The 259,530-nt window shown below is 36.1% G+C and overlaps 29 protein-coding genes, 2 long non-coding RNA genes and 4 pseudogenes across 92 annotated transcripts; 23 read left to right on the top strand and 12 right to left on the bottom strand.

Moving 5' to 3' along the window:
- Window positions 1-17,818: 17,818 nt before the first annotated feature.
- Window positions 17,819-21,947, top strand: LOC137716542 (Leucine-rich repeat receptor-like protein kinase family protein). The gene is made up of 2 exons (XM_068455996.2): window positions 17,819-20,936; window positions 21,046-21,947. Exons 1-2 carry the CDS (start codon window positions 18,113-18,115, stop codon window positions 21,516-21,518), a joined length of 3,297 nt encoding a protein of 1,098 aa, XP_068312097.2. The 5' UTR covers window positions 17,819-18,112; the 3' UTR covers window positions 21,519-21,947.
- A 1,787-nt stretch (window positions 21,948-23,734) lies between these two features.
- Window positions 23,735-27,509, bottom strand: LOC137716543 (regulatory protein RecX family protein). Of its 2 annotated transcripts, none has more exons than XM_088691699.1 (7): window positions 27,328-27,509; window positions 26,706-26,968; window positions 26,233-26,520; window positions 25,844-26,099; window positions 25,438-25,530; window positions 24,711-24,798; window positions 23,735-24,414 (listed from the first exon to the last, which is right to left on the bottom strand). In XM_088691699.1, the coding sequence occupies exons 1-7, from the start codon at window positions 27,399-27,401 to the stop codon at window positions 24,142-24,144; spliced, it is 1,335 nt and encodes a 444-aa protein (XP_088547825.1). In that variant the 5' UTR covers window positions 27,402-27,509; the 3' UTR covers window positions 23,735-24,141. The 2 variants fall into 2 exon arrangements, with proteins under 2 accessions (XP_088547825.1, XP_068312100.2); XM_068455999.2 differs by having other exon boundaries at window positions 25,844-26,021; window positions 27,328-27,507.
- A 1,490-nt stretch (window positions 27,510-28,999) lies between these two features.
- LOC137715614 (uncharacterized) lies at window positions 29,000-29,956 on the bottom strand. The gene has a single exon (XM_068454958.2). It carries the CDS (start codon window positions 29,954-29,956, stop codon window positions 29,000-29,002), a length of 957 nt encoding a protein of 318 aa, XP_068311059.2.
- Window positions 29,957-30,683: 727 nt separating this feature from the next.
- On the bottom strand, window positions 30,684-38,457 carry LOC137715801 (kinesin-like protein KIN-14F). Its single transcript, XM_088691698.1, has 18 exons — window positions 38,180-38,457; window positions 37,561-37,776; window positions 35,902-36,065; window positions 35,485-35,628; window positions 35,014-35,370; window positions 34,835-34,903; window positions 34,459-34,686; window positions 34,212-34,293; window positions 34,021-34,116; window positions 33,761-33,940; window positions 33,450-33,556; window positions 33,153-33,331; window positions 32,875-33,039; window positions 32,525-32,778; window positions 32,253-32,416; window positions 31,988-32,164; window positions 31,107-31,816; window positions 30,684-31,009 (listed from the first exon to the last, which is right to left on the bottom strand). The coding sequence occupies exons 2-18, from the start codon at window positions 37,721-37,723 to the stop codon at window positions 30,868-30,870; spliced, it is 3,381 nt and encodes a 1,126-aa protein (XP_088547824.1). The 5' UTR covers window positions 37,724-37,776; window positions 38,180-38,457; the 3' UTR covers window positions 30,684-30,867.
- A 7,222-nt stretch (window positions 38,458-45,679) lies between these two features.
- Window positions 45,680-51,626, top strand: LOC137715357 (uridine kinase-like protein 3). 6 transcript variants are annotated; one of them, XM_068454652.2, is made up of 15 exons: window positions 45,680-45,951; window positions 47,055-47,215; window positions 47,327-47,418; window positions 47,585-47,654; window positions 48,040-48,158; window positions 48,357-48,453; window positions 48,841-48,920; window positions 49,342-49,536; window positions 49,620-49,703; window positions 49,822-49,882; window positions 49,981-50,041; window positions 50,359-50,452; window positions 50,573-50,645; window positions 50,804-50,886; window positions 51,002-51,626. In XM_068454652.2, the coding sequence occupies exons 2-15, from the start codon at window positions 47,059-47,061 to the stop codon at window positions 51,176-51,178; spliced, it is 1,443 nt and encodes a 480-aa protein (XP_068310753.2). In that variant the 5' UTR covers window positions 45,680-45,951; window positions 47,055-47,058; the 3' UTR covers window positions 51,179-51,626. The 6 variants fall into 6 exon arrangements, with proteins under 6 accessions (XP_068310753.2, XP_088547822.1, XP_088547820.1 ...); XM_088691694.1 differs by having other exon boundaries at window positions 45,863-46,417; XM_088691695.1 differs by lacking the exon at window positions 45,680-45,951 and adding an exon at window positions 46,777-46,955.
- Window positions 51,627-52,179: 553 nt separating this feature from the next.
- Window positions 52,180-54,732, top strand: LOC137716466 (fructose-bisphosphate aldolase, cytoplasmic isozyme 1-like). 2 transcript variants are annotated; one of them, XR_015961054.1, is made up of 4 exons: window positions 52,180-52,287; window positions 52,854-53,125; window positions 53,242-53,651; window positions 54,144-54,732. XR_015961054.1 is itself a non-coding variant. In XM_088691697.1 (4 exons), exons 3-4 carry the CDS (start codon window positions 53,622-53,624, stop codon window positions 54,504-54,506), a joined length of 393 nt encoding a protein of 130 aa, XP_088547823.1. In that variant the 5' UTR covers window positions 52,214-52,763; window positions 52,854-53,125; window positions 53,242-53,621; the 3' UTR covers window positions 54,507-54,732. The 2 variants fall into 2 exon arrangements, 1 of the variants encoding a protein (XP_088547823.1); XM_088691697.1 differs by having other exon boundaries at window positions 52,214-52,763.
- Window positions 54,733-56,910: 2,178 nt separating this feature from the next.
- On the top strand, window positions 56,911-60,656 carry CPSUFE (chloroplast sulfur E). The gene is made up of 2 exons (XM_068454932.2): window positions 56,911-58,210; window positions 59,633-60,656. The coding sequence occupies exon 1, from the start codon at window positions 57,036-57,038 to the stop codon at window positions 58,176-58,178; it is 1,143 nt and encodes a 380-aa protein (XP_068311033.2). The 5' UTR covers window positions 56,911-57,035; the 3' UTR covers window positions 58,179-58,210; window positions 59,633-60,656.
- On the bottom strand, window positions 59,262-60,182 carry LOC137715593 (Late embryogenesis abundant (LEA) hydroxyproline-rich glycoprotein family). Its single transcript, XM_068454934.2, has one exon. The coding sequence runs from the start codon at window positions 60,180-60,182 to the stop codon at window positions 59,382-59,384; it is 801 nt and encodes a 266-aa protein (XP_068311035.2). The 3' UTR covers window positions 59,262-59,381.
- Window positions 60,657-65,191: 4,535 nt separating the features above from the next.
- Window positions 65,192-65,790, top strand: LOC148698274 (heavy metal-associated isoprenylated plant protein 47-like). The gene is made up of 3 exons (XM_088690414.1): window positions 65,192-65,196; window positions 65,321-65,409; window positions 65,507-65,790. The coding sequence occupies exons 1-3, from the start codon at window positions 65,192-65,194 to the stop codon at window positions 65,788-65,790; spliced, it is 378 nt and encodes a 125-aa protein (XP_088546540.1).
- Window positions 65,791-69,128: 3,338 nt separating this feature from the next.
- On the top strand, window positions 69,129-70,070 carry LOC137714213 (heavy metal-associated isoprenylated plant protein 47-like). Of its 2 annotated transcripts, XM_068453480.2 has the most exons (3): window positions 69,129-69,301; window positions 69,500-69,581; window positions 69,687-70,070. In XM_068453480.2, exons 1-3 carry the CDS (start codon window positions 69,293-69,295, stop codon window positions 69,962-69,964), a joined length of 369 nt encoding a protein of 122 aa, XP_068309581.2. In that variant the 5' UTR covers window positions 69,129-69,292; the 3' UTR covers window positions 69,965-70,070. The 2 variants fall into 2 exon arrangements, with proteins under 2 accessions (XP_068309581.2, XP_088546408.1); XM_088690282.1 differs by lacking the exon at window positions 69,129-69,301 and having other exon boundaries at window positions 69,359-69,581.
- A 2,778-nt stretch (window positions 70,071-72,848) lies between these two features.
- LOC148698272 (heavy metal-associated isoprenylated plant protein 47-like) lies at window positions 72,849-78,128 on the top strand. 2 transcript variants are annotated; one of them, XM_088690284.1, is made up of 3 exons: window positions 72,849-72,875; window positions 72,913-72,977; window positions 77,781-78,128. In XM_088690284.1, the coding sequence occupies exons 1-3, from the start codon at window positions 72,849-72,851 to the stop codon at window positions 78,046-78,048; spliced, it is 360 nt and encodes a 119-aa protein (XP_088546410.1). In that variant the 3' UTR covers window positions 78,049-78,128. The 2 variants fall into 2 exon arrangements, with proteins under 2 accessions (XP_088546410.1, XP_088546409.1); XM_088690283.1 differs by having other exon boundaries at window positions 77,775-78,128.
- On the top strand, window positions 74,057-75,170 carry LOC148698273 (uncharacterized). The gene is made up of 2 exons (XM_088690281.1): window positions 74,057-74,224; window positions 74,387-75,170. Exons 1-2 carry the CDS (start codon window positions 74,057-74,059, stop codon window positions 75,077-75,079), a joined length of 861 nt encoding a protein of 286 aa, XP_088546407.1. The 3' UTR covers window positions 75,080-75,170.
- A 1,533-nt stretch (window positions 78,129-79,661) lies between the features above and the next one.
- LOC137715624 (retrovirus-related Pol polyprotein from transposon RE1) lies at window positions 79,662-92,199 on the top strand. 45 transcript variants are annotated; one of them, XM_088691685.1, is made up of 14 exons: window positions 79,662-80,095; window positions 80,196-80,370; window positions 80,447-80,497; window positions 80,594-80,712; window positions 81,356-81,460; window positions 86,974-87,062; window positions 87,280-87,375; window positions 87,991-88,201; window positions 88,429-88,589; window positions 88,886-88,958; window positions 89,453-89,554; window positions 90,516-91,253; window positions 91,442-91,523; window positions 91,639-92,199. In XM_088691685.1, exons 12-14 carry the CDS (start codon window positions 91,245-91,247, stop codon window positions 92,091-92,093), a joined length of 546 nt encoding a protein of 181 aa, XP_088547811.1. In that variant the 5' UTR covers window positions 79,662-80,095; window positions 80,196-80,370; window positions 80,447-80,497; window positions 80,594-80,712; window positions 81,356-81,460; window positions 86,974-87,062; window positions 87,280-87,375; window positions 87,991-88,201; window positions 88,429-88,589; window positions 88,886-88,958; window positions 89,453-89,554; window positions 90,516-91,244; the 3' UTR covers window positions 92,094-92,199. The 45 variants fall into 45 exon arrangements, with proteins under 45 accessions (XP_088547811.1, XP_088547792.1, XP_088547796.1 ...); XM_088691666.1 differs by lacking the exon at window positions 90,516-91,253 and adding an exon at window positions 89,248-89,354 and having other exon boundaries at window positions 79,667-80,095; window positions 89,457-89,554; XM_088691670.1 differs by lacking the exons at window positions 88,429-88,589; window positions 90,516-91,253 and adding exons at window positions 88,645-88,779; window positions 89,248-89,354 and having other exon boundaries at window positions 79,667-80,095; window positions 87,991-88,266; window positions 89,457-89,554.
- Window positions 92,200-98,056: 5,857 nt separating this feature from the next.
- Window positions 98,057-99,006, top strand: LOC148698271 (heavy metal-associated isoprenylated plant protein 47-like). Its single transcript, XM_088691691.1, has 2 exons — window positions 98,057-98,227; window positions 98,622-99,006. Exons 1-2 carry the CDS (start codon window positions 98,140-98,142, stop codon window positions 98,894-98,896), a joined length of 363 nt encoding a protein of 120 aa, XP_088547817.1. The 5' UTR covers window positions 98,057-98,139; the 3' UTR covers window positions 98,897-99,006.
- Window positions 99,007-102,627: 3,621 nt separating this feature from the next.
- LOC148698270 (heavy metal-associated isoprenylated plant protein 47-like) lies at window positions 102,628-103,179 on the top strand (annotated as a pseudogene). Its single transcript, XR_015961053.1, has 2 exons — window positions 102,628-102,712; window positions 102,816-103,179. The product of XR_015961053.1 is annotated as a heavy metal-associated isoprenylated plant protein 47-like (transcript).
- A 619-nt stretch (window positions 103,180-103,798) lies between these two features.
- Window positions 103,799-112,751, top strand: LOC148698269 (heavy metal-associated isoprenylated plant protein 47-like; annotated as a pseudogene).
- Window positions 112,752-115,584: 2,833 nt separating this feature from the next.
- LOC148698268 (heavy metal-associated isoprenylated plant protein 47-like) lies at window positions 115,585-116,510 on the top strand. Its single transcript, XM_088691642.1, has 2 exons — window positions 115,585-115,749; window positions 116,140-116,510. The coding sequence occupies exons 1-2, from the start codon at window positions 115,662-115,664 to the stop codon at window positions 116,412-116,414; spliced, it is 363 nt and encodes a 120-aa protein (XP_088547768.1). The 5' UTR covers window positions 115,585-115,661; the 3' UTR covers window positions 116,415-116,510.
- A 3,273-nt stretch (window positions 116,511-119,783) lies between these two features.
- LOC137716419 (heavy metal-associated isoprenylated plant protein 47) lies at window positions 119,784-121,861 on the top strand. 2 transcript variants are annotated; one of them, XM_068455870.2, is made up of 3 exons: window positions 119,784-119,876; window positions 120,127-120,205; window positions 121,498-121,861. In XM_068455870.2, exons 1-3 carry the CDS (start codon window positions 119,802-119,804, stop codon window positions 121,734-121,736), a joined length of 393 nt encoding a protein of 130 aa, XP_068311971.2. In that variant the 5' UTR covers window positions 119,784-119,801; the 3' UTR covers window positions 121,737-121,861. The 2 variants fall into 2 exon arrangements, with proteins under 2 accessions (XP_068311971.2, XP_068311972.2); XM_068455871.2 differs by lacking the exon at window positions 119,784-119,876 and having other exon boundaries at window positions 120,121-120,205.
- Window positions 121,862-124,440: 2,579 nt separating this feature from the next.
- Window positions 124,441-126,761, top strand: LOC148698267 (heavy metal-associated isoprenylated plant protein 47-like; annotated as a pseudogene).
- Window positions 126,762-127,752: 991 nt separating this feature from the next.
- LOC137716335 (uncharacterized) lies at window positions 127,753-129,027 on the bottom strand. Of its 2 annotated transcripts, XR_015961052.1 has the most exons (4): window positions 128,843-129,027; window positions 128,606-128,641; window positions 128,106-128,257; window positions 127,753-127,893 (listed from the first exon to the last, which is right to left on the bottom strand). It is a non-coding gene; the product is annotated as an uncharacterized LOC137716335 (long non-coding RNA). The 2 variants fall into 2 exon arrangements; XR_011065660.2 differs by lacking the exon at window positions 128,606-128,641 and having other exon boundaries at window positions 128,843-129,017.
- A 1,302-nt stretch (window positions 129,028-130,329) lies between these two features.
- On the top strand, window positions 130,330-131,662 carry LOC148698266 (heavy metal-associated isoprenylated plant protein 47-like; annotated as a pseudogene).
- Window positions 131,663-135,325: 3,663 nt separating this feature from the next.
- On the top strand, window positions 135,326-136,538 carry LOC137716477 (heavy metal-associated isoprenylated plant protein 47-like). Of its 2 annotated transcripts, XM_068455936.2 has the most exons (3): window positions 135,326-135,459; window positions 135,904-135,982; window positions 136,103-136,538. In XM_068455936.2, the coding sequence occupies exons 1-3, from the start codon at window positions 135,454-135,456 to the stop codon at window positions 136,381-136,383; spliced, it is 366 nt and encodes a 121-aa protein (XP_068312037.1). In that variant the 5' UTR covers window positions 135,326-135,453; the 3' UTR covers window positions 136,384-136,538. The 2 variants fall into 2 exon arrangements, with proteins under 2 accessions (XP_068312037.1, XP_088546406.1); XM_088690280.1 differs by lacking the exon at window positions 135,326-135,459 and having other exon boundaries at window positions 135,898-135,982.
- A 9,473-nt stretch (window positions 136,539-146,011) lies between these two features.
- LOC137716275 (BTB/POZ domain-containing protein At1g55760) lies at window positions 146,012-148,203 on the top strand. Its single transcript, XM_068455702.2, has 4 exons — window positions 146,012-146,601; window positions 146,789-146,934; window positions 147,144-147,262; window positions 147,407-148,203. Exons 1-4 carry the CDS (start codon window positions 146,483-146,485, stop codon window positions 148,007-148,009), a joined length of 987 nt encoding a protein of 328 aa, XP_068311803.2. The 5' UTR covers window positions 146,012-146,482; the 3' UTR covers window positions 148,010-148,203.
- On the bottom strand, window positions 147,087-149,063 carry LOC148698265 (uncharacterized). Its single transcript, XR_015961051.1, has 2 exons — window positions 148,923-149,063; window positions 147,087-148,012 (listed from the first exon to the last, which is right to left on the bottom strand). It is a non-coding gene; the product is annotated as an uncharacterized LOC148698265 (long non-coding RNA).
- Window positions 149,064-151,830: 2,767 nt separating this feature from the next.
- LOC137714168 (subtilisin-like protease SBT5.4) lies at window positions 151,831-157,123 on the top strand. The gene is made up of 11 exons (XM_068453445.2): window positions 151,831-151,944; window positions 152,046-152,155; window positions 152,252-152,349; window positions 152,453-152,617; window positions 153,629-153,734; window positions 154,586-155,135; window positions 155,402-155,499; window positions 155,578-155,823; window positions 155,915-156,029; window positions 156,113-156,326; window positions 156,415-157,123. The coding sequence occupies exons 1-11, from the start codon at window positions 151,861-151,863 to the stop codon at window positions 156,948-156,950; spliced, it is 2,322 nt and encodes a 773-aa protein (XP_068309546.1). The 5' UTR covers window positions 151,831-151,860; the 3' UTR covers window positions 156,951-157,123.
- Window positions 157,124-160,237: 3,114 nt separating this feature from the next.
- LOC137715602 (protein DNA-DAMAGE INDUCIBLE 1) lies at window positions 160,238-165,382 on the bottom strand. 2 transcript variants are annotated; one of them, XM_068454940.2, is made up of 16 exons: window positions 165,090-165,382; window positions 164,951-164,983; window positions 164,525-164,652; window positions 164,336-164,444; window positions 163,964-164,080; window positions 163,614-163,679; window positions 163,274-163,336; window positions 163,150-163,194; window positions 162,839-162,900; window positions 162,004-162,097; window positions 161,820-161,912; window positions 161,640-161,709; window positions 161,474-161,544; window positions 161,050-161,107; window positions 160,741-160,766; window positions 160,238-160,551 (listed from the first exon to the last, which is right to left on the bottom strand). In XM_068454940.2, exons 1-16 carry the CDS (start codon window positions 165,153-165,155, stop codon window positions 160,423-160,425), a joined length of 1,230 nt encoding a protein of 409 aa, XP_068311041.2. In that variant the 5' UTR covers window positions 165,156-165,382; the 3' UTR covers window positions 160,238-160,422. The 2 variants fall into 2 exon arrangements, with proteins under 2 accessions (XP_068311041.2, XP_088547766.1); XM_088691640.1 differs by having other exon boundaries at window positions 164,525-164,879; window positions 165,090-165,231.
- Window positions 165,383-172,551: 7,169 nt separating this feature from the next.
- LOC137716405 (uncharacterized) lies at window positions 172,552-173,404 on the bottom strand. The gene has a single exon (XM_068455853.2). It carries the CDS (start codon window positions 172,959-172,961, stop codon window positions 172,749-172,751), a length of 213 nt encoding a protein of 70 aa, XP_068311954.2. The 5' UTR covers window positions 172,962-173,404; the 3' UTR covers window positions 172,552-172,748.
- Window positions 173,405-175,378: 1,974 nt separating this feature from the next.
- LOC137715034 (enhancer of mRNA-decapping protein 4) lies at window positions 175,379-183,398 on the top strand. Its single transcript, XM_068454246.2, has 12 exons — window positions 175,379-176,516; window positions 176,966-177,015; window positions 177,094-177,250; window positions 177,410-177,628; window positions 178,683-178,811; window positions 178,929-180,539; window positions 180,867-181,226; window positions 181,345-181,464; window positions 181,576-181,746; window positions 182,327-182,485; window positions 182,582-182,707; window positions 182,805-183,398. The coding sequence occupies exons 1-12, from the start codon at window positions 175,692-175,694 to the stop codon at window positions 183,111-183,113; spliced, it is 4,236 nt and encodes a 1,411-aa protein (XP_068310347.2). The 5' UTR covers window positions 175,379-175,691; the 3' UTR covers window positions 183,114-183,398.
- Window positions 183,399-185,404: 2,006 nt separating this feature from the next.
- LOC137716482 (chaperone protein dnaJ 11, chloroplastic) lies at window positions 185,405-186,173 on the bottom strand. Its single transcript, XM_068455940.2, has one exon. The coding sequence runs from the start codon at window positions 186,070-186,072 to the stop codon at window positions 185,638-185,640; it is 435 nt and encodes a 144-aa protein (XP_068312041.2). The 5' UTR covers window positions 186,073-186,173; the 3' UTR covers window positions 185,405-185,637.
- An 8,825-nt stretch (window positions 186,174-194,998) lies between these two features.
- LOC137715468 (putative galactinol--sucrose galactosyltransferase 1) lies at window positions 194,999-199,482 on the bottom strand. Its single transcript, XM_068454809.2, has 13 exons — window positions 198,900-199,482; window positions 198,208-198,467; window positions 198,025-198,115; window positions 197,718-197,766; window positions 197,529-197,620; window positions 197,343-197,450; window positions 197,120-197,254; window positions 196,622-197,032; window positions 196,368-196,509; window positions 196,196-196,263; window positions 195,960-196,094; window positions 195,662-195,879; window positions 194,999-195,562 (listed from the first exon to the last, which is right to left on the bottom strand). The coding sequence occupies exons 1-13, from the start codon at window positions 199,088-199,090 to the stop codon at window positions 195,189-195,191; spliced, it is 2,274 nt and encodes a 757-aa protein (XP_068310910.2). The 5' UTR covers window positions 199,091-199,482; the 3' UTR covers window positions 194,999-195,188.
- A 21,470-nt stretch (window positions 199,483-220,952) lies between these two features.
- LOC137715228 (vacuolar cation/proton exchanger 5) lies at window positions 220,953-226,037 on the top strand. 2 transcript variants are annotated; one of them, XM_068454476.2, is made up of 13 exons: window positions 220,953-221,173; window positions 221,739-221,901; window positions 222,096-222,356; window positions 222,431-222,498; window positions 222,586-222,614; window positions 223,416-223,612; window positions 223,694-223,906; window positions 224,090-224,224; window positions 224,520-224,636; window positions 224,711-224,764; window positions 224,949-225,065; window positions 225,265-225,364; window positions 225,502-226,037. In XM_068454476.2, the coding sequence occupies exons 2-13, from the start codon at window positions 221,866-221,868 to the stop codon at window positions 225,522-225,524; spliced, it is 1,350 nt and encodes a 449-aa protein (XP_068310577.2). In that variant the 5' UTR covers window positions 220,953-221,173; window positions 221,739-221,865; the 3' UTR covers window positions 225,525-226,037. The 2 variants fall into 2 exon arrangements, with proteins under 2 accessions (XP_068310577.2, XP_068310578.2); XM_068454477.2 differs by lacking the exon at window positions 221,739-221,901 and having other exon boundaries at window positions 220,984-221,173.
- Window positions 226,038-226,876: 839 nt separating this feature from the next.
- On the top strand, window positions 226,877-233,750 carry LOC137715516 (putative amino acid permease 7). Of its 2 annotated transcripts, none has more exons than XM_068454866.2 (7): window positions 226,877-227,350; window positions 228,057-228,290; window positions 228,617-228,710; window positions 232,359-232,573; window positions 232,691-232,824; window positions 232,941-233,168; window positions 233,256-233,750. In XM_068454866.2, exons 1-7 carry the CDS (start codon window positions 227,293-227,295, stop codon window positions 233,655-233,657), a joined length of 1,365 nt encoding a protein of 454 aa, XP_068310967.2. In that variant the 5' UTR covers window positions 226,877-227,292; the 3' UTR covers window positions 233,658-233,750. The 2 variants fall into 2 exon arrangements, with proteins under 2 accessions (XP_068310967.2, XP_068310966.1); XM_068454865.2 differs by lacking the exons at window positions 226,877-227,350; window positions 228,057-228,290; window positions 228,617-228,710 and adding exons at window positions 230,818-231,244; window positions 231,468-231,704; window positions 231,829-231,922.
- A 1,676-nt stretch (window positions 233,751-235,426) lies between these two features.
- LOC137714846 (transcription factor MYB80-like) lies at window positions 235,427-237,140 on the top strand. Of its 2 annotated transcripts, XM_068453974.2 has the most exons (3): window positions 235,427-235,883; window positions 235,977-236,106; window positions 236,270-237,140. In XM_068453974.2, exons 1-3 carry the CDS (start codon window positions 235,751-235,753, stop codon window positions 236,994-236,996), a joined length of 990 nt encoding a protein of 329 aa, XP_068310075.1. In that variant the 5' UTR covers window positions 235,427-235,750; the 3' UTR covers window positions 236,997-237,140. The 2 variants fall into 2 exon arrangements, with proteins under 2 accessions (XP_068310075.1, XP_088547764.1); XM_088691638.1 differs by having other exon boundaries at window positions 235,633-236,106.
- An 872-nt stretch (window positions 237,141-238,012) lies between these two features.
- LOC137715161 (proteasome activator subunit 4-like) lies at window positions 238,013-251,791 on the bottom strand. The gene is made up of 35 exons (XM_068454397.2): window positions 251,411-251,791; window positions 251,048-251,150; window positions 250,838-250,950; window positions 250,241-250,363; window positions 249,775-249,876; window positions 249,525-249,690; window positions 249,146-249,262; window positions 248,977-249,044; window positions 248,759-248,860; window positions 248,455-248,671; window positions 247,840-248,073; window positions 247,627-247,754; window positions 247,423-247,540; window positions 247,113-247,331; window positions 246,881-247,036; window positions 246,696-246,772; window positions 246,377-246,585; window positions 245,951-246,167; window positions 245,775-245,854; window positions 245,577-245,694; window positions 245,321-245,491; window positions 244,001-244,169; window positions 243,887-243,930; window positions 243,740-243,782; window positions 243,500-243,645; window positions 243,168-243,262; window positions 242,158-243,053; window positions 241,291-241,572; window positions 241,105-241,200; window positions 240,166-240,344; window positions 239,736-239,817; window positions 239,329-239,453; window positions 238,735-238,827; window positions 238,273-238,426; window positions 238,013-238,182 (listed from the first exon to the last, which is right to left on the bottom strand). Exons 1-35 carry the CDS (start codon window positions 251,569-251,571, stop codon window positions 238,141-238,143), a joined length of 5,445 nt encoding a protein of 1,814 aa, XP_068310498.2. The 5' UTR covers window positions 251,572-251,791; the 3' UTR covers window positions 238,013-238,140.
- Window positions 251,792-255,133: 3,342 nt separating this feature from the next.
- Window positions 255,134-258,333, bottom strand: LOC137715505 (THO complex subunit 3). The gene is made up of 11 exons (XM_068454851.2): window positions 258,149-258,333; window positions 257,924-258,019; window positions 257,681-257,810; window positions 257,502-257,593; window positions 257,290-257,358; window positions 256,666-256,723; window positions 256,479-256,578; window positions 256,182-256,268; window positions 255,960-256,038; window positions 255,665-255,797; window positions 255,134-255,576 (listed from the first exon to the last, which is right to left on the bottom strand). Exons 1-11 carry the CDS (start codon window positions 258,221-258,223, stop codon window positions 255,539-255,541), a joined length of 957 nt encoding a protein of 318 aa, XP_068310952.2. The 5' UTR covers window positions 258,224-258,333; the 3' UTR covers window positions 255,134-255,538.
- Window positions 258,334-259,530: the final 1,197 nt, after the last annotated feature.

The following is a 259,530-nucleotide window of genomic DNA, read 5'->3' as shown; positions in this document are numbered from 1 at the left end:
AAAAAAAAAAAAAAAAAAAAAGAGAAAAGAATAAGTGATTGAAGAAAGGTTCCAAAACACCAATTCTGGGCGTAAATTGTCTAAATTCTCCCTTTTTGTTCAAAAGTTGAGTTTTCATTCAAAAGTGAATTCTAAGTTGATTAAAATGCTTTGCTCACTATTTCTTTAAGAACCTTTGTTTCCCATATCCCTTCTTTATCCACATACCCCAAGCCCCGTTACAACCCTTGACTTCTATCTTGAGTGTTGTGTATTTCAATTTGTGGAGTTTGAACTTGGTATGAGCTTATGGTGCCACTGGTTCTCGCGTCTAAGTAGTAGCATTCCATTCATGAGATCATATCTAAACTTGATTATTAACTCCAGAATTTGCGTTCTTTGTGATACATATATGTGAGTGTCGTTTTCATGTTTACATCAATCTTCTCACATATGACTAGATTAGGGTGTGTAGTTAGAAAATCTGAGTAAAAATTGAGTGCATATCTTGAAAGGAATTGAGCAAATTCTCTAAGGCATGTTACTACATTCAAAACATGGTTTTAAATGCTTAATTGTGAACTAGTATATGGTGACTATGATTAAGAATGTACTTAAATGTGAAGATGACTAAAATCTGTGAGAATGATGATTTTTAACTTGTCATGTGCATTGGAAATCCCTAAGACGGTTGTTGGAAGGTTTAGGTTGTGTTTTACGTGTTTAGTGTCGTTTTGTTTATTTGTTTTTATTCTGTTTTGCTCGAGGACTAGCAAAAGCTAAGTGTGGGGGTATTTGATAGGAGCATATTCATGCGACTTAAATGGCTTGTTCTCGTGCATTTACGTTATGTTTCTCTCGTTATTTTAGTCCTTTATGCTTCTTTTGTGTGTTTTCAGGTTCTAAGGGCCTAGGGAGCAAGAAAGTGCATTTTGAGGCCATTTGGAGCATTTTTGGGCATGGATTGGATAGCTTATCCATGGAGCCAAGAGGATGGACGAATTTGAAGGCCTTGTATGCACTTGAAGACACAAAACAATGGCTCTAGCCCAATCAAACACATTATGCCATACAAACCAACCTATTTTAGGCCCATTCTATGTACTTAAACCCTAGCCCTTTAAACTAAGTCATTTATCACTTATCAAACCATTCACTTATCACTCACCACATATCATTCACTTATCACTTAACATATCATTCATTTATTTCACTTCCATACTCCTCTTAATTCCACATGCATTCTCACACATGCACATCATTCACTCACATTTCCACCATTCATTCTTTATTCCTTTCCAAACATCTCACATGCATTTCCACCTTCCTACTTCATCATTTCACCACATTCTCCCTCTTTAACTCACATGCATTCATCATAATTCACAACACAAAACAACTTCATTGTCGTGGGTTCCCATTTCCTTTCCAAACATCTCACATGCATTTCTTCATTATTTCCTAACCCTACATGCATTATTTATTGCATCTTCACATGCATTCACACACACTTTACACATTCAAACCGTGAGCTCCCATTCCTATATGCCATTTTCAGATTTCCACCCACTAACCTAGTCATCAACACATGCACTTCCACCTTTCATCCACAATGATTCATGATTCATTCACTTTGCATCCTTTAAATCACATACTTTTCCATCATTAATTAGCCACTTGCATCTTAAACAAACAACCATATGTTCCCTCCACTACTCCTATAAATACCCTTGCATTCATTCATTCAAGAACATCTCATTCCATTGTAGATACCACAACACAAACACTCCATTCCTTCTCTAGCCGTGAGTTTCTCTCCATTTTCTGCACCATTTTCTCCACCACTCCTCACCTATTTCCATAATTCCCCACTCCATTCCACACTTCCATCCCCCAAACCAATTATCCCTAGACCTTATGCTACAATAAAGAGGAAGAGAAGAGGGCCTAAACGTTCATACAATTCAAGTTTGAGTTGTTGGAATGTTTAGGCGTTTCTTTGATTTCAATGTTTAATTCCAATTCTCTTTGTTTTGTATGAGGAACTAAACCCCCCTTTAGCTAGGGGGGGATTCGAAATATATGTTTATGCTTGCATTTTGATTTGATTACTTCTAATTGCGTTTCATAAGTTGTGGATTCAATTTGTTTAACCGTTTGATTGATAACTTATTTATGTATGTTTATTAAGAATGCGCGCTTAATTTTCATGCATGAATATGACGCTAGAATATAAGTGAGTTTCACCTAATCGTTATGAACTTATATTCACAAGTAGTGGAGGTTGCTTATAAACAATCGCGTTAAACGAATTCTTGGCATAAGTTTCATGCAATCATAGTAACGAATGCCTCGTCAACACTTATAGTTTTCATGATGCTTAATGATTCTTGCTTGTTTCTCTATTATGCAATTCATGTAGGGAACTTGTGAGGAATGCTTTGGGTTGTCGTATGCAATCATCCAATTCATTAACTTAAGGAAAACTTGACGGTTAATTTAAGCGGACCTAATTAACCCGGGGTGTTGAGAATTCATGGTTTATTGAAATGCAATTGGAAATCATTTTATTATGCAAGTGTAACATGTATGGAGATGAACCCCTTAGCTAGCCATACCATCCATTCATTTCCGTCAATTTCATATTTACAATTTGTTTTCTTTACAATCTATCCATTTTAGTTTAAATTCGTCCAAAATCAATCCCCCCATATTTCGTTTAAGTCTTAGTCTTAGTCTTTCTTATTTTTAGTTTTGAATTCTTCGAGTTTAGTATAGCATTTTAGTTTGTGTTTTTAAAAGCATTTTGAGTCTTTTGATTTGTTTTAGTGTTTTAAACTTTAATTTTGTATTCTTTGAGTCTAGTTTAGTGTTTTATATTACGTTTTTACGTTTTTAAGTCAGTTTCCAAGAGATTTGCAATCCCTCCTAATCCCCGGTCCAGAACGATCCCTACTTGCACCTATACTACAATTGACAAAAAGAGGGTTTAATTTGTATGCGTATAATTCCCGCATCAAAATTTTGGCGCCGTTGCCGGGGATTAGCAACTTTGCTAATCCCTTGGTTCTTTTCTTTTTTTTTTTTTGGTTTAGTTGTTTTCGTTTTAGTTTCTAACTTAGTGTTGTTTTCTTTGTTTGTTGTTACTTTTGATATTTGATTTAGTTCTCTTTCTTTGATTTTAGGTACTAGAGAAGTAAGATATGGATTTTGCTAGCATTCAAGCTCAATTGGCAAATCTTACTTCTAAATTGTCGCCGTATGCCGAAAGGACCACAATGCAGAGTGTCCCTACATTTGGTGCTTCATATAGGCAAGGATTTCAAGCCAATCAATGTCCACAAAGAGATTGGAGGGATCATTCAAACTCTATATGGTGGGAAGATCAACAAGTTCAACGTGAAGCATATTGGCAACCATATGAGGAGTTCTATTCAAGACCTATGCAGCCACCACAACTTCATATGCAATATGCTCAATTAAATTCAAGTTCGCCAATAGATTATATTCAAATTCTTAATGAAATAAATTCTTTGGCGCAGGGGTCACAAAATCAAGCCAAGGAGGCTCAACAAGAAGCATATTGGCAACCATATGAGGAGTTCAATACAACACCTATGCAGCCACCACAACCTCCCCCACAACAATTCCAATCAAGTTCAAGTATGTCCATGGATAATGATAAAAATTTTCAATTACTAACCTCTTTGACGCAGGACGAACAAAATCAAGACAAGAAGTTGGGTAAATTGGACGAGCAATTTGGGCAGATTATGGAGTTCATGAAACAAATTCAAGAGCAAAGTGAACTTTCCAACTCAACTATTGAAAACTCGAAGGAAGATTTTGAAATCCATAATGCTATCACTTTGGGAAGTGCTATGGAGGTTGGAGCTGACCTAAAAATGTCCAAACATAGCCTAGAAGTGGATGAAGAGCTGCTAATTGAGGAGGAGGAAGAAGACATGCACACGGCAAGGGTAGAACAACCCTTGCCGCAGCCCCCTAAGCCCTCTAAACCACCCACCACCAGTAAGGACGTCCCAATTCCATGTTATTCTGATGTTATTCCACCCAATGTCCCTTTTCCTAGCAGGTTTTTGATTCCCAACCAAGAAGAGAGTAAAAAGGACATCGTGGAAGCCTTCCCAAAGGTGCAAAATGCTATTCAAATTCTTGGTGCAACACAGCAAGTTTTAGATGGTGTTGAATTCTTCAAAGGACTTTGTACACCAAGAAGAATGATTCAAGAGAAGGTAGTGGCTGGAGAAGATGTAGAAGGCATCAAAGAGGACATATTTGAAACCACAATTCCCAAGGAAGTTGGATTTTATGATACGGGACAAGTCATAACTTTCGAAGGGGTGTTTATTCTGGAGTTCATTTTGGAGCATACAGGTAAGCCGCCTCCCCGAATTTCAATTTTCTTTTATACTAACATGTGGTTAATGATTCAGGCACCCAATCTGGAATTTAAACTATTACCGGATCATTTCAAGTATCACCGCCCATTCAAAGATAAATTCCATGCCGTTTGATTTTATTTATGTAAAAAAAAAAAAATATACAAAAAATATAAAAAAAAAAAAAAAAAAAAAAAAAGATACTAAACATGGAGAAAGGTGGAGCTTCACAAAGTTTGTTTACGTGAAGCCCCACTACGAGGTGCAGAAGCAGAAGGCATAGAAGCAGAAGGCATAGAAGCGGGAGGCATCGGAGCGGAAGCCATCGGAGCGGAAGCCATCGGAGCGGGAGGCATCGGAGCTAGAGCATTCCAGGCCTCAATACTTGGCCAAGCGCTGGATGACCCAGGAAAAAGGTGCCTCTGGAGACAAGCCGCAAGCCTTTGGCGGTCACTGTGAATTCGACCCTCAGATTCTTGCAGCTCATCAAGCTTCCTCTTCATCCCCGACGAATAGTTATTTGCAAGCACATGCAAACTTCTATTCTCGTACTTAAGCTGCTGGATCTCTTGCTTAAGTCTTTCCACCTCCGCCATCAACGATTCCACCTGACGGGAGCGGGCAAGCAGGCGTTGGCCCATGTTGGACACAGAACTCGCACACTGAACACTAAGTGCGAGGGACTCTTGAACGGCCAACTCATCGGACCGTCCTGACAGCAGCCTACTATCTTTTGGTGTGAGGAGGTTCCTAGCTACTATTGTAGCTGTTGTGGCGTCCTGCATCACAGAGTCTTCACCTGAAAGAGGACCGTTAGAAGAAAAGAAAGAAGGGCGCCATACGTTACCTTGACGCGGCGCGCCCGTATCACTGCTAAGGCTCAATTCCAAACTAAGGTTCGATGAGTTTGCCATTTTTTCAAAAGTGTTCAAAGAGAAGGGATGGAGTTAAATTTCAAAGGGCCGGAGTCGATTTTCAAGAATGGGAAATCTTCAGTGTGTGTTTGTTATGGTGATCGATAGCTCAATAAAAAAGCCAAGGCGACGCGTCCACCAATTCAAAAAGCCGGAATTTCCGGCGTAATTTAGGCGACGCTTTCTCGGCTTTTCAGAAGGCGCGTTCAACTTTGTCAAAAGATTTCTTCTTTTCAGACAACACGTGGAGGCCATCATCACAACTACACATCTTTAGCCGACAAGCGCAAAGTTCGGCGACGCTTTCTCTGCTTTTCAGAAGACGCGTGCAGCTTTGTCAAAAGGAGCCGCATCTGCACTACCACGTGTCGTTCAGAAAGCGAAGGGGCGCCTGCTCAGAAATCGAAAGGGCGCTTGCTCAGAAATCGAAGAGGCGTGTTCAGAGATCGATGAGGCGCCATTATTTCAAAAAACCGGATTTGCGGGATCAAAACGTTTGTCGACAAAGGTAAAAAGTACCACCACTTGATATTATCTCTATATATGTCGACCTTCGTCTTTTATGGCAGGGCAAACCTGAAGAAAATGCCCAACTCTCCCTCACCTCTGAGGGCGCACTCCCAGCAAAGCCTTTCGAAATACTCAATTCTTTCTTCTTCCCCAAAGATGATACCAGATGCCTGGAGTACATATGACCCAGGAGGAAGCAGCACAACAAATACATGTGCTGATTCATTCACCGCTTCTTCAAAAGCAAAGGTATCTCATATCATCAAGGTCAAAAGCAAAAGTATCTCATATCATGCTCTTTCCCTGTCTTTTTCTTTGTCCTTGTTCTTACTCGCATGGCAAAGTAAAAAAAGCAATCAGCCGGCACTTGGAGTCAGTCTTCCGATCTGGAGCCAACTGCCTGGGATCTATTCCTGATTGCTTACCTAGCGTTGCTCTCGAGTAGTCATCTTCAACGGTTGATACACTTCCGGAGAAGGGACCACTTCTGCAAAGGGGAGCGAGTAAGGCAAGTGAAAATGATACATTGAAGCATGTGGAGACAAACATAGGCTGAGTTATCCTCCAACCCTTTTCAATACGAATTGGAAAGATTGAACAAAGAAACAGACCAAAAGGGTATGCTCAGACCTTCGGGGGAGACCAAATGAACCATCCTGCTGCCCAGTTCAAGAAGTAGCACAAAGGAAAATCAACGATGGGCAGAAACTAGTTCAAGAGTAAGCCTGTGGAATCACAAAGATCAAAAGCCTCAATGCAATTACCAAGGAGAAGATGGAATTTACACTCTATAACCAGATTTGCGTCTCTAAACTCTTCTCTTTGTTAATTACATTATGCCATGTTTAGTATGTTTAAGTGCTTTTTGTGTATTTACTTATGCTTTGTGTGAATCTATGCTTAAAACATTGAGGACAATGTTTGATTTAAGTGTGGGGGGGTAACTAAGTATATTTGATGCAAATTCGTTGGATTTTATCACCTATCACTTCACATGTTGTTTCTCACTGTTTTAAAACTGTTTTAGTGTGTTTTGTCTTAAAAATTCGAAAATCCCATAAAAATTTGAAAAATTGTTTTGAAAAACCCAAAAAGAGTTGTTTTAAAGTTGTTTTTGTGTGTGTGTTTGTGTCTTAGGATACCTTCCAACACAATGATAAGGATTTGGTTTGTAATTGCATGACTGTTAAAAAGAGTTATTAACATAGAGAAAAGTTTGATTTACTCTTGGTATATGCTTGGTTATGGTTATAATGTATAACTTCACATGCAATCATAAAAGAAAATTTAGTTTTTGTAACATGCCTGAAGGAAGGAACTCAAACAAATGCTACAACCCTGAGAGACTTGAGCCTATAACGTTCTTTGGAGAGTATAATCTGTGATTTCTTGTTTTCTAAAATCGTTGCATGATCTCATTATTCTTTGCTTGGTTACTACTTAGAAGGCGTTTCATCATATAGTTCCAAATGCTAGAACTCATGCCCATTTCATTCAAAGCATGTTATTGATTTGCATAACATATATCAAGATGAAGTTGTGTAGTTGCCACCATAGCCAAATAGCCTCGCTTCCCATATTTCGTATATGTTGTAAGTTTTACCCCCGTTGAGCCATGTTAACCCATGTTCTTTGTTAACCCACTTTATCTTCACCTAACCTAGAATATGACCGTCCTTACCCTTGTTCTTAAAAGATAGTGAGTATGACTTAATTGAATTCCTTTTGAGTTACATTATGAAAGAAAATAAGTGTGGGGGAGAGAATGTTTAAGTGTTTTTGTTTTGAGATTCAAAAGAAAAAAAAAAAAAAAAAAAAAAAAAAAAAAAAAAGAGAAAAGAATAAGTGATTGAAGAAAGGTTCCAAAACACCAATTCTGGGCGTAAATTGTCTAAATTCTCCCTTTTTGTTCAAAAGTTGAGTTTTCATTCAAAAGTGAATTCTAAGTTGATTAAAATGCTTTGCTCACTATTTCTTTAAGAACCTTTGTTTCCCATATCCCTTCTTTATCCACATACCCCAAGCCCCGTTACAACCCTTGACTTCTATCTTGAGTGTTGTGTATTTCAATTTGTGAAGTTTGAACTTGGTATGAGCTTATGGTGCCACTGGTTCTCGCGTCTAAGTAGTAGCATTCCATTCATGAGATCATATCTAAACTTGATTATTAACTCCAGAATTTGCGTTCTTTGTGATACATATATGTGAGTGTCGTTTTCATGTTTACATCAATCTTCTCACATATGACTAGATTAGGGTGTGTAGTTAGAAAATCTGAGTAAAAATTGAGTGCATATCTTGAAAGGAATTGAGCAAATTCTCTAAGGCATGTTACTACATTCAAAACATGGTTTTAAATGCTTAATTGTGAACTAGTATATGGTGACTATGATTAAGAATGTACTTAAATGTGAAGATGACTAAAATCTGTGAGAATGATGATTTTTAACTTGTCATGTGCATTGGAAATCCCTAAGACGGTTGTTGGAAGGTTTAGGTTGTGTTTTACGTGTTTAGTGTCGTTTTGTTTATTTGTTTTTATTCTGTTTTGCTCGAGGACTAGCAAAAGCTAAGTGTGGGGGTATTTGATAGGAGCATATTCATGCGACTTAAATGGCTTGTTCTCGTGCATTTACGTTATGTTTCTCTCGTTATTTTAGTCCTTTATGCTTCTTTTGTGTGTTTTCAGGTTCTAAGGGCCTAGGGAGCAAGAAAGTGCATTTTGAGGCCATTTGGAGCATTTTTGGGCATGGATTGGATAGCTTATCCATGGAGCCAAGAGGATGGACGAATTTGAAGGCCTTGTATGCACTTGAAGACACAAAACAATGGCTCTAGCCCAATCAAACACATTATGCCATACAAACCAACCTATTTTAGGCCCATTCTATGTACTTAAACCCTAGCCCTTTAAACTAATTCATTTATCACTTATCAAACCATTCACTTATCACTCACCACATATCATTCACTTATCACTTAACATATCATTCATTTATTTCACTTCCATACTCCTCTTAATTCCACATGCATTCTCACACATGCACATCATTCACTCACATTTCCACCATTCATTCTTTATTCCTTTCCAAACATCTCACATGCATTTCCACCTTCCTACTTCATCATTTCACCACATTCTCCCTCTTTAACTCACATGCATTCATCATAATTCACAACACAAAACAACTTCATTGTCGTGGGTTCCCATTTCCTTTCCAAACATCTCACATGCATTTCTTCATTATTTCCTAACCCTACATGCATTATTTATTGCATCTTCACATGCATTCACACACACTTTACACATTCAAACCGTGAGCTCCCATTCCTATATGCCATTTTCAGATTTCCACCCACTAACCTAGTCATCAACACATGCACTTCCACCTTTCATCCACAATGATTCATGATTCATTCACTTTGCATCCTTTAAATCACATACTTTTCCATCATTAATTAGCCACTTGCATCTTAAACAAACAACCATATGTTCCCTCCACTACTCCTATAAATACCCTTGCATTCATTCATTCAAGAACATCTCATTCCATTGTAGATACCACAACACAAACACTCCATTCCTTCTCTAGCCGTGAGTTTCTCTCCATTTTCTGCACCATTTTCTCCACCACTCCTCACCTATTTCCATAATTCCCCACTCCATTCCACACTTCCATCCCCCAAACCAATTATCCCTAGACCTTATGCTACAATAAAGAGGAAGAGAAGAGGGCCTAAACGTTCATACAATTCAAGTTTGAGTTGTTGGAATGTTTAGGCGTTTCTTTGATTTCAATGTTTAATTCCAATTCTCTTTGTTTTGTATGAGGAACTAAACCCCCCTTTAGCTAGGGGGGGATTCGAAATATATGTTTATGCTTGCATTTTGATTTGATTACTTCTAATTGCGTTTCATAAGTTGTGGATTCAATTTGTTTAACCGTTTGATTGATAACTTATTTATGTATGTTTATTAAGAATGCGCGCTTAATTTTCATGCATGAATATGACGCTAGAATATAAGTGAGTTTCACCTAATCGTTATGAACTTATATTCACAAGTAGTGGAGGTTGCTTATAAACAATCGCGTTAAACGAATTCTTGGCATAAGTTTCATGCAATCATAGTAACGAATGCCTCGTCAACACTTATAGTTTTCATGATGCTTAATGATTCTTGCTTGTTTCTCTATTATGCAATTCATGTAGGGAACTTGTGAGGAATGCTTTGGGTTGTCGTATGCAATCATCCAATTCATTAACTTAAGGAAAACTTGACGGTTAATTTAAGCGGACCTAATTAACCCGGGGTGTTGAGAATTCATGGTTTATTGAAATGCAATTGGAAATCATTTTATTATGCAAGTGTAACATGTATGGAGATGAACCCCTTAGCTAGCCATACCATCCATTCATTTCCGTCAATTTCATATTTACAATTTGTTTTCTTTACAATCTATCCATTTTAGTTTAAATTCGTCCAAAATCAATCCCCCCATATTTCGTTTAAGTCTTAGTCTTAGTCTTTCTTATTTTTAGTTTTGAATTCTTCGAGTTTAGTATAGCATTTTAGTTTGTGTTTTTAAAAGCATTTTGAGTCTTTTGATTTGTTTTAGTGTTTTAAACTTTAATTTTGTATTCTTTGAGTCTAGTTTAGTGTTTTATATTACGTTTTTACGTTTTTAAGTCAGTTTCCAAGAGATTTGCAATCCCTCCTAATCCCCGGTCCAGAACGATCCCTACTTGCACCTATACTACAATTGACAAAAAGAGGGTTTAATTTGTATGCGTATAATTCCCGCATCAATTACTAATTTAAAAAAAAAATTATGTAACTTACATGTAAATTATTAAATACATTAATGTCAGGGACTTCAATAAAATGTAAAAACTAATAAGGTCTTAGTCAATAAACATTAGTAACCAGGGACCGGATATTAATTTGTCTTTTTTTTTTTTTGTAAGGATGATTTATATATAATTTTCTCAAAAAATAGACGGTTTTGATAATTAAAATACACTATGAAATAGGCACACAAAATATGTATTAAAAATTTTATAAAAAAATTATGTCATAAATCTGCTCCATAGATATTCATCCTTTCACATAATGGTTTTCGACTAAGCTTACATTAGTTTTTTATTCTTGACCTTTTGACCATTAGACTTATTATCATGATTATACACGTAGGTTCATGAAATGCATTTAGCATAATGTTGCAACGTAATATTGCACCGAAACATAACTAACATGAAATGCATTTAGCATAATGTTGCACCGAAACATAACTAATATGAAATCTAAAGATGACAAGGGATAATTGAAAGTTTGACAAACTTCCTTTCTTTTTCAAACCGGCCGTGCACAATTTCACTCAAAAATGATAAATACATATTTTTGTTTAATTATGGTGATTGATTTTATTTGATTTATTCAATTCAATGACCATAAATAAAGAGGAATGTGTGAGGAGCTAAAAATGGTAATAAATTTTTTCTTGGCGTTAATGAATCACACGATAGCGGTCAAGGAGAGGCTGAAATGTCTCTATAACTTTTCTCGAACTCTTAAAAAGTTGGCTGTTATAGCGAAGCCACTAATTAACTGATCCCCTTTTTAATAAAAAGAAAAAGTGACATCACTAATCACTTCCATACGTGCACAGAAAATTTTATATCCAATAAAATAATCGTTTATTTCAAGCCCAAGGATAGGAAGGGATTTGAATTTCATCCGGATCCAAATTGTGGGGATCCTAGGGATCATCATATCTTAATCATTTATTATGTATCGTGCAGTAAAAAATTATTTGATTTTTTTATTTAAAATTAAACACAAATAGTACTTGACGAAAATTGATCGTACGATGTATGATGAACGGCTAGAATGTAGAATCTCTAGGATCCCCACAAAATAGATCCGGATAGGAAGCCCTTCATCAACTGCTTTTCGCAGAGAAAAAACACTAAGAATTGGGGTTGATGGAGGGACCATTCGGTTAATGGTTTTCTTGCCTATAAAAATTCGATGGTGTCTTTCTCTCCCTTCTTTTTATGTTATTTCTTAGTATCCATTTTCTCCTACTTTGGCTCATATACAAATATAGATCCTTCTCTTTTCAGACGTTTTTTTACTACTAAATGTTTCTTTCCTAACTTTTCTTTTTTGGTTTTTATTCGTACTTGTATTCATTTCATGCATGTTGCAAGCTCACACATACAACTGCTACGATTTGAACATTTAATCGAAAATTAATGGCAATTGATAGAAAAATAAATTATTGTTAGACAGTGGAATATGAGATCGTTCATGGTACTACAAATTCACGTGTTATACTTATTTTTTGGTACTTACATTAAGAGAAGAACTTTATAAACCTGTAATGCTAAGATTTTCTTTCTTGACATGAATTCATACCCCCAATACACACACACACACACACACTAATTCCATGCATAGTACCCATCAACCATGGCCTTATTGTGCACTGGATGTTCACATATATTGCTTATAATGAGTTAAACATAAAAGAAGAGAAATTGGAAGTTTCCCTTCTTCCTACAAGCTAGTGAAGCATACATGAGGACCATAATATATATATTTAGACCAAATTATAAATCTTTACTTTGTTCTTTCTTGTAATTTGATTCACCTAATGGTAATACCGGAAGACAGTATTATGATTACGAAAAATTTCTCAGATTGAGAAATACAAATTAAATTATTTTATTGAGAATAAGGCCAAATTAATTTTTCTTTTTCCAAATGATTAAACTTGTCTTATCAATATTTTTCTCCCTTTAGACGGCTGTAGAGCGTATAGATTTGATAGATGAGATTTATGAAAAATCTTTTTATTGTTATTGGAATCAATATAAGTTTATACTAAGTGTGTGTGAATACATATATATGGATTAGGCTTCATGATACATGCTTTTAACACACATTTTGTAAGGTTCACTTTGTAATAAACTCAAGGATCCGTCTATATTTTAGTACATCATTCATAGATCATCATTGCAAAAAATTATCCTAAACTATGTAAAACATTCATTTGTAGTGAAGAAAATTTACGAATACAGTTCTATTAAATAAGAAACACTAAATTTAATCCAACGGTCATATGTTTTTGAATTTTGGTAATTTTTGGTCGACATGATCTCTGAGGTAAGTTATGAAAGATAGACATTGGATCGTTGAAGTACATTACGGAGTGAACCTCACAAAAACATATATAAAAAATGTGTATTCCTGAATTTTAACCCTATATGTCTGTGTGTGTAACGGACTTGGATCCTCTCCTGAGCCCAAGGAGAGGATCCTCCTGACCAAAACATTTAGACCGTTGGATGAAAATCCAACGGTTACAAACAGGGAGTCCCTTTAAAGTTATAATAATTATAGCCGTTGGATTGTCATCCAACGGTCCAAGTGCTTTGGTCAAGAGGATCCTCTCCTTGGGCTCAGGAGAGGATCCAAATCCGTGTGTAACAGCATGCATGGTGTAATAATCCTACGAAAAAAAAATTCTTTATTTTTTTATGGCAAGCGTATAGATTTTGTTGATGAGACCACCTCTGACAAATCTTGTTGGATCAATAATGGACCTTATTGTTATTCTGAGACTAAAAAAATTAGGGTTCCATCCAATTTTCCAACTCCAGAACACGTGTGCCAAGAGCCAATGACAAAATGTCTGGGGTCCACATGTGCAATTCCAAAGAAACCTTCTCTCACTATCGTATACATTATACACTGATATTCTCGATCAGCAATTCAGCGTATGACGATGGGAAGCCATTTTATATGCTTGTTGATCACTTTCTTGGTTGGCTAAAGTTTTCGGAAAAATATAAACTGTGAACCCATTTTCAAGAGAGATCCCGCTCCACTATTCACTGAGCAGGATTTATAGCATCATTATATATCGATAATACCATTGTATAGTCTGTATAGTGATCCTTGCTTACATAGCACCGTAAACAGTAAAGTAAAATCTCTGATGAGAAGCTGGTCCTACGTATATAGACTCCATTTATACAATTCCATATGAAAAGCTTATATATAAACAAATAACAACCCACCCTTCTCTCTCTCTCTCTCTCTCTCTCTCTCTCTCATGCCAAAACCAGAACTGGCAAAACAAATAAATAAATTGCACTAAGGGAGGTTGTAACATGGCACTAACAAAACCAGAAAGCATGATGCATGCAGCAGCGAATGGCACTACAATCCTATAGCTAGTGCGTTATATTAAACCAGCAGGGCCAAGTTCATGTCATGTGCCTCCCTTTATATTTGTTGCCATTACATTTCAATATCTCAGATTCCTCCACCGCTCTTTGGTTCTGAATATATTGGATCGGATCTCAAATCTAAAAGATATTGCGATCCAGATCCAAACCACTTTTCTCATATTTCCATCAATTATTTGTGAGCTAGTATATTCACATGAACAACTTATGAATTATCTATAAATATATACAAGGTTTTTCCTTAAAACTCATTGTTCTTAATTAATTATTTGCTTGCATGCAGAATGAAAATATATATATATATATATATATATATATATGTGTGTGTGTGTGTGTGTGTGTGTGTGTCTGTATGTGTATGTATTATAATCATCCTTTCATATAATGGTTTTCGACTAAGCTCTAGTGTCACATTATATTTTTATCCTTGACTTTTTGATCATTAGACATATTATCATGATTGAACTTCCTTTCTTTTTCAATCTAATGATGACAATAAAATTTCTAGAAGAGAAAAGAAAATGAATGATTGAAAGTTTGACAAACTCCCTTTCTTATTCAAGCGGCAGTGCACAATTTCACTCGAAAATAATAAATACATGCCCTTTTTGATCTTTTACACACTTCTATTTAATTACGATGATTTATTCAATTCGATGATCAAAAACAAAAAAAAATGTGTGAAGAGCAAAAAATATTGTGTAAATATATCTCTTTTTCACTACTAAACCAATTACTGCAAAGTGAAAAAGTGACATCACTTCCATTCGTACACAGCAAATTTTTGTATCCTACCAAATAATCCTTCATTTCTAACTAGATAGGAAGCCTTTGCTTTTCACAGAGAAAATATCACAATAGAAGTGGGGTTGACGGAGGGACCATTCAGTTAATGGTTTTCTTGCCTATAACCCTTCAATGGTATCCTTCTCTCCCTTTTTTTAATGTCCCTTTTCTTGCTCATATACAAATATATATCTTTCTCTTTTTAGACCTTTTTTTAGGAAAAGAATCCTCTCCGGATCCCTTCCTTATAATCCACCAAATAAATCAAGAGATCCATGCCATTGAAATTTGATCAAACTGCTGAAGTTAATATAACTTTTAAGGTGGGCCCATGTTTGTAGTCATTGGATCAAATTTCAACGGTACAAATCCCCTGATTTGGTGGATTAGGAGGAAGGGATCAAGAGAGGATGCCTTTCCCTTTTTTTACTACCAAATGTTCTTTCCTAACTCTTCTTTTGCTTTTTAATCGTACTTGTATTCATTTCATGCATGTTGCAAGCTCACACATACAACTATTACGATTTGAACTTTTAATCGAAAATTAATGGCAATTGATAGAGGATAAACTATTGTGTGATAGTGAAATTATAAACTCGTAGTTCATGATTCATGTGTTATCACACGGGTACTAATTATACAATGTGCCGGTATTCTAATAATGCTAAGATTTGCTCTCATGACATGGATTCATACTCCCAACATATGTATATACTAATTCCATGCATAGTACCCATCAACTATGGTCTTAGAGTGCATAAGATGTTCGTGTATATTGCTTATAATGAGTTAAACGTAAAAGGAGAGAAATTGGAAGTTTCCCAAATTCCTACAAGTGAAGCACACATGAGGACCATAATATTAATATATATATATATATATATATATATATATGTGAAGTGTACAATATCAGGGATGATTGATAAAAATAAATAAATAAAATAAATATCAGGGATGATTTTGATTTCATGTAATGTAAGGTGTACAATAACTTAGAGAAAGTGAATGACAATTTACAGTTGAAGTGTCCCAAGAATCTCTAATCAAATCAAAAGAGTATTTGTTATAAAAATTATGTCCAACCTTGAAAGGTCTATATCTGTAAATATTTGTATATGGACCATGCATGGCTAGCTACAAGCAATTATTATTAACTATATTCTTGAACTGTACCATTATACATGCTCAATTTCTGTTAATTTAAAGAGAGAATAATATGCACAATAATTTATTTATGGAAAGAGAGACAAAGGAATCAAATTATCACCACCCATTAATCCCAAGAAATAACCAAACATATGTAACTAAAATACACTAATAATTTTAAACTCCAATGGAACCCGTGACACAGCAATAATGCAACATTATTGATTAAGCAAAGCTCCATTTGTTTTCTGTAGGTAATTTGGTTTTGATTTGTGCCTAAATACTAAATTAATTACTTAAAAACTCTGAGTTGGCGTGACATTGTTCCTTCCAAATGAGGCCGGCCACCATTCCTTTCTTTGTTTTTCTTTTAATCCTTTCCAGCAAAGACCCTCCCGACAGCATATTTGCAGTTTATTAAAATGGTTAAAAAACTAATTTTTTTTAACCATTTTAATTTAGACATATTCCTCAATATTTCATGTGCACTTCACTATTCCATGTGCTTTTACAAAATTACTATATATTCTCCCATGCTGTTTGTACGAAATAATCTCTCAAGATCCCTGAAATTCAAGTAAATTCCCTTTAAATAAATAAATAATGTACTTTCTTTTAATTTTATTTCCTAATTAACCAAAACCCACTTGACCTTTTCTAATCAATATTTAAACCAAATTATAGATCTTTTCTCCGATCTTTCTTTTTTACTGCTCATATGCAGCAGTCCTGCTCCTTTATATATCTGCTATTAGAGACACGAGTTTACATATTTGATGAAGTCATTAATTCAACAAAAAACATGGGTTTAAATTTTAAATAAATAAATAAACGAAATTTAAACAAAAACTCAGTTTTCCTTTCGTAATCTTGTTCAATATTCAGACTAAATTCTAGATCTTTATTTCTTTTACTGCTACATACTTGTTGAAGCCCTTTCTTTCTTTTGATACAAGCGATATATAGGTTAGTAAATCGAACATGAGACTTCAAATACATTAGTAAATGTTTTTATCCACTTAGCCGTAAAATCTGTTGTTACTTTATGAAGTTATTAATTCCACCAAGAATGTGTTTCCTCAATTGAATAGGAACATGATACTCATCAGCTTTCAGCTCCTTCAATCACCACAAAATTTGCTGCAATTGAGCAAGCTATCAAATTAATTAGATATGGCTGGCTCAGCAAATATCGCTGACCACTAAAATTGCTGGACCACAATTTTGGGACCTGGCTTATTTAAGAAAGATGTTGTCCTCTTGATTAACAATTTCCAGAGCTAAATACATCTAGCTGGTTTTGATCACTGAGCTATCAAAGTCTGAAAACTCTGAACAGTGTTGTTGAATAACGGGAGATTCTTACATGTGATCGGAGATATCGCCTTCTTTTTATTTCACTCATGTAGAATAAGCGAGATTGAGAGAGGAGATACATCCTCGGCTACACCCGAGTTTTTATCCTTGATAAGAGTCAAGGGCTGATTTTACTCTTCAGTGTATCAATCAGTCCCCCTAAAAGCATGTCTGTTTTTATCCAACTAATTAATGCTTGGACATGGGATGAAAACAAATGCCTCAAAAGAGGAAACAAAATAGTTTAACTGTCAAAATGAGCAGTAAAAAAGGGCAATTTTTCTTTCGTGACATTCAGCAACATCAATGTGAGTTCTGACCGTACTTACACCCGGTAAAAGTAAGTTACTTGTGTACACAAAATAACAATGAAAAGTAGGCGAAAAACTTCCGTATGATATGTATGTTATTGTAGCAGTATTCAAAATCAATCATATATTTTTATGTATTTAAATTTCTCATATGATACATGATTGATTTGAGAAACCGTCACACTGACACTCCGTTAGTCTAACCCATTTCAAAAATAAACACACTTACATAAATAAAACCGAAAGTCCCCCATCTGCATCACCATCCCTAAAATTAACAACAATATTAATTAATAGAATAATGAAGTAGCGCTTGGAGCCAGATCTTCTGCTATTTTCTTCTATAAACAATACATGGGGTTCCTCCCTCTACAATCCCAAAACAGATGACCTGCTGTTCTCTCTCTCTCCCTCTCTCTCTTCTTTCTTCTCTCTTCTCTCACCAGCAATGCCTGCAACTCTAAGGAATCTCTTGCCTTCTCCCAATTTCTTCTCCATCGCCTTACTTCTTTCAATAAACTCTCTCTTCTTCTTTTCATCTTGTTACTCCATTGATGAACAAGGCCAAGCTCTTCTATCATGGAGGAACAGCTTAAACGGCTCCACGGACGCATTGAGATCGTGGAATCCTTCCGACACAAGTCCATGCAGCTGGTTCGGGGTTCGCTGCAGCTCCAACGGACAAGTGGAGGAGATAACGTTGAAGGCATTGGAATTGCAAGGTCCATTGCCTTCGAACTTTCAACTTCTCAAGTCCTTAAAGACCCTTGTCCTCTCTTCGACGAATCTCACTGGCACGATCCCAAAAGAGTTTGGAGAGTATCACGAGCTTAGGATCGTTGATCTCAGTGACAATTCTCTCTCTGGTGAAATCCCAGAAGAAATATGCAGCCTAAACAAGCTGCAAACTTTATCTCTCAATACGAATCTTTTTGAAGGCAAAATCCCTTCCGGCATCGGAAATCTTTCGCGCCTTGTGTATCTTACACTCTATGACAATCAACTCAGCGGCGAAATTCCTAAGAGTATTGGAGAATTGAGAAAGCTAGAAGTCTTCAGAGCAGGAGGGAACAAGAATCTCAACGGTGAGATACCTTGGGAGATTGGAAACTGCACCAACTTGGTCATGTTAGGCCTTGCTGAAACCGGCATTACCGGAAGCCTTCCCACGTCGATCGGAATGCTCAAAAGACTCCAAACAATAGCCTTGTACACATCTCTGCTGTCTGGTCCAATCCCTGAAGAAATCGGAAACTGCAGCGAGCTGCAGAACCTGTACTTGTATCAGAACTCCATCACCGGTCCAATCCCAAAGCGAATTGGAGAGCTCGGGAAGCTTCAGAGTCTGTTGCTGTGGCAGAACAGCTTGGTGGGTTCAATCCCAAATGAGCTTGGAAGCTGCAGAGAGCTCACAGTCATGGACTTCTCAGAAAACCTTCTGACAGGACAAATACCAAAAAGCTTTGGTGAGCTTTCGAATCTTCAAGAGCTTCAGCTCAGTGTCAATCAGTTATCAGGTACTATACCTTCTGAAATCTCAAACTGCACTGCTCTGACTCAATTGGAAGTTGACAACAACGACATCTCGGGGGAGATTCCTGCTCTCATTGGCAACCTCAAGGGCTTAACTCTATTTTTCGCATGGCAAAATAGGCTTACGGGCAACATTCCTGAGAGTCTCTCAGACTGTCAGGATCTTCAGGCTCTTGATCTTTCTTACAACAACCTATTCGGTTCAATACCAAGAAATCTTTTCGGATTACAAAATCTCACCAAGATTCTGCTGCTTTCCAATGATTTATCTGGCTTTATACCGCCGGATATAGGAAACTGCACAAACCTGTACAGGTTAAGGTTGAATCGTAACCGGCTGGCAGGTACTGTTCCATCCGAGATTGGCAACTTGGAGAGCTTGAATTTCGTTGATTTGAGCAACAACCGCCTCGTTGGAGCAATCCCTCCATCGATATCAGGATGTCAGAACCTTGAGTTTCTTGATCTCCATTCGAATGGGATCGCCGGCTCTGTCCCTGACACTCTGCCTAAAAGCCTGCAGTTTGTTGACATCTCCGATAATAGGCTCACCGGTCAGCTTCCTCCCAGCATTGGATCATTAACCGAACTGACAAAACTCAATCTTGGGAAGAATCAGCTCTCTGGCAGCATCCCAGCTGAGATCCTTTCTTGCAGTAGGCTTCAATTGCTAGACATTGGCAACAATGGCTTCTCAGGTGAAATTCCAAAGCAACTTGGTCAAATTCCTTCACTCGAAATATCCCTCAACCTAAGCTGCAACCTATTTTCGGGTGAAATCCCGTCTGAGTTCTCTAGTCTTACCAAGCTAGGAATCCTTGACATCTCCCACAACAAGCTCTCCGGAAACTTGAACACTCTCACAAACCTTCAAAACCTTGTTTCCCTCAATGTCTCTTTCAATAACTTATCCGGCGAATTGCCTAACACCCCATTCTTTCGGAAGCTCCCTCTTAGTGACCTTGCTGCAAACACAGGTCTCTACATCTCTGGCGGAGTCACAAGTCCAGCTGATAGGATGGGATCAAAGCACAATAGATCAGTTATGAAGCTGATCACATCGGTTTTCATTTGTGTCAGTGCAGTTCTTCTCCTGCTTGCAGTATACACCCTAGTCCGTGCGCGAATAGCTAGCAATATTCTCAGGGAAGATGGCGGCTGGGAAATAACCTTGTACCAGAAGCTCGATTTCTCTATAGATGACATTGTCAGGAATTTGACATCATCGAATGTGATTGGCACGGGAAGCTCTGGGGTTGTATACAGGGTGACAATTCCAAATGGAGAAACGCTAGCAGTGAAGAAGATGTGGTCATCAGAAGAGTCAGGAGCATTCAATTCCGAAATTCAGACGCTCGGATCAATCAGGCACAAGAACATCATCCGGCTCTTGGGTTGGGGTTCAAACCGAAACCTGAAAATTCTGTTCTATGATTACCTTCCCAGCGGAAGCTTGAGCTCTCTTCTACATGGTTACGGGAAAGGAGGAGCAGATTGGGAGGCTAGATACGATATTGTTTTAGGCGTGGCTCATGCACTTGCGTACTTGCACCATGACTGTGTGCCGGCTATTCTGCATGGTGATGTGAAAGCCATGAATGTTCTGTTGGGTCCTGGCCATGAGCCTTATCTTGCTGACTTTGGATTAGCTAGGATTGTGAACAGCAATGGTGGTGATGAATTTTCGAAAACAAGTCATCGGCCTCAATTGGCTGGTTCGTATGGATACATGGCTCCTGGTAATGTTTACTTTCAACGAAGTTTAGTTAGTTCCTAATCTTCTTACCAAATTTTTTCCATTAAATTGCTAACTATTGTTTTTCGTGTTTTCATTTTCGGTGATTACAGAGCATGCATCAATGCAAAGTATCACTGAGAAGAGTGATGTCTACAGTTTTGGCGTTGTTCTTTTAGAGGTACTAACAGGAAGGCATCCGTTAGACCCAACTCTGCCCGGAGGTGCACATTTAGTTCAGTGGATTCGGGACCACTTAGCGTGCAAGAGAGATCCCATTGACATTCTCGATCAAAAGCTCAGGGGAAGATCGGATCCTGCAATGCACGAAATGCTGCAGACACTAGCTGTGTCATTTCTCTGTGTCAGCAACCGTGCTGATGAACGCCCGATGATGAAGGATGTCGTTGCAATGCTCAAGGAAATTCGACATGTAGACTGCGCAAGGCCGGAACCGGAGTTGTTAAAGGGAGGAGGTTTGCAAGCAATTCTGGCATCCCTTCCTGCTAGGAAGGGAGTGTCACAAGGCTCACAAGGCTCTTCTAACTACTCCTTTGCCTTCTCTGAAGATTCAAGGTCTCAATGAGAAGCTAAAGTGCTTCGTAGTTCATCTACTAATGTTCATATATTTAGGGGGAATCAAAATCCCATAGAGCAAGGAAGAATATTAGAGCATTTTTAGTGTAATTTTCAATTTTTTTTTTCATTATTTGTGGTTAGATTGAAATAATTAATTGCCTCCCCACTAGAACGGCGTTTAAGGGAGACTAGCTTAACTGTCTTTCAAGAGGACTTACATCAAGCAGGGAAATCAAGGGGCCTGCGTGCCCAAACCAATCCCACAATGCGACGTGAGGAAGTTAAAACACATGATGACGTCTGACAAGTTCCTCTTGTGATTAGGAGTGAGACTAAATTCAGGGCATGTATGTAGAAGTTTAAACAATGATTGGTATTTTTGGATTTATGCAATTAGAATTTAATGCAAGGAGAAAGGAAATGAGATTCCACGCCATATTTTTCTTTCCAGCCAAGCTCTCACATGGTCCCCCATCCCCACTCCACATCACGTCCATGTGCTTATCTGAAAAACAAGATTTTCCAGCAAATAAATCTACTAATCTTGGATTAGAAGACTTGGTATGTCGTGATCGGAAGCACATGTAGAAAAAAGCAGGACCATTATACCTCTACATACACACACACACACACACACACACACACACTTGGATTAGAAGACTTGGTATGTTGTGATCGGAAGCACATGTAGAAAAAAGCAGGACCATTATACCTCTACACACACACACACACACACGTGTATATATATATAATACACAAAACCAGGTAAACTGTTCCATAACATTACAGCTGCACATGGATTTGAATCCACTTTTTGAGCATATTGTAGAGGTCTACGTTTATGACCGGTTTGGAAGTGCTTTTTTTAGAATGGTTAAAAGTAGAGGTGAAAATTTTTACCAAATTACCGTACCAACCGCCTTACCAACCGTACCATACTAAATTATTACTAAAAATTTGTACCAATTGGTAATGGTACGGTATTTGTACTGTATCATATTTTTCGATACGGTACTGGTATCCAAAAGCAGTACCGGTGGTATACCATACCTACCAATATTATTAATATTATATTATGTATTTATTCATATAATTATTTGAGGCAAAATTAATAATAATTATTGTAGAAGTGTAAAAAATGTAAAATAAAATAAAATATATATATATATATATATACACACACACACAATCACTCATAGTGACAAACTTTACAACTTTCATGAAGAGGTTAGCTTCAAAATCCAACACTATAATCCAAAAACCTTAAATTTATATTTAACCGTCAATTGTCATTTATGCTTTATTTTTCTTATTGAATTTCATTTTTTAAATTTTCTTTTTTGAAAACATGATCATCTGGCGGATGTAAGAAGATGAATGGTTCAGATCTTTGATATCACGTTTCGATATTTACGGTTAACTGAAATATGAGTTGATGTCATATAGTTTGTAGTAACTTTATAAACATCAAGCAATATTTTTACGAACCGTAAAACTCTGAACATAATATCAACGATCCAAACCGTTCATCTTCCTACATCCTCTAATAGATCATGTTTTCAAAAAAGAAAATCTGAAGAAAAAAAAAATTGATGAGAAAAATGAAGTGTAAATGTAAACAACAATCAACGGTTAAATTTTGATCTATGATTTATATGATTATAATGGCCAATTTCAAAGTTAAGCTCTTCACGAAAGTTGTAAAGCTTGTCATTACAAGCGTTTATATATTTTTTCTATATTTTTTACATTTCTACATTAATTAAAAAATATTAGATTTTGGACAAATTAAGTGACGTAAAACCGAGTGGCAATTACCATTAGCATACCATACCAACCAAACTATTTGGTATACCGATATTCGGTATACCAAAAATTTAGTACGGTAATGGTAATAGATTTTACCGTACCAAATATTTGGTATGGTAATTGGTACATAGGTTTTGGTACGGTAATGTACCAAAACCACCCCTAGCTAGAAGTACTTTCACTTTCATGTTTGACCGTAAAAGTTAGAAGTGCTCATGGTTGTAAGTGCAGAAGCACTTGCAAGTGTTTATTGGAGAAGCACTTAAGAAGTGTTTCCTAAGGAAGCACTTCCAAGTGTTTTCTTCTAATAAATCCACTTTAAGCACTATCGCTTATGAGCAGAACAGTTTTCTATAGGAGCATTTCAAACGTGCCCTTACATACTTTCTTAAGAGGTACAAAAACAGCCAAAAGTGTGGAAACAAATAGAACGGTTCAAATTTTTGGATTTAGGAACACAAACAACTGAGTTTCTTTATTCACAATACATGAAGACATGAGATTTTCTGATTTCAGCCGAAAAATGGTGGTACCCTATCAAAAGACAGCTAAGTAGTGCCCACTTCTGGGTTGTCTACTACCTATGTTGTCAGTAAGGTAGTCCTCACCCCGATGCCAGGCTAGGCTAACGCAATATATGTCCGACACTGACAACGGTTAGACCCCAAACTGAGTGTTTTCTGGCCACAGCAGCAAGTGACATTATAGACCAAAACCCTATCCATACTACACAACTAACATTCCAGTTGAGGGTTATGGACAGTACCGTTTTGTTCTTATGTGTCACGGAAAAGATAGAACCTCATTGTGCTCTAGGGTGGCTACTCAGATTCTAACTTCTTTAATATGAAGCTGATGACACCCCAGCTGAATCCGCGATACTGAAGCCAACGAACAATCCTCGATTTCCTCGTTTCTTTAGGCACTTCTTGACCCCGGAGCCACTGCTTTGAGGCTTGAACAACTAAATTATCCATTGAGAGCTTCGACAGGCCATGAATTAACTCCTCATCCTCATCTGGTTTTCCCTCCTCAAAAACCAGTTTAATTGCCTTCTCAGCATCAACATTACTCACTCCCTTGTTAAAAAGTGCCTAAACCAACAATAACGCTTTTTGTTACACATAATCACACATTTTACCCTTGCTAATATGAATAGTGGACTCTAGCAATTACGCTTGCTTATTGGTCTGATTAGATTTTTAAAATAAAGACTCCAACAAGGGCCGACTACCTAGTGCAATATGAACATGACTACTCTTGCTTAAATGGGACAGCTCTAATAAAAAAAAACGAGGTTTAACATGTCAATCTGGGTCCTTCAACATATGAATCTAAAATACTCATCTCAGTCTAGGACAATTCTCTTCATACAGAAATAGTGGCTTACTTGCTTTATTCGCCTTGGTCCCCAACTTAAGGAAGACCATCTGGAACGAGAAAATGCTTCCGCATACAAGCTATCATTGATTAGGCCTCTACAACAAATTTCAAAGTCAAAATCACTGAAGATGTCATATCATATATAACGAAATGAAATTTTGGAACTTCACTTATGTAAATGAAAAAATAACTCCAGAAAACATAAACACATAATTAGAGATCAGTACAATTGAAAAATCAATTATATGGTGGTACCAGTCATTCAATAACGACTGGTTCAAAGAAAAAAAAAAAAAGATGGGAAGGGATATCCAGGTACATAGAAAGCCCCTGCGGTGTTACACATGCCATTTGTTCAGATGTTCTTTTCTTTTACACAGTTTATACTCCATTTGTCACTACAATTGACATTATTGACATGATTTTGACAATAACGATTGATATGATTGCTAGCAAGAAAAATGATTTAACTATGGTCTAGAAGACTTTCGGGCCACTTGGTTTTCATATAATTGGTGCTTCCAGATTTCTATAATGCTTTTTTTTTGTGTGTGTGCTTCTTTTCAGTGGTAGCCGAACCAGTCTTACAACTTGCATTGCCTGTAAGCACCAGTTTCTAAGATCATTGTGACATAGTTACCCATGTATGCAAAGTTTTCAAACAAAGGTTGTTTGCAGAAAAAATGGCTGATGAGGAGCTCTTAAAAAAGGACATTCTTGTAACTAGAAAATACCTGCTGATGAAGTCATCTATCACTGCCTCGACGGTACCTAGAGGAAAATTCTTTCCACATAACTTCTTTCTCAGTTCAACTGCCGTGAAAGCCCTACAAAGGAAAAGAACTACATAAAAAAAATTTCTTCTTCATTCACACTTCACAGATAAACACCCTTATTTCAAACTGTTATAGCATCTTAAGTCCAGGGATACATGTCCTCAAGCACTGTTATAGAAACTTCACAAAATCATGTAACTCGGAAGTATCCCTGCCCTTTAACATTCTAGCACACTACACCACGTACTGATATACATTGCACGCATATCAAACAGAGCTATGAAGTTGCGGAAACACTACACCACATACTGATATACAACGCAGACATATCAAACAGGGCTATGAAGTGGTGGAAATTTTTAACCTGGTTGCAAGTAATTTTATTGCCACTTGCTCAGCATCATGCTTTATACCTTGCACTACACCTTGCTCAGGACAATTTTTCTCTTCAAGGATATTTAACTCTTCGAAAACCTCCTCAGGCTCCTCAATGAGTTCATAGCCTATTGCCCCTAAAATACGATCATTCCGATCTTCCAGCTCTGGAGATTCCAAAATGTTTTGAAGCAAATGGGGCTTGAGTTTTGTGCATAAACAAAGCCCGAAATGAAACTTCACAACTAAACACAAACAATAACAAGAAGCTACAATTGCTAGGCGAAGGGGCATTCATAGATGTAAATCCAATCATAAAATCGCTGTATGTTATGCAATTAATTTACTCTATTCACTTGAGTTAGACAAATAACGTACCTTTCTGAACGTCATTAAACAATGAGTTACCATATTCAATTTGATTCCGATTCTTTTTTTGAGAACTCTGTTGATTCTGATCCTGAGGCTTCTCATTCAGTACCCTATTTTTATGCACACCTCTTCCCCAATGTTTAACGTCACTCTTCAGTGCGCTCACATCCGAAAATTCAGGAAACTCTTTTTCTTTAGAACCCTTTACTTCAAAAACCTCTTCAGGCTCTTCCATGAGTTCATAGCCTACAGCCCCCGAAAGATGATTCATCTGATCTTTCAAATCTGGAGCTGCTATAATGTTTTTCAAGAAAATTGTTTGAGTTTATTGCATAAACAAATCCCAAACAAAACATGACAACTGAAGAAACACGAACAATTTCCAGGTGAAAGAGCATGTATTGATGCAATCATACATCTATGTCTGGATGTTACACAACAAATTTTTTTATTTTCACTTGAGTTAAAGAACAGAATACCTTTCTGAGCATCACTAAACGATGAATTACTATATCGATTTTGATTCTGATTTTGAGGCTTCTCATTGAAGTCCAGGCTTTTACGCACCCTTCTTCCACTCTGTTTAACCTCCGGAAATTCACGGAACTCTTTCTCTTCAGAACCCTTTTTCTGTGGAGAACTTTCCAATTTCTTAACTTTCGAAGAATTTTTCGGAATGTACCTAACTGGAGCCGAGGAACTGTAATCTCTGTTCTGCAAGCATGTGATGGCACATTTCCTCCTATCCCAACAAATGACAAACTTAGTAATACAATACAAACTGTCAATGACCATTAGCTGAGTTTCTAAGCTTAATTTTCTGTTTGGTTCCTGAGAAAACAGATAGGAAAATCACAAATGCAGATATTTGGATGCTACGGGCTGAGAATCAACAACCCAAGTCACACAACTGTTACCCAATTTGGGATTTGTTTTTCAAAAGTTTTAAACTTCACACTACTTAACAAATTTATCTCAAAAAATACAGAAACATTCAAAAGATGGAAAATTTTAAAGCAACCTTCTTTCCTTTTCCTTCATTTTCTCGGGAACCAAACACACCAAAGACGGAAACATTTGGAAAGTGAAGAAATTTCTCACCAGGTCAGGGGGAGCAGCCGACAGGGAAACTGAAATTGGGTTTTGAAGCAGAGGATTCCCGCGTGAATTGTCATAATTGTGAATTTTCAGAGACGAAGAATGATAAACCCTAATTTTTTAATTTGTCAGCCATAGCCTTGTTGAACAAACTCTTTGGCGCTCTTATCAAAAACTACGAAATTACCCTCGCTCGGAGGTCTTATTTATTCCTGTATAAAAAGATACTCCATAATCTAAATTGTAGAGAGTAATATACAAACCTAATCTAACCACTACGAGTGGCTCAGTGGTACTAATTGAGACGAATTTCAAGTATTTATTTCATATGGCTAGTTAGTTCGATTTCTAGTATTGATAAATCATACAATACAATGATAGTTAAAGAGACTAAAATGCATCTGTGAGTATTCACAACCCTAAAAAAAAGTTGATTTCCATGGCTCGACCCCAACTGTTTTCACTAAATGATAAGGTATGTGAGCTAAGCTACATAATAGACCAATTATAATAATTTAATTCAAATAGTCATCAACGATAATTGAATTTAAAATAGGGAAGTGTTATTAGCACTCCAAAAATCTCATCCTACACTCATCACAAATGTATTTTTCTTTCCAAATATAGAAAGTTGAGAGTGTAGAATGAGATTTTTGAAGTGCCAATAACAATTCTCTTAAATTCGATAACTTAAAATATGCTACGTGAAACAAGTCCTAACATTTCTATTAACTTAAAGGAACTTGGCCGTCTTTTTCTTAAAGATTTAGAAATATAGGCACTCAGGACTCGACAGCTCCCCTTAGCCGTTCAAGACCCCTCTCGAGTTCCTCAGGCAGTGCTCGATCCCGCCTCGATCAGTATGCTCAAGTCCCTCCCACTACATACATACTGCCCATTTGATATTTGGATCCGCTTCACCGTCTTCCGTATAAATACATATCGACTCAGCTCTATACCAATCCAACAAATTGTTAATTTGGAAGCAAATTAATCGAGAGAGAAAATCACAGGCTTCAATCATGGCAGCCGAAGACCTGCCGTCTTCAATCATGGCGGCGAAAGACCAGCAGAACCAGGTCCTGTCCATGCTGGATGCCGCCAAAAACTCATCTCTACCACCTAAAATCAGTTGTGATCTCCGGCATGGAATTCTTCTATTAGGTTAACATGCTTATGTAAGTGAAGGTCCTTGCATTTGTTGACACACGCAATATTCACGAACTCCTCGTACGGTTTGATTGCTAAGGATTAGTACAACATAGAAGACTCTTTGCGTTAGTTATTTACTTGTGTTTAAATCAATAGTCAGACATGTTTAAAGTACTATACGTACGATCAAGTTTTTAGGGCTTACTCGTTTCGTAGCGGCTTAATCGTTTGAGTGGTCTCTAAATTCAAAGTTTTATTGATTAAATTGCATTGTTATAATTATAACAATTACAGTTTTCCTTCTTGCTCGTAAGTGTAGAAAATTTGTCATTAAAGTAATTCTTATAGCTATGCGTTTTAGATCTCCCCAAGAGCTTCTTATAGTTTGAAGAAGTTTTATATAAAATATGGAAACATGTACAAGTAACCGGTTACAAACTTTTAAATCAAATATCGAACTAGAGGGACATTGAACTAACAATAAAGAGTACTAAACCGTGATTTATATACCGCTCAAAATGTCTCACTCGGTTTTCCAAGCATAGAGAAAATGGCAAAACCCTCCTATGTTTGATGAGCTCCCTTTGCCTTTTGGTGAGTTATATGGACTGTGCTGCAGGCTGCAACTGCTGCAGTTTCCATTTCTACTCGCATAATCGTAATTGATATTCGATGATTCCCAGTCTACCCTCCCTGCCTTAAAAATGAAAAACCCTTGGCTTGTGCCTAAGCTACTAAACAACCAATCATGCACATCCCAAAAAATTTCAACTGGCATATCATTCAGCATCACAGTTTTATTCCCTCTAAACCTCCAATTCAAGTTCATAATCCGAATTGCCACTGTCCCGTCTACGCTAATCCACATTTCAGGATCTTTGGGCCCGGACAACAATGTTTCAATCACAATGTCATGTTCTTTCCTCCCTTCCTCCAACATGGCTTTGGTGCAAAACAATCCTTTCCCGCACACATTCTCCTTCTTGTACATCAACCTAGCCTCTTCCGATGATGGTCTTGATCTGGTCCGCTTATAAGCATCTTCCATTAAGTCCCCCAGCAGTAAAACCACCTCTTGTTTGGACACCAAGGCAACATAGTAATTCGAGCATGGCTCTGGGATGCAGGAGAATTTTGCCTGTCGAAAATCCCAATACACATCTACCCGTCTTCCATCTACTTCAAACGATTTGAGACCTTTCTTGCCCCAAAACTGAGTAGAGTTTAAGTCAATCTTACAAGTACAGCACTGATTTTGTTGACAAGGCTTTTCCACTGTGATGCAGAGGGAATGGCTAGTTAGGTTTTTACACCATGTCACTGTGACATTGCAGCACAATTCAGCTATTTTCGCTTGATAGACATAAGTCACAGCGCTCTGCGGAGCTGGCTTATCTGTCTCCTTTTCCTTGCACACTTTCTCAGAAGATGGTGATTTTGGAATGGAAACGGGTGAGGCCTGAAGAATTTGATGAGACATTGTCACGAGGAAAAGAGATGCCTCATTATCTACTCCACCCGAATTTTGCAACACAATAAGCTCTCACTTTTTTTCAGAAGTTTGAGATCAACAAAAAAGACTCACATGCTATCTTGGATTACAGGGTCTATTGTAGCTGGTCAAAATTCTTGATACGATGGAACAAATGAAATATGAAGAACGAAGCCAAGATTTCAAATTCTGGAGACATCAAAATTGATATCGAGGACTAGAGGCTCGAAGAATAGGTTGAAATTTACCAAACGATGGTATCAATAGCGATGGGACTTCTCAGGGAGTTGAGATCTTAATAGCTGCTTTGAGGAAGAACATCATAGCTAGCTGAGGCTGTCAATGAGGTGTATGGATAGATTAACAGAATTATCTATTTTACTATAAATAGTGTCTCTTAACTTCCAGGCTGGTTCCATGGCTATCATTGGTACTAGAAGAATCGCCTTCTTTTTCTTCCTTACTAATTTTAGTATACACTAGTCATTGAGCCCGCGTGATGACGCGGGTAACAAAACTCTGTTAAACGTGTGAAATATATTAAAATCTGTTTACATCCATATCAAATCAAATGTTCATCCTTTTTTTTTTCTCTTTCTGTTTTAGTATTTAGTAAATTTAGATGACAAGTAGATATGCAATCTTTGTACATAAAAAGGAGAAAAAAGCACCTGTAAAACCTAAAAATAGCTTCCAGTAGAAGAAAAACTCGATCGAGAACTGCAACATTGTGTTTTTTTTATTTACAGAAAGAGTGATCTCAAAAAGTATATATAGGTAATTTATATAGTAAGACAAAGGTTTAAGGAAAATGCAATCTGGAACACCAACATACATAGCAACTATACAAAAGATGTTTTAAAAGAAAACTGAAAGCATTAAAATTCCTCAAGGTAATACTAAAAATTCCGTGTGGATCGGCTTCTTCTGATTTCAGGCATGGCCATGTTGCCGCCTTCCCTTTGATTTCGTGTTACGCCATTTAGAAGCTTGTTTTCGGACTTTCCAGCCAATAAAGGTTCTTCTGCTTGCACTAGTCCTCTGCATGTAAAAGAACACAGCATACACAGGTTCAGAATGAGAATCCGAAAAAAAAAAAAAAATTTATAACGAAAAGCCATTGGTTTATAGATCATACCTTGGTTCAAGATTTATATAGTTCCTTGGCAAGGGTTGCCGAAGCTTTTTCGCCATCAAGGAATTATGCTTGGGTGAAGCAATGAGGATATCTTCATTTTCTGGCTCAGAGAAGTCACTCTTCCGAGCCTCTTCAATCTTTTCACCAGCATCTGAGTTGGGAAACATTGTTGTCACTGCATCTGAATTTTGAACTCTAGCTGGTATCCGGTTCTGCTTGGCCTTAGCTGCCTTACTCTCATTCTTGATTTTTCTAATACCGCCTTGCCTTACATTAAGAGCTAGCTTAAACTGCTCGTCTTCAGGTTCTTGGTAAACTTTCTTGGAGTTGGCCTTCTGGAGGCTGTTTAATGCACCGAAAATGTCCTCGTGCTTAGTTGGTTCTCGCGAACTGGTGCATACCCTCGAGTTGTTCTCAGTTGATGGGAACACCGGCATAGTTGCAAGGGATTTATTGACAGGTACTCTAGCTGGAAATGGTACTTTCGCAATTGGTTGGTTTTCGGTTGTGTCAGCCTTATTCCTACTTTTGATGAAGGCCCCTCTATCAGTAGATATTGATCTCCTAACTGGAGGTGATGGTGTTCTGAGATGTCCAGGGATGACTAATCTGTCTTCAACTGGTAATGGCATCTTCGGTGCAATCTCCTTGTCAGCGAATGCAGAGGGAAACCTCAACCGCCTTTGCTTGCCCGTAGAGCAACTTCTTGCCTGAATGCCAACAAATTTGAGCACAAAAATGAGATGAACTTTTATCATCTGCTACCAAACCATTTCATTTGTATGCAATTAGAGAACCTCCCAAGTCTAATGCTAGCATCACTCCTCAAGAAAAATATAGTACCGAATTTCAACTATTTCATTTTTCATGACGGAATGTACCTCAGAAATCCTAGTCTCGTCCAAGGCTGGCTTTGAACCGTTTCCAGTACCATTTCTTGGAACACGGAAAGGTGAAACAGCTCTTGACTTTTGGGAATCTGTGGCGTTTCGTGTGTTGCCTTTAATTTGCTCTAGCTCAGCTTCCTTTCTCTCCAATGCCAGTTTAAGATTTGATATCTACACAGATACTTATTTACTTTTAAGCAAGCACTATAACATAAATCAGTGAAAATTTGAAGTAGAACTGCAGAAATGAGAGATAAACCTCGTCTTTAAGTTCGCGGATTTCACCCGTTTCTTTATGAGATTGAGCTGCCCCAAGCTCGATGGATGCAACCCTCTCAGCAAACTTGAGGGTACTGATCGTCTCCCCGAGGGCATTAAGTTCAGGATTTATATGCACAAACATCATGGTTTTTGCGTGACCACCTAAACATGGACAAAATTAAGATCATCGACATTTCAGATCGAATTAAAATGCTAAGCATTTGGAAAAGTGGATTCGATCAACAAGACTTAATATGTTTTTAAGGTTACCTAAAGAGTCTTGCAAGACTTGAGTAAGTTTGCTATTTCTGTAAGGAACATGTGTACTCTTTTGTGCAAGAGCAGATATGACATCTCCAAGTGCAGAAAGCGATCGATTTATGTGTTGGGCTTCCTTTAGCCTCTCGCCAACAGCCTCAGATTTATCAACTCTCTCACTCCCGGCCAAATCCACAAGATGAAGGCAGCCCCTTAGAATTGATCCAGTAGCCAACTCCTTTCCAAGTGCATGAATTGTTAAAACACTGCAGAAGAAATAGCCAATCCAAAATTCACTTGTTAGAACATCCAAAAAACAAAATGATGCTTAAACTTCACAAAATAAAATATAAATGATCCACCTATGAGACCGGCTGCTGCGCTCATTTAGAGCTGTAGCGCCAACAGCGCGATTCTTTTGGCCGATTTTCATCAACTCAAGAACATCTTGAGTACATGTCACTGGAACCAAACTTGCATCAGGTACATTGAGGCCGTTCAGTTGAGAATTGTTTCGTATATCTAATGTACCATATAAGTTAAGGAAACAATGTGACAAACATTGTTTATAGACTTGTGAATTCATAAGACATAAATTTGGACTCAAATTGGAGAAAAAATAAATGAAGGGCAAGGATATCTTCTGTTAGAGCCATCGCTGACTAAAAGGTCTCTCACTTGTTCGTTGTATATTTCGATCATCTGAACTGCAACTTCATATCTTACTATGTCTTGCCTCGCCTTCGATATTTGAAATAAGTCACGAAGGGCTCTATAGTTTACACCCCATGTCTCTTCTGTTGTTAAATCAGGGCCACTCTGCATAAGATAAGCAAGAAGTGCATGTTGTGTGTATTAGTAGTTTTTCAATACAATCTAATATCTACATATACGAATTCTCACATCTATTTGCAAAACTAGAGTAAATTGGCATTACCATTGTGTATGTCTTCCCCGAACCAGTCTGACCATACGCGAAGATGCATGCATTATAACCGTCTAAAACTGACCTGATCAGTGGTTGAGTGTCACCATATATTTGCTCTGCACAGAACAATGAAGAGAGATCACAAATAATTTCTTACGCAAAAATGTTAAGGTGTAAAAACTGTAAAAGGAAGGTTTCATTCTCGTTCATGGCTAATCGTAGTGTAGTAGCACATCTTCGTTTTATTTCAATAAACTGTTACTCAAATTTCGAATTCAATTTCTGATAGCGGTTTGAAAAACTTTGCTATGATAGAATACCTTGTGTGACATTTGTTCTGAAGACTTTGTTAAATGTAAAAACCCTTCTTGCATCTTTGCCCTGTTTAAGGGGATTGACAATCATGATGGTTCCATTCTCTCCAATATAATCCACAGTGGACTGGCCGTTCAATTGCCCCGGTAAAAAGGGTCTGATTCTGCAATATACTCTAATTGATCCTGCAAGAAATAAAATCTTCTAAATAAGCTCCATATCCTAACATGCTAGATAATACATTAAGCTGGGATGAAATAAACACCTTTGAGGTCTTGCACTTGATTGTAAAGAACTCGGTTCTCTTCGATAACTTGTTGATAGGAAGAGGATGCCACTTCAAGGCCTTTGATGTGATGTGCTGAGACCGAAAAAAATGAAAGTATGAGGTTAATGAATCCATTTTTGTAGTTGACAGAAATATTCTCGAGGCAGATCAAATCTTTAGAATATTACCAAGCCTTCTAAGTTCTTCCTCCCAGTTTGAATGAACTTGTTTGACTTTGTATTTCGTCACTTGGAAAGATGATTTGAGCTCCTAAAGATATCCAAGACGGACAAAAGCAAACGGTTGAGTAAGAAGAAAATCTATGTTTTGCATTCTGCCGAAAAGGAAGAGGGAAGAAAACCTATATGCTTGATCTATTAATGCACCTGCGAAATTTTCATAATTCTTGCAGGAAACGGAAGATCGGATACTCACCTCAAGCTGTTTCTGTTGAGTCCTAATTAGTTCTTCATGGACAGACGAATGGCTACTGTCACACTGAACATCCTCTCTACCTTTCCCACCACAAATACAGAAGTTGGATAGATCATTTGAGACCGAACCATTTCTTTGACCTAGATATTGTGTAATAGCTTCTACGAATTCCGATTTAGATAGACCACCCAAGTCTCCTCTCAGTAGTTTCTTTAGAAAAAGGCCAAGCTGCAGAAAATTTGTAAATTAGGGATGTAAGATTATTTCCACGCGCTGACTAATGGCATCCTGCTTAAGTCGAAAAACTGATCCAGTAGAAGTACTTCTACACAATGCTAGTAATAGAAACACCGTGGGACGGAGACTTCTAACATACCTGAGTGCCTTGTGAAACAAGCAGCGCTGAGAAATCCTTGACCACCTTACTCAGTAAAGTATCGATTACCTATACATTTTTAGTCACTAAACTGAATCAGAACCCTTAAGACAATAGAATTGATTCGGCAAGTATAGTTATGAAAATAGAATCATATTTATATTAAGGATCTTACCTACCGTTGCATTCAAGGGCAAGTCTTCGACCATATTAGTCTCTCGAAGGTAAGCTTGTATAAGTCCAAGTCCAAAGCGATCGAAAAGGAAAGCAAGAGCATTGGCAGTTCTGGATTCTTCGGTTGAGACCTCACTAGAAAGATGAAGAAACTCCAATAGTTGTTCAAACTGTGATGACTCCGACTCGTCTATTGACTCATCAGCACTTTCACTACCTAAGCAGGATAGTGGCCCTTTTGGGAAGGATGTGATCCTCACAGTCCCTCCATATCTCCAAACTCCAATTCCACCGGCTTGCTTCCATTCGTAAAATCCTTTGAGACAAAGAATGCAGTCTACAACTTTACTCGACGAGCCTCCCTGCAAATCCAAATCCCTCAGAATGCAGTAACAAGATGCATGTTTTATTCCAAAATGCTACGTAACTATGATAGCATCCAACCGTTTTCCACTTTATCAAAAAGGAAACCAAACCTTTTCGAGATCAGACGCTTCGAATGTCAAGAGCTTCATGTCCTTAACAGCCTCAAGGAAATTCCTCATGTTCTCAAAATACTGAATTGCAGACTGTGCTGCCCCCTCCGTTGACTGAACCGCAATGATGGGATTTTCCACCACCTATAATTTGAAATCCAGCAAAGAATGTTACCCAATTAGAAACGCGAAAACTCAAACCAAACCCGCCACAAGTTTTTGAAAATAATCACGGCTTTGAATTATGATGACCATAGATGTAGCACATTTCCTTGTAAAGAAACTAACTGGTAAGTCATGCATATAACATAACACCTCATTTGCACCGATTTCTCTACCCGCTAACAACTAACTATTTAACCCACTAATGCTATTACCCTACTAAAAAGAAGTGAATAGAATATTTGTAATTATCACCTTAAGAACAGCACCAGGATTGACTTTGTTGAGGACGTTGCAGAGAATGAGGCCATTGCGGAGAGCAAGGCGGAACTCTTCTTCAGAGGGCTCTTTGGAAAGTGTTCCGGAAGCGCCATAGTCCATCTTCCTCAGCCATTCTGCTGCTTGGTATCTCCTTGAAGCTAAAATACACAAACACAATTAATCACCATTATTAGAATTTAAACCACAAATACACAATAACATTTCAAATTTAGGTTAGGAAATTTTTTTTTTCACTAGGTTATAAGACTCTGAAGAATCAAATTTTATCTAAGTGAAATTTGGCTTTTATTTATTTTCTTTGGAATTATTTTTGGTAATTTGTAAGTTTCTAAACAAATTGCATGTGTAGTCAACTGGTGCATGGACACAGTGGTATCCCTTTGTATCTCCGTGTCATGCCGTAACTCCATGTCGTGTCGTATTCATTGTTGTCATACAACAATTTTTTTCGTTAATTTGACGTATCCTTGCGTCGTGTCGTATTCATGTGTCCATGTCCATACATCATAGGTAGTCAGTAGAATTTTTTCGATCGTACCCATCACCCTCTTCCAACACACTCAAAAATTTCTCAACTAGGTCTATGTAGTCTACTATATTCTAACGTAGATTAATAGCAGTACATTACGGTATATCGTCACACTAAGAAATTTCTAGCAACTTTCCAACTTCGTTAAAGCCACCTCCAATTCACCTCAAACCAAATTTTTTGTCCAAGATTCATTGCCCATTGTTCTTTTCTTGGTGCTAACTGCTAAGGAGGGTCTATGAGCATTTTAAGCTATGGCGATATTCCCCGGTCTTTTTTTTTCAATTCTGAATTTCAGATTTTTAACAAGTTGACATTATAGCTATCACTAGTTGCAGTTGCACTGTTATTTCCCCCCAACCCCACCAAAAATAGTGATGCTTGCAGAGATGGCCTTAATCGTCACTATCAAAGAGTATTTTGTAAATTAATTTATGCTAAACTAAATCCTTCTTTCGGCAGATTATTATGTATATCATGCAAAGATGGGTAATTTGAACCCACCCAATATTTGGGAAGGTCCAAATCATTCATCAGAATCCATATGCGATCGATATGTGAAATCATTACCAACAAAATACTTTATATTTACTCTTTCTTTTACTTTTCATAGTTTATCACATACTTTATATTTGTTCCCAGAGATTACAAATTTAAAAAAAAAAAAAAAAAAAATATATATATATATATCTCTCTCTCTCTCTCTCTCTCTCTCTCTATATATATATATATGTGTGTGTGTGTGTGTATAAAACATGTATCACATGTAAAACTGACATTCTATGCACCGATCAATCAAAGATCCAACGATTCAAACCTTGTAACATATTTTTATAAACTTCTTATTTTCCTATCTAATCTAGCTACCTTCCCATGAGTCAAGTATCAAACATTCCAAACCTCTCCACCCAAAATACAGATGAATTGAGACAAATTATTTATTTATTTAAATTAAAGAGCTAAGACAAATTTAAAATTAGAAAAATAAGAAGTTTATAAGAAAATAATAATAATAATAATAATAAATAATAAATATTTAGAACTAAAGCTTTGGAAGAAAAGTCTCCTATTTTTTTGGCTAAAATGTAAGTAAAGAACAATACCTGCTTCTTCAGCTTTCCTTTGAGCCAATTCATAGTCATTGATGAACTCCTCAGTGTTTGCAAATGGAGGAGCTTCATTGTTGGAGACTAAACCCTTCAGCCCTCTCATGTTCTTGCTAGGTGATGTGAAGATTATTGAATTAAAATTGCTTTCTTGTGGCATTTTTGAGAGTTCTCCAAGAAATTATATACTACTTATTCTTTATTCTGCAACCACTGCACAATTCAATAAAATAACAAAAATAAACATAGTTAGAACTGGACAAAAATCTCATTCAGCTACACTGTCTGCACAGCAATTTTTAAAGTTTAAACACTACTCTGCTGAATTTGATATTTAAAACCTTTTTTGTTAATAGACATTTGGGTAGGAGATTCAAACACAGAACCTTGATTGCAGTCTAAGCGCTCTTAACCATTTCAACTAAAAGCACATTGTGTGATTAAGAGAAGGAGAGTGCAAAACTCACTTTCCTTGAAAAAACGTACATTCTTGCAAACAACAGTTTGATGGCATATATAGTTAAGTGAAAAGATTGTAACGCATACAGAAAAATGAGATTTAGAAATTACATTGATCATGATCTGAGTGAGTGCAGTGTGTTTGTGAGGCTCTTACCTTTAAAGGGTCTTGAGCATCTGGAAGTTAAACCAACCCAAGAAATTAAAATGGTATTTAGTGAGTTGGATCAGTAGTTGAAGTTGAGCTCAGCTTTGCATTGAACTTTTCAGATCTGATCTGAGCCAGACATGGAAGGTGAAAGCAAGCTTCTCGTGTGCATTGTGAAATGAGTATTCAAAATTGAGTAGTGGCTCATTGAATGCTTTCCTATGTGAGAGGAGAGAGTGAGAGTCCAGTTAAGTGAAACATTAAAAGACTCTGCAAATTGAAACGTTGTTGTCTCTGGGGTTAGCTTAGCAAAAATACAAAAACAGGTCAAAGTTTGAGGGTGAGTTTGACTTGGATCTTGTCCCTCCACGTGGCTGGGGTGAACCCAAATCAGATTATGGGAAAGCGTAGTCCCATGCGCTAGTATCTGTTAGTGTGGTATTTAGAGTTAAATGTCACAAGTTTGTTGTTATGAAAAGTAATGCTTGATAGATCAAATTAAATTACTTTTTTGTGAACGACAATGTTAGTACTTAACTAGAGGAGAGATTTTTCAATGCCCTAAACACGGAGCAATTCATCCTATATTATTATATAAGTGGAGAGAATTTTTTTCAAGTATCCCTTCACTTGTATAATGATATATAACGTATGTGTCCGTCTTCCAAACACACTGAAAATTCTTATCAACAAGAGTTATCACGTTATGTGGTTTAACCCAAATCCTCTTAATTATAGTATTAAAAAAAAAAAGGCGGGACCATATGCCACAATAAAACTACTTTTATAAAAGCATTGTTTCTTGGTCGACTTTGGACGAGTACCATAATGTTGCATCTATGCATGGTTTGGCCTCTCTATTATCCTTCATGGTGTTGGCTAAATACATGACCGTTTTTCGTTTTGAATATGATACGGTCGGTCGCTAGTGGTAATAGCGATGCCATTTATATTTATCTTGATCACTCAGCTTGTTGGTTAATTGATTAATCTTGATCTTGCCTCTAATCTGGCCGACTTATCAATTTTAGCGTGACTCTCATGGTTTTGACTATGAAACAACCATAATTCGAGTCCTCAATGCCACATAGAGAGTATCCATTCGAAGAGAACCTTGATCTTGTTAATTAAGTAGTTTTACGAGTTATGTTGTCAAGTTTCCGATTTAGCTAGGATCATTGATCAAGTTTTTATTCGAACATTGGGTCCATATCAACAATTTGACAATACAATATGCTAAACTAATTAAGAATAATGTTTTTCAGTGAGCCCCATTATCTTCTAATTAATCGCCGATAATTGTTCTAAAAGTTTTGAGCTGCAGGACCTGCCAAAGATGCCCGTTACTTCTTTTCACCAGCATCCGAGTGTTTGGTGAGAAAGTAAAGTATGGTTTGGTGAACAATCCCAGCAGATTGATCTGATTTAAATCAGAATAGATCAATAATTATTTATTTAATTGTTACTATACTTCTACTCATTTATTCACTTAGATTTAATTATTTTGGTGTATGAGTTTAATAAGAAAGAGAGCGAACCTAGGCGCAATGGAAATGTTGCTTCTTTGTGACCGAAAGGTCCCAATTTTGAGTCATGGAAACAGTCTCTTTGCAAAGCAAGAGTAAGACTGTGTACGTTAGATGTCCCTTCCAGACTCTCGCAAAGCCCCGTCCGGGGGGGGGGGGGAATCTTATTGACTTGGGGTTGCCCTATGAGTTTAATAAGAAAAAAAAAGACGACATGCAATTTGATCTTCACACTCAAAACTCACCCTCAGTAAATGCCCTCCCTAACAACTAACTATTTAACTCATTAAGGTTATTCCTCTACTCAAAACTCATAAAGCATCTTAACTGAATGACACATTTTCCCCCATTGATGTAGTTGGCGTCAATCAGGAAAAGCAAGTATCAGCTTTCAATAAATCTCCTCAGCTGGTGGTGGCTGGGTCACGTTCTTGATGGAATAAAGGCAAAAATAAATGAAAGTATACGTTAGGGTTTCATTTTTTGAACTGAAGAAGAGGCAAAGTCCAATATATTAGGTCCACTTTCGAACGTTGGATCCCCCACTTTCAAATGATTGCAGAGGGAAAGCATTTCAAACTTTTTTTACATTTTGTACCCCATTTAATCGACCATTTAATTGAGTGGAAGGGTTTTCTTCAACAAATTATTATGGTCTTAGATAATTACTTTACTTTACTAATTAACTTTTGTTTTAATTGGTTAAAGTTATGTGGGAGAATGCTTCTCTTATAAGCATGTACTGTGGTCGGTTGCCATTTACCATGTCTCCCTTCTTTCCCTGTTACACATTGCATTTGATGTAAAACTCTTCTAATAGTTCTCTGAGATTCATGGACGTACAACTCAATGCTCATGCATAGCTTGATTAGGACAGATTATTCTCCTATTGATGAAAACTTTGAGTAAAATTTGTGCTTACAAAATCGGCTTGCAATTAATTAAGAAAAGCACGCGGTAATCAATAACACTTTTAATAATATCGAAGCTGTCCAGAAACTTGTGAAGATATAATTAGTTGCTCACTATTTTTAAGCGGTGATAATGCTTAAGAACATACTTATTATTAGTGGATAAGTTTAAATTTTGATATTTATGTCTATCAACTATGCAGATCTCTAAATTTAAACTCAACAAACGGTTATATATGGAATGATGAACATCATCTCATTTGAGGGTGGTGAGCAAAAATATTGTCGTTGGTTGTGGTTTTTCGCAATGAGTTTTCTCCAACAAGGTTTTCACCAAGTCTCCTATTAAACCCCAACTAGTAACTCTTTTTCAATCAATTCAGTGAGTTTGATGTTTCTAAAAACAAAACAAAAAAATATCGAGATCTTGCTTTCTCCATATTTTCAGAAACTAATGTTCAACTCACTCTATTAATATATAAGCATGTATGACAAAAGCTTACTTGCACAGGTTGGTAAAACTCTATTCGTTTACAACAATCCAATGTGTGCAAGTCTCTCTTATTTACATGGCTATTAGTCGCTTCCTCCTAATGGTAGCTAGTTCATCAATAATAGTAACTCGTAGATTTCAACTTGCCCTTACAAAAATATAAAAGGGCAGAGCGGCCCGAGAGTTCTCATGCTAATCTAATATGTTTATACTTTTTCAACGTTTGACATTGAGATGTATGGCATCACCCTTATGCCTAAGTAGTTTTTTTTTTTCTTTTTTTTTTAATTAATTAATTAATTAATTTTTATTTGTGATCAACTTATGCCTAAGCTATAAAGAAAGGGAAATAGGCTGACACCAAGAAATGAGCACTCATTCCATGGACTATGTTACCTAGCATGAGATAAAATGTTTGGGTCACCCGTCATTATCTCATTCAAACATGCTACTCTTTTATGCGCGTGGTAGGAAGCTCAACGAGTTTCAACAACACTAGGGAAATAAACGCAAAATAAAGAGCCCGTATAATAACTATTTTGTTATTAATTTTTTGTGGGTTGAAACAAAGTATACAGGAAAAATAGGACTATGAAAGAAACATGAAAAAGAACGTGAATGGAATGATACGCCAAATGAAAACTAAAAACAATTTTAAGCTTTTTTCACTTTCAAGTTTTAATTTTCGTATAATTTCCTTTATTTCTCTATCCTCTCTTCATCAATTTTTTTTTTTTTTTTTTTTTTTTGTCAAACGATAGATTTGTTAGATTAGGAAGCCAACGGGTTTTAAACCCACACCGTGATATGAGGGCAATACTTATCTCCACCACTGTGGTAGAGGGTCACTTGCTTCATCATTCTTTATTTTCTCTTTTCCTTCATATGCTTTCTTCACTTCCGAAATACAAGAGTGAAAACTAAAATTTACAAACGAACAGATTATCAAATTGGCCCAAAAGATCTGGAAAAAAAACACACAAAATAAGAGAACTTCTTTCCTTAAAAACTTATAATTAAGTAACTGCACGCCTGGTGGTGTTGTTGAAGAGAACAGGACTTATAATTAAGTAACTGCACGCCTGGTGGTGTTGTTGAAGAGAACAGTTTCCGTGAAGTCAAAAAGCACTAAAGTTCCTATAACATGCTAAATCAAAACCATAAGTTTCCATTGTCCATTTCCTTTCTCTTTCTTTACATCACATCAACTTCTTTTTATTTTGGAGGTGACGAAAGTGTTCCTTCCTTTTGGGGGCTGTATGCATATGCGTGATCAAATGTGGACTCGATTAGTTTCAGCCAAATCTATGGGCTGAATCGTTTCTCAAGTGAGGTGAAAGTGTTGCACCCTAGAAGTTCATACTCGGGAGTTATATCAATGGAAGGATTTCGACTATAAGCCCTTTTAGCAGCAGTTACACATACTTGCCACCAGATCAATTTGGGTCCTTGCTCTGATATAGCCCAAATCAAAAGCAATGGATATATACACTTTCCTCAATGTATTTTTGTATGAGAAAATGATTTTGATAACTCCCGTTACTATTTATATATGCATGATATAAGAGCATCTCTACAGGAGGTATTAATTTTTCTTTAGAAGTGTTATTTGTTAACTCGTTTGACATTTTTATGCTACTTTGAAAATTTCTCCAACCCACTCTTCAACTAACTTTTCAAATTTTATCTTTCACTTTAAAAATATTAACATCTTAACTTTATCTTAATCTTATCTTGTGGGCTCAACTTTCACTAGTATTATGGGGAAGGAGTTGACTCTAGAAGTACTACTAATTGAGTTTAGGAACTAAACAATATCACTTTTTTATAGAACATTTGGCAAAGTTTATTTTATTTTCAAACTCTTTACCAAACAATATTTTTGAATAAAATATATTACGGGACCAATTTGCTTACTTGAAAAAGTAGCAACTGACCTATCAACGAAAACACTTACATGAATTTTCAAGACCTCACGGTGTGGTCAAGATGAAAGCATATAGATTTTATGACGATTTATGCACTATTTTGTAAAACCGCTTAATAACCATGATAGTTAGCCCACATTTCTAAGAGAGAAATAGACAAATTTTTTATTTTGAGAATTATTTTCCATCACGATTAAGAATAACTTTATAAGACATTTGAAAATGTTTTCACCATTTATCGAACCACAAATGTATTTTTAATATAATATTAAATCTAAAACTGAAAAAATAAATGAGCAAAAATTAGTAGTAGGGCCTAAAACATTGCCAAAACAGAACTCCATTTACAAGAATATCAATAAAAAAAATATTATATGAATTTTCAAAACCTCACAGTGGAGTGAAGGTGAAAGCATATAGATTTTGTACTATTTTGCAAAATCGTCTAAAAACCATGCCACGTTTTATGAGATTTTATTTTTTATTTTTTATTTTTTTTGCAAATTAATTTTCGTCATGATTAAGAATAACTTTATAAGGTATTTATAAGCATGTTACTGTTTATTGAATTACAAATATATTTTCAATAAAATAATTACGCCAAAAACTGAAAAATAAATAGAAAAACAATGTAGCGGGGCCGAAACATTGCCGAAACGTATGCGTCAATATAAATAAGGTAGGGGATCATGCATGCTTCAGTGCATTAAAAAACTTGGACATGCAATGACCAACAGAAACTCGAGTGGATAATTTTGAATTCCTCAGTTCAATTTCTTTGTGGTAAGTGGCCTGCAAAATTGTTAAGTAGAATCCTGATAAACAAAACTCTAAACGCTCACATGAATCCTGAATGTTCAATTAAAAAACATTACTTGAGAAAATACGAAGTTCATTCCTGAAGATGTCGATCGAACCTTCTCAGTCAATTTTTTCTTTAACCCGCAAAACCCCGCAATATTGAAAACTACAGAATCTAAGCAAAAGCATATAATGACATGCTACAACATTGAACTTTGTTAGAAAAAATCAAACAAATTAAAACATTGACATTGGTTTTGGCAACAAAAATTGAGAAAACTCTTCCGATTTGAGGAGAAATTTTTAGTTGTAACGGGAACACAAGTGATACACCATTTGTTTTAATAGGAATGGTGAGAAATTTTGTTTTTTAAGTTATTAACTTTTTAGCACACATATCCCACCAATTTTTGTAGAGAAGCTTTGGAGAACTAAAACTGGGAGTTTCTCTATGAAGATTTCCTCAAATAACATATCATTCTCTTTTCTATATTTGGTTTAAAAATTAAAAAATGCAAATATCTATGTGTCCGCAAAAAATCATCATTTCGCTTAACATGTTTTTGTTTAGAGTATAAATGCTTAAAAAATCTTGGGCCTCAATCTCCACTGTTACCAATTAGTTTTACGTTTGATGCTTAACCAAAAGAAGAAAAAAAAGAGAAGTATATATCAACGTAAGAGGAAACTCTAACTGAAAGATCCATGAAATAATTAATTTTATTTAAGGGACACCATTTTATGACCTACTCGCCGTACCATATTTGAATAATGTGTGAAGCAACGCATATATCTACTTATTAGGTTTGTTTCAAGGATCATTTTTGCATGAAAATCAATCTAGCTAATTCACCAAACGACATTTGTGTTATGATGATAGCGCAGTCAGTATACTGAACCAATATTTCCAATAATATTTCTCTTGAACAACATTAATAATAAGGATGATGAAGGTAATGTTGATTGTTTACCATGTTATTTTGCTACCTGTTCATAATGAGTGGACTGCCTTATTAACTCAAGTAGCTTACATCATGCTTAAAGTGATCTCACAACACCATATAGTTGTAAATAGATTTCAAACATCATGTCTCATTTGGACCTAGACTCCATCACCAATCAATCACTTTAATGCCTTATTTAATTGAAAGTCTACGCTAACAGACTCGACTTCATTGTTTATCATGTTATGACGATGATTTAGTCATCAAGATTAATGGTAATTATTTCAGCTGTTGAACCAACCGTTTGAGTTATGATGGTGTGCATGTTCTATTGTAAAAATAAACCTCTATTGACATATTATCCAATTTGCAATTTGATCAAATAATTAGGGGTTACATTTTGTGTACTTATTGCATGTCACCAATCAAACAATCAACTGAACAACTTTCAATACACTTTTTAATAATGAGATTAATGATATACAATACATGCTTTGAAATTATAGAAACAAAGCAATGAAGAGAAAATTGTCTCATAAAATTTGACCCAATCGAAATACATGTAGGGAATCCTTAAGCTTGAGTGAACCCTAACTTGGTGCGCACCGTAAAAAGGTATGGTGAGATACACGCAAGAGCTTCTTTGACCCAATAGACAAGAAATTTTTAGTTGTGACCGGAATACTGATGGTACACCATGTGTTTTTATGCAAGTGATGAAAATTTTTAATTTTTTAGTTATTAAACTTTTAACACACATAACCTATTATTTATATAGGAACACGTGGTGTACCATCTCGTGTGACGGTCGTACTGAAAAGTCTCATTAGAAAGAAGTGGGTCCCGCTTCAGATTCGGTGCCATGATGGACCATTCAGGTCAGGACAGCTCAATCTCGAGTTCAGAACTTCAGAGCGCGCGCACAGTAACAAACCCAAAAATATCAGAGAAAAAAAGAGCGAGGTTGATGGCACAACAGTAATACCCCACCAAACCCAGGACATTTCCGTAATCTAACAACCTCAACATTGGTGCGAGGTCTTGCTCTCGGGCACCCACTATTTAAACCCATTGGGATCGGTCGGGATCATTCTCTCTCCCTCTGGAATTTCTTCAAGCAGCTTGCGTTCGTTGGAATCTCTCTTTCTCTCTCTAGAAATCTCGTGGGAGTTCGTCAGGTTTCTCATTGGCAGATTCCTCCGTTGATTTTCTGTTACTGAATCTAATTTTTTTCGAATTTTTGTTTGTATTTTGGTTAAATTTTGATTGTTTGATTAGGAGGTTTTGTTTGGTGGATTAAAGTTTGAATCTTTTGATATGCGCATTGGATCTCAGAATTGAAATTTCCGATAAATTACTGTTTTCGATGCTTTCGGCGGGAGATGATTACTTCAATTTCATTTTTTGCATTAAAAGCTTTGTGTTTGTGTGTGTTGGAAGTGTGAAATGTGGAAGTGCAATGATTAGGGAGTAAAGATTGAGTTTTTTTTAGCTAGTTTTGTTGCTTTCATTATGATCTCGTGCAATCGAATCCGCTTTTTCGATGCCATTGTGGTCCGGAATACGTTGGTTTCGTGATTATTGTTGTTTTGAAGATGATTGGTGCACGGAACAAAAAAGGAGTGTGTAGTCGGCACGATTGTGGTATTGTCTTATTGTATTCGTATTCTTGTTATTTGCTTTGAGGTTTGATCAGTAATTGTTAGCTTATTTTATAGCTTTTTAAAGTGTCAGCTACTATGTAGTTGTGATTATATGTGCGCAATATACGACGTTGATCCAATATTATTTGGTTTCATAAGTATCTTATTTGTTTGGTGGTTGTATCGTGTTAAAGTTTACAACTTTACTTGCATATTAGTATCATCATCTTAAAACTTACAACTTTTCTTGCATATTAGTATCATCATTTTACAACTTTACTTAATATTGCGATTAATCTAGAATGGATGCATGGTATAAACAGTTTAATTTGATACTCTGGGGATCTGTAAGTTCAGTTCAGAGTACTTAACACTATGCAGGAAAAAAAAAAAAAAAGATCTGCTCTGCCGAAGTAACTTACCAGCTACCTGACCTGAATTTAACCCAAGCTTGGCTTAATCAATTTAAGTTTTAGTGCCAAAGTAGGGTTGAATGCTGCTTTGGACTAAGGATCTGATCGAAATGCAGATATTAATAAGTTAAGCTATGTGTTTTGATGTTTTGTATGATCATGCACTTGGTTCAGTCTTTCTATTTCATGACCTTGTAAACCTTCTCCTTACCTCTTTCTATGTAGGTCTATGAACATGGGCTCGAATTCAGTTGTGGATATGATAGAGGCCTCCTCAGGGGTTCATTTTTCTGGATTTCACATGGATGGCTTAGAGCAAATACAGAAGGTGGAGCTACCGATAACATCAGCACATGAAAACATGCATAAACAGCCCTTCGTTATTGGTAAGTGTAAATTTATGGTTTGGTTTTCATTGTTGTTCCTAAGCAGGCATGGTAGCTACTTTCTTTAATTCTGCTTTCAAATGATCCATAATTTCATACATATTGTCACAGGTGTTGCTGGTGGGGCAGCTTCTGGTAAGACTACTGTTTGTGATATGATTATACAGCAGCTTCATGATCAGCGTGTTGTTCTTGTTAACCAGGTAATATTTCCTTGTTCAAGTGTAGAATTTTGTGATCTATTAGGCTAGTTGTTACATAATTTTTGCATGATTTTTTTTATTATTTGGTTCTCCTGTATTTCACATCCGAGAATTTTGCCACTTTTCCAAGTTAGTATCTTATATATCGTGGATGATATTATTACAGGATTCCTTTTATCATAATCTGACTGAGGAGGAACTTAATCGTGTACATGAATACAACTTTGACCATCCTGGTGAGGGCAATATTGCAGCTTCAAATTTAAGGGAATGTAAAATTGTACATGGACAAATATGTATATGAAATGTCATGATTTTTAAATGAAACATGTGCAATCTATCAAAGAATTCCATGTTGCTACAGTTTGAGACACCTAAAATGGTAACCAGACGGTAGTAATGTCGTGCTCTTAGTTTTCTGCATAACTCAACAAGTTGGTTTTCTGTAGTTTTTCTTTAGTGCTTTGCACATGGTTGGATTATAGAAATTTAAAATTAGATTGTGACCTTTGGTATGTTCAGTTACTATTTCTTCCAAGTACTTTATCATGCGTGCTGGTTGGCTCAGTTTTATGCTGGCTGTCTTTCAAATTTTAATTCATATTTTTTGCGTATCATCAGATGCTTTTGACACTGAGAAACTATTATCTTCTATGGACAAGTTGAAGCATGGGCAAGCAGTAGATATTCCAAACTATGATTTCAAAAGTTACAAGCATAGTGTGTTTCCAGCTAGACGGGTAGGTTTTGAAATCTGCGGCATCTATGAGACATATTGTCCAACATCTTGTTACCTGTTGTTTTGAGGTCTTATTCTTGTGAAGGGGTAGCTTTTGGAATTATATCAGAACACGTGTACACATTCTTATTTTCATGTATCTTGTGTAATTCTATCGTATGCACTGAAATTCTTTATTTTATCTTGTTATCCTTAACAGGTAAATCCTTCAGATGTCATAATCTTGGAAGGCATTCTTGCTTTCCATGACCCTCGTGTCCGAGAGTTGATGAATATGAAGATTTTTGTTGATACAGGTCATTTTTCTTTGTACCCACTTTTTCCTTTGGAATTGATAATTTTTCTTTGCCTTCCGAGAGTGCGCTGTCGAAGCTTATGTCGCCACAAACAACTCTCATTGTGGGAAAAGTTTTTTTTTTTGTTTCATGTTCTAGTATATTCATCTAATTTATATTATTTGGCTTTCACGTTAAATTTTTTAACTTGATTAGCCGGGATGTGGGGTCTCTGGTGTTGCATGGTTGTATTGCTTTTCATTTAATATCTTCTCATCGTATATTGAAATCAATTCTTTGTAATAGTTATAGTTTATGTTTTAGGCTACTGTCATAAGTGGAATGGTATATGTCACGTCATATTGTTACTAAATTAGGCCACTTCACATTTTAAAATTTTCAGTGCAGATGCTGATGTTCGGTTGGCTAGGAGGATAAGGCGTGATACAGTTGAGAAGGGAAGGGATATTGGTCAAGTTCTTGATCAGGTTTGCAACTTTCCATTTCATTGTTGTTAGACTTAATGTTGGTTTTTGTCCGAGCTTATACATAAGAGTTTTTTTTTCATGCTGCGAATTCACAAAAGAGTGTACGTGACTATTTTTTCTCAGTGACAATACTTGTGAGAATTCTCTTCTCGTAGAGTGTTAGTACTCAGTACTTGTGGAAAAGAATTCAAGATAAGTGGTGTACTCTTGAATAAACTGGATAATTTTTTCTACCCTATTGTACTCAAGTCATTCTTTGCACTATTTTACTCAGGGTGTTAAAGGGTTTCTTCTTTCATCCCTATTACCTCTACTTAACTTTGTTCCCCATGTTCATGTGATTTAGGCAACCAATTTAATGCTTACAACCTACTTCTTTGATGGTGCCTTTTCTCTGATGGTGATTATCATTTTAATGCAGTACTCAAATTTTGTTAAGCCGGCTTTTGATGACTTTATTCTTCCAACTAAGAAGTATGCTGATATCATTATTCCTCGCGGCGGAGATAATCACATAGCTGTTGATTTGATTGTACAACATATTCGTACTAAGCTTGGTCAACATGACCTTTGTAAAATTTATCCCAATTTATATGTCATACACTCTACCTTTCAGGTACCCTTCCTAGATATTTATATTCTTTGTATGTTAATTTTATTTTTTTTGGCTCATCAATTATTGTTGCTGGTCTCATGCAGATACGGGGTATGCATACCCTCATACGTGATTCTCAGACAACAAAGCATGATTTTGTTTTCTATTCAGACCGGTTGATTCGTTTGGTGGGTATTTGATTCTTCGAGTCAAGGGGATGATTTGATGGGTTTTAAGATCATTAATGAAATAGGGCCAATTATTATCTGTTTAAACCACTCATCATTAGTGCTGAATCTTGAATAGGTTGTTGAACATGGCCTGGGACATCTACCATTTACCGAAAAGCAGGTGATCACTCCAACTGGTAAGATGATTTTAATTTGCACAAATTATCATATATAACGTTCCCCATATTTGATTTTTGATTTTGGCTATCCTTTGTTTTCTTTGGTCTGGATGCAGGTTCTGTGTATATTGGTGTGGATTTTTGTAAGAGGTTATGCGGTGTGTCTATCATCAGGAGGTACAGATCCGCTCCTTTAAGGCATTTGGTTTTTCTGGATAGAAAAAAATAGTCTTCTACGATTCTTTCTAGTTTGGCTTTCTTTACACATGAACAATCACTTTCTCTCAAATGCATTCTTGTGAAAACAAATGATGATTATAATTAGAGGTTTTAAGTAGATCTGAATCGAAACCCAACCTGGTCTTTGTGAACCATATGGTCTTGTAACCATCAGGTACAATGTTGTATCTCCTGCTGAGTTTGATTTTATTTATAAAAAAAAAAATGAATTGCTATATGTTTTAATGGTTTGATTAACATTCTTCTATTACCAGTGGCGAGAGTATGGAGAATGCTTTGCGAGCATGTTGTAAAGGTATCAAGATTGGAAAGATTCTTATTCACAGAGAAGGAGACAACGGTCAGCAGGTTCACACCTCTCTCTCTCTTCTCACTCCCACCCCTCATGTTGGTCCAACTGCATGCATTTTCATGCCTGCATTTCTGTTACCCCCAAATGTTTTTCTTATTGATCTATTGTCTGAACAGCTAATTTATGAAAAACTACCCAACGACATTTCAGAGAGGCATGTATTACTGTTGGATCCTATCCTAGGCACAGGTTCGTTTTTTTCTGATAATATATAGTTATTGTTTGGACTTGCCGATTCTTCAGAATCAAGTACGCTAACAAAGAAAATAAATGACTGTCAAAAGTGATTCTTTTTAAAATCGTATTGAATTATTGGCTATTATAAAACTACATACCATTGTCTTCAGGGAACTCGGCTGCTCAAGCTATTTCTCTAATTTTAGAGAAGGGCGTGCCAGAGTCCAACATTATATTTCTCAATCTCATATCTGTAAGTTAACGTCTCTCTCACGTGCTTCAGGTTCCTCTGACTATTAGTTTGATTTTGGACTTCCCTCTGACCGTTACTTGTAAATTTGTAATGATGTTGCACATCAATTGGCCAGGCACCTCAAGGTGTGCACATGGTCTGCAAACGCTTCCCCAGAATAAAGATTGTGACCTCTGAGATTGAAAGTGGTCTGAACGAAGATTTTCGTGTCGTACCTGGCATGGGTGAGTTTGGGGACCGATATTTTGGAACTGATGATGATGATCAAGTGGTAGGTCCTCCATCAGTGTAGTTCCAATAAAAACTGCTAGTTTGTCCAACCCTTTGATCAACTCGAGTTATTTTCGGCAATGATGGAAATCAGTTCAACTTGGCTTGCCTAGTACTGTGCTGGGTTCTACATTTCAGTGTTGAAAAAGTTTTGACTTCATGAAACCGAATTATCATCCTTTGAATCTTGGATAATTTTACTTTCGAACCATTTGGCATATAGGGTTTTTCTTTCTCAGATGATGCTCTTCTATAAAGTGACGATACCGTTGTAAGGGTTGGACCGCTAGTTGTCGTAGCAGGCAGTGAATGTGTGCCTAGATTTTCAAGTTCCCTTTTGAAGTTTACCTTGCATCTGTATGGCTTAAAGGGGAAGCGATTTACGGGCAAATGAATGGCCCTCCCCATGATATGTATTATGAACCAGGACATTTACCGACAGTGATAATATATTTTTCGTTGCTTCACAATTTTCTTGTCGTTCCTCATTTTCGTAAGCTCTTGCATACAGTGAGGGTGTACCGCTCTCAAAATAACTAGTCACGCGATGAGAATTGTAAAGGCTGAACGTGAGAGAGATGCGGTATACACTCATTTATGTGATTAGTTGTTGGATAAAATTTCATTTCAACTATTGATTTTGAGCGATTATCAGTTGTTAATGCATGTGAGATCAATCAAGATGCATAGATTACTGCTGACAATTGGGCAACTGTTCTTCGCATCCCATCTATTACTAGCGAACTGAAAACAGAAAACCGAAATGGATGAGTCACACATGGTTGGTTAGGAGATCCAAAATTTTCCTTTGGTTTGTGTCTCTTCAACTTCTGAGTAATTTGGATGAGGATCGCTAGCCCTTCCACACAAACTTTTGCCTGAGGATATGACTTGCCACTTGGCAAGGAGAGTGATCACTCGTTGCCCAAACATAGGTTGATAACTTTCCTTAGGCTAACCTTTTGACACGTGTCGGTGAATGCCCTGGTGGATTTCTGATGGCATATTCCACCGGAGCTTTGTGTATATAGGTTGTTGGGTGTGTAAGTTAGATTTTGCACTTTCGTCCAGTGTTATCTGATACCTATCCTAAATCCTCAACCATGTCAGCCTTTGTTGGCAAGTATGCTGGTACTCCCTCCCCACACCTCCTCCCTCTCTTTCTCCTCCCCAACACCCCCCCCCCCTCTCTCAATAACAAACTTGTTTAGGACTGCTTTTCAAAAAAACACTTTTGGGTCGTAAAATACTTTTATGAAGAAACACTTTTTAATGCTTTTTTCAAGAAGTACTTACATTTTTTATTTTTATTTTTTTACATGTCTATAATATAATCGTAAGCATAAGTAGTTCTTACGAAACCAGTTCCAAATGAGGGAGTCTAATGGACATGAGTCATGACACTGGTGGAAATCATTTGGGTCTTTGACTAAGAAAAATAAGCACTTTTTCAATAAAATGATTGTGAGCATAAGTACTTCTGACGTAACCAGTTTCAAATAAGCAAGTATTGTGGACGTGAGTCCTGATAAGCACTGCGTTGGAAACAATTTTGGTCATTCACCATGAAATTTTCGAAAAACCAAACAATTTCCTTAAGAGAACATGTAAGTATATATACATATAACACTCATTGCAGTCATCCCTTAGCTTGTAAAAAGTTTGAATTATACTCAACCCCTCTTGGTTTTGTGCAGAGGAGCTTATAAAGAATGCCAAGTACATTGCCACCCCAGGCAAGGGCATATTGGCAGCAGATGAGAGCACAGGCACCATTGGCAAGCGTCTATCCAGCATCAATGTCGAGAACATTGAGTCCAACCGCCAAGCTCTCCGAGAGCTTCTTTCACTTCTCCCAACGCCCTCCCTTACCTCTCAGGTGTCATCCTCTTCGAGGAGACCTTGTACCAGAAGAGCTCTGATGGCAAACCCTTCGTCGAAATCCTCCAGGAAAACAATGTCATTCCAGGCATGGTCTAAAATTTCGATAAATAGATACACATTTTTTTTTCGACATCTGTTTTTGGACACACCACTTAAGTTTCCATATTTTCATTAACATCAACGTTTACCACTTTGATTCAGGGATCAAGGTTGACAAGGGCACCGTTGAGCTAGCTGGAACAAATGGAGAAACAACAACCCAAGGCTTTGACTCTCTGGGAGCTAGGTGCGCACAGTACTACAAGGCAGGCACGCGTTTTGCCAAGTGGCGTGCCGTGCTCAAGATAGGCCTCACTGAGCCCTCGGAACTGTCCATCCAGCAGAATGCGCAGGGCTTGGCTCGCTATGCGATCATCTGCCAGGAGAACGGACTAGTGCCAATCGTTGAGCCAGAGATTTTAACTGATGGAGATCATGACATTAAGAAATGTGCAGCTGCTACTGAAAAGGTTCTTGCAGCAGTTTACAAGGCACTCAATGAGCAACATGTTCTTCTTGAAGGCACACTCCTTAAGCCCAACATGGTTACTCCAGGCTCTGACAGCCCAAAGGTAAAAACAGAAAATAATTGATTATTGCCTCTCTTGAGCTTTCTCTCACAAAGAATTCTTATATAAAATCATTGTATATATGTCTCGATTATGTATAATATCATTGGTAATATGACTGACATGAAAGATGTGGAATGTAAGAGTTTAATGTTTGTACAGAATCAACCCAAATTACTGTATGTTAGGTTTAGAATTCACCATTGAATGTTATATTAATATTGTAGGAATCGTGATTTAGATGGCTTTGTAATACTATATATGACAATTGGTGTATCGCATACATGTTATAGTTATTGCTGAAGTAAGATAAAAGTTGTATTTGTAACAAAAAAAGTTCATTTCTCATAGAGCGGAGCGCGTGCATGTTGGTCGCACCATATAAAAGTAGTTTCATGTAGAAGTATTGAAAGAGGAAGATTATATATAACCGGCACATACAACATTGTCAACATAATTATTCTTCATACTGAAAGGGCTTCAATCTTTTCACAGGTTACGCCAGAGGTGATAGCTGAGTACACAGTGACTGCACTCCGCCGGACAGTCCCAGCAGCTGTGCCTGGGATTGTGTTTCTGTCCGGTGGACAAAGTGAGGAAGAGGCAACACTCAACTTGGATGCAATGAACAGGTTGGATGTGTTGAAGCCATGGACTCTTTCATTCTCATTCGGGCGAGCTTTGCAAGCAAGCACACTCAAGACTTGGGGTGGGAAGAAGGAGAATGTTGCAAAAGCTCAGGAGACGTTCTTGACAAGGTGCAAGGCAAACTCAGATGCCACACTTGGAAAGTACTCTGGAGGAAGTGCTAGTGGATTGGCTTCTGAGAGTTTGTTTGTCAAGGGATACAAGTACTAGGCCTTTAACCGGATGGGGTTTTTGGGGAATATATGGGTATTATATGTATAATTGCATGAAGCAACGTAAACTTGTATTTGATTTTGGTCCATGACTCCTGGTATTTGGTACTTATTCTACAATGTTAATTCCCATTATAAATGTACTTAACTGACCAAATGTATTCTCGCTCACACTATTCATATTAAAGCAAATCAGGCGCTCATATGAAGTGCTTTAATTTTAACATGATTAAAAGTTCTGTCGGTGATATTAATTTTGGATTCCCAAAGCATATGAAGTGTTTTTTGAAGAAACATCAGACATGTAATTTTTGCAGAAAATACTTAAAGTGTTTTTTCAGGATCCAATTAGATTTCTACCATGAATTGGTTAAAAAAATATTTTCGCTAAAAGGTCTTTCAATCATTTTAAAAACACTTTTAAAATATTTTTAACAAAGAGATAATTTACGATCAAACAACATATTTACCTTTAAATTAGTCAATTTAAAACGTTAAAATGTAGTTAGTTTGACTCACTTCTTCGTTATTTGCTTCTCTGCTTGCTTCTTACAACAAGACATATCACATATTTATAGCCAATGTTTGCCGACTTTTCTACTGCTTACCGTCTTAGCTTGGCATAATAGCCACACATTTTTAGTAACTTCTAGTCTTTCTAGAAAAGGCTACTGTAACTTAGATGTTGCTGGACAAACCGACTGTTGGGCGTGAATACTCGACCTTTTTAGTTTATTCTGGATTTGTGCAGGACTTTTGATGAGCTGGGTTGGTTTCTTTGACAGGTGAGTCTACTAAGTGCTTCTGGAACCCCTCGATCATTTGGATTGGTCGAGTTTGTGAACAGGGAGGACGCCGAGATAGCAGTCAAGAAACTGAATATCTCCGACTCTCGCAATCACTGCCGTAGGGTTCAATTCGCCGCGCACCGTAGGAAAGAGATACATCTACGCCGAGAGTTTGAGTAGAGTAAGTCGCGTGAAGATGTTGTCCTCATGAATGTAAATGTTTTTCCAGGATCTTGGTCGTCCTATAATATTAGTTTGTTTAAATATATGACGTGAAGACTTTGTTGCTAATTTTGGTTATTCATAGTTGTTTTCCATTTTTCCATCAAACCCTTCAAAATTGTTTTGCTTGAATTTGATTTTGTTTTTTTTATTGTGGTGGAGTGGCTGAGTTCTTCGGTCATTAAATCAAATGATTTGAAAACAATTAATGAACACAATATTAACAATGATACGTGAAAGGTAAAAAAATTGAATATCACTACTTTTAAATAAACTCAAATCTTTAGAGTTTTACACGTAGTTAATTTTTTTTGTCTCGTCTTAATGCTTAACGAGGTTCCGAAATTATGTAATAATATAATGTTGTGATTGGACGTAACTACACCGAAGATGTTTAGATTGAACAAAAGAAAGATGTTTAGAATTGTGCTTAGGAAAGATGTTTAAATGTTGTTGCTCAAAAGTTTCGAGTTTTGATGTAACCATAGTGAAATTATTTCCTGCAGGATTTGATGGAACCATATATTTTGAGGGCGAGCACAATATGGGGAAACTATTGTGTGACCGTAACATCATGTTGCATACACTTATGATCTTATCATAAAAATAATATTTGACATATCTTATCTTTTGTTATCCATCGTATTGATCTATGAACTTAATCACGTAACAAGAAGAAAAATCAAGATTAAATGGGGAGAAATTTTTTTTTGTTACACTTCGTCCACTTAACAGAAAACAGATGTCATGTTATTGAATTAGAGACAAATATATGCAGTATTGTCAACTCTTCCACTCAATAAAGAACAAACGTTATGCACATAAAATAATATCAAGCCTCATGTTGTACTGGAGTTTTTTTTGGGTACTACGAGACTCAAGGCTGACAAAATATATGGAATGCAAGTCCAGTGAGAATGGGTCTAGATGAGATAGAAGTGAAGATTGGAGATAAGGAATTGTTAAAGAGTGAATACTTTCGTTATCTTGGAAGAACGAAGAATTAAATAGAAATCTCAACCCTAGGATACAAGTTGGAATGATGAAGTGAAAGAGTGCATCGACTGTGTTGTGCGACCGTCATATGCTAGTAAAGTTGGGGTTGCCATAATTAAAGATAAGATAAGAGAAAATTGGTTAAGATAGTTTGAACACGTGAACCAACGCCCTACAGTGACTTCGGTTACAAGATTTGACTATGGGACAGAAACTCGAGGCAAAAGGAGTAGATGACGACCTAAGAAAACTTAGAAACAGACTTTAAGAAAAAGATAAAAAGTACTTGAAATTAATCCAAGCTCTGACATAAAATCGAACATAATAGTGTTCTAAGATTCTACTCCGCCCAACTTAACTTAATGAGACAATAGTTTATTGTTGTTTGTACGAGACTCAAGGCCAGAAAACATAAAAACGGCCCGACTCATTAGCAAGGACAAAACGGCGAGTTTCAGTCCATCTGCTTCAAATCTTTTAACCTGCCACTGTGTCCATCTCTTCGCTCTCCTCCTCCAGAAATGTCGTCGTCTTCTTCAATCTCATCGTCGTTTCGATTATTCACCACCAAAATCCCTGGCTCAATTCTCAAACCTAAAACCCCAAAACCTCCATTCATCTCTTTCCCCAAAAGATCCATCACTTTCCAAAGAATCCCCACTATATCCTCCGCCTCCCCTCCGCCGCCGTCCGCATCCGCAACGAGCTCCACGTCCCTGCAGCCCGTCGAGGACCTCCCTCCGAAGCTCCAGGAAATCGTCAAGCTCTTCCAGTCTGTACAGCTCCCGAAGGCCAAGTACGAGCAGCTCCTGTTCTACGGCAAGAATTTGAAGCCGTTGGATGATCGATACAAGACGAAGCAGAACAAAGTGGAGGGATGCGTCTCGCAGGTGTGGGTCAGGGCGTATCTTGACTCAGAGAAGAATGTGTTTTTCGAGGCTGATTCCGACTCGGTCCTTACCAAGGGACTCGCTGCTTTGCTAGTTAGCGGGTTATCGGGCCGCCCGGTGGATGAGGTTTTGCGGGTTTCGCCCGATTTCGCGGTGCTTCTGGGGCTGCAGCAGAGCCTGACTCCGTCGAGGAATAATGGGTTTTTGAATATGTTGAGGTTGATGCAAAGGAAGGCGAAGGAGTTGCTTGTGGAGGAAGAAAATGGAGGGGAGAGTGAGCGTTTCGTGGCGAAAATTGAAGATAATGTCGAAAGTTTGGAGCTTGCAGTGGATTCTGAAGTGGGCGGGGGAAAGAATTCGAAATCGGGTTTGACAGTTGACGGTGGGATTGAGGGTGAGGATATTGGATTGAGTTCTAGAGAAAATGTTAAGCAATTGGAACTGGTAGCGAGTGAAACGAGCGAAAATGTGGCAGATTCAGGTGACTTGGGAAGCAGAGGGAAGAGAATTCAGGAGAAATTGATGCGAGAGTTAAGTCCCGTGGAATTGGAAGTGGAAGACATATCTTATCAACATGCCGGGCACGCTGGGGTTAGAGGGAGTGGTGATGGGGAGACGCATTTCAATGTGAGAGTTGTGTCTAAGGAGTTTGAAGGGAAGAGTTTGGTTAAGAGGCATAGGCTTATATATAGTTTGTTGCAAGAAGAATTGCAAAGTGGACTACACGCATTGTCGATTGTGGCGAAAACACCATCTGAAGTGAGTGGAGGGTGAAGGCTCGGCTCCTGGTTTCTCACGTGAAAGAGGTTCATATTTTTTAATTTTTGCTCTTATATATTGCTTCGATGATCTTATAATGAGGTTGTTGGTCTGAATTTTCAGAATTGATGTACACATGGTGCTCATAAGATTTGTTAGAATGTGAACATATACTTTCTTGAATCTTTATAATGCATAATTGAATTACATATTGGTGAAAACCTTGTGGCGAACTAGCTATATACTTTAGTTGTCTTTGCAATTGTTTCAAACATTGATTAACTTGGCATAAGACACTGGATAACGATATAGCACTTAGGGGGATCAATAATTCTAATGGAAATTGTCGATTTGCAGACTGAATCTCTTTGTGGGTTCTTTACCATAAGGTAGTTTAGATATGTACTGTCATCCAGTGGAAATTTTAGTACAAAGTATTGAGGTTGTGCTAGTTTTCATCTGCTGGCTACTCTCCAGCCACCAGCTGTCCATTACGTAACATCGTTGATTGTCTATTACACAGTCGTATTGAACATCCGGTCTCTTTAAATCTAGAAAAGAGCTATAGTATATTAGGTGATTTCTGATTAGGACACTTTTGACATAGGAACTATCTAGAAAAGTACCCCCAACAAATACAAACCTGTAGATGGATTCTCCAGCTCTTGTCTTAATTCAATCTCTGGTTGACTTTCTGTAAAAATTTGGACCAAACATTGCTTTTTATATGAATTCTTTTGATTAAGTAAACATATTAAAGTGGTAGTGCAGCGGTGGAGCACTATAACGGACCAATGTGTCAGTATTAAAACAAGGGAGAAGTTATGCCCAAATCTTTGCAGGATCCTAGTTGAATCTCCATACATCTCTTGCTAGTGCTTCTGATTCCTCTGTTCAGTTCCAATTCAGCAGACCCTTTTTTTTCCGTTCTGCAGATGAGGCTATCGTGTTTCCTCTGTTTTTTAGTCCCATTTCTTGTGTACCATATTTGTTCTAGATGAAAAGTTGTGTCCTGTATGTTTTGTTACTAAGGGACTCGTGAAAGAGCCAACCGAATGTCCGAATGCAAAAACAGAAAAGAAAAAACTACTTCGTAAGTTGTAGAAAAGAATGCTTATGTATCATATTTATTTAGCTGATATAACCTTTATACATTTAGGTTTCAATGTAGACATAATAAGAGCATAGAAGGAAGATACCAGGAAATAGTTCTCCTGATCATCTTTTAGATTTGCAACTTCTTGCTACTAAAACACCCGTTGGTGGACCTGTCATTTGTAACTGGCATCTGCTATGCAACCAGTAAGAAAAATGGATCATACCTAGACTGGCTCTCACTTTAAATGTTCCTCTCATATTATAGTTGACCTGATTGTTCTGCACCTGCGTCCGAAGTGCCACAGCGTGATTGACAGGGAGGTAAACCAAGCTCGATATTAGGCGAACTGATCCCAACCTTCCTTCTCCAGGTCTTTGTGTGAAAGGTGCAAGAGATTGAGTTGCTATGAGCCTGTCAGAAAAGTAAAGCTCCATATCCAGATACTCAAATCTTATATCGATTTTCCGATTAGGGTTGGAGAAATTTGCGAGGAAAGTGAAGTCGCCGTTGAAGTATTCAGGTGAGTCGAAGTAGATGGTGTTGAGGCTTGCATTGGGGATGTCAAATGATGGAGTTTTTGGTTTAATAACTAGGAAGAGTATCAAAGTTGCAATTCCACAGAAAATAAGAATAAGGCTAAATATGAGACACGCAATTGCACAGCACCAGATAAGCGGATTTGTCCGTTGAGGTTGCCGGAGTATTGTTTGCTTTGTCGGTTTACTTGAGACTAGATTTTCTTCATCAGGTGCTGGGGCTTCTCGATTCGGAGCGAACTTTGATATGATGATTTGTCTGGAGGAGATTGGTGTCGTTGGCCTTGTGGATCGGGGCAGGCGTCTGGTATGCTGTTGGGGCGGGGGTTGAGGTAGCGGCGAAGGTGGAACTGGAGATGGCGGTGGAGGTGGGAGGGCTAACATCTCTGAAGAACAACCAGAAGCAAAACAGCTGAACCTAGTGATGAAGGGGGAAGATGAAGATAATTGTTTGTTTAAATAAATGAGGAAACTGATTAAAGCAAGTAAAGGAAAAGAAGCTTTTGATTGAGGGGTAGAAGTGGTATTTGCAAAAGAGGGTTTTGGTGGAGCTAAAGGTGGGATGTTTGTGTTTGAATGGTTTTGCTTTTGAAATTGCTGATTGCAAGCACTGTTTGAAACAGAAGTGGCCCTGTTCTGCAAAGTGCTTTGATTACAAGCACTTTTGATTGGTTTGACTAGTCGAAGTTGTGAATGGTTAGATGTACTGCCAGCTTGCAGTTCTTATTGAACGCCTACAAATGTTTTTATTGACAACTAAGAATGCTTCTAACTGTATTTAGTATAAATAGTTAGGAGTGCCTTCCACAACACAAAAACATTTTGTGAAAAAAGCATATATCAGATGATTTTTCATGACATCGTTGGATTTTTGATAAAAACTTGTACGTGTCTTTAATGAAAGCGCTTATAGCATAAGAACTTGTGAGCACAAGTGTTGGCTACAAAAGCAATCCAAAAAGATGAACAAGATCAAGGGGTTTGGAGCCTGTGATGTAATAATCTTACCATGCTGCTGGTTTTATCTTATACAAACTTGTAAGTGTTTTGACATGTTTAGCCACTAAGGAAGGCGGAAAGTTAGAACTTGCTATAAAGATAGTGCAGAAAAACACTAGACAAACAAAAAGGTTCAAAAGTAAGCAGGTCAGATGTAATCAGTTAGCTCTAAATCATTGGAACACTGAACTATTTGGGATTCATTTATCTTTTCCTTCTTTTTCAAACATTAGAAACGTGTTTTTTTGTTTTTTTTTTTTTTTTTTTTTTTTTTGGAAAATTAGTGGCAGAGATTTCATTAAAGGCTCAAAAAGTCAGAAAGTTAGAACGACTAGTTACAGTGTGGTTCCTCAAACAAGAGATCAATAACAACATCCGGTAGTTCCTCAAACCAGTTACAAAATTTTGAATTACTTGGAGCACCTGATGTGAGAGCAGCTTGAGCAAGCCGGTATGCGATTTCATTTTTTCTAAAACATTACTATGTGATGAGTGAGATGCATAATTTATCTTATAAGAAAAGCGGATTTGGCACTTATTTTTAAAATTTTCTGCACTTTAAATTGAATATTTTCGGATGATGACAAGCTAAAGAAATGCGATAAAGTCACTCACAAAAAATGTATTGTCAAGTACTCAGAACTAGTGCTGCATAAAGATTTATATCCCCCAAAAGCCATGGCAATCATGGAGTGCCTTAGGTCAGGCTGGCAGCTGGGTGGAGTGGTACAAAGGAACCATAGTGCGATCTGCTTAGGGAGTTTAAAATTTGCAAACCAAAATAGCGTGATTGTTGATTATTGGATTATTACTTAAACGTTGATTGATGTGTTTATTTTTTATTGGTAACACATCATTTAGTTTATAAATTTTGGTCTTCCTAACACTACTCTTTGTTGCCACTTAGTACTACGGTCTAGCAGCATTTATCTTCACTTTTAAGTGAGAGGTTTTATGTTCAATTCTCGCTAAAGGCGAATTTGAACCATATTATTGCTAGCTCATTGTGAGGCTAAACTCATCATGTCCATTTAGTGTAAATAATATCGTTTGTTCCAAAAAAAAAAAAAAAACAAAAAAAACAAAAAAACAAAAAAAAAAAAAAAAAAAAAAAAAAAAAAAACACTACCCTTTGTTGAAAACCCCAAAGTGTCTCTTCAAATTAATGATGGATCAACAACACACCAGATTTGTCACTTAATACTACGGTCTAGTGATATTCCTCTTCACTTGTAAGTGAGAAGTCTTAGGTTCGATTCTCGCCAATAGCGAATTTGAACCACATTATTGTTTGGAAATCATTTAGGAACTTATTAAGAAAATGAATTCTTAATACCATTAAGGGTCGTGTTATTCACATATTATTTTTTATCTTTTTAACACTCTTGTTAATTTTTGTCTATTGATATTCAATTCATCTAATCCGACGGTTGAAATTTGAGAGAAATGTGTGAGAAGTAAAAATATGGATATCAAATTACAATATTTACCTTCCCCTTCTAGCAACACAACATACATAGACAATTGTAAAGAAAATTTCTTTATCATACTCTTTTTGAGGATTCTCTCCCTTCTAAATTCTCCTCTCTTTTATTTCTCTCTTATTTAAATGGTCACGATTAAGTTATATCAACATTTTATATTAAGTTATAAAGAGAGAAGACAAAGAAGAAAGTGAGTGAAGAAGAAAAAGAAGAAAATGAGATTTGGAGGGGAATAAATCATGCTCCTCTCGAGATATAGGATTTAATGATTGGTACTATGATTCTTTTGTGCATGCTACCGCACGTCATCCAAGTAGCAAAAGGTGAATCCAAGTAGTAGAAGCCTGCCTCGACGACTTGGTGCACGCCTGAGGGCACAGTCTACAGCAACTCCATAACTGGTTGGGGTCATCATCCAACATTCCAGCCAGAATTTGGCCGTACACATGTGAGATATTTTATATTGTGGAGGTTGCTTGGCCGTCAAGAAAAATAATCAATCATTTTTCGCTTGTCATATTGCCTTACTTAAAGTGAATCATATATATGTTTATTTTTACAATTTGCAAATATTTAAGGAATATTCCATTTGACATGGCCACTTATGTAAAAATATGTTCGAAAATCTGTCCCTTGGCACTGGGAATATGGACTTCCTCCACCCTTAACAAAAAAAATTTAACCATTACAGGGTGGTCTAGTGATTGGAGATGGATTCCAAACCCATATTCTATATGACACGTCCTAAGTTCAATTCTTGATGCTGGTGAATCGCACGATGGTTTGAAATGCCTCTGTGAGTTTTCCTAACCCTCAAAGAGATAGACTGTCATGACGAAGGCACCAACTGGTCTTTTTTTTAAGAAGAGAAAATAAAAATTTTCCACTCAAATTTATGATAGTGCCATACTATTTTTATGTGGAAACAAAAAACTTCGACTAATATTTGCCATGCTATATATCTATATAAATTACTGCTTGTATGTAGAAGGTGCATTGCAGGGTGGGAATGATAAACTTCTAGTCATGCTTGTACCAGGTATGCTTTTTTTTTTTTTTTTATCCAAATAAAGGAAACAATGGGATTTCACATTGTAAAAATTTTCTTTTACGAGTATTTTTGAATTATTAAAAGTCTATAATGTAAATCGATGATCTCATCATTGAGTATTGTTAGACGGTACCCCGATCCAACCTTAACTCATACACACAAGAAGGTATTCATACAAGAATTAAAATCACGTACAATCAATTCCTTCTGCGGCTTGATGTGACAGGGTGATACTATTTATAAATTCATTTTTACTTGTTATACATCATTTGTTAATTTATGTCATTTGATTTTCTTCAATTTATCGATCCGATAACCAGAAATTAAGAATAATATATAAAAGGTAAAAAAAGATGTGTGAATAACGTCATCCTATGTTGAAAAACCTTCGTATATAATCAAACTGATTTTGCAAGCTGAACCGCCTACCAATCTCTCATCTAAAACATACCAGTAGCACCCGAGCTCTACAATTAATTTATTAACCTAAGCCAATTAATCAAAATAAAGTCTGAGAATTCCATATTATTTTAATCACTGTTAAAAAAGACCCCAGCAAAACTGATTTAAATGCCAGAAAATGGAAAGAAAAAAAAAAAAAACCCTTAATTAAGACGATATACTGAAACATTTTCTGGGTTGCCTATAATATTACGTAGAGAAAATTAACAAAAGATGAGTATATAGAGAGAATTAAGAAGTAAGAATGATAATCTATAATCTTTTATTTGCAAGTAGATGAGAGACGCCCGCTGATCAGGACTAAGCCTGCGAAACCGCGGTAATTGATCTGACTTTGTATTGTATATTTCTGAGAAGAAAAAAAAAACTAGTCTCTTAGATACTTCCATGTAATTGCAAGGACTGCGTAGAGGATCCTCTTCGGATCCATTTGTGGGGATCTTATTTTGTTAGATACTATTTGTATTTAATTTTAAATAAAAAAATCAAATAATTTTTGACCGCACGATACATGATGATTAGCTAAGATGTGAGGATTCCTAGAATCCCCACAAAGTGGATCCGGATGGGATCCAATTCATATATATATATATATATATATGAAATCTTTAAGGGAAGGGATCCTCATTTTGTTTTTTTATAAAAATGGGGACTAGTTGTGGGGTTCATACTATATCGAACTTTAACGATCCAAACCGTCTATTTTTCAAATTGCATCTCATAGATCATCCTTGCAAAATATTAGTCAAATCGGAAATGTTTAAAACATCTAATTGAGTTCAAAGAAATTAATGAATACTTTGTTCTATAAGAAACAATAAAATTTTATCTTGATAATTAAAAAGGCAAATGATTTTGGATTGAATTGAATTTTTGCAAAGATGATCTATGAATCGAGACTTACAAAATAGACGATTCGGATCGTTGAAGTTCGATGTGGAATGAACCCCACACCTAATCTCTATTTTTTGAAAAAGATTAGGATCCCTTTGCATAAAGGGTCTATATATATATATATATATAATACAAGTCCACAGGAAGGAAGTAATACTGTAGGACTTTTTTTTTTGTCGAATACTGTAGGACTAATTCGGTCGTTATAAATATACAGTTCTACTTTCACAGATTAATTCGTTCATAGATTCATAGAGTTTTCCATCCCAACAAGCTTAAAAGTTATTTCGTACATGCTTTCAAGTCACCGACATGAAGGTAAGCGTTTTAATTAGTTCTAAAACATTTCATTAGTACTACTCTTACATTTTATCGAATGGAAAATTTGGAAAAAGTTCTAGGGTCAGTTATGTCCTCTCACACGCAAAATTATAGGGCCAATTGTTCCTTACTAGGTCTCAAGCAGTAATAACTAGGCAAAGCGTTTGAATGCGAATAAAACTATGGGGTCAGTTAAATTTTTTTCACACGTAGAAGAGGAAAAAAGACAATTTCCTAACTTTCCCAATTAAAACGTTCTCTATAAAATATCTAAGATTTTAATAATATATGTTTGGCATTAATTTATACAGTATGATGCAGCAAAAGATACTATTGAAGGTGGAAATGCACTCTGACAAATGCAGAACCAAGGCCTTGAAGATTGCAGCAGCTGCATACGGTAATGCATCAATCATTTGAGTTTTATTTGTATCAATTCTTCATTCATATTTATTTAGGGTTGGATAATTAACTGATGATCGTTAATATGGAAGCAGGTGTGAGCAAAGTGTCAATAGAAGGAACAGATAAAGATCATCTTGAGGTGAGAGGGGATGGAGTTGACTCCGTTCGCTTGACGGGGTTGTTAAGGAAGAAGGTTCGCTTCGCCACCATAGTCCAAATTGAACAAGTGAAAGGAGGTAATGCAGATGATGGTGAAAAACCAACTCATACTGTTGAATGGACGCCATTAGCAAGCTATTATTGTACTCCGCAATGCCGTCCAATGTACTGTGAAGTGGTTCGTGAATATTCAGAACCAACTTGCTCTATTATGTAATTGTCCTTGACACACACACAAACACACACACACACACACACACACATATATATATGTATGTATATATCTTAATGTTAAATATATATGTGTGACTGAGATTCAGATTAAGGAGAACATTTAACTTCAAACATTTGCCGGTTCTATATACAAGTAAGGTTTGCTTTCTTTGAATTATGGCCCTAACTTCATCTCAATGACTCAAGGATTTGGATTAGGTTTATCGTTGGATGAACTGCAGTGCTGATATTGACCCTAACTCTAAAAATTTCACCAATATTCTACAAATTATAGAACATTTAGTGATGACATCATTTCCATTATCCAAAGTTTTAGTTTTTTATCCAAAGTTTTAGTTTTGAGTATAAAATTTTCACTTCCTTATATAATTCTTCGCCGCGGATTGTGGTTGTATTAAAAAAAAAAAAAAAAAATCCCGTGGCTTCTTGTTGTATGGAAAAAAAAAACTCAGGAAAACCTATATATGATGGCAAGGATTTAGTTTTCCATTAGCTTTGGGACAAATATTTCATTGCAAACACACTATGCATGATATTTTAAGTCAGCCATTTTCACCCCATTTAGGGATCTAAATACAATCATATGCAGTCCATCCTTCCGGGTCCAGGGGCAGGGAAGACTCATAGAAGTATTTCAACCTCCATCTGGTCACCCGTTGTTTGATTCAGCCGCGTCAGGAATTGAACTTAAGACGTACCGTGTAGAATACGGGTCTGAATTCTTTCCCAACCACTAGGCTTCCCATGATGGTTGTTAATTGAAAATGGTTAATAAAATACAGATCACATGCCAATTATATAATTGTGATTTAGAGTCCCTCTCTTTCCGTTATAGGTTAGACTGAGAGGTAACCCTACCAATTATATACGGAACTGTCCCTACTTTCACAATGCTAAACCCTATAGTACCGTGTTAGTTCATTATGGTGGTTTGTTTGGCCGTCAAGAAATAATTCATTCAAAATTTGCGATAGTGCAACATTAGTTTATGTAAAAAAAAAAAAAAAGACTTAGACTTTGCTATGCAATCTATCACATTTTCATTCACAATATATATATATATATATATATATATATATATATAACAAAGACAGCTGTAGGTTGAAAATAACAAACAAATTGTAGTCGTGCATATTAGGTGTGTGTGTATATATATATATATATATATAACAAAGACAGCTGTAGGTTGAAAATAACAAACTAATTGTAGTCGTGCATATTAGGTATGTATATATTTTTGACGATTAATTTGTTATGATTACTCAAAGACTTTGACTTCGCTTTGCCAATAGAGATGTACAAGACATTAATCATCAATTAAAAGATATGTACAAGTATATACACATGAGTTAAAATGTACACATTAACACATGAATCTTTGAACGTTTGTGACAAGGTTTAGGTTTGAATGTATCCATTGCACTGTGATATTGTATTATTAATTTACTTATTATATTATGAGTCAATTATAAATTTACGTAATGGCCACAACGGAAAATTACTCTACATACCTAAGGCAATGAACAAAGATGAATTGTGAGAATTAAATATTGCTTTCATAAACATCCGTGAATTACTGTGTATAATTTTGACGATGTACGAGTCCTATATCGTATTAATGAATATCTTACTCTTTCTAAAAAAAAATTGACGATGTATTAATCTAAATAAATTTCTCAGTGTGTTTTCAGTTTAAAATTGTCTGACAGACCTTCCCACTTCCCCCAACTCCTTTTTATTTATTTTTTTTAGTTTTTTCCTAGTGTCCAATTGGGATTTTATAATTTTTGTGGAGTATGTTTGGCTTACAGGACCATGAAAGTCTCAAGGCTTCCATCAATAAATGTCTGCATGAGTCTAATTAATCCTCTAACAATATGCTTGTTGGCCAATAGAAATTATTGTATATTAGCTAATGCAGATTGGATGAAACGCTGTAAGTTGACTATATATTAGTATGCGTTCACTTTCTGGATATCAAAATATAATTTGTCTTCAGTAATACTAAATTTTGTTATCGTTATGGTGTATGGATCAAGTGGATTAATTATACCCACGTGGGGTGCTTCAGAGTGTAAGGCATGTGGATAACTTTTTCAGTGGTCGAATCGTGTTCTCCAAAATGTTTTGATTAATTTTCTTGAAGTTCAGCTGCTAGCTACTATTTTTTTTTTTTTTTTAAGGAATTTTAACGAAAAATTTTCGGTACTGTTCATTTTAACGAAAAATTACATTTTTACATTAAAAAGTCAATCATAGTACTATTCATTTTACCCTTTATTTTGTCACTTTCATTAAAACTCAAAGTTTTCAAGCCATTTTCATTATTTTTCCTTTTTTTTTTAAAAAGGAATTTTAACGAAAAACTTCTGGTACTATTCACTTTAACGAAAAACCACATTTTTACACTAAATAAAATCAATCATGGTATTATTTACTTTACCCTTTATTTTGTCATAATCGTTAAACTCAAAGTTTTCAAATTTTTTTCATGAGTTTTCTTTTTTTTTGAAGGGGTGATAGTGTTCTCATTCCCTTATTCTTATTAAAGTAAAAACAGAAATACAAACAAGGGCAACATAAAGCCAGACCATCTTGAAGGAAAAATGTAAAACCAAAAATCAAACCCACGTACAAAGAAAACATATAATGAAAATAATTTGAAACGATAGTTGGTAGAAGCAGAAAAATCATGAATATAAGCAAAAGTTTCACATGAAAGAACGTTAGATCATTAGTAATATGCATTATAATTTGCAGGAAAGTTGGCTAAGGTATCAGCCACACATGCAATTGCTAGCTAGTACAATAGGAGCTATATTACTCATCTTTTATTTTATGTTTTTATTAACTTTTAGGTGTACCAGCAGTTATATGAATTCGGAACATTTTTTAACGTTAATACATAGTATTTGGAGCTAATGAAGAATTTGGTGTAAAATCGAGTGCAGTGATGTTCTAAGATTTATACAATCAATAAGATTTTGTTGTTGTTGTTTGTTGTAAGAAAAAGATATTATTAAATCAAGTGCTTGTTTAATAGCAAAAATATTTGAGACTACTGAAAAAAACAAAAAGAGTATTTACACTTGCCAGAGTCATATTCTTGTCGAGTTAATGTGCGATATTAATTTATAAGTACAACATTGGTTGTAACTAATTTCATCAAAATGGAAAACGTATTCAGTTCACTCTCTCTTCAGATCTGACTTTTCTTATAAACAATAAATAAAATCTTGTCTGTAAGATATATACGATCTCATATTTTTCACTAAAAAAGAAAAGAAGAAGAAAGGCACGATCCCACGTAATTGGTACAGGATAGGCATGTATGGACTTGTAATACAAATCTTGAAAAATATTAAAGGGGATCCTATCTTCTATAAGTAGCATGGTAATCGATATATAGTTCTACTTTGGCTGTTTCATAGGGTTTCTATCCCAAAAACTTAAACTTATATATTTCACACAATATTCTCTCCAAAATGCCGCCGGTAAGCCTTTTCATATATATATATATATATATATATTCTACTACTCTTGCATCTTGTTGCAGTTATATAACTTTTTTCTTTTAATCCAACTGAAACTAATTAATAAGGCGGGAAGGTTTTCTTAAATTAGCTGACATTAATTAAATGTATAAATTGATCATGTTGTTTATACATCTTTTGTACAAATTGATGGTGCAGCAAATGAAGATCGTTGTGAAGGTGCCAATGCACTGTGACAAATGCAGAACCAAGGCCTTGAAGATTGCAGCTGCTGCACACGGTATGTGCCTTTTGATATTATCATGATTCAAATTTTCTTTCAACGATTTCATTGTTAATTATAGTTGGCATGGTTATTAAAGAGTATCATAATTAATGAAAGCAGGTGTTAGTAAAGTGTCGATAGAAGGAGTAAACAAAGATCATGTGGAGGTGATAGGGGATGATGTAGACTCGGTTTGCTTGACGAGGTCATTGAGGAAAAAGCTCGGCTGTTCCTGCACCATAATCAAAGTTGAAGAAGTGAAGCCGGCAGTTAAAACTGAGAAAAAGCCAGCTCCTTCAGCAAGCTGTGTTCAATACTGTTGCACTCCTCAGTTTCGTCCAATGTACTGTGAACTGGTTCATGAATATCCAGAACCAACCACTTGCTCCATAATGTAATTGCGCATGAAATGAATTAGTTGAACTTGATTATGATCATTTTCATTTTCTCTTTTCCCTTGTAGATGCATGGATCTAAAGTTCATAAGAAATATTTTTATATCAATTGCTTGTCTCTTTGAAATTTTGTTTGTGTTTCTGCTTGTGCCTTTTTCATGTGTTTCCTAACCCATATGGAATTGCTCAGGTACTAGGAAACACTTTTGATCATAAGTACTTTTATCAGAAACACTTTTATGACAAACATAACAAGTTTGTAATCCAAAGAGACCATCATTTATATGAGTTGCCTTTAATTATGTACTTGTAATGATCCATACTAATTTTCGACCAATAAATGGGTGAAAGTATGATTATATAGCAGCATGTGTGGATGCATGGTTAATCAGGGTGTCAACACAATTAAACTATATCTATTTCTTGATTTCTCTACAAAATGGGTCCTGTCCACCTAAGCTTTCTCCGCGTGTGGCTGGCTGTTAACCACAAGGTCGAAGGTTCAACCAATCTTGTAGGGGTGCGTTTCTTTTATTTTTCCATAAAAAATGAGTTATTTCATTGATGAAACAGCAAAAATACAATCTAGCAGGACAAAACCGGACTACATGTACAATCTAGCCAAGATCTGTTGTGGGTGTTGTCTAGCTTTACGAGTGATGTAGACTCACTTGTTGCGGTGATTTTTGTGAGCTTGAGTATAGATCAATGGTGGCTAATCAGGCCGTCTACTTTATTTAATGTATACGCAAGATTCTTTCTAAATTAAAAAATTGATCATTGGAGATGATGCACCCATATTATTGTTTTGTTTCATCATCAAACTAGGAAAATAAAAAGGATAGGGAAGATCACAGAATTGACCTGACTAGGTACAATACTAAAGAAGAAGGCTCGAAAGTTATGATCCCAACTCAATAACAAAATAGGGTGTAATTTCACCACAAGAGTAGAAATGTGGTGATGACACAACTTTATTATATCCAAGGGATGATTTCGTTTTCTTTTGATTTTGGGACTGAAGGTTTCATTGCGAAAAAACCATTGGAGGCAACTTAATTTTATGTACATTACATATACAAAAACTTATTACTTGCCACATTACATAGTGAATCATTGTAGTCTTAAACTGTCTAGATGACCCAGTAGTTGGAGACGAATTCTAAATACGTATTCTACAGGGCATACGTCCTGAGTTCGATTTCTAAAGCTGGTTGAATCACAAGATGGTGATCATGGGAGACTAAAATGTCTCTATAAGTCTTCTTGGCCCCCAAAAGAGTAGACTACAGTAACAAAGTCATCAGCTGGTCATTTTTTTAAAAAATAAAATAAAACTATTGTTTCTCTAACATTTTTTTATTATAAAATAATGAACTTTTTTTTTTTTTTTGAACCGGTTAAAAGCTTAAACTTAATTTCAAATTCGACTTTCAATTTGTGTAACATCGTTCTCCCTGTACGTACTTTGCAGGGAATTCATCGAAAGATGGCCAAATTAATCTACACCATGTACCACTCTTGTGGCCTCAAAGTGAGGACACAAGTCAATGTGACGAAGTTGAGCCAAAAAACAACACAGAGAAAGTTTGGTCGGACTGTACCACGAGCCAATATAGTAGGTAGAATAGTTCAATCATAGGCACCCGATCCACATGTCAAGTAAGCTACTGCTTAATTGATCTTATATCTTTAGTGACAAATCAAACATTGAAGTAGATATTATAGGAAAACTCTAATTATGCTATCTCCAATTAAACAACCAAATGTTAAACTAAATTACATGTAGGGATTTTATCACGGTTTGGTCTTTTGAAATTGGACCTTCCAATCAAAATGATTTTTGAAATTAAAAATCCATCAATTTGATTTCGAAAAATGGACTGCAAATCAATTCGATTATTCTGTTACATTTTCATTAAATTCTTTGTTAATATGCTTATGTGGCAAACAAGTGGGTCACTTGGATACAATCATATGGTGTCACGTGGATTAATCATAAAACCAATTTTTGTATCTTCTAAGGTGGGGATACTACTTTTAACTCTACAGTTAATATGTGCACGTCATGAGCACCTTGCTTTTTAATGTTATATAGAATTGTTTGTAACTATTGAGCCCAAAGCTAAACATGACTTTGCATTTGACTCCAAAGTACTGAACAACTCATATAAGCACTAAATCTTGAATATCCCTGACCATGAGATGTATAATATTTGTCAAAATAAATTAAGTGAGACCTATTTAAGATTAAAATTTTGTTAGTGAATGCAAAACCTGTTATAAATCTTAATTAAGTGATGGATTGTAACTCCCTGTATTTTTAATTCAAACCCTCTCTTTTTTTTGGTGTAGAATAATATAAAATATCTTTTGTAATACTTTGTATAATAATCAATCAAAAAAAAAAAAACAAATGGCGTAATTTAAAGGCTTGCACATATATATGATTCGTGTCATGAAGTTCACTTTATTCATTCTGGAATCACAAGAAGCTTTTACAGCTAGCTAGCTAGCTGCTATGTGTATTTCACGAAGTACTTACGAAATGAAAGATTAATTTCCAATTAATTATTTTAATCAAATCAAAGTAGAATCTACTGGGTCTTAATAAAGAATTTGAGTAATCTACGGTGGCCTTAATTTGACTAAGCTTGTGGAAACCTTGGATTTTAAGCTTCTGGAATATCTCGTCTGCTGTTGAGATTAGTCAACTGCAGGTAATGGTATTATAAGACGACGAAGCTCCTATAAATACAGCATAGCTTTTTACTACTTTTTATTGACCTCTAAGTGCTCAAGTACAACAAACAAAAATACCCAACAAAAATCATCGATTCGTAGAATATAGAGTTTCCGTACGAAAAACAATCTAGCCTTTTGTACAATGGTGCAGCAAAAGATAGTTATGAAGGTGCACTTGAGCTCTGAAAAACTCAGAACCAATGAAGGTGCACTTGAGCTCTGAAAAACTCAGAACCAACGCGTTGAAGATTGCTGCAGTCGCTAAAGGTATGCAAAATATATGCACCAATCTTTAAACTTAAGGCCATCCTCATCCACGATCTAAAGGGATCTTTTAGTCCATAAAATATCTAAAAGCCATCTCCAGCAAGCAGGTTATAAGTAGGCTGCATCTAGTTATCAGCAGGCTAAAGGGCTACAGGCTTGGCAAATATAGCAAGCCTTTTAGCCAAGCTAATCTTTTTGGAACCCATGTGGCCCCAGCTATACATTAAAATATGTATATTAGAACAACCCTACCGTGGTGGATTGCTCGGGGTACAGCCCAGAGAAAAGGGCCCGGGGCCCTGTGGATCGGCTCCAGCATGAAGGTGCCCGAGTGGATGTGGAGGCCCGAGCTCCGAGCCTGTGAAAAATTGCTAGCCCGAATGGATGTGACGCCAGGGCTGACGTCAGCCTGGCGTCAAGCCTTTTTTTATTTTTTTTCTGTCAGGTGCGTGCACCCCACTCGCGCGTTGGGGCGCGTCGCCAACACATTTTCAGAAAAATCAGCCCACTTTTTCATATTCAAATGTTACCTTTGGGAAGCCACGTAGCTTCCCACGGTCCGTTCGATCTCAACGGCTCTTTAACTTGGATCGTTCGATCTCAACGATAAAAAAAATAAAAAAAGTCTTATTTAATATCCACCGTTCTATCTGAGATCAACGGTCGATATTAATATGCTTTATAAATAAATAAATAAAAGAAAAAATAGTTTTAAAATTAAGAAAAGTTACCGTTGTGACACGTGGCACAATCTGGAGTGTTGGAATTCAAATTTTTTTTATGTCCAACGGCAAAGATTAATTAGTTGAATAAAAATTTTAAAATAATTGTAAAAAAATTGTTTTTACTTTTCTCTACATACATTCTCATTATCATCTACCTTACACCATAGTTTCATATTTTCTCAACTACTTTCAATCACATTCCTTTCTTTCTCTCAAAGTTTCAATCCATTTTTTTTTCAACAAAATGACTACTTATGCAGGTACGAATTGGTCGCTTCTTGAAGATGTTGCGTTGTGTACTAGATGGGTTGAATTTACTCATAGTTCGCTTACTGGTAATGAGACGCAGTTGCGAGAAATGTGGAGTCTTATTCATACCAATTATCTTGAGAAAATTGGTGGGAAAAGAACCAAAGAATCAATATCCAGTCGTTGGAAATTACTTAGCCAATCGTTTAGCATGTGGGAAGACGCCTTGTCACAAGCTAGTACTAATATTCAAAGTGGGGAAAATTACTCGGATCAGGTAACAATATATTATTTATTTGTTTATACTATACCCAATTTTACATTATAATTATTTGTTTGTATTATTTATTTGTTACATACTTACATTATAATTATTTGTTTGTATTATTTATTTGTTACCTATTTTCATTATAATTATTTCTTCTCCCGCATTGTGTAGGAACTTCAAGCACAAGCTTGGTACAGAGACAAAACCAAAAGCAAAAATAAATCATTCAACCGGTGGAAATGTTGGAATATTGTCAAAGATTGTCCTAAATTTAGAGTTGTGCCTGTTGGTCCAGAAGTTTTCATGAACAGCACTCCTCTACACTCTACACCCGATCATGTCTCGCATGTTCATGAAGATGATGCGGAAGAAGTGCCCGAAACGCCCCTTCCTGAACAAGCGTCGGGTTCGACCCGTTATCCAATTAGGCCTCAAGGTAAGAAGACTTCAAAGAGAAAAATGAGTACTTCCAAGAATGATTATGCAAAGTTCATGGAAGAACTTACTCGCCAAGATGAATTGACTTTGGCGAGCGAAATGGCAAAATATGAGGCTGATACGGCTAGAGAGGACGCAAAAGCTGCAACTATTGAGAGAGAATTTCAAGTTAATGAGAGAGAAAGAGAGCTACTTAGGCAAGAAAGGGAACATGTTAGAAAAGAAAGACGGGCTCAACGAGATCGTGAGATTATGAACACGCCTTTAGAAGGGAAGTCTCCAAATTCTAAATTTTTTTGGAAGTCAGAGAAAGCGGACGTGGTGCAAAGGAGGCGTGCAAGAGAAGCGAGAGCAAGCCAAGATGGTCCTAGCACCACAAGAGAAGATCATCCTAGCACCACAAATTGGTTAAGTGATGATGAATAAAGTAGTTTCTGTAATCGGAGCCCATAATTTTTCAATCACTTTGGGTTGTAATTTATTATTTATTGAATATAGTATTTTATGTTGTTTCCAATTTATTGAATATTTATTCAAATGAATTTGATAAGTTATTTATACTAAGAGAATATTTATTCAAATGACAAAAACACACCAAATAAAATTACATAAACATATTGAATAATAAAAAACTCAGTAAAGCTGAACTAAAAAAATTACATAAACATACCAAATAATAAAACACACCACATAAAATTACATAGACATACCAAATTCAAAAAAACACACTAAATGAACTTAATTATCTTTAGCTTGTTTCAATGCCCATTGGTGCTCTATCAAGTCAATTTGCCGGGCGTTGTGCATGTCTGGCATTTGAAATGCAGTATATCGTTGAATGAGTCTTTCATTGTAACGTTCATCCATTTGTAATGGCTCATGTTGCACGGGCTCATCAGTGGCGTCATGAGCACAATATATACGTGTTCTTGAATTGTTCATCGTGTTTGGCTCATATTTATCAACGGCTTCATAATCGTACTCATATTCCAGAATCATGTTGTGGAGAATGATGTACGTCATCATGATGGATCGCAGTGACTCTACATCAAACAATCTCGCAGCACCCTTGACGATCGCCCAGCGAACTTGGAGGATACCGAAACAACGCTCCACATCCTTCCTGCACCCCTCTTGACAGCTTGCAAAGTGTTTTTCCTTTGCACTTCACGGACGTGGCACTGTTTTGACAAATGTTGACCACCTTGGGTAAATGCCGTCAGCTAGGTAGTGTGGCCCGTCGTACATACGTCCATTGACCTCATACGTGACTTTTGGTGCCTTTCCTTGCAGGACATCATTGAACACTGGGGATTGGGCAAGGATGTTGAGGTCATTTTAAGCTCCCGGAACCTCGAAAAAAGCGTGCCAAATCCATGTATCAAAAGATGCCACCGCCTCCAAAATGATACTTTTTGCTCATTTTCTGTCCCCATAAGCGCCTTGCCATGCACTTGGATAGTTTTTCCACGTCCAGTGCATACAATCAATGCTTCCAATCATCCCAGGAAAACCACGCATCTCGACCTTCTTCAGAAGCTGTTGCAAGTCCATGTTTGTAGGTTTCCGGAGGTACTTTGCGATGTAGATAGATTCGATTGCTCCGCAAAACCTCATCAGGGACTCAAGAATGGTTGATTTCCCCATCCTCGTTATCTCATCCACTTGATCTGCAGATACTCCATATGCAAGCATCCGCAAGGCAGCATTAATTTTTTGCTGAGGAAGGAGACCCATAGCACCAAAAGCATCATTCTTTTGCACAAAGTAAGAATCATGGTTGCAAACAGCAATCATGATTTTATTGAACAAATGTCGTTCCATTCTAAAACGACGTCTAAAGTACGTATCAGGGAATGCACTATTATGGACAAAATAATCGTCTAAGAGTTCCGTACCTCATCGTTGCCTACTTCTATGAAGGTTTCCGGAAGGGCTGGGCCTGCAGATCTGAGCCACAGCTTGGATGACTTGACGGGAATGTGAGGCTCTGCCCATTCCTAGTTTCCTACTTCGTCATCTCTCCTTCTACGCTCCTCATCCTTCCTTCTGATTGGTTAAACAATTCTTCCTCTTTTTGATTGAGTTCCCACATCATCCTTGAGGAAGAAGAAGACATTGTAAGAAAGAAGTATAAACTATGAATAATGATACATATTTTTGTGAAGAAGGAAGCAGAAACTATGAATAATGATAGAGATCTTGAGAAAATTGGTGTGAGATTTGTGAGGATGGATGGTGGATTATATGGAGGATTCATAAAGGATTAGGTTGTAGATAATGCCACGTGGCATGCCGTCATTCGTTAAAAATCTGATGGAAATCTATCCTCAAAGATTGTAAACAGATTATGACATGTGGCGCAACGTGATTGGTTAATAATCTTATCAGAAATCCATCACCAATAATTGTATTTTCGGATAATGACATGTGGCATGCTGTCATTCGTTAAAAATCTGATGGAAATCTATGCTCAAAGATTGTAAACAAATTATGACATGTGGCCCGACGTGATTGATTAATAATCTTATCAGAAATCCATCACCAATAATTGTATTTTCGGATAATGACATGTGGCACAACGAGTACGATTAAAAATCTTATCGGAAATCCATCCCCAATAATTGTCTTTTGGGATTTTTTTGACAAGTGGTGCAACGAGAACGATTAAAAATCTTATCCGAAATTACAAATAAAATTATTTTGTATTATTTAATAATACTTCGGATAATGACACGTGGTGCAACGAGAACGATTAAAAATCTTATCCGAAATTACAATTAAAATTATTTTATATTATTTTATAAATAAAAAAATACTAATATTTTATTGCCTATTGCTAGGGCTATTGAAGTGTAACGGTGGAAATGCAAAAGGCGATTACTGTTCTTTAAGGGCAGTTACTGTTCACCAGGTGGATTGAATAGTTAATAGCCTGGGGGGAGGGCTCCCACGTTGAAGTTGCTCTTAGAGAGCCAAAATACAATTCGGGGTATGCTTATCCATCTATGACCGGGAGATGATTTAGGCACTCTTATTTTTTTATATTTTCTTTGGGAAAAATATAATCATTTTTATCTTAACTAATGAATATTAACATATGATCGAACATGTAAGCAAGTGTGAGCAAAGTGTCGATAGATGCGGAGAAAAAGAAGCTAGAGGTGATTGGAGATGGAGTTGATTCCATGAGATTGACCATGTCGTTGAGGAAGAAGCTTGGCCATGCCACCAAACTAAGTGTTGAAGAAGTTAAAAGAAAAACCGACGAGAAAAAGCCAACTACTTATCCAATAACTTGGACATCAAGCTATATCCAATATCCACAACATCCTCCACACCATCACGTAGTTCATGATCAATATCCACGAGAAACCAATTGTTCTATTATGTAATTGTTGTTGACTTTGAGTTTAATGATTAACCATCTTTACCAACCAACATTCACAATCAAGATTGTCAATGCTCATTTGTGCTGAATGCTGAGTTATACCACCATTTTGAAATTATAATCTCTATACTTGTACTCACAATTTAGATTTTGTTGGATCTTTTGAACCATGGACTTGTACCTTTGTCTCCTACTACAAACTGGGCAACTGAGAATCCACGCACCTTACCTGTCAATATACATTTAAGAGAAAGAATCAGGTTTAAGTTTACACCGCCTTTGATAAAATAAAAATTGACATGTGAAAATTTTCATGAGTTAAGGGCACATCTATAACAGTGATGTTTCACCTCTATCCCACTCATGTATGGGGGGAGTACATCATCGTTACACAAAAGTTATACTTCAGCTTATAGAAAAATACTTACATGTACCTGAAACATGTTTCATGTAGTGTTTTTTTTTTTTTTTTTCACTGCAATTCATAGAGGCATGCATTCAAAATAGGGCTAATGACCAAATGATGTTATAGGGTTTTGAGATTTTAGCTTGTGTGACTGGTGATTATGTTTTGGTGATCGATTACATTAAATCTTCATCAGGTGATAATTTTGGGAAAAACTTTTAGCTTGTGGTAATGTTTTTTTTTTTTGTAAGCGATCTTGCAAACACAAAACGCCAACCACAAAAAGCCCACCACAAGTATAAGTCTTTGCCCGGATTGACACACAAGCATAGATGATGCCTATGCCGTGCGACATCAACAATAACATAAATAACTACAGGATGACTAAACGCGGAGTGATGATGAAAGTTGCAATTGATTGATTTTGTTCTTATTCTCTCACTCATTTTGGATACTATCATAGTATAAATAATTAGTAATTAGCCTATGCACAGTTGACTGGTTGTCAAGAAATTTTATCATTTAGTTACTTATATATAGGGTAATTAGGATCCGGTGGCACATGCTTTTGACATATATTGGACACATATTTTTGTGAAGTTCACTTTCTGTGATGTATTTAAATTATCTAACCGTTTATCAGCTACTTTGTTTTTTTATTTTCAACCCAAATAATTAACCTGCACTACGTTGTTGCCTCTTTTCTGTATGCATTTTTCCGTGCACGCTTCATGCCAAAAGAAGAACGAGCAAGCCACTTACTTAGAGGATTTGAAGGATCACATTGATGATTTTGTTAATGCATACTTGCCTCAAGACCACCGTGCAAAAGGTTTGTTCCCCTTTCGCATTTAATACTTGTACGGCATGTCTGCAAATGTTTTCATTGTTCAATCGGTTTGCTTCTAATTTTGATTAGGTAATTTTGCATTCGTTTTTAGTTCTTTGGAATGTCAAAGAGTTGTCGCAGAGATGAGCAATGATACCAAGGAAGTTGGAGCGAATTACCTTTGTAAAATAACAAAATAAGAATTTTTTTGCAGCAAATAAAAATCTTTCCTATCCTGAGATATTTTTATTTAGATTAATCAATGTTATCCCAACATATATTATTAGCTCAAATTCATATATTGCAGCTGATTTCTAATCCCACAGCAACGTGCGGGCATTACTATCTAGTATATACTAAAAGAGTAACCTTCAACTTAATTCCCGTCGTATCCTTTTAGACTCAGATTACTGTTACTTATACAGTGGATTTCCGATTTTGTCCTCGCCCAATTTTCTTTTATTTCAACTTTGCCCCTTTTGCTTTGCTGTCAAATGAATAACGATTTTGTGACGCGTGGGATCCTCGACCGCTTCCTTCCTTTATTCCCCCTCCCTCCTCACCTCATATGGCAAACCCTCGTCCCTCTTCACCTCGTCTAAACACCATGAGCTAGAAGAGAGACAAACCCTGCTTCTCCCGCCACGCCCCCTACTCCGGGTCGAAACACCGTCGTCCCCTGCCTCCACATTCGGAACCCAAACCCGAGCTCGACAAGCCCACTTACAAGCAACCTACCGTGCCACCGACTCCGCTCAAGCCGCCATTGCTGCCTCTCTCGACCCATCATTCGGTATCACCATCGAATCCAAAAAAGTACTGATCTTTCCTCTTCAATTGACCCAAAGAAGCTTTCTTTTTACTATTTAATTTCTGGGTTTTCGAATTTTTGTTGAAATTTGGGGTTTTGCCGCAGCTGCAGGTGCTTTGGCCGACGGACTCACTTGCCCAGTGGCCGAAGGGAGTTGGAGCTGGTGCTGAAATTAGAGATTCCGGTGCCAGGTCGTTGGAAAGTTCGATCACTGCTGCCACCAGTTCACGCAGGCCTCATCTCTAAGCTTTGGGATCTGTAGACTGCTACAACTGCAGGGGTAAGCTCTGTGATAAATCTTTTAATTCACTCTATATTTCTTTTTTCATCTGGGTAATTAACTAATTTCAGGCCAGGTCAAACGCCGCAGCGGCCTCGCTCCATTTTCCAAAATCCTCTTCACTTAGGTAAGCAATTCAGACTTTGGTTCAGTTTTCATTATGCCCAATTTTGTGTTTATACCTAAATTTTTTTTTAAAACTGATTTGGGGTTACTGAAATAGGCATGCTCGATGAGTGCTGCAGCACTGCCATCCCTGAATCAGAAGATAGTCGGAAGAAGGAAGAAGAAGAAGAAGAAGAAGAAGGTCGCGGAATATTGAAAGCTTTTAGCTTTGTGAAGGTATTCTTTTTCGAACTCACTTCTTGCTTTTGTTGCACTGAATTGGTATATTGGGTTCGAATTGCGATGACGATGAAGTGTTTTGAGGGAAAGACTTGAGTGAGATTGCAACTGAGAGACATAGGTTCAAGTTGAATTGTGTAAAAAATAAAAGAGATTTCAAATTTGGTTGACACTGGGAAACTATGAAGATTTAATGGTGGTTGGAATCATTGATCTAACCAAAGTGGGTTTCTGTATCATGTATTTCATGAGTAGAACTGACATATCATCTATATAATTGACTGAATTATATACTCTAAATATCAAACTTTCTTAATGTCATATGATCAGTATGAATGGATTTGATATGGGAAGGTTTGCCTCTAAACTAAATCCCATTCCCAAGTGATGTTATGTGACAGAATTTATTCCGCACTAAGTCTTTAAAGGAAATATTCATTAGTTTATACTCATAGCTGTTGTACTTACAGGTTAGTTTTATATATTTTTTTTAAGAACCATGCATAGTAGTTGTTAAATATTATGACATTTGAAAATCCTTAATTCTGTGATTGGGATATGATTACTATGTATTCGCTTTATTTAATTAAAATTTACGAGCGATGGAAAATTTAAAATTAATTTATGCAACAATTATTAGGCACTATGTTTCAGTGAAGTTCAAAATGAAGGTGAAGGCGATATCTGTATCCTTCTACACATGCATTTAGGAAACTTTGATGATTCACCTATATTCCACCAACTGGTATGTTCATTCTCTAAACTTTTATATTTATTGTCATTATCGTATGTTAATATTATGCCATATAATAGGGCAAATGACAAGTCATCCAATGTAGTTACTGTTAAATAGTATGATAAAGCGAAATGTAATCAGTTCTGTTAGTTACTATAATTAGTTAAGATAGTTGAGGGTATTCTTGTAACTAGCCTAAGGCAGCTAAGGCTATATATATTCACATCTGTGTAACTGATTTTATTATTCAATACAATCAGAAAACTTAACAGAGAAAGTTTTCTATTTCAATATGGTATCACGATCGTTTCTTGATCGCTTCTCTCTAATTCTTTGCCTTTTTGTCTTCGATCTCTCTTGAATCTTGATCTCTTCAAGATATGGCTGCTCAATTTGACTCGCCACCAACTGGATCGTCTTCTCCGATTATCTCTCCTTCGGTCCAAAACCCTAATTCTTCCTCTAATCCCAGTCCTTTGAACTCGTATACCTTTCTTACGATTCACAACATTGGTAGTATGGTGCCGATCAAGCTGAAACAATCCAACTATTTGCCATGGCGAGCACTGTTTGCTCCCATTTTCCGCCAATGCAAACTTCTTGGTATCATTGATGGCACTGAGATCTGTCCTTCGCCCTTCTTCCCTGATCGCTCGATGAACCCTGCCTTTGAGGATTGGTATGAAAAGGATCAAAATCTTTTGATTTGGCTTAATTCTACCCTCTCCGAAGAAATCATTCCATTCACAGTTGGTGTTTCTTCTTCTCGCGAGCTCTGGGTAAAGCTTGAACAGCGCTTTGGTGGAGTTTCGGAGGCTCACATTCACCAATTGCGATCGCGACTCCAATCAATTCAGAAAGGCTCTCAATCCATCTCTGATTATCTGCAACAAATCAAGGAAATTGCTGATTCCTTGCAAGCTGCTGGTGCCTCAGTGTTCGATCGTGACCTAATTGCTGCTACACTTCATGGATTGCCTGATGAATTCGAATCTTTTATTGATTCCATCATGTTGCGGTTATCTTCTACCTCCCTTGATGAGCTCCATGGTCTCTTACTCACCAAAGAGTTATCTATGGCTCGCCGCCGACCTATTATTCCTTCTTCTGCTACTGAGCCTTTTCAAGCATTTTCTGTACACTCTCAACCTCCCCTGCTTCCTACTCCATCTGCTTTTGCTGCTCAAAATCAACCCCTTCACTCTGCTTCTTGGTTTAACTCAAACCGTGGTAAGCCATTTCGAGGTAATTTCTCTTCCAATCGCAACAGTCGCAATTTTCATAATTCTTGTGGTACTTTCCCTACAAATCGTGGCAATCGAAATTATCAAGGATCTCGCCATTTTCAAGGTTCTTCCACCTTCAAAGTTCCTTGTCAGATCTGTGGTTCTACAAGTCATGAGGCAATTGACTGCTTTGATCGTATGAATCCGGACATCTGTGGTCGAATCCCTCCAGCCAAACTTGCTGCTATGTGTGCGCATCATTCAGTCAAACCATCTCAGCCCTGGTTGATTGACTCTGGTGCCACTTCCCACATCACCAATGATGTAGCTAATATTTCTTCTCCTACTCCCTACACTGGAGAGGACAAAGTCTACATTGGCGATGGTAAAGGATTGTTTATTCATCATATTGGTTCATCATCTCTGCACACTCCACATAATTCCTTTAAACTGAGCAATGTTTTACATGTTCCATTCATGAAACACAATCTCCTGTCTGCTTATCAGTTTCTTAAGGATAATAACTGTTCATTGACTCTTGACCCTTATGGATCCACTGTCAAGGATCGCATTTCGGGGAAGATGCTTTTGCACGGCCCTGTTAGGGATGGTTTCTATCCTCTCCAAGGTTCCACCAGTCTCCATCAATCTCCCTCAGCTCTTCTTAGCATCAAAGCACCTGTCACACTATGGCACAAGCGCCTTGGACATCCTTCCTCCTCCATTTTCAGAAGGGTTATATCTACTAATAATCTTGCACTACAAGGCAAGAAGAGTGTTGATTTTTTCTGCTCAGATTGTGCACTTGCTAAGAACCACAAGCTTCCTTTTGGAGTGGCTTCTTCATCAACAACTCAAAGTCTCCAACTTCTGCATTGTGATCTATGGGAACCTGCCTCTGTTACATCTAATAGTGGTTTCAAGTATTACCTACTTCTTGTTGATGACTTTAGCAAATATAGTTGGTTTTTTCCATTGAAGTCCAAATCTGATGTATTTTCTACATTTGTTACTTTCAAAAGCTATGTAGAAAACTTCAGTGGCAATAAAATCAAGATTCTGCGCTCAAATTCAGGGGGTGAATTCACCAGTCACTCCCTTGCTTCTTTTCTTCGTGCACATGGTATATTACATCAATTTAGTTGTCCACATACTCGTGAACAAAATGGTTGTGCAGAGAGGAAGCATCGCCATCTTGTTGAGACAGCTCGAACATTACTTGTTGCCTCTCATGTTCCTCAAGTGTTTTGGGTTAAAGCCTTCTCCACTGCCATATATCTTATTAATAGGCTTCCTATTTCTGGTCTTACAAAGTCTCCTTGGGAACTTCACTTCAATCAACACCCAGATTACTCTAAACTGAAAGTTTTTGGCTGTCAATGTTATCCCTGGCTTAAGCCTTACATTCCCAGCAAACTGGAAGCTAAAAGCAAAAGTTGTGTGTTTTTGGGATATAGTCTACAACATAAAGGCGATAGGTGTCTTGATCCCGTTACAAATAGGATCTACATATCTCGACATGTTGTTTTTGATGAACACTCTTATACATTCAAGTCCCTGCTGAGTCACAGTTCAAATTCAGAGACTTCATCTCCAGCATATTCTCCATCCTTGGATCTTCACTTCCGCAAATATGTCTCAAGTTCTCCTACAACTAGTACCTCTTCAGAATCACCATGTCCTTCTGCACCTACTTCTATTCCTCAGATCTCACCTCCACCTGAAGTTCCTTCATGCACTCAGTCAGTGGATCATTCTCTCAGTTCTTCCAGTTCTTTCTCTCTCAGTAATTCTTCTCTTGTGCCTATTCAGCCAAGTCATCCACCAATTTCTGAGAATACACATCCTATGATTACAAGATCTAAGGCTGGAATATACAAGTCTCGAGCTTATTCAGCAACCAAACATCCACTTCCTGTTTATCCTGACTTTGTTCCTAGTACTTATTTGCAAGCATCAAAGCATGCTCACTGGAGAGTTGCCATGCAAGCTGAATATAATGCTTTAATCTCCACGGGCACTTGGTCTCTTGTTCCTCCTCATCCTTCTCAGAATGTAGTTGGTTGTAAATGGGTTTTCCGGGTCAAGAAAAATCCTGATGGCACTCTTGACAAGCACAAAGTCCGCTTGGTGGCAAAGGGATTTCATCAGCAAGAAGGAGTTGACTTTCAAGAAACCTTCAGTCCTGTTGCTAAACCCGTTGCCATTCGAATTCTTTTTACACTTGCTGTCCAATATAATTGGTTCTTGAATCAATTAGACATTAGCAATGCCTTTCTTCATGGAGACTTAAAGGAGGATGTTTACATGCAACAGCCCCCAAGTTTTCTTGATTCCAACTCTTCCCATTTTGTTTGCAAGCTGAAAAAATCCTTATATGGTCTTAAACAAGCTCCTCGAGCTTGGTTTGATAAATTGTTTCAAGCCCTTCATACCCTTGGGTTTCACCAATCCCAATCTGATGCTTCTTTGTTTGTCCTTCATGGACCTCAGTTAGTCATTGTTCTTGTTTATGTGGACGATATTCTAGTTACTGGCCCCAATTCTCAACTCTATCAACAGTTTATCCAGCAACTGAGCACTCAGTTTCCAGTGAAAGATCTTGGTCCTTTACACTATTTCTTGAGATTGGAAGTTCACAGATCTCCCAATGGCCTCTTTCTCCATCAGACCAAGTACTTACTTGATCTCCTCAAGAAAACAAATATGGAAGGTGCCAAACCTTGTTGCACTCCTCTCGGGTCTCAGAAGCTGGACCACAGTGGGCCTCTCTTATCCCACTGAATATCGTTCCATAGTTGGTGGATTACAATATCTCACTTGGACTCGACTGTATCTTGCATTTGCTGTTAATCAGATATGTCAGTTTATGCATGCTCCAAGAGAACAACACCTTCAAGCAGCAAAAAGGGTTCTTAGATTTCTTAAAGGTTCTATTTCTCATGGTTTATGGTTTACTAAAGGTCCCATCACTCTTTCAGCTTACTCTGATGCTGATTGGGCTGGCTACACATTTGACAGGCAGTCCACCATTGGATATTGTGTTTTTCTTGGCTCTAATCTCATCAGTTGGAGTGCAAAGAAACAAAGCACTGTTGCTCGTTCCTCTACAGAAGCTGAATATTGTTCTTTAGCTCATACTGCAGCAGAACTCACTTGGGTTTGCAAAATTCTCAAAGATCTTCATTTCCCTCTTCCTACTCTACCTACCCTATGGTGTGATAATATCTCTACAATCTCTTTAGCCTCTAATCCTATTTTTCATGCTCGAACCAAGCATGTTGAGATTGACTATCACTATATCCGGGAGTTGGTTCTTGCAAATCTCATCAAAGTTCAATATGTTTGTAGTGAAGACCAATTGGCTGATATTCACACCAAATCTGTCTAAGAGCAGGTTCTCTTTTCTCTGTTCCAAGCTTCCAATTGGAATCCTCACTGATTCCTCCTTTAGCTTGAGGGGGTGTAATAGGGCAAATGACAAGTCATCCAATGTAGTTACTGTTAAATAGTATGATAAAGCTAAATGTAATCAGTTCTGTTAGTTACTGTAATTAGTTAAGATAGTTGAGGGTATTCTTGTAACTAGCCTAAGGCAGCTAAGGCTATATATATTCACATCTGTGTAACTGATTTTATTATTCAATACAATCAGAAAACTTACAGAGAAAGTTTTCTATTTCAATACCATAAAAAGCTGAAATCAAATTTGTTGTTTTGCTCGCTGATCTTATTGTCATAGGTTACAATTTCACATTTTTACTTTCAATTCTTCTTCGTTTTTTCTTTTTTCTTTTTGGAAAGCATGAGTGTAAAGTTTGATCACTGAGTTTGACAAACAAATATATTGAAATATAAAAATTGAATTAAATTTGTCAACTAGATTATCTTTTTCTTTTTCAAATTGGTATTACATATTGAAAAAAATATAACAATGATTGTTCGTTTGTTTGGATGAGGTGAAATCCAAATTTATGCGACGGGAAGAAGTAAAAAAGTTTTATTTCCCCTTATGCATCCTGCAAATGATTAGGTAAAAACAGTAAGAATTGCAAATAATGTTAATCGTTATTTTCTTTTTTTTTTTCCTTCTAACCAACAATGCAGTAAGGATATTGCTTATGAATAATTATTGTAAAATGAACTCTTTATCTTAGTTTGTTGGTAAATATCACATATTCATTATTCATCCATTGTACATATATATCTTACTCCTAATTATTCATGTATATCTTACTTCTAATTGTTTTTTGATTGTGGTAATCTATTGTTTTACTCATTCACTCTACTCTACAGATTTGTTTGAAAACTAGCAGGAAGAAAGAATGAGACGGTTGGAGTGCAGAGTGGAAGTTTACTTTGATGCTAATAGGTTGGATGACCAGGTGAAATTTTCATTTTGAGATGTATATATACGTTCGCTGCTTACATATAAATTACTTTGTGTACCTGCGACCACTTGTTTGATTGCCCTGTTGTTTTGGCTGCTTACTCAACCTTTTTATACGTAGGAGAGATTTGAGTTTTATCATTACAACTAAATGTCCATAGACACATGATACAGATTGAAACAAATGTAAAATTTAAAATGGTATGAATCAGGACAGTTGCAAACTGTGATTTGCAGACCTTAAAACGGAGAAGTAACTTCTCACTTCAATTCCGCAGCATAATCCAGCTTTTGAGTCCAGTTTTCAGGTATGGGGTTTCTCAGCTACCTCTTTTTTGAAACGAAACATTTGAGTAATACTTGCCAGGATATCCAATTAATTAGATCAATTTTTGTTTAATTGGGATTCTTAAATTTGATTTTAGGGATTTTAATTTGATTGGGTTTTGGGTTTACGATTTCAATTTAACAGTTCTATATTTATATTTTCTTGACTCTGTAAAAAAATTTACATAATTTTGAATACTGATACATAACTAAAACTCATTTTTGCCTAAAATACTGTTTGTTAAACACTGGTCTCCCATTAAGGTCTGATTTCTCAATCCAATGTTTCTTTGCTGTCTAAGATGATTTTGGGTTATATCACTCAGAAACAATTTATTTTTTTGAATTATTTTTTTCGCTAAGAAAGTGAAAATCCCTAGCCTTTAGATTTTCCAGTATTTTGTCGGTAATAATAATTTTTTTGCGGCTTTATACGTGTCTCTGTTTCTAAATATGATGATCTCTTAATTTACCATTGTAGCTTTTGTAATATGATGATCTCTTAATTTGCTTTGACATATCTTCTTTACTTCCTCTTCTAGCTCTATATATGATTCCATTGCCAAATAATTATTCCATATTTCCTATTTTTACAGGAAGCAAATCATTGAATACACACGGAAAATTAAAAGAGTTTTAGTTTTTGAATTCATATTCAATGAATTTGAAATGGAGAACTTGGTTGATTGAGACAGAGAGAATCCGACAGCTCCAAACTCTGATCTGCTGATCTCGAAATGGAGAAGTTACTTCTTGCTTTACTTTCACAACGTAAACCAGCTCCTCAGTTCAGTTCTTAAATATGAGGTTTTTCAACTACCACTTTTCTGTAATGAAACATGCAGTACTCGCCAGGATATCCAATTAATTAGGTAGTTTTTGTTTAATTGAGATTCTTAATTTCATACTATGGATTTTAATTTGATTGGATTCTATATTTTCGAAACTCAAGGTAAAAATTGATACATAGTTTCAAATACATAGGATTAGTTTCATAACTTTATGGGTTGCCTTGTTATTGTTTTTGGTTGCAGATTTAATCCCTTGAACTTGAATTGGATCACTCTATGGGACTTTCTGTTGTTTGGCTTTCTTCTCTCTTCACATTTCTCTCACTCCCTTGCTCAATAACTTTTCACCATTTTCGGTTCTTTCTGAGAGTTGAATGAGATCTGGGCAGTCACTTAAATTCAGGGTAGCTCTATAAATCCTCTCGGTTTTTTTTTAAAATATTTTTCTCTGTTCTGTAGATTTCACCAAACAGCAGAGAATAAAGTTGGCATTATCCGTGGAGAATTCAGTTTTTCCCATCTTATTCCATAAAACTGAATTTTCAGTTATTTAAAGATCTGAATTTTTTCAACCAGATGCTGCTGATGTTTTTGGTTGGTGCTTGCTTGCAACGCAATTTGGTGCTATAAAGTTTTGCGTTTTACAATCTGTTCATGTTTAAACCTCTTCCAATTTTGCAATTATGTGTAAATCTTGCAGGTCAAGATGCGACACCTATCTGGGCAATGTCTGGATGTCTAGGCTTGGATGGAGACTTGGAATTATGGAAGAGGTGAAGGAGCTTAGCTCTATCTCATTAGCTCTTATCTGTTATGTTTAAGCTCATTGGTACTGGCTCTGAGGTTTTTCGAAACTCTCCATTTTCTTTTATTAATGTAAAAGAAGTGATGCAAATCCAGTAAAAGTATAAATAAGAACTATTAGGGAAAAAATAGTTGTATAATTCCAAGCCTTGAAGAAGGCTACAAATATATGAGAACGAAATATCTTCGGAGTGTTTATGTTTGTTCATTTCTCCCTTATGGTTTTTTATGCCTTTTAATGCTTGAACAACGATGCAGGTCAATCAAGCAGATAAGATTTAGAAAGAAAACTCCACATCTATTGCCAGCAATGCTCAGTGGGAGAAGTATAGGAAACCAAAGCTTACAAATCCGATGCCTTTTAGGTTTAGAATTGATGTATATGATACCTGTTGTGACTAATTTCTTTAATAAGCAGTAATAGCGTTGATGCTTTATGTGATATGTTTTGGGTTTTTTGAAGGAAGCAACTTTGGAGAAAAGAGCTCATGCGCCACTGAAGGAGATCACATTAGTCAGGACTCCAGGGGCAAATTCAACAAGCAAACATCATAACGTGATAAAGGTATTTACGCATGAATCTGAACAATTACATTGTGTATCATTGTCATATAGCCAAATTTGTTATGTGTGATGGTGTATTTATGCATGACTGAAATGGATAATGTAACAATTTATAATTTTGGGTTTACTAATTTTCTGCTTTTTTATGATTTATTTGATGAAAGTCAATCTTCAGGTACATTTTTCAAATAGGTGGTCATCAATTCTCATGAATACTGCTCCTCTGGTTTTTTAGGCTACAAACGTTGAATTTAGTATTCTTATATTTTAGGGAGTTTTAACGAAAGGCCCACGGTACTGTTCACTTTAACGAAAAACCACATTTTTACATTAAAAAGTCAAACCTAGTATTATTCACTTTACCCTTTATTTTGTTCTCATCATTAAAACTCAAAGTTTTCAAGCCCTTTTCATTAGTTTTCCTTATATTCTAAAGTTATTGAATTTGAATAACTATTGAAATTATTGAATTTGGTATTTCTGTGTTATATTGGAGTAGTAATAGATTTTCTTTCAGTAACTTTTGACGATGTATTAAATCTAAATAAATTTCTCAGTGTGTACATATAATGCACATCATCTGTTCTCCGTTGGTCGATGTGGGATCTCACAATATTTTAAAATTATAAAAACTGTAGTTTTTTGTGGGTCATTACACAATGAACAAAGATGAATTGTGAGAACTAAATATTGCTTTCATAAATATCCGTGAATTACTGTGTATAATTTGGACGATGTATTAATCTAAATAAATTTCTGAGTGTGTTTTCAGTTTAAATAATTTTGACATATGTGTGCATGAGTCTAATTGATCCTCAAACAATATGCTTGTTGGCCAATAGAAATTATTAATCTATTAGCTAATGCAGATTGGATGAAACATATTAGTATGCGTTCAAATTCTGGATATGAAAATATAATTGTCTCCAGTAATACTAAATTTCGTTATCGTTATGATATAGATCAAGTGGATTAATTATAGCTACGTGGGGTGCTTCAGAGTGTAAGGCATGTGGATAACTTTTCAGTGGTCGAATCGTGTTCTTCAAAATGTTTTGATTAATTTTCTTGAAGTTCAGTTGCTAGCTAGTATTTTTTTTTTTATTAAGAACATGTTTCACATGAAAGAACGTAGGACCAATCAGTAATATGCATAATGATTTGGACGAAAGTTAGCTAAGGCATCAGCCACAAATGCAGTTGCTAGCTAGTACAGTAGTAGCTATATTACTCATCTTTTATTTCATGTTTTTATTAACTATTAGGTGTACCAACAGTTATGTAAATTTGGAACATTTTTCAACATTAAGACATGATATTTGGAGCTAATGAAGGGTTTGGCGCAAAACTGAGCGCAGTGGTGTTTTAGGATTCATACCGCCAATAAGACTTTTTTCACTCTCTTCAGACCTGACTTTTTTTTATAAACAATAAAAAAAATCTTGTCTGTAAGATATATACGATCTCATATTTTTCACTAAAAAAGAAAAGAAAAGGAAAGGTAAGATCTCATGTGATTGGTACAGGGTAGGCATGCATGGACTTGTAATACAAGTCAAGAAAAATATTAAAGGGGATCCTATCTTCTATAAGTAGCATGGTAATCGATATACAGTTCTACTTTCGCTGATTCATAGGGCTTCCATCCCAAAAACTTTAACTTCCATATTTCACACAATATTCTCTCCAAAATGCCGCCGGTAAGCCTTTTCATATATGTATATATTTTACTACTCTTGCATCTTGTTGCAGTTATGTACCTTTTTTCTTTTAATCCAACTGAAACTAATTAATAAGGCGGGAAGGTTTTCTTAAATTAGCTGACATTAATTAAATGTATAAATTGATCATGTTGTTTATACATCTTTTGTACAAATTGATGGTGCAGCAAATGAAGATCGTTGTGAAGGTGCCAATGCACTGCGACAAATGCAGAACCAAGGCCTTGAAGATTGCAGCTGCTGCACACGGTATGTGCCTTTTGATATTATCATGATTCAAATTTTCTTTCAACGATTTCATTGTTGATTATAGTTGGCATGGTTATTAAAGAGTATCATAATTAATGAAAATTAATGAAAGCAGGTGTTAGTAAAGTGTCGATAGAAGGAGCAAACAAAGATCAGGTGGAGGTGATAGGGGATGATGTAGACTCGGTTTGCTTGACGAGGTCATTGAGGAAAAAGCTCGGCTGTTCCTGCACCATAATCAAAGTTGAAGAAGTGAAGCCGGCAGATAAAACTGATAAAAAGCCTCCAGCTCCTAAACCTTGTTCAGCTCCTCCACCTTGTCCTTGTCCAGCTCCTAAACCTTGTCCTTGTCCAGCTCCTCCACCTTGTCCTTGTCCAGCTCCTAAACCTTGTCCTTGTCCAGCTCCTCTACCTTGTCCTTGTCCAGCTCCTAAACCTTGTCCAGCTCCTCCACCTTGTTCAGCTCCTTCACCAAGCTGTGTTCAAAACTGTTGCGCTACCCAGTTTCGTCCAATGTACTGTGAAGTGGTTCATGAATATCCAGAACCAACCACTTGCTCCATAATGTAATTGCGTATGACATGAATAAGTTGAACTTGATTATGATCATTTTCATTTTCTCTTTTCCCTTGTAGATGCATGGATCTAAAGTTCATAAGAAATATTTTTATATCAATTGCTTGTCTCTTTGAAATTTTGTTTGTGTTTCTGCTTGTGCCTTTTTCATGTGTTTCCTAACCCATATGGAATTGCTCAGGTACTAGGAAACACTTCTGATCATAACAAGTTTGTCAGAAACACTTTCATAAGTGCTTTTATCAGAAACACTTTTATGACAAACATAACAAGTTTGTAATCCAAAGAGACCGTCATTTATATGAGTTGCCTTTAATTATGTACTTGTACTGATCCATACGAATTTTCGACCAATAAATGGGTGAAAGTATGATTATATAGCAGCATGTGTGGATGCATGGTTAATCAGGGTGTCAACGCACTTAAATTATCTCTATTTCTTGATTTCTCTACAAAATGGGTCCTGTCCACCTAAGATTTCTCCGCGTGTGGGTGGCTGTTAACCACAAGGTCGAAGGTTCAACCAATCTTCTAGGGGTCCGTTTCTTTTATTTTTCCATAAAAAATGAGTTATTCCATTGATGAAGCAGCCAAAATACATTAGTACATTCTAGCCAAGATATGTTGTGGGTGTTGTCTAGCTTTACGAGTGATGTGGACTCGCTTGTTACGGTGACTTTTCTGAGCTTGAGCATAGATCAGTGGTGGCCGATCAGGCCATCTACTTTATTTAATGTATACACAAGATTCTTTGTAAATTAAGAAATTGATCATTGGAGATGATGCACCCATATTATTGTTTTCTTTCATCATCAAACCAGGAAAAGAAAAAGGATAGGGAAGATCAAAGAATTGAGCTGACTAGGTAGAATACTAAAGAAGAAGGCTCGAAAGTTATGACTCCAACTCAATAACAAATTAGGGTGTAATTTCACCACAAGAGTAGAAATGTGGTGATGACACAACTTTATTATATCCAAGAGATGATTTCGTTTTGCTTTTGATTTTGGGACTGAAGGTTTCATTGCGAAAAAACCATTGGAGGCAACTTAATTTTATGTACATTACACATACGAAAACTTATTACTTGCCACATCATATAGTGAATCATTGTAGTCTAAAACTGTCTAGGTGGTCCAGTGGTTGGAGACGAATTCTACACGGCATATGTCTTGGGTTTGATTCCTGGAGCTAGGTGAATCACAAGATGGTGGCCAGGGGAGACTAAAATGCCTATGTAAGTCTTCTCGGCCCTCGAAAGAGTAGACTGTTGTGACAAAGCCACCGGCTGATCATCTTTTTAAAAAATGAAATAAAACTATCATTTCTCTAACATTTTTCTATTATAAAATAATAAACTTTTTTTTTTTGAACCAGGTAAAAGCTTAAACTTAATTTCAAATTCGACTTTCAATTTGCATAACATTATTCTTCCTCTACGTACTTTACAGGGAATTCATCGAAAGATGGCCAAGTTAATGGACATGGATTGTCTGCCCTCCCCCATCCCCTCCTATTTTTGTGGTCACGGTTAAGCCACGTCAACATTTTATATTGATTTTTTTATAGAAATAATAAAACAAAAAGCAATGGGAATATAAAATGTTGACGTAACTTAACCGTGACCACAGAAATAGGAGGGGATGGAAAATGTATGGAATGGGGAGGGCAAACAACCCAAGTCCCAAGTTAATCTACAACATGTACCCAAGTCCCAAGTCCATAAAAAATGAGTTACTCCATTGATGAAGCAGCCAAAATACAATCTAGCCAAGGTCTGTTGTGGGTGTTGTCTAGCTTTACGAGTGATGTGGAAGTTGCGGTGACTTTTGTGAGCTTGAGTATAGATCAGTGGTGGCCGATCAGGCCATCTACTTTATTTAATGTATACACGAGATTCTTTGTAAATTAAGAAATTGATCATTGGAGATGATGCACCCATATTATTGTTTTCTTTCATCATCAAACCAGGAAAAGAAAAAGGATAGGGAAGACCAAAGAATTGAGCTGACTAGGTAGAATACTAAAGAAGAAGGCTCGAAAGTTATGACTCCAACTCAATAACAAATTAGGGTGAAATTTCACCGCAAGAGTAGAAATGTGGTGATGACACAACTTTATTATATCCAAAGGATGATTTCGTTTGTTTTTGATTTTGGGACTGAAGGTTTCATTGCGAAAAAACAATTGGAGGCAACTTAATTTTATGTACATTACACATACGAAGACTTATTACTTGCCACATCAGATAGTGAATCATTGTAGTCTAAAACTGTCTAGGTGGTCCAGTGGTTGGAGACGAATTCTACACTGCATATGTCTTGGGTTTGATTCCTGGAGCTAGGTGAATCACAAGATGGTGGCCAGGGGAGACTAAAATGCCTATGTAAGTCTTCTCGGCCCTCAAAAGAGTAGACTGTTGTGACAAAGCCACCGGCTGATCATCTTTTTAAAAAATGAAATAAAACTGTCGTTTCTCTAACATTTTTCTATTATAAAATAATAAACTTTTTTTTTTGAACCGGGTAAAAGCTTAAACTTAATTTCAAATTCGACTTTCAATATGCGTAACATTATTCTCCCTATACGTACTTTACAGGGAATTCATCGAAAGATGGCCAAACTAATCTACACCATGCAGGGAATTCATCGAAAGATGGCCAAGTTAATGGACCTGGATTGTCTGCCCTCCCCCATCCCATACCCTTCCCATCCTCTCCTATTTTTGTGGTCACGGTTAAGTCACATCAACATTTTAAATTGATTTTTTTTATAGAAATAATAAGACAAAAAGCAATGAAAATGTGAAATATTGACGTGACTTGACCGTAACCATAGAAATAGGAGGAGATGAAAAATGTATGGAATGGGAAGGGCAGACAACCCAAGTCTCAAGTTAATCTACACCATGTACTACTCTTGTGACCTCCGGCCCCCACGACCCGACAAAGCTAAATCATAGCCATGTACTACTCTTGTGACCTCCGGCCCCCGCCACCCGACAAAGCTAGGTAGAATAGTTCAATCGTTGCCATGCACTACTCTTGTTGGCCTCAAAGTGAGGTTACAATCGAGGTAGAATAGTTCAATCATAGGCACCCGATCCACATGTCAAGTAAGCTACTGTTTAATTGATCTTATCTCTTTATCTATTGGTTAATTGATCTTTTCTCTTTATCTATTGTTTAATTGATCTTTTCTCTTATTATGCTATCTCCAATTAAACAACCAAATGTTAAACTAAATTATATGTAGGGTTTTTATCACGGTTTGGTCTTTGAAATCGGACCTTCCTATCCAGTGTTCTAAAAATCGGCCTAGGCTCTAGGCAGTGGTCAACTGCTGCGATTAACCTATAGTCGGGAGGAAAATCTAGGAAGGGATCAGGCGGGAGCCGAAGCGGTCCAGGCGGTGCTTGGGCGGCCTAGGTGGGCGATTGGATGGCCTAGGCGGTCTTGGCATTTCACTGTCTTTTTGTGTTTTCAAAATACGGAAGGAGGAATGCAGAGCATAGCTGCACAGTTAGTGGGTTTTGAATTCCAGCGAGGAAGACGAGAGGAAGAAGAAGAAGAGAGAAAATGGAGGGTACATGCGTATAGCTAGCACAATGGTGCCCCACCTCCCTCCCTTATATGTATCTTGGTTTCCCACCCTCCATTTTTTTTATGTAAATATTTTAAAGGAAAACTAATGAAAAAAACTTGAAAACTTTGAGTTTTAATAATAAGGACAAAATAAAGAGTAAAGTGAATAGTATCAGGATTGACTTTTTAGTGTAAAAATGTCGTTTTTCGTTAAAGTAAACAATACCGTAGGCTTTTCGTTAAAACTCCCTTATTTTAAATTGTTGATTAAATACTTTCTTTTGTTGTCAAATACTTTGTTTTCAAAGATTAAATGATTTCTAAACATATATTTGGCACATTTATTCTTCTTTAAATGCACTATAAATTCATATCATCTTTGAAAAAATTTCCTAAAGTACTACAAATTTGTATCATTTGAACTTGTATCTTATTCCATCAAATTCATCAACATACTAATGATATAATTTGTGTATTTTTCTACTTCTATTTTTGCATTTTATCATTCTTTTATTATTCATACAAATATATTTTTTTTAGGTGTAAATAGACACTTATTTACAAGATATATAATAAATTTACATAAATCCGCCTAGGCCGCCTAGGCGCTAGGCCCCTGCCTGCCTCCCGACTAACGCCTAGCAATTTTTAGAACCTTGTTCCTATCAAAATGATTTTTGAAATTAAAAATCCATCAATTTGATCCCTAAAAATGGACCGCAAATCAATTCAATCATTTTGTTACATTTTCATTAAATTCTCTGTTAATATGCTTATGTGGCAAACGAGTGAGTCACATGGATACAATCATATGGTGTCACGTGGATTAATCATAAAACCAATTTTTGTATCTTCAAAGGTGGGGATCCTACTTTTAACTCTGAAGTTAATATGCGCAAGTCATGAGCACCCTGCTTTTTAATGTTATATAAAATTGTCTTTAAGTATTGAGCCCAAAGCTAAACATGACTTTGCAAGGGAGTGATCCTTATATGTATATTCTCATCCCTACCTAGCACGAGGCCTTTTGGGAGCTCACTGGCTTTGGGTTCCATAGGAACTTCGAAGTTAAGCGAGAAGGGCGCACGAGAGCACTCCCAGGATAGGTGACCCATTGGGAAATTCTCGTGTGAGTTCCCAAAAACAAAACCGTGAGGGCGTGATCGGGGCCCAAAGCGGACAATATCGTGCTACGGTGGTGGAGCGGGGCCGGGAAGTGGTCCCCTCCGGGCCGGGATGTGACAATTTGGTATCAGAGCCTAACCCTGGCTGTGGTGTGCCGACGAGGACGTCGGGCTCCTAAGGGAGGTGGATTGTAAGATCCCACATCACCCATGGGAGTGATCCTTATATGTATATTCCCATCTCTACCTAGCACGAGGCCTTTTGGGAGTTCACCGGCTATGGGTTCCGTAGGAACTTCGAAGTTAAGCGAGAAGGGGGCTAGAGCAATCCCATGATGGGTGACCCACTGGGAAGTTGCTCGTGAGTTCCCAAAAACAAAACCGTGAGGGAATGGTAAGCCTAAAGCGGACAATATCGTGCTACGGTGGTGGAGCGGGCCAGGGAAGTGATCTACCCCGGGCCGGGATGTGACATTTGATATCAAAGCCTAACCCTGGTCATGTGTGTGCCGACGAGGACGTTGGGCCCCTAAGGGGGGTGGATTGTGACATCTCACATCGCCCAGGGGAGTGATCCTTATATGTATATTCTCATCCCTACCTAGCACGAGGCCTTTTGGGAGCTCACTGGCTTCGGATTCCGTAGGAACTCCGAAGTTAAGCGAGAAGGGGGCTAGAGCAATCCCATGATAGGTGACCTACTGGGAAGTTGCTCGTGAGTTTCGAAAGACAAAACCATGAGGGAATGGTAAGCCCAAAGCGGACAATATCGTGCTACGATGGTGGAGTCGGGCCTGGGAAGTGGTCCCGCCAGGGCCGGGATGTGACATCGTTTGTAATACTTTGTGTAATAATCAATTAAAAAAAAAAGGCGTAATTTAAAGGCTTGCACATATATATGATTCGTGTCATGAAGTTCACTTTATTCATTCTGGAATCACAAGAAGCTTCTACAGCTAGCTAGCTAGCTGCTATGTGTATTTCACGTAAAGTACTTAAGAAATGAAAGATTAATTTCCAACTAATAATTTTAATCAAATCAAAGTAGAATCGACTGGGTCTTACTAAAGAATTTGAGTAATCTACAGTGGCTTTGACCAAGCGTGTGGAAACCTAGGCTTTTAAGCTGTGGGAATATCTCGTCTGCTGTTGAGATTAGTCAACAGCAGGTAATGATATTATAAGACGACGAAGCTCCTGTAAATACAGCATAGCTTTTTGCTACTTTTTATTGACCTCTAAAGTGCTCAAGCACTAGGAACATTCAACAAAAATTCATCGATTAGTAGAATATAGAGTTTCCGTACGAAAAACAAGCTAGCCTTTTATACAATGGTGCAGCAAAAGATTGTTATGAAGGGGCACTTGAGCTCTGAAAAACTCAGAACCAAGGCCTTGAAGATTGCTGCAGTCGCTAAAGGTATGCAAAATATATGCACCGACCTTTAAACTTAAGGCCATCCTCATCCACGATCTAAAGGGATCTTTTAGTCCATAAAATATCTAAAAGCCATCTCCAGCAAGCAGGTTAAAAGTAGGCTGCATCTAGTGATCAGCAGGCCGAAGGGCTACAGGCTTGGCAAATATAGCAAGCCTTTTCGCCAAGCTAATCTTTTTGGAACCCATGTGGCCCAGCTATACATTAAAATATGTATATTAGAGGGCCAAAATACAATTCGGGGTATGCTTGTCCTTCTATGACCGGGACATGATTTAGGCACTCTTATTTTTTTTTTTTATATATTCTTTGGGAACAATATAATCATTTTTATCTTAACTAATGAATATTAACATATGATCGATCATGTAAGCAGGCGTGAACAAAGTGTCGATAGATGCGGAGAAAGAGCAACTAGAGGTGATTGGAGATGGAGTTGATTCCATGAGATTGACCATGTCGTTGAGGAAGAAGCTTGGACATGCCACCATACTAAATGTTGAAGAAGTTAAAGGAAAAACCGACGAGAAAAAGCCAACTACTTATCCAATAACTTGGACATCAAGCTATATCCAATATCCACAACATCCTCCACACCATCACGTAGTTCATGATCAATATCCACAAGAAACCAATTGTTCTATTATGTAATTGTTATTGACTTTGAGTTTAATGATTAATCATCTTTACCAACCAACATTCACAATCAAGATTGTCAATGCTCATTTGTGTTGAATGCTGAGTTATACCACTATTTTGAAATTATAATCTCTATACTTGTACTACAATTTAGATTTTGTTGGATCTTTTTAACCATGGACTAGTACCTTTGTCTCCTACTACAAACTGGGCAACTGAGAATCCACACACATTACCTGTCAATATACATTTAAGAGAAAGAATCAGGTTTAAGTTTACACCACCTTTGATAAAATAAAAATTGACATGTGAAAATTTTCATGAGTTAAGGGCACATCTATAACAGTGATGTTTCACCTCTATCCCACTCTCACTCCATACTTTAGCTTATAGAAAAATATTTACGTGTACCTGAAACATGTTTCACGTGGTGTTTGTTTTTTTTTTTTTTTTGTTTCATTGCAATTCATAGGGGCATGCATTCAAAATAGGGCTAACTAATGACCAAATGATGTTATGGGGTTTTGAGTTTTTAGCTTGTGTGACTGGTGATTATGTTTTGGTGATCCATTACATTAAATCTTCATCATGTAATAATTTTGGGAGAAACTTTTAGCTTGTGGTAATGTTTTTTTTTGTAAGCGATCCTGCAAACACAAAACGCCAACCACAAAAAGCCCACCACAAGTATAAGTTTTTGCCTGGATTGACTCACAAGCATAGATGATTCCTATGCCGTGCGACTTCAGCAATAACATAAGTAACTACAAGATGTTTGTCCTTGACTAAACGCGGAGTGATGATGAAAGTTGCAATTGATTGATTTTGTTCTTATTCTCTCACTCATTTGGGATACTATCATAGTATAAATAATTAGTAATTAGACTATGTACAGTTGACTGGTTGTCAAGAAACTTTATCATTTAGTTACTTATATATAGGGTTATTAGGATCCCGTGGCACATGCTTTTGACATGTATTGGACACATATTTTTGTGAAGCTCACTCTGTAATGTATTTCAATTATCCAACCGTTTATCTTTTACGTCTTACCTCATAGATCATGTCTACAGAAAATCACTCAAATTCAAAATCATATGACTGTTAAATTAAATTTATTGTTTCTTGTAAACCAAGATCAATCAAATGTAGAACGCAGAACCTTAGAGAGAGAATGAAGAACAGACAGAGAGATCGTACGATTACTTAGAGAGGAAGAAAGAGCTCAATTGTATTGTTTCATTAACTAATTCATATTTTCTTACAAGCTTAGTATATATTGTCCTAACTATGACAGCTTACAATATAAGCGACCATTACAACAATTATAGATGCCTATGTAATCTAATGACACTTGTCAATAGCTCAACCATTGATCTTATACTCCTAACATTTTTTTGTAGAACTGTATTTGTCCAATTTCTTCACTCTAAATTAATGTCTTAATGGTTTTGGATTTGTCTAATTTTCTGCACCAATGATCTATAAATGATATACTAAAATATAAACGATTTGGATCGTTAAAGTAAATTACGAAGTGGACCCTACTAAATGTCCAATTTATCAAACATGGTTCATGTACTCAAGGAGACCGTCAAAAATAAATTTTAGATGAAGTCAAAGATGTTTAATCAATCAGGGAAGAGTATCATTATGTTTAGTACGGGTGCAACTTGGGCGTATTGGATGGCCAACCCAACCCTAATCCAACATTTGCAATTCACGTTTGGGTTGGGTTCAAGTTCATGCGGGTTTATTCGGGTTTAGGCTTCAATTGGGTTCGGTTTTACTTGGTTGTGTTGGGGTTTGCCCAACTTTATCAAGTTCAATCTTATAACACCTTATTTTGTAAGATTTTAAAATTTTGAACCATACAACGTTAATACTAGTTAAAATTCAATTTTACACATCATCCACACAAAAGAAAACCAAATATTGTGGAGACCAAATCCAATATTTCAACCATGCGAAGTTCAAAATAAAATTACAAAAGAATACTAAAGTTTCAACTAAAAGAATGTAAAAGCAACATCATGACTCATTGTTCAAATAAAAAACACCAAAAGGTCTTATTCATGGTCATCCCAAACAAAACATGTACCTAACTTATATACTACAAAGCGGATTGGGTAATATGTGCATGATAGAGTTCGGGTTAGAAATCTGGGTTGCGTTAAAATTGGTGGACAAGACATCAACTAAACCTAACCCAATAAATGGTCGGGTGAAGTTTGGACGGGTTTCTACTAAATTCCAACCCGCCCGATCTGTTTTGATATCGAATTAGGCATGGGCGATTCGTGTTAACTCAACTCAAGTTGCACTCCTATTATTTAGATTGGAGGTATGAATTATCAAACCAATATCCTTCTTGTACTTTTATAAATTAATAAAACTATTTAAACACATAGACAAACATACTTTCCATCTCTACCAAATTTTGGTAAGCTTTTGCTACACATACAAGTCCTAAATACTCACTCTTTTTAAAGATATTGACTTAGGCATCGGAGATCCATTAGCCAAACTCTCCCCCACCTCGTGTGGTCTTTGATCAAAGATGTTAATTGTTTTGTAGGTACAAATTCGTCAAGATTGAAGATGACACATTTTTGCTACCATAATAATACTTGCATTCCCTACTTGCAAATAATGTATCTTCACCGTAGAATTTTCATAGTCAAAGCTGATTAATCTCTTATAATCTTCATTGGAAGATCATCTCTATATAAAAAAATAAAAATAAAAAATCTTCGGATTGGAAATCGTTTAGTCATCTAAATGTATGAAATAAATCGACAAAAGTACCAAGTAGTGTATTCATGATGACTCGTTGATTTATTTGATGTAGTTGGATAACTAAACAATCTCCAATTCGAATGATTTTTTTTAAAGATGATCTTTAAATGAAGATTAAGATATTGAACGGTCTCGATTATGAATTTCTACTGTGAAAATTCATCATTCGCAAATGAAGGAATGAAATCCCAAAAAAGAAATGCAAGCATTATCCATATATATATATATATATATATAATACCTCTATCCCCCTCTCCTCTCTCTCTCTCTCTCTCTCTCTCCCCCTCCCTTAATTTGTATTCCATCTGAAAAATCTAAGCACGGTTTTGGCTCAGTTTGTGGAAATGTTGGAACGTCTCTTTCCCCCTTAATTTGTGTTCCGTCTGAAAAATCATAGTATTTTGGAACCAAATTTGAATCTAAGCACGGTTTTTGTCTCAGTTTATGGAAATGTTGGTTTCCGTGTATTTGCTTGAAGTCTAGTTTAAGACACGCTGTATCTGTGGGGACAGGTCAACCCAAGGTAATATATTTTACAAAGACTAGGCTCCTATAAATAAAGCATAGCATTCCAAGTACTTTGTACATGTTGAAGTGGAGAAAAAATGCAGTCAAATATAGATAGATTTATAGAGTGCTTTTGCGTTCCGAAAGAGCAACCTTCCCTCTCCAGCATGAAGGCAAGCCTTTTCATTAATTTGTTCTTAGAACATAATGTATTTCAATATTCATTGCACCGCAATTGTAGTTCAAGTAGTTAACAGTGTTTATCTCATACACGAGGTTTGTATTTGAAGGTCCCTACTCCCAAAGATCACTTATATACCAAATAAATAAATAAATAAATAAATAAAAAACAACGTATTCTGTTTGTTTTATCAAAGTTACATTTTCATTTTTAGGAAGATGAAACCAAAGGCTTTAACTATGTGTGATCTTCATATATGCAGCAAAAGATTGTCATGAAAGTGCAACTAAACTGTGAGAAGTGCAGAACCAAGGCCTTGAAGATTGCTGCAAAGGCCAAAGGTGTATGCATCAAATTTCAGATAACTACGAATTTATTTGAGACTGCCTTAATGATTGATGATTAATTAATTAATTAATTGTGGGTTAATTACTACCTAATCAGGTGTGAGCAAAGTGTCCATATAAGTAGACAAAGGGCAGGTGGAGGTGATCGGAAATGGAGTTGATGCCGTTTGCTTGGCCAAGTTGTTGAAGAACAAGCTTGGCTTCGCCACCATAGTAGTTGTTGAAGAAGTGAAAAAATCAGCTGACGAAAAACCAGCGGTTCCAATTCCATGGACATCAAGCTATGTTCACTATCCACTGTGTCATGAGCACCATGATGGGTTCTACCGATACTAAAATAAGCACTTTTACTTGAGTTCTTTTCTTCTCAGTGATATAGAAAATAGATAACCCAAGTGTAACAACTTTTATTATTTAATAAAGAATTTGTAGTTCAAGTGATTAAAAACGTTTATTATGCACTCAAAATGTCTGAAAAATCCAATATTTTGATCGATAAGATTTATCACTTAATTATCAGCTCATATCATATGGAACTAATACAAAACAGTTAAAGCCCGAACAAATAAAAATTTGTTCTAGACGAAACGGGTGGCTCAAATTAATATTACATGCAAGGTTGATCAATCGTACCAATACCAATAAGACTCCACCATATGTTTTCAAGATAGGCTCACATAGATGGATCCTAGGACTACACACAGCAACAGTCACATAGATGATAATGTATTTGTCCTCTATCTTTAGCTAAAAAATGAAAACTAAAACTAAAAATTATAAGTAAATTAAGTATCAAATGAGCCTCTAAATTTTACTCCCATATATCCATTCACGTGCGGCGAATTTTAAGTCAAATAAGTGGACAACATGAATTGGGTGGCCATGGAGCACGTGTGGCCTTTAGACTTCACACATGGGCCAACCTACTATGATGCCATGAATAAAGAAGAGGGTCCATCATAAAACTAATTGACAATATAGAGAGTAGCCCAACCTTTTATAAGCCTCTGCAAGGTTTCTTCGTTTTTCGATATAAAACTCTTTTACCTTCACATTCTCACACTAACGGATGGACCATCCATGAGTAACATCAACGCTAAGAACTATATGAATGGTGGCCGTTTTGACCATGGGACTGAAGGTATTGTCGTAATCAAAACCACGTTGCTGACCATATATCCTTTAGCTACGAGACAGGCTCTATAAACGTTCAATGGAACCATCTGCGTGGTGCTTGACTTTGAACACCCAATTACAAGGCATTCTGATGAGGAGATGGAGGCATCAAAGAAAACGTCAACTGTATTTTACTAAAGAATTAATTTGAGTAATCTCCGGTGGCGTTGACTAAGTGTATGGAAACCTAGGTTTTTAAGCTGTGGAAATAGCTTGTCTCCTATTGAGTCTAGTCAACAGCAGGTAATGGTATTATTAAGCGGTTAGCGGGGTCTAGGTGGAGACTAAGATGAACTAAACGGATTTTATGTAAATTTATTATATTTTATATATATATATATATATATATATATATATAAAAGTGCATATTTAGATTTAAAAAAAACATAATTGTATTGTGATTTATCAATTGCAAAATAAAATGACATATAAATTATAAAGTATTAGAATATATTGCAAAATGGGTAACAAACATATAATAAGTGTTCATCCAAGTATTTAACAAGTTTCTTACATTTTATTGACAAAATAAAATACAAAAATAAAATTATCGATTTTCTATCTAAATGAGAGTCGTGACATAGGCAGGTTTAAGCGAGTTAGGCGAGCGCCTAAGCGGGATAGGCGGAAGCCTAAGTGGATTTAGGCGCACTTTCTTAATTTTTAAACGCCTAAAGATTAACCGGGATCATGACTAGCCGCCTAGCTCTTAGGTGAGACCTAAACATTGTTAGGCAGAAATTTTTAGAATAGTGCTATAAATATAGCATAGCTTTTGGTACTTTTTATTAACCTCTAAAGTGCTCAAGTCCAAGAAACAAAATACCCAACAGAAATTCATCGATTCATAGAATATAGAGTTTCCGTACAGAAAAAAAGCTTGATTTTTATACAAAGGTGCAGCAAAAGATAGTCATGAAAGTGCATTTGAGCTCTGAAAAACTCAGAACCAAGGCCTTGAAGATTGTAGCCGTCGCTAAAGGTATGCAAAATATATGCACCAGTCTTTAAACTTAAGGCCTTCCTCGTCCATGATCTGAATGGATCTTTTAGTCCAGAAATATCTAAAAGCCATCTCCAGCAAGCAGGTTAGAATTAGGTATGGTTTGGCATTGAGGTACTTATATATATAAAAAAAAAAATGCTTATTTTTAAAGTTTTTATGTTGAAGGAATTTGGTAAACTAAAAGAAAAGGGATTATTTTGGAAGCTGCTGTGATTGACAGCTAAAATCATCAGAAAAGCTGAAGCAGCTAAATGCTGCTTTGGAAAACTGGCTTTTTTTTAAAGCATGCGGAGCTACAATGCATCTTTAATGAAACTTTCTAAAGTCCAATAACACCCTCGAACCAGAAACGGCTTTGACAATCTCCATCCTTCGCCGATCTCCATGGTCTCTCGAACCAGAAATGGCTCCATCTGCCATCTTCTCTAATCACCAAACCAGAAATGGCTTCACCGATCTCCATCGTCCCTCGAACCCAACCCCTTCTTTGCTTCAAATTGATTTCTCTCTCTCCTACGAGACCCGATGGATCTGTCTTCATCATCAGACGCATGAACCCACAACTTCAATTGACTCAATCTTGTTCCCCTGCACAAGAAATGGAAACACAGAAACCCACTAGACTACCACAGCCAAAACCGATAATCGCAAAAAAAAAAAAAAAAAAAAAAAAAAAAATCATAAAACTCTTATTTTTCCTCTTCTACTTCAAGAATCTACAGACAAAAAGAACAACAACAATTCAATTTCTTCTTCTTCAAAGTTTACAACTTTGAACTTGTTTCAAAAAAAAAAACAAGGAGGAGGTGGGAGAGATAACCTTGAGTCGCTGTTTGCGGAAGGAAGAGAGGCTGGACTAGAGATAGTGAGAAACTTGTCATTGTCATCGATCAATCCCTCTGAAACCCTTTCATTGCCCCTACAGAACTACAAGATCGTTTTGTTGAGGATGTCGTCGATTTGCTACAGCGGTTATTGATGTATGAAGGACGAGATCGATTCGTCTGATAGCCAAAAGGATGAGATTGACGAAAGCCCATAGAGGATTGGAGGGGCAAAGCGAAGTGGTCTTGCTCCGATGGTAGATGCCATGTCAACTACATGAAGAAGAAGGAGGAAATTAAAATAGAAAAGATGAAGAATGAGTAGAGAAAAAAAAAATAAAGACAAAAAATTGGGGAGTAGGGGAGAGTCGGGACACTTCTACATAGATTATTAACAAATGAAGATGGATAAAAGAAAGATAGGAGACTTCTAGTGTGAAATCCTGTTCCTGGATTTCATTATTATAATCTACGTATTGGTATTATAGAGATTTATATTATTTTCGGGAAATTAATTATTTAAAATCCGTAGACCATTCGAGGTCACAATTTATATTGTTGAATAGATTTCGAGATCACGAACGCATAGGCGAAAACAGTTTGCTAGTCCAGGTTTTAAAGGTATAGTTATGAGCATTTGAAGTTGTGATGCTAAACGATAGTTTTTAAATTTATTTTAAACTCCCATCTTGTGGAAAAGAGGCCAATCATATTTATATGAGTTAAAGGGAATTGAGCAAGGAGGAATGAAGAAGAAAAAATAAATAAATAGAAGAGATCAAAAGGGAGGGCTGCTGCCCAAATGGGGGAGAGGAAGGAAAGGGCTTTTGCCCAATCAGGAAGAAGGTGGTGAGAGATGACCAACGGGAGAGCAGGAAAGGAGGGGAAAGGAGGAGGTGCGAAGCACCCAACCAAGCAGACCCGTTACCCACGTGTGCGACCCGGTTTCAAACCGGTGTGAAATTTCAGCGGTTCCTCGCCCTTTTTTGTCCAATTTTCCGATGAATTGGACCTATAAACCATTCCCAATCATCACCTTGGCCCTCTCTCTTCTTGCTTCACCAAAAATTTGAAGAAATTTGTTGGTATTTTGGTACAAAAATCCTAATAGGCGCCGCGAGAGTTCTTCGTCTTCGGGCGAGTAAATTTGAATCAAATTCCTTAAATCACCATCACCCATAGCATCCTCTTGAGACAAGGAACAAAGCCCAAGCAGTGATGGAGGCGTCGGAGCAAATTTGGAGGTCGAATCGAACACACCCATTCTAGGGTTTTCGTACGGTTTTAGCAAAATTGGAGTCTTTCTAGGCCAAATTGGATTTGGCCACAGGTATAAAGTTTACTCTACTATTTGAGATCTTCAATTCTGTAATTTTTAAGAATTTTTTTAAATAGTTGAATTTTCTGGCAAGTCGGGGCGCCTAGGCCTGGCAATTTCTGACACGACCTAATAACCCGACACGACACGACACGAAATTAACATGTGTTCAGGTCGACACGATAACGAATCGGGTCGTTATCGGGTAACCCGATAAGCACCTGTTAAGATAACGGGTTGATTCGGGTATACACGTGGGTAACACGATACACGATAAGCAGAATATTATTTTTATAATTTTATAACCCTAAAAAAATACTGTAATAATTATATACATTAATTTAACAATTTTATACCCCTAAAAATTATAATAAATAAATAAATATATATATATATATATATTAAATTAACTATAAAGTCTATAATAATTATATATATATATATATATATATATATTAAATTTTGAATTAAATTTTATAAAAACTATAATAATTATTAATTAATATGCATGATGCATTGATGCATATGCATTGCATCCATTGATTAATTTGATTTGATTTCATTCCATTCCTGCCGCCATTTTTGAAGTGAGAGAATTAGGGAAAGATGCTGGAGGGAAAAGTGAAAATGATAAGAAAAAGTTGAAAAGGAAACAAAAAAGACGGGAAAAATGAAAATTAATAGAAGTGGTGAGAAATTTTTTTTTTTTTTTTAAGTTATTAACTTTTTATCACACATATGACATATCTCACTATTTTTATAATGACACACGTGATGTACTATTCTGTGTACCAGTCAATTATACGTACAAAATAAATAGATTTAAATCTACTTAATAAATATATATATATATACACACACACACCATTGGAACTTGATTGATGGGATACGAATTCTCCGAAACTAATTTCAACCATCCTAACCGTCAAACTTGTTTGTATATGCTTTGAGATCACATCAACAAAAAATCGCAAAAAACAAACATTCAGAGATCAAGTAATGGGACAAAACTTTTCGACGGTTATAAAAGAAAAATCACGATTTAACGGTTATTTTAACTTTGATTTTGATTATTTTTTATAGCTACACTCCTTGACCCTATATGAATACAATGAATGAATTCGATCTTCAATTTAAAATATTTACACAAATGGATACCACAAAATCTTATGTTATACTTGATGAAAGTATAAATAAACTCTAAGAAGTGTTAGTTAATCTATTGTTTTTATGGGATACGAATTCTCTTAAACTAATTTCAACGATACCAACCGTCATACTTATTTGTATATGCTTTGAGATCACATCAGCAAAAAATCACAAAAACCAAACATTCAGAGATCAAGTAACGGGACAAAGCTTTTCGACGGTTATAAACGAAAAATCACGATTTAACGGTTATTTTAACTCCAATTTTGATGATTTTTTACAGCTACACTCCTTGACCCTATATGAATACAATGAATGAATTCGATCTTCAATTTAAAATATTTACACAAGTGTATACCACAAAAATTTATGTCATACTTAATGAAAGTATAAATAAACTCTAAGTGTTAGTCAATCTATCGTTTTGATGGGATACGAATTCTCCAAAACTAATTTCAACGATCCAAACCGTCAAACTTGTTTGTATATGCTTGGAGATCATATCAACAAAAAATCACAAAAAACAAACATTCAGAGATCAAGTAACGGAACAAAGCTCTTCAACGGTTATAAACGAAAAATCACGATTTAACAGTTATTTTAACTCCGATTTTGATGATTTTTTACAACTACACTTCTTGACCCTATATGAATACAATGAATGAATTCGATCTTCAATTTAAAATATTTACACAAGTGTATACCACAAAATCTTATGTTATACTTAATGAAAGTATAAATAAACTCTTAAGTGTTAGTCAATCTATCGTTTTGATGGGATACGAATTCTCCAAAACTAATTTCAATGATCCAAAACGTCAAATTTGTTTGTATATTCTTGGAGATCACAGCAACAAAAAATCACAAAAAAAAAAACATTCAGAGATCAAGTAACAGGACAAAGCTTTTCGACGGTTATAAACGAAAAATCACAATTTAACGGTTATTTTAACTCCGATTTTGATGATTTTTTACAGCTACACACATTGACCCTATATGAATACAATGAATGAATTTCATCTTCAATTTAAAATATTTACACAAGTGGATACCACAAAAATCTTATGTTATACTTAATGAAAGTATAAATAAACTCTAAGTGTTAGTCAATCTATTGTTTTGATGGGATACAAATTCTCCAAAACTAATTTCAACGATACAAACCGTCAGCTTATTTGTATATGCTTCGAGATCACATCAGCAAAAAATTGCAAAAAACAAACATTCAGGGATCAAGTAACGGGACAAATTTTTCAACGGTTATAAACGAAAAATCACGATTTAACGGTTATTTTAACTCCGATTTTGATGATTTTTTACAGCTACACTCCTTGACCCTATATGAATACAAAGAATACTAGTGGATGTGGATATCACAAAATCTAATGTTATATACTTAATAAAAGTATGAATCAACTATAATATTAATAATTATATACATTAATTTAACAATTTTCTTTCTTGGTGGCAAATGGAGCGTTTTCATTATCCGATACTTTCTCAGTTAGCACGAGATGTGTTAACAATTCCCATTTCAACTGTTGCATCAGAATCTGCATTTAGTATTGGGGGTAGAGTACTAGATCAGTATCATAGTTCATTGTTACCAGAAACAGTTCAAGCTTTGTTGTGCACACGAGATTGGCTATTTGGAAAAGGAGGTAATATATTTTTATATGGTATAGTATTATTATTTTGGTAAACTTCTCATAATTTGAATGATTTTTAATGTTTGGTTTTTCCATACTTAGTTTATGCGGAAGAGAGTTCTGACGTGGAAAACCTTACTGAAAACATCTTCAACATAACTCTTGAAGGCAATAGATCAAGCCAAAGTTCCAATACAATTTCATGATGATCGATGTAAATTGAAGATTTTGTAAATGGAGGTGTAAACTTTTGAGAACAAAAACTCTTTATCCTCGCACATTTAATACGTGTAATAGATTAGTAGTGTATGTATTATTTTTTTATTAGGCTCTTATTTTCGAGTGTAGATATAGTACTAAAACGACAAATGTTTTATGTTTTGAAGTAATATTTACGTGGCAATGTGTGGTATGTGCAAATTTTAAAAAAATATTTTTTTTTTCTTAACGGGTCATAATGGGTCGGGTCACTTTACCCTTTGGATAAAGTGACCCGACCTGTTAAGGACCCGTTAAGATAACGGGTGTGACACGACACGATCCATTAAGATAACAGGTGTTACACGAAAACGACACGAACACGACAGACACAACCCGTTTGCCAGGCCTAGGGGCGCCCGACAACCACCCGCGGCGGCGCATGCAGCGGCGCGTGGCCTGTGGGCCGATAATGTCTTTTTAAGCACTTTTAGATGCCATGAGTTCATGTTTGATATCCATACGACGTAAATTGATTTTTTGGACTTAGCTTCATTTCGATACATGAATAAGTCAAAATATGAACCAATGATCCGACCGTTGGATCGTCACCAAACTTTAAGACATTATAATAAGTAATATTTTAGGATGTTAGGAACTTACAGATCAGGAATCCGAAGTACGGATCTTCCCAAATTGGATTTCTAATTTGTAAAATAAATTGTTGATCACCACCTAACTTTAGTAATTGGCGGAGATCCGACTGTCGGATCACGATGAGATTTTAGTATGTTGTTCTTCGAGAATAATGTGGACCTTAGGAAGTTACGGATTTAGATTATGATGTGCGGATCTTCTGTATCAAATTTTGTAGTGTTGTGGATCCTACTGTTGACCGAGAATTGACTTTTGGTCAACATGTCTCGAAACGTTCTAAATACTAAAATTAGTACTACGGGGGACTAATTGAAGTCTAGTGGGCTTACATTGGTTAGAGAGTGATTTGAGTATATGAGATATGGATATTAACTTATTTTCTTTTATTAATATCGTATGTGAATATGTCTTGTTCTTATAAATGGGATTTGTATTGAAATGTGATTTTATATATTAGCCATAGATTGTGTTATTAAACATGAATTGGTTTGTGTACTGATGATGGTTGGGATATATTTGAGTTTAATTATCTTTTAGTACTATGATTGATGTGTATGATTATTTTTATGATAAGGTTATCCTAGAATCCTATTTGAAGTATGTTGTAGCACCTATATGCTTGTGTGACTTATTAGTGATGGCCTTGAGAAGTTAATGGTGTAGATGACTACGTTGAAACTCATAGACGTTGAGATGTGGTTAAGTTATGTGTTGAAGTTATTACACCATGTAGCAGAGGTACATGGATGGTCCTACTTGGTATATCCGCGATGGGAGTCCCTACGTATTCAGGGATGATCATGCCTGGTATATCAGCGTTGGGTGATCATCACTTGCACAATTATGTTGAAACATAATGATGTATATGATGGATGAAATAGAAACCTTGATTATCATGTGGGTTATTATGTAGCTTGAATTGAATAATTCATGCTTGTCAAGTCCAAATGTTTGATTGAGTAATGTTATGCCTTTTTGGCTTGAAGGAATCGTGTTATATGTCAAGTTATAGAGAAGTTGAACTACGAATGGTTTGATCCCTAATGAGGGTACGTAGACAGTCTAACGAAGAGGTTAGATGCAGCCATAAAAGATACGAAAAATTATTATGCATCTGGATCTTGAATGATACTTTGTATATATTCAGGAGGCGGGGTATGTTAGAAATACGGGTATTTGGTGACGTCACGTGTCGATCCTGGACGTATGTTGGGATCGGGGCGTGACATCTAGAGAGATTATAAATAAATAAATAAACATAGATTATTAATAAATGAAGATGGATAAAAGAAAGATAGGACTGATTTATTATTTTACATTTAACATTATACTCATTTTATACCCTTTTTGGTCATTTCACACAGTCATAGCTGTTTTACATAAAAGTTTACCAAACACTATCATATTGTGTTTTTTTTTTCAAAAGCACTTTTACAAAAAAAGTTTATTAAATACTGTGCTGCATTATTTTACAGCTGCTTATTCTCACAGCACAGCAGAATCAATTTTTTTTCAAAGCACAGCAATACCAGGCTTGCCAAATATAGCAAGCCTTTTAGCCAATTCTAATTCTTTTTAGAACCCAAGTGGCCTCAGCTATACATTAAAATATGTATTTTAGAGGGCTAAATTGTAATTCGGGCTATGGTTAGCCTTCCATCAAGGGAGATGACTTGGGCACTCTTATTTTTTTAATTTTAATTTTTAGATATTCTTTGGTAACAATATAAATATTTTTATCTTAACTAATGAAAATTAGCATATGATCGATCATGTAAGCAGATGTGAGCAAAGTGTCGATAGAAGCGGAGATAGGGTATCTGGAGGTGTTGGAGATGGAGTTGATTCCATGAGATTGACCATGTCATTGAGAAAGAAGCTTGGCCATGCCACCATACTATGTGTTGAAGAAGTTAAAGGAAAAACTGACGAGAAAAAGCCAACTACTTATCCAATAACTTGGACATCAAGCTATATCCAATATCCACAATATCCTCTACACCATCACGTAGTTCATGATCAATATCCGCAAGAAGCCAATTGTTCTATTATGTAATTGTTGTTGACATTGAGTTTGATGATTAATCATTGTTACTAACCAACATTCATGCACCTTACCCGTCAATATATATTTAAGAGAAAGAATAATGTTTAAGTTTACACCACATTTGATATAAAAGAATGACAAGTGAAAATTTTCAAGAGTTTATGGCACAGATCTACAACGGTGATGTTTCACCTCAATCCCACTCTCACTCATTTGTGGTGGGAGTATATCATCGTTATGTGAAATTTATGTGTACCTGAAATACTTTCAATGTAGTTTTTTATTTTTATTTTTTTTCGACTTGCAATTGATAGAGGCATGCATTCAAAATAGGGCTAATGATCAATCAGGATAAAATGCATGAATTCAAAACAATGTACGTGACAATTGTGCTTCTCTCTATTCCTCTGTTGACCAAATGATTTTGGGGTTTTGAGATTTTAGCTTGTGGTGGTAATGTTTCTGTGATCGGTTACATAAAAACTTCATCAGGTAATTTTGGGGGAAAGTTTCTGCTTGTGGTAATGTTTTTCTAAGCGATCTTGCAAGCACATAAAGCTCACCAAAAAAAGCCCACCACAAATCTAAGTCTTTGCCTGGATTGACTCGCATAGATGTCGCCTATACCGTACGATATGTTCATCAGCAATACCATAAGAAATTACAGGAGACTTTTGTTCTTGACCAAATGCGCAGACTTGTTCCAAACCCTGGAATTTTTTTTTTTGTTTTTTTTTTTGTTTTTTTTTTTGTTTCAGTTATTGTGGTTGTAGTGCAATGTAGAAACTGCTTCTGCTGTGCTTTTTAACAAAGCTGTTTTTGTTATTCTGTGAGAATAAACAGCTGTAAAATAAAGTTGGTAAACTTTTTTCAGTAAAAGTGTTTCTAACAAAAAGACAGTGTCTGAATATTTGATAAACTTTTATATAAATTGATGTGAATAAGTTGGCCAGGCATAATGTACATGATGAAATGATAAAAATTGCGAAAGAATTTACTATTGGGGGAATATTAGCATAAATTGAAAGTTTAGGATGCTCAAAATCAAATTGAAAGTTCAGAGCAAAATGGAACAAGGTCCGAAATTCAGGAGATTCAAGGGCTCCTGCTAAGAGAAATTGATCCTTAGACGCATCGTATAAGACAGACAATAAACTTTTATGCAACAAAAGCAGGATTCTTAGTCCTGTTAATTCGATACTCGAAATGTTACGTCCATTTCAAGGCATATCTTACATGAATCGAGATATCCATCATGGAATACTCCTCTCCTCTGTAACGATTAACAAACCCGACATAACTTACTTAGAACGACGATACAACCTTCATGAATCTAGCGCAGCTTTCCCTTGTCATAAGTAGCTATGTTTTGGGGCTCGCACTCTGGACTAAACAACAGAACCAGCAAAGCAGTGGATGAGCTCACAGATACCGCTCCACAAGCCGCCCACCGACGACTCCTCGGAACTGTAATTCTCGGACCAGTAAATCACAGAAACAACAACGTACAAGCCCTGACTTTGTGTAAATACAATAGAATGGATAGTATTTACAGCTACAACGAGGTATTCAACATGGAAAAACAAAACCATCCGAAAAGCAAGTTTGTCCTAGGCTTAAACTTGGCATTCGATTATTATGATCACGCACAAATCATTGAGTTGAATAGAGAAAGCATGTTGATAGAACAAACCGTAATGCAATCTGCAAAGGATCCAGAATCCCAACGATCCGCCAACAGTGAAAATACCGGCAGTCTGTTCTACAACTTTCTGCTACAATTCAGAGCTTCCTTCTCACACCTAGTAATGCTATTGGCCTTAACCAACTGAAAATTGTAACAGCCTAATTAAAAAACAAATTAAAAATAAGCTAAACTGAACAGTACCGGAAATTTTTCTTTAAATTTGCCTAACAAATACCATCATGCTTCAACCACTTGTATATTGCACAAAGCTTCTAACATTATGCATACTCATGAGCACCCTAAAGTTAATATGTGCACGTCATGAGCACCCTGTTTTTATTCATAAAACCAATTTTTGTATCTTCTAAGGTGGGGATCCTACTTTTAACTCTAAGGTTAATATGTGCACGTCATGAGCACCCTGCTTTTTAATGTTATATAGAATTGTGTGTAACTATTGAGCCCAAAGCTAAACATGACTTTGCATTTGACTCCAAAGTACTGAACAACTCATATAAGCACTAAATCTCGAATATCTCTGATCATGAGATGTATAATATTTGTCACAATAAATTAAGTGAGACCTATTTAAGATTAATATTTTGTTAGTGAATGCAAAACCTGTTATAAATCTTAATTAAGTGATGGATTGTAACTCCTTGTATTTTGAATTCAAACCCTCTAATTTTTTTTGGTGTAGAATAATATAAAATATCGTTTGTAATATTTTGTGTAATAATCAATCCAAAAAAAAAAAAAATGGCGTAATTTAAAGGCTTGCACATATATATGATTCGTGTCATGAAGTTCACTTTATTCATTCTGGAATCACAAGAAGCTTTTACAGCTAGCTAGCTAGCTGCTATGTGTATTTCATGGGAAGTACTTACGAAATGAAAGATTAATTTCCAATTAATTATTTTAATCAAATCAAAGTAGAATCTACTGGGTCTTAATAAATAATTTGAGTAATCTACGGTGGCCTTAATTTGACTAAGCTTGTGGAAACCTTGGATTTTAAGCTTCTGGAATATCTCGTCTGCTGTTGAGATTAGTCAACAGCAGGTAATGGTATTATAAGACGACGAAGCTCCTATAAATACAGCATAGCTTTTTACTACTTTTTATTGACCTCTAAGTGCTCAAGTACAACAAACAAAAATACCCAACAAAAATCATCGATTCGTAGAATATAGAGTTTCCGTACAAAAAACAATCTAGCCTTTTGTACTATGGTGCAGCAAAAGATAGTTATGAAGGTGCACTTGAGCTCTGAAAAACTCAGAACCAAGGCGTTGAAGATTGCTGCAGTCGCTAAAGGTATGCAAAATATATGCACCAATCTTTAAACTTAAGGCCATCCTCATCCACGATCTAAAGGGATCTTTTAGTCCATAAAATATCTAAAAGCCATCTCCAGCAAGCAGGTTATAAGTAGGTTGCATCTAGTTATCAGCAGGCTAAGGGGCTACAGGCTTGGCAAATATAGCAAGCCTTTTAGCCAAGCTAATCTTTTTGGAACCCATGTGGCCCCAGCTATACATTAAAATATGTATATTAGAGGGCCAAAATGCAATTCGGGGTATGCTTATCCGTCTATGATCGGGAGATGATTTAGGCACTCTTATTTTTTTATATTTTCTTTGGAAACAATATAATCATTTTTATCTTAACTAATGAATATTAGCATATGATCGAACATGTAAGCAGGCGTGAGCAAAGTGTCGATAGATGTGGAGAAAGAGCAGCTGGAGGTGATTGGAGATGGAGTTGATTCCATGAGATTGACCATGTCGTTGAGGAAGAAGCTTGGCCATGCCACCATACTAAGTGTTGGAGAAGTTAAAGGAAAAACCGACGAGAAAAAGCCAACTACTTATCCAATAACTTGGGCATCAGGCTATATCCAATATCCACAACATCCTCCACACTATCACGTAGTTCATGATCAATATCCACAAGAAACAAATTGTTCTATTATGTAATTGTTGTTGACTCTGAGTTTAATGATTAATCATCGTTACCAACCAACATTCACAATCAAGATCGTCAATGCTCATTTGTGCTGAATGCTGAGTTACACCACCATTTTGAAATTATAATCTCTATACTTGTACTCACAATTTAGATTTTGTTGGATCTTTTTGACCATGGAATTGTACCTCTGTCTTCTACTATAAACTGGGCAACTAAGAATCCACGCACCTTACTTGTCAATATACATTTAAGAGAAAGAATCAGGTTTAAGTTTACATCGCCTTTGATAAAATAAAAATTGACAAGTGAAAATTTTCAAGAGTTAAGGGCACATCTATAGCAGTGATGTTTCACCTCGATTCCACTCTCACTCCCACTCATGCGTGGGGGGAGTACATCATCGTTACCTGAAAGTTATACTTCAGCTTATAGAAAAATACTTACGTGTACCTGAAACATGTCTCACGTAGTGTTTTTTTTTTTTTTCACTGCAATTCATAGAGGCATGCATTCAAAATAGGGCTAATGACCAAATGATGTTATGGGGTTTTGAGTTTTTAGCTTGTGCGACTGGTGATTATGTTTTGGTGATCGATTACATTAAATCTTCATCAGGTAATAATTTTGGGAGAAACTTTTAGCTTGTGGTAATGCTTTTTTTTTTTTTTTTTTTTTTTGGTAAGCGATCTTGTAAACACAAAACGCCCACCACAAGTATAAGTCTTTGCCTGGATTGACTCACAAGCATAGATGACTCCAATGCCGTGCGACATCAGCAATACCATAAGTAACTACAGGATATCTTTGTCCTTGACTAAACGGGGAGTGATGATGAAAGTTGCAATTGATTGATTTTGCTCTTGTTCTCTCACTCATTTTGGATACTATCATAGTATAAATAATTAGTAATTAGACTATGTACAGTTGACTGGTTGTGAAGAAACTTTATTATTTAGTTACTTATATATAGGGTTATTAGGATCCGGCACATGTTTTTGACATATATTGGACACAAATTTTTGTGAAGTTCACTATGTAATGTATTTCAATTATCTAATCATTTATCTTTTACGTCTTACCTCACAGATCATGTCTACAGAAAATTATCCAAATTCGAAATCATATGACTGTTAAATTAAATTTATTGTTTCTTGTAAACCAAGATCAATCAAATGTAGAACGCAGAACCTTAGAGAGAGAGAATGAAGAACAGACAGAGAGAGATCGTGCCATTACTTAGAGAGGAAGAAGGAGCTCAATTGTGTTGTTTCATTAACTAACTCATATCTTCTTACAAGCTTAGTATATATTGTCCTAACTATGACACCTTACAAGATAAGCTACCATTACAACTATTATAACTGCTTATGTAATCTAATGACACTTGTCAATAGCTCAATCATTGATTTTATACTTCTAATATTTCTTTTTAAAGCTGTATTTGTCCAATTTCTTCATTCTAAATTAATATCTTAATGATTTTGGATTTGTCTAATTTTGTGCACCAATGATCTATAAAGTTCACATATACTAAAATATAAACGATTTGGATCGTTAAAGTAGATTACGAAGTGGGCCCTGCTAAATGTCCAATTTATCAAACATGGTTCATGTACTCAAGGAGACCGTCAAAAATAAATTTTAGATGAAATCAAAGATGTTTAATCAATCAAGTAAGAGTATCATTATGTTTAGTACAGGTGCAACTTGGGCGTATTGGATGGTCAACCCAACCCTAATCCAACGTTCACAATTCACGTTTGGGTTGGGTTCAGGTTCAAATGGGTTCGGGTTTACTTGGGTTGTGTTGGGATTTGTCCAACTTTATCAAGTTCAATCTTATAACACCTTGTTTTGCAAGATTTTAAATTTTTAAACCCTACAACGTCAATACTAGTTAAAATTCAATTTTACACATCATCCACACAAAAGTAAACCAAATATTGTCGAGACCAAATCCAATATTTCAACTATGCGAAGTTCAAAATAAAATTACAAAAGAATACCAAAATTTCAACTAAAAGAATATAAAAGCAACATCAGGACTCATTGTTCAAATAAAAAACAACAAAAAATCTTATCCATGGTCATCCCAAACAAAACATGTACCTAACTTATATACTACAAAGCGGATTGGGTAATATGTGTATGATAGAGTTCGGGTTAGAAATCAAGGTTGGGTTGAAATGGGTGGACAAGACATCAACTGAACCCAACCCAATAAATGGTCGGGTGGGGTTCGGACGGGTTTCTACTTCATTCCAACCTGCCCGATTGGGTTTGAAATCAAATTAGGCATGAGTGATTCGTGTTAACCCAACTCAAGTTGCACCCCTATTATTTATCAAACCATTATCTTTCTTGTACTTTTATAAATTAATAAAACTATTTAAACACATAAAACTAACACATAGGCAAACATGCTTTCCATCTCTACCAAATTTTGGTAAGTTTTTGCTACGCATAGAAGTCGTAAATACTCACCCTTTTTAAAGATACTGATTTAGGCATCGGAGATCCATTAGCCAAACTCCCCCCCCCCCCCCAACCTCGTGATGTCTTTGATCAAAGATGTTAATTGTTTTGTACGTACAAATTCGTCAAGACTGAAGATGACGGATTTTTGCTACCATAATAATACTTGCTTTCCCTTACTTGCGAATAATAATCAAAGCTGATTAATCTCTTATAATCTTCATTGGAAGATCAACCCTATAAATATAAAAAATAAAATAATATAAAAATAAAAAAACCTTTGGATTGAAAATTGTTTAGTCATGTAAATGTATCAAATAAATCAACAGCATAAGTACCAAGTAGCATATTCATGATGACTCGTTGATTTATTTGATACAATTGGATGACTAAATGATCTCCAATTCAAATGATTTTTTTTAGAAATGATCTTTAAAAGAAGATTAAGATATTGAACGGTCCCGATTATGAATTTATACTGTAAAAATACATCATTCGCAAATGAAGGAATGAACGTACGTATCCCAAAAAAAGAAATGCAAGCATTATCCAAATATATATATATATGTAAAATACCTCTATCTCCCTCTCCTCTCTCTCTCCCTTAATTTGTATTCCATCTGAAAATTCTAAGCACGGTTTTGGCTCAGTTTGTGGAAATGTTGGAACGTCTCTCTCCCCCTTTTATTTGTGTTCCGTCTGAAAAATCAAAGTATTTTGGAGCCAAATTTGAACCTAAGCACAGTTTTGTCTCAGTTTGTGGAAATGTTGGTTTCCATCTATTTTCTTGAAGTCTAGTTTAACTCCGCTGTATCTGTGGGGACAGGTCAACCCAAGGTAATATATTTTACAAAGACTAGGCTCCTATAAATAAAGCATAGCATTCCAAGTACTTTCTACGTGTTAGAGTAGAGAAAAAGATGCAATCATTCATAGATAGATTTATAGAGTGCTTTTGCGTTCCCAAAGCGCAATCTTCCCTCTCCAGCATGAAGGCAAGCCTTTTCATTAATTTGTTCTTAAAACATAATGTGTTTCAATATTCATTGCACCGTAATTGTAGTTCAAGTAGTTAACAGTGTTTATCTCATACACAAGGTTTGTATTTGAAGGTCCCTCCTCCCAAGGATCACTTATATACCCAAAAAAAAAAAACGTATTCTGTTGGTTTTATCAAAGTTACTTTTTCATTTTTAGGAAGATCAAACCAAAGGCTTTAACTATGTGTGATCTTCATATATGCAGCAAAAGATTGTCATGAAAGTGCAACTAAACTCTGAGAAGTGCAGAACCAAGGCCTTGAAGATTACTGCAAAGACCAAAGGTTTGCATCAAATTTCAGATAACTACAGATTTATTTGTGACTGCCTTAATGACTGATGATTAATTAATTAAGGGTTATTTAGATATAGACACTTGCAACTCTTATTTCCTAGACAAAAACTCACCTAATTATAAACATCTAAATAAAACCCAAATTTAAAAATGACTGTCAAGTATAGAAGTAATTGACATATTATTACAAAATGTTTACAACTTGTACCACAATATTTAAAATAAAATCATTAAATGTTATTACTCACCTTAATTACAATGAAAATATAATTATTCCAAATATTATTACCCCTAACACACACATATATATGTTCAAATGTATATATTACTACCATAAGCTCAATGTGTGTGTGTGTGTGTGTACACACACATATATAGTTTACCTATATATATATACACATGCACAGTGCTACATATATGATCAAACATATTAAACTAATTAATCTACCTATATTTAAATTTATGATGAGCAAATAACATATATTATGTAGGTAAATTAATATTGAATCAAATAACATTCTTTTATTTTGTAGGTAATTTATTTTCCATGTATTATTACATATATTTGGCACATTTTATTATTATAAGATATATGTACAAATAATAGGTAAATGAATTTTGAATAAAATAAAAATGCTTTATTTTGTAAGTAAATTAATTTTGAATCAAATAACATTTCTCCATTATGTAGGTATTTTATTTTGTATGTAGGCACATTTTATTATTATATGCACAAATAATAGGTAAACTAGTATTGAATAAAATAATAATTTTTTTTATGTAGGTACATTATTTTGCATATATTGGGTATGCTTTATTATGTAGGTAAATTATTTTGCATGAATTTGTATGTATATCATGCATGTTTTTTTGTTGTTATATATATGTGTGTGAAATAATTTACCTACATTTATATTTAAAATATAATTTTATTAACTTAACTGAGCATGTATTACTACATTTATTAGGCATGTTTTATTGGTATTATATATTAGGCAATGAATTTATTATTTTTATTTTTGTAAAATCATTAATTATCCCTTACAATTTGTATGGAATTAATTGTGTAAATCAAACATTCAAATAGTGGGCATTGAAATTTTTTAAATGTGTAAAGTCAAATATAATTAATGAATTTGCTGATGTGGAATCTAGTCAATGAGTTTTATTCGAGTAAAAAACTTATATCGGGTTTTATATGAAGAAAATTAAGTTTTAGGGATTAAAGTCATATTTTCAGTTAATAATTAACTAATTATGGGTTAATTACCACCTAAGCAGGTGTGAGCAAAGTGTCCATAGAAGTAGACAAAGGGCAGGTGGAGGTGATCGGAAATGGAGTTGATGCCGTTTGCTTGGCCAAGTTGTTGAAGAACAAGCTTGGCTTCGCCACCATAGTAGTTGTTGAAGAAGTGAAAAAAGAAAAGGAGGAAAAGCCAGCGGTTCCAATTCCATGGATATCAAGCTATCTTCACTATCCACAGTATCATGCGTACTATGATGGGTTCTACGGATACTAAATTAAGCGCTTTTACTTGAGTTCTTTTCTTCTCAGTGATATAGAAAATAGATACCCCAAGTATAAGAACTTTTATTATTTAATAAGGAACTTATAGTTCAAGTGATTAAAAGCATTTATTCTACACTTAAAATGTCTGAAAAATCCAATATTTTGATCGATAAGATTTATCACTTAATTATCATCTCATATCATATGGAACTAATACCAAACAGATAAAGCCCGAACAAATAAAAATTTGTTCTAGACTAAACGGGTGGCTCAAATTAATATTACATGCAAAGTTGATCAATCGCACCAATACCAATTAGACTCCACCATATGTTTTCAGGATAAGCTCCACATAGATGGGTCCTAGGACTACACACACATCAGCAACAGTCACATAGATGATAATGTATTTGTCCTCTATATTTAGCTAACAAATGAAAACTAAAACTAAAAATTATAAGTAAATTAAGTGTCAAACTCCCACGTATCTATTCACGTGCGGCGAATTTTTAAGTGAAACACGTGTACAACATGAATTGGGTGGCCATGAAGCATGTGTGGCCTTTGGACTTCACACATGAACCAACCTGCTATGATGCCATGAATAAAGAAGAGGGTCCACCATAAAATCAATTGGCAATATAGGGAGTAGTCCAACTTTTTATAAGTCTTTGCAACGTTTCTTCGTTTATCGATATGAAACTCTTTTACCTTCACATTCCCATACTGACAGATGGACCATCCATGAGTAACATCAAAGCTAAGAACTATATGAATGGTGGCAGTTATGACCATGGGACTGAAGGTATTGTCGTAATCAAAACCACGTTGCTGACCATATCATTTAGCTACGAAACAGCCTTTATAAACGTTCAATGGAACCATCTGCGTGGTGCTTGACTTTGAACACCCAATTACAAGGCATTCTGGACCAGACCTGCTTGAAAATACAACAAGTCAGGCCAGGGCAGATTTTACTATTTTAAAACTAAGAACCGGACCTAATCCGACCCGTATAAAATGGCTCGGTTCCTATGGGTCCAACGGGTACCCTGTTTTTTTTTTTTTTTTTTTTTTTTTCTTCTAATTTCCAATGTTCTAGAACCCAGATTCCCAGTCAAATTCGAGTTCGAAATCGAATCAGACGGGAAGAGGGCGTCGTTGGAGATCAAATCAAACTCTTTCCTTAGCAGCTGCAAGAAAATCCTGCAAGCGTCCATCCTCAGTTCAACAACTGCAGTCAATTATTTTTTTTTTTTTTTCAGCCAACACAAAAGGTGAGGGATGACCTCATTGAGGTCGTCTTCCTCAGCACAGAAGGGAATCTACGGTTGAGAACAAGTCGTGTACAACCCAGTTGATGCCCGAGTGTTGGACGAAATGTGTGACTACATGCTTAAGCAAGTCGTAGGCTATTTTGAGGTAGGGGGCTTTGTTGATTGGTAGCTCGGAGGTGGACTCAACGGATTCAGGTAAGTCGTCAACGACGGAGAGAGGAAACTCGACGAAATCGATCAAGTTAATAGCACCCTAGAATCGGGCGAGTCGAACCAGATTGGGTGGTCAACTCCGATCTGTTCACCTTCATCTTCTCCGATCTATTTGAGTGCCACAGAATCGACCTAGTTGTTCATCTTCGTCTTCTCCAATCTGCTTGAGCCCCCCGTCTTTCGTCGTTCGCCCCTTCGAGTTCAACAGAGAGAGATATTGAGTTTGTCATTTTTCCCTTTGAGTTCAATAGAAAGAGACCAAGAATCGACAGGGATGAAAGTTATTCTGGACTCTGGAAGAGAAAGATCGAGAGGGAGAAGATCTAGACACAAGAAGGATGATGGAGAGAGGAGATTCAGTCTGAGATTGGGAGTCTTCGAGAAAGTGAACTGAGAGGAGATTCAGTTCATTGGATATGGTCCGGGCTGGGGGCCCATGTCTTTAGAAAATTGGAACCGCCCCGCCCCGCCGTTTACTTGGACCCGCCTTGCCCCGCCCCGTTTTGTATATAACATAATATGGACCCACCCCGAACAGCTAGTACTCACCCCTACCCGCAGGCCCAGGGCCCGTTTGCCCACCCCTAGTATTATCAAGCGGTTAGTGGGGTCTAGGTGAAGGCCTAGACGAACTAAACTAAACGGATTTTATGTAAATTTATTATATTATATATATATATATATGCATGTTTAGACTTACAAAATGCATAATTGTATTGTGATTTATCAATTGCAAAATAAAATGACATACAAATTATAAAGTATTAAAACATATTGCAAAATGAGTAACAAACATATAGTAAGTGTTCATCTAAGTATTTAACAAGTCTCTTACATTTAATTGACAAAATAAAATACAAAATTAAAGTCACCGATTTTCTATCTAAATGAGAGTCGTGACATAAGCAGGTTTAGGCGAGCTAGGCAAGCGCCTAAGCGGGATAAGCGGAAGCCTAAGTGGATTTAGGCGCACTTTCTTAGTTTTTAAACGCCTAGAGACTAACCGGTATCATGGCTAGCTGCCTAACTCTTAGGCGAGGCCTAGGCAATGTTAGGTAGAGATTTTTAGAATAGTGCTATAAATATAGCATAGCTTTCGGTACTTTTTATTAACCTCTAAAGTGCTCAAGTCCAAGAAACAAAAATACACAACAGAAATTCATAGATTCATAAAATATAGAGTTTCCGTACAGAAAAAAGCTAGATTTTTATACAAAGGTGCAGCAAAAGATGGTTATGAATGTGCATTTGAGCTGTGAAAAACTCAGAACCAAGGCCTTGAAGATTGCTGCAGTCGCTAAAGGTATGCAAAATATATGCAGCAGTCTTTAAACTTAAGGCCATCCTCGTCCATGATCTGAATGGATCTTTTAGTCCAGAAATATCTAAAAGCCTTCTCCAGCAAGCAAGTTATAATTAGGTATGGTTTGGCATTAAGGTGCTTAAAAAAAAGCTGCTTATTTTTAAAGTTTTTATGTTGAAGGTGTTTGGTAAACTAAAACAAAAGGGGATTATTTTGGAAGTTGCTGTGATTGACAGCTGAAATCATCAGCAAAACTAAAGCAGCTAAATGCTGCTTTGGAAAACTGGCTTTTTTTCAAAGCACGCAGAGCTACAGTGCATCTTTAATGAAACTTTCTAAAGTCCAATAACACCCTCGAACCAGAAACGGCTCCATCTGCCATCTTCTCTAATCACCAAACCAGAAACGGCTTCATCGATCTCCATCGTCCCTCGAACCCAACCCCTTCTTTGCTTCAAATTGATTTCTCTCTCTCCTACGAGACCCGATGGATTTGTCTCCATCATCTGACGCATGAACCCATAACTTTAATCGACTCAATCTTGTTCCTCTACACAAGAAATGGAAACACAGAAACCCACCAGACTACCAAAACCAAAACCGATAATCGCAAAAAAAAAAAAAAAAAATCATAAAACTATCATTTTTCCTCTGCTATTTCAAGAATCTGCAAACAAAAAGAACAACAACAATTCAATTTCTCCTTCTTCAAAGTTTACAACTTTGAATTTGTTTCAAATAAAAAAAATAAAAAACGAGGAGGAGGTGGAAGAGATAACCTTAAGTCGCTGCTTGCAGAAGGAAGAGAGGTTGGACTGGAGACAGTGAGAAGCTTGTCGTTGTCATCGGTCAATCCCTCTAAAACCCTTTCATTGCCACTACAGAACTACAAGATCATTTTGCTGAGGACGTCGTCGATATGCTACATCGGTTGTTGATATATGAAGGACGAGATCGATTCGTTTGATAACCAAAAGGATGAGATTAACGAAAGCCCGCAGAGGATTGGAGGGGCGAAGCGAAGCAGCCTTGCTCTGATGGTAGTTGCCATGTCAGCTAGATGAAGGAGGAAATTAAAATAAAAAAGATGAAGAATGAGCAGAAAAAAAAAATAAAGACAGAAAATTAGGGAGTGGGGGAGAGTCGGGAGACTTCTACATAGATTATTAACAAATGAAGATGGATAAAAGAAAGATAAGAGAATTCTAGAGAGATTATTAATAAATAAAAGACATAGATTATTAATAAATGAAGATGGATAAAAGAAAGATAAAGCTGGTTTATTATTTTACATTTAACATTATACTCATTTTATACCATTTTTGGTCATTTCACACAGTTACAGCTATTTTACATAAAGATTTAGCAAATACTATAATACTGCTTTTTTTTTTTTTCCAAAAGCACTTTTACAAAAAAAGTTTACCAAATACTCTGCTGCTTTATTTCATAGCTACTTATTCTCACAGCACAGTAAAATCATTTTTTTTTTCAAAGCAGAACAATACCTAGCTTGCCAAATATAGCAAGCCTTTTAGCCAAGGCTAAATCTTTTTAGAACCCATGTGGCCTCAGTTATACATTAAAATATGTATTTTAGAGGGCTAAATTATAATTCAGGCTATGGTTAGCCTTCTATCAACGAAGATGACTTGGGCACTCTTTTTTTTATTTTTATTTTTATTTGTTATATATTCTTTGGTAACAATATAAATATTTTTATCTTAACAAATGAAAATTAGCATATGATCGTTCATGTAAGCAGGTGTGAGCAAAGTGTCGATAGAAGCAGAGACAGGGCAGCTGGAGGTGTTGGAGATGGAGTTGATTCCATGAGATTGACCATGTCATTGAGGAAGAAGCTTGGCCATGCCACCATACTAAGTGTTGAAGAAGTTAAAGGAAAAACTGACGAGAAAAAGCCAACTACTTATCCAATAACTTGGACATCAAGCTATATCCGATATCCACAATATCCTCTACACTATCACGTAGTTCATGATCAATATCCACAAGAAGCCAATTGTTCTATTATGTAATTGTTGTTGACATTGAGTTTGATGATTAATCATCGTTCCTAACCAACATTCACGCACCTTACCTGTCAATATATATTTAAGAGAAATAATAATGTTTAAGTTTACACCACATTTGATATAAAAATATGACAAGTTAAAAATTTCAAGAGTTTATGGCACAGATCTACAACGGTGATGTTTCACCTTGATCTCACTCTCACTCATTCGTGACAGGAATATATCATCGTTATGTGTACCTGAAATACTTTCGATGTAGGTTTTTTTTCTTTTTTTTCGAGACAATTGTGCTTCTCTCTATTCCTTTGTTGACCAAATGATTTTGGGGTTTTGAGATTTTAGCTTGTGGTGGTAATGTTTCTATGATCGGTTACATAAAACTTCATCAGGTAATTTTGGGGTTGTAGTAATGTTTTTGTAAGCGATCTTGCAACCACAAAAAGCCCACCAAAAAAGCCCACCACAAATCTAAGTCTTTGCCTGGATTGACTCGCAAAGATGGCTCCTATGTCGTACGATATGTTCTTCAGCAATACCATAAGAAATAACAGGACACTTTAGTTCTTGACCAAATGCGCAGACTTGTTCCAAACCCTGGAATTATTATTATTATTATTTTTTTTTTGTCTCAGTTATTGTGGTTGTAGAGCTTTTTAACAAAACTGTTTTTGTTATTCTGTGAGAATAAACAGCTATAAAATAAAAAAATTTAGTTGGAAAACTTTTTTCAGTAAAAGTGCTTTTAACAAAAAACAGTGTCTGAATATTTGATAAACTTTTATACAAATTGATGTGAATAAGTTGGTCAGGCATAATGTACAAGATGAAATGACAAAAATTGCGAAAGAATTTACTATTGGGGGAATATTAGCATAAATTGAAAGTTTAGGATGCTCAAAATCAAATTGAAAGTTCAGAGCAAAATGGAACAAGGTCCGAATTTCAGGAGATTCAAGGGCTCCTGCTAAGAGAAACTGCTCCTGAGACGCATCGTATAAGACAGACAATAAACTTTTATGCAACAAAAGCAGGATTCTTAGTCCTGTTAATTCGATACTCGAAATGTTACGTCCATTTCAAGGCATATCTTTCATCAATCGAAATATCCATCATGGAATACTCCTCTCCTCTGTAACGATTAACAAACCCGACATAACTTACTTAGAACGACAATACAACCTTCATGAATCTAGCGCAGCTTTCCCTTGTCATAAGTAGCTATGTTTTGGGGCTCGCACTCTGGACTAAACAATCGAACCAGCAAAGCAGTGGATGAGCTCACAGATACCGCTCCACGAGCCGCCCACCAAAGACTCCTCGGAACTGTAATTCTCGGACCTGCAAATCACAGAAACAACAACATACAAGCCCTGACTTTGTATAAATACAATAGAATGGATAGTATTTACAGCTACAACGAGGCATTCAACATGGAAAAACAAAACCATCCGAAAAAGCAAGTTTGTCTAAGGCTTAAACTTGGCATTGGATTATTATGATCAAGCACGTAACATTGAGTTGAATAGAGAAAGCATGTTGATAGAACAAACCGTAATGCAATCTGCAAAGGATCCAGAATCCCAACGATCCGCCAACAGTGAAAATACCGGCAGTCTGTTCCACAACTTTCTGCTACAATTCAGAGCTTCTTTCTCACACCTAGTAATGCTATTGGGCTTAACCCACTGAAAATTGTAACAGCCTAATTCAAAAACAAATTAAAAGTAAGCTAAAGTGAACAGCACCGGAAGCTTTTCATTTCCCTAACAAATACCATCATGCTTCAACCACTTGTATATTGCACAAAGCTTCTAACATTATGCATACTCATTAGTCACAAGCACGAAAGGCTTTGACCCAATAAAGTATAACCTGAAAATTTAAATCTATATAACAAATGTACGCTGTAATTGAAAATTATCTCATTGCGGCAATTTGTCGAACACCTTCTGTGCGCTCTTTCCCACAGGGCAGTTTAAGAAAAAGCTTGTATAACGCTAACACAACACAAATCCAATGGCATTACAGCGCAGGTGGTGTAGGGAATTACCTTTTTGGACCTTTGGGAGGAAGACAAGGCTGAAGACTGATCGACAAACAGACCACTTATCAAATACAATTCCCAAGCACAAGTTAAACCAGTGAAACCAAGAAAACTAACTTATTTTCTCAGAATCATCCTATTTTCCCAGAAAATTGAAATTTTCCATAGAAAAATCAAGAAAACGAAAAAGTAAAACCCAAACAAAAATGCAAAATCAAAGACCTACAGAGAGCAAGATCGAACCTGGAGCCTGGAACCTGGAGATGCAGAGCTTTGAGTTCCACTCCGTGGGGAAGAGAAAAGAGAGGCTACGGGAGAGGATGAGGAGGAAGGTTGCGAGAGACCTGGGAGAAAAAAGCAGCGGCAGATAAGATGGAAGAAGATGATAGAATTTTAGGGTTTGTTTTACGATGGAACGAGCTATCAACACATTTTATTTTACTTCTCACACAATCTTGATAATTTCTATCGATTGATCTTGTTTAATTCATACAGCCGAAATTACAAAAATATGTAAGAAGTAAAATAAGATGTATAAATATACCCTTTTATGATTTGGATGGTGTAAATATTAAAAAAGATAAAAAGGCATTTTTGTTCTAAAATTTTCTAATTTTGTATTCCATGAGTGGAACGAGTCGTTTCATGAGAAAAGTGAAACGGAAATTTAATCAAATTCGTTCTGTGGGACAACATGTCCCCATGTCTTTCTTTCACACATCAAACCTAGGACAAGCACGTTCCTTCCCACTTTGTTTTGTGTCGTTTTCTGTACTAAACGTAACTATGTGAATGGTGGCAGTTTTGACCATGGGACTGAAGGTATTGTCGTAATCAAAACCATGTTGCTGGCCATATCCTTTGCGTACGAGACGGGCTTTATAACGTCTACTGGAAGTCTGGAACCATCTGCGTGGTGCGTGACTTTGAACACCCAATTACAAGGCATTCTGATGAGGAGATGGAGGCACTAGAAAATCAAAGTAAACGTCAACTGGATTTTACTAAAGAATTAATTTGAGTAATCTCCGGTGTCGTTGGCTAAGCGTGTGGAAACCTAGGTTTTTAAGCTGGGGAAATAGATTGTCTCCTGTTGAGACTAGTCAACAGTAGGTAATGGTATTATTAAGCGGTTAGGCGGGATTTAGGTGGAGGCTTGAGCGGACTAAACGGATTTTAAGCAAAACTTATTATATATTATATAAATAAATGCATATTTATACTTTAAAAAAAAACATAATTGTATTGTGATCTATCAATTGTAAAATAAAATGACATACAAATTATAAAGTTTTTGAATGTATTGCAAAATAGGTAACAAGCATATATGAGTGTTCATCCAAGTATTTAACAAGTCCCTTACATTTTATTGACAAAATAAAATTCAAAAATTAAAGTTACTGACTTTCTGTCTAAATGAGAGTCGTGACGTAGGGGGCACCTAGGCAGGTTTAGGCGAGCTAGGTGGAAGCCTAAGTGGATTTAGGAGCACTTTCTTAATTTTTAAATGCCTAGAATCTAATCGGGACAGTGACTAGCCGCCTAGCACCTAGATAAGGACTAAGCGACGCAGAGATTTTTAGAATAGTGCTATCAATATAGCATAGCTTTTTGGTACTTTTTATTAACCTCTGAAGTGTTCAAGTACACGAAACAAAAATACCCAACAGAAATTCATCGATTCATAGAATATAGAGTTTCCGTACGGAAAAAAGCTAGATTTTTATACAATGGTGCAACAAAAGATAGTTATGAAAGTGCATTTGAGCTCTTGAAAAACTCAGAACCAAGGCCTTGATGATTGCTGCAGTCGCTAAAGGTATGCAAAAAATGTGCACCAGTCTTTTAAACTTAAGGCCATCGTCATCCATGATCTAAACGGATCCTTTAGTCCAGAAATATCTAAAAGCCATCTCCTGCAAGCAGGTTAGAATTAGAGAGCTAATTAAAGAGCTACCAGGCTTGCCAAATATAGCAAGTCTTTTAGCCAAAGCTAAGGGCTGGTTTGGTATTGATGTGCTTTGAAAAAAAAACTGTTTCTGCTTTGCTGTGAAAATAAGCAGCTGTAAAATAAAATAGTAGAGTGTTTGGTAAACTTTTTTGTAAAAAGTGCTTTTGAAAAGAAAAAAAAACAGTATCATAGTGTTTGATAAACTTTTATGTAAAACAGATGTGAAAAAAAGTTGGTTTTTCAAAGCTGGGTTTTGCAGCTTTTTGTTTTTGGTTTTTTTTACCCAAAACTATGAAGAAAAAAAAACTGAAACTAAATGTTTACCAAACATAAAAAAGCTCCCAGCATTTTTTTATAGTTACTTTTTTCAGAATCACCTCAGTATCAAACTAGGACTAAATCTTTTTGGAATCCATGTGGCCTTACCTATACATTAAAATATGTATTTTAGAGGGCTAAATTATAATTCGGGCTATGGTTAGCCTTGTATCAACGGAGATGACTTGGGCACTCTTATTTTATTTTATTTTTATATATATTCTTTGGTAACAATATAAATATTTTTATCTTAACTAATGAAAATTAGCATATGATCGATCTGTAAGCAGGCGTGAGCAAAGTGTCGATAGAAACGGGGACAGAGCAGTTAGAGGTGTTGGAGATGGAGTTCATTCCATGAGATTGACCATGTCGTTGGGGAAGAAGCTTGGGCATGCCACCATACTAAGTGTTGAAGAAGTTATAGGAAGAATTGACAAGAAAAAACTAACTACTTATCCAATAACTTGGACATCAAGCTATATCCAATATCCACAACGGACTTGGATTGTCTGTCCTCCTCATCTCATACTCTTCTCATCCCCTCCTATATTATATGGTCACGGTTAAGCCACATCAACATTTTATATTGATTTTTTTTATAGAAATAATAAGACAAAAAGCACTGAGAATATAAAATGTTGACGTGGCTTAACCGTGACCACAGAAATAGGAGGGATGAGAAGGGTATGGGATGGGGAGGGCAGACAATCCAAGTCCATCCACAACATCCTCTACACTATCACATAGTTCATGATCAATATCTGCAAGAAGCCAATTGTTCTATTATGTAATTGTGGTTGACATTGAGTTTGATGATTAATCATCGTTACTAACCAACATTCACCCACCTTACCGGTCAATATATATTTAAAAGCAAGAATAATGTTTAAGTTTACACCACCTTCGATTTAAAAAAAAAATACAAGTGAAAATTTTCAAGAGTTTATGGCATAGATCTACAACAACGATGTTTCACCTTGATCTCATTCTCACTCATTCATGGCGGGAGTATATCATCGTTACGTGAAATTTATGTGTACCTGAAATATTTTTAATGTAGTATTTTTTTTCAACTTGCACTTGATAAAGGCATGCATTCAAAATAGGGATAATGATCAATCAGGATAAAATGCATGAATTCAAGACAATGTACGTAACAATTGTGCTTCTCTCTATTCCTTTGTTGACCAAATGATTTTGGGGTTTTGAGATTTTAGCTTGTGGTGGTAATGTTTCAGTGATCGGTTACATAAAAACGTCATCAGGTAATTTTGGGGGAAAGCTTTAGGATTTGTTTAGTAATCTACTTAAATCCAACTTTTTAAAATCAAAAATAATTTTCAAGTTTTAAGCTTTAAAAACTTGTTTGGTATGACTATTTTAAAAAATTGAACTCATGACTAACTCAAAAATATAGTATATTCTCTAAAAACATAAAAAATGAGTATTTAAAGTTTTTAAACTTAAACTTACTCCTTTCTTTTCTCTCTCCCCTCCTCTCTCACTCCAAATCTCTCTCTCTTTCTTTTCTTCTTTATCTCTCCTCTCTTTTTTTTACCTCCAATACACTCTCTTCATTCTCTCGGTTCTTTCTCTCACTCATCTTCCTCTCTATCTCGTCTAATCCTCTCTCTTCTTTCTCTTTCTATCAATCATCTCTTACTTTCTTTCATCATCTTTCTCCCTCTCCTGCGACCCCCTCTTTTTAGATCTCTTTGTTTAGTTTAAGTCGTAGGATTAAAAATTTTAAATCGCAAACCAATCAAGTTTTTGAGTTTTAAAGAAAATTATTTTCAAGAAATATTTTTAAGAAATGATAAAAAATTTCAAATAGAAATAGACCCTTAGCTTGTGGTAATGTTTTTGTAAGCGATCTTGCAAGCACATGAGATTTTTGGAGTGTCAATAACAATTCTCTTATATAAATTGATGTGAATATGTTAAATGACTAAAAGGGACATGGTAGTTTAATATGATATAATAATTGTCAAAAGAATAATGTTGGGATAAAGATTGTAATTTTTTTTAAATGTGTGGGGGTATACTTGCTATTTAAAAATTGCATTAAATGAGCATTGATTAATATGCTTTGAAATAAAATAAAATAAAATGACATTTTTTTTTAAAAGCATGGTAAACACTGCTTCTGTTTTTTTTACTGAAAATATGAGTATACCCCTTGAAATTCAATTTTGTTTAACTAAAACCCATCATGATCTCTAACAAAAACCCAATAACTAGGCTCCAACTAAGCAATATCCATAATTAAGTTTGACTTGGCAAAATTTGTATTTTTGGATGTCTAAATTACCCCTAATAACACTTACTTTGGGTTTCTCACTTATTATCTACATTTATTGTACATTATTTCATTCAATTAAATGTCTTCAAGTACCTTATGGGGTTTGGAAAAAAAAAAATTTAAATGTCATGATTCCTATGCATTTAATAACAAAAATTTACATGATGCCAATCTTCTTATATAGTTGTTTTCACATGATGCTAACAGGTAAATTAGTATATCGTACGAATATAAAAAAGTAATTTTATTTAAAATTATCAATATTATAAATATAACATATTAAATGATTTTGCACAACATATGTATAATAATAATATAAATTCCTAGTAAATTATGTAATGATACATGCGAAATAATTTACTTACAAAATAAATAAATATTTTTTATTCAAAATTAATTAAAGACCAATATTGTGCAAAAATATATATATATATGTATATATATATATATATATAATAATTTACCTACAAAGTAAAAGAATATAATAATAACAAAATGTGGCTATTATATATGTAATATCACATGAAAAATAATTTAACTACAAAATAAATAAATGTTTTTAGCCAATTGACTCAAAATTACTTAATTAATTAATCACATTTTATTTTACATAAAAATATGAATAAATTAATTGTACACACACACACACACACACACACACATATATATATATATATAATTTTAACAAAATGTGCCTAATACATGTGGCATCCCACGTCGCCCAGGGGAGTGATCCTTATATGTATATTCTCATCCCTACCTAGCACGAGACCTTTTAGGAGCTCATTGGCTTCGGGTTCCATGGGAACTCCGAAGTTAAGCGAGAAGGGGGCTAAAGCAATCTCATGATGGGTGACCCATTGGGAAGTTCTCGTGTGAGTTCCCAAAAACAAAACCGTGAGGGAATGGTAAGCCCAAAGCGGACAATATCGTGCTACGGTGGTGGAGCGGGCCCCGGAAGTGATCTGTCCCAGGCCGGGATGTGACAATATTGTATCAGAGCCTAACCCTGGCCTAGTGTGCCGACGAGGACATCTGGCCCCTAAGGGGGGGTGGATTGTGACATCCCACATCGTTTTGGGGAGTGATCTTTATATGTATATTTCCATCCCTACCTAGCACGAGGCCTTTTGAGAGCTCATTGGCTTCGGGTTCCATGTGAACTCTGAAGTTAAGCGAGAAGGGGGCTAGAGTAATCCCATGATGGGTGACCCATTGGGAAGTTCTTGTGTGAGTTCCCAAAAACAAAACCGTGAGGGAATGGTAAGCCCAAAGCGAACAATATCATGCTACGGTGGTGGAGCGGGCCCAAGAAGTGATTCGTCCCGGGCCGGGATGTGACAATACATACATGCAAAATAATTTACCGACAATGATTGTCAAACAAATAAAAGAAATGAAACATATGATGATAATAGAAGTATAAAGTAGATAATTTTATAATAATGAGGCTCTTATTTCCCACAATTATGGTGGATAATTAAATTCATTAACGCAATTAAAATGTTGTGGCACAATTGTAAATAGTTTGAAAATAATAAGTATTTGTTTACATGGCAATATACTTCAAATTTGGGTTTTATTTGGATGTTTAAAATGAGATAGGTTTTTGTCAAGAAAATAAGTGTTGCATTGGCTTATATCTAAAGTACCTTTTTTTTTATGCTTTTCTACTGTCATTGACGATAGGTTTTAAAAAAGAAAAACCTTTTTTTGTTTTACCAAACATATTTGATGTTCCAGATTTTTTTAATAAGCTACTTTTTTTAATAAACTGCTTTTTTTAAAAGCACCACAATCTCAAACCAACCTTTAGTTTTATAACTAAAAGCTTTCAACTTGAAGTCCAATGTATTCTTTGTTTTGTTAACACTAAGCTTTCAAATTGCATATGAAATGTAGAATGACCCAATCATTAAGTTAGATAGCACAGCCAACTTACTTATACGATGACTTGCCAACTCAATATCTTTCTCTTATATGTTAAGCTTTGCAGCTAAAACAGAGAATTAAATGCATACCGTGTCCGTATCTGACTTGCTACTAGTGTGAAAATCTTGGTTTCCAAGCAAATGATCGTTTGTATGTATTAACAACCCTACTTCATGATACTCGTTTTCGTAGGGACATGCACACAAGTCAACAAGAAGTAATATTGTATGAAGACTAAGCTCCTATAAATACCTTATCATCGGTTTCTAAGTGGCATCCAAGTAACTCAAGGAGAAATTGAGAGTAAACATTTCATAGATTCATAAGACTACTTTTCTGTTCCCGAACATGAAGGTAAGCTTTTTCATTTGTTCATATATATATATATATATATATATATATATATATATATATATATATAATTTATATACTTAAGTATTTCGTTTCTTTACAGAAACAATTTCTTCACACTCATGTTTTTTTCATCTCTTAATTACTCTCCTTTAAAACTTCCCAAGGAGTGTGTATGCGAGAAAAAAGTGTTGGAAAACCACTTCGTTTTCTTTATTATTTTAAAATTAACTGATACACTTAAGTATTTCATTTTTTAGAAAAACGATTTCTTTACACTCATGTTTTTTCGACTCTTAATTATTCTCCTTTAAAACTTCCCAAGGAGTGTGTATGAGAGAAAAAAGTATTCGGAAATCACTTCGTTTTCTTTATTATTTTAAAATTTTCACCTTTTTAAAGCTAAATCAAAAGGGCTTCAACTATATGTGATCTTTATATATGCAGCAAAAGATAGTCGTGAAGGTGCAGATGAACTGCGAGAAATGCAGAACCAAGGCCTTGAAGATTGCTGCAGTTGCCAAAGGTATGCATCGTAAAAATCATCAAGCAATCGGGTGATATATTGAAATGATCATTGATCATTCATATGAATTATTGAAAATTACTTAATTAATCAACTACTGATGAATCACTGATTAAGCAGGTGTGAGCACAGTGTCCATAGAAGCAGAGAAAGAGCATGTGGTGGTGATCGGAGACAGAGTTGATGCCGTTGACTTGGCTAAATCATTGAAGAAGAAGTTTGGCTTTGCCACCATAATAAGTGTTGAAGAAGTGGGAAAACCGGAAGAAGTGGAAAAACCAAAAGAAGTGGAAAAACCGGAAGAACAGCCAGCTGAGCCAATTCAGTGGCCATCAAGCTATATTCACTGTCCACAGTATCCAGCTGTGCTGTACTACTATGATGGATTCTACAGATGGTAAATTAATAGCATTTCAAAATTGATATGGCGCAGTAGTTTGAATCGGCTCCCTGCAACAGACCTTAAGAATCATGTTGCATATGGTGCAGCACTTTTGTCCTTGTTGTAATTGGAATATAATCGTCTCTATGAAAATATAAAACAAATATTGCATCACCTTTAATTGTTCTACACGTTAGCGTATTCAAAGAGCAAAGTAGTGCATTAATGGCTTCTTCTTCTTTTTTTGGCATTAGATCTGGGTCCAAAAAATCAACATGCTATTAGGTTAAATTCAGTATTACATTTTCTTCACTTTTATTTTTTATATATTAATTTTACATTTTTTTAACTATTAAAATAACTAAAATTGTCTAATTCCATGCATTTTTTGTTTGTATTTTTAAACTTTGAATATTTAAAATTGGTTTATTTTTAATCTATATAATATTTTCTTAACAAAAATACTAATATACTAGCATAAACTCACCTCAAGAACATACGACCTAACTCAAGGAACAAATATGTAAATGGATAATATACTTATTAGCGAGATATGAAACCTAATTAAAGGGTAGATAAATACAATTAACTTGTGATATAGGTTGATTATAGAAATTAAAAATAAAATATATGAACGGGGTTTGAAGGAAGAAGAAGAAGAAGAAATAATATATATGAATCAGGGTTAGAGCAGGAAGAGAAGAAGAAGAAAAAGAGGAAATAACAAAAAGAAATAAAAAGAAATAATTAAAGAGATAATTAGGAAGAGTTTTAATTCCTACAATAAATTTCATCATTAAAGAGATAATTATTGATAATAAAGTAATCCTAAACTCAAGGGATCGAACCTATATTGACAAAATGAACTATTCTTAATATTGGCTAAAAAAATTGAACTTATATCAAATTTTCTCTTTTTTAAATATTTTATATGTACAACGATATTAGCGGTGAGGTTGAGTTAATCTACACAATAATTAACAAAGTATCAAACTCACAATTCATGAAAGCTGAACCTAATACTCTATCTTAGAATAAGTAGTTCCTAGACTAACACATGAGTCAGTAAAGATAGTTCTCTTCACTCTATCAAGGCCTAGATTCGAGTCCTGATGATGGTAATATTTTTAATGAGCGATCTATAAAAAATAAAATAAAATAAAATAAAAGCCTAAGACCCTATATGTAAGTCATCAAAAAAGCTTATGATATGTCATTGCCCTAGAATGAGGTAGTGTATCTTCCCCTTAAACTTGTGTTAACAGAACAAAAATATTATAAGTGTAACGTTACTTTTGTACATTTTATCTTATCTATGGAGAAGAACACAATAATTTATGTACTCTGCATCATCTTTTAGTACCCATGATTTAAGTTTGATTATGGCTCGTTTTTACACCTAGAAGCCCAAGTTTAAGAAGTGACAGCCTATTTTAAAGGCACGAAGGACATAAAAACGGCCAACTTTATATGTGTAAATTGGGTTCAGAATTCAGATCCATAGAAAACTTAACAAGAAATGGAGTTGGCCCTAAAAAATTTATAAAAAGAGAAGAAACTTTCTAGGTGCAAGCTCATAGTGAGTTGGGATGTGTTATCCACATACCCTATTTTATCTCTCACACACCTCTTAATAATTTATGTCCGTTGATCTTCTTCAATTCATCCGATCCAACGGTTGAAAATTTAAAAAATGTGTGAGAAGTAAAATGGGATGTGTGGATATCACACCCCTAATGAGTTATAGTATTATGTACCAAAATGTTCAATAACAGTTAGGGCTAATTAGCTAGGCAATTCTGTTGGTTTTGCTACCACATGTTGATTTCTTTTCTTTTTTTTTTTTGTCAAAAGGATAAAATTTTATTAAAGTCTAACCGAGACGTTTACATCTTCAGCAAGAATATCTCTCTTAATTGAGACACCACATATTGATTAGGGTTTAGTAAATCATATTTAATAGTATTATATACCAAGGTGTTCGAGTTGGGTTCACCCTCAAGATAGTATGAAGTAATTTCATAATTAATCCACTTGAACATCTTGGTACTTGATTCGGCTAAATTCATTTACAAATTATTAGCACCTGCAAAAGTAACATACTAAAAAATTGGTGTAATATACTATTTTTGCAGAGTCATGACAAACTAAAAAAGTCGGATGAGAAGGTTTGGTGTGTGTTGGTTGGTCCATATGCACTGGTTTGATGGCTTATCCTAGTGCTGAAGGTTCTCCAACCAAGCTAGCTAAAGGGCTATAAGCCAAAACATAGACCGTTTGACACAAAATCCGTCTCCAATCGAAAGATGGGCCAAAAGGCTTGCGGATAGAAACCAATACCATGGCAGTTATATATATGCCCTTTATGCAAAGGGATCCCCATTTTTTGAAAAAAAAAAAAAAAAATTGGGGATTAGGTGTAGGGCCCACTTCACATCGAATTTCAACAATCCGAATCTCTATTTTGTACGTCTCGATTCATAGATCATCCTTGCAAAAATTCAATTCAATCTGAAATCATTTGCCTATTTAATTATCGAGAACAAATTTCATTGTTTCTTATCTAACAAAAATATTCGTTAATTTCTTTGAACTCAATTAGATATCTTAAATATTTCCGATTTGGCTAACATTTTTCAAGGATGATTTATGAAGTACAACTTGAAAAATAGATAGTTCAGATCGTTAAAGTTCGATGTGGTGTGGACCCCACAACTAATCCCCTTTTTTCAAAAAAGAAATGTGGACATCCTCTTAACCGTTAGATTTGGCTTTAATAAAATCATGTGATTAAGATTTTGTGGCCTGTAATTTAATCTCAGCCACAGAATTTCATAGTCAAATCTAATGGTTAAAAGGGTGTCTCCATTTTTTTTTTTTTAAATGGGGATCCCTTCCCTTAAATGGTGTGTGTGTGTATATATATATATATTATGACAATTAACCACAATAAACATATTTAGACATTTTGTTACTGAAATGGTCATTGTTTATTATGTCGTCATTCTAGTATTGTTTATATGTCATTGTTGTGTCGTTGATAAATGATCGATGAAAAATGATTATTTCTGTAAATCAAGTGTCCAGTTTTCTTATATTTTACTATTCAATTTTTCTTATAATGAAGTTTTATTAGAATCATTTTCAATAAATATTACAAAAATAAGTAAATAAAATAGTATAAGGAGTTACAGGTTTACCACCACCTGCCCCCTGTGATAGTGTTAACTTTCTTCACAGCTACCATTCAAACTGTGACATACAATTGGTAGGGCGCCATGACCCAATTGTCTTTCTCAATGTTATCTTGTAGGCAAATGGCTGTTTCAGTTTCCGGTTCTTGTTTGATCATCTACATTCAATCAACGGCCAGGAAAGAAAGAAAGAACCAAGATTTTGATATTATTTTGGTCCTCTATTAGTGATGATTTAATTTAATTATGAACTCAAGCCAAACGGGTCACTAGATCTCCTTTAATAAAGTAAAGTGTTTAATTAGAACTAGAGAAACATAAACTATATTCAAATAACAAATTTATAGAATATGGATGGTTTTATTTTATATATGAATATCCAACTTTGCAAGCAACTGACGAGAACATAAATAAAAATCTGTATATAGGAACCTCAAAATTTCTTAGAACTTTGCAATCACATGGAAGCAGGTCATGGCTATACCCACCATTATATATATATACATAAACAAAAAGGCCTTATTCTATTAACTGGAGTCGGTTATATGTATCCTAGAACGCCAATGAGCTCGATTTTATATAAGTTTTCCGTTAGGTCAAAGTACTTGATATCTTTTTTTAAAGTATATTTTCAAGTCTTACTAGGTCTTCTTTTATTCATTTTCTCCTAAGTCTCTATCTCATAATCACATTATATATAGAACCAGTAAATCAAATCTTGCTTTAACGACATTTATCCCATTACCCTTTATTGGTTACTAAGCAAAATCTAGTAATTGGTTGTATAAACTTATATGTTTGACAAAAAAAATATAATACAATCAGTGCATCTATATATCATATAATAATACATGGATGGTAGGGTTTCTAGAAGATTGACTCTGCCCATCCTCACCATCAGTGCCCATACATTGAATCTTCATAGGTAATGCAAGTTGCAACAAATGTCTATGCCACTCTTAAACACACTGTTGATTGCATTTCTCGAAGATATGAGATTTACTTGCATACATAAATTTATGCGGAAAAGATCAACGATGCAGATTAAAATTCACACTGCTCAACTACGTAATTGCTTGTTTGCGGAACCTCTTTGAGGCACTTTAACAAACATTTTGTCTCTCGCCCTAGGTTATGTATCCTTACATTAACCTCGTAATCGGGCAAGTCAATGAAAACCTATTTCCTGAGGGCAACTGCCCCTCAATTTCCCAACCCCAAAAGAACCCCCCCTACCTATACATAATTTTATGTGCAGCCAATAGCTTTAATTAATCACAACTGTTAGACCAAACAAGTAAAAACAACCCAATATTTTCATTTTCTGTTTAGGGAAAGAATCATCAACCCTATAAAAGGAAATTATGGATTATGAAAGGCCCTATAATCCCACATGAGTATCCTACACATATAATTGGCTTGTGGCAGTAAGCAAGAAACTAAAATGAATCCACCAAGTGGTTTATTGCCTGCATATAAGGCTCATGATTCATCAGAATAATCTGCCCATGTCCCACTAGCATAGCTGCATGGTATGTGCTTTATTATATATAGAGGAAAGTAAGGCTATCTCCAACCGAACGAGGGTCAGAGGGTTCATTTTGGCCCTATGGTCCTCCAAGATATTAATATTTTAATGAATAGTACAAGATCATATTTGCCTTCATCTCCAACCGAGGGCCATAGGGCTCGTTTTAGTCCTGTGACAAAAAACCATCTCCAACCGAGGGCTAAAAGGTCATAGGGCCAAACATAATATATTATTTAAATTTAAAAACTACAACAACTTAAATTTAAAAAGGGTGATAATTATGTGAAGAATGGTATAGGAATGGCTTAGGTATTTATAGGGAAAAAAGGGGAATTTAAAAAAAAAATTAATTAATTTTGGCCCAAAAAAAAAAAAGGACAATACTGTCGGATATATCCGACAAAAAAATGTATTAATAATGAAAAATCCAGCCCGACCTGGGGTTAGCTAGCTGGCAGGATTGAGCCAGCCGATTGGCCCTTTTTTGTCCAGTGGGGCCCACGAGCCCTTTGGCCTAGCCCTCAGTTGGAGACGGTTTTGCTATTTTCGGCCCTTTGACCCTCTGAACTCTTCGGTTGGAGATGGTCTAAGTTACTTGTAATATTGCGGAAAGGGATCCTCTCTGGATCCCTTCCACCTAATCTTCCTCATCAAACAATTCGGACCCTTGAAATTTGATCCAGCTGCTACAAACAGGAGCCTACTCTAAAAGTTATAATAACTTTAGCCATTTGATCAAATTTCCAAGGGTCCGAATTGTTTAATGAGAATGATTAGGTGGAAGGGATCCGAATCCCTTTCCCAATATTGGGATGCTTTGTAAGGATTCTAGCTGATATGTCCCACAGAAAGATACCTTTCTTGTCGACTTATATTGTATGCCCTAGACTACAATTAAAGAATCTTCATTTGCCAATATAAGAACTACGAAGAAAAGAAAACAGTGGAGCTTGAAACAAAGTAGGCTATTAAAGATTAATTGTATTTGAATTAAGTTAAAGGGACGAGACGTTCGTTATCACCTCAATATTGAGGTCACATCAAAGACACTTCAAGCCTTCCAATTAGCCCTTGGATTAATAATGATACACCCCGATCCGGAAAGTTCACTTGAACTCCAAATCAAGTAAGTCTTATATGTATACTCTCATCTTTACGTAGCACGAGGCCTTTTGGAAGCTCACTGGCTTCGGGTTCCGTAGGAACTCTGAAGTTAAACGAGTAGCACGCAAGAGCAATCCCAAGATGGGTGACCTACTGGGAAGTCCTCATGTAAGTTCCCAGAAACAAAACCGTGAGGATGTGGTAGGGGTTCGAAACGGACAATATCGTGCTACGATGGAGTTGAACCAGAAATGTGATGAGGGCCCGAGCCGAGATGTGACAAATAGGAACACCCACCTTTGATGGATGCGTAGCAAACAACAATTGCTGCTCATATTTTATTTTATTTTTTTTAAGAAAAGAAAAGGGGGAACAAACTAACTCAAGATTCCAATTGTTTTATTAAGTAAATCATGTTTAATTACATTAAGTGGATAGTGGATATCATAGCATGCATATGGTCCAAAAAGCTTAATGGGATGATGATACCATCAAAAAGCTTAATGGGATGATGATACCATCAAATAATTTTAAGTTTCCACATTAATGCCATTGGATTTGCCTATTAGGTTGCATGGATCAGGATCCTCTCCTGATTTAGGATCTAAGGATAAGGATCCTCTTGACCAAGGGGTGTGGACCGTTGGATAAAAATCCAACGGCTACAAAGAGGGAGGTCCTTTTAAAATTTTAATAATTATAACCGTTGGATTTTCATCCAACGGTCCATATTCTTTAGTCCGGAGGATCATCATCCTTAGATCAAGGGAGAATCCTCATCCAGGTTGCATGTCCTTTTCCTTTTTTTGCCTTTTGAATATTAATTATATTTTGAGACTACTAATCAAATACATCTAATTGTGATTAGTGACTCATGACTTTACCTTCAAAGTCACCACAAAACTAAAATACATGATGAGGTGAGCTAAACATCCTAAAAATGCATAGGCAGAAGCTTACAATATAAAATTACCAAATCATTACTATTCCTAGTTCAAGAAAATAACATGGATGACTGGTAGAAGAAAAGCAACGAGGAATTGCTTTTCAACAACTACCCTTCTGCCATTGACTGGGAAAAAGACTTCTAATTATCTTTATTCAAGGTTTATAATAACAACAATAAAGTCTTATTTCACTATATGAATTCTAGAACGTCATTGTGTTTGGTTTTGCGTTAAGTTTTGCGTTAGCTCCAAGTATTCCATATCTTTTCTTAGAAGTCTATTTTGCAAGTCTTCCCAGGTCTTCCTCTATCATTTTTGTCCGGAGCTTCTGTGTCATAATCACATCTTCTAATTGAAACATTTGTAAGTTTTTGGTTCACATGTCCAAAACACCTTAACCATTTTCTTTCCAATGGTATAGATATCGAGTCAAAATGATCATCATGACAAATGGCTCACACGTAATAAAAAAAATTAAAAAAAGGGGTCATTTCCATGATATTTGCTCGTTTTAGATTGCTTATGTAATTACATAACACTTTTACTCATTAGTGTTTATGTTATAAATGTTTTTATCATAAACACGTTGAAATTAAAAAAACATTGTTGCAATCGCAAAATAGTACTCTATAATATAAAAAGGAGAACTGCTAAGGAGACTTTAAAAATAAGACTATAAATTCTCTACCATCTCATATGTTAACGTCAATTTCTATGTTAATATTACAAAATATTGTGTCAAACATGAGATGTCCATAAAAAGTCTCATTAGACATTAAACATAACAATAAATAAGCTAGGATATTACTCAAAAAGTATAGATGCTTTGCTTCAGAGCCCCAAACACCCATGCCATGATCAATTTATGTGAAACAAACCAAAAATCCAAGCTTAAATCCCCACCCCCACACGCATACATACCCCTTCATATCGTCTCCTCAAGTAGTTTGTAATCCAACAAAACTAAAATACATGATGAGGTGAGCTAAACATCCTAAAAATGCATAGGCAGAAACTTACAATATAAAACTACCAAATCATTACTATTCCTAGTTCAGGAAAGTAACGTGGATGACTGGTAGAAGAAAAGCAACGAGGAATTGCTTTTCAACAACTACCCTTCTGCCATTGACTGGGAAAAAGACTTCTAATCATCTTTATTCAAGGTTTATAATAACAACAATAAAATCTTATCTCACTATATGAATTCTAGAATGTTATTGTGTTTGATTTTGCGTTAAGTTTTTTTGTTAGTTTCAAGTATTCTTTATCTTATCTTAGAAGTATATGTCCAAGTATTTATATGTCTTCTTCTACCCCTTTTATCCTGAGCTTCTGTGTCATAATTACATCTTCTAATTGAAACATTTGTAGATTTTCGATTCACGTGTTTAAAACATCTTACCCGATATATATTCTCTTTCCAATGGTATAGATATCGAGTCAAAATCATCATCATGACAAATGACTCACACGCAATAAAAAAATTTAAAAAAAGTCATTTCCATGATATTTGCTCGTTTAAGATTCCTTCTGTCATTTCATAACACTTTTACTCATAAGTGTTTATGTTATAAGTATTGTTATCATAAACACGTTGAAATTAAAAAATCACTGTTGCAATTGCAAATAATACTCTCTGATATAAAAAGGAGAAATGCTAAGGATATGTTAAAAATGGAACTCTCTATAACTTCTCTATCATCTCATATGTTAACATCAATTTCTATGCCAATATTATAAAGGGTAAATTACACTTTCATACTTCAGGTTTGGGATCTATTTTAATTCCTTACAACATCTTTAAAACATTTCACTTTCATACCTTAAGTATTATTTTATTTCAAAATAATACCTCTGTTACATTTTCCATCTATTGATCTGTTAAATGCTGACGTGACTGCCATATATATGACATGTGGTTGCCAAATGTCTGCCACGAGGCAAATAAAATATTTTTTTAATTTTTTTTTTTAAAACCTGAATTTTCTCAAAAAAAAAAAACCCCAGTTCGTCCCACTGGAGCCACCCCTTTCTCCCATCCCCCATCACCCCTCCCAAAAATCCTCCATCACCCACAAAAATTCCACCCGAGATTAGGTGGATCTACCACAAAACTAGTCCAAAAATCATCTCAAACTCAAAGTATTTTCAAAACCCACCCATACTGAAAATCACTAGATCCTGACCCGAGGGGGGCGGGGAAGGGGGGGACGAACTAGGTTTGGGGTTTTATTTTCCTTCTTCTTCTTCTTCCTACTGATGCTGCTGCAGGTTTTTTGGGTTTTGTGTTAGGGATAGGGATGTGGGTCGTTGGGGGGGGGGGCGCCGGGGGAGGGATAATGGTTTCATTTTTTTTTTATTTTCTTTTTCTTGAGAAAATTCAGGTTTTTTTTAAAAAAAATTAAAAAATTATTTTATTTGCCACGTGGCAAACATTTGGCAGCCACGTGGCATATATGTGGTAGTCATGTCAGCATTTAACAGATCAATGGATAGAAAATGTAACGGAGGTATTATTTCGAAATAAAATAGTACTTAATGTATGAAAATGAAATGTTTTGAAGATGTTACAAGGAATTGAAATAGATCCCAAACCAGAGGTATAAAAGTGTAATTTACCCAATTATAAAACATTATGTCAAACATGAGGAAGAGAGTCCATAAAAAATCTTATTTTTTAGAAAATCTCTTTAGCATTTCTCTCTAAAAAGAATATGTTCATTAGACATTAGACATAACAATAAATAAGCAAGGGTATTACTCAAAAGTATAGATGCTTTGCTTCAAAGCACCAAACACCCATGCCATGACCAATTTATGAGAAACAAACCAAAAATCCAAGCTAATAAATCCCCAACCCGCGCCCGCCCAACAAACCATCCCCATACTCAAGAGACACCTCTCCCTTTTTCTCTCTACACCCTACCCCATTCCCTCCCCCTCTCTCTCTTCCAAAACAAACCTCACTATCGATGGCGTAAAGAAACAACCAAAGCAAAGCTTGCGTGCCCGAAACCATAGGAAGAATCGCAACCCAATGAGATTTAAATAACAAGGATTAAAACCCATCTCCAAAAACTTTATCTTCTTCTGAAAATTTTTAGATTTTTCACACTGATACAGTAGAACCAGAAGAAAAACAGAGTGAAACAGTGGGAAGAGAGAGAGAGAGAGAGAGAGAAGAACGGTGTCGTTTTGGTTCGTGTCACACGCTAATGAGAAGTAGCGAGCATTGTGCGAATTGTCAACCTGGGAAAGCCGGGAGAGTATCTGTTGGACGGTATTTTCGACTGCATCCATGAAATCACGACGGCTCTGGCTTTTTCTGCTGCTAATAGGATGAGCGATTCAGCTTACAGAGTCGAAACGACGTCGCGCCTCGCCCAATGGAGGATCGACAACTTGGCTTCCTGCACATACCGAAAGTCCGATCCTTTCAAGATTGGCAAGTGGAACTGGTCAGTCATAAAATTCTTCCTTTTTTTTTTTCTTTAAGTTTTAATTTTCTTTACCAATTTCCTTGGTTTAATTGAAATCATTGATCAAGAAGCTTAATGAAGAATTGCCCATTAATCTTTCGATCATATATATGATAATCTGATTGGTAACTGGGAATTTTGATATATATATTTTCTGGGATTGAAGGCACTTATCTGTGGAGAAGAACAGAGTGTTGTTTGTTAGATTGTATCCAGAGATATCGAATTTGACGAGAGATAATCCGCCGATTGCTTCGTTTATTATTCGAGTCGTGTGTTCTGTTGGTGATCGAAAGGCCTTAACTCATCCAGGTAATCCTCAGATTATGTTCATGATATTAAGTATTGATGTGTCGATATCATTGTCACCAACAAAACGTAGCAACATGTTACGAGTGTATCGATACAATATCGATGCATGTCCATTCCTGAGAATTTCTTTGAGGATTAACTCGAATGCCGTTGTTTAAGATATTGTTCTTTTTTTTTAATAGACTCTATCTTTGTTACATTTGTTTTAGAAGTTACAAACAAAAAGCTCAAGAGCAATGATGATTTCATTTGGGCTATTGACGTTCCCTTAACCGGAAAATTCATCATCGACATTGAATTCCTTGATTTGAAGACTGCATCCGGAGAGGTAAGCATCTTGATTTGATGAAATTTGCATAGAGCTAACAAAATCACATTGTTCGTGCGGAAATGAGATTAGGGTAAGCAAAAGTGTAAGTGCTGATTTAACCTTTCCTAGTTTGACAAGGATAATTTGCCGTTACATGTATAGGGTGGAGAACCTTGCTCCATTTGGGCTGGAGGATTGACGCAAAAGCGATCAAATGCAACTGCTCTTGCGTCCCTTAGTCGAATGTTAACAGAAGGCATCCACACGGACATCATGATTAACGTGTCTGATGGAAGCATTGGAGCTCATCGGGCGATGCTTGCTGCTCGATCAACAGTTTTCCAGAGCATGTTTTCACATGACCTCAAAGAGAGAGAACTGTCTACCATAAACATCTCCGATATGTCAATTGAGGCTTGTCAAGCTTTTCTTAATTACATTTATGGGAACATCGGGTATGAAGAATTTCTGACCCACAGGTTGGCACTTCTCCATGCTGCTGATAAGTACGACATCTCTGACCTGAAAGACGCCTGCCATGAAAGTCTTTTGGAAGATATCGATACAAAGAATGTACTCGAGAGGCTCCAAAATGCATCTCTATACCAATTGCCGCGATTGAAAACCAGCTGCATGCGGTACCTTGTGAAGTTTGGGAAGATTTATGACATCCGAGATTATTTCAATGCTTTCTTGCTATGCGCAGACAGGGACTTGATAGCAGAAATCTTCGCCGAAGTTCTTGGTGCCTGGAAAGGGTTCTGAAGTCTGCAAAAATAAAAGAAAGTCAAAAGCGTGGCTTCGTATCTTGTTGTCATGATGATTCTTTAGTGCAGATGCAGATTGAAATTTTCTGTCTTCATGTACATATATATTGGTTCTGTCGACATAGAAGTCGCCATCCATGTTACAGAAACATATATTCTTGAATTCGACAATGAAATTTGAATGATTTTATATTTTGTTCTGTTCTTTTTTATTTCAGATAACTCGGGCCAAGTGAGTTGATATGTGTACACTGAAATTACTTTACCATCTTTTCCATCTATCCGGGATCAATTGAAAAAGAACCTAGAACAAAGATTTTATCCACTTTCTAATAAAAAGCAATCCAACTATCTGAAATGATATCGACCAATGTCAAACAATATGATCGAAAGGGTGGTCCTATCCGCACATCCATTTTTACCTCACACACCCTTCTCAATTTCCAGCCGTCAGCTCAGATTCAACGGACAAAAATTAACAAGGTGTATGAGATGTAAAAAGGGTGTGTAAATAGCACTACCCTGATCGAAACTGTATTCAATGGGGAAAAGTAAGCATATGCAATTTATGGGATCAGTCATCAGTATTAGTATTAGTTTTCACCAAAAAAAAAGAGAGAAATTTTTGTTTGCCGCATAAAACACGAACACATTCTTACTCCGATATCAGATAGTTTAGTAAACAACATCAATGTGAATTCAAATTCCAACAACTCAATCCAACTCCTCCTCAATCAAATTTCTCCTCACCCTACTACGGATTACTAATCATGTCATTAATATAATGATATGGAAAGTAACGAAGACAAAATAGTATATGAATTCTCCTTTTCACTCCAGAGTTTTAAAACTCAGCATGAGCAAAGCAACCAGAAGGGCAACTGGGCAAGTTTCAAAGCAAAGTAGCTTACCTTGGAGAGAAGCTCTCAGTTGGGGTTCTCTCTTCTTCTTTCTAACATTGATGTAACGATAGCTCTCTTCTTCTTCTTCTTTCAACTGAAATTTGAGAGACAAACCCTGATAAGGTGAAACATATTCAGACATTTTAAAGTAAGGAAGAACAACTTCTGGGAGCTGCTTTTTATATGCATTGCTGATGGAGAGAATTGGAGTGGTTAGTGGGAATACGGAAAGAATATTTTTAGAATCATTCTTTTAATTTCTTTTTGTTTTTTGGGGTTGACTACATGACAAAGTGGGCTTTGGAGCCCTCAAAAATATCTATCTACATGAACTCTTCCAACACCCAGCCCAAACTATTTTGCAGATACAGAGAGACAGAGAGAGAGTTAGGTATCAGTAGATCGCGTTCGGGTTTATTTATTTATATATACGTCGTGTTTCTATCAACTTAGCTGATCGACGACATGCATGACAATATAAAGACAATCATACAACTCATGCTATTCATAAGAAAATTGAGAAAACTATCATTTACTAATACTAATATCAGTTGGACTGTGTTGTATACATTAAATCTTATATTTTATAACGTGGTCGTGGCTTAATCTGTGACTCTTGCATCATGATTTTGTAGTTTTATGGTTGCTTTGTTTTCTTTTCCTTTTTGTTCAATTTCATTCAGGAAAATAAAATAAATTAAAAAAAAAAAAAAAGGAAGCTCAAATAGACTCAAGTATATATGTGGAAAGTGATTAGATTACAATCCGATCTCTGTTTACCTTTTTTGGTGAATGAAGGGCCTCAGCATACAAACCAGCATGTGAAATAATATGATCATTTTACTAATTGGAAAACGATAAGTTCCCACCGTAATAAATTACACTATGTTTGGATGAGGGAAATAAACTTAGAATTTTGATAAAAGTCAGAATTTATAAATTGACATGTACCAATTTTCTTATTTGGATTCATAAACATAGAAATTTAGAATTTCCACTTGAAAAATAAAAACTTGGAATTTGGGACCTCCAATTCCCAAGTTCAAATTCCATGTGAATATGTGTCATTTCCCAATTTCTATGATTGAGAGTTTAAAAATAACAAATTCCTTATTCAATTCCATTGTTATTTTAAGTTAACCAAACAAGAAATTTACAAATTCTAGAATATAAAATCTCATCATTTCAATTTCCGTCATTTTTAAATTTCTTAGTAATCTTAAATTTCTTCATCCAAAAATAGATTCCTTAGCAGCAGATAAACGTCAATTTGTTATGTTCTTCTTTGAGGGGGAAGGCTTGGAGTTATGGCCACATGTTAAAGTCAGAAGGTTGACAAAGACCAGAAAAACCTTGAAAGCATGGTTTCTACGTTCTGCCTAGTTCTAGCATCCCGCAATCCTTAAGCATTGTTTTTTATTATCTGTATATGATCTCTGTTACTTCTTACACATTGAGAAAACCTCATGTTTACTTAATTTTCTTAATCACATATTCCGTTGAATCAAATCTTCACACGACTTGCTCAATTTTCTTCAACATTGATTCTTTTGATTGACACGATTGTTTGTTCAGGGCATAGACTTTAGATTTCTAGTTTCAGAATGTTGGATAATCAATTTAATCTCGTAGATTTTAAATTCATTAAGAATCAAGGCTCTAAATAACCATTCTATACGCTATAAAAATCAACTGTGTCAATAAATAAGGAAGAAATTTGAGCAAAATGAAGTTTTCTCAAGACATATTTAAGAAAAAATGAGAGTAATTTAGTTCAACCTAAGACCCAAAAAAAGTTTAAATAAAATTAAATCAAAAGGCTAGTCTAAATTCTAATGGTCAAGAGGAGCCTTGAGTGCCTCAAAATGTGTCATGCAGCAATCATAAACTCTTATTTGTCTAAAACTGCATTGATAACTTTATCCATATTCTAGGAGTGTGATCCTCTTTAAAAAAAAATTCTTCTTTAGCCCTCTTTTTTTTTTCTTTATTTGACGGCAAAACCACATAATGGGCAGCCTAATTTGGTATCAAATTCGTCATTCACGAGATTTGAACCTAAGACCTCTCACATCCAAGTGAAGAGAAATATCATTAGACCGTAGTACTGAGTAACATTAGTCATCTCCTATTTAAATGGTCATGATTAAATCACGTTAATATTTTGTATTGACTTTGTTAAAAAAGAATAAGAAAATGAAGAAAATGAGAGAAGAAGTAATGGAAGATGAGAGAATTTAGAAGAGAGAAAATCATCCTCGATATTAACCTAGTTGAAGGTTTGCATTGCCTCCAAAGCAAAAGTTTGGCCGGTCCACGATAAATAGGCATCTCGTGTTGAGATTTTTGTTTTTATAATTTTTTAATTACTTTTTTTCTCAGATGGTCAAATTATATAGTTGCTTAAAAAAGTTGAACAAATAATCTTTTATTGCCAAATCAAATGGTCGATCAGTTGACTAAAATTCCTCAAACGAAAGGAAAATAAAAATCTCATAAAAGCAGACTAATTGATGCTAATTGTTGATTCCGTGTACTTAATTTCTTGTCAAATTCAATCAGAATCCCAAAATTAATATAAAATCCAGCATATTAATATTTGAGTAATGGAGAAAATAGCTATTTGCAAAATAGTCAAATTGTCTTTTTAAGGCCACTAATTTTTCCACCAAAATTTTCAAAATCTCATCTCAACCATACATCCAAATAAAATAAATATATAAATAAATAAATATAACTGTTTGCAATGATTTTTAAAAATTATATTTTTCCCAAAAAATTCCTCAAATTCCAACTTTCAAATTGGAAGCATCCCATCACTTTCCGTTATTGGTGCAATAGGAGGAAACAATTTTTGCTTCCAAAAACAGGCAAAAACAGCGTTTTAAAAACAGGAGAAGGAATAGCCTCTTTCCACACACTTCTTCTCTTCACAAAATATTGACAGATGGGAATTTCAACTCTCCCTCCTTTTCTTCTCATAGTTCTTCTCTTCTCTTTGTTTCAGATTCCAACATATGCTGCCAAAAATGTATGCATGCATTGCTTTCTTTCGCTTCGTCGAATTAATTTTTTGAAGTTTCGTTCTGATCAAATTTCACTAATGGCTTTGATACTATTTCCTTGCTTCAGTCTTACATTGTGTACTTAGGAGCACGTCCTCATGTTCTGGATCCTTCGTCTTCCGATCTCGATAGCGTGACAAATTCTCACTACAATCTGCTTGGAACAGTTTTAGGGAGGTATGGACACTTATATGCTTTCTGTGTAGGGTTTGAATTTTCTTTTTCCATGCTAATATGGTTGGATTTTTTCTTCTGTTCCAATTTCTTCAACAGCAATGAAAGGGCACAAGAAGCAATATTTTATTCATATACGAGAAATATCAATGGCTTTGCTGCAATTTTGGATGATGAAGAGGCTGCTCAGATTGCAAGTAAAATATATTTTTTGAAATCAATTTTGGAAGTTTTTTATTTGCAGTTTCCTCTTCCTTCCTCCGTTTTTTTTTTCACAATGCATTTTCTGTGCATCTGCAGATGATCCAAATGTTGTGTCTGTCTTTCCAAACAGAGGAAGAAAGCTACACACAACTCGTTCATGGGATTTTCTTGGATTGGAAGAAAACGGTGAAACCCGGCCCGGTTCAATTTTGAAGAAGGCACGGTTTGGTGCAAATACGATTATAGGAAACCTTGATACTGGTAATCGTAATTAGTTTGTTGCTAATTTAGGTTAAATTGTAAATTTTGGAGTGTAAAATCGGCCACATTCTTTGCTTTCCTTGATATATTTCTGCTCCAATAAATGTTGCTTAAGTGTTTTTGAAACTTGATTTCGTATTTGAAACTTGATTTGATGTGCACGCGTTTTTATCATAAAAGTATTTCTTGTAATTTCGACTGAGAATGCTGCTGCATTTTATGTTGCGATAATGCCTTTGACGTAACCACATCAGTTCAGCGTTTTTTCATATTATATAACTAATTTTATTCTAAAAAAAGGAATAACTTATGATTTCATCACGGTTTACCCATCATTCTAGAATTCAAAAAAAACTCACATAGGCATATTGTTATATAATATAACAAGTTCAGTAAATGATATATACGATAGTTAGATTCAAATGTTATAATTTTTGAAAACCCTACCAACCGAATATAGCACTTTGCATAATGATTTTTAGTATTTACCAACCCATATTTTATAGCCTTTGGCATGTTGATGTCAAATTCTCTGACAAACCAATTTAATCTATTTTTGTTTTACTTCACTACAAAAAGAGAATTTCATTTCTTAGAAATTAACTGCAGTAAGAAATTTAAATGTAGATCAGTCAAGACTGTGCTTCTAATTTCTGCTTCATTGGCATTTTTCGGAAATATGAACAAATTGATCTAGCTATAAATTTTTAATTAAAAATAGAAACGGAAGAATTATTAACAGACAAGAAATTGACACAATTATATAGAGTTATTGTCTATTTAATGTCCTTTGTTTTTTTTTTTTTTTCTTTTTTGAATAAGAAGTTATAACTATAGTTTTATTTGTGAATATTTCCTAACTTTCTTTGGCATGTTTTCTCCATGCGTTCTAGTAATTTTCCATTATGTATACATATCATTCTGTGGCCAACACTATTCATTTGTCAGTCATGCATGATTTTTGACATTTTCTTGTTATGTGCTATGTTTTCTTTATTGGTTTTGTAATAGGTGTTTGGCCGGAATCAAAGAGCTTTAGCGATGAAGGGATGGGACCAATCCCATCTAAATGGCGTGGAATCTGTCAGCTCACCAAAAATGGTTCTCGTTGCAATAGGTCCATTCTCTTCTCCACTTCTTGCTCCTTTCTCAAATAATTTCATTTTTTAAAGTAGGTTACATTTTTTGAATGGTACATTGGTCCCAATTTGTATCTTCAGTTGGTCCAGAATCTTGATATGTAAGGTGAAAAAACCAATAGGTGTAATTGAATCTTACTTAAGTCCGTTGCTTATCCGGGCGACTTTTGCTCGCTAATGCATGTGGGTGCCCATTGCATAAACAGCCAGAAATCGCTCATTCACGCAAGCAATTATCTTTAGCGCTGTTCCATTATATACTTGCTCCAATTAATCTATGTATGTCAACGAACTTTCTTGATATTTCACTTATTAGGAACTTGCTTAAACGAATGAGTGCAAATGAATGATTGTTGTTAGTATTTCACTTATTAAACACTTGCCCAACTAATGTGGGGTAGGTTCTCACCAATATGTTAGTTTCTGCTAGTTAAGAACAACCATCATTTGTTTTGATCAGATGGTATATTATGGGATGTGATTGGGTAATTGACTTCTGAAAGTAAAATAGCATACATTGGAAATTGTTGGGTTACATCTATGATCTAAAAGGCGAACTTTAATATAAAGTTTGAATAAAAAGGCCGGGGGGTCCTTGCTACAACGTAACCTAAAGTTGTGTCTCCCACCTGTTTATCCAGTGTTGTATATATACTTTAGCAATAAGTCAACTGGATCATTGTTTATGTTGCACATTTTCAACTCATGCAGACGTAATACCACCAACTATGCTGGCAATGTTTGTGTCACGTCGTTATTTAATTTGGTTAATGCAGTTGTTTAACTAGGCGATAACGGCTGATGTTAATTCGGATTAACACTTGCGTAGGAAGCTGATCGGAGCAAGGTACTTCAGCAAAGGATACCTCGCGTATGCTTCCATGGTTAACTCCACTGCAGCCAAGTCCATCCAGCCCAACGCTCGTGACTATGCCGGTCATGGCTCACACACCCTTTCAACGGCTGGTGGTAATTTTGTTCCTAGAGCAAGTGTTTTCGGTAATGGCAATGGCACTGCAAAGGGTGGATCCCCAAAAGCTCGGGTGGCTGCGTACAAAGTATGCTGGCCGCCAATCAATGACAACGAGTGCTTTGATGCAGACATTTTGGCCGCTTTTGAAGCTGCAATTAGTGACGGTGTTGATGTGCTTTCAGTGTCTCTTGGTGGTGAAGCTGTAGAGTTTTTTAATGATGGGATTGCAATAGGGTCCTTCCATGCTGTTAAGAAGGGCATCACTGTGGTCAGCTCAGCTGGCAATTCAGGCCCTACTCCTGGGTCAGTGTCGAATGTGGCACCGTGGATGCTCACAGTTGGAGCTAGCACGATAGATCGCGAGTTCTCCAATTATGTTTCTCTTGGCAACAAGAAGCATCTCAAGGTATTTAAAACAAACACCCTAGTCCCTAGTCGCTAGTCGCGTGTTTATTGTAACGAGTAATGCAATAGGGGTAACATTAATCTATGACATGATATGGTAGTTGGTGTGCGAATAAACAGTGATATAAACAATAACCCTAATCACTATTAGTCTGTTCATCATCACGAGTAATGCTACAGATATGACATTGATTTACAACATGATATGGTAGTTGATGTCCTAATCAACAGTTTAACATCCTTAAGTAACCATATTCTTGTTACTAGGGAGCAAGTCTTTCCTCTACAGGTTTGCCAGCTGAAAAGTTCTACCCATTGATCAGTGCAAGCGATGCTAAAGCTACTAATGCGTCTGCTTCTGAAGCGTGAGTAACATCAATTTTTCAATGATATGCTTGTGCATAATGTACATTACTTAACTGTACCTTCTCCAACTTCTTCAGCCAGCTCTGCAAACCTGGTACCCTTGATAAAAAGAAGGCGGAGGGGAAAATTTTGGTTTGCGTTCGAGGGGAAAATGCAAGAGCCAACAAGGGTCAACAAGCTATTCTTGCAGGCGCTGTTGGAATGATTTTGGTCAATGATAAGCTAAGCGGGAATGAAATCATAGCTGATCCTCACTTGCTTCCGGCTTCACACGTTAATTTTTCCGATGGAGAATCTGTCTTTGCCTACATCAAGTCGACCAAGTACATATTCTGATCTTTCATTTTGTGTGTTTTTTGACCTGAAAAGTTCGTGACTAATCTTCTAGCCTCTCATTCAATGAAAATGAATCAGGATTCCTATGGCTTACATTACTCGTGTAAAGACTGAACTAGGAACAAAACCAGCTCCATTTATGGCTTCATTCTCTTCGAGGGGGCCTAACCCCGTTGAGCAGTCAATTCTTAAGGTAATGTTTGAAATTCTTGTTCATTCTTATGTGCAATGCTTCTTTAAATATTTTATCTAACCTGTTCAATGTTTGCGCATCAGCCTGATATCACAGCGCCTGGAGTGAGTATAATTGCTGCTTATACTCAAGCAACTGGGCCAACTGATGGGGAGTTCGATAAGCGGCGTGTACCTTTTAATACAGAATCCGGAACTTCCATGTCGTGCCCTCATGTATCTGGAATTGTCGGTCTTTTGAAAACCCTTCACCCGACATGGACCCCTGCAGCTATTAAATCCGCAATCATGACCACCGGTACAATTTTTCCCTTCTGGTTTAAGTCACCATAATTTTGTCACACGCATTCGAGTTGTTAATTTTCTTTATTTGGTTCCTTCTGCAGCAAGAAAACGAGATAACAACAAGGGCACAATGCTGGACTCATCCAAGGCCAGAGCAACACCATTTGCTTATGGTGCAGGACATGTTCAACCGAACCGTGCGATGGACCCTGGACTTGTTTATGACCTAACAACCGATGATTACTTGAACTTCTTATGTGCTCGTGGCTACAACGCAACGCTTCTCAAAGTGTTTTCTAAAGAGCCACATAAATGTCCCAAGGCATATAGTCTTTCTGATTTTAACTATCCTTCTATAACAGTTCCCAATCTCCGTGACATGCCGGTGACTGTGACCAGAAGGGTTAAGAATGTAGGTTCTCCAGGCACATACGTAGTTCGTGTTAAGGAACCGGTGGGAGTTTCTGTTACTGTTAAGCCTGGTACCTTGCAGTTCAAGAGCTATGGCGAAGAGAAGAAGTTCAAGGTTGTTCTGAAGGCTAGGGTTCAAGGGCCTCAAGACTATATATTTGGAGAGTTAAATTGGACGGATGGGAAGCACAATGTCAGGAGTCCTATTGTCGTCATGCACTACTAGAGATGACAAAGTAGGGCAATTCTTGTTCATCATTGTTTAAATCCTTCAAGATATGTGGATTTTAGGTTAGGCAGATGTATTTATACGTCTTTTCCGTCATTCCGAAAAGATTTATTTATCGAAAAACATTGGTGCAAAATAAGGGGAATAAAGAAGTTAAAGTATTTATTTGGTTATCATGTTACACATGGAGTAATGTTAGGAAGACTAAATTTGCAAACTAAATTATGTGTCATCTATAAGAATGAGCACGTTTATCAACGCTTAAGCAATAAACCAATCATCAACTTCTATGTCATTTAGTTTCCAACATTTAGTTTACAAATTTAATCTCCCTTGCATTTATGCCAACAACTTCTGCAAGTTTTCACTATTCTTAAAACTACCCTTATCTTTCTTCTTCCATAATTTCTTCCCCTTAAAATTGCAAGCTTGTGAGCTGTCTCTTGACTGTATTCTTAGACTGGAAAGTATCTTTTTTGTGCTTTTTGCTGAAATGCTACAGAGTTTTCTCGGCCTCTGAAAATGGTGATAACCTCAGTAGAATCAATTGTCTCCCTTTAAAAATAAAATAAAATAAAAAATTAGTCTTTGTTCGAAGACCTCGAATGTTTCTTCAACCTCAGTAGAATCATTTTTATCAAGTTTCTTAGTTCTCTCAATCACAGGCACAAAATTATCATAGATCCTAGATAGTGAGACTAATCAACAATTTTTCCACAATTCGTTTATTGCTCACTCTTCACTATACATCTTCATTTGGTTAATAAATCCAAACAGTCTAGTCAAATAAACAGATAATGATTCATCATCTCGAGCATACTCAAAGTCTCGACGAATACCTAGCAATTTCATAGCTCTAACTTGTGAATCGCCTCTCTACTCTTGCTTCAGAATATCCCCACGCCTCCTTTGCAGTCTCTTGGTTCGCAATCTTAGGTAAGATCTCATCTGAAACTGCACCTTGAATCAACCCCAACACCTTTGCGTCTCGGGCTATGGAATCCTGAACCCCAATCTTCTCCTTCTCGGTGAGTTCATCCTCAAATTCATCTAGAATCTCAAATCCTTCATCTACAAACTACCACAAGTTGTGAGACTTGAAAATCGTCTTCATTTGTATACACTAGAAGTCGTAGTTTTCTCTGGTGAACACCGAACTTTGTAGCTCAACACCAGATCCAGCCAGTTCGTTGGTTGACTCAAAATCACAGATTTATGCCTCTTGGATTCGATTCAGAGAATGAGACAATGGTCAGTGAGAGTACAAATGACCATTGCAAATCCATCACAAATGACCATTGCAAATCCACTCACAAAACCAACACGAGTAAAACTCACGTGCCTAGCACGCTAACAACTTAAACACACCAGGTGCTATGACAGTTGGCACCAATTTAGCCTCTGAGCTAGTCTGATCTTAGTCATTCTAAAAACTGGAGGTCTCAGGTTCGAGTTCATCCCTAACCATAGCGCCAAGCTTTCACTTAATGTTTCACGTTTTTGAAGTCAATTTATTTTCCTAGGAGATGCATGAACCATATAATCAAATGAAAAAGATAAGAACAAAATCAATTCATACCAAGATATCCAAAAAAAAAGTTTTCTTACTAGATGGTCCATATGATGTTACAAAAACCTCTTGCAAGCATCCTCAAAATACTCAAAACTATAACTGGCTTAGCATAACTCAAGACAAACGTCTAAGGTGACACAAAACCGAAATCAAAACCTTTCCGCCAATCTAGCAGTAACTGCTCTTAATTTCGAATACACTTTTCCGGCAGGGGACCTTAAGATAAGGCTGCAATCTAGCATTCTCGATTGCAAACTTTATTTTACCACCCTTGCCGGAAAGCCTTCCTATAGCACGAGACAAGTGCACCCTAGGAAGTGTTTTAACGTCCTTGATCTCAAAAGACTCTACATAGAGCTCATCCATCCGCAAAAGGGCAATGGCGTCTATAACATCAAAACCCAGCATGAAGGCCTGAACAAAATCAGCGCACTTCTATAGATTACTTACGGGCTGGTTTGGTATTACTGTGCTTTGAAAAAAAACTGTTTCTGCTGTATTATGTGAGAATAAGCTCATTTTTGCTGCTTCATGACAACGTATCTAAAAAACAAGAATTCATATCATAATATTGTTAGCCTATTTAATTTAATTTTAATTTTATAAATATTAGTTTTTATAAAAACTAGTAATCATAGTAAAAAAAAAAAAAAAAAAGCATATTGAATAAGACTTGATGCCCTCAAAATTAAAACACAATTACACTAAACTTAATAGCATACCCGAATTGGTTTATTAGAAATCTCACAATCACAAAATATATTTTAGGATTAAGTACCTAAACCCCTCAATCTTTTAGTGTCATTCTAAGCTCGTCTTAACCTTTTTAAACATTTCAGATAAGTATCCAACCTATTAAGAATATCACATTCATTAAGCCACAGTTAATTTTTCAAACATAGATTATATAGAAAGCCCCTCAACTCAGTATAACATGGTCAACATTAATATTAGTCACCTCAAAATCTAAATTTCAAAAATAGATTATATAATGTGGAACCGGATGATCAAAGGGCATTGAATTGAATGAAAATAGATCCAAATTGAAATTACATTGTCTCCTAACAAATAAGAGGGTTAATAATTCAAAAAGGGTTCCAAGGAGCTTGTTTCTACTTATGTGATTTCTTCATCGCTGATTCTCGACTCATAAAGCTTCCAATTCTTTTTTGTGGGCAATGAAGATGATGGTGGGTACATCATGGCAGTGCATACCATTTTAGCAACCTCCATGACCACCTCCCCAATGTTGGCGGCAGTTGTAGGGTGGATTTGTTGCTTTTGCATTGAGTTTAGAGTTGATAGTCTGATATGAGTGGTTGCGACCATTAATTAGTGAAGGCTATGCTTTTATAACCTTCTATTGTTCTTGGAGCCAAAGAAACCCTAATTAATTATTTCCTCAAAAAAAAAAAAAAACAAACAAACAAACAAAACAAACCCCTAATTAATTTGACGAATTTTGAACTGGAGCGTTGATGGATGCAACATTTTCAATAAATGGAGTATTTGTTTGGAATGTTTAAAAAAATTATGACCAATTTAAAACGATACTAAAAAATTGAAAGATTTTAAGTACTTAATCCTATATTAGTATTTTAACGATCCAACAGTCCAGTAGTTCCTCCACCATCCAAATTCAATCCGAAAAACGTCAATCCAGCAGGGGATAAAAAAAGCAGATTTGAAATAAAAGTAAAACTCAAGAAAATCAAATCGAAGGACGGACTGTCTATATAAATTGCAACCCTCGTTCGTGGGTCTCAATCAATAAGGTTAGATCAAAGGGTAACAAATACATAATATTTTCAACTTCCAACTTTTAGTTGTTGAGTTTCCAAACTAGGCATTAATCCAACAACGAATGTGAATTTTGCAAAGGTATAAAGTTTCAAATCAGCCACCGAAAAGATACCCGGCTGCTTGTTCTTCGTTGCCATCAAAAAATTTAAGAGCTTGTATTACCGCATCTCTCCCGAACCCTAGCTCGACAAGCTTTGCAACCTTAGCTTCAAATTCAGATCCCTGCAACCACAACTTCGTCAGATGTAGAAATTTTATTCAACGATCCAACTTCTCTGTATGGTGAACCCCCGAAAGACTGAAAACCCTAGTTGATAACTTAGAGTGAAGATTAAGCAAATGTAAAACACTACAGCATAATTAAACTTCTCGATAATAATTAAAAAATAGCGTAAAGCTAGAAAAATTTACCTGAGTCTGGTTTGAACGAGCACTCGCTGTGTCAAGTTTAAAAGGAAAAGGAAACGACCATCAGTTATACGTGGGGAAAATTCATACATGCACTGCTATCACAATTTGCAAGTAACCAATTCAACCGAGAAGAGCAAACAAACTAAATTTCACCTCCCTGACACAAATCATTATTAAGGTGTCCCATTAAACTCCATAATTCTCGTTAACCGATTCAACCAAACAAGAGCAAACAAACTAAATTGCACCACCCAACACAAATCATAACCAAAGCATCCGTTAACGACTATGAGTATTTTCCAAACTAACCAGAAGATTGCCCTCCTGATGGTACAGTTTTGTTCGTATCTGCTGTTCCTGCTGTAACCTAAAGAATACCATTATTAAAGCACAATGAGCAAAATGAAAGAAATATAAATCGAAAGTCAACTGCCTTGCTAAATTTGAAAACGTTTATAAGACAACATATCCTAATGAATGCTATGAACCAAAAAACTATGTTATATCTATAGATTCTACACTTAACAAGAAATTAGCAGGGGATTGGAAGATATGAAAATAAAAAGGAGCAAATACAAAGCCTCATACAAGATGATACAACTGTTTTTACAGATAAAAACAGAAGTTTGATCCTAGATTTTATTATTATTATGCATTTATGAACCGGAAACAGCAAACAGCAAACAGCAAGAATCCTTGACTTCAGGAAAAGCATAAACTCGAGTAGACTTACAGGAGCTCCTGAGCTGGATGCTTCCTTGGAGAACCTTTCTTCATCGAGAAAACGAGATGGGATGTCTTTTTCTGAAACAAATACATAGTTTTAGATTTTTCTTTAGCAAAGGACCTAAATATTCCAGAATATTTTTAAATACATACATAGAGATCACGGGACCTACCTTGCAAAAATGGTACAGAAACTTCTCCACCGCCAACTCTCAAAACATTTTCGTTCAAATCTATAATGCACTGAAGACATCTTTAATGTTAAAAGACTAAGTGACTAACAAATGGAGCTCCTCATTAATTACAATCATTGAGAAAGACAACTATCACAGAATTTGGAGTAGGGATTCTACCTGATGCTTACGGAGCATATCCAACCCAAAGAGAAACTCCATATTCGGAGCATCGAGAACCATGAATGAACAAGGGTAAAATATACTTCCAATCTACAGAAACAATGTTAAAAAGCCTGTCACTCAAGTAAACATTTCAGATAGAGTATAAAATAATATGGATTTGCTCAGCATAGGCAGCTACCTTGATTGGAGCTACATGTATTCGACCCAATATCTCTGATTGACCAACTCCATGAGCAATGCCCTTATAACGTTGATCTAAAAGCCTCAACAAGCTAGAGAGTTTAACGCCCAAAACAACACAACATTAGGCTTTTGTTCCTGTAACTCTCACATTATTCATAAAAATATGAAATCAAAAGAATTTCTGATAAAGAAAGCAGCAGTAATTCATTCAAAAATTGCCTTCTTTTTCATCAAAGCTTATCAGAAGGGTTGGTTGCCAAAGAAAAATTTATGTGGCTAAAGTTGTATGATATAAAGTAGTCGGTGAAAAAAAACCAAGATTGTTAATGAACTACCTCCTACGGTTCTCTCATGCATCCAAATCAACATCAGTATTCATAAAAATATGGAAAAAAAAAATCAACAGAAATTCTAATAAAGAAAACAGCAATAAAGCACTAAAAAATTCTCTCCTTTTCGCATGAACTTATCTGAGGGTTGGTCACAAGATCTTATCTAAGTGGCTAAAGTGATATGATATAAAGTAGCTAGTGAAAACAACCAACTGAGATTGTCAACCAAATCAACTTCCGTATTCATCTTAAAATCATGCATGCATATTTATTGTGTTTGGGCCACTGAATGTCCACCATGAAACACACAACCACACAACTCATAGACAGTGGACTGATATCCCACATAATAGCACCAAACTTGCTAATCCAAAAAGGCACGAGACTCGAGTACATGATCCAACTATATTCATCAATAGAATATTAAAATGAGTCGCTTGTGTAAAAATACTTTCACAACCAGTAAAGAGTAGTCTAATACTTAAAATTAGTTCATACCCACAACGCTCGGCACAACTTTTTGATATAATGGTTGACTGCGCTCCACTGTCAACAAATGCCTGGATACAAGTGGAAATAAACAAAGTATGTAACTTTTGCAGTTACTTAAAGTACAGACAATCCATAAAGAACGAGAACTGATAATATTAGTTGAGATGGATAGCCTTTATTGAGTTGTACAGGAAAAATAAAGTGCAGTCGAATTAGGAAGGTAACACAAATGACAGAAAAATATTCTAGCCATCTCATATCACATTGAACTGAAGAGAAAGAAGAGTAACAGTCCTAAGCTATTAGGGAATAGTTACCTTCAACGGGACACCATTCACTTCCATGTCAACATACAACATAACCTGGAAAAGCATAGAACATCAAACAAAATACCAATTTAAAATAATAACACTGGTAGAGAAAGTTGATAATCATAAATACCACTCTTGCAAAAGCTTCAGGGTTATGCTCCAGAGCAGCAGCCCAATTTTCATCAATTCCTTTCTGCAAAGGAAATAAGCAATATTAAAAAAGAAATACCCTTAGGGGTGTGTGGAAGTAAAAAGGGTGTGTGGATAGCACTACCCTAAAAAAATCAAAAATGAAATAACAAAATACATATTGTGAGCAATTAAGAATTGATTTTTAAGGGTACGTTACCACTGCAAATGTTTTAGGAAAGAACAACTACAGCTCCAGGTTATTAAAGAAACTATGGAGTTGAATTATCTTCTGTGAACCTCACTCCTTTGACAAAGACAATAATCACAATACCACTAACCTGGCGAATAGCAGCTTCAATCTTCTTCTGGGCTTCCACATCAAAAGGATCTGCATAAAGAAGAGCCTGCTCACAAGATTCAGGTAACCAAAAGCTCCATCAGTTACAGGAATTATAAATCATGCCAAAATCTAGATTCAAGAGGTAACACAGGATAAACACGCATACGTACAGAAACAGACATCGCAATATTATTTACAGTTAGTTAGCATCAGTGTATTTCTCTGAAACTTCATCAATTACCATATGGCTATATGTATTTTAATCAGTATGTATGGAGACATATTACAGTGTAGGCCATATAAAGTAGCAACCATCCTACAATGACTATGGAAGAAAATGTAACTTACAAGCTCCTCATCTTGTTTCCGTTTTAGTTCAGATTTTTGGCGATGACGCTCTCGCAAAAGTTCCTGCAGTCTATTGAGATCATTTCCAAGAATAACTTGTGCCAAGTCTGGGTCACTCTGTAAGCTCCAAACAAAAGAAAAGACTATCAGAAACTCACAGGAAGTACAAAATCACACAAACTAGGGCAACGAATTACATTTTGAAAGACTCTGCAACAAACAGTTTATTACCTCAGAATAGCAATGCAAAATTTTAAAAAAGAAGGTATCATTCAACTTATTAATGTCTCTTTTCAAACACTATGTAGCAACTGTCGACAAACGCCAACCAAAACCACAAAAAGAAATTGAAGTATCAGAACATCATGCTACCTGAAACAACTGTGCTGTCAAATTAGAATCATTCCTAATGTGCTGCTGGAAAGCTTCTGGATTTACCGCAGACCCGTCTGGATTGAAGCTCAAGGCAGTGGACGGTGCACTGAGACATATCCACAGGCCCATTAAATGCACGAACATCATAAAGTGAATTGCACAAAAGTAGAGCATTATCAAATATACCTCGAGGCGGCATTGGACACCATCATTATCAAGTCTTCATCTCTAACACCAAGAGCACTCAGCTTCTCAGAATTCCTGATCTCCCTCCCATTATATAGCAGCTGCTGCTGCTGAAGCAGCACCCGCGTCTGCTTATACGCATCGGAAAATCAAATCACGCATTCATTATACATTACTCCATTAACTAAACAGCTAACTGGATTTTAAAAACTAGCTTTCAAATCAACAGGGTTCAGCACTTTAAATTCTGCAATTATATTCCAGTTCTTCACCTCTTCCTCTAATCCCAAGTACGGAAAGATCTAAACTTCACTTCAATCCAAAAGTTTTTTCCCCAAAAAAAAACAGCTTAGTCCTTCAAATTAAGTAAAAAAAAATTGATTATTTCATGAATTAAATTAAATTAAATTAAATTAAATTTCTCACCTCCACTTCCAGCAGAGCTTTCACATTCTCAACCTATCACAGAAAAATTAAAATTAAATAAAAATAATAACTTCCAAATTAAGTTAAAGAACTTTCAAAGTAATTGGGGGGTTTCTGAGGTGAAAAATTAGGGTTTTACAGTCTCGTGAGGATCGACGTCTAAGGAGAGGATCTGTTCGTCCGCGGTCATCACAGTGATCTTCATCTTCTTCAATCCGTCGATGCGATTGGATCTCCGGAGTGGATTGGTGAGGATTTTGTGAGATTGTATTGTGGGTTGTATCGAATCGGAGCTTCGGGATTGTGGATATGTAGGAGGATTTGTTTGACGAGTTTGGACTTGTTGTCCCACTTGGACAAGAAGGAGAGAAGGATCTTCTGTGATACGAATTAGTTGCACTCGTTGACAAAACGCTCCGTTCTGTTTGCTTTCTCTATAAGAAAGGAGTATTCTTTTACTATTATTATATATACAATAGATTAGTAGTATACTATATGCCCACACACAAAATGTGTGGAATTTTTTATTTTGTGTTCAAATTGAAGAAGAGCGGAAGAGAGTGACCATTCATCGTACATCGTGTGATCAAAAATTGTTAGGTACTATTTATATTTAGCTTTAATTTTAGATTTTGAAATAATTTTTAAATGCATGATGTACAATGAATGATCACGATCACGGAATCATAGGATCCCCAGGAAGGATCCGAGGATCCTTCTCCTTAGTTTTGGACTTTTATTTCTTCTTTTTAATTGTTTAATGATTATCCACAATTATTATTTTGATTGTTTAACATGAATATCCACAATTACTGAACCTTGTTTATAAACTCAAGTTACGAAAGTAAGGGTAGAGTTGTCTTTTTCGCGTTTTTGGTTGACAAAGACTCTTCTCTTAATAATAGTATAGGCATATACTAGTATATGCACATACATAAAGTATGTGAAATTTTTTATTTTATTTTTAAAATTGAAGGAGAGCGGAAGAGACGAGGATGAAAGATAAGGAGAGCGGAAGAGATAAGGTGTGTGATGGCTTTGGTGTGCAGCCATGAGAGATATGGAGATACTGGAACAAGGAGGATGAAAGATGGGAGGGGACAATCATGTTTTATTTTAATTTTTTGTTTCTTTTGTAGAATATTTATAATAAAAATCTAACTTATATACCTAATTTTTTTATTCCATTCTGCACCCATTTAAAATAATGTGGGTTCCATTGTATTGCCACACAAGCTGTCACATCCCGGTTTGAGTGGGATCACTTCTCGGGTCGACTCCATCGTAGCAAGATATTATCCGTTTTTTGCTTCAACTACGCCCTCATGGTTTTGTTTTTGGGAACTCACACGAGAACTCCTTAATGAGTCATCCATCATGGGAATGCTCTCGCGCGCTACTCGCTTAACTTCGGAGTTCCTATGGAACCCGAAGCTAGTGAGCTCTCAAAAGGTCTCGTGCTAGGTAGGGATGAGAATATACATATAAGGATCACTCCCCTAGGTGATGTGGGATGTCACAATCCACCCCTCTTAGGGACCCGACGTCCTCGTCGGCACACCACGACCAGGGTTAGGCTTTGATGTCAAATTGTCACATCCCACCCCGGGCAGGACCACTTTCCGGGCCCGACTTCACCGTAGCACGATATTGTCCGCTTTGGGCCCCAACCACGCCCTCATGGTTTTGTTTTTGGAAACTCACACGAGAACTTCCCAATGGGTCACCCATCCTGGGAATGCTCTTGAGCGCTACTCGCTTAACTTCAGAGTTCCTACGGAACTCGAAGTCAGTGAGCTCCCAAAATGTCTCATGCTAGGTAGGGATGTGAATATACATATAAGGATCACTTCCCTGGACGATGTGGAATGTCACACAAGAACATTAACAGTAAACATAACAGAAGGATCACTGCTCTATAGTTTGACAAGTTAAAGGACTATATCTAATGGAATTTTAGTTGATGAATCAAAACTACAATTGACTTAAAGTTAAGGGACTATAGTTACAATTTGTTCTTGATAAAATTAAATAAAAACAGAGAAGAAGGTTTCCCGTATCCCCTCTATTTGCAAAACCCAATCGTCCTCGTCGTGTATCTCAACATAATTCAAATGGAATGAAACAGGGCAAAGAAATCCAATAAATCCAATTACACAAACCTCTAATAACTTTATAAACTAAATTTGCAAGTGCTTCTCAACTACAGTAATGAAGATGAGTATTGCTTTTGTATTACAATGTAGATTCAAATCTTGCTGGTTTCGTAATCTAACATCTAATTTAACAATTACTCTAACAAATTTATCGTTTGATTAAAAAAAAAAAAATCATCACCTGGGTACGAACGATAGCACCCTATTCTTCGTCGACGGGAAGCGATTGATCCCTTTTTTTTTTTTCTTTTTTTAATTGGTTTCGTGTTACATTTTGTTTACGTGCAACGTGGAATAAGCCTAGCTACTATAGGATTAATTTGTAACAGCTCATGCGAAAGAGGTCATCATAGGTCCTTGAAATAAAGACTTTAGGTGAGCATCACCGCTTCCTCTTATCCCATAAATGAATAAAAAAATATAGTAGGATAGATACAAAGACTTTACAATGACTTCGTAGAGTTAAGTTTCCACGTCAGATTTGCTCTTTGGTTTGGAGTAATATTCTTTCTTCTTCTATTTTCATCATCTTTCTTCCTTTCCTTTCACATTTTTTTTTTTTACTTATTATTTTTATTAAAAAAAATTAATATAATATGTTAAAGTGACTTAACAGCAATCATTCAAGTAGGAGAAGAGGGAATGAGAGAGAGATTAGGAGGAGAGAAAATCCTCCTCCTTTTGGTAACACATAGTGTACCATTCTGTATACCGATCACACTGAAAAAATCTTTCCAAAAACACGAATAATTTTTTGGTTGAAAACTTTGTAAGGACGCACGTATATCGTTTGATTGAATAAAACTACATTCGCCACAATAAGATTAGCCTCTGTTAAGTATCGAAATAATATTTATTGTCATGGTTTTCATCTTTTAAATAAATCAAGTCAAACACCACACGAAAGAGTAGTTTGAAGAAAAAACGCATTATACTATTTAATAGAAAGAAGAAAGCCTTGAATTGTTAGTTGCGTCGTGGAGGCTTCTAACTCCAATCGAACGCATGTCCTAACAATCATAGCAAGAGCCCGATTCGTGTTTCCAATTGTCACTACGCTAAGTTTTGTATCAATTTTTCTATCAACTTCAAGTACTCTATGTCTTTTTTTAAAGTTTCTTTTCAAATTTTCTTAGATCTTCCTCTACTCTTTAACGTTAAGCCTCTGTCTTATATCGCATCTTCTAACCAAAGCAATAAGCAATAAGCAAAAGCGAAAACAAACCAACATAAATGCGGAGATCAACGTCCAAGTGCTGCTACAAATTGAAACCCATTTTTAGTCAATAAAACTTCACAAGATGAAAGACTGGAAAAATCTTATATAAACCAGAAAACTTGATTCCAAATACAAACAATGAAAAATCTAACCCCAAAAAACTAAAATTTAATATGATAACAAGGACGAGAATAAAAAAACAAAGCCCTAACTAGCTAGCTGGAAATTAAGGTGGAGGCGCCGTGTAACCCAAGAAGGGCTTTCTGTTCTTCCAACGCCTGCGTGCAGATATTCCATGAATATTATTTGGTTCACAGACAAGATCCACAGATTGCTTGATAACGAAGTGATGCTTCAGATTCATCAACGGACCGACACCGAAGAACACCGCGATGAATACCAATATCACCAACGTGCAAATGCAGCACAAGCACAGCCTGCAGCACATCTCCAGTTAACTACTTTATTGTCTTCTCTTAATTTCCCCTTTTTTCAGATCCAAAAGGTTCATTTTCTGTTTGAGACCTTGGAATTTTGTGGAATTGGGTTTTGGATTTTGAAAAATGGGAGGGGTACATTTGAGTTTCTTTTGTCGTTCCAACTTTATCAGATGTTTTTCTATACTTCTCCATTGTCTATATTAATAAAGAGATGATGGCAAACTCTTTGATGCCATGGGTTTGCATTCGAGTTTGCATGTTTTGGTTTTGGCATAATTAGTTTATACATGTATACTATGAGAAATGTGACCATATTTTTCTCTTTTTACGATCACAAAGTAAAGTTATGGACTAGTTTGTTCTCACATGAACCGAATATCATCGTAACATTAAATGTAATTGCAGAGAAATGGTTTAATTAGATGAACTGCAACTATTTATAGTTGAGATATATACCCGAGAATTACGATAAACGTTTCCTTCTTACCCTCGTAAATCGGAAAACCTAATTAACTTGAGATCGCCCTTTTTTTATATATACACCAGAATACGAGAAGTTTCCGCAGTTGACAAGAAATGTTCTCTGAACAGCAAGGAAAAAGCCACCATTGTGAATCAAAATCAATTGAATACTAACTAATCTTGCCAAATTATATGTATGTATGTATCATATATGTGAAACAAAAATTAGCACAAAAGCGAATTAAGCAAAGCACTTTAATATCGTAATAAAAGGGTTTGGCGCCCTTTGGTGGAGTATGATTCTACAATCGTTGTCCAGTTGATATCACATGGTACCACTAATAATCATCCTATTAGTGAATTGATTCAAGTTTGTCATGCGATGTTACTACGTGACTGGGAATGTAATATTTAGCTATATCTATCGTGAGATGAATTTTATTGTTGATGAGTTGGCTAACCTGAGCCTCTCTCATCCTTTGGGACAAGACTATTTTGAGGAAGCTTCATTTTTGTGTAAGCATTTATTATAGTTTGATATTTTCGGAGTCTCTCGACCTCGTAACATTATTTTGTAATTTCTCTTTTCTCAGGCTATTAGCCCCTTTGTTTAACCAAAGAAAAAAAAAAAACAACGTACATAAGAATATCATCAAATGGGGGATTAACACCAACTCAAGTACAAAAAAAAAACACAGGTAAAAACAGTTTATTTAGGTTTCAAGACCACCTCAAATTCATCAGTGCAACATATACGTAGCCCTAGCAAACCTGAAAAAAAATTCAAAAAAATAGGAAGAAGAGAGGAAGACACACAAATAGATTACACTGTTAGTGCAGCAACAAGAACCCTAGAATGGTGAAGGTGCTATCTCATCCAACCAGCTGGGTGAAGGTCCTAGGTTGCCAAGGAAGGGTCTTCCAGGCTTGCACAGTGACCCATAGTAGCTTGGCTCACAAGATTCCACAAAACGCATGTGTGTCTTAATAATCTTGAACCTCTTGATCGGACCCAGCCCCAACAGCAGGCAAACTATTACCGTCAGTATTATGGAGCAACAAATGCAAGTGCAAATCCTAGCAATGCACCCGATGCAACACATATTTGATTGATTTCTTTTGTTTCTCCTTCTCTTCTTCTTTCAAGATTTGGATCCAAAAAGAGAGAAGAGGGAGGGTTTCTCTCTTTCTCTCTCTTTGTGTTTTTGTATTTGGCCAAACGAAAAGCTTTTCTTGCTCGAAATCTTGGAATTCCCTTAGGTTAGGGAACGCAAATGGTTTGACAATGTGTTTTCTGTTTTAAGGGCACACCGAATGTTATAATTAGTAAATTTTTGTATAATACGCGCACGTCAACCGTGTTTTTAGAAATCGGTTGATGGGAGTACTCTCGTTGCTGATACACCTTTCAAATTATTTCATTAGAAAAAGACTCTTTCAAATTATTTCATGAGAAAAAGAGACTTTCTAACTTTGCTTGTGGCCACTATTAATATTGTAAAAAAAGAAGGTAACTTTAATGAAAAACTCCTGGTCTTGTTCATTTTAACGAAAAATCATATTTTTATACTATAAAGTCAATCATGGTACTATTCACTTTACCCATTATTTTGTTCTTATCGTTAAAACTCAAAGTTTTAAGTCTATTTTCATTAGTTTTTCTAAAAAAAAAAATATTGTCTTTTTTCTTTTCTTTCTTTTTTATTTTTATTTTTAAATGAGGGTCAAGCAAACTCACCAGCTTAGAATATCGAACTCGAGACCTCCTATATTTTTTTCAAACTCGAGAGCTCCCACGTTTTTTTGTTTATTGAAGAGCCGCAATCCGCGTCCTTACCACTGGACCACTTGCTGTAATTTGTCTTTTGATTGTTTAACTTAACTTCAAAGTAAATTCTTCCCAAACCTAGCTAACAAACTTGACAGCTTGTTATGATTTGACTTGGTCCTTCTTCTTCTTGTGGAACAAAAAAATGATAGAAATAATTTGTGCACCATGTGGTAATCTTGTTAATGTCGTTCGTTGGTCTACTATAAAGAAGATATTGTTTGGACTTATATTTGTCATCCCTTGTTCGAATTGAAATGGACTTAAATTTGTGCACCATCAGATTGTTTATATACATAGAATATTTTAACAAATACAATACATGTTGTTTATTTTTGGCAATATATATGATATGTCACATGCTGCGTTAGCTCTACTATATTGAGTTATTGACCAAAAAAAATTTAGTTACACCATCGAAAGGTAGAGCAATGTGTTTATTATTGTAGCTAACTAAATGATTCAAATGTTAATTTGTTTAGTCATCACTTGGGAATATTTTGCTCAACATCTTATTTATCATCGTTAGATGAGTTTAACTTTCAAGGTATGTCTAGTGGATATATACAAATCTTAAAATTTAAATTTCATCCAACCGTGATATATAGGATGATGAGCATTACCACCACTTGAGGGTGGTAAGCAAAAATGTACCAGCCACGACTTCCAACAATACTAGATATGTTAGGTTAAGTTAAAATATTTTAGTATTATTTTTTATAAACTTAACAAGTGACCCTTTACCACAGTAGTGGAAAAATGTTGAGTTCTTGCATGACGACGTGGGTTCAAACCCCGTTGGTGGTTAATTTAACATCTAATCATCTAACAAAATCTATCGTTTGACAAAAAAAAAACCACCCCTTGTTGGAAATGAGCTTATCCACTATTAATTTTCTGATTTTGCCCAATAACCGCCGATATATGACATTCTCTTCTATTTCTTTTATTCTCTTAGGATCAGTTGGACCACTATCTTATTACTGCTATCTTTTAGGCCCACTATTCGTACATATACCCATTAGGCCCATTTTCCTTAGTGTGAACCCAGCAATCCTTTCCTTGATGTATTTTCTCTCTTTTTGCTCAGCTAATATAACTATGAATAAAATGTGTCAAGATTAACTTCCTCTTTCATTTTTGATAATTTAATTTCCTGTTTTATGATTTACGAGAGATATAAGTTGTAGAAAAAATCTAGATTTTAATTTTTTTAATATTATTTAAAATAAAGTTCAATCGACTTTTTTTTTTGTTAATTCACATATTAAAACGTATAAGTAGCGTGTAGCACATCATGATTCAAAAAATGTCTTATGCACACGCATGAGCACATGCATGAAGGCTAGTGGCAGAATTAAGCCATGACTTTGACATTGGTTTTCATGTTTTTGATGAGCCTCCTCCTCTTGTGTATAAGTCGATAATTGACCCGTTTTGTTAATAGTTAGTTGTTTTTCTTGAGTCTTTAGACCCCAATTTTACCCAAAAAAACATAAGAAAAATAAAATAATAAACTGAAATTGGTGCAAATACAAATCAATTTGTAAATTCCAAGAAAGACCCAATCCGTAGTGCAATAAAAAAATCAAACCTAAAACCCTAGAAATTCAAACGTAATAACAGATGAAGAAAGAAATTACATTGAAAAGTAACGAGAGATAAACAATCAAACCAAACCAAACCAAACCACCTAGAAAGGTGGGGGAGCAGCATAACCCAAGAAGGGCCTACCCGACCCGGCCCCGCAGAAAGACCCTGGAACAGTCGGGTCACAGATATTCACAGTATCTTTCAGCTTGTGGAATCCGTTCTTGAAGACTCCGAAACCGAATAGCATACCCACCAGAACCACCACCAGAATCAAACAGGTGCACAGCATGCAGACCCTACCCGGACAGCACATCTTTGCCTCTGATTTGGTTTCTCTCTCCCTCTCACTCGAAAACGGGTTACGGCTTGCTTTCTCTCTCTAGAAATTTCAGAACCCAGAAACTGGAATTTGAGATCTCAAAATCTGGGAATTAGGTTTTACTGGGTTTTTGATGAATGTGGGGAAATTTTAGTCTTTTAAGCTGCTGCTGCTTCTTCTTCCTCCGAGCGACCTCACCGATTTGGGTTTCTCTCTCTCTCTCTAGAAATTTCAGAACCCAGAAAATGGAATTTGAGATCTTGGAATCTGGAAGGTGGGTTTTGATGGGTTTTTGATATAATGTGGGGGAATTCAATTCGGGTCGTTTTCGGAGATGGAAACGCTTTAACACGACGGGAATTGTTAGCTTATAAGGCAAGCAAATTGCGAAAGAGGGGTTCTTTTGGATTTTCCCTTTTTAATATTAGGTGGATAAAGTGGGCATGAGAAAAGGATCCGTTATTTTCCTTTTCTGCTACAAGCATGAAAGATGGTTTGCCTTTTTATTGTTTGATGACGTGGAGGGATGTGATTGGGGTAGTGTTTGATGGGAATATTCTCTAATAAGTTATCATTGTTTAAATTTGAAGTTAAAATAATTGTTTAAAAGTAAATTATAGAGACCACTTAGTACTACAGTTTAATAATATTTTTTTTTAACTTGTAAGTAAGCCTTGATTCTCGCCAAAGGAGAATCTGAACCACATTATCATGACTAGCTAACATGAGGCTTAGCTCACTTCCCCACATTTTAGTTAGATAATATCGTTTGTTAAAAAAAAAAGTAAATTATTTGGTAATTTTCATTAAATTTATAGAGATTCGAATTTGAATACAGGGAGAGCATAGTCCTCTAACTTGAGTAGTTGCGAAATGGGTGAAATCAGGCTAGTGTAGTTTTATTGTATTAGTTAAACTCATTGTGTTCGTGTTAGCTCTACACATTTAAATTAAAATTTCATACTTTATGTTGTGTTATTTGTGCTAAATTTAAAATTTAGTAAGTTTTGGGCTCAACTTTTATAGAATCAAGACTACAAAATGTGTTTATATAGCCAATAATTAGGATTCTCGAAACGCATTTGTTTTACGACTTGTTTGTAAGTGCCTTTTTAATGGTTAAAATCGTTTATAGTGAAAAATATTGTTGGTATAAATTCTTAGAAAAAATGAAAACAAGTCTTGAAAAAAAGCACTTGAAGTGTTTCTTACAAGAAGAGTGCATAACTAGTGCTTTTTGTAAGAAGTATTTCAAATGCTCTTGAAACCTAAAATTATTTTTTTGAAACTTTTTTTTTTGTTATTTTAAAAATACTTCCAAACGAGCCATTAGTTTTTTTTTTTAACTTATCCTAAATTATCATAAATTATTTTTAATTCTTGTGATTCAATGAATTTTCTTGTTTAAGAAAATGAATTTTTTTGACAAAATAGAATTAGTGCCCCACCACCTTTAATGGCCCACTACTAATGGCACAAGCCCACGTAACCGTGATTTTTGGATCCCATTAAAAAGACACCTCGGGAGAGCTTCTAAATTTAAGCCCACAAATCAGGTAGTAGAAGCCCAGTTCTTAATTTCATAGCACTTGCAGCCCAAAATAAAAACATTTTTTTTAATTAAAAGTTAAAATTCGTTTTTGACCTTCACTAAATAATAGTAATCCAAAATTCAGAGCTACTTGATCATCATGGGGTGGCTCAATTGTTACAGACGAATTTTAAATCCGTATTTCATACGGTACGTCTTGAATTCAATTTCTATTATTGGTAAATCACACGATGACAATTAGGAGGAGACAGAAATGCCTTTATAAATCTTCTTAACCTCCAAAAAAGTGGACAACCGTAGTGAGGCACTAGCTAATCCCGTTTTGCTAAAAAAATATCTTAGATACTTGTGTCACATATCATTCTATTTTATGAAAAAATCCACAATCAATGCAATCATTTGTATACCCAAAAAAAAAAAAAAAACAATCAAGTCACAAATGCATTTGGAAATTTATGAAAGAATATAACGGGGAACATCCGGTTAAGAGATACCTTAAAATGCTTGCTACAAATAAACAAATTATCTGTAGCAAACTATTTTTTTGAATTTCTTACTACCTTTTTATCAAAAATAAGAAGAATAAAAAGGCCACAAATACATTATAATTATACGTATGGTGGTCATGGGTATATCCCAAAAGCTTGAAGCTCCTAAATTCAATTACATTCCACCGTTAAATGATAAATATATTTAATTAATATATTTGTTGTAACGAATCTTCAAATGTAAGAGAGATTTTTAAGTGTTTTGAAAATACGGCTTAAAACACTACTAAACGACTAATACAATTGATTGTGATTTTTTTTTTATCTCTAGCCAATTATATAATGAGATTTGACGTTCCGGACCGTATTTCCACCCACTCAAAAAATTCTTCAAATGTGAGGTATTTCCAAGTCCCCACTTCTTCCACTCCAAGGTCCTTCCACCCTCTCTCTCCCCTCCCTGCTCATCACTCTCTTCGGATCCCACTCTCTCTGCAAATCCCAGATTCCCAATCCCCATCTCTCTCTCTCTCTCTCTCTCTCTCTCTCTCTCTCTCTCTCTATATATATATATATATACACACACACACACAATCCATTCCGTCAGGGAATCAAAATCCCATTTCTTACATTCACATACAAAATCCACAAAAATATATTTATAGATCTGCTGCTCCTCCTCCCATGGCTTCCACCGGGCCAAATCCGCCGCCACAGCAGCAACCGCAGCCCTTCGACATGCAGAAATTCTTTAAACCCACAAACCCAGCTGCTCTCACCGCCCAAACCTCAACCCCCGCCCTTTCAAACCAAAACCCTAACCCTAATTTGAGTTCCTCCTCGTTCCCAGTCCCGCCCGCTTCTTTCCCTCCTCCGACGGGCCCCTACTCGTACCCGCCCCAAACGGCACCGTTTCACCACCATCAGTTTCAATACCTCCCCCAACCGCAGCAGCCCCACCCCCAAATCCAATACTCTCCGCAAGACCACCACTTGCTCCAGCAGAGGTCTCTCTCGTTCCCCATCCCGCCCCTCCAACCCCCTGGTAATTACAACATTGCCACTCCCACTTCCAACCCCAACGGAACCGGCAGTGGTAATTCCAATTCGAGCCCCAATTCCGGTGCTCGAATCATGGCGCTTCTTGGTGCTCCGTCAGGAAATCTAGAGCCCGAGTTGTCGACTCCTCCAGGTGTCTCAATGCCGCCCCCTCTCCCAATGGGGATTCAACCCACTGGTCCGATTCGAATGCCCAGCAATAAGCTACCGAAAGGCCGGCATTTGGTTGGCAATAACGTGGTTTACGATGTGGACGTTAGGTTGCAGGGTGAGGTTCAACCACAGCTCGAAGTTACACCCATAACCAAGTATGGTTCGGATCCTCAGCTTGTGCTTGGCCGCCAAATTGCGGTTAATAAGTCGTATATATGCTATGGATTGAAGCAGGGCAACATTCGGGTGTTGAATATACACACTGCATTGAGATCTTTGTTTCGAGCTCATACACAGGTTTCATTCTAATCCTGTATACTAGTTTGTATTCCCATCTTAGTGTTTGGAATGGTTATGTGCACTTTTATTTTGCTAAAATGACATTGCATTCTTTGATCGCTATCCGGGAGTTGATGCCTTGTATAGTTTATGAATTCAAATTTAGATTCTTTACTTTCGGATGGCTGCAGAAGTTAGTTTGACTTCATGTACTATTACTTATGTAACGAGAAATGGCGGTGGGAGTTAAATGGATAGAGATAGCGCAGTCTAGGACCAATGCTTGAAGTACTGAAGTGCAGGAAATATCACTGCTTGACAATTGATATAATTAAATTGGCTTGATTTATTGAACGCCTACTATTATATTCTGTGGCTATCCCTTGTTAGATGCGATTTTTGTAAATTGGTGTAAGCTTACAAGTTTTTAGTATCTTATTGATCTAAGTGATGTCTTGTTCTGTCAGAGGGTCACAGACATGGCTTTCTTTGCCGAGGATGTTCACCTTTTGGCTAGGTAGATGTTTTCCGCTATTCTTAATTATTTTTTGTTCATCTAGTTTGGCCTTCTGTTATTTGACATAAATTTGTGCAGTGTTAGTGTAGAAGGACGACTCTTTGTATGGAAAATTTCAGAAGGTCCAGATGAAGAAGGTACGCCACAAATCACTGGAAAGGTTGTGATTGCTATTCAAATAGTTGGAGAGGGGGAAGCTGTTCATCCACGAGTTTGTTGGCACTGTCATAAACAAGTAATTCATCTTTCAACTTCAATATTTCATTGAACCGTTACGGCTCCTCCTTCAGTGCCTACAATCATTTTCTATACTTTTTTTGTTCTTCTTTTTGGCTTTGAATTGCCTGGATGATATGTCTCTTACTTATGAGTGTTATGAAAAATAATCTTACAGGAGGTTTTGGTGGTTGGGTTTGGAAAGCGTGTACTAAGAATTGATACTACTAAAGTTGTGAAGGGTGAACCCCCTTCTGCTGATGAGCCTCTCAAATGTCCTGTTGAAAAGCTGATTGATGGAGTCCAGTTTGTCGGTAAACATGATGGAGAAGTGACCGACTTGTCAATGTGCCAATGGATGACCACCCGTCTGGTTTCTGCTTCTATGGATGGAACAGTATGTACCTTTACGGTTTTTGAAGGCTTTGTTTCACCTTACATATTTTCTTGTAGTGTGAAACTTTATTCAGCATTTTCATTTGAAACAAATTTGAGGAAACCTGGTTGCCTGCGCCTTTGTGTGATGGTAAAAAAATCAACTTGGTTAGTTGATTTTTTAGTCATATGGATTTTGTTCAATGTTTGAGGTCAAATTTATTTTAGACACATTGACTTTCTTTGCATACTTTATACTGTTGGATTTATTTGCTCTATGGAGTTTGGTCTAGGTTTGAGGTAAAATCTTGCATACATTTTGTTTTCCTTGCATGCATTTGACTGTTTACTTTATGAGTTACGCGGCTTTTGCTCAATGTTTGAGTTCAATTTCACATGCTTTGAATTTTGTTGCATACTTTTTACTGTTGGCTTTTATGACCTCTATGGAGTTTGGTCATGATATAAGGTTTTGGTCTAGGTTGAGGTGAATTTTTTTGCTGCCCTTTTATATTTCTATTTATTTGTGCTCAAATCTTGAGTTCACCACCTTTTGGCTCATACATATTGACATTGAAAATTTGTCAACAAAATATTTTTCTGAATACAATATGGCTGGTCAAAAAGTTTATCCAGTTTCCTGACAGTGCAAATGTCTCTGAAGAAGGAATTCCTGGTTCCAAAGTGACACTGAGAGGTGTATGATTGTCATTTTCTCAAAAGATACAAAATTACTATTTTGCCCTCCTTATGTAAGTATTGTGTATCAAAAGTGAGGGGAAAATAGGGGGAAAAGGGGCAAAAGATACAAAATTACTATTGTGCCCTCCTTATGTAAGTATTGTGTATCAAAAGTGAGGGCAAAATAGGAAAAATGTGGCAACAAGTTGACAAGGAGGGTTCTCTTAATAATAGTATAGATTTTTGTATTGACGGGGTAGAGAAATAATCATGGGTTATAACTTATAATTCACAGGCATCTGCTGGCATGCATGCTAACACTTTCTTAAATATTCCTGGTTCTTGTTTTGTAAGAGTATTTGCTGATTCCACACAAAATGTATGTCATGCAACAGATAAAGATCTGGGAAGATCGCAAAGCTCAACCTCTTTTAGTATTGAGACCTTACGATGGGCAACCTGTTTATTCAGCTACATTTGTGACAGCTCCTGACAGGCCAGATCATATTATACTTATCACAGTGGTAAGTGATTTTTCATTCTTTGCATGTATTATAAGGGTTCTAGTTGTGTTTCGGCTACCTAATTTAAGTATAAGAATGTTCTAATTTGTTTCGTACTTGTATAAATTGGTTTTATAGGGGCCACTAAATCGGGAAGTGAAGATCTGGTCCTCAGCGAGTGAAGAAGGCTGGCTGCTTCCCAGTGATGCTGAATCATGGAAATGTACCCAGACATTAGAGTTGAAGAGTTCTTCTGGACCCCGAGTCGAGGAGGCATTCTTTAATCAAGTCATAGCATTGTCACAAGCTGGCCTTCTCTTACTTGCAAATGCTAAGAAGAATGCTATATATGCTGTACACTTAGAATTTGGTCCTGATCCAGCAGCATCGCGTATGGATTACATTGCAGAATTTACCGTTACCATGCCTATTTTAAGTTTTACCGGGACAAGTATATCTCCTCATGGTGAACAGATTGTTCAGGTTTATTGTGTCCAGACTCTGGCCATTCAGCAGTATGCTTTGGAATTATCAAAGTGCTTGCCTCCACCACTGGATAATGTTGGATTAGAAAAGTCAGATTCCAATATCTCACACGATGCAATTGGGGCTGAAGGATATGCTTTGAATCTATCTGGAAGTAAACCCACAGAGGTGCTGCTAGCCAATTCATCACGTAGACCAGCCGTACATGAAAGTAGTTCTGAGGGTGCAGCTGCCATGAGGTATCCTGTAAGCTCTAATTCTGTTGAGGCAAGCACTTCAAAAGATATTACCACTTCAAGTACAGAATCAAGACCTGTTTCATTGGCATCGTCAACTAGTGATTCTGCTGTTGTTTTTGTTGCATCACCATCTATTCCCTTGAGTCCTAGGTTGTCCAGGAAACTTTCTGGTATAAGAAGTCCAGCAGATAGATCTGAGCCGGGTCGCACACTTAATGACCATGTTGGAGACCAACAAGTCAATGATTACTCTGTTGACAGGCAAATGATACCTGCTCGTTCAAACGTGTCAGATGTGCCAGCAGTGGATGATGACTCGAGGAATGATGAGCCTAAAGTTGGACAAGATGATTTATCTAGTGTGCTCAATCCTCCTATCATGTTCAAACATCCAACCCATCTAATAACTCCCTCTGAGATTTTAATGGCTGCTTCATCTTCTGAAGGAGCTAATACCGTTGACTGCAAGAGTGAGGGGGAGGGAAATATCCAAGATGTTCTTGTTAACAGTGATGTAGGTAATTCTGAGGTGGAGGTTAAAGTAGTGGGTGAAATTAGATCTACTCAAATTGATGAGTTTGTCTCTCAAGGAGAACCACAAAATGCTGTCTCAGAAAATAAAGAAAAATACTTTTGCTCCCAGGCATCAGATCTTGGAATTGAAATGGCCCGAGAATGCTGTGCGATACCAGCAGAAACTTATGTTATGGATGAAGCTCGGCCAGTTGATGGTGGCAGTGTGACAGAACCACCAGGCCAATCTCATGCTGGAGACGAAGACCAGGACTCTGCAAAAGATGTTTCTGCGTCATTATCCTCCCCAACAGTTTTGCAATCGCAGACATCAAATACAAAAGTGAAAAAACAGAAGTGGAAAAATTCACAAGCATCAGGTTCATCGTTACCATCAGCAAGTATGACCAATTCCATAGATTCCACCAATGAACATGGTGGGAGTTCAAGCCTACCCTCTGCAGAAGCAGCATACCCGCAAATTATGGCCATGCAGGATACGGTTAATCAGGTAACCGCTAATTCCCATACATTAATGTTTGGCATATGAATTATTCTCCACATGACAACTGAAAATTTTCTTTTATTGTTTGAAGACTACTCATCCTGTATATTGACAAAATAATGCTACTGCCTCAGTGCCTCTTCACTGCCTCTGTTAATCTTTGTCTCTTTCACTTTGGAACATGTCCTATTTCAGATGTTTTCTTCTTTTTTTTGGGAAAAGTGAGAAAGTTGTAAATGGTGTAGTGTGAGTTGTGTGGTTGATATGTGGACTGGAACTGTATTTATTTCTATCAGTCTTTTCTTAACTTTTTCTACTTTTCTGTTTGTGCAGCTACTGACCATGCAGAAAGAAATGCAAAAGCAGATAACAATGATGGTCACAGCCCCCGTTACAAAGGAAGGGAGGAGATTGGAAGCTGCTCTTGGGAAAAGTATGGAGAAGGCTTTAAAGGCCAACAATGATGCTCTATGGGCTCGTTTTCAAGAAGAGAATGCAAAGAATGAGAAGTTATTGCGAGACCGTAATCAGCAAATAACCAGTTTGATAAATAACTTAATGAACAAGGACTTTCCAGTCATGTTGGAGAAAGTGGTGAAGAAGGAATCATCTGTGATTGGACCAGCTGTTGTTCGTGCTATAACTCCAGCTATTGAGAAGGCAATACCTTTGGCTATTTCTGATTCCTTCCAGGTTGGAACTTTGGATGATTTGACCCCTTCTTAATAAAGCTGGCCTAGAATTCTATATGATCTGGTATCTTTTATAATAAAGTTCCCTTGTAGTTATTTAATTGACTCTTGTGCTGCAGAGAGGAGTGGGTGACAAGACTGTTAACCAATTGGAGAAATCTGTTAGCTCAAAACTTGAAGCTACTGTTTCCAGGCAAATTCAGGCGCAGTTTCAAACTTCTGGCAAACAAGCTCTTCAGGTGTGTATTTGCCCATGTCAGCTTAATTTTCTTGTATTTGTAATCTGAATATGTAACATTTTACCTTAGTTTTGACAATTTGTTTACTGATAATATGACCTGTGCACACAGGATGCTCTTAAGTCTAGTATGGAAGCTTCAGTGGTACCTGCCTTTGAGAAGTCATGTAAGGCCATGTTTGAGCAAGTAGATGCTACGTTCCAGAAAGGAATGGTTGAACACACAACTGTGGCCCAGCAGCACTTTGACTCCACACATTCGCCATTGGCACTGGCTCTAAGGGTGCGTATGCTTTTACCAAGTTCAACCTTTTTCTTTTTGATAATTTTTTGTTGGCAAACTTCCCATCTCTTATATTTGAACGGTTATAATCCTTAGGGTCTTAGAATATATTCAGAAAACAAGTGAAATATCATGTGCTTCTTATGAAATACAGTGAGCCAAATATGATGTTTGCACGATGATTTTGTTTGATGTTTTATGTTTAACTGAATGTAAGCTGATATATCCAGCTTTGGTGTGTGTGGGCTCGTACCAATTTCCATCTATGATTAAAATTTTACAAACTACGGTTCTCCTTGCATGAGACTAGCATCCAACGTTTTGATTCTTTCCCTATTATTGTACAAGGTAAATATCATTAGAGACAAAAATATGATAGTTTGTTATGACTGAAGAGATGATTCTGTATTGTAAGAGACAATTGTTTTCTTTCGAGTAACCTCTGATATCTTTTGGGAATGAAGTTTTTTTGGTTTTCCTTTGCTTTTGCTATTCCTTCTGATATCCACTGCATGGCTTAATATGGTTTGTATTTTCATCTGTTTCTGTAGTTGATTTTATATTTTGATGATATTTGCAGGAAGCTATTAATTCTGCATCATCGGTTACTCAAACCCTAAGCGGAGAAGTGGCTGAGGGTCAACGTAAGCTCATAGCTCTTGCACGAGGAAACTCAAGTGCAGTAAATCCTCTGGTCACACAACTCACTAATGGACCTTTGGGTGGTCTCCATGAGAAGGTTTGTTGGATCTTAACCAAATGTTCAATTTTATTGAATGAGGGTTGGTTGGTTGGCTATTTTAATCATGAAAAGCAACCTATTTTTGCGTGATAGGTTGAGGTACCTTTGGATCCAAAGAATGAGCTATCAAGGCTGGTATCTGAACGCAAGTACGAGGAGGCTTTCACGGCAGCGCTGCAAAGAAGCGATGTTTCCATCGTATCATGGTTATGCCATCAGGTATGCTTTAGATGATATCCGTGGTGGTTATCAGAGATTCTGAGCTTGCAAAAGATTACCAGCCTGACACATTCTTACGATTTTTTTTTTCTTCCAGGTTGATCTGCGTGGGATATTGCTGTTGAATCCTGTTCCTCTTAGCCAAGGTGTGCTTCTTTCTCTTTTGCAACAGCTGGCATGTGATATCAGCAATGATACACCCAGAAAAGTAGCGTGGATGACGGATGTGGCGGGTGCCATAAACCCGGCTAACCAAATGATTGCGATGCACGGTCGTCCCATATTTGAGCAAGTTTATAGTATATTGCACCATCAACATGCCTTGCCCACGATCAACAGTGCCGAACACACTAGTATCCGACTTCTCATGCATGTCATCAACTCCATTATGATGCCCTGTAAATGATCATACTTCGTTCGAAAAACCTACCATTCTGCCAGACACAATTGTTATATGGACATTTTGTACAAAAATCTGCTGTGATCCCTTATGACCGAACTGTAGAGTCAGTTTTCGGCGAATTGGATGCGTAGGCTTATTAGGCATTTCGGTTTCTTTGCTTCGAGCTACTTTGTATTCATCGTCTTTTTGGTTTAGCTTTCCTCTTGCTTGTCATAGCTCCTTGTAAACGTGCAATTTTGTGTATTCTTCACTCTTGTGAATGCATCTGTGTTTTGATTTTTGTTTAAATTTTGGGGTGTGCTATCCACACACTATTTTTTATTTCTCACACACCTCTTATTAATTTATGTTATTTGATCTTATTCAATTTATCCAATCCGACAGTCGAAAAATAAAAACATGTGTGGATATCACACCCCTAAATTTTAGTTGTATCTTTCGAGGCCAGAGGGTCGAATGTGGTTTATTGCATATTTTCTTGAAGATTGTATGAGGGAATACTGTCAATTTTGCTGTTTAGCAACTGGAAAGAATAAACCTCCCATCTGGTTAGAAATTGCGATTATGAAAGAGGTTCAGGGTAAAAATGGCAAAGGAAGATCTAGAAATACTTGGAAAAAGACTTAAAGGACATGAAGTACCTGGAGTTAACGAAACATTTAGTGTAAAATTGAGGCTGTGGTGTTTTATAATTCATTTAACCGATTTCACTTAGCAGGATAAGACTGTTGCATGAAAGTAGACAATAATTTCTAGACAAGGTCCCCAATATAGTGTGATGAAAGTCAATAAAGATGACCATTACTATCATGCTTTAGGAAGTGAGGTGATATATTGTTGTACCAATACTACTTACAACTAACATATGCTTTATTCGTTCCTATGCTACCTCGCGCGGTGGTTTGTTCTTGTGGGATATTTATAGTCCTGAATTTTTTTTTAATATTCTTGCTAAAGATGTAAACGTTTCTATTAGAATTTAATAAAATTTATCCTTTGACCAAAAAAAAAAAAAATCTCTTTTAAATTTACTAAATTGTGTGTACAAGGCAAATAAAATGGTTACACTCAAATAATTTATGGGGCACAATTATCTACAAAGAAAAATAATTTTGTACTGTGACATCCCACATCGCCCAGGGGAGTGATCCTTAAATGTATATTCCCATCCCTACCTAACACGAGGCTTTTTGGGAGCTCACTGGCTTCAGGTTCCATGGGAACTTTGAAGTTAAGCGAGTAGCACATGAGAGCATTCCCAAGATGGGTGACCCATCGGGAAGTTCTCGTGTGAGTTCCCAGAAACAAAACCGTGAGGGCGTGGTCGGGGCCCAAAACGGACAATATCGTGCTACGGTGGTGGAGCGGGGCCAGGAAGTGATCCGCCTCGGGTCGGGATGTGACATGTACACTCTGTTTATTTTTGTCCATCGGTTCTTCTTTACTTATATTCGATTCCAAAATTGAAAACAAAAATTGGTGTATCAACGACATTCCTCATTTACAAATTATTACATTCGTTAAACTTGTAGTTAAATTGCCAAACCACTTGTTTTCTATACAAGTAATAGTTGAGATATGAGAATTATACCTAGAATCTCGAATACAAAAGTAAATGTTTTTAACTACTCGAACTACAATCCTTTGCAATTAAATTGTGAAATTTAAAACTCTGTCAAATGATTCATGCTAATAAACGTAATATAAACTACAAATTAGTACAATTATAATATCAACCCAAAAACCAAAAGAATTATTATTATCCGCTTTTATACATAACTAAAATAAAATATTAAAAACGAAAAAAATGTGATCATTAAAGTAATTTTGCACAAACAATTATTTTTCTAATCTCACAATCACATCACTCTATCAATACGCTAAACTCACTCTTTCTTCATCTTTATCTTCGCATTTGCACGCCACGTCAACTTTTCCTTCCACTTTTTCAAACCTCCCCAATTCAACTTTTCCTTCCACTTTTTCAAACCTCCCCAATTCACTAGTGTTTTAAACATATTTTGACATTAATTAAAATCTAAATCCTTTTAAAACTTTATATGTGACTTTTGAAACTTTAAATCACATATAATGTCTACTGCTCAATTTGATTTGATTTGATTGAATAGTTGACCCAACTCTTTATTATTTAAATAAACCTGCTGCTTCAATTGGTATTTTTTCACGAAAAACAAACATGAGATAACAAATTCAGTCTTTCCCTAGTACTAATTATACGTGAATTAAAAAAGAAAAATAGAATTCAAAATTGACACAAACAAATAAATAAATAATTAAAGATAATAATTTCCGTTCAAAATTCATTCACTTCGTACGCCCGTCGTCATAAAAACATTTACAAAAAATTTCCCTACATTCTAATTTTTTTTCTATTTACACGTCAGATTCTAACAATTTCTTTTCTTTCTCAAGAAAGGAAAAGAAAATATTAAACACAACGAAAGGCAGCGCCTGCTGAGTCAGCGGCGAGTCTCGTGGGCCCGGATCCTATTAGCTTTACGTTTCTCTACCAGCACTGGTCCGTTTCCCACCTCCGGGTCGAGTAAAACCCGTCGGTTCGAAACCCGACCGAGCGTCTCCGCCGATTAAAATTAATGTGAGCAGCGCCCAACGACGTGTCATACACCTCCCGGGCCGCCGGATCGGACAGCGTGGTGTAGGCGTTGTGAATCTGGATGAAATCCCGGCCGTCGGACCCCGACCGCGACGCGTCCGGGTGGTATTGCTTGGCCAAGCTCCGGTACGCCGACTTGATCTCCGTTGGCGACGCGTTGGCTGTGACTCGGAGGACTTCGTAGAGACTCGCCGCGGAGGCACCGTGCCGTGGCTTGGCCTCGGCGAACGCCCGGGCGGAGTAGGCCTTGATCTGGAAACTGCGCCGCTGGGGCAGGGGCATTTTTGGAAGGGGGCTTGCGGCCGAGGGGAAGAGGGTTGTAGACATCGGGGATTTTGGCGGTCCTGCGGAGGGCAATTTGGGAATCGGAAGAGTTGGGGGAGGGGGAGGAGGAGGACGGTGTGAATACAATTTTTGAAAGGGGTATAAATATCTGTGTGCGGGTGTTGTGGGTTAAGGGGGCGCTGACATGGCACTTGTTCCAGCACAGTTTATATTTGTTGCTTCTAGAAGGAGTCCGGATCCTGGCTGGATAGTTTTTGTGTGGATTTCAAGAATCTGTGAATCGTGTTCGTTCGTCATATATCGTGCGATCATAAATTATTTTAAATATTTTTATTTAAAAATAAACATAAACAGTACTTGATAAAAATTGACCGCACGATGTATGATGAATGCACACAATTTACAGATATTCAAAATCCTTACCAAAAGGAACTGGAGAAGACCCTGTTGGTTCTAGAAGCACCAAGATTTCCCCAATTTACATGGTTTTAGTTAATAGTAAGTTGATTTTTGTTTCTAACTATTTTTACTCTCACTTGCTATGATAGTAGATTACGGTTTAGAGGTATTTTTCTATTTATAAATAATTGGTTTCAAATTGGATTGTTATTAATATCGAGTTTAATACTTTGGCATTATCGGATAAACGGTCTTCGTGGTGATAAGGTGATCGGAATATAACTCTCGTGGTAAAAAAAATTAGGATTTAAATTAAATCCTCGTGATGCGTTAGCAAATTTAGTCTGAAAGTGATTTTTCCGTTCATTGTTCATTAAATACATGGATAAAAATATACTTTGTGGTGTGCACCTTCTTCTCATCCATGAAGATCAATTCAGTTCACGTAAGAAGCTCATCAAACACATGATTTATGAACGCCAATATCCATATTATAAAAGGGGTGTGCTATTCACATACCCATTTTTGTTTCTCATACACCTCTTGGTAATTTCTGTCCATTGATCTTCTTCAATTCATCTGATCCGACGACCGAAAATCAAAAAAATATGAGAAAAGTAAAAAGGGGTGTGTGAATATCACACCCCATTATAAAACTCCAATTCACTAACACATTCGTTACATAATTCTTCTTCAATATTACAATTTTGACAAAAGTAAAAAGGAAGTAAGTTTATATTAATAATGAAATGGTTGTAGATATTTTTGTGAAGGTATGATGATGAAGATGGGAAAGTCAAGTGACCACATTTTGTAGGGTATGCCTTGTATTTAGGCAGGACATTTCAAGTGACATCACACAAGTCACAAAAAGACATCAAGTTTTCTAATTTCTACACACACTGCTCGACAGTGTGGTCCTGGACTGTAGCAAACCGAGCAAACTCTTCTCTCTGACGTGCCCTAGTTTCTAGAAGGCCAACAAATTCAAGAACCCCCACAATTTTGATTCCCCAAATTCAAGAACCCCTTGGACCAAGATCAAGCTTCAAGAAAATGACCACTCACCTTAATAGCATGGTCCTTCCCTTTTTTTAACTTGTGTATAATATTTGTGGTTAAAAGTTTATAATTCAATTGGTTCGGAATGTTTACTTTTTAAACACGAGGTTATAGGTTTTATTTGTATTACAAAATTTATAATTACGTTGATTAAGAATATTTATCTATAAAATTGAGTTATAGATTTGATCCCGCTATCTTCATTAGGTTTGTCAATCTTTTACACAACTCGTTATCCCGATATAAAACGACACAAGATTAACATGTTTCGCGTCAACCTGCTAATAATTCGGATCATTATCGGGTCACCTATTAAAAATTCGATAAGACATCGTTTGTCAATTCTAGACATTAGACATGCCAATTTCTTACATGACCTCTGAACTCGACACAACCTTTTAACAAATCAGGTCGTTATTGGAGCACTTGTTAAGAACTCATTAAGATAACAAATTTGACACGATATAACTCGTTAAGATAACAAATATAACACGAACTATATGAACATGACAAATGCAACGTATTTCCCAACTCTACTCTCCACTATCGTCAATTGTATAAAACAAGTTTTCTTTGTCCTTCTCCTTTTGTTGGCTATACAAAGCAAGTATTGGGAGAAATTTGTTTTTGTGACGAAAATATGGATGGTACATCATATGCTTTTATGTAAGTGATGAAAAATTTTATTTTTTAAGTTATTAACTTTTTATTACAAAAATCCTATCATTTATATAATAATACGTGATATACCATATCGTGTGCCGGTCACACAAAAAATTCTCTTAAGTACAGGAAACGTGGTCCTACCGAATAGACAAGTGAAATAAGTCCTCTTTCTAACCAATACAGATGTAGTCCGGAGGGTTCGCCACGTAAAGGAGGGTTTCTAGAAACCCTTGTCTTGCTCGCTAAAATTGTACTCACTACGGCCTCTACACTCGTAATCCACACTGACAAAGGCATAAATTTATCTTTGTTATTTTGATTGGATAAATAGTTGGCACTACCCTTCTAGAATCCTTTCTTTTCTCCCAAAAAATGGAGGTAGCAAGGACATCTCCAACCAACTCGGTTAAAGGGTCATAAAGCTAAAAATAGTCAAGAATGACAAGATAACTGTCTCCAACCGAAGGCTAGGCCAAAGAGGTTGTGGGCCCCACCGAGCCCAAACCCTCAAATCAGGGTAGCCAACCAGCCAACCCTCCAGCGCCAAAATGTCAAGCTTGACATTTTGCTAGCCCTCTAGCTAGCTTAACATTTTTCCAGCCCTCAAGCTCAACCCATTTGAATGTCAACGGCAACTTGGCATCAGTATGACTCCAGCTAGCTAACGTCATGCTGCCGTTAGGTTATCGTTGGAATTTGATTTTTTTTTTGGACGAATTTAAAAAAAAAAAAAATTCTAATTTTTTTTCCTATAAATACCTACACCATTACTACAACATTGAAAAATGAAGATAAGACGTGCCACGTAAATAAGAATCATATCTAAAATTTGCACAACCAATTACATCTCAACACGTAGCACTCGAAATCCTATCCGAAAAATTATTAAGATTACATAAAGATAAGAAATCTAGAAAGTTACTCACTTTAGCGACAAGTGTCCCTCGAAATCCTATCCGAAATTTTTTTGAGATTGCATAAAGATAAGAAATCTGGAGAGTTACTCACGTTAGTGACATGTGTCACTTGAAATCCTATCCAAAAAATGATTGAGATTATATAAATATAAGAAATCCAGAGGCTTATTCATTTGGCGACAAGTGACACTCAAAATATGTCTAAAAACCTTAGTTTAATATGGTAGTTTAATTTAATTAAAATAATAAATTATGTTTGGCCTATAATTCTTTGGCCTTCTTGGTTGGAGATGGTTTTTTGTTAAAGGGCTATGTTTGGCCTATGACCCTTTGACCCCTTCGGTTGAAGATGATATAAAATATGACCTAACACTGTTCATTAAAATATAAATTCTTGCAGAGCTATAGAATATCAAAAAAGTTTGATCTTTTTCATTTTTTGGGGCAGGGTGAAAACCTGTTTTTGTATAAAAGGAAAAGAAACTTGTTTATGTAATAAGTTAGAGATATTATTTTCTCATTAAAAGAAGGGAGTTTTAACGAAAAGCTCACGATACTGTTTATTTTAACGAAAAATCATATTTTTACATTAAAAAGTCAATCCTGATACTATTCACTTTACTCTTTATTTTGTCCTTATCATTAAAACTCAAAATTTTCGTTAAATTGAATTCACTTTACACTTAAAAGAAGTCTTAAATTGAATTTACTTTTAAACTTAAAAAAGTCTTAAATTGAATTCAAAATCACATAGGTAAAAACAAATTTATGTCAATCCAAATTTTATAATTTTAATTCGATACTCAAAGAGTGTTTTTGACTGAATCAGGAAGGGCCAAAAAGCAAAACTCTTTCATAATTAAAAGCACTTCAGGTTATCATATTGCTATTTTAATTCTTCCAATAGTTGGGACTTTGTAGCCTTCTTACCGTTAACTGAGAGATCTTTTCAATGTACCCGAAAATACGATTCAGTACAACAAATAATATTATACAAGTAGATGGCCACTTAAAAAAACAAATTTTTTTCTCTAATACTAGGTGTATCGTGCCGTGTTCCCTGGTAAACTGAAAAATCTTCCCATTAACTACTACTTTGAGAGTTAAGAGCTTTTTTGTTTCTCTCTAATCCTTGAATCCTCCTCACGGGTCATATTCATACATGAGTAGATGAATTATGTATTCTGAAAGAAGTTCTGTATTAGTGTCTGCTTCATGTCAAAAACATCCTCCGGGATCGATCTCTGTGTCCGCCATCGTCGAAAAGTATTAAGCATGTCATAATCTCTGACTCCATAAATACATTAGGAAAGGCTACAAGTTAAACAAGAATTACATGTAGGGCTGGTTTGGTATTGCTGTGCTTTGAAAAAAAGCTGCTTCTGCTGTGCTGTGAGAATAAGCAGCTGTGAAATAAAGCAGCAGAGTTTTTGGTAAATTTTTTTGTAAAAGTGTTTTTGAAGAAAAAAAAGCAGTATTAGAGTGTTTGGTAAACTTTTATGTAAAACAGATGTGAAAAAAAGCCGGTTTTTCAAAGCTAGGTTTTGCAGCTTCTTGTTTTTGGCTTTTTTTCATCCAAAATTGTGAAAAAAAAGCTGAAGATGAGTGTTTACCAAACACAAAAACAGCTCCCAGCTTTTTTTTATAGCAGTTTTTTTCAGAATCACCTCAGTACCAAACCAGGTCGTAGAGTCTCTTCAGACAAGACAGTAGTAAATCCAACAAGAAAGTTATATACCATATGAAGGGTGAAGTCTCCTTACCTTTGCTGCCCCAAGAATCCACATTGTCGTTTCAGCTGGGGGTTCGGGTATGGCAACTAAAATTCTTGCTTCAGATCGAGGGCAGCTCAAACTCAAGTAACCAGTTCTCATCCAAGAGAGGAGGGAGCCTGCCGGTGAATTACCAGTCAATCATAGAAGGGCAAGATCGCGTTAGGCATGTAACAATGCCAAGTATCACCATACTAAACACCCATTAAGCAGAACCGCAAAGCCAATAGCCAACCATTTTCGAAGCATGGGGTCCTTCATTTACAGTGAACACTTAAGATGCAATTACCATGGAAAATGAAGTTTCTTTCAACAAAATATATTGAAATACTGGAATAAAAATGTACTTTGTCGTGTGCACTTTCGTAATCCTCGTCACTTTGCATTTCATCTATCAAAAAATATCATCCATGAAGACCAATTCAATTCACGCAAGAAGCTCATCAAACACAAGATTCATAAACGCTAATATCTGTATTATAAAACTCTAGTTTATCAACAAGTCAGTCACATAATTCTATTTTGATAAATGTAAAAAGGATGTAAGTAATTATTCATGTAATTGTTTAGTTATCTTGTAGAGGTATGATGACGAAGATGGGGAAAGTCAAGTGACTATATTTTGTAGAGCATGCCTTGTTTTTAGGCATGACATTTCAACTGACATCACACAAGTCATTAAAAGACATCCAGTTTTCTACACACTCCGCTCGACAGTGTGGTCCGAGACGGACCGGATCCTCTCCGAATCCATATGTACTGAGCTTGTTGAGCAGACGATTCGGGCCGTTAAAATTTGATAAAACGACTACAATTATTATAATTTTTAGAGGGTTTTCTTTTTGTAACCGTTAGATCAAATTTCAAAGGTCCGGATCGCCTACTCAACAGACTCAGTTCTATTGGATCCGGTTCCGTCCGAGACCATAGCAAACAAAGCAAACTCTTCTCTCTCACGTGCCCTTGTTTCTAGAAGGCCAATATATAGAAAGAACACCCAAAATTTTGATACCCCAAATTCAAGAACCCCTTGGACCAAGAAAATGATCACTCACCTTAAATACAATACTTTTTGTTGGAAGTCAAATTTTGTTGGTTGAAAAAAAATTTAATTTTAAACTTGAGGTTATAGGTTTTACTTGTATTAAAAAGCTTATAACCGAGTTGATTAAAAATATTTATCTATAAAACCGAGTTATAGATTTGATCCGGCTTTCTTTATTAGGTCTGGCAATTTATTGCACAATCCGTTATCTCAACGCGAAATGACACCAAAATATCATGTTTCACGTCAATCCTCCAATGATCCGGGTCATTATTGGGCTATCCGTTAAGAATATGTTAATAAGTCAAGTCGCTATCAGTTCACTTGTTAAGAACTCAATAAGATCTTGTTTATCAGATATAGACATTAGGTATGTCAATTTCTTGCATTACCTCTTGACCGGACACAAAGCGACACGACTTGTTAATGAATTAATTCACTATCAAGTCACTTGCTAAAAACCCGTTAAGATAACGAGTTTGACATGACACAACTAATTAAGATAACGAGTATAACATGAAAACGACAAGGGTAATGCTAAAGAGACTAAATTTGCAAATTAAATAATGTGTCACCAATATGAATGAAGACATTTATTGATGCTTAAGTAATAATCAAATCATCAACTTCCATGTCATTTAATTTACAAAATTTTATCTACAAATTAGTCTTTATAACATTACTCAAAACGACAAACACAACCTATCTCCCCAGTCCTCCCCTCAGGATCCCCTTTAGGTCCCTTTGGTGAGAATCATGAGGATCCGTAAATCGTGTCTGTTCATCATACATCATGTGATAAGTTTTTGTCAGTTTGCATTTAATTTTAAATAAAAATATTTAAAATAATTTCTGACTGTACGATATATGATGAATGAATATGATTTACAGATTCTTGAAATCCTCACAAAGAGGATCCGGATCTGAATTCCAAGTCTTCTCCCCCACCATCCTCGATTGTGTAAAACAACTTTTCTTTGTCATACTTTTGTTGGCTATAGAAAGCAAGTATAGGAAGCGTGGTCCTACCGAATTGACAAGTGAAATGAGTCCTCCTTCCAACCACTAGGTGTAGTTGAGATGGTTTGCCACGTAAAGGAGGGTTTCTAGAAACCCTTGTCTTGCTAACTAAAATTGTACTCATGCCTACACTCGTAATCCACGTTGGCATTAACTTGGATGTGGGATAAAGGTATAATATTTGTGTTTTGATATGGATATATAGTTGGCACTAGGTCATACCGCCCTTCTAGAACCCCTTCTTTTCTCCCAAAAAATGGTAGTAAGAGAAAGAAAATGAAAATAATTAGATGGTAGTTGAAGGCTTTTCCTTGTTCTAAATCTAAATGTTTGATTAGTTTCAACATGAAGAGGAATTCTTTTTTTGTTTCGGGGATATTGATATTTTAAGTTAGCGGTAGAATGAGAGAATTTGAACCCTAGACATAGTAAGTTATAATGTTGAAGAGAAAAACTCTATTTAGAAAGAGAATTGATCAGTTATAGCACAACGAAGAGTCTAATTTTTGTTACAATATCAGAAAAGTTTGATCGTTTAAATATCTTCTTTTTTTTTTTTTGTTTTTTTTGGGGGGGGGGGGGTGGTGGTGGGGGTTGTGTGAAGACTTGTTTTTGTATAGAAATAAAAGAAACTTGTTTACGTAATAGTTTAATGACATTCTTCTCTCATTAAAAGAAGTTTGAATCTCAAAACTTCATTGGTAAAAACAAATTTAAGTTATTCCAAATCTAGTAATTTTGATTTGTATAAATGTCAAACCTTGTCAATCAATTGAAGGGTCTAAAATTTATGCTCAAGAATTAAAAGCACTTCAGGTTATCATGTTTGCTATTTTATTTCTTCGAAAAGAAAATGTTTGGACTTTGCAACCTCCTTACCATTAACTCAGAGATTTTTCAATGTATAGGAAACGTGACCAGGTACACCAAATATCATTGTACTAGTAGATGGACACTTTAAAAAAAAAAAAAACTTCTCCCTAACAATTAGGGTAACAGGCCGTGTTTCGCGGTACAGTGAAAAATCTCTCTCATTAACTACTAAATAGAGAGCCAAGAGCTTTTTGTTTCTCTCCAATCCTTTAATCCTCCTCACGGGTCGTACATGAGTAGATCCATCGATGTATTCTTAACAAGTTCCCTTTGTAGTAGTCCTGGCAACAAATGTTCCCGAGACAAAGACGGTAAGAAGTCCAACAAGTAAGTTACCTTATGAGGGTGAAATCTCTCTTCTTTTGCTGCCCCCAATAACTTACATCGTCGATTCTGGTGGTTCCCGCGCATGGCAACTAAAATTTTTGCTTCAGATCGAGGCCAGCTTGTAATTGTCAAACTCAAGCAACCAGTTCTCATCCGAGAGCGGGGGGAGCCTGCCGGTGAACTTTCAGTCAATCATAGAAAGGCCAGATCGCGTTAGGCTTGTAGCAATGCCAAGTATCACCATACTAAACATCCATTCAGCAGAACCGCAAAGCCAACAGCCAACCATTTTCGGAGCATGAGGTCCTCCATTTACAGTGAACACTTCGATGCAGTTGTCATGGAAAATGAAGTTTCTTTCAACAAAATATATGTACTTCTACCGCCTCGTCGTAGATTGCCTGTTTTCAAATGCTCTTTTTGCATTCATCATCGTCATTAGAATGTAGGCATTCATTATTTTCACGCACGGAACGACTGTTCGTTCATAAGGAACATCCTTAACGAAAACCCAAAACTTCCCTAATTCAACATTCCATATTCACCATCGATCCGATCCTAAGACTGAAGCATCAAAGTATAAGAAAAAGTGCAGAGAGAGGGAGGAAGGAAAGAGATGAAGGAAGGAACCTTGAGCAAAGATCGTAAGGCATCCACGCATCTAAAAGACGGTGTCATTCCCCTCAGATAGTACAGTGCCCTTTGTGATTGTTCTTCGCAAGCAACGCCTCCGAAACATCTCTCCTTCCCTGAAACTGAGATACAAATTGGATTAGAAACAGCCGCCTAGCAGACTTCCACATCACAAACATCAGGGCAAAACATCCAAGAAAACCAATATTCCATGTCAAGATTCAAACTATCGAAATAATACGGACAATAATACATTGACTAATTAAATAGAAACTTTCATTTCATTTCTCTCCGAATTTCTTGAATACAAACTACAAGCCATGACGCAGACAAATGGCAGTCTGCATTTTCCTCCCAATTTTAATCAATACGATGACAAGGTACACCATTTCCTTCTAAAGGCCTACACAACACCAATACAACAACACTCATAATTTATAATCCTTAAAACTCGATGCTGATGTTCCAAACATGCAGTTCTTTCTCTGGCACTCTCAAATCAGTGGTGAGTAAACCAGACCCGTCTTCATATCCAAACTCGGTTTCCCCCGAATCAACAGTTATGCTCTTGGGTCGAGATGATGAGTAGGCTCCGAATATACCACATCCGCGAGCTTTCACGACAACTGTTGTGCTTGTGTTAGGTTCATCATATTCTTTTATGGCTCCCCCAGAGTTGAACATCTTGATTAGGCCTATGGGAGCAAATTTTACACCATTGGACAGTTCCTTGACAGGAACCACTGTGAAGACTTCATATTCCCGGGATTTTAATGTTATTGGCATGGATGCATCCTTGGGAAGATAAGACACCTCTCCTGCAAATTTAAATCCATGAATATGTTAAGTACTCTAGACAGTATGGTCTACTAGTAAAACGTACAGACTACACGAACCAAATCAAATGCTAAACTTACCACCAAGATGAGAAAATACGACAACATCCCCAGACCATTTCTCATCTGCAACCTTGGGCAGATAATCAACATCTTTAGCCCGAATAACCCCGGTAATTGAGCCCGGTTCCAGGTCATGGATGAGGTTCTTCTTTCCAACCTTACACCACCCAGCTCCCTGGCAATTGAAGACCCCCACAACTCCCGTAACATCGTTCAGATTCCATATCTTCAGAAGACTGTAATACCATAATTTAGATTAGAAACACACATCATTTGAAGAGACAAAACCACAAAACATTAATGTCCTTTTACAAACCTTGTCCCATCTCGGGCAGGATCAGAAAATAAGCAATCCCTTGTTGGTCTTCCTGGAAGTTTGGCCCTCAAGATAGATCCATCAGGAAGTACGAGCTTCCTCAGAAGATCGAAGTCATGCTGCCCAGGCTTGTCACTGCATCATATATAAATAGGTAGCACAGATAAATTTGTCTCTGGTTTGATTATTTTCACATCAGAAGTTGAAGCTGACAAGGACAAAAACAAATACCATACCTAACATAAATTGCACATCCTCCAACCGCGCGAGCTGCTCCATGATATTCAGCCATTGGATGCAGGCTCTAACATGCAGAACAAATCCAAAATAAGAATTGAAAAACTAAAACAAAATAGGAGAATACTTGAACTTCAAACTGATATCAGATATCAGAGTTTGGCTGCTTACATGAAACATATCCCAATCCGGCTGCATAAACTCCCCAAGGAAAACAGTGTTGTAAGCAACTGATGCGATGTGAATTGTGTGTGATGCTGGATCTCTAGGCCAGAAATCATCTGATGCCCTTATAACAGCTGTCCGCTTCACACTAGCAAATTCAAGGTCATACCAAATCATTAATGCTGAGAATTCATACAAAAAAACTCAAGGTCTTACGAAATCAGTAATATTGCTCGCATAAACGTGAAAGAGATTTTTACCTGTATAAACCATCTGTATTGTGACTCATACAAGAAATAATTCCATTGTCAGGAAAGTTTCTAGCGACAGACGCTTCCAATGCTTGATGGTATTTTCTCGTAAGTTTTACCCGTCCGCCATGGCCTGCCCCTAGGGTTTCAAGAATGTTCTGAACATCAACTTTGACTCCATCTATACCAGCTGATGCGAGATAAGAGTGCAGTTCATCATAAAAGTTGAAAACTTTCTCGGGATTCACAAGGCCGAGCCCATTTGTGGTAATACTTTTCAAGGCATCACAATCCTCATTAGACTCGACTCCTGGAGATGAAATTGGGTAAGCCAACTTTGAATCATAGTGTTCCATTTCAGCAACACCAGGTCTAACACCGCCCCAATATCCAGTTATGGCATGCCACACATAAGCATATCTGCAAGATCGAAAAACAAACAGAATTACTTCCTAATAAACTAAATAGTTGTGACAACCAAATGTCAGAAAATACATTAAGACTTACTTCAAAGCGTGTTTTTCTTTGATTTCGGTAACAACGTGGCGAAGCCCCAAAGCAGGATCCTCTACTCTGTGACCCTCTTTACCATCTTTCTGAAATTTGTGGTTCTCTTTTATATGTGTTAACCTGTTTGCAAAGCTGCACGAGAAGAACATAAATAATAATGTAACGAAATTTGTAAGGTGAGACAACATGAAAATGAGAGTACTTTGGACCAAGTGCTCACTTTGCTGCATTATCAGCGTCGTATCCAACACCAGAGGAATCCATGTTGACTGACTGCCATCCGTCATCAAGAATAACAAACTTTGGAGGGGCTCCACCACTTTCTAGGCTGCAAAAAACACTCGTTACTGTCTCTGTAATGCTAATGTCAAGTATTCAAAAGCATCCATGACGAGAAAATCAGTACCTCTGCAGTCCTTGCTTCAGGCCTTCTGAAGTCACATCGGTGTAGAAAGCATCCCACGTACACCAGCCAAACCAGTTCAACATGTCTGGCATCTGAAACATAAAGCATAATTCATTTAGAGATGATTGAATTGTGGGAAAAGAAAAGGCGAATTCAATCCAGACGAACTGAGAAAAAAGATTAGGTTACCTTCTTTCTCTCGCGATGAGAAAATGTCTGCAAATGTTTCTCCACGGTCCTGTATATAGTTAAAATTACAACTACGTAAACCCATTCACAAATAATGTTGTCAAGAAAGAGTGACAGTCCTAATTCAATTTTAATTTCAACTTAACGAAGAATCTCTATCAGAAATTCAATATGTTTGTTCATCCTAAACTAAATGCACGGCGATCTAATTCCTTTATACCATTTAATCTGAAAACTTCAAATAAGACATGAGCAGAAATCAAAGAACATATTAGCAAGCGTGCAATTTATTAACTCTTCAACTTACTTCACAGAATCTGCGATGACATCGAATGGGTCTGATCCGGCTCCAACGAAAACCAAATGACTACCCTCAAATCCATCAGCAGCAGGATCTCCTACAAAACCGTTTCAAAACCAACCAAAATTACTTCTAAAATAACAAAAATAAACATGAAAAGATTTGAAAACTTTTTGACTTTTGCCTTACCACTTTCTAGGCAGATTTCAATCTCATTAAGTTCATTTCCTTGAAGAACAGCCCTGAAGTCCCCTTCGAGAATCGGTAAGATAACGGTATAAGCTGCAGACTGATCCGCCCCGTCTCTGCTTCCTTCACCAAAATGAGACTCATCCTTTGTTTCCACAATCAAAAACTGAGTCTCAAAGGGAACATCTTGGCCACAATTGCCCATCCTCTGTGTCATCCACCATAATTTAAACCGGAAAACGCACATGAAGCGCAATCCCCTGCACAAAAAGATCGAGCACATCAAACATTCACATAGGTTCGAGCCACAAATCCAAATTATGAAACTTAACAACATCATTAATCACAATTAGAAAATTGAAACAAAAATCCTAAAACTTACTTAGGTTTAACAATTGCATCAACATTAACATAGAATTAAGCCACAAATTCAAACTATGACACATTCCCACACTGCAAATCACAATTAAAAAGTGAAAACAGAACAACTTAATCAAATTTCCCAATTGCATTAACACACAATTAAGCCACAAACCCAAAATATGACCTTTCCCACATCACTAATCACAATTTAAAAGGTGAAAACCAACAAAAACGTACTCAAGTTCGCCATTAACTTAACGATAAACACGTCGAAAATCTCAACTAAAAAGGTCAAAACAACGAAGGAAAAAAAAAAAAAAAGAACTTACTCAAGTTTGCCAATCGGGAAGACCCTGCGGCTACCAACCTGATCAGATTGGACACCGATGAAAGCACCATTGGTCAATGCACCCCCAGATGCCGGAGTAACCACAACGTTGTCATGAACCTCAGACAACACTTTGTTCCCCAACACCACCAAGTTCCCATCCTCCACAGAAATCCCAGCCCCAACCGTCATCTTTGCTCTTCCTCCGCCGCAAAAAGTCCACCAAAAACACCAACTACAACTCCACAAGAACAGTTCGAGTGAAACAAGAACACCCCAACACCAACAATGCAATTGGATTGCAGAGTTAGACACGAATATTGGAGGAAATCTAGAGAGGGGTATTTATAGCAAAATATATAAAACTGTCACGATTAACCGTGAAGGAGTTGTGCAAATTTGAATTTTGCAATCCAAGGACTCTGTGGAAATCGGGAAAAAAAAGAAAAAAGGACACTTTCCTCGGACTCTGTGTCGAATGTAAACAAAAATATTTGTTTTGGCGGGCGCGCATTATGCTTTGGGATTCGTTGCATGTACCATGTTGCACGTAATTAAATAATAATTTTTTATTTTGGAAGCATATTAAATCATTTAGATCGAGTTGTATTATTGGTGTCAATTTCCATGTTTTCGACAGATATAGAAGTTGACTTTTCATACGGCGAATGCATGTGTGAACCCACGAGATCAGAGAGGCAGATTCTCTCTCCTTTCACTTATTGTGCTTTTTGTGTCTTTTTTGTTTTTGTGATTACGATTAAACTATATAAAAATTTTATATTATTATTTTTATAAAAAAAAAAATATAAAATATTAACATGATTTAACCGTGATTACACAAAATAGAAGAGCACAGAAGGACACGGAAAATGGGAGGGCAGAGAATCTACCTCCCGAGATCAGATCTTTTACATTCAAGGGTGTGACGTCACTGTGGTTTTAGTTATTAATTGATATACGTTTACAAATTTAACTTTTTTTTAATTTTATTGTCATAAATTTAATATGTATTAAATAAGAATTAGAGCTACAAAAAGACTACAATTATATTGAGTGAAAAAGATTCGATCTCGAACCCATCAGTCTTTCGATTATTTTTTTTATTTTGTCAAAATCAGTCTTTCGATTATTGGCCGTCAAGATGTGTGGTGGAGGGGCCACATACACAGTAATGCTAAATCAGAATGTTTTGTCATATACACATTCAAAACATGTGACTGCCTGATTAATGAAGTTTCAAGAAAGAAAAAGATAAAGTTATAAGTTTGAGGTGTGACAATAATTTCAATATTTTTTAATTTGGATGATTGAAGAGTTTATACTTACGAGTATAATATTAGAAAAACTAATGAAAATGATTTGAAAACTTTTGAGTTTTAACGAAAATGACAAAAATGTGTTGTAAGTGAATAGTACCAGAATTAACTTTTTTACTACTAAAAATATGATTTTTCGTTAAAGTGTATATATATATATATATATCTCTGTAAAATACCCATAAGAGTAGACTGAGAGCTTTAAAATCGTAGAATTTTCAAAGGTGTCAAAATCGTGGAATTTTCAAATTTAATCAATATGCGTTGTTGGACGAAAACATGAAAAGTGACTAGCATATTTCCAAAAACTAATTCAGTATTATAAAGTTCTTAAAGAATTTTTATTTTCATATCTAACATAAGAGTGATGTTATTTAGACATTAAAAATTAACATATTTGCTCTTATACTTGTAATATATAGGTGAATACCACATACATTAGTGGGACTCCTCTACATTAAAAATATATCATCAAATGTGTCAGATTTTTGCATTAAATAACGTTATTAAAAACGAGATTCATAACTAACTTTAGAAGGTTCAAAACTTTCCACTCTGGCTTCCGTTCATTGGCATCGGAATGTAAATTATTGCAAGCACACAAAGTTGGGAATTATTCGGTATGCCTGGAATACAAGATAGTATACCACTTGTGATTTTATACGTGTTCCTCCACTTGTATAATGACATGTGATGTACCACCCGGCATTTTGAACACCGAGCACATTGAAAAATTTATTCAACAAAGTTAAGATAACCAATCGCCCAACATATAAGCAAACGATCCTAGATGCAGGTCAAGTCTTTCATCACTCTTTTCCATTCTTGACTTTTGATGAAAGCCTCGTTCCAATTCATGCATCCTTGCCATATATTGACGTATAAACAATACGCTTTGGTAAATTAGGAGATAAAGTCATGCATCATAAAACAGACTGATCATCGACAGAGAGAAATGGAGAGTAATATGGTTGTTAAGAGCTCCATTATTCACAGTGGTGCCAATGGCTTCATTATTCACCGTGATGTTAAGAGCTCAAACATGTTATTGGATGAGAAAATGGTGGCCAAGGCTTTGGATTTTGGGTTGTCAAAAATGGTTATGACCAACACGTCCAAAATGCACATCAGCACGGTGGTGAAAGGTAGTTTCGGGTATCTAGATCCGGAATACTTCCTACGTTAAAAGCTGACTAAGAAGTCTAATGTGTACTCATTTGGAATGGTTTTGTGGGAGATATTGTATGTGAGGCTAGCTCTGCTGCAAACGGTTGAGACTAGGCAAACCAACCTCGCTGAGTGGGCCAAGAGTTGTCATGAAGACGGGACACTTGACCAAATCATTGACCCAAATGTGAAGGGTAAGATTGAAGTCGAGTGCTTGAACAAGTTCGTTGAGATTGCTATAAGTTGCTTACATGATAAAGGAATCGAACGACCGTCGATGAATGATGTTGTGAGGGAGCTTGAGTTTACACTGCAGCTTCATCAAAAAAGCATTGGAAGTAAAGGTGACAATGATGTTGCCTTTATCAACAACAACGGTGACAAAACTAGTGGTACCGAGCAAAGTTGTGCTACCAATGAATCCAACAATATATATATATATATATATATATGTGACAATCTTCTCTGAGATCAACGAAACGAATCTTTTTTTGAGTAGCTGCAAGTGAGCCTTATTTTATTAGTAAAGTCTTGATCTAGAAACCAGTAGTAACGAGCAAAGTTGTGCTACCAATGAATCCAATCAATATATATATATATATATGTGACAGTCTTCTCTGAGATCAACAAAACAAATGGAAGATGATGAGCAACATTTTACAAAACACGAGCAATATTTTGAAAATGGTATCTCAATAGGATTTATGTATATGTCTATATTGTTGGAAAATATTGGTGTATATGATACTTTGTAGCTTTATAGAATAGTAAGTCAATCACAATGTAGTCTTATGTGATTTAGCCGTCATTCTTTATTTTCGGTTAAGAAACTTATATTCATTTGATGTTTGTTTGATAATCCGTTTGTTAGTTTGTTCGTCACATATTCTAATTTTATGTGAGAATTTGATTAAGTGAAAATTTTTGTTTATGTTAGCTTTTTTAAATTAACTTCACATTACATTGACTTAAAATATTTTTGTCAACATTTTAGCAAAAAAAATGCAAATTTAGATACTAATTTTTTTTTCACAAGCGTAACGAAAATGACTATATTATTGAAGGTTATAACCACGAGAAAAATATTAAAAGGTTATCACCATCTTCCTTGAATTTGTTGAAAAGGATAAAAACAAGGGAACTTTAACAAAAAAGTCTCAGTGCTGTTCACTTTAACAAAAAATCATATTTTTATATTAAAAAGTCAATCCTGATACTATTCATTTTACCCTTTATTTTGTTCTTATCATTAAAACTCAAATTTTTCAAACCCTTTTCATTAGTTTTCCTTAAAAAAAAATAATTAAAGGCCATATCATTATCATATTCTTAGAATCTTTTGAAAAAAAAAAAAATAATCTCCCATCATCCTAGAATCCGTTAAAATGTAAATTATAAATAATAAAATACCATCACCCCATCTTCCTAGAATCCGTGGAGAAAAGAAATAAAAAAGTCATTTTGTTGGGATTGTCTGGCCAGTCCAGCAGTAGTTGTGTCAGGCAAGTGGCCTTCCAGCAGCACATCAGCAATCAAGGTGGTGGCCCATATTTTCCACTCATTGTTGTCCTTATGCAGTTTTTTTATATGGGTATAGTCTGGATCCGATTAGATATTAGATATTCATTTTGTCGTTTTGTACTTATTTATTATAAGAAGGCAGATTATCTACCCTCCTATTTGGATGTCATTCTTATCCCTTCTTATTTGTGCGGTCACGGTTAAACTATGTTAACATTTTATATTTCTATTTCTTTTTGTCTTATTATCTCTATAAAAAAAATCAATATAAAATTTTGACGTGATTTAACCGTGACCGCATAAAATAGGAAGGGATGGGAAAGGCACCCGAATAGGAGGGGATGGGAAGGGCATCCAAATAGGAGGGCAAACAATCTGCCTCCTTATTACAATGGTTGTCCTTATTTAGAGTTTCCACTGAAGATGCTCTAATGCATGTCAATAATCTCTTTATGGTTTGAATTGATAACGGCGAGAGAGGGTCTTTACTAGGCTATGCAACGGAATTTGCAATGCATTATTCTAGAGAGTGATGCCTTGCAGGTTGTTCAGGGGGTTGGAAGTTTGAAGTGAGGGTCCTCCTCTTTGGATTTATTGTTGGATGATGTCCGGGAGAGTCTAAGAGGTTTTGGGTCCTCCAAAATTTGTCATATTAGTCGTGCCGCTAATGGTGCGGCTCATAGAATGGCCAAGTTGGCCTTAGATTTTCCTTCTAGTTTTCATTGGTTCGAGGAACCTCTAGATTTAACCAAGGGTATCTTCTTGGATGATTGTATGTCATATTCTTGATAATATTAAAATCGCTATCGTTTCAACTCGAAAAAAAATTACACACACACACACACACACAAAGAAGATTAAACCGAACACATTTTGGTCTTGATGGATCTTTGAAGAATATTGCCATGTGATTATTATTATTATTATTATTTTTTGGCAACCAAAAGAATTGCTAATTAGTTGTGGGAATTTAATTATTTTGCAGTTGTCATTTTACAACAGTAATGAAAAACAATCATGCATGTGTATTTTTTTGTGGATTCGATTCTCATCGGCTTTCGTTTTTCTTAACAACTAATTGTCCGATCCAATAACGATATAGCTCTACTAATATTATATATATATATATATATGTAAAATACGCATAGGAGTAGACTAAGAGCTTTAAAATCGTAGAATTTTCAAAGGTGTCAAAATCGTGGAATTTTCAAATTTAATCAATATACGTTGGACTAAAACATGAAAAATCACTAGCATATTTCCAAAAACTAATTCAGTATTATAAAGTTCTTAAAGAATTATTATTTTCATATCTAACATAAGAGTGATGTTATGTAGACATAGAAAATTAACATATTTGCTCTTATACTTGTAATATATAGGTGAATACCACAATATTAGTGGGACTCATCTACATTAAAAATATATCATCAAGTGTGTCGGATTTTTGTGTTAAATAACGTTATTAAAAACGAGATTCAAAATTAACTTTAGAAGGTTCAAAACTTTGCACTATGGCTCCCGTCCATTGGCATGGGAATGTAAATTGCAAGCACACAAAGTTGAGAAATTATTCAGTGTGCCCGGAATACGAGATAGTATACCATGTGTGATTTTATACGTGTTCCTTCACTTGTATAACGACATATGATGTACAACTCGGTATTCCGAGCACATTGAAAATTTTCTTCAACAAAGTTTAAGATAACCAATCGCCCAACATATAAGCAAACAGTCCTAGATGCAGGTCAAGGCTACCGTGTTCAAGACTCCTATCAAGTCTTTCATCACTCTTTTCCACTCTTGACTTTTGATGAAAGCCTCGTTCCAATTCATGCATCCTTGCCATATATTGACGTATAAACAATACAATTTGGTAAATTAGGAGATAAAGTCATGCAACATAAAACAGACTGAACATCGACATAGAGAAATGGAGAGCAATATGTTTGTTATTTTTGGTGTATTTGTGGCAATGTTTGTGCAAAGAGTGGCTACACAGAAAGTGCATGTGGTGGGAGATAACATGGGTTGGACTATTCCAATATCTGGGGCACAAGAATATTTAAATTGGGCTGCTACAAACAACTTCACGGTTGGTGATACACTTGGTAAGATTTTCCTCTACTGTTACAAATATGTCGCTCACTTGTATTATAATTTAGAATTCTTGAACATGACATATATATTATATTGTGATTTTTTGTCATTAACTCTTTTGTGCTGTGATACCAATTATTATATAAAAGTATTTGTGCTCTATTTACTCATTATATTTCCCGTAGACGCATGTGGTCTAATATCATAGTGATAAGGTGTTGGGTTTATAGCTAAATAACCTTATAATTTTTGTACTCACAAAATTTCAATAACTCTCTAGGCCAGTTTTCAACTTCATCACCGGTGTAAACAACGTTGTCCGAGTAACGAAGGCATCATTCCACTCATGCAACGAAGAAGAATGAATTGGCCTATCCCGCACAACTGGCCTAGCAAACATCACACTCACCTCCGCAGGCGACCACTATTACATCTGCAGTTTTAGCAATCATTGTCAGGTAGGCATGAAGCTAGCCGTCACCGTATCCAGTGCTTCCCCAGAATTGCCATGGCAAGGACTAGTGTCTCTCGTCGTTGGTGTAGTTTTTAGCATACTTTTTTTCTCTTTCCTCCTAGAGATTTTCCAACCACGAGGAAAAGTCAAGTCCTTCGACTCCAACCATGGGAAGACAAAGTCAACAAAGACCCCGGGATCACCTTTACTGCTTTATCTGTGTCGTTACTTTCCACTGGCTGAGATTAAAGCCGCCACCCAAAACTTCAACGATACTTTCGTTATTGGTGTTGGCGGGTTTGGCAATGTGTACAAAGGGTGCATTGACAGTGGTCTCACTCCTATTGCTATCAAACAGCTGAGACCGGAGTCAACATAGGGGGCTCATGAGTTCAAGACGGAAATCGAGCTGTTTTCCCAACTCTGCCACCGCCATTTGGTTTCACTCATTGGTTACTGCTCTGATAATGGCGAGATGATCTTGGTTTACGATTACATGGCACGCGGTACTCTCGGTGACCATCTGTATCGCACTGGTAACCTTAAACCTCTTCCTTGGGAACAACGACTCCAAATTTGTATTGGCGCAACACGAGGGTTGCACTACCTTCACAGTGGTGCCAAGGGCTCCATTATTCACCGTGATGTTAAGAGCACAAATATTTTATTGGATGAGAAAATGGTGGCCAAGGTTTTGGATTTCGGGTTGTCAAAAATGGGCACGACCAACACGTCCAAAACGCTCATCAGCACCGTGGTGAAAGGTAGTTTCGGGTATCTAGATCCGGATTACTTCCAACATTAACAGCTGACTGAGAAGTTTGATGTGTACTCATTTGGAGTGGTTTTGTGGGAGGTATTGTGTGCAAGGCCAGCTTTGCTGCATACGGTGGAAACTAGGCAAATCAGCCTCGCTGAATGGGCCAAGAGTTGTCATGGAGACGGGACACTTGACCAGATCATTGACCCAAATGTAAAGGGTCAGATTGAAGTCGAGTGCTTGAACAAGTTCGTTGAGATTGCTATAAGTTGCTTACATGATAAGGGAGTCGAACGACCGTCGATGAATGATGTTGTGAGGGGCCTTGAGTTTGCACTGCAGCTTCAACAAACGAGCATTGGAAGTAAGGGTGAAAATGGGGTTGCCCTTATCAATGACAGCGGCAACAAAACCAGTAGTACTGAGCAAAGTTGTGCTACCAATGAAACCAAACAATATATATATATATGTGACAATATTTTCTGAGATCAACGAAATAAATGGATGATGATGAGCAAAGTTTTACAAAATGTGAGCAATATTATGAAAATGATATCTCAATAGGATTTATGTATACATGTATATTGTTGGAAGGTATTATTATTTAGGTTTATTTTAATGGTTGGTTTATTTTAATATATGTTAAATAAGAATTAGAGCTACATTGAGTGAAAAAGATTCGATCTCGAACCCATCAGTCTTTCGATTATTATTTTTATTTTGTAAAAGTCAGTCTTTCAATTATAATAAGAATCAGAATGTTTTGTCATATACACATTCAAAACATGTGACTGTCTGATTAATGAAGGTTTCAAGAAAGAAAAAGACAAAGTTATAAGTTTGAGGTGTGACAATAATTTCAATATTTTTTAATTTGGATGATTAAAGAGTTTATACTTATGAGTATAATATTAGAAATACTAATAAATAAAAATAGTTTGAAAACTTTGAGTTTTAACGAAAATGACAAAAATGTGTTGTAAGTGAATAGTACCAGGATTGACTTTTTAGAGTAAAAATGTGATTTTTCGTTAAAGTGAACAGTGCCGGGAGCTTTTCATTAAAATTTCCTATAATATTATCATAATTAATATAATATTAATATAAGTGAATTCTTCAATCGGATTGGCAATTTTGAAGGTACTCTGAATAATTTTTAGTTTCAAGGTGAATGAGTTTTTATTATTCAAGTATTATTTTAATTTAATCTAAATAATAAGGTAAGATGTTTGAACTTGAGTTGGTGGCGGAACAACACAGGTCTAACTAATTTGATCAGATATAATCATTGAATGTCATTACAGTATATTTAACCGTCAATATAAACCAAAGTGAGGAAAGGCAAAGGAATCGGTTTTTGGCATGTTTTTTGTCAATAGTTAGATGGGGTTCTAGGGAACGAGGGTGGGAAGCCTCAAATCCTTGTGTGAAAAAGCACAAGGGTAATTAATTTATAGAATAATGTTAGGTAGATTAAATTTACAAATTAAATTATGTGTTACCAATAAGAAATAAGCTTGTTAATGAACATTTAATTAATAATTCAATCATCAACTTTCATGTAATTTACTTTATAAAATTTAATTTCCTTAACATTATCCTAATTTCTACTGCGACACTTACTCTCTTTGTCTCCAGTCCTATTTGATTTGTTAACGATTGATTAAAATAATTGGAAACGGGCCCACAAAGATCAAGGGTATTGATCTATGTTGGTGCCGTGCATAGGAGAAGAGAAGCACTTGATTATTTTCTGAAACAAAAATCTACTCTATTGTTGTGGGATTACCAATTTACGTGGCATCCCGGCTTATCTGAGAAAAGTAGAAGAGGTAAGTTATCCAATGAGCTCAAGGTCATGTGAACCCTACTACTTGGCAAGCAATTGGGTTCCACCAAATCATTTGAAAACAAATCACGAGATTTGGTAATTGAACTTGGATAAATGGAGAAGGTTTACATGAAACAAATTCACCGTCATGTTGTGTCTTTTGTTTAATGATGCATTGTTATGTACAAGTTTTTCTTCACATGATAGTGTTTTTTTAAATAAAAATCACGTGACAATGAATCTGTTCTATATAAATTATTCTCAGATATACGAGTACGTGGATATGTGGTGGAAACTTATCACTAGAATTATATACATGGTGCAACATCATATGTGCGTAAAGTACAGCTCATATCTCACTTGGAATTCGTTTTATAAGCTCATAAGTTCATAACTACACGCTTAGTTTTTCTTTTGTTAGAAGGAATGACATGCCAAGTGGAGTGAGAACTGGTCAGTAGGTAGGCCAATACCAGAAATTAAGAGATGCAATGTTAAGTAATTAACAGATAATTAAGGAGGCCGAAAATTGTCCGAGAAGGTGGAATTTTCAACACAACGTTTCGAATCTCTCATTACTTTGATTTCTCGATTAAGTTGGATCCGATGCTCCAATTACTCTTCGAGTTTCTACATTGAATTAACCAATGGAGCATTTTTGTTCACCATCATAAACTATAGTGTATGTTCAACATCATACACCTAATCATTTGTTACGTGTCATTTCACTTAATTATAGTTAATTTTTTTTCAAAATTGAAAAAGTAACATTTAATGTGAAAGTTTACTATGGTTAGATGAAAAGACACGTGACAGATGATTAAGTGCATGTAATGCTAGTAGACTAAATTTGAGACTAAATGATGTGTCACCAATAAGAAATAAGCAATAATTTAATCATCGATTTTCATGTCATTTAGTTTACAAAATTTAGTCTTCATAGCATTACACTTAAGTGTATGGTGAGTACACCACAGTTATAATGGCGAGCAAAAATGCTTCGATTAACCAAACAAGACTATTAAAAGCAAACAAAAATCTCTGGATTGCCGAAAGAGAATTACTAGTTAAAATGGTGGCGCATTCCATTCCCCTTGACACCATAAGTTGTTTTATCCTTCCAAAGGATTTTTGTGACTACCTGAATCATATGGTGGCCTCCTTCTGGCATAATCTCTCCTGCCCTAAACGGGTCTGGGTTTTCGGAACCTTCATGCTTTCAACAAGGGATTACTTGCTAAACAAGGCTAGAAATGAATCCAAGAGCCTCAATCCCTTCTTTCCACTTTTCTCAAGGCAAAGTACTACCCTCAATCCTCAGTGGCAGAGCCAATTGAGGACCAGTAGAAGTCCGGGCCTATTTTGAAGTTTCTTCATTTTGTAGCTTCTGTTTGTGTGCTTTTTGTTGTACATTATGCATTCTTTAATTTATGTGTTTTTGCTCCCAGCTAGCTTTATTATGATTCTTTAATTGACAGAAGAGAAAAAGTGTTTTCAATTAGTGTTGTTACGCAACCAAAGCCTTATATCAACATAGCCTTCCTTAGTTCACCATTTTGCACGATATAATGTTGTTTTACAGTGGAACCACGCATGTATGGAATAGAGGAATAATTTATCTTGAAGGACAATTTTTATAGATACAGTTGTGAGCCATAATTATTAATTTTTGTTTAACTTCAATGTAGGAACTTATAAAGAAGTTCGGTGGTTATGGTATAATTATCTCAATCATTTTTTTTGTGACCCCATTACTCTCTTTTGATTAAAATTTTTCCATCCTCTGTGTCATCCACCATAATTTAAACAGGAAAACGCACATTAAACGCAATCCCCTGCACAAAAAGATCAAGTACATCAAACATTCACATAGGTTCAAGCCACGAATCCAAATTATGAAACTTAACCACATCATTAATCACAATTAGAAATTTGAAACAAAAGATCCTAAAACATACTCAAGTTTAACAATTGCATCAACATTAACATAGAATTAAGCCACAAATTCAAATTATGACACTTTCCCACACTGCAAATCACAATTAACAAGGTGAAAACAGAAGAACTTAGTCAAATTTCCCTATTGCATTAACACACAATTAAGCCACAAATCCAAAATATGACCTTTCCCACATCACTGATCACAACTTAAAAGGTGAAAACAAACAAAAACGTACTCAAGTTCGCCACTAACTTAACGATAAACACGCCGAAAATCTGAACTAAAAAGGTAAAAATAACGAAGGAAAAAAAAGAAGAACTTACTCAAGTTTGCCAATCGGGAAGACTCTGCGGCTACCGATCTGATCAGATTGGACACCGATGAAAGCACCATTGGTGAATGCACCCCCAGATGCCGGAGTAACCACAACGTTGTCATGAACCTCAGACAGCACTTTGTTCCCCAACACTGTTGGAGTTTTGAGCTCCTTTAAGTCCCACATCGGTGAACTCAAGGGAACTTGAGGTCCTTATATTAACTCTAGTCTCCTTTATTAAAGATTAGGTGTTGGACCATTTGGAATGGGGATTGAGGTTTGAGTCACTAATTGTGTGAATTAGGCTTGATGATTATATCATAAATTAATATATACTAATCAAGACAAGGGCCTTGAAGCTTAAGAATTAAAATTAATCTAATCAATTAGTTTTAATTTTGAATTAAGTTTTGAATTAAATTAATTTAAAATGTTTTGATTGATAGACACAACTCATTAAGTTTTGATTGATAGACATAACTCTTTGGAAATAGTTGTATAGCTTCAGATACATTTAAAATGTATTTGAAGAAGTATGAAAGAACCTATATAACTAGAGTCTTCAGTTTCATCGAAAATCATTTTTTTCTTCTTCATTCTCTTCTGTACAAACATTCAAGAGAGTAAACACACAAAATAATTCTCTAGAATTCTATAATCTAGTGCGGGTTGTAGAATTAGGTAGTTGGATTCTAGTAGAGCAAAATTTGTATAACCACAAGCACAAGAATGGGACGGAAATACTGTTCGAATGACATAACTTTTGCTCTAGCCTCTACCTGTTGTAATCAAGTTAGTACCATTTTAATTCTTGTATTTGTTTATGTAATTTCATTCTATATAGCAAGTATTTTTAGTTAATAAAGTATTAAATTTCAATTTCTGTTATTCCTGTTATTTTTATTTATTTTTGAATTATCCTCCAACATACACCACCAAGTTCCCATCCTCCACAGAAATCCCAGCCTCAACCGTTATCTTTGCTCTTCCTCCACCGCAAAAAGTCCACCAAAAACACCAACTACAACTCCACAAGAGTTCGAGTGAAACAAGAACACCCCAACACGAACAATGCAATTGGATTGCAGAGTTAGACACGAATATTGGATTGCAGAGTATTCATAGCAAAAAGTATAAAACTGTCAGGATTAACCGTGAAGGAGTTGTGCAAATATGAATTTTGCAATCCAGGGACTCCGTGTAAATCGGGGAAAATTTGACACTTTCCTCGGACTCTGTGTCGAACGTAAACAAAAATATCTTGTGTTGGCGGGAGCGCAGTATATTTGGGATTCGTTTCATGTACCATATTGTCATGTAATTAAATAATATATTTTTTAGAAATTATTATTAGCATTTCAAAATTTTCATTTTACATTCTTTATAAATGTATTTTTCTTTCTAATTATGAAAAGTTTAAAGTGCCAAATAAAAATTTTAAAGTGTTAATAACAATTCCTTAATTTTTTTTTAAAAGCATATTAAATCATTGAGATCGAGTTGTGTTATTGGTGTCAATTTCCATGTTTTCGACTGACATAAAAGTTAGGCTTTTCACTGGACCCTATACTATATACGGCGAATGCATGTGAACCCATTAAGATCAAATCTTTTGCATTCAAGAGTGTGACGTTTATGTGATCTTAGTTATTGATTGAGATGAATTTATAAATTTAATTTTTTTAATTTTATTGTCAAAAAATAAGAGTGATATTAAGTAGATTAAATTTACAAACTAAATGATATGTTATTAATATAAATAAACATATTAATCAATACTTAAATAATAATATAATTTTTAACTTTTATGTTATTTAGTTTATAACATTTTTTTTTTCATAAATTTAATGTACATCGCATTACCCTAAATTTAATATATGCCGATCAAAAATTAGAGCCACAGAAAACCACACCACAAAAGACAAACCCATCAGTTTTTCGATTATTGGCCGTCAGATGGGTGGCGCCGCCAAGGGGGGTGGGGGCACGTACACAGTAATGCTGAATCAAACTGTGTTGTATGAGCGTTTTGAAGAAAGAAAAAGATAAAGTTTGAGGTGTGACAACAATTTAAACATCTTTTAATTTGGATAATTGATGAGTTTATACTTATGAGTATAATATTAATATAACTAATATAATATAAGTCAATTATTTCTTTTGATTGGCGATTTTGAAGGTATTCTGAATCATATTGGTTTCAAAGTGATGAGTTTTTATTATTCGGGTATATTTTAATTTAATCTAAATTATAATGTAAGGTGTTTGAACTTGAGTACTAGGGAAACAACACAAATCTAACTAATTTGATCAAATATAATCGTTGAATGTCATTACAGTATATTTATTGTGACTAGAAACCAAAGTGAGGAAAGGCAAAGGAATCGGTTTTTGGTCCTTTTTTTGTCAATAGTTAGATGGGGTTCTGAAAGAAAGAGGGTGGGAAGCCCCAAATCCGAGTGAGAAAATACACAAGGGTGCTTAATTTTCCCTTTGACACTAACCCTCTTTGTTTCTGGTCCTAGATTTGTTAAGACCATCTCCAATGGTGACCTAAAACCTAAAAATATTTAGCCCAGAAACAACTTTTCTGCTCTAACCCTTCTGGCCTAAAATTTTAGCCTAAGATTATCAAAGAATGAATTAAGGCTAATTTTTTTTAAATTAACTTTTTTTAAAAAAAAAAAAAATTATGTAGACTATCCTAAATTAATTATATGAACATTTTAACCTAAAAATATTTAAATTACAATAAATTTTGAAAAATCACTAAATCAATACATGAAAATATTTAAATATTTTTTTAACTTATTTTAGCCGTTGGATTTTAATTTGGACCGTTAGATCTTTTTTTTTACCGTTAGATTTGATTATATTTGATCTAAGTCGTTGGATTCAATAAATATATAAATATAAAACTAAAAAAAAAAATATTTGAATGTGGACCGTTGGATTGACCAACGGTCCAATTACCACCACCACCCGATGAAGAAAAGTAGCCGTTGGCTACAGACAAAACTTGACAAACCGGGGGACACACCCACATGGGTGGGGTCCACCTCGGTTGAATGTGGGTTGAAGGCCTTGCGTGCTGGGCGTGGAGCAAGTGACAGAGGGCAATTGGGCTTCACAGCTCAGGTTTCAGTCACAGAAGCTGGGGTCCACTCCAATTTGTGGCCTAAACTTGGGCTGGTATTTGACCTTCATTTGGGTTTTAGGTTTTAGGTTAATTTTAGGTCATGGGTTGGAGTGAATTTTGGGGGGTAAAAAAGGGGGGAATTATAGGTTTTAGCCTATTGTTGGAGTTGGGTCTAATGATTGATTAAAATAGTTGGAAACGGGCCCACAAAGATCAAGGGTATTGAATCTATTGATCCATGTTGGTGCCGTGCACAAGAGAAGAGAAGCACTTGATTATCTTCTGAAACTAAAATCTATTCTATTATCGTGGTATTACCAATTACGTGACTTCCCACGACTTGGTGGCTTAGCGGTAAATGACGGATTGCGATACTTTTTTTAAATTAAAAACTGAAGGTCTCGGGTTTGAACTCTGCTGTTGGTGTGAAAGTCAGACTTGTTACCAAGAAAAACCTGAAATGCCTATGTAAGTCTTTCCGGCCCTCAGAATGAGTGGATAACAACTGTGACTTACCACCAGTTATCTCCTTTTTCTAAAAAAAAAAAAATTACGTGACTTCCCTGCTTCGCATGCAAAGCAAGTTTTTCCAATTTTGAATTCAAAGAGAAAAAAAAAACTGAGGAAATTAGAAGAGGCAAGTTATCCGGAAAGAGATCATTTCCGGATCTCTTCCACCAAAGTCCACCAATTAATTAATCAGGGTCCTTGAAATTTGATCCAACGGCTAAAAACAAGGGGCCCTTTTAAAAGTTATAATGATTTTAGTCGTTGGATCAAATTTCAAGGGTCCGAATTAATTGATTGGTAGGTTTTGATGGAAGAGATCTGGAGATGATCTCTTTCCAAGTTCTCCAATAGCTCGAGGTCATGTGAACCCTACAACGTGGCAAGCAATTGGGTTCCACCAGATCATTTGAAAACAAATCATGAGATTTGGTAATTGAACTTTGATACATGGAAAATAACTTACATGAAACGAATTCATTGCCACGTGATGTATTTTGTTCAATAATATATGTTGCCATGTATATGCTTTTCTTCACAGGATAGTGTATTATTGATAAAGACTTCACCTGGCAATGCCACATAAATTACTCTTGGATATACGCCTGAGTACGTGGATATGTCGTGGCAACTCATCACTAGAATTATATACGTGGTGCAACGTCATATGTGCGTAAAGTACAGCTCATATCACACTTGGAATTCATTTTATAAGCTCATAAGTTCATAACTACACGCTTCGTTTTTCTGTAGTTAGAAGGAATGAGACCTGGTCAGTAGGTAGGCCAATACCAGAAATTAAGAGATGCAATGTTAATTAATTAAGGAGGCCGAAACTTGTGCGAGAGGGTTTCAACGATAACGTTTTCGAATCTCTCATTACTTTGATTTCTCGATTAAGTTGGATTCGATGCTCAAATTACTCTTCGAGTTTCGACATTGGATTAACCAAACGAGACTAATTACAAGTGAACAGAAAGCTCTAGGTTGTCGGAAGAGAATTGCTTGCTAAAATGGTGGCGTATTCCATTCTCTTCATTCCCCTCTGCACGATGCATGAGTTATTTTCCTTTTGGTGGAACGAGTCGGATGGCTCAAGAAAGATACATTGACTTGCTTGGCATAATCTCTCCTGCCCTAAACCCGCAGGGCGTCTGGGTTTTCGCAACCTTTATGCTTTCAACATGGGATTACTTGCTAAACAAGGCTGGAAATAAATCCAAGAGCCTCAATCCCTTATTTCCACTGTTCTCATGGCAATGTACTACCCTCAGTCCTCTTTCCTTGAGGCCTCAGTAAATTCGAATTCCTCATTTGTTTGAAAGAGCATTTGTGCTTCAAGGGAGGTTATCATTCAAGGCTCCAAATGGCAAGTTGGGATGGGGGAGAATCCATTCGGATTTGAATCACGATTCCAAATTTTCACTTCGATTCCTTTTATTCTCACTATTACCATCACTACTCTAATCACTATTTCTACCAACACCACTCTCGTCTCAGCCACACCATCATTTCCACCACTACCACCATTACTAGCAAACATAAATTTGTATATATATTTTATGACATTTGGTACTAGACACATTTTCTATATTAATTTCATTCTCTGAAAATCATTCTCGGGCTAAAATATCAGATGCATTCTCAAATCACAAAAAAATACAAAATTTTATTTGTCATTTTTGCTTTACAAAACAGTTTTCCAAAAATCATTTTGTAAAACTTTACCGAACGGACCCTAATTGTCCTAAACAATTTATTCTTTAGGGCAGGGAGCGAAATCTGAGATGGGTTTCTAGAAATGGAAACTTTCTATTTATGTCAGTTTCCAAAAATAGAAATTTACTATTTATATAAGTTTAAAAAGACTAAAATGTCCTTCACCTTCAAAACTCATAACTTCTTTGTTTCAACTCCGATTGACGAACGATTTCACCTCAACACTTGTGGAATCGAGCTATATATGTTTTTACACGTACACTCCTTGATCCTATATGAATACAATAAACTAATTTGATCATCAATTTAAAATATTTAAACAAATGGATACTACAAAATCTTATGTTATACTTAATGAAAGTATAAATAAACTTCAAGTGTTGGTGAATCTATTGTTTTGATGGGATACGCATTGTATGAAACTAGTTTCAACGATCTAACCGTAAAACTTGTTTGTATATGCTTCGAGATCGCATACGCCAAAAATCGCAAAAAAAAAATATTCAGAGATTATGTAATGGGACAAACCTTTTCGACGGGTATAAACGAAAAATCACGATTTAACGGTCATTTCAACTTTGATTTTGATGATTTTTTACAGCTACACTCTTTAAACCTACATGAATACAATGAACTAATTCGATCGTCAATTTAAAACATTTACACAAGTGGATACCACAAGAGAAAAATGCAATGGAAGAAACCCAAAAGAAAAGCAAAAGAAAAAAAAAAAAAAAGTGTTTTTTTTTTTCTTTCTGCCCTTTTGCTTATGAGTACAAAATAAATAAATTAAAAATAGGAAAAAAGTGGTAAAGCATTCATGTTTTGCCGCCAAAGTCTTGCGTGACACATAAAACGTCGCGCAAAAGACCTTTGTGCGATGGCGCTTTGCGCGACGAAATCTGGCGTCGCGCAAAGATGTTTTAAGCGACCCAAATGTATCTGCGTCGCGCAAAGCTATTTTGCGCGACGCCAGCCTTCGTCGTGCAAAGGTCTTTTGCGCGACATTTTGTGTTTTGCGTCGCGCAAACATACTTTGCGCGACAAAATTTGCTTCGTCGCGCAAACATGTTTTTCTACTAGTGAATGATCCTTGACATGCTGACGTCAGAAACACCCCTTCTAGGTACACTACCTTTTTCATGACATTTGCCGTGGATTAATGGCAATTAGAAGATCCTGCAATACATAACAGGTATAGAATAATTAACCGATTTTATGTGTGCATATTAAGTTAATTATGTGCAAGTTATACCGGCATTCTCGTTAATTACCTCAAATTACAGGCACAATCTAATTGATCACTTTCTGTTCTTTCTGTGAAGAGGACGTTCGAGTTTTGTTAAAAGACGTATTGCCAGATTAATTACTTATCCTTTGTCAATAGAAGACGATCAGTGTTTCACCGACACATCGATCGACAACTGCACAAAAACCTTCTACATCTTTGTACTTCAATTTTGTACGTAACAACCTTAAGGATATCCATTTTCTTTTGGATACGAGGCAAAACATCCATTGGATTCTTCTTCTTTTGTTGTTGGTACTACAGTAATCGCCAGCAAAGCCATCCATGCAAAACTACGTGTCGCGTCTTCCACTGCCACGTTTCCCACATGAACTCCAGCAGTTGCCACATAACAACAGATATCAAAACCTACACGTAAGCAAAACCCAGCTCCACCACCTCAATATAAAACCCTAACTTTTCCCACTTCAAAAAACCCAGAGAGTCGAAAATTATACGGATCTTCATTTCACGAAGCATATATAAAGCAGAGCACAATGGAGATTCAGTATGGACAGCAGCTGCAGACCTCAGGCACAAAAGTGCTTTTGGCTGCTTTACTGGCTTAGCAATCGGAGGGCCGCTTGTGGGGTTGATGGGGTTCAGCTTCTTGGCGTCGGTGACGCTGCTAGTTTTGAGCTCGCCGCTTCTGCTTATTTTCAGCCCACTTCTGTTTTGTGCTGGGTTTGTGTTTGTCGGAGCCTTGGCTGGGTTTGCTGTGGTTGCTGCCCTGGTTTTTACAGGGATGACTACTCTAGGGTGGATTTTTCAGGAGCTTGCAGGTATAAGGCTTTTGGGATTTGGCGGCGGAGACTGTGGTGGTATGGTAGAGAGATTGAAGGATAAAGGAAAAGATTGGGCTAGGTTTTTGCAGCATGGGACTGAACAAGATGGCAGGATTAGTGGTAGAGGCTGAAACTTTGTATTCAGATAGATATATATAGCTGCCGTGCATTGCAGACTCTATGGTCTATCTTTCCCTGGCCTCTATCTTTTTGTATGATGTAGCCTTTTCTGTATCAATAAATTAAGTTAATTTGTTTGTCTTATAACAAGAGGATCAAAACTATATATTTTCCATACGGTGGGAAATTCTGACTGCAAGTGGATGGGCAGTGGGCAGGCCAAACCAACCTAGCAAACGTTTGCAATTTAAATTCCTTATATTTAGTAATGTTATTCACTCCTTTTATTTGGAGCAATTAGTCAAAGTAAAGGATCTACTGTAGAAGGCTCTTTTTGCATACATTGGATGAGGAAGAAGAGAGAAACTTAATAAGGTGGCTACATCACGCAGCAAAGTTAAGCATAAGGTATAATGTTTTGGGTTTGGGGAAGTACTTTGCCGTTTTTATTTTGGATAATGTCAGACATCAAATTTTTTTAAAATAATTTAAAAATTAAATGATGTTTTACCAATAAATAAATAAAATACGTTAATCGATAATTATTAATAGTCCAATTATTTACAACTACAACATTTGGTTTACAATGTATTAGTTACGGTTTAAATATTTTCATGAGATGAATCGATGAGAGGAATCAAAACCGTCAAATTTTATTAATTTTTATTTGGATATCACTCTACAAAAATTCATTCAAAATGAAGGGTGCACATTTTATTATTTACAATTAACGTATAAATGATTTAAAATAAATTTTCGTATTAATTTTCAATTAAAAACTCTCATATAATATTTTATTTACATTGGAGTTTATCATATAAGCATATCAAAGAATGAACCGTTCACCGTATGAATGTATTATTTGATATTTATGCCGTTAATTTGTTTTATCATAACCTCTAAATAAAGATTAAAAAATTGAACGATTTTAATTATAAAATTTGTACAATAACATAATTATTCGCATAGGAGAAATAGGCTCATTCCCAATAAAAAAAATAGTATTATCCGTATATATGGTTGAAGATGGTCATACTTATTTGCCAACCGTGTATGCCCAAATCTCTTAAAGTTCTGGGGGAAAGAAGATTTTAATTAATCAATCATATCAGTTATTAGTGTTGGGTTAAGTTGTTAAATATTAAGAAGGAAGTTAGATGGAAGTCGAACTTGTATCATAGTGTATAAATATTATTATTTTTTGTGCCTTCGATCAAGTATTATCTACCACTCATATTAATTTTGATGTTGAATATATACTTAAATTAACTAATTAAAATGGAAAAAATAAATCAGTATCTCCTACAATTTTCTCTCTCCCCTCTTTTCTATGTTTTATCCTACCGTCCTCCATGCATACATTGATAGCATTGTGTAAAATTTCTAGTTAACGCTTAACACTCCACACATCTTTCATTAACAACATCTCACTCATCTTATCATTCACTAACAACTTCATGTAACTCATCTTGTCATTGATCGTACTTGCAACATATACTCGTGCATTATTGGTGTGTTTTGATGCAACGAAAACAATTAATAAACCACTTAGTACTACGGTCTAGTGGTATTAATTCCTCTTTATTTGTAAGTGAGAAGTCTTAAGTTCGATTCTTATCAAAGGCGAAATTGAACCACATTATTATGCGTAGCCCGTACGTTAGGAGACTAGCCCACCTCGTCAAATATTCAAGGAAAAAAATGTCATTAACACTATGTTGGGGTGAAGAAATTTAAGATTATTAAGGAATTTAAAAATGACGAAAATTGAAATGACGAGATTTTATTTTCTAGAATTTGTAAATTTTCTTGTTGGGTTAACCTAATAGAATAATGAAATTGAATACGAAATTTGTTATTTTTAAACTCTCAATCATATAAATTGAGAAATGACACTTATTTATATGGAATTTGAACTTGGGATTTGGAGGTCTCAAATTCCAAGGTTTTTTTTTTCACGCAGAAATTCTAAATTTCTATGTTTATGAAGCCAAACAAGAGAATTGGTGCCTGTCAATTTATAAATTTTGACTTTTACCAAAATTCCATATTTATTTCCTTCATCCAAACATAGTGTATAAAAAATTTAGTATACTCAATTTTTAAACAGCATGAGAGAGGTCTGTATACTACCTTTTATTTTTCTCGTTTTTAAAATGAGAAATATCATTCTGAATACGTAACATAACATTTATTAGGATTCGTTTGAAAGTGCTTTTAAAATGATTGAAAGTACTTTTGGTGAAATTGATTTTGAGTTCTAAACACACTTTTAAGTATTTTTTAGAACAAGCACAAGTTAACGAGTTAACTGTATACAAACGACGCGGTGTTTTGTCCAAAACCACTAGGTTGTTTTATCGAGAGTATTTATCAAATATAGCCAAATATTAGCCCCTAATTTCAAAAATCTTAGTTTTAATAAAAATTTCAAATATATCCAAAATATCACTTAAATAGACACAAATACCCTTAAGCTTTAAACCTAATAAATTAAAAAAACCAAAACCCTATTAGATGAAGAGTTCTCACAACTAAACCTTAAAATTGGAGGAGACCTAGTGAAGGCATCGACTGTTGGTGAAGAATTGTGCACGCCAAAACGAAGAGGAGTGTAGATGGTTAATTTTTTACACTTTTCCTCATCTACTTTTCTCTTTGCTTTTGTATTTCTTCCTTCGATTGAATATTTATGGAAGAATGAACTATCAATTTTTGTAACATTATTTATCTCAATTTTCCTTTGGATTATATGTGCTTCGTATTTAATTTTCCACTTTTGCAATATTTAGGGTGTTGTCCGTGTCCAGATTCTATTTTGAAGGTTATTATTGACTGTGGTAGTGAATCGAGAGATTTGTTGTGTTCTTAAAAAGTGCAAAAAACATATTTTAAGGTTTATGGAATAGAAATTCTTCGGGTGCATGTTAGAAAAATTAGTGAAAGCACCACTTGATTATCGCACAAGAATCTTTTTATCAACAACTAGTTATTTGTATGAATTAAGGGTGCTTGTGTCTATTTAAGTAATATTTTAGATATATTTGAAAGTTTTATAAAAATTGACATTTTTGGAATTAAAAGCTAATATTTAGCATATTTGATAGATACTATTTTATCGACGCGGTTGCGGGGACAGTGCGCTGGCGTAACCAAAGTTGTGCTTCACGAAACAGTTTGGTGAAAATTCAAGAGAAGCATCAAGGTCCAATCTTTCAGTTAGTCCACCCACAAGGAGGAAGAAAAAACCCAAAAATATAATCAAAGAAGAAAAGCAGCGACTCGGAGATTTGAATTGATTTGCTAGGTATTACTTTCTTATTTCTTTTTCTTCTGTATTTGTTCATGGGATTGTTTGAATTTGGCAAGATTAAGGTTACTCCTTTACTCAGATTCCCATTTGAGTCTTGATGGTTTTGTTTGAATTCTGTAAAAACCCAGTTTCAATTTCGTGTTTTGATTTCAACCCAGTTTCTGTTTCGGCATTTTTTCGTGTTAGTTCTGGGAATTTTATTAGGTTTCTTTGAAAACCGAGTTAAAATTTCGTGTTTTGATTCCTACCCAACTTTCGTTTTGAGCATTTTTTTTGTTAATTCTGAGAATTTTATTGGGTTTCTTTAAAAACGCAGTGAAAGTTCGTATTTTGATTGCAACCCAATTTTTGTTTCCGCGTTTTCTGTTGTTATACGGATGAAACGGAGTCTTGTAATTGGAACATTGGGATTGAGAATACGGTTTCAATGTGGAAGGAACAAACTTTAAAGTTTGATTTGTGGCAATTTTCGTAACCATTTTTGAGTTATTGTTTTAGGGATTTAATTGTGTTGATGAGGTAAGTTTCAGTTTTTTTTTTATTGTTCAATTGTTTGCAGCATATCAAGCTTGGCTCCAACATTTTGAAACATCTTGTCTCATATTTGAGAAATGCTCACTAAGAACTTGGTGCATGGATGCCATTTTCTTCGTGTGGATGAATCATTGCGTATTTAATAAAAGACGATGAATTATAAGCCTGGAATCCAGTCTCAACTTGAAGTGAGTTTTATTTTCTTTCTCTGATGACTAAAAATTTGTCCTGCAGCAGTCCAATTATAGAATTTCATTACCGTTTATGTATTATTTCTTTTTCCACGGTGTTAAAAGAACTAATGTAATGTTATTTCGGCATAAGCACTGGGAATAAGCTTTTGAAGTGATGGTTTTGAATGTTATGGTGTTTCTTGTAACAGATGGAATCACTGGGTAACGGACCTATACATGAGTTTGAGGATGAGAGTCTTTTTACTCCAAAGACAGAGGCTCAAAAGATATGTTCTATTGAAGCAGTGGGAGAATGTTCGTTTTCAGGAGGTTCACAAGCTAGCGGTGATAAAGTGTGGAGGAATATTGTTTACAGAAGCATAAAGACTGTTGTTTTCTCAACTAAACTCAACTTGCTTATGCCTTTTGGGCCGCTAGCGATACTTGTCTCTAAGCTAACTGGCCATAATGTGAGTTGCAACTCCCCCTTCCTGGCTCATTACACCGTTCAATTTTGTATCTAATTTATGGATGTGAATTACAGGGTTGGGTCTTTGTTTTGAGCTTGTTGGGTATAACACCTTTAGCTGAGCGTTTGGGTTATGCTACCGAGTAAGTACTATATTCCCTCTCTTCTTTCTATATCCTACTAACTTGAATTTTTGAGAAGCTATGTCAACCTCATCTTTGCTTTTATAGGCAGCTGGCATTCTATACTGGAGCTACTGGTAATGTATTCTTGTTTTTTTTTTGTGCAATCTACCTCTTAATCCTTTTTGGTTCATTGAATCAAATTGCTCAATTTCTATACTAGAGTTTGACTTTGCTTGATATTGCTGAGAATTTCGGAAAAAGAAAACAAAAGTTATCTTGCTGAAAATTTAAAAAAAAATATTTAGGTTGCATACTTGATCAGGAAAGGATCTTTATCTTATTATTTCCAGCCACATTTTAAATATGGGTTGAAATCTGCAATATATGTATTTCTATGTAATAAAGAAATGCATGTCTTTTTCATAGTCTGGTTACCTCCTTGCTTTCATTTTTCTAAAGGAATTCAGCTTTATGTAGGATATTGATTAAGGTGCCGGAAGGCTATTATGAAATTCTCCACTTTTATATGAGCAAGCATAGATAATATATATGTGCGTGTGTGTGTGTGTGTGTGTAAGCTTGGTAAGCGTAAGCTATTTAAGTAGGCTTGAGAAGGGCGAAGCTTCGCTCAGCGGAAGGGCCTTATTATTATATTAGTAAAGTGCATATAGAATTTTGTAGTGCCAATAACAATTCCCTATATATATATATATATTATATATACACTTTACATAGTTGTATTTGCCTTCTGTTATAAAAACTGTCGTGTGCTACGGTGATCGTCAAACTCATATTGATACTTGGGCCAGAAGCATCGAGTATTTAGTCTTGTATGATTACTGATTTAGTGTATTGTGACTTTTGTCTTATAAAATGGTCGGTGACAACTTTTCCTTCTAGGCTCAGTTTTTGATATATCAAATTGGAACTTGCAGTTGGGGGTCTTTTAAATGCTACTTTTGGAAATGCAACAGAACTGATTATATCAATTTATGCACTGAAACGTGGAATGTTACGCGTTGTTCAGCAGTCGTTATTAGGCTCTATTCTGTCAAACATGTTGCTGGTGCTTGGTTGTGCATTCTTCAGTGGTGGACTTGTTTTTCAAGAGAAAGAACAGGTGTTTAACAAGGTAAATATATCGGCTTTCTTCTTTCCTCTAGAATTTCCAACTCCTTTATCTTTCATTCTGAAGCTTATGTATATTGGGCAGGCAACTGCTGTTGTGAACTCTGGCTTGCTGCTAATGGCAGTCATGGGCCTACTTTTTCCAGCTGTCTTGCACTACACTCACACTGAGGTTCATTTTGGGAAGTCAGAGTTGGCACTTTCAAGATTTAGCAGCTGTGTCATGCTCCTGGCATATGCTGCTTTTCTTTTCTTCCAGTTAAAGAGTCGGCATAATCAATATGTGCCTTTAAATGAGGTTAGCTGAGTTCTTTTTTTCTTTTTGTGCGTAAATAATTTCCTTTTAATTTTTCCATCCTCGTAGTTGTTATTAGTATGTTCATGTTTTAATTTGAGTCTTATTTCATCATTCGGCTTAGAAATTGTGGCTCTGTTTTTGCACCATATGAATTTTTTGGTGGTATGTACTGTATGAACACAGGAAGGGATTCAGAATGAAGAGAACGCAGATGATGATGAAGCTCCTGAGATCTCCAAATGGGAATCAATAGTTTGGCTATCAGTAATGACTGCTTGGATCTCAATTGTATCCGAATATTTAGTTAATGCGATAGAGGTAAGCTGAAGATTTTGTACTTGGGCTTTTTAGATTATACATCTTAATAACGTTTCAATTTTCCCTCTCTCTGCTGCCTGTTATACTTGTTATTGGTCAATGTGAGTAGTTGTTGCTTTGCAGATTGCAAGTGATTAACTTTCAAAAGTTGTCATGGGAAATTAATCTTTCAAAAATATTTCAGTGGGAAAAAAAAAATTCGGTGGGATCGAAGTATGGTGGAAATTTGGCAACTCGTTGTCATGCATTTATATAAATGATTAATGAGCTTTGACGTTGGATGGTTGTTTTGTAGGGAGCATCTATAGCATGGAACATGCCAATTTCATTTATCAGCGTTATTTTGCTCCCAATTGTGGGTAATGCTGCAGAGCATGCCAGTGCTATTATGTTTGCCATGAAGGACAAGCTTGTAAGTCTCAAGCTTTGTTGACTTCTTGTGGTTTCTCTTACTTTGTGTTCCAATAACCATGAGTTTTTCTGCAGGACATTTCTTTGGGAGTGGCAATAGGGTCGTCAACGCAGATATCCATGTTTGGGGTGGGTACTTATCTGAAAGTTTTTAATGTCATTATCATGTTTGTTATAAAACGATGTCTATATTTTGTTATATACTGTCATCTGGACTTATGCCTGTTAATGATTCAGGTTAATAATAATATTTCAGAATCATGCTTTTCTATTTCTCATATATAAATACTACTTTTTGTTTTCGTTACTGCAGATTCCTTTCTGTGTGGTTGTTGGGTGGATTATGGGGCGCCCTATGGACTTGAACTTTCAGCTTTTTGAGACGGCAACACTTTTCATAACTGTCTTAGTTGTAGCCTTCTTGCTGCAGGTATGCATTCTAATTCCTGATTAAGAACAAAATCATGTAATGTCGTTTTTGAAGTTGATTTGTCTGAATAGCTGAAGAGCTTTACAGTTTGAACGATCATATCTGTTTTCACTATTATCTGTTCATTGTTATCTTTCCATTTGATAATTTCGTTTTCAACATTACATTCTGTTTTTGTTGATCTTGGCTTTGTTTGCAGGAGGGAACTTCTAATTACTTCAAAGGGTTGATGCTTATTCTTTGTTATCTGATAGTTGCTGCAAGTTTCTTTGTTCACGTAGACCCTTCCCCTCCAGCAGGTACGCCCCCCTTCTAGCTGCTGGAGACCTCGCCCTCTTTTGTGTAAATTGAATTATTCATACTGTATCGACAACATGATGTCTACTGAAAGAGTACGGAAAGTTTGTCCTTTACATATTTCTGTGTAATCTTGTAGGGGAAACGCAAGTAAAAACGTAAACATGGAAGCTGTTGAAGATGACTATAGATAGAAGATGAGCCTGTTTGAGGACGTCTACGTGCAGAATGAGGTGCGATATTGGAGATGATATGTAGTTCATACATAAGTCAATGAAGCTGTTGATTCTTAAGCTGGATCGGATCTGCAAATGATTTGGGGTCATCGATCTGTTTGTACATATATGCGAGTTTTCGGCCAACTTCTGCTTATTTTGTTCAATGAATATTATGGTGGGGAGGTGTTATGTTGGCTTGGATGTAAACCATGAATAAGATGAGGGGGAGAGTGGTAAATCATGTATGTTATATTGTTACATAGAAAAGCTATTTTTTCCTCTACATTTTGCTTTTTTTTTTTTGGGGGGGGGGGGGGGGGGTGGGGGGTGGAGAGAATTATGTTATGTTGCAGTTGATAAAATACTTTTTAGCTAAAATAGTTTTTAAGATTGGCGTAAATTTTCACTTTATTTCATGGTAATGAAAATTGATACAAGTGGTTCTCGAGTTTGTCAATTGTGAATTATTTTTGTTTTTCTATGAAAATTGATACAAGTGATCAAGTAAATGACCACGTGATCACCGTTAAAGGTATTTTTATCAAACTAACTCCTTCATCACTTAATAAGGATACTAAGAAATTTTTCACTGAGACCACAATGATTTAAGATAGATAAACTCAAGCACCACTTTTATCGATTATCATTGTTAGAGATCAAAATGTGGAGTTATGCTAATTTCAAATACTATTTTGGCTAAAAGTTTTGCTCTCCTAACGTCTTAATTTTGAGAACCTGTGATGATCAAATATATATTAACTCCAAGATTGTATTAGTTTTAATTCAAAAGCTTAAAACTCCGATTATTAGTTGATTCAAAGCTTATTCGGAGCCGTACAATGATTGTTGATGCTCTGACGTCGAATTATTTGTTACCAGAGATTGCCCTTTTGAGTTTTGGCATTTTGTAGATATATCTTTAATTTTCTTATTGCTTGTACATAACGGCTTTGAATATTTTGTAGATACATCTTTAATTTTCTTATTGCTTGTACATAACGGCTTTGAATATATTATTTGACTTTGGGTTGTGAAATGGAAGTGGCTAGAAAACACCATCCCTCTTAGTTTTAGAAATTTAACAAATTCACAAAACTTTTCTTCATCTAAAAACATTTAGACAATTTTCTTCTAGTATCATCAATATTTTTTATTTCGACAAAAAATAAAAAAGGAGTCACACTTTACAAGGATTTTAAATTAATAAAAATATCCTTAATAATAAGAAAAATGCCCTTGATAATAAAAAGTTGTCTAAGAGTTTTTTAATAAAAGCAAGTTTTGTGAGAGGATATTAATTTTTTAAAAGAGTGATGCGAAATGATTTCAGGTCGTTCTTTTTTTCTTTTTTACTACTAAGACCAGAGATAAGTATAGGCGCACAGAGAAAAAAATGTATACATAAATTATTTTTCAAAATATAGATGAATAATCGTAGCACGAAGGAATTGGATGCCAACAACTTGTTTAGTTCGTACCAAACTGTCAAACTTTTTGCCTCACCAGAAAAAATAAAACGGTTCTAATTGTTTCTTTCATTTCTTTGACTTGTTTGATCTGCTTACTGCAGAAAGATGACATATATATCTGCCTACTTTTCTGAGACATGCAAAATTTGTACCTTGTTTTTGAGGTTCATGCCAATCTGCTTATTTGTGCCTCCATTATTTGACAAGTTATTTCATCTGTCGAAGTTTTGAGGGGGGAGAGAGATGGGTGGTGGTGAAACAGCAGAGCAGCTACCGTTGCTCCAACCTCTCAAAAGAACAGGTAATCTCAACTCATCCCAATATTTCTGACAAATTTTTTTGAATTTTATGCATATGTAACTAGATTTTGCTGCAAGGAAATCTGTTAGAACCAAGGGAAGTAATCGATTTGTTGACAAGTTGCACGTGACCGTTTGGTTTAGCGACACTCGATCTTTGTTTTGTTGGAGTAGATCATGAGTTAGAAATTTCATGGACGATAGTCATTGATAGGAAACAAAAGAAATTGGAAACCACAGGACTCAGAGGTGCCATGTTTAGAGCTTGTAGAGCTTTCACATGACAAGCTAAGGTGGTTTTATCTAATTAGTTGGGTAGGGTTGTAGTTTTTGGGTAGGTTTGATTGGCAGTTGTGGGGAGTGTGCGAACAACCAACCCCTAGTGGTCCTAATTCCTCCCTCAACAAATATGATGCTTCTCCAAACTTTGAATGTCTTATTCATGTAATTGTATTATTGATTTGGGACGCCATGGTAGCATCCCTTAGTGTTTTCAAGTCTATTTCTCTCTACTCATCCAACTTGTCTTAGCATCCGAATTAGCATTTTTATAGTTTTCTTAGGGGTTTTGGTTATTGACCCCCTATCTTAGCTATCGAGATATTTTTCTTTTGCTTCTTTAATAAATTTCGCTCATGCCGTCAAAGTTAAACCAAAATATAATGATGTGGAGGCGTTAATTTTGATATGAACTTTTGTTATGTATAGGAACCATATGGACTGCAATAGCACATATTATAACAGGTGTGATAGGAGCAGGAGTATTATCTCTTGCATGGAGTGTGGCTCAGCTGGGGTGGGTTGCAGGTCCATTGCTTATGATTGTCTTTGCTTCAGTCACCATTCTTTCCAACAACCTCCTCTCCGACTGCTACCGATTCCCGGATTCCGATAGCCCGACGAGAGTCGGATCCTACTTGGAAGCTGTCAAGGTCTACCTAGGTTAGCATTTCTAACCCTCCTCTATAAATATACGAACTTTTATTTTTGTGATCTTTCTAGCATCCCATTGTCAATTTTGATCAAAATATGTATAGACCTTATGAGATGTAGTCATTTAGATGTAGGGTATGTGGCGTGCATTTGTTGGGTGGCGATTTCTTCACTCTCATTTTGTCCATTTGCACCTATTTCTTTTCGGTTTTCCTTTTCTTTCTTCAAATATCAATTACCCGAAGGAGTGCAAATGGAGAAACTGAGTCTAACATAATTTATGTGTATATTGTATACAGAGTATTAATTTTGACGTGTGTATGATTGAATTTTAGGAGAGAAGAGTCAAACAGTGTGTGCAATATTTGTACACGAGAGCTTGTATGGCTGCGGAATCGCTTACGTTATTACAGCTGCTAGCAGCATCAAGTAAGTCCTTGCCAAACCTTAATCTGCTTATTGCTTCTTTTTTTTCTCTTCTTTGTTTTTGTTTTTGTTTTTGTTTTTTTTTTTTCTTGTGGGACTTGTCTTGCAAAATCCAACGTGATTTGATTGAATGATTGTTTGCATGCTTTGTTTAAGTCTTGAGTTTGGAAAAATTTTAACGTCTGTTTGTCAGATCACATGACTGTGTGGTCAAACACAATAATGTGTTTGGAAAAATTCTAGTGTCTACTTGTTAGATCACATGACTGTATGATCACACACGATAAAAGATCGTTTGTATTTTCTTTTCTCTCGTTCGTGCCCATAGATTGATCGATTGAGAGAGGCCACATGCTATGGTCATACGCAAAAATTCTCTCTAAGTTTGGGTGAAAATCAAAAGAGATGATTTTCACAATCTTTTTAGCGTCTTGCACACCGCTCTTTAATCTGATTATCAGATTTAATAAATTAAATAAAAACAACAAACATAGTTAAACAAGGTTGCGCGAAAAGATTAAAAAAAGAGTGATCCCATCCCAAAGTCATATGAGTCACTTGGGTTTATGATCCCATTTTTTGGAAAAAGAAATTGGGTCGTTGCTTAGCATACTGGACCATAAACTCCTTTTCCGATGGGCCAGGCTATGCTTGTATATCTGGGCCAATACACTCACAACCTTTCTTGGGCCTCTAATGGAGTAGTTTGTCAGTGTGTTCGGATACGGCCTTGTTCACTAAGTGTCATAATACAAGTGGTTAGAGTTTTTTTTTTTTTTTTTTTTAAGTATCCAATCATTTGTATTATGAATCTTGGTGTATGAGGCCATGTTCCCGGCCGGCACACTCAAAAATCATTTGTATCAAAGGCAACAAAAGGGTTTTTAAGCAACAGGTGGATTAGAATGGTGTAGGTCAAAATCTAGAAAGCTAAAATCCAACTTGAGCCAATTAGGAGAAAATATTCGGCAGAGATATCTAATTAGAACAACTCTCATATCGGGTGATTGTGCACCTCTACTCAAATTTTCTCGCCGACTAGAGCATAGGGATCTAGACATGAAATGATATAGTGACGAAACATAGCACAAAGCAACAAAGCAAGAGATGCCAATTGCCAAGGCAGACTTGAAATTGACAATAATTTGGAGCCTCTGCAACCGACCCAGCAATTTCTGCAATGTGAGGACAAGCTTGACATAATAAAGTTGATGCAAACACATATCAACTTGACATGAGAAAAAAAGTTATTACATGTGGGTTAGGGTTTTGCTACAAGTAGTCGTCCGCACGCTAATGACTTCTATCTACTAATGCAGACAACTCTACTTGTTAATCAATAGTTCGGTGTTGATTTGTACATGTTGTGTGCGCCAATTCGCGTACGCAGCAATTACGAGTGTTATATTGACTCCATCATAGCTCCACCTGGTTGTTGGATGGAGCTGATGCCGATGAGGGAGAAGGTGAGGAAGGCTATCAATGGTTTGCTTACTTGACAAAGATGATGAAACCCAAATGAGAATTTTAGTAGCGGAATATCCAATACTTCGGAGTATCGTAGCAACATCAGAAAGTTTTATGATGAAAATTATTATATCACAGCCTTTTTTGGTTCATTGGCCACATGTACAATCGGAGTGCTTTCAATTGAGAAAGACGACATACTTTCCAAGCAATTTGATTGCTTGAGAAGGGGACTGACCACCAACCCACTCACCCCTGATTCTGAAAAGGAAAAGTCATGTACTAGAAATCAATTAAAAATAAAGTGAGGACCAAAGTTAGAAAACGGGTGAAAGATTGATAGGCCCATTTGTCCAATTATTGAGAAGGTTAAAAAAAGATACATTATCCATTTCTCAAAGTATGAGAAATCTTTTTCGTGGAAATCTCTGTTTCTTTTTACACATCAAAGTAAGCTTAGAGAAATCTTTTTCGTGAAAATCTTTATTTTATTTTATAGACAAATTATAATTTGACACATCATATAAATTTTTTCTTTTTGTGCTTTTAACGAGTAAACTTTAGTACATAACATGATTGATAAGCCCATTTGTCCAATTATTGAGAAGGTTCAAATAAAGATACATTATCCATTTCTCAAAGTATGAGAAATCTTTTCCGTGGAGATCTCTGTTTCTTTTTACACATCAGAATAGGTTTAGAAAAATCTTTTACGTTAAAGTCTCTGTTTTATTTTACAGACAAATCATAGTTTGACACATCGTATAAATTTTTTCTTTTTTGTGCTTTTAACAAGTAAACTTTAGTATGTGTGTTAGTTTGTGATTTACATGTAAGAAAGAAGATGAATCCTTAAATTAAGGAGCAAAGCGGTGCTCGCGAAGCTACATATAGTAAAGCCAAGTATGAATTAGAGAGAGAGAAATGGAAAATCCAAGTGTAAATTAAAGTTTGGAAATTAGGAAGTTCCTAGGTTCCTACTGCTAGTCTGGTAAGCATGGCAGTCCAACACCCTCTTGAGTTAGCTAATACTGGTTCCTGTGATGATGATGGCCATCCACTACGAACTGGTAATCTTATCCTAGTCTAATTTAATTAAGCGTAAGCTAGCGGTTTTAATACTCATCTTTTAGCTTCATGCACTCATTATGCGGATGTGAAAAAAATTATATAATATTCAGTATGGAGTGCATACAGCTAAATTTGGAGCGTGAAAATCGCTGTCTCGAGTTTACTGTATCATTTGGTCTTGAACTTACGTAGTCTCTGGTGAGAAACTCATCAATTAATCAGGAACTCTATGGAGTTGTGTGGCTCATATCATCACTGCTGTGATTGGATCTGGAGTTCTGTCTTTGGCATGGAGTACTGCACAGCTAGGCTGGATTGGAGGGCCAGTTTGTTTGCTTAGTTTTGCGATTGTCACCTACATTTCTTCCTTCCTCCTTTCGGATTGTTACCGGTCTCCTGATCCTATCACCGGAACTCGAAACAAATCTTACATGAATGCTGTGGAAGTGAATCTCAATAGTAAAACACCGAAAACCTCCCCTTTTGGCTCTTTTTGTTCTGCATAGTCTTCTGTTTAGGATATGTTTCTAATAGATTGGATTCTTTTAACGTGGGATTCTGATTTAGTTCAGTGATAGTTCAGGTAGAAAAAAGACCTGGTTTTGTGGTTTCCTTCTATATTTCAGCATGTTTGGAACTGGTATTGCTTATGTGATTACCACTGCAACCAGTATGAGGTACTAACTAGCTTCCCTACTGAATGCTGTGCTTTTCGTGTCGCTTGGTTTTGTTTCAGCCCCTGCTATAAGAACATTAATAGTATTTGTGCGTTGGGAGTTTTAGTTTATGCTTTTTAATTTCTAACTCTCTCATATATTAATGAATAAGATTAACCTTCACTACGATTCTTGGAAAACATGCACAAATAGAACCGGTTATAAAATTTTAATCAAAATAGTACTGAAAGGATGACCACTAAACGATGTTGTGTGTACGACTTATTGTTTGTTCCCCACTTACATTTTTTTTATATTTTTAATGAAGAGTTTGTAACGAGTTTTGTTTATGCATATTCTCCTAGATTATACTCGTATAATGATGATTACACTTCTTTCCAACAGAATTAAACTTCGGAAAGATGATATATATTAAATTTTGTATCCTATTTTGTAGAGCCATTCAGAGATCAAACTGCTATCACAAAGAAGGGCATGAAGCTTCCTGTCAATATGGGACTGGTTTGTACATGATGCTATTTGGACTTGTCCAGATTGTAGTGTCACAAATACCAGATTTCCACAACATGAAATGGCTATCAGTTGTTGCAGCAATCATGTCGTTTGCCTACTCTTTCATTGGACTTGGCCTCGGCATTGCGAAATCAATAGGTATTCGCTTCGGATTTTCCAGCTTCTTTTCACCAAACCTACGGGCCTCATTCTTCAGAATAAGAAATAAATGAAGACCCGGAAGTTTGATTTTTAAAATGCGTTTATTAATTGCAGAAAATGGGAGGATTCAAGGAAGCCTGGCAGGAGTCCCAACCTCTAATGTTGCTGATAAATTATGGTTAGTCTTCCAAGCACTTGGAGACATCGCTTTTGCCTATCCGTACTCTATTATTCTTCTTGAAATTCAGGTTGGTCTCCTATAATCTTTTCACAAGCAAAAAAAGAAATCTGATTAAAACCGTACGAAATTCTGATTAACTTTAGAAGCTAATTAACGTTGGATTGTGTATCTGTGAAATCAAAGGATACTTTGAAGTCCCCTCCACCAGAAAATCAGACAATGAAGAAGGCCTCAATGATTGCCATATTTGTCACAACCTTCTTCTACCTCTGCTGTGGATGCTTTGGATACGCCGCCTTTGGGAATGACACGCCCGGGAACCTCTTGACAGGATTCGGATTCTACGAACCCTACTGGCTCATTGATTTTGCTAATGCTTGCATTGTTCTTCATTTGGTGGGAGGATATCAGGTACTATAAAATAATATCAAATTTTTCAAATTCGACCATTTTTCTATCTCTTGTAATCACGTACGTTTCACATGCTTCATCTTGCAGGTCTACAGTCAACCAGTATTTGCAGTTGCTGAGAGATGGTCTAGGAAGAAATACCCAAACAGCGGATTTGTGAACAACTTTTACTCTATCAAAATCCCATTGTTGCCGAGATTTCAAGTGAATCCCTTCAGGCTGTGTTTCCGAACTGTTTACGTTGTGTCAACTACCGCAATTGCGATGATATTTCCTTACTTCAACCAGGTTTTGGGAGTTTTAGGGGCCTTGAACTTTTGGCCTTTGGCTATATATTTCCCTGTTGAAATGTACTTTGTACAAAAGAAAATCGGGGCTTGGACAAAAAAATGGATTGTTCTAAGGACATTTAGTTTAGTTTGCTTTCTTGTGACGGTTGTGGGTGTGATTGGATCAGTTGAAGGACTTATTAGTGCCAAACTTAGCTAGGCAAGTACAGAGAATATTGTAAAATATTACAAAATTTTATTGTTTCCATTGCAAGTTACAAAATAAGATTCCACTGAGCAAATACAGCTTATATATCTTGGTTATATAGTAGTTCTACCTGACACTCAGACTAGATGAAGCACATTGCAAACATTAGCAACGTCAATGAGTTAATACCGCTCAATCGAAAATGAATCCTGTGAAGAATCGAAGTAGAAGAAAGACTGTAAAAATGCAGATTTCGTGTCTTGCAGATTTCACCATTTATATATCATCAACCCCTTAACTACTCAAAATTTTATGAAGTGCTTGTCTAATGCAAGTATATATTAAGTTTGATTTCCCATTACACCATCCCCGCCATTACCAATCTCAACACCATATTATGATGGAATCACACTAAACAAGTCATAACGGTTATCCATTAACAACCTAATGGATAGATTTTCCACCTCTACTTATGGGCCACAAACCAAAACCGCAAACTCCTATATCTTAAATCAGAGCTAAACGCTGCAAACTTAATTGTTCCCTCTTTCTTACCCCAATTTATCAGTTTGACATATTTTCTCTTCCATAAATAGGGTAGAAACAAGATAAACCAAAAAATTAAACAATTAAAACATGTGCCCAATTTGTGGTATAATTTTTTTTTTTTTTGTTTTTTTTTTGTACTTTTGGGATTTGGGACACGAATATTATGGACATTTTAGCCAAAATGATCTTAAAATTGGCATAACTCATCATTTTGATCCTTGACAATGAAAATTGATAAAAGTAGTTCCTGAGTTTGTCTACAATAAATTATTTTGGCTATTCTATGAAAAATCTATCAATATCCTCGTTAAATTATCACGTGAACGACCACGTAACCATCTTTTCAAGAGTATTTTTGTCAAACCAACCCTATTTTTTCATGGAATGACTAAAATGATTTACAATGGACAGACTCAGGGACCACTTCTATCAATTTTCATTGTCATGAACTAAAGTGGGAAGCTACTGTAGCAAATAGTTTCATTACATCGATAGCATCTCAATATGTTGTCAAAATTATCCATTTCATAGCATAGAGAAAGTATCATATGTTGTCATTGTTGTAGATTAATTTACTACAGTAAATCGGTAATAGTTCTATTTGAGAACGTTGTTACTATTTCAAAATTTGAGAGCATTTCCCAATATTATAACAAATGGTAAACATGAGGCTTAGATGATCTATACATATTCATCAAAACTAAACAAATTATTTGTTATGAGGGGTTATTTAATTATCAATTTAGGTAGGATCTTGGTAGTTCCATCAGCTTTTAGGAACAAGTACATGAAGCCATCCATAACCATATATTGCATGATTTAGCAACCGTACGCAATATTCTTGGACAACTCCTGCAGACAAAGCCACACGGTTGCAGACAACATGAACACACAGCTTGGAAGAAACCAGTAGGAAATGCACACGTGACCCGCACGTGCAACAACCTTCACTAGGTTTTGTGTGAGCAGAGCAGAAAGCCACCCAGAAATCATTGATGAAGCGCCATGCATGCGTGCTTGCAGTCAACGAGAGAGAGAGAGAGAGAGAGAGGATTGACCGGGTGTCTTGTGGGTGATCTACCAGCCAAAGTCTCACACGCTCAATGGCGTTGAATTTTTTAATGAAATCATGCGCCTTTGATGGGATTTTTTCCAGTAACCCTAATAGGCCATGGCCATACACTTGAACCTTTCATTCATTATATATAAAGAATATTAGAGAATAGGTAAACCTGTAAGAAGTAGACTCTCTCACAAATATTAGAAATTTAGAAAAAAAAAGAAAACTCCCCAAGAAAATGTTTTCATTTCTTTGTTTCTAGCAAACAAAATCAAGGAAAAAAGTTTTAGCTCTCTCTTAATTACCTTAGTTTACTTCCACTGCTCTCCAACTCTCAAACCCTTCTCTTGATTTTCTTTTCTTTTCTTTTCTTTTCTGAAAATTGTCGGCATTTTCTTTTCAGAAAATCTCCCGCACGAAGAATATTATTACTGGCGTTTTTTTAAGTTAAGGAGTGAGAGTTTTTACAAAAGTAGACAGATAGAGCGAGAGAGAGATGGGTCGGATTCCATGCTGCGAGAAGGACAACGTGAAAAGGGGGCAGTGGACTCCTGAAGAAGATAACAAGCTCTCTTCCTACATTGCCCAACATGGCACTCGTAATTGGCGCCTCATCCCCAAGAACGCTGGTAATTACAACTGCAAATCTCTCTCTCTCTCTCTCTCTCTCTCTCTCTCTCTCCTTCTCTCCCTCCTAAAACGTTCTTCATTTGGTTTACAAGGTTTACAAAGATGTGGGAAGAGCTGCAGGCTACGTTGGACGAACTACCTTCGCCCGGACCTTAAGCACGGCCAATTCTCCGACGCGGAAGAGCAAACAATTGTCAAGTACCACTCCGTTGTTGGCAATCGGTAATACATTAATCTTTTTCTATTATATGATCCAAAAAGAAATTGTTATTAGTACTCTAAAATATACTCATCTTGCATTCCTTGTTTATTCTTTTCACTATAATTAAATAAGTGCAAGATAATTTTTTTTTAATGCCTATAACAGCTCTCATAAATGTCACAGATGGTCGTTGATTGCAGCGCAACTGCCTGGCCGCACCGACAACGACGTGAAAAATCACTGGAACACCAAGCTGAAGAAGAAGCTATCGGGCATGGGGATCGACCCCGTCACACACAAACCCTTTTCGCACCTCATGGCCGAGATTGCAACCACACTAGCACCGCCGCAGGTGACTCACCTCGCAGAAGCAGCCCTCGGCTGCTTTAAGGACGAAATGCTCCACCTCCTCATGAAGAAGCGCATCGACTTCCACCAACATACCAATCCAACGCCGGGAAACAGCACGGCCACGTACATTAACGGCAAGCAGGAAGAAAAAGACGACACCGTCAAAAAGATCAAGATTGGTTTATCTAGGGCAATGCAAGAACAACCGGACATGTTAACCTCAAACAAATCTTGGATGGACACTATTGGAGCAACATCTGCGAACTTCACAGGGAACTGCAGTGATTTCCCCTTGCCCATGTCTGGATTTCAGTACGGCCATTCCACGTTTGGGAACGAAGGCGATGGATCGCCATGGAGCCAGAGTCTGTGTACCGGAAGTACGTGCACGGGGGTGGCGGACCAGCAGGGCCAGTTGCCTGACAAACTGGAGGTGGAAGAAAACGGAGAGGAGTCCGAGGGTAGAAAGGAGCTGAGAAACGGATCATCCAACATATTCAACTCGGATAGTCTCTTGTGGGATTTACCATCTGATGATCTAATGAATCAGATGGTTTAATACATAAGTTATACAAGTGTGTGAGGGAAATTTAAAAGATAGGTTCAAATAAATTTAAAATTTCCTGTGGCAGTGACAAACAACGATAATGTAAATAAGGTCATTATATAAAGTATGGTAAAAGATCATATTGTTAAAAGAAAATTATAATTTACTGTGAGTTGCATGGTGGATCATGCGAAATATGAAGATGAAGAAGATGAATCATGCGAAACAAGTGCTTTTAAGGACCCTTAATTCTCCTCACACCCTCCTTTTCGTTTCTACGACGGCCTCATTTTCGACCTCCAGCTTCTCCAAACCTGGCTGCATCTCCCCCAAAACCCTTGTACACAACGCGAATTGGGGATGTTTTTCATGGTTTTTAATCTTAATTTATGATGTCAGATTTGGTGAACAACCTTCTTGGCGGCAAATGTTAGCATGATTGGGTTTCGTGTCGGGTTCCACTCTGCTTATCTTGTCGCCGATAAGGTCAGTGTTACAATCAAGTACGACGACAACGATGAGCAGTAAATGCGGTAGCCACAGGCTGGAGGCGAACCAGAGACACCACTGGTGAGTTCTCAGTAGGGGGTAAGAAGATCACTCTTCGCCTTAAGGAAGAACAGCTTGAGTACCTTGAGGAGCAGCGTCTCATGGATTTGATTAAGAAGCACTCTGAGTTCATCAGTCAATCTCACTCTTGATTTGAGAAGACGAGCGCTGAGAAGGTAGGGGCGGTTTAGGACGTCGACGAAAAGAAGGAAAAAGAAGAAAGAAGATCAAAGGCGATAGGTTAATTCTTAAAAAATGTTGTCTAACTTCACCAATCATTTTCCGTCAACGGAACAGATGGCGCGGTTGATTGCCTGGTCACACCGGCAATGACGGGAAACATCATCAAGCCGAAGAAGCCATCGGACGAAAACGGAGAGTCCGAGGGTGGAAATCAACTTGTTGGATTTACAATCTGATGATCTAATTATTTGGATGGACTCTAGGGAAGAGACTAAAATAAATTTCGTTGGCAGTGATTAACAATGATAATGCAAGGCTTATTAATATAAAATTATGGTAAAAAAAAATTACAGTTTATTGCTAGCTTTCAACCAATTTGTTGTACAACTATGTCGTTTCTCTTTCCTACGAATTACTTGGTGAATCATGCGAAATACGACGATGAAGATGACGTATCAGCCAGAACCTGCATATACCAATTGAAGAAGAAAGTTTGAGAACCAGAACTAAGGAATAAATATTTGGACGTAAGGTTTAGTTTGGCCAGCACACGCACCTCAAGTTGCTCTTCGGTAAAGGAATCTTTCTGAATATTCCATGTATCAGCATGGGTACGTCGAAACTCTGCAACTGCTTTTGTAACCGTAGATTTCACCGGCGATGGCTCTCCACTAAAACGAGCAAGTAAAGTAACGTGCTCGGGCAACCAACTGAGAAAACAATGGAAAATGGAAATGCAATGAGATAGACATTCAAACATTCATATCCCGGGATAATTAAGATGAAAGAAGTTATGGAATAAACGGGTGAGCAAATGGAGTGTTAACTTCCTCAACTACAACAGGCCACTGAATAAATTTGAGCTTGTCATACTTGAGAAGAAAGAAAGGGGTCGGTGTTCTTAAATTCTTTTGAGCTTCTCGTACTTAACGCTGCTAAAACCCAAACTATAAGTGCGATTGTTTGAGTAACCGTGAATAAATTACAATATCAGTTGCCTGTATTGGATATGACGTACCTGGGCATATCATACGGGGCTGACAACACGGAAGCTACCAAAGCAAGTACAGCACCGTGAATAGAAGCTATGGACTGGCTTGAGCTCAAAGTTCTGCATTCATAAACAATGAAAGTATATGAGTTTAGGATTAAATTATTGAAATCATATAGGAGATGCTTAGTTGCGATTGTAGACATAAATACACATAAAACTGACTCATGTATGTATGACAGCGTGCATTATGCACGTTTATGGATGAATACATGTAGTATTGTATACGAAAAATATGATGTTAATATTGGACTTCAAACGAGCTTCTAACATGCTATTTGCACTTCAAAAGTAGCTTCTTAGACTCCTCATGTACAAGTGTCTGCAGGAATGTGGGAAGCTACTTTGCAGTGCAAACAACATTTCCTTGTCTAAATCATTTTCTACCCATAAAGACGTTGAGTTTCCATAAAAACAACAAAAACTTGATGCGAGACCAGCAAATTCTAAGAATGAACAAGTGAATGTGGAACATGGATAAACGATACAGATATATGAATCCTTTTAAAGAAAGGACATTGTATAACTAAAAAGAAGAGTCTTTAAAAGCAAGGGGAATACCTCCGCTTTCTCTTCCTCTGAAGAATAGTAGCTTCGTTATAAGCTTTATCGCGAAAGTCTTTGGCAAGATCTTCATCCCCACCCTTCATTAGGCCCGCCAAAACTGCAGCAGCATGCTCTCTTACCTGAGACATAAATTATAAGTTAAAAATACAAAATCTACCCAATGTCGAAATAATCTAATACCTAAAAGAGTCGGAGACTCGAAAAAATCAGTGCATCAACGTTTAATGACCATCCTTAAGAAACACCTAAATTCAGTTTTCCTCTGCTTTCCAGGTCAGAAGCTTTAAAGTATGTGAGCGTATAGATCTACGTTCTATATATAAATAAAAATGTTCAAATGAAAGGAAACATTAAGTCATCAAATAATGAAAAATGTTTATTATCTTGAACTAGAAACTTGCCTCAACTTGGTTGTCTAAAAGTAGATTTTCAACGGTTCTCCAAATTTGCTGCTTCTCCGCATTTGAGAAAACGAAATTGTGCCTGTTGTTTGAGAAAATACAAATAATAATAAACTTTCTTAGTCTACATGCTAGAATCAACACCATATGTTATATCTTATCAAGAAAACTGGAAACTTCAAGGTACAAACAAAAGGATGGCTCAAAACCCTTTATCTTTTAGTAAACACTGACCAGAATACTTCAATAAAAGCCAATTATGAAAATCCGATGCTCTTTTATGGTGAACACACAATATGTGTGAACATCAAATACGTATTTAGTTTGTCTTTGGAATTCCTAACAAAATCATATAGGCATAGGACAAGGGATACAGACTGAAACCAGAGGCTCGTAACAGAATAAAAAAGATGCAAAATATGTATCATACCTATACATAAAAGTTCGCAGATATGTAAGAGTTGCAGATCTAATTCGCCAGTTAGAGTCATTGGCAGAAGAAAGGATCACAGATACAGCCTCCTGGAGATGAGGTCCACAGAAAATTCTCCACTTCAGCAATTCAAAAGCTGCTTTTGCTAAGGTTGACAGATCTTTACTTGAAGTTTCCTTTGGGAAAAGAAAAACACCAAAATCATTACTCAGATACAAAGATAATTTCTAGCGCCATTACATTACGATAGAACCATCTGGTAGATTGTCACAAATTACAATATCAAACCCATCCAAGTAAATGAAATGTACAGTAAGAGAATCATAGTGGCTATCCAGGGATGTATTAACAGAGCCAGGGTACTGATATGAAAAGTAGAACCAACAATAGATCATGTTAGATGAGCTAATTAACGGATAGCTCTGCTCAAAACATCAATTTCTAAATTCCACATTAAAAAAATACTACAACTGGTTCTATGAAACTTAAAGTGAACTTACGCTGCTAAGCAGCCAATCTCTTTAACTAAGATATTTTATTGTTGTCATTACCAATTTGCTTAACTTCAGAGAGCTGATTGTTTGTAATTGCAGATTAATTTAAGGGCACAACATTAGGGCCAATTTTGAGGAAAACTTTATGTACTGGTGTTCTATGTAAACCACTGCCTTGTACTGGACACAGACATTTCCTCTTGTATTCTTTTTTTTCTTTCAACAAAGTTCTTTCATCTTATCCCAAACCCCCGATTCTGAAGGAAAAGATTCCATAATGCCACATGTAAATGATGATAAACTATCCCCTATTAGTCACTCAAAATTAACCCAAGTACTCATGCACAAAGAAGAGTAAAGTACAGTGAACTTCATAATGATAATTGACCTCAAAAGCAAACTAGTAAACACCACCGAAAGCGACAACTTCAATTTCACGTACCTGTAAGGATATTACAGGAGAAAGAAGTCCCACAATAACATCTAGAAGATATGAAATTCGCCCAGACTTCAAAGATGAGATGATAAAATGGAAAAGCTTCACAAAATATGACAATGTACAAATCGATCAGTCCAAAACTTTATAAGAATAAAAAAATACTACTAAGAAAATGTAAACAAATAGTACCGTCTCCATCCACTTGATATCATCCTGTGAATCACTATTTGAATTCCCATTCTCAGAACTAGTATTTGTTACGGTCTCCAAACTGTCAGACTGGGAAGTATTCTGAATATTCATCAGCACCTCAGAAGCTCTCTCTTTCAGAAACTGAACCCAACTTTTCCCATCAAATTTGTAGGCAACATCTCTTTTTTCCCCCTCATGTGAATGCTCATGATTAAATGACTCATAAAGCTGGATGTTAGAGCACAATACTGAAAGAGTAACACCTAAAGCTTCTCTTACCTGTCCCACAGAAAAGATTCGTCAAAACTTATATTTAAAATGAATGACAAGGTTTGAAATCCCAATGAAAATGCATAACAGGGATAGAGGAAGACAATAAAGGTTGTTTCTTTCTTTCAAATAATGATGTTAAATTACGAGATAAAAAACAAAAGAAATTAGGACAACAACGACACACACGGGAGATCTTTTTGCAATAGTTTAGGTCAATGAGTAACATGGTATTTAATAACCTCCTACAGAGATCACTAATCCTCATCACAATGTCAGAATCTCTTCCACTCATGTATCTAATTGGACAAGACGAGAGTATGATTCATTTATAAACAGAAGTCATGGGATATTGCCATTCTAAAACGAATGATTGATTAAAAGTAAAAAATTGTTAATCAATCTTTCAAAGTATCACAATCCTCTGATTTTTTATTTTTTTTTATAATGAGAAAATATCTGATGACAACCTAGCCAATAATTTCTTATGAGAAAAGTACTGTTTAGTGCTCTGCTAATATCTATTTTATCCTGTTGATTATTCTTGAGCAAAATCAAATGGTAAAAGGCATGTACAGAGCGAAAAAGGCTTACCTGGGCAGATGAATGGCACATGCTACCAAGCAGCTCCTCCAGAAGTCTATAATGGAGCTGTACTTCAGTGAATGGCATTGTCTGTGGAGATAATTCTATAAGTGCAGCCGAAAGAAAAGCATAGCGCTTGGCAACTACAGTAGTGGTTACAGTTCCAGTTAAAGGTGTGGCCAAACAATCCAGTACTGGTTGCCTCAAAACAGGAACTCTCGTTCCCTGCTTCCCTTTCCCAGTAACAGCGTAACGTATACAGGCTGCCCACTCAGGTATTGACTCTACTGATTGTGATAAGATAATATTCTGCAACTGGGCCAAAATCCAAGTGTCCCATGCCACTAAAATACCGTCAACATCAGAATGCAATATTCCAGCCAATGCTTCAGCAGCAACACACTGCTTAGACCTCTCCTTGGCATTTACAAACTCCTCTAATGAGCTTTTCAGTGCCAATAGAACAGGCATGCCACATTCCTGTATTAGCCGCTTGAAAATTCTCGCAAAGTTTGAGTAAAATGTGTCACTTCGTAATAAAGAGATCCAAGTAGGAGTGCGTGGCCATGAAGCAGTGAAATCAAAATAAAATCGGGTGATTGATTTGTCTGCTAGGCTCTGAAAGGATCCATGATTTCCTCTAGAAGATGCGCTTTCAGCATCAGTAACAATATGAACATGAGAAAGACTGTTCAAGGTCTCATTGAAAAAACCATCTTCCTGAAATATTTGCGTTAATTCTCCTTCAAGGGATGACTTTCTACTTCCTTGCAAATTCCCAGAGGGAAGAGTCTGTTCCCCAGCAGACAGTTTATAAGGTGATTCTTTTAACAGTGTATTTAAAGCTGAAATTGCAAGTATCCTTGTCTGAGGAAGCTGACTTTTTAAATTCTTTAAGAAGTGACCTGGAAAGACAAAAACAAGCAATTTAGAATTTCACTAAAAAGGTAACCTGACAAACAAGATTAGTACAAAAAAGAAAAGGGTCGGCCCATGAGTCAACAAAATCATGAACCCGCCTGCAGTTTCACTCAAAATTTTTGAGGAGGAAGTTGGATCATTCCTAGATGACATAGCCAACAAGAGTAGAACCCTATTAGCCATCAGATTGTACCTGAAAAAATACAAAGAAAAAGATTTTAACAATTAACGTTATGGATTTCAATGCCTACGCATTTAAAGCTTCTAGATATGTAGTTCGCTTCAAATAGAAATCTTCAGGAAACACCAACCAGTCAAGTATAGTTTCTCAGTTTTAGTGTTCAAGGGACGCACCAGAAAGTTCAAAGATTAAGGTGAAAATCAAAAATGTTTTTCAAACCTAAAAGGTACAAAATATTTAGTTATTTACCTCCAATGCAAGCCAGTAGATTCAAAACTCATAGAAGTGATCTGAGAAACCAAATCTGCAAAATCTGGTGCTTCTGTATTATTGCCTGATACCCTGAAAATGCTTCTAGATACTCCAGCAAAGTGGATGTTGTATTTGACAAAAAGCTGCTAGCAAAAAAATTATTTTGTTTATGACAAGCACAAAGATTATTTCGGACAACATGAAAATCACATGACTTCGCTTTATCTCAACTTTTACCTCATTGATTGCTTTCTGGGTTTTCAGTGATTCATGATGAGAGCTTCAAGAGGGAGAAATATCAGAAATAAGTCTGTAACTTCAAGATTAGCAATGCCAAACCAAACTCACAACAGATATTGCTACATGTCTGAAAATTAGCATTACCTTGAAAGAATTCCAAGAATACAAGAAGAGAACGCCTTTGGGTCCTGGAATGACAAACATATCAGAAAATCTCATTTGCAAAATCAGTTGGAGCAATTTGTGTTGAATGACTACCATTGTCAAATGCTTGAGAACTGTCTGCGTGGCAAGGACTGCACATGAACCTAGCACCGCATATTCTGGTGACTTGGGATTCCGTAAATTCTCTGTTAGAGAAAGGACGCACTTTGAAATCATAGTTGGCCATCTCTTTATCATCTTTAAAAGAGATTTTCCAGCAAGTCTTGGACACCATGCAAAAAATTTAAATAAGATATGGTGACACAGAACTGTAACATTGGAAACGACTAAGAATCATTGAAAAAATATCAGTGCCATAAAGAATCAAGGAACAAGAGGTAATATTTACTAGTTTGAATAAGTGGTAAAACTAAAACAAGATAACAATGAAGCAAAAGCAAAGGGAATACTTATCTCCACTTGCAAAGAAACCAAAGACAAAAGTTGACTAGTTGGGAAAACAACGTACTAGTAGAAGACAGAAATATGGGAAACAAGATCTTCAAAAAAAAAAAAAAAAAAAATCTACGGTAGTCTACCACCAAAACTTCTTAAAACATGAGAGCACCAATCAAAGTGCCTCTTTCTCATTCAATGTTTTAAAAGACGCACCCCGAGGCAAGCCTAGACGGCTTTGGAGGCGGGGCAAGAGTGATAACGCCTCTGCCCAGTGGGAGTGGGCGAAAACTCGCCTAGGTGACTGAGGCATGCCTAAAGGCGGTTGGCAGGCATTCCCAGATCCATCCGCAACCCAAAATCGAAGTCAAATGCTCTGTTTTCAGGCTCTGCATCTGGGTTTAGGGTTGCAGAGTGTGCAGCATCTTCACGAGGAAGACGACCACAAAGAAGAGGGATTTTTTTTTTTTTCTTTGAAGACTTGGTCCAAAATGACGTCGTTTTGGCCAAGTCTTTAATTTTTTTTAAATGACTTGGCCCAAAACAACATCGTTTTGGCCAAGTCTTTTTATTTTATTTTTAAAACCCCAAGAGTCCCTTTTTCCTCTGTTTTTCTCAGCAGTCCCCTATTATTTAAGGTCCCGTAAGGCTTCGCCTCACGCCTAGGCCGGGCTATCCCTCGGACACCTCGCCCACACCTCATGCTTTTAATACATTGTTCTCATTAGAGTGTCTCCTGACACATCATTCAGGTGCCGTGGGTTGTGCACAGTGTCAACTTGTGATCACATCAATTTCATTTTATTTTTGGACTTGTTGCTTGTAAAGTAAATGCTGATTCGATATCAGATACAGATGCAGACATAGTAGGCTCCATTTTGTTAAACTATATACGGATAACCTGATGTGCATTTTGAGTGAACAATATATTTGCTACTGCTTCATTATAAAGTAAGGTCATGAAGATTAGAGACTCACAAACGAACAGTTGCATAGCTATGCAATGAGAGATTTAGAAGATTATCCACCAAAAGATTCACATGGTCTGGTGGACTGAAATTCCCATTAGTACGATATATATGATAAGATGATTGTGATGATCTCCAAGTACTGTGCATGAATGCCTTGTCAATGAGTGCCCACCGCGGCCTGGCACAGAATAACATTATCAGGGTTCAAATTCTAGGATAGATATGATTATTCAATGTGACAGAAAGGAGATTCATTTTCTAACCTTCTCTTCCCCTTAGACTGAGCTGAAACTATAAAGTTTACTGAAGGTTCTACAATGGCAGCAGATTCTAGTTTCCATGCCTGCCTGTGATTTGACCACTCATCATATTCCGAACTTCCTGCATATAAGGTAAAGAAATTGATGATGAGAAAGAGCATAGGGGGTCAGGATGAGTAGTCTAGAGTCAATGTCCATTACCATAGTTTCCTAAAGCATCCATAATACGAATAATGAGTATCAACAGAATGCTATCATCTGATTTTTTCTCCAGTATGTATCTGCACAATGCACAAAGAGAAAAAAGGATTCAGGTAAATCAATCTGCACAGAAGAAATGGCAAACATCCACAAGAACATTCCAATGTAGACATTACTTGCAGGCTGCATGTATAATGTCAGCAGCTTTTTCCCGCAATTTAGTGGTACCAACAGTTGAACCTGTTGCTCCCGCTATTAGAAAAGCAGCATGATTTGGATGTTCAACAGTCCCATTCTTTGAGGACGGGGTGAAGTCAGGCAAGCAAGACAAAACACCTTGCAATGAAGAATCTATACGCAGAAGAGTCACTTTCAAGTGATCTTTCTCATCTCCTGGGTTCAAAATGGCATGTATATTAGACAATATAACTTCACTTCCACACATGAAAAGGCACTCACATACAAGTATATGCGCATGTCATACATGGTTGCATATCAGTTTGATTACTACATTATTTGATACACTGGATCTCGCTCCTGATAACAATATCTCCCTTCACCACTATATCTTCCCAGGGAATAATACCATAAAAACAAATTACCTGGATCAGAGTGGAGTTTAGTTTCACATATTCTCGAAAGATCATCCAAAGCCATCCGAAAATGAAAGTCCAAGAGTTCATTTGCAAATTCAACTTCTTCGACACTTGGGATATGCCACTTGGGGGCCGCCAATGGTTTATCATTTGAGTAATCTTTGGTGCTGATCCATTCCTCTAATGCAGCAGCATTTGGATGATGCAAAACACACCTAGAAAAAGAAAAGAAAAAAAAATTATTTTGTTCCCTTGGCAGACAGATTTAAAATGTATATTGTATATTCACAGACAAATATGTAGCTAGTAAGAAAAGTTAATATACTTGTACTGATCAATAGGATAATAAAGAACCAGGCTTCCAAGGAGAGATCGAAGAAGATGATCACCAGCTCCATTGACCTGTCAAAAAAAATCATTCAGATCGTCAGAGAGCATCACATTTTGAGACAAATGTAAAGGAGGAAACTGCTGATCATGAGGGAACAATAGCCATCATAGTTACAAGACCTTCCAAGATGGTGACTCAAAAGCAGAAAGTATAGCCTCTTTGAAGTGATCCTTGTAGCGCAGAAGTGCAGGACCTCCATAACTTATGGCAACTGATACTACTTTTAATTGATAGTCAATTGCTGTTTCAAGAGCTGGAGAAATTGTTGGCTTAACCTGGAATGAAAATAATTTAAGTTCATAATAAAACCCTAGAAGCATATAGCTTAAACCATTCACAACAAAAAAGTACCTTAGTTGACACTGAAGTGTCACATATTCCTCTACCTCCAAATCCTGTAGCCGGTGTTCCTTCCAAAGAAGAAATAACAGACAATAAAACTGGCTTGACAAGTTGACTAACCGCTTCTTCTGGGTTGGAATGAACGCATGCACAACAAAGCAGTCCAACCTCTGAAATTGCCCCAGGAAGAATATTTGTCTTCACAAACTTGGAGATCTTCTTCAAAGCCTGCCAGTGATTTGAGGAAGAGTTTACAATTATGTCGTGATGAAAAGTTTAACCATTAAAACACATTGATTATTATGTCAAAACTACAAACCTGATTATAGAGAGGTTGTGAAAGTCTCCCGATCAAGATTTCAAGCATGCAATAGTAGTAAGGACCATCCTCAACTAGAAAAGTTCCTGACGCTGCTGATGAATGTAGGCCTTCATTCCTGCAGCAGCAGTAACCAATTACTGACTATAAATAAGTAATAAACTACACAAGTGAAGCAACAGAGAACTGAATGTCATTACTTACGTAACACTGCTTGGTTCCAGGTGTAAGAGTAAGGAAAATAGACGACAAAAGAACTCATCTAACCATTCAGAAAACCGAATCATTGGCATGACTGATAGTTCATCAATATTATCATCCAATGAAGACATCTGTGAACATAAGTGATTTAGTAAGATTGTATAAGCATAACCTACAGGTATATTGTCAATGTTAGTTAAGGGGTTGTGTGCTTACATTGGAAAATATAGAGCCAATTAATTGCATTGTTGCTAAGGTTTTAGGAGGATCATTGGCATCCATACCAAGTAATGCGTTGGATAGTGAAACCATCAAAAGCTCAATGAACTCATCACCATTACCAGGATCAACTAATTTTACTGCAGAATTTGATAGGGATGTGAGGAACAATGAACGCCCAACAAATGCTACCGACGTTACTGCAATCTGCAACTGGTGGGTGGCAGTCATCTGACTAGACAAAAAAGTTGGTAAAGGAGAAGTTAATTCAATGAAAGAACACCACTTACAGGAGCACACATATCCTATTATCCTATAAAGTGCATGCACTTATAGAAAATAACACTAAGTTTTGTAAGGCTCTATGTTGAGTCGAAGCCTTCATAAAGGACAATCAAAAAAACATTTTCTAGAAATAGTTTTCCTAACATTCACCACACAGAAGAAAATAAATTCCAAAGAAAATTCTTTCCAATAAACTTTTCCAGCAGAAATATTCCCTAAAATTCTATTCTCCATCTGAAGTCTGAACCAACAGAATCTACGGTAAGCCACATATTGTCTGTATTCAGTAGTTCTAGAATAAAGACCAAAAAAATCAATATGACTGACCGTCTCCAAGGCCATTTGGAAGCGAGATGCGACAAAAGGAAGGACGAGAGTAGGCTCCACATAAGACAAAATTGAAGTTGCAGCAGCAACTGTTTCAGAAAGATGTTCATTCTTGCTATATTGACCACGATCAATTAACTTGAGCACCACCTTGACAAAGAACTTCCTTTCTGATCTTCCTAGGTACTGTTCATCCCGTCTATCTTTATCAATGTTCCTGTAATAAGAGTAATTTAGTGGAAAGAAGACAAAATAGGCCCAAGCATATAAAGAAAATATCCATATCATGTAGACAGATTCTTACAGTTGTTCACGCTGTAAGCGTTTCTGGAATGTAATTACCAAATAGAGCAAAAAACGTTCTAATGCATAAGTCCAGCGACCACCATTAGAAGGATGGTAATACCTACAAAAATGAACACTGGTAAAAACTCGATAATAGATCCCCAGAACAAGCGACATGCTGTTAAACAATATAACAGAGAAAAAGAGAATTAAAATTGAGTATTTGAGTATACAAACTGTTCTAAGAGGTTGACCAATTTTTCAAAATGCTGCTGTGCTGAGCTACCAGGCCTTAGCAAATTGACCTGCAATTTCAGTCATAATATATCTCATTCTACTATCAAGGAAGCTTATATAGGGACAAATTCTTTTAATGCAAAATGTTGTGTATGGCATATAAACTCACAATGGACTTTGCGATGGCCCTTGCTGGGGTAACTGTTTTATTGGAGAACAAGAATCTTGTGTTTCTTGGAACATCCACAGAGAATGGATATGATCCACCTCCATTTGCCACAGGAACCTTAAAATAAAAGATAAAACATTTAAACTTATAATATATTCAATACACTTTTTAACAAGTTTATTATCTTTACAAGCCAAGTCACAGTATAATTATCAATAATAGTATAGCAGAGATCAGTACAGATTTGATTGTACTTTGATTATGACAAGCTTTGGAAAGTAGCAAATTATGTTCAGCGGCATGATTCAAACATCAAGGAAAATGCAAGTAACCTAACTCAATACAAATTCAAGCTTCCTTGAAGGGCTTATTCACTCACCTCAAACATATTTAAGTATCTGGTGAAAAGTGTGGGCAAGTAACATTCCCAATCAATCAACTTGTAGTTCTTTACAACACGAGCTATAACAGCTGCCCATTGACTGTTCCAAAATTGGCAATTCGGTATCGAGTCCCAAAGGCGGAAAAACTCTTTAATCCAATCGCTGCAATACCAAGAATACAAGGTGACTTGCCACAACAAATCATTTTGAAAACCATAAAGAACATGAGATATATGTGCTCCTTACTGCGAGAAGAAGTCCTGGTTGTCCAAGTTTGTAGGAAGAAACAATCTAACAAACCCAGATCCCTCAAAGGATGAATTATGCCAGGGATTTTCCAATAAAGATCTGCACAATTTGTTTCATTAAACAAATAGAAACAACAATGAGGGAGTGAGTGGAACAATTAAGAGTTCAACTGTAATCACCTGTCTTGTAGTCTATTAAACGTGAATGTGCAGGCATGTGTGTATCTATCTATGTAAATGAAAACATAACAAAAATTTAAAAAAACAAAAACAAAAACTGAAAAAAAAATTGATGCAAAAGTGACTTGGACCATGTGGAACAGTATTTTAATCCTTTTGACCTGATGAAATATCAATAGTGTGTCAAACATCCTAGAGTTGGATGGAGGCTAAAACCCAGAAATGGCATCATGCATCCCAGTCCAACTAACAAATTCAAGGCAAAAGGGCCACAAAGTACTTACCTAAACTCAGACCATATCTCAAAGGCAGATCCTGGTGGGAAGAACTTCCGGCAGGACCGAACAAGAGAAGTAGTAGCCTCAAAATGCCGTTGTCTCAATCTCCAGCCTTCTGGACCTGTATTCCTGTAACATGTATCAATATATGAAGTTCCTCAAAAGTTATCTATGCATAAAATGCTATACCAATTTAATTGAGGAGTTGGTTGCATCACATAAAGGTAGTAATCAAGCGAATTATTTCAAAAGAGACAATAACAAGAACTATACAGCATTATTAAAGCCAGATGTCAGGTTATACACTGCATACAATTAAGCACTTGAAGTTTGATTGGTTATCATCTTCCTTCATCCTTCCTTGAAGCCATTGGCTTCAGTATTTAAGAACACCTTTTTTTTCAAAACCACAGTTTGATTGCATTCACAATGAATCATGAACGTATGTACATAAATTTGTCCTGTTTAGAAAATAGACGGTCTTATCTTAATATTTTCTACTGGCATCTATAATAAAATCCTTATGAATTAAGAACAAGCAATAAATTAATAAAACTATGTATGAAAAGGGCAGTATATTTGAAGGTGAATGTATAAGCTCACCTAGTGAAATGTGTATGGATCAATGTATCGTACAAAGGCCGCCATTTTAATTTCAAAGACAACTTCTTTCGATGCTTATTGAGTAGTTTGACTAGGATGTTTCCCCATCTAACCTAATCAATACAAATAGAACCCACATTTAAGAATAATGACAACAAGCATGTCAACGAATAATGAATTTAAGTAAATATCAGCTATACAAAGTATTACCTGGGCATAAAGCTTATTTTGCGATACATAAAACAATTCCAATCCAAATTCAACAAGGGCAGTTACATCTTCCAAGGATACTTCACTTTTCGCCTTGACGAAACTGCATAACAAATTATACATCCAACTTGGCAACTTCAATATGATTTAAGTACAGTAACACTAACACATTCATTGCTTACAAAGCTCGAGTATATTATTGAAATGATGAACATAAGTAATTCGGATTTTCAAATTTAACAAAAAACCAATTTAAATAAGCAGAATTTAAAGCAAACCCAACAGAAAAAACAAGAAAATAGTTCCGAAAAACCATAAATTTAACGAAAATATACAGAAAGAGAGTAAATTGAGTGAACTCACAGGTCGATAACAGAAACCCATTTGAGAGTAGCATAGACGGATTCAGGGTCGTCGGGTTTGTACGAGTTCTTGACGGAGGAGACAACCCAGGAGAAGGACTCCTTCTCTTTCTTCGACTCCTCGGCCACCGGTGGCGGCAGCCATGCATTGTAGAGATGCATACTTTTGCAGGATTTGCTCTGCGATTGGTGATCCGAATGAGAAAGGGAAATGAATTTGGGAGAGCAAAAGCTGTTAAGAGTGTGTAGGGATTTATAGTGAGAGCATTTGAAGACTTTGGGTTTTCAGCCTTTCTTTCTGAACAAGAAAGTTGGGAAATTGAGAGAGAGCTGAGGGAGACGGATTGGGTTTTCTTTCTGCCCTGTGGGAAGACTGGCTACCGGGGAGGGGTGTTTTTGTTCACTTTTTTATTGACTTTGTGCTTGGTAATTCATGTTCATTTTTTAACCGTCAAAATGAATAAATTAAATTAAAACAACAGTACGAAAAATGTATTAAAATGCTTTGTTCGATAAACACATAAATATTTTAATTTAACTTTTGAAAAGAGATTTATGTGTTCTAAAAAGAGAACCTAAATCTTAAATGGACTATTGCAATGAAATATTTTCCATTAAAAGTTATTAAATTACTTAACATTCCAACTATAAATACAGTATACAATATTGATTTTTTTTGAAATAATTCTATTTGTGATATTATATTACTCAATTTTCAACTTAATATAGTATAGTACAGAATATTGAATTTGACTCTGAGACACTCTATGACCCAATTTTGGTCATTGGGAATATTGAAAGGGCTTTTTTTCTTTTCTTTTTTTTGTCAAAAAGTTTAGAAGGAAAAGAGATTTCTTTATTATAGGACCATAGCATACCATATCTCTTTGAAAACTTTAGATCTTAGCTCATTTTTTTTTGGTTTTTTACGGATCACTCAACGGATTACCAATAACGAAACTCGAACTTAGATTTTGATCTAACGAAAATAACGATCCAGTCGAGCCTTCCAAACTTAACCAACTCTCGTTGGCTATATCAAACAATTAATTTCAATCCAAACGATTAGGGCTTAGGGATTTTGTATAGTTTAAAAGAAGTGATATTGATTGTACAAAAGTCATCTCATATATGCTTTTCTCCACAAGTTTTTATCTTTTTGTTTTTTTATGCAATTTTTTTGGAATACTTATGCCTCTCAACAATTGTGGTAGTATTCTTAATGTATAAATTATTATTGAATGAGTGTGATTTGTTTTATTGACCGACTACATGGATTTTGGGGCACTTTTTGCGGGAAAATGATTATCCGCCCTCCCACTTCCGATGCCCTTCCGTGCCCTCCTGTTTGTGTTGTCACAGTTAAGTCACGTTAACATTTTATATTACTATTCATTTTTGTCTTATTATCTCTATAAAAAAACAATATAAAATGTTAACGTGGCTTAAGCGTGACCACACAAAACAGAAGAGCATGGAAATGCATCGGAAATGGAAGGGCAGACAATCCTTGTCACTTTTTGCGTGTTATGTATTGACCGACTACATTACAAGACAAAACAAAGAAAAGAGTATTTCAGTGGCCAAATTGCGTGCCACGATCAAGGCAATAAGGTCTTGAAATGCAATTTTGCATGTACCCTCCACTTATTTAAAAGTTAAATATGTACAATTTGTTTAGATATTAATTTCTCAAATGGTTCATTCGTATAACTTGGAAAAGAATCATCGTCGGATCCTTTTCTTGAGGATTCTAAGAATTCTATGATTGTGACCGTTCATTATATATCGTGTGATCAGTTTTCGTTAGGTACTATTTATATTTAATTTTAAAATTTAAATTTTGAAATGATTTTTAACCGCACAATGTACGTTGAAAGGTCACGATCACAGAATCCCTATGATCACTAGGAAAAGGATCCAGCGAGGATCCTTTTCCATATAACTTAGGGGGGGGGGGTATTTGGTAACATTGGAGTACAGAAAAGCAACTTGGCACAAACCTTAAGATTAGACCCAAAACTATTTACAGTGACGTTCTAGAATTTATATAGCTGACTTCATTTAAGAGGATAAGACTTCTTTTTAATTGTTGGAGTATGGAAAAGTGACTTGATAAATTGGATTTTGATCCAATGGAATCATAGGGAGATTCGATGGACATCCTAGCTTGATGTTTTGGTCACACCAATCGCAATTTTGGTTGTTGAAAACTTGCAATTTTGTTTATGCAATTGTTATTACAAGCGATATTGAAGAAGGGCGGATTCGAACAAGAAATTTCGAAAACAAAAGGTGATCACTCTTAACTAATTGAGACACAATCACTTCACTTGTTTTAGGCAATTAACCTAACACAATTAAGAACAAATTTTACTCCACCGTAATCATGTGTCGTTTGTCGGCCGCGAAAACAGACAAGCAACATAGTAGGAACCGATGTTTCGCTGTAGAGAATTAGTCTAAGTTGTATTGTATTCGAGCTATTGAGCTTTATTCTCTTACGAGTCGGTTTTTAGGGGCAAGTTCTGACTTCCGACATTGCCTCGTCTAATATTAGAGCAAGTGCTTCCAATATTTGACCCAAACTACTATCTAAGCCCATCGGTTTACAAATCGGAAGACCACCAAGTCTGTAAAAAATGGTGGATACCAAGCGTTTTGTCGCTCTCGACCTCTTTTGTGTATGTGTTTTTGGTGCAGGTGAATCTTTGGAGGCACTGGAAGGTGTGGAACCAGTTGCAGAGGGACAAGAGCGTGAACCGAGCACTCACTAGGTGTATTCAAGAGCTGAGGATGAAGGGGGCGAGCTTCGATTTGTCGAAGGAGCAGCAAAGCGGGTAGAGGATGAAGAGCTCGAGCGTTGAGATCAAATGGAAGCCACTGACTTGGTGCTCTCAGTATCTGATTACCATCTGCCTTGTTTGCTTTGCAGGTTTGGTGTTTCCTGTTTCGAAATTCATGCTCTGTGGATTATGAAGATGCTTGGAAAAGTTTGCTGAAGCTGAGAATGGTAGCCTTCAAGATGTAGCAGAAGCTGGAAGGGAAAGACAGGAGGCAGAAAGCAATCCTTCAAACCAGCCAACCAGCGGAGCTGAACACAGCTGACTTCAGCCGGGTTCTCCATCAATCTCCGGGCCATTGCTCAACTCTTTCCGTCAAGCAGTCACCGGTGATCTGATCAGAGTCTTCATTCAATGCGAGTCACGGTGATCTGATCGAAGTCTCCATCCAATGCTTGGGAAGCCTGCAGAAAACGATCCTTCAAACCAGCCAACCAGCGGAGCTGAACACAGTTGACTTCAGCCAGGTTCTTCCATCAATCTCCTGGCCATTGCTCAACTATTTCCATCAATCAGTCACTGGTGATCTGATCGGAGTCTTCATTCAACGGTGATCTGATTGAAGTCTTCACTCAACTTTTAAGAAGCCTGCTAGTATCAGATAATCTATCATGGTAATCCAAATGTTTTGCTGCTGCAGAATCATCCTTTTCTTCAATGTCCAAAAGGAGAAGGGGGGATGAAGCATCTTTGGTCCGCTTACTAGCCAGACACATTCGAACAACCAAATTATTTGAGATGAAGAGCGGAAACAGACATTTTATCTCCTACACTACCTTTGAAGCCTGCATTCATTCAAACAACGAAATTATATGTGTAGGGTTTGCAAAAATCTAATACTTCCAGCCAGATCAAGGGCACACTGCTAAAGCTCTCCTCTCTTTGTACATGTGATTATATATCACAATTCATCCAATGAAATTGTTCTTGTTTATACAGAAATACAATTGTGTCGTACAGTCATACTACAAACACCTTTTATCGAAAATAAAATTATCAATACTCTCAATAGAAATCAATATCACGCGATACTTGTTTTCAACAATATGAAGGTTTCAAATAAATAGTACAAGCCAAACAGAAAAATGGGGCAAAAACCTGCTCAGCCTCGTGTTGAGAATAAATAGTACAAACAGACTTGGACGGTCATACCAATGGCTGCACTTCCTCTTGAAAATAGAACTATCAGCATACTCGTTTTTTGAACATAATGTAAGTTCAGAACCACAACAGTCGCGTCACATGCACAACTGCTCCAATTACAGGCCAAAAGAGAAGCGCATAATTTAGGTTGCACTTTTGAAGCCAAATATCCTAAAAACACCTGCAACAAATTAAGGTAACCAAACACACATCAGTTAAATTTGTCTTGTGTATATGAATGAGCTTAGTGGAAGAAGAAACGGCAAGACCTTCATCAGTTTGATATTTGTTCTTGTCATCTCCAGCATATGCAAGTAGATTGGATTTGGGATTCCACTCAACGCTGTTCATGGCTGCCCTACATGGAATCTGATGTACTGTCCGCCCGGTTTGAACATTCGACTGTTTTAGACAGCAGCAATATCATCATTATTACTATTTTTTAACAAAGTCACTGTACAGGTGATGAATAGGCGGTAGTCCTTGTAACAAGACATCCTCCCATAGGGAGAATGTACTAGAAAAGGTAAAAGCTAGGAGTGGTAAGCCACATAAAGCACTTACTATGTCAATGAATAAGTCTTCACTGGCAGACGCAAGATACTCTCCAGTGTGGTTGAAGCTTATTGTCCTCACAGGTGATCTGAAAAAGGTACAAAAGGAGGTCATTCAAGTTTTACGGTTTCGGAATGCTGATGATAAAAGTCTACCCAACAAACTAGTTATTCAATAACTGCAGAATTTAAAGTAATAATTAATTTAGAGGCAATACAGGGTAGAACTTACTCAAGTTTTGGAAATGTTTTCAGACAGAGCATCTCTGAGATATCCCACAGGCTGACCAAGGAATCAGCACTCCCAACAGCAAAATATCTGTCATGGGACAAGAGCATTAGAAAGAGTATAAGGCAGCAGTAAAAGAAGGTCTTCATGTGATATCACAAGAGCATATTTTCCATCGATGATGGTGGAGTTAGATAGGCAGTACCAACTAATGTAGGAAAATAATAGCCCACATGACATCAAAAAGCATTTTTTTTCTTTCTTAAACAAATTAAAAAATAATAGATCTTTTTAGCAAACCTTCCAAGTGGGTCAATGGCAATGCAATAACAACCAGCTGTATGAGCCATGAGAGTGTCGACCGGTTTAAGAGATGGGTATGCTAGTACTTCAACCGTACCTGAGCAAAAGAATATATAATAAAATATCCATTCCGAACTTCAACGTATAGAAAGAAAAGAGATTACTTGCAGAAAGTTATTCTCACCGTTTCCAGTTGTCAAGAAGAAAATTTCACTTGTTGTGCTCCAAGCAATTTCATTAACCTGGAAAAGCAGAAGACTGCCCAATAAGTATTTGAGGTGCAGAGACAGATGCTATAAGCAGGATTTGATGGTATCCCTTGTACTAGGATGAAGCAACATGCCGAATGATCGCACAATTGATCTACAGATAAGTTACACATGTTTCCACAACTATGAAGCAATCATACTACTTACGTTAGTGGCTCTACTTGCAAAAATCATTGAAAACATAATCATGTGGACACAGAACAGTAGATTCAAAGCACTGATGTTCAATGAAAAAGAATGAATTTGTGTTGATTATTTCATAAATTTTACGCCTTCAACACCAGCATGAAAAGAGAGGAGATATGAACATTAAATATGCGGACTAATAGATCTTGACATCTGTGTTCTACAAGCATATGCTCTTAAGGTCAGTTTCTAACATTATATTTGAAGATCATAAGGAAATTGAATGACTTCTCAAGGTTAGGCATCAAGGTTTTTCCAATTGCCTCATGCTGATGAGACATTAATAGTCTAAGCATTACACGGAACATGCAATACAAGAGGGAATAAAAAAACGTGTCCCTTTTGATAATTACCTCATAATTGAACTTTCGTTTGTGAATTGGCTTAAACTTCCGAACATCCAAAATTGTTAGTTCATCATCCTACATTTGAACGAGTAGCGAAAAAACAGCAATACATAGCTATTAGCTACTGATACCACCACTCAGAATTCCACAAAATGAAGTTACTGAACCAGAAACTGTACAAACTCGTGGAATAGAGGTTCAGAACAAGTAAACATTACCCTATTACCAACGGCGATGTGTGTCCCATCAGGTTTATAGGTGATATTGATGTTCTCCCCGCTAAGTTCTGCTAGCTGTGCACATTTTCCACCTGAAGCACCCACATAGGGATAACATCAAATTCCCATCTTTGTACCTAAAAACATAAAAATCAAAACTTGAAATAGCAATGACTTACTCCGAGCGTCCCAAAGACGAACCGTCTTGTCCCCAGAGGCAGTGGCAATCAAATCAGCATGCTTGGGGTCCCAACACAGCTGATCCACACTATCTGTGTGCCCCTTCAATTCAATATCTTTAGCCTTACCCTGCAACATATATAAACAGATATATAAATATATATTAACATATATACAACTAAGAAAAAACAGTTAATTTATTGGAAATATGAATAAATTAACTGGAAAGAGCTGAGCTTTACATGTCCATGGGGCTCAATGTGCCAAACCCTAGCGGTTTGATCAACAGAACCCGACGCGAGCTTCGTCCCCGTGCAGTTCCAAGCCACAGAATGCACCTTTACCACAACGAAACGAACAAATTTAGCAAATTGAAAACAGAGAGCAAGAGGTTTTAGGGTTTTGTGGAGATTGCAACTGGATTACGAAATTTGGAGAGAGAGAGAGAGAGAGAGAGGGGGGGGGACCTTCTTCTTGTGGCCCAGGTACTCTCTGCTACTCAGATTCTTAAAGGGTATTGTGGGTTCCTCCGTTTCTGCCATTGTTGGTGAGCTTCAAGGTCAAAATGTTTACTTTCGTTGTTACGAGTAGCGGGAAGAGAAGTCAGTCCTAACCGATTGCGTTTTCTCATGTTGGCTGAAGCCCAAGTATGGATTTTAGCCCAAAATGTGGAGGAATAGGTAGGCTCTCTTGTCTTGATTGATTAACTGATAGTAGATAATTATTACGGCATATTTGTCGTTTTGCTTCTTGAACTTGTATAAAGCTGTCAATTTTCATTCTAAATTTTAATTTTAACCGATAACCCTCTTGAACTTTTATAATTATAAAATTTCCTCCTTTAACTTTAATTTTAGCCGATTACCCCACTGAAGTTTTATAACTAGCCAATTTCTCTTCTTTCCTGGCATTTAGATTTTAAAAAATTTCATCCAATTTTCCATCTATCTTGATCATGGAAACAACTATATGAGAGAAAAAAAATGAAAAATTGAACGAAAGTTTTTAAAATCTAACGACAAGGGGGGAATTGGCTATTTATAAAATTTTAGGGGATAATCGGCAAAAATTAAAGTTCAAGGGAGTAATCGGCTAAAATTAAAGTTGAGGGGGAAATTGGCAACTCTATATAAGTTCAGGGGGGTAAATCAACAAATACCTCAACTATTACTGGTACTAGTATATGCCCACATACAAAGTGTGTGTGAAGTGTTTTATTTTTGTTTTTTAAATTGAAGGAGATAGGAAGAGAGTGAGGGAGAACGTGGGAGTGGAAAAATAGGGAGATAAGTTTTTTTTTTTTTTTTAATTTTTTAAAATTAGAGATGTTAAAATCACCTGTAGGTGATGCTTAAACAAAAAAACAACAAAATTTTATTTTATGAAATTACGTTACTATCCTTAACTTTTTTGTTGTGATAGATGACTAAATAGTTTTTTAATCCTCTTTTGCTTGTCAAATAGTGTTTTATTAATATGTAGTTTAGATTAACGAAGGATTCATTTTGAAGAAGTTGAACTAATTAAAAATATAGAAAGAAGCCAACATACTTGTAAGCCAATACAAAATCTCTCATTTTCATGATGTGAAATTCAATCTCAAGTCTCAACACGTTTGATAACATTTTGTTTTCTTTTGTTGTTTGTTTTTTTTATTAATGAACAATAGATTCCAATCATTTGTTGAGGATGATAAGATGCGTTGTGGGAAGTTTTTGTTTGTATATATCTAACCAAACAATATATCATAGAGATTCGATGTGAAGAACAAAGTGCTAACTGTCAACTACCTGACCCACTCCTCCTACTTCAAACTTGAGACCGACAATGTAAGATAAACTTACACATA

The sequence above is a fragment of the Pyrus communis genome, chromosome 3 (assembly GCF_041283825.1).
Source record: "Pyrus communis isolate YQ-2024b chromosome 3, ASM4128382v1, whole genome shotgun sequence".
Classification (NCBI taxonomy): Eukaryota; Viridiplantae; Streptophyta; class Magnoliopsida; order Rosales; family Rosaceae; genus Pyrus; species Pyrus communis.
The sequence above is the reverse complement of the archived record's forward strand: the minus strand, read 5'-3'. Positions and strand labels throughout refer to the sequence as shown.

Bases quoted from the DNA above. Each gene is read 5' to 3' on its own strand.
- LOC137716542 (XM_068455996.2), top strand. From the start codon at position 18,113: ATGCCTGCAACTCTAAGGAATCTCTTGCCTTCTCCCAATTTCTTCTCC. The intron at 20,937-21,045 runs GTAATGTTTACT...CGGTGATTACAG, and splicing joins GTATGGATACATGGCTCCTG to AGCATGCATCAATGCAAAGT.
- LOC137716543 (XM_088691699.1), bottom strand. From the start codon at position 27,401: ATGACAATTCACGCGGGAATCCTCTGCTTCAAAACCCAATTTCAGTTT. The intron at 26,100-26,232 runs GTACGTTATTTG...GTTTGTGTTTAG, and splicing joins GTTTAATGACGTTCAGAAAG to TTGTGAAGTTTCATTTCGGG. The intron at 24,799-25,437 runs GTATTTTCTAGT...AATTTGTTGTAG, and splicing joins ATAGATGACTTCATCAGCAG to AGGCCTAATCAATGATAGCT.
- LOC137715614 (XM_068454958.2), bottom strand. From the start codon at position 29,956: ATGTCTCATCAAATTCTTCAGGCCTCACCCGTTTCCATTCCAAAATCA.
- LOC137715801 (XM_088691698.1), bottom strand. From the start codon at position 37,723: ATGCCACAAGAAAGCAATTTTAATTCAATAATCTTCACATCACCTAGC. The intron at 35,629-35,901 runs GTGATAATTACA...TTCAAATTATAG, and splicing joins ATCCTGGTGCTGTTCTTAAG to GTGGTGGAAAATCCCATCAT. The intron at 31,817-31,987 runs GTACATTCCGTC...GTTGGCATTCAG, and splicing joins ACGAGACTAGGATTTCTGAG to GCAAGAAGTTGCTCTACGGG.
- LOC137715357 (XM_088691696.1), top strand. From the start codon at position 47,059: ATGAACATGGGCTCGAATTCAGTTGTGGATATGATAGAGGCCTCCTCA. The intron at 47,419-47,584 runs GTAATATTTCCT...ATATTATTACAG, and splicing joins GTGTTGTTCTTGTTAACCAG to GATTCCTTTTATCATAATCT. The intron at 50,887-51,001 runs GTAAGTTAACGT...TCAATTGGCCAG, and splicing joins TATTTCTCAATCTCATATCT to GCACCTCAAGGTGTGCACAT.
- LOC137716466 (XM_088691697.1), top strand. From the start codon at position 53,622: ATGGTTACTCCAGGCTCTGACAGCCCAAAG. The intron at 53,652-54,143 runs GTAAAAACAGAA...ATCTTTTCACAG, and splicing joins CAGGCTCTGACAGCCCAAAG to GTTACGCCAGAGGTGATAGC.
- CPSUFE (XM_068454932.2), top strand. From the start codon at position 57,036: ATGTCGTCGTCTTCTTCAATCTCATCGTCGTTTCGATTATTCACCACC.
- LOC137715593 (XM_068454934.2), bottom strand. From the start codon at position 60,182: ATGTTAGCCCTCCCACCTCCACCGCCATCTCCAGTTCCACCTTCGCCG.
- LOC148698274 (XM_088690414.1), top strand. The intron at 65,410-65,506 runs GTAATGCATCAA...ATATGGAAGCAG, and splicing joins GATTGCAGCAGCTGCATACG to GTGTGAGCAAAGTGTCAATA.
- LOC137714213 (XM_088690282.1), top strand. From the start codon at position 69,446: ATGTATAAATTGATCATGTTGTTTATACATCTTTTGTACAAATTGATG. The intron at 69,582-69,686 runs GTATGTGCCTTT...TAATGAAAGCAG, and splicing joins GATTGCAGCTGCTGCACACG to GTGTTAGTAAAGTGTCGATA.
- LOC148698272 (XM_088690283.1), top strand. From the start codon at position 72,849: ATGGTGCAGCAAAAGATAGTTATGAAG. The intron at 72,876-72,912 runs GTGCACTTGAGC...GAACCAATGAAG, and splicing joins AGCAAAAGATAGTTATGAAG to GTGCACTTGAGCTCTGAAAA. The intron at 72,978-77,774 runs GCAAAATATATG...CATGTAAGCAAG, and splicing joins GCTGCAGTCGCTAAAGGTAT to TGTGAGCAAAGTGTCGATAG.
- LOC148698273 (XM_088690281.1), top strand. From the start codon at position 74,057: ATGTGGAGTCTTATTCATACCAATTATCTTGAGAAAATTGGTGGGAAA. The intron at 74,225-74,386 runs GTAACAATATAT...CGCATTGTGTAG, and splicing joins GGGAAAATTACTCGGATCAG to GAACTTCAAGCACAAGCTTG.
- LOC137715624 (XM_088691644.1), top strand. From the start codon at position 81,832: ATGGCTGCTCAATTTGACTCGCCACCAACTGGATCGTCTTCTCCGATT.
- LOC148698271 (XM_088691691.1), top strand. From the start codon at position 98,140: ATGGTGCAGCAAAAGATTGTTATGAAGGGGCACTTGAGCTCTGAAAAA. The intron at 98,228-98,621 runs GTATGCAAAATA...TCATGTAAGCAG, and splicing joins GATTGCTGCAGTCGCTAAAG to GCGTGAACAAAGTGTCGATA.
- LOC148698268 (XM_088691642.1), top strand. From the start codon at position 115,662: ATGGTGCAGCAAAAGATAGTTATGAAGGTGCACTTGAGCTCTGAAAAA. The intron at 115,750-116,139 runs GTATGCAAAATA...ACATGTAAGCAG, and splicing joins GATTGCTGCAGTCGCTAAAG to GCGTGAGCAAAGTGTCGATA.
- LOC137716419 (XM_068455870.2), top strand. From the start codon at position 119,802: ATGCAATCATTCATAGATAGATTTATAGAGTGCTTTTGCGTTCCCAAA. The intron at 119,877-120,126 runs GCAAGCCTTTTC...TCATATATGCAG, and splicing joins CTTCCCTCTCCAGCATGAAG to CAAAAGATTGTCATGAAAGT. The intron at 120,206-121,497 runs GTTTGCATCAAA...CCACCTAAGCAG, and splicing joins GATTACTGCAAAGACCAAAG to GTGTGAGCAAAGTGTCCATA.
- LOC137716477 (XM_068455936.2), top strand. The intron at 135,983-136,102 runs GTATGCATCGTA...CTGATTAAGCAG, and splicing joins GATTGCTGCAGTTGCCAAAG to GTGTGAGCACAGTGTCCATA.
- LOC137716275 (XM_068455702.2), top strand. From the start codon at position 146,483: ATGAGCGATTCAGCTTACAGAGTCGAAACGACGTCGCGCCTCGCCCAA. The intron at 146,935-147,143 runs GTAATCCTCAGA...CATTTGTTTTAG, and splicing joins AAAGGCCTTAACTCATCCAG to AAGTTACAAACAAAAAGCTC. The intron at 147,263-147,406 runs GTAAGCATCTTG...TTACATGTATAG, and splicing joins TGAAGACTGCATCCGGAGAG to GGTGGAGAACCTTGCTCCAT.
- LOC137714168 (XM_068453445.2), top strand. From the start codon at position 151,861: ATGGGAATTTCAACTCTCCCTCCTTTTCTTCTCATAGTTCTTCTCTTC. The intron at 155,824-155,914 runs GTACATATTCTG...AAAATGAATCAG, and splicing joins GCCTACATCAAGTCGACCAA to GATTCCTATGGCTTACATTA. The intron at 156,327-156,414 runs GTACAATTTTTC...TTCCTTCTGCAG, and splicing joins ATCCGCAATCATGACCACCG to CAAGAAAACGAGATAACAAC.
- LOC137715602 (XM_068454940.2), bottom strand. From the start codon at position 165,155: ATGAAGATCACTGTGATGACCGCGGACGAACAGATCCTCTCCTTAGAC. The intron at 164,653-164,950 runs GTGAGAAATTTA...GCGTATAAGCAG, and splicing joins AAGCTCTGCTGGAAGTGGAG to ACGCGGGTGCTGCTTCAGCA. The intron at 162,901-163,149 runs GTAACTATTCCC...ACTTGTATCCAG, and splicing joins TGAATGGTGTCCCGTTGAAG to GCATTTGTTGACAGTGGAGC.
- LOC137716405 (XM_068455853.2), bottom strand. From the start codon at position 172,961: ATGTGCTGTCCGGGTAGGGTCTGCATGCTGTGCACCTGTTTGATTCTG.
- LOC137715034 (XM_068454246.2), top strand. From the start codon at position 175,692: ATGGCTTCCACCGGGCCAAATCCGCCGCCACAGCAGCAACCGCAGCCC. The intron at 177,629-178,682 runs GTATGTACCTTT...GTCATGCAACAG, and splicing joins CTGCTTCTATGGATGGAACA to ATAAAGATCTGGGAAGATCG. The intron at 182,708-182,804 runs GTATGCTTTAGA...TTTTTCTTCCAG, and splicing joins TATCATGGTTATGCCATCAG to GTTGATCTGCGTGGGATATT.
- LOC137716482 (XM_068455940.2), bottom strand. From the start codon at position 186,072: ATGTCTACAACCCTCTTCCCCTCGGCCGCAAGCCCCCTTCCAAAAATG.
- LOC137715468 (XM_068454809.2), bottom strand. From the start codon at position 199,090: ATGACGGTTGGGGCTGGGATTTCTGTGGAGGATGGGAACTTGGTGGTG. The intron at 197,451-197,528 runs GTACTGATTTTC...TGTTTTTTGCAG, and splicing joins CTGAAGCAAGGACTGCAGAG to CCTAGAAAGTGGTGGAGCCC. The intron at 197,255-197,342 runs GTGAGCACTTGG...CTTCTCGTGCAG, and splicing joins GACGCTGATAATGCAGCAAA to CTTTGCAAACAGGTTAACAC.
- LOC137715228 (XM_068454476.2), top strand. From the start codon at position 221,866: ATGAATTATAAGCCTGGAATCCAGTCTCAACTTGAA. The intron at 224,637-224,710 runs GTAAGTCTCAAG...GTTTTTCTGCAG, and splicing joins TTGCCATGAAGGACAAGCTT to GACATTTCTTTGGGAGTGGC. The intron at 225,066-225,264 runs GTATGCATTCTA...CTTTGTTTGCAG, and splicing joins TTGTAGCCTTCTTGCTGCAG to GAGGGAACTTCTAATTACTT.
- LOC137715516 (XM_068454865.2), top strand. From the start codon at position 231,172: ATGGCAGTCCAACACCCTCTTGAGTTAGCTAATACTGGTTCCTGTGAT. The intron at 232,574-232,690 runs GTATTCGCTTCG...TATTAATTGCAG, and splicing joins CGGCATTGCGAAATCAATAG to AAAATGGGAGGATTCAAGGA. The intron at 232,825-232,940 runs GTTGGTCTCCTA...GTGAAATCAAAG, and splicing joins TTATTCTTCTTGAAATTCAG to GATACTTTGAAGTCCCCTCC.
- LOC137714846 (XM_088691638.1), top strand. From the start codon at position 235,751: ATGGGTCGGATTCCATGCTGCGAGAAGGACAACGTGAAAAGGGGGCAG. The intron at 236,107-236,269 runs GTAATACATTAA...TAAATGTCACAG, and splicing joins CACTCCGTTGTTGGCAATCG to ATGGTCGTTGATTGCAGCGC.
- LOC137715161 (XM_068454397.2), bottom strand. From the start codon at position 251,571: ATGCATCTCTACAATGCATGGCTGCCGCCACCGGTGGCCGAGGAGTCG. The intron at 250,951-251,047 runs GTAATACTTTGT...TGTATTGATTAG, and splicing joins AAAATAAGCTTTATGCCCAG to GTTAGATGGGGAAACATCCT. The intron at 243,783-243,886 runs GTAATGCTAATT...TCCCTCTTGAAG, and splicing joins ATTCTTGGAATTCTTTCAAG to CTCTCATCATGAATCACTGA.
- LOC137715505 (XM_068454851.2), bottom strand. From the start codon at position 258,223: ATGGCAGAAACGGAGGAACCCACAATACCCTTTAAGAATCTGAGTAGC. The intron at 257,594-257,680 runs GTAAGTCATTGC...TGGGTGCTTCAG, and splicing joins TCGTCTTTGGGACGCTCGGA to GTGGAAAATGTGCACAGCTA. The intron at 256,579-256,665 runs GTGAGAATAACT...TCTTTTGCTCAG, and splicing joins CTTCTTGACAACTGGAAACG to GTACGGTTGAAGTACTAGCA.